General features: G+C 46.3%; 4 protein-coding genes and 1 pseudogene across 11 annotated transcripts; 2 read left to right on the top strand and 3 right to left on the bottom strand.

Annotated features, from left to right (window-relative positions):
* Positions 1-58676: 58676 nt before the first annotated feature.
* Positions 58677-67838, top strand: HMGA1 (high mobility group AT-hook 1). Of its 4 annotated transcripts, none has more exons than XM_030928417.1 (6): positions 58677-58893; positions 59138-59251; positions 62647-62825; positions 64961-65044; positions 65724-65774; positions 67060-67838. In XM_030928417.1, the coding sequence occupies exons 3-6, from the start codon at positions 62691-62693 to the stop codon at positions 67111-67113; spliced, it is 324 nt and encodes a 107-aa protein (XP_030784277.1). In that variant the 5' UTR covers positions 58677-58893; positions 59138-59251; positions 62647-62690; the 3' UTR covers positions 67114-67838. The 4 variants fall into 4 exon arrangements, with proteins under 4 accessions (XP_030784277.1, XP_030784279.1, XP_030784278.1 ...); XM_030928419.1 differs by having other exon boundaries at positions 58731-58893; positions 62647-62792; XM_030928418.1 differs by lacking the exon at positions 59138-59251 and having other exon boundaries at positions 58784-58893.
* Positions 67839-68668: 830 nt separating this feature from the next.
* On the bottom strand, positions 68669-71383 carry SMIM29 (small integral membrane protein 29). 4 transcript variants are annotated; one of them, XM_030929375.1, is made up of 5 exons: positions 71254-71383; positions 70025-70152; positions 69749-69774; positions 69323-69428; positions 68669-69147 (listed from the first exon to the last, which is right to left on the bottom strand). In XM_030929375.1, exons 2-5 carry the CDS (start codon positions 70073-70075, stop codon positions 69082-69084), a joined length of 249 nt encoding a protein of 82 aa, XP_030785235.1. In that variant the 5' UTR covers positions 70076-70152; positions 71254-71383; the 3' UTR covers positions 68669-69081. The 4 variants fall into 4 exon arrangements, with proteins under 4 accessions (XP_030785235.1, XP_030785234.1, XP_010356374.2 ...); XM_030929374.1 differs by having other exon boundaries at positions 71002-71383; XM_010358072.2 differs by having other exon boundaries at positions 68671-69147; positions 69965-70152.
* A 31151-nt stretch (positions 71384-102534) lies between these two features.
* Positions 102535-225942, bottom strand: NUDT3 (nudix hydrolase 3). The gene is made up of 5 exons (XM_010358070.2): positions 225447-225942; positions 173550-173660; positions 121425-121469; positions 119278-119362; positions 102535-114132 (listed from the first exon to the last, which is right to left on the bottom strand). The coding sequence occupies exons 1-5, from the start codon at positions 225543-225545 to the stop codon at positions 113954-113956; spliced, it is 519 nt and encodes a 172-aa protein (XP_010356372.1). The 5' UTR covers positions 225546-225942; the 3' UTR covers positions 102535-113953.
* On the top strand, positions 107653-108713 carry LOC115896926 (annotated as a pseudogene). The gene has a single exon (XR_004056845.1). The product of XR_004056845.1 is annotated as a protein NDRG3 pseudogene (transcript).
* A 21441-nt stretch (positions 225943-247383) lies between the features above and the next one.
* On the bottom strand, positions 247384-256674 carry RPS10 (ribosomal protein S10). Its single transcript, XM_010358069.2, has 6 exons — positions 256537-256674; positions 255577-255726; positions 255220-255391; positions 251686-251763; positions 248046-248101; positions 247384-247477 (listed from the first exon to the last, which is right to left on the bottom strand). The coding sequence occupies exons 2-6, from the start codon at positions 255724-255726 to the stop codon at positions 247436-247438; spliced, it is 498 nt and encodes a 165-aa protein (XP_010356371.1). The 5' UTR covers positions 256537-256674; the 3' UTR covers positions 247384-247435.
* Between the last annotated feature and the right edge of the window lie 31684 nt (positions 256675-288358).

The following is a 288358-nucleotide window of genomic DNA, read 5'->3' on the forward strand; positions in this document are numbered from 1 at the left end:
AGCTCATGTTGGATGCTGTCAGGCCGAGGTCTCTCCTCCCGGGGCAGCAGCCTCCCCTCTGGCTCAGAGCAGGCCCAGAAATGCCATCCAAGAGCCAAGGTCTGGAATCGAGGACCCCAAGGGCCTGCTTGGTGTTCTACCCCACTGCGGATAGGCTGGTGCCTAAGGTGCAAGAAAAAAACTCCCTTACTTTTCCCTCTGCTTTTTTCAAAAAGGAGTCTCTCACCACAGCCACCAGAATCGGGATTGTGTTGAGTCACACTGAAGTCACATCTCAGTGTCTCACCCAAGGTCCACAGTGTACTACCTGGGTATTGCTGCTGGTTATTCAGGGCCCAAGGGCTCTTATAGTCAGCAAGTGATAGATCCCGCCAGGCCTAGGTCCTTCCCTTCAAGACACCAGTTTCCCTTCTAGCCCAGAGTGTGTCTGGAAATGTCAACCGGGATCTACAGCCTGGAATGGGAGCCTTAGACTCATGACTCTGCCTGATGCCCTATCCTACTGCTGCTAGGCTGGTATCCAAGATGCAAGACAAAGCCCTCTTTACTCTTCCCTCTCCTCTCCTCTCCTCTCCTCTCTTCTCCTCAAGCAGAAGGAATGGATCTCTTTTGGAGCCATGAGCTGTGCAGCATGGGGCCGGGGGAAGGCTGGTGCAAGCACTTTTTAACCACCCTCAATAGGTTGTGTGCCCCCCAAGTCCACTGGCTCCAAGCCCAGCTCAACACTAGGACTCACCTAGGAGTTGCAGCCCTTGCGGCCTAAACAGCATTTCAAGTTTACTTCAGACCCGGGAGCACTTTAGCCTGTGGTGGCAAGGCTTGCCAGAACTCACTTTCTGACCACTGGAAGGGGTGACTCCCCTCTGGTTAGAGCTGATCTGAATGCTCCCTTTATGGGTGGGCATCAGCTGAGCTCAGCCTGCTTTTGCTTTCCACTGTGGCAGGGCAGCACTGAGCTCAATCTGAAGTCTCAGAATCACTGCGCTCTCCCTTTCCCAATCACAGACTTCTCCGCACCATGCAGCTGCTGTAGGAGGATGGGAAGGGGTAGTGTTGGCAATTCAAGACTGCCTTTCTTACCCTCTTTAGTGCCTCTCTCAGTGACGTGAAATTAAAACCAGGTACTGTGAATGCTCGCCTCATTTTTGTTTCTTATGCAGGTGCTTTCTATGTAGACAGTTGTGGAACCTGGTGTTTCTGTCGGGGAGATGACCGGTGGGGCCTTCTATTCTGCCATCCTGCTTCACCTCTTCCTTGTAACCTTTTCCTTCTTAATACAAGTACCAGGAAATGTGCGAAGGTATGTGGGTATAGAAGGAGGAGGCAGAATACAATCTGCCATTTACTGAGCACCTATTGTGTCCCAGGCACTGTGCCAGACCCTTTACAATATTTCACTTAACACTCACGTAAGCCTTTTCAGGTAAATATTGCTACTCCCCATTCATGTGTGAGGAAATTCGGGCTTAGAAAGGTTGTCTTTGGGGCTGGGCACAGTGGTTCACACCTATAATCCCAGCACTTTGGGAGGCCAAGGTGGGTGGATCACCTAAGGTCAGGAGTTCAAGACCAGACTGACCAATATGGTGAAACCCCAACTCTACTAAAAATACAAAAATTAGCCAGGTGTGGTGGCGGACACCTGTAATCTCATCTACTCAGGAGGCTGAGACAGGAGAATTGCTTGAACCAGGGAGGCGAAGGTTGTAGTGAGCCGAGATCACGTCACTGCACTCCAGCCTGGGCGACAGAGCAACAAGACTCCATCTCAAAAAAAAAAAAAAAAGTTGTCTTTGGAAACTTTTTCCATCAAATGTACACAGCTCCTGGAAAAGGGTCTACTTTCATTCACTCAGTAAACAAGGTTTAAATCAAAAGGCCTTACAAAAGCAATGATAAGAAAAACACAGGCCGGGTGCGGTGGCTCAAGCCTGTAATCCCAGCACTTTGGGAGGCCGAGACGGGCGGATCATGAGGTCAGGAGATCGAGACCATCCTGGCTAACATGGTGAAACCCCATCTCTACTAAAAAATACAAAAAACTAGCCGGGCGAGGTGGCGGGCGCCTGTAGTCCCAGCTACTCGGGAGGCTGAGGCAGGAGAATGGCGTAAACCCGGGAGGCAGAGCTTGCAGTGAGCTGAGATCCGGCCACTGCACTCCAGCCCAGGTGACAGAGCGAGACTCCGTCTCAAAAAAAAAAAAAAAGAAAAAGAAAAGCACTAACAAAAGACAGCTGTCTGAAGCCGCAAACCGGTGCCTCACTGTGGCGAGAACCCTTTGGGATCCTGGTTCCCTGCCTAGTTTCCTCAGCTGGTCTCTGGCATGGGTTTGTCCTTGGTCCACCCACCTCGCCCTCTCTGGGGCCCTGTGGCCTGAAGCAGCCCACACTGCTGCCCTCTGACCCTGTGCCCTCAGCCAGGCCTGGGCTCAGGACACCAGGTGGAGCCACCATCTTGTTCTCCGCCCTGGCAGGGTCCTCTTCCTCTGCTCTGAAGTCACAGGTGTTACTCCTCTGGGTCCCCAAGGACCTTTGGCTGTCATCTGACCCTGGTCTGAGCCTGACCCCTACAGAGGAGGGGTGGGAGGGAGGGTTGCTGTCAGGCCCCATGCCCGGCTGATGCAGTTTTGGGGACTTACCCTCTTACTCGGCCTGCATTGCCCTAAACTGTGGGTCGGACGGGGGTGTCAACCCCAAGGCTGTCCACATCATTCCTGACAAGGGCAGGGGGTTTAGCCTCACTTCAGGAGTCACTCACCCTCAGTTCCTTGTGTTGAGCTGGACACCCCTGGCACAGCACCAGGGTAAGCAGAGGCCACCACCCTGCCTTGGGGATGCTGCGCTGGTGACTGGTTCCAAGGACCTTCTCAGCTCAGCAGCGCTTTAACACAAACCATTTTGTGTCCCCTTTAAAGGGGATGTTAAATCCAGCCTTTAACATCTTACCATCCCTTAGCACCGTCTCCAGCACATCCCATTGCTTTCTGGTGACTTTCAGATATAAAAAAGCCCTGCCCCATCTGGTGCCAACTTGAACTCCACCTGATGTCTGGTCAAGCACTCCCCTCCTCCCTTCCTGGCCCACGGCCATGCCCAGGGGCCTGTGAATGGGAGGGGCCTGGGCCTTCCCCCGTCTGGGAAGGAGGGAGGGGTGAAGCGAGGGACCCTGTGCTTCACGGCACCGCCTCCCTGTGGGTGTCAGTGGCTCCCTGCTGCGTGGCAGCCACACAGCCAGCCTCTCGTAGAGCGATGGTGGGCTGGCAGGGTCCCGGCTGGGTCCCTGCCAATTCAGTGGCCTGACAGGGGACCCCTGTGCTGGTCCCAGCCCTTCCACCACCTCTCAGCTCCCACCTGGGGTCCAACTCCCACTCCTACTGCTGAGGGCCTCTTGCCCAGCAGCCAGCCCTCCCTGGGGAGACAAGCAAAATGGCTCTAAGACTCCCAGAGCCCACTTGGCCACAGCAGACTCACTCATCCCGGCCTCACCAAGCAAGCGCCATGTAAGAGACCCCTGCTGTCCTCATCCCACCTGTCCCTGCTCAAGTGGGCCTAGGGGAAGATCAGACTGACCACTGAGGAGGCAAACATCCAGCCAGAGAATGTGATGTGGGCTCCCCGTTCTACAGGCACTCCCCCAACCTCCCCACTGCAGGGAGAGGAAGCCCCTAGTGTCTCCCCCATAGCTGACGAGAGGAGTGGGAGAGGAAAGCCACCACCCTCTCTCCTAGGATTTATCTGGATTTCCTAAATTCTGGCTTATATAGACCCAGATGGGAGTTGGGGGTAGGTAAGGAATTCGGGTAATAATACTAATATCAGAGTCAGGCACTGTGGCTCACGCCTGTAATCCCAGTACTTTGAGAGGCTGAGGCAGGTGGATCACTTGAGCTCAGGAGTTTAAGACCAGCCTAGGCAACCTGGTGAAACCCAGTCTCTACTAGAAATACAAAAATTAGCCAGGCATAGTGGCTCATGCCTGTACTCCCAGCTACTTGGGAGGCTAAGGTAGGAGAATCACTTGAACCTGGGAGGCGGAGGTTGCAGTGAGCCGAGATTGTACCACTCCAGCCTGGGCAACAGAGCGAGACTCCATCTCAAAACAAAAACAAAAGCAATGCTAATAAAAGACACATCGCTTCTGAGGTCCTGGTCACTGTTCTCCTTGCATTGATTTGTTACGGGATCCTCAGGGTGTCACTTCACCAGCTGGAAACCTCCGTGGCTGGTGGCGCCTTTTCACGAGTTTTGCTCAGGGCCACTGGGCTTGTTCTACCCACTCGGCCTGGCAGGCTGCATTCAGCTTTCGCTGCCAGCCTGGATCCCATGCCTGCCAAAGGGTGAGCCAGGTGCGGAGTGGCAAGGGGTGCGTGAGCGAGCAAGCACAGGGTCCAGCCACTGCGTACAGCCAGGCACACCAGCTGCGCTGAGGCAGGCCGCTCCAGGTGCCGACACAGGCACTGGCTCCCTGCTGCAGCTGGTCCAGACGTACCACAGGCAGCTTCCACTGTGTGCACCAGGGAACATGGTGGCGCCAGGAAGCCTGGAGATGCCAGGAACCGCAGAGCCCCAAAAAGCATGTCACAGCCCTGGCTTGGGGCGCTCCCAAGCCTGGGTTCACCAAAAGGCTGAAGCTCTTCTTTCTTTCTCTCCTTGTTGCTCGCAAACATGGCAAGCAGGGCGCATGTTTCAGCCCTGTTTGTGTGAGCAAGGTGAAGAGCTGCTTTATTGAGCGACAGTATAGCTCTCAGGAGACCCAGAGTGGGTAGCTCCTATCTGCAAGCAGGTCATCCATTGTCTGCCCGAGTCTGACCGAGTCTGGGGTTTTTAATGAGCTTCAGAGGGGAGGAATTTTGTGCTGATTGGTCCATGGGTGGCCATGGGTGGCCTGGAAAAAGCACTGTAAGTTCTTACTCTGGTCAGCAGAACTGGCAGCCTGGCCCCCAGACTTCAGGCTGTCCCTGGCTTGAAGGTGGGGTTTCACCAGGGATTCACCCCATTCTGCCCAGAAACCTGTCTGCCTCCTGCCACCTTTCACGGTGCCCAGGCTGTTCATGTTCAGGAGCACCTGCAGACCTAAACCGAGGCACCCTCAGCCCCACTTTGGACTCCCTCCCATGCTTGCCAGCACTCAAAGTCTGGAGGGGGCCAAGGCGCAGGGGGCTGGTGTGTCAGCACCGCACCAAGTGCACACACACCTGGCTGGGTCATGACAGCACCTAGGCTCTGGGTGTGACAGCACCTGGGCTTGGCCACAACTTTGCTCTGACATCAGAGCAGGCAGTGGAAGTGGGGAGAGGCCAGGCAGTGGGAGCAGGCACTTCTGAGCCTGCAGGGGTAGAGGGGCTTCCCAGGCCCCTGAGAGCACAGGGATGCTGGGGTCCACAACTGTGGCTGGGCGGTTGCAGCTGTTCCCACCCCAACAACTCAGAAAGGGGTGCAGCTCCTGCCTGTTTCTGGTTCCTACTGGCTCCATGGAGCTAGCAACCCCAGCCATGCCTCCCGCACTGCAAGCAGAGTCTTTTCAGCAGCCACTCCAGATGGACCACTACCACCATCAGACTCACTTAATCCTCCCAGCAACCCTAAAAGGTGGGTACTAGGTGGAGCATGGTCGCTCACACCCGTAATCCCAGCACTTTGGGAGTCTGAGGCAGGCAGATCACCTGAGGTCAGGAGTTCAAGACCAGCCTGGCCAACACGGTGAAATCCCATCTCTACTAAAAATACAAAAATTAGCCAGGCACCATGGCAGGCGCCTGTAATCCCAGCTACTCAGGAGGCTGAGGCAGGAGAATCACTTGAACCTGGGAGGCAGAGATTGGGCGACGGAGCAAGACTCTGCCTCAGAAAAAAAAGGTGGATACTATTATTATCTCCATTTTACAGGTGAGGTGCCTGAGGCACAGAGAAATTAGGCAACTTCACCAATTTAGGAACACGCCATCCTTGCTGGTAACTGGCAGAATGTTCAGGAGAAGCAGAACTGGTTCATCCACCTTTTAACAGGCCCTGGAGGAGTCTGCCATACGTAATGTCCACGTTCTCTAGACTATGAGTCTTCATGCTTCTTTGTCCCAACTGTGATTCTAAGTGACAACAAGAAAAGCCTCATTCAATATCCTTTCACACGATTTGGGGACTGTCAACACCTACCACTTCATCTTTCCTTCTCCTCCAACATCATAGTTGGATTATTTTAACCAATGCGTGCACTCTGTACATTGTGTCCAATCCTTACAACAATGCTGCAGAAGGTTACCTACTGTTTTTTTTTTTTTTTTTTTTTTTGAGACGGAGTCTCGCTCTGTCACCCAGGCTGGAGTGCACTGGCCAGATCTCAGCTCACTGCAAGCTCCGCCTCCCGGGTTCACGCCATTCTCCTGCCTCAGCCTCCCGAGTAGCTGGGACTACAGGCGCCCGCCACCTCGCCCGGCGAGTTTTTTGTAGTTTTTAGTAGAGACGGGGTTTCACCATGTTAGCCAGGATGGTCTCGATCTCCTGACCTTGTGATCCGCCCGCCTCGGCCTCCCAAAGTGCTGGGATTACAGGCTTGAGCCACCGCGCCCGGCCTAGGTTACCTATTGTTACACCACTTTACAGAAGAGGAAACTGAGACTCAGAGAAGACAATTATCTCAAAGCATCCTGTATCTTTTTTTGACTCATTCTGATTGCACTAAGCTGTGTGGAGACCTCAAAATCTGAGTCTGGGCCAGGTGCACTGGCTCACACCTGTAATCCTAGCACTTTAGGAGGCCAAGGCAGGAGGATTGCTTGAGCCCAGGAGTTCAAGACTCACCTAGGCATCATAGCAAGAATCTGTCTCTATGAAAAATAAAATTAAAAAATTAAGGCCAGGCACGGTGGCTCACGCCTGCAATCCCAGCATTTTGGGAGGCCAAAGCAGGCACATCACCTGAGGTCAGGAGTTCAAGACCAGCCTGGCCAACATGGTGAAACTCTGTCTCTACTAAAAATACAAAAATTAGCCAGGTATGGTGACACATATCTGTAGTCCCAGCTACTTGGGAGGCTGAGGCTTAAGAATTGCTTGGGAGGTGGAGGTTATAGTGAGCCAAGATAGCGCCACTGCACTCCAGCCTGGGTGACAGAGCAAGACTCTGTCTCAAAAACAAATAATAATAATAATAAATTAGCCCAGCGGCTGGGCACGGTGGCTCATGCCTGTAATCCCAGCACTTTGGGAGGCCGAGGCAGGCAGATCACCTGAAGTCAGCAGTTCAAGACCAACCTGGCCAACATCTGGCCAACAGATGGGTGAAACCCCATCTCTACTAAAAATAAAAAAATTATCCAGATGGCAGGCACCTGTAATCCCAGCTACTCTGGAGGCTGAGGCAGGAGAATCACTTGAACCCAGGTGATGGAGGTTGTAGTGAGCCAAGATTGTACCACTGCGCTCCAGCCTGGGCAACAGAGCAAGACTCTGTCTCAAAAAATAAATAATAAATAAATAAATAATAATAAATTTTTAAAAATTAGCCCAGCTACTTGAGAGGCTGAGGTGGGAGGATTGTTTGGGCCCAGGAGCTCAAGGCTGCAATGAGCCTTGACTGTGCCACTGCACTGCAGCTTGGGTGACAGAGCGAGACTCTGTCTCAAAAATAAAATAAAAATCTGAGGTCCAGGCCAGGTGCAGTGGCTCACACCCATAATCTCAGCAGTTCGGGAGGCCAGGGTGGACAGATCACCTGAGCCCAGGAGTCTGAGATTAACCCAGCCAACATAATGAAACCCCATCTCTACTAAAAATACAAAAATTAGCTGGGCATGGTGGTGGGAGCCTGTAATTCCAGCTACTCAGGAGGCTGAGGCAGGAGAATCACTTGAACCCGGGAAGCAGAGATTGCAGTGAGCTGAGATCACGCCACTGCACTCCAGCTTGGGCAACAGAGCGAGACTCCGTCTCGAAGAAAAAAAGAAAATAATAAGGTCTAGCATAAGTCAATCAAAAACATTTATTGGCAGCTCGGTGCTGGGTGCCAGGGACACCAGGGTGACTGAGCAGCCCCTCAAACAATACAGCCCTGTGAGGGGAAGTCAGAGGCAGAGGTTGGCACAGGGCAGGGAGCTCCAAAGCCACTGTTCCATCATCAGGGACACCACAGACACTTGGTACAACCAAGCCCAGACTGTCTTTCATGTGATGGCATGCTGCTCCCTCACCATCAACAGGAGGGACATACAACTTAGTCCTCACCCCCTTCACAGGCCGCTGCGTTAGCCAAACCCAACATGTGACCTCACTTTACAGAAATCAACTGGGGTTAGGATATTTTCTTCACCAAATAAATTAAGGCAGGATTTTTAGATAACACTTTTTTAATTAATAATACTTCTTATTTTAAAAAATATACAGATGGTCAGGCACACTGACTCAAGCCTGTAATCCCAACACTTTAGGAGGCCAAGGCAGGAACACTGCTTGAGGCCAGAAGTTCAAGACCAGCCTCGGCAACATGGTGAGACCTTGTCTCTACAAACATTTAAAAATTAGCTGGATGTGGTGGCACACACCTGTAGTCCTAGCTACTCAGGAGGCTGAGACGTGAGGATCATTTGAGTCTGGGAGGTCAAGGCTATAGTGAGCCATGATTGCACCGCTGCACTCCAGCCTGGGTAACAGAGTGAGACCCTCTCTCAACAAAACATAGATAGATAGATAGATAGATAGATAGATAGATAGATAGATAGATAGATAGATCATTTTAAAATACAAAAAAAAGGCCGGGCGCAGTGGCTCAAGCCTGTAATCCCAGCACTTTGGGAGGCCAAGACAGGCAGATCACGAGGTCAGGAGATCGAGACCATCCTGGCTAACATGGTGAAACCCTGTCTCTACTAAAAAAATACAAAAAACTAGCCAGGCGTGGTGGCGGGCGCCTGTAGTCCTAACTACTTGGGAGGCTAAGGCAGGAGAATGGCTTAAACCCAGGAGGTGGAGCTTGCAGTGAGCTGAGATCCGACCACTGCACTCCAGCCTGGGTGACAGAGCAAGACTCTGTCTCAAAAAAAAAATACAAAAAAATACAAAAAAAAAGCAGAAAACAAAATAATAACGGTCCATCATCTCACCATGTAAAAACCAAGACTGCAAAAGACAGAAAATCCAAGCAGCAAGGGGCGAATATTCTGGCTCACGTGATCAAACCACAGCTCATACAGGAAATGCTGCAGCCTCCCCCTCTCTCCCACCTTCTCTCATCTCTCAGCATGCAGTTCCATTCTGGGCAGGCTTTCTCCCCATGTGTGGGAAGCATGACTGCCACCCTCACTGAGCTCACATCCCTAAGATGCTGCCCCAAAGAGGAAGAAGTTTCTCTTACCACTCTAATTCAGAAAATCCCAGGGAAGGACTCCAGTTGGCCATCTGGGGTCATGTGACCCATGGCCAGTCAAGAGAAGTAGAAAAGGAAAGTATTAAAGGTTCTCAGCCATTGTGGCATCATGGCTGAGAAGAGTTAAACCCTGAACAGCATAATTTTTTAGAGGTAGCTGATCTGACAAGATATAGGGTATGTTTCCAAAAATACTACCTCCTAGACAAGGAAATGGGGCCTGGCCAGGGCTGAAGCGGCAGGCAGTTAGGTAAATTGCCATGTTACGGGGAAACTGAGCCTTGAGCCAGCTCAAAATGCGAAAGGGAGTCTGGGACTTGTTCTTTCAAGGGGATATGAGGTAATCTCAGATCACTTCCTGATACCAACAGAAATAGAAATGCAAATGCTGTCTGCAAAACTCTTCCCCAAACCCCAACTGAGACTTCCACAAATTTTAAACAAACAATGAACTCACAAAGATCACCAGCACACAAGGAGGTGAGGTAGTGTGTCTGTGAGCTGGCAGAAACAATGAACTACAGATCCCTAAGGACTGAAGATTTGGGGATTTTCAGATACAAAATGTCAAGTAGATATTTATGACATACTTAAAGAAATAAAAGATGCATTTAAAAAATATATACTCAACAAAAGACCATTAGGAATGAATAGATAGATTTTTACATGGAACTTTGAGAAATAAAAAATATAAAGGTTGAAATGTAAAATCTTATTGAAAGCATCATTAGTCACAGCTGAAAAGACAATTAGTGAGCCAAAAATACTTTCAAAGAATTTGCCTAGAAAACAGCACAATGGGCCAGGCGCAGTGGCTCACGCCTGTAATCCCAGCACTTTGGGAGACCAAGGCGGGTGGATCACGATATCAGGAGATGGAGACCATCCTGGCTAACATTGTGAAACCCCGTCTCTACTGAAAAATACAAAAAATTAGCCAGGCGACGTGGCGGGCGCCTGTAGTCCCAGCTACTCCGGAGGCTGAGGCAGGAGAATGGCGTGAATATGGGAGGCGGAGCTTGCAGTGAGCCGAGATCGCACCACTGCACTCCAGCCTGGGCAACAGAGCAAGACTCCGTCTCAAAAATAAATAAATAAATAAAAGAAAACAGCACAATGAGGCAAGAAAATGAGTTTGAAAAAGATTTTAAGAGCCGTAGCCATAGAGGATAAAAGAAGATTTAATGATTTAATACATATTTGATCATCATGTGAAAAAGAGAGAATAGAGAAAAAGAAGGAGGTGAAATATTTAAAGAGATAATGATGGCCGGGTACAGTGGCTCACGCCTGTAATCCCAGCACTTTGGGAGGCCAAGGCGAGTGGATTACCTGAAGTCAGGAGTTCGAGACGAGCCTGGCCAACATAGTGAAACTCCGTCTCTATTAAAAATTAAAAAAAAAAAAAAAATTAGGCCAGGCACGGTGGCTCACGTCTGTAATCCCAGCACTGTGGGAGGCCGAGGCGGGCGGATTACTTGAGGTGAGGAGTTCAAGTCCAGCCTGGCCAACATGGTGAAACCCCGTCTCTACTAAAAATACAAAAAATTAGCCGGGCATGGTGGCAGGTGCCTGTAATCCCAGCTACTCAGCACGCTGAGGCAGGAAATGGCGTGAGCCCAAGAGGTGGAGCTTGCAGTGAGCCGAGATCGTCCACTGCACTCCAGCCTGGGCGATAGAGCAAGACTGTGTCTCAAAAAATAAATAAATAAATAAATAAAATAAAACAGCACAATGAGGCAAGAAAATGAGTTTGAAAAAGATTTTAAGAGCTATAGCCGTAGAGGATAGAAGAAGACTTAATGATTTGGCCATATGTGTGTCATATTTTATAATTATTTAAAAGTTCTGGGCGTGGTGGCTCACACCTGTAATCTCAACAGTTTGGGAGGCCGAGACGGGCGAATCACAAGGCCAGGAGATTGAGACCATCCTGGCTAACATGGTGAAACCCCGTCTCTACTAAAAATACAAAAAATTAGCCAGGCATGGTGTTACGCTCCTGTAGTCCCAGCTACTCAGGAGGCTGAGGCAGGAGAATTGCTTGAACCCGGGAGGCGGAAGTTGCAGTGAGCCGAGATTGCACCACTGTACTCCCGCCTGGGCGACAGAGTGAGACTCTGTCTCAAAATTAATTAATTAATTAATTAATTAAAAATTTAAAAGTTCCAAACAAAATGAAACCAGGAGTGCTTGCCACTATCAGATCTACAGGTGAAGGATGTACTACAGGAGGTGGCAAAGCCATCCCAGAAGGGAAGCCTGAGCTGTGTGAAGAAACGGTGAGCAATCCGGTGGTAAGCGTGAGGAAATTCAAACGAGCTCCATTGCCATAAAGTAACAATAGTAAGGTAGAATCTGAGGGTGCAAGAAAGAGGACAGACCTAAAATACAGAACAAGCCAGGCAAAAGAGGATGGCCAGCACTGAAGTGTTCTGAGGTCTTTCTTGCAGTATTTAGGAAAGGGGATAATATATTGTTTAATTATACATTCTGTTAAGCTACACATGCATTTTTTTAAAAGCCTGCTATATACTGTTTATAAAAGACACATCTAAGTCATAAGACACAGCAAGTCTGAAAGTCAAAGGATAAAAAAAGATATAGCAGGTAAATACTAAAATTTCCCCCCAAAACTTTAGCATACCTTTTTTTTTCTTTTTTGAGATGGAGTCCCCCTCTTTCGCCCAGGCTGGAGTGCAGTGGCAGGATCTTGGCTCACTGCAACCTCCATCTCCCAGGTTCAAGCAATTCTGCTGCCTCAGCCTCCCAAATAGCGGGGACTACAGGCACGAACCACCACACGCAGCTAAATTTTGTATTTTTAGTAGAGACAGGGTTTCACCATGTTGGCCAGGCTGGTCTCAAACTCCTGACCTCAAGTGCTTCACCCGCCTCGGCCTCCCAAAGTGCTGGGATTATAGGTGTGAGCCACCTCGCCTGGCCCTTAGCATATCTTTATTAATATCAGACAAGAATGGAGTTTGCAGCTGATGTTGTTGTTGTTACTGTTGTTGTTACAAGGCCTTGCTCTGTTGCCCAGGCTGGAGTGCAGGGCCATGATCACGGCTCACTGCAGCCTCGATCTCCTGGGCTCAAGTAATCATCCTGTTTCAGCCTCCCAAGTAGCTAGGACTACAGGCGTTCACTGTCATGCCTGGCTAATTTTTTAAATTTTTTGCTAGCTCCTGTAGTCCCAGCTACTTGGGAGGTTGAGGCAGGAGAATGGCGTGAACCCAGGAGGCGGAGCTTGCAGTGAGCCAAGATCACACCACTGTACTCCAGCCTGGGCGACAGAGCAAGAGTCCATCTCAAAAAAAAAAAAAAAAAAAAAAAACTTTCCATACATTTGAGAATTTAAAACACAATCTTTCAAAATAAATCCAGTCTGGGAATATAGATTTTAAAAAGACTGGCCATGTTAATAATGCTGCTGAACCTGGCTAACAGGTACCCACTGTGGTTCATTATATAATCTCTTATCTTTTATATATTATATTTTTCCATAACAAAAAGCTTTTTAAGCATGGTAGTGTGCACCTATAATCCCAGCACTTTGGGAGGCTTGAGCACAGGAGTTCAAGATCAGCCTGGGCAACATAGCAAGGCTCCATCTCTAAAGAAATTAAACAGGCCCTCGGCAAAACCTAAGTCCTGTCCTCTCACTTTCCTCCCTGGACAGCAAGCGCTTCACCACTCTCTCCACCACCTTCTCCACCAACTACCTGCCCCCGAACTCAATGCAGCCGCCCAGCTACAGTGCCCAGCTGGTCAGCAGCACAGCCAGCATCTATGCAGATGCTGAGGGCCCAGGTTCTCAGATCTCTGTGTCCCACTCCACCAGCTTCCAGGGTGCCTTGGGGTCTGGGGGCCAGGCCACATGGATGGCCAGGGGTCTGACTGAAATGGGGGACATCTAGAACCAGAAGGAGACCACTCAAGGCCTGAACGACTGCCTGGCCTCCTACCTGGACAGAGTGAGGAGCCTGGACACTGAGACTCGGAGGCTGGAGAGCAAAATCCAGGAGCACCTGGAGAAGAAGGGACTCCAGGTCAGAGACTGGGGGCATCACTTCAAGACCATGGAGGACCTGAGGGCTCAGATCTTCGCAAATTCTGTGAACAGTGCCCACATCATTGTGCAGATTGACAATCCCCATCTTGCCACTGATGAGACAGAGCTGGCCATGTGCCAGTCTGGAGAGCGACATCTGTAGGCTCTGCTAGGTCAATGATGACACCAATGTCACTCGGCTGCAGCTGGAGACAGAGATCAAGGTTCTCGAGGAGGAACTGCTCTTCATAAAGAAGAACCATGAGGAGGAAGTTGAAGGCCGACAAGCCTTAATTGCCAGCTCTGAGTTAACTGTGGAGGTAGATGCCCCCAAATCACAGGACCTCGCCAAGATCATGGCAGACATCCAGGCCTAATATGACAAGCTGGCTCAGAAGAACCGAGAGAAGCTGAACCAGTACTGCTCCCACCAGACTGAGGAGAGCACCACAGTGGTCACCACGCAGTCCGCCAAGATCAGAGCTGCTGACATGACGCTCACGGAGCTGAGATGTATAGTCCAGTCCTTGGAGATCAACCTGGACTCAATGAGAAATCTGAAGACCAGCTTTGAGAACAGCCTGAGGGAGGCAAAGGCCCGCTATGCCCTGCAGATGGAGTAGCCCAGCGGGGTCCTCCTGCACCTGGAGTTGGAGCTGGCACAGACCCGGACAGAGGAGCAGCAGCCAGGCCCAGGAGTACAAGGCCGTGCTGAACATCCAGGTCAAGCTGGAGGCTGAGATCGCCACCTACCACCGCCTGCTGGAAGACGGCAAAGACTTCAATCTTGGGATGCCCTGGACAGCAGCAACTCCATGCAAATGACCACCTTCCAACAGACCACCCTACCCCCGCCGCCAGGATAGTGCACGGCAAAGTGGTGCATGAGACCAGCACCACCAAAGTTCCGAGGCATTGAGCCAGCAGAAGCAGGGTACCTCTTGGAGAGCAGAAGACCAATAAAAAGTTCCGAGGTCATTGTGGAAAAAAAAAAAAGAAATAATAAGTAAATAAAAAGTTTTTTGTTAAAAAATATTCTTATCGAATAATTAAAAGTAATTTAAAAATACTTAGACATAGGCCAGGTGCAATGGCTCACACCTGTAGTCCCAGCTACTTGGGAGGCTGGGCAAGAGGCTGGGCAAACTCCCTTGAGCCCAGGAGTTTACAGCTGCAGTGAGCCATGATTGTGCCGGTGCACTCCAGCCTGGGTGACAGAACAAGGTCTTATCTCTAAAAAATAAAAAATAAAGTAAACAAATAAAGTTGGAGAGGGGTGCAGTGGCTCACACCTGTAATCCTATCACTTTGGGAGGCCAACACGGGCAGATCACCTGAGGCCAGGAGTTCACGACCAGCCTGGCCAACAAGGCAAAATCCTATCAGCTATTAAAAATACAAAAATTGGCCAAGCACGGTGCCTCACACCTGTAATCCCAGCACTTTGAGAGGCCAAGGTGGGTGATCACCTGAGGTAGCGAGTTCAAAACCAGCCTGACCAACATGGAGAAATCCGTCTCTACTAAAAATACAAAATTAGCCAGGCGTGGTGGCGCATGCCTGTAATCCCAGGTACTTGGGAGGCTGAGGCAGGAGAATTGCTTGAACCCGGGAGGTGGAGGTTGCGGTGAGCCAAGATTGTGCCGTTGTACTCCAGCCTGGGCAACAAGAGCAAAACTCCATCTCAAAAAAATAAATAAATAAATAAATAAATAAATAAATAAAAAGATAAAGACAAAGATAAATAACTTAAAATAAAAATAGACAAAGGATCTGAGCACTATTTTCAAAGAAGAGCAGGTCACTCATGCCCAATATACATGAAAAGCTGTTTAGTCTCACTAGTAATTAGGGAAATGCAAATTAATACAAGATTGAAATACCATTTCACACCCAACAGACTGGCAAAAATTAATACACCCAACGACAGTAATTGAAGAAATGGGAGTTGTATAGTTTGTCCATGGGAGTGTAAATTGGTACAACCACTTTGAAGAGCAATTTGACAAATCTTCGTCAAGGTGAAGATGCATGAGCATTATGACCCAGAACTTCCGTTTCCAGTTGATACTGTAGAGAAACTTTTGTTTATCTTCCAAAGAGATGTGCGCAGGAAGGTTCTCTGAGGCATTGATCATAATCATGAAATTTTACAAGCAACCTATTCTCAGCAGGAGAGTAGTTAAAATAAAAGACACACAGACATTACAATGAATGGATTAAATTTACAAAGATAAGCACTGATCGATCTCAAAAGCATAATATTGAGATAAAGCAATTTGCAAAATGACATTCAACATTATGATACTGTTCATGTAAAATTTTAGAATATAAAGCAATACCATATATTGTTTAAAGATATATACCTGGGCCAGGATAGTGGCTCACGCCTGTAATCCCAGCACTTTGGGAGGCCTAGGAGGGCAGATCACAAGGTCAGGAGTTTGAGATCAGCCTGGCCAACATGGTGAAATCCCATCTCTACTAAAAATACAAAACTTAGCTGGGCATGGTGGCGTGCACTTGTAATCCCAGCTACTTGGGAGGCTGTAGCAGAAGAATTGCTTGAACCCAGGAGGCGGAGGTTGCAGTGAGCCGAGATCGCACCACTGCAGTCCAGCCTGGGTGACAGAGCAAGACTGAATCTCAAAAAATAATAATAATAAATAAAATAAAGATATATATGTATTGGGTAAAAGTTATAAAACATGTTTGAGAATAAAAAATACAGACTGGGTGCAGTGGCTCACGCCTGTAATCCCAACACTTTGGGAGGCCAACCAGGGGTGGATCATGAGGTCAGGAGATCGAGACCAGCCTAGCCAACATGGTGAAACCCCGTCTCTACTAAAAATATAAAAATTAGCTGGTTGTGGTGGTCCACGCCTGCAATCCCAGCTACTCAGGAGGCTGTGGCAAGGGAATCACTTGAACCTGGGAGGCAGGGGTTGCAGTGAGCCGAGATCGTGTTAACTGCACTCCAGCCTAGGCGACAGAGCAAGACTCCTTCTCAAAAAAAAACAAACTTCAGGGAAGGGAGAGGGGAGAGGCCACGAGGGTGGTCTTTAGTTATTTCTGTGACTTTTTGTATTTAAAAAAAAAGAGGTCGGCTGTGGTGGCTCACACCTGTAATCCCAATACTTTGGGAGGCCTAGACCGGAAGATTGCTAGAACCCAGGAGTTCAAGACCAGTCTGAGCAACACGGAGAAATCCTGTCTCTACAAAAAAATACAAAAATTGGGCCTGCCTCCATGGCTCACGCCTGTAATCCCAGCACTTTGGGAGGCTGAGGCGGGCGGATCACCTGAGGTCAGGAGTTCGAGACCAGCCTGACCAATGTGGAGAAACCCTGTCTCTACTAAAAATAGAAGATTATCAGGGCATGGTGGTGCATGCCTGTAATCCCAGCTACTCAGGAGCCTGAAGCAGGAGAATCGCTTAAACCCGGGAGGCGGAGGTTGCAGTGAGCCGAAATCATGCCTGGGCAACAAGAACAAAACTCAGTCTCAAAGAAAAAAAAAAATTAGTTAGGCACGGTAGCACCCCCATGGTCCCAGCTACTCTGGAAGCTGAGGTGGGAGGATTACCTGAGCTGGGGTGAGGTCGAGGCTGCAGTGAACCATAATCACGCCACTGCACTCCAGCCTGGGCAACAGAGTGAGACGCAGTCTCAAAAAAAAAAAAAAAAGAAAGAAAAAAAGATGCCCGGGCGTTGTGGCTCACTCCTGTAATCCCAACACTTTAGGAGGCTGAGGCAGCCAGATTGCTTGAGCCCAGGAGTTTGAGACCAGCCTGGGTAACAGGAGACCTTGTCTCTACAAAAAATACAAAAGTTAGCAGGGTGTGGTGGCATGCACCTGTAGTCTCAGCGACTCAGGAGGGTGAGGTGGGAGGATTGCACTTAAGCCTGGGAGGTCAAGGTTACAGTGAAATGTGATTGCACTACTGTACTCAAACCTGGGCGACACAGTGAGATTGTCTCAAAAAAAAAAAAGGATCTGAGGCAAATAGCCAAAATATTAAAAACAAAATAATCTTGTTGGAGGGTGTATATGTATTTTTCTTTATGCATCAAATATTTTAAAATTAGTAATTAAAAGCAAAACAAACAGCTAGAGTGCTGGGATACCCTAGTGATGCCTGCCTGGTGCCGACAGAGCCGGGTAGTGACAGCGAGAGGGCACTGTTTTCCATGCCTACCTGGAATCCCAGGGTGTCTGACCTCCTGCACCCCCTGCCCTGTGTCCCCAGGACTCAGTGCCCCTACCTGGCAATAGGGCTGGCTGGCACCACCCCAGATCCCTAGAGGTCACCTGCCCTCCAGCCAGAGGACACTGAGAAGCAGAAATCCAGAGGGCCATGCTCCTACACAGATGCTCCCTGGGCCCCCAGACACAGACCTCGCCCTCGACCCGTAGGGAGCCCCCAGTTTTTAAGACTCATTATCGACCTCACCCACTGACTTCTCCAGAAGAGGCTTTTGTCCCCTCTCAGGGTAGCTGAAAGCTGACTGGGACCAGAGGCTCTGTCCAGCGGAGCCTTCATCCGACAGCACTAGCAGTGACTGTCTCATTTGCAGACAGACCGGTGCTTCTACCCAGTTTTTATATTGACCGCTTTTTCATTCATTTATGTGCAAAGTCTTCCTGATTAAAGTGTTTAGGTTTATATGTTGGCTGAAGAGGAAAAGAGTGCAGAAGAGAGTGTGACCCACCGGCGTAAGGGATTTACAACTGAAAGGCTGCGGGACTGAACGGTGGAACCTGAGCCATGGTGTGGATGCTCGGCGGCCTCCTGAGCCCCAGGAGGGTCCTTGGCCCCAATCTGCCTCACTCGGTGTTTCCTTCCCAGCCTTCCCAGCTCGCCGCAGGCCTCAGAGAACCCTCAAAGCCTTGGTTTTCCCTCCCTCGGAAGACAGGAAACGGGGTTGGGAGTTTGTCGCAGTATCGCAGCCCAAGAGCCCAAATTGTCCCAACCCCAGTCCACCCGCGCCCTCCGGCAGCTCTGCTTTTACAGCAGGCGCGGCGACGCGGGCCACGACCGCGAGGTGGCGCCAGGCAGCCACGCGAGACTCCCAGGGTCAGGCCCACGCGGGCCACCGGCCGCACTACTCTTAACGCTCCCCAAGTCGGCACCCACGGCCCCCCTGCCTCCACGATGCTGACTGCTGCAGGTCGAATCCCTCCCAACTCCTGCCCGCACGGGACCCCCGTTTACAGGGGAGCCGGCTGCCTGGCATCCCGGTGCGGCCGCAGGGGCGTCCTCGTGGAAGGAGCCTGGAGACCGCTACGCCCCATCAGGTGCGCCTCACGCCCTCCGTGCCCCGCCGGTCGGAGTGCACCTTGCTCCTCCTGCATTGTGAAAGGGAGTGGGCAGAACGGAACATAGACCTAAAGACACTGGCACTGGGAGAGCTCCGCCTGGGGCCGATGCCTTAGGCGGTACAGTACTGGCCATCTTGATTGGGGTGCTCCTGTGGCTTGCCATTCTATGTTTGGAGAAACCAAAACCGGGAGGGCTTTTCTGCCCTGCCCAGGCTGCACAGCTCACCAGTGGTGGAGCTGGCATTGGAGCTCCCGGTCCACACCTGGGCTCCTCAACCCCGTGGAAAGGCAGAGGTGCTGACCAGGAATCACCCCAGGTACCTGGCACGTGCCTGACCGGAAGCCCAGGCTCCGCCTGCCTGAGGAAGCCCAGTCCCCAGGACAGGCCCACCCCAGTACTGGAGTCCTCCCCATCAACCCACACACACACCCTCCTCACACTCTCCCCCCCCACCCACCTCCCTGACGCTCCCTGTCCTGGGAAGAGAAATCATAGAAAGAACAGGGGCTTTGGAGCCCCAGAGGTCTGGAGATCTGGACTAAAAGGGGTTCTGTCACTACTGGTTGTGTGATCTTGGACATGTCATTCAACTTTCCTTATGCTCCCCCTGGAGAAGTGAAACCATACGCGTGACATAAAATACCTGGTGTGTGTGGACGCTCAATAGACTATGATTATTCCAGGAGTAGTGATTAACTCCTATTTTGTGCCAGGCCCTCTGCTGGGGTTCAGGGAACCCCAGAGATGAATGAGATGTGACTGCTGCCCTCCAGGAAGGACTGTTGGCCAAGATAAGGTTATTTTCCAGAGATAAAGCGATCCAGGAGAGGGAGACATGGGTTTGCCTGAGGGGAACCAAGAAGGGGTGTTGACTTTGAATGTGCTGCAGCTGACGGTCACTGTCACTGCCTTTATGGAGCGCATACTCTGTGCCAGGTTCTTCACCTACATTCATTCAACAAATAGGTATTGAGGCCCTTTTGAGTGCCAGGTACTCTGCTGGGAGCTGGGCATAGCCATACACAACGGGGACCACCCACTTGGAGTCGAGCAGACAGCCTAGTGGGGAACAGATCTCAAAGAATTCATGACATCCTCCCTAAAAATAAAGAACAGAGGGGAAAAAATGAAAAAAAAGAAGAAGAAGAAGTTATGACACACAGTCTGAACTCATAATTGAAGCAAGTGCCTCGACGGGAAACGTCGGGAGTCAGAACCTCAGAGAGCGCACCAGGGGTAGGTGGCTGCGCGTCTGCACTGATGCCAGCAATAAGAGGGGGTGTCAGTAACACATTTTCAAACAATAAGAACAAGCTAAAAGCCACTCTGCTCTGCAGGATCACTACACACAAGCGACTCTAAACAACGTTCTCACCCGCAAATTATTTTGGTGGTTTAAAACCTCAACAATTGCTTCTCTTACTGTTGACTTTTAATAACCTATATGTAAGTTTCAAGTTAATATATTTTTATTACTTATTATTTAATAAACATTGATTTTACCTGGAAGTTAATTGAGAGAATTCCCTATTATTTTAGCCAATCCCCAGCACGGGAGAACCCAGCTGCCCCCGTCCATACGGATTCAGAATTATTTACACTCACTGCAGAGAAAAGTTGCGTCTAGAATCCCTGTTGTACTATATAGTTCTGCATTTAAACACTGGGTTTGAAATAAACATTGGTAGCATAATTTTATGCAATCACCTGGGAGTTTTTATTTGTTTAAAGTTCTTCCACTGGGAAGATACTCGAAAGCTTTTACAATCAATCTCAAAGAAACACAGATATTGACAGTACTATAATTTCTGGAATTTAGTGTAAAATGAATTTTTTTTCTGAATTTCTGCCAAACTTACCCTTATGTTTAAGGCTTTCCTTAACTATTTGTGTATCTATTGCCTCATGTGAAAAGAAACATTTCCAAGTAATTTTTTTTTTTTTTTTGAGATGGAGTCTCACTCTGGCACCCAGACTGGAGTGCAGTGGCGTGACCTCAGCTCGCTGCAACCTCCGCCTGCTGGGTTCAAGCAATTCTCCTGCCTCAGCCTCCCGAGCTGGGACTACAGGCACACGCCACTATGCCCAGCTAATATTTGTATTTTTAGTAGAGACAGGGTTTCACTATGCTGGCCAGGCTTATCTCCTGACCTCATCCTCCAACCTCAGACTCCCAAAGTGCTGGGATTACAGGCGTGAGCCACCGGGCCCGGCCCCAAATAAATATTAGTAAGAAGTGTTTTTCGGTCAACTATGATAGAAGATAAACAAATCTTCTATGACAAATTTGCCTACACTGGAACACGAATATGCAAAAATCAGTTTTGACAAAGTCTTTGACAAATGTGCAGAAGGCTGGAAAGCAAAATGTAATGTTGTTCATTGCTGCAATAGATCTAGATATTCATTTTTCTCTTTTGTCAAAAAATGCATTAATATAATTTAAAAATATTAACCTAATACTTTTTTCTTTTTTCTTTTTCTTTTTTTTTTTTTTTTGGAACAAAGTCTCGCTTTGTCACCAGGCTGGAGTGCAGTGGTGCGATCTTGGCTCACTGCAACCTCCACCTCCCGGGTTCAAGCGATTCTCCTGCCTCAGCCTCCCGAGTAGCTGGGACTACAGGCACATGCCACCACGCCCAGCTAATTTTTGTATTTTTAGTAGAGACAAGGTTTCACCATGTTGGCCAGGATGGTCTCTATCTCTTGACCTTGTGATCCACCCACCTCAGCCTCCCAAAGTGTTGGGTTTACAGGCGTGAGCCACCGCGCCTGGCCTCTCTCTTTCTTTCTTTCTTTTCTTTTCTTTTCTTTTTTCTTTTCTTTTCTTTTCTTTCTTTTCTTTCTTTCTTTCTTTCTTTCTTTCTTTCTTTCTTTCTTTCTTTCTTTCTGTTTTTTTGGTTCTATCATATTTGTTTTATTTTTTACTGGGATAATTGTATATGTATGAAATTCAATAAAAGAAAATTTTTGACCAGGCGTGGTGGCTGACACCTGTAATCCCAACACTCCAGGAACCTGAGGCAGGAGGGTGGCTAGAGCTCAGGAGTTCAGGACCAGCCCAGGCAACATAATGCAACCCAGTCTCCAGTAAAAATAAAAATAAGTATGTCTGTAGCTCTGGCTATTCAGGAGGCTCAAGTGGGAGGATCAGTTGAGCCCCGGGTGGTTGAAGCTGCAGTGAGCTAGGATTGTGCCACTGAACTCCAGCCTGGGTGACAGAGTGAGACCCTGTCTCAAAAAAAAAAAAGGAAAGAAAGAAATTTTTTACTGCATTTTTATTGGTCGTTATTATTCAGGTCATGATTATTATTGAAGGTAATGTTGAATAAAGGAGAGGTGGTAATAAAAAAAAAAAAAAACCTGCTCTATGCTGTCCAAAAAAACCTTAAGAAAATTATGCTCTAGGTATAAAATACTGTAGGTATGACCTTGCAGTCAAGGAACGCTTCCTGGAGTAAGGAACATCCCACCTGAAAGGGTGGGTTGGAGATGACCAGGAAAGTGTGATGAGGAGGGTGCTGCAGGCAGAGGAAAGAGTATATGCAAAGGCCCTGAATCAAGAAGGTGGGTGTGCAGAAGAAACTCAACACTACCACTGTGGCTAGAGCAGAGTAAGCAAGGGGGAGGGCCCAGCAGGGCCATGTGATTCAGGTAGGATTTGTTTGGGCTGTGAGAAAACACAAAATAGTGACTCAAACAAGCTCAGCGCTTAACTGTTTTCCATAACCAAAGTGCGAAGGTAGGTACGTGATTTAAGGCTAGGGTGTGTTCTTCTAAGGTAGCGCTGCACCAGCCTCAGCAATTGTTTCCTCCTGCTGGTCCAAGATGGGGGCTACAGTATCAGCCATCTTGTCTTCATTCTTATTAGCAGGCAAAAGGAAAGGTCAAAAGAAGCCCTGCCCCCTCCCTACCTAAGAACATTACATTTCTGTCTGCATTCAATTGGCCAGGATTTAGTCACGTGGTCCCACCCAGTCACAAGGGAGGCTGGGAAGTGGAATCTTTATTTAAATGACTTTGTGCCCAGCTACAAATTGAAAATAACGGACAACGGAGGGGCAACTGCTCTGCCACATCATTTAAAGAATGTTGGTCTTTATCCTAAAAGCAATGGCAAGCCATTGAAGATTTTTTTGAAGATTTTTAAGATTAGTGTGATCATACTTGCATTTTAAGATAGTAAAGAGCCAGGCGCGGTGGCTCACGCCTGTAATCCCAGCACTTTGGGAGGCCGAGGTGGGTGGATCACAAAGTCAGGAGCTCAAGACCAGCCTGGCCAACACGGTGAAATCTTGTCTCTACTAAAAACACAAAAAATAGCCTAGCCAAGTGGTGCGAGCCTGTAGTCCCAGCTACTTGGGAGGCTGAGGCAGGAGAATCGCTTGAACAGGGAGGTGCAGGTTGCAGTGAGCTGAGATCCCACCACTGCATTCCAGCCTGGGCAACAGAGAGAGACTCCTTCTCAAAGAAAAAAAAAAAGATAGTAAGGAATGGATGGGCAAGCAAGTCAGGGTAACTTCAGGGAGGCAGAGTAGGAGGCTATGGCAATAATCCAGTATGCAGGGGGATGGATGTGGAGGGAGAGGTAAAGGGAGGAAGGCATCAAAGCTGCCAACATTGCTAGCTGGAGGGTGGAAGCAGTTACTGAGATTGCCAAGAGTGGAAAAGCAAGTTTGTGGGTGATGTCATGAGTGTTTGTTTTGTTTGGTTTTGTTTTTTACACAGGGTCTCAGTCTGCGGTGAACTGGAGTGCACTGATGAGATCACGGCTCACTGCAGTCTTGACTTCCTTGGCTCGAAGGATCCTCCTGCCCCAGCTCCTGAGTAACTGGGACTACAGACGCATGCTACCATGCCTGGCAAAGTTTTTATTTTTTTGTGGACACAGGGGTCTCACTATTTTACCCAGGCTGGTCTCAAACTCCTAGCTGGGCTCTAGGATCCTGCTGCCACAGCTTCCCATAATGCTAGGATTACAGGTGTGAGTCACCATGCCCAGCTATGAGTTCACTTTTAAACATAACATCAGGGTGCCTGTATGACACTCAAATGGGGTATCAGATGGGCAGCTGGATACACAAGCCCAGAGCACACAGAGAGGTCTAGGCAGATAGGAGTGTTACAGGGTCTTTGGGGTGTCAGTTTCAGGCCGGAAACCCCTGTGACCCTGGCGCCTTTGCCTGAGTTCTTGTCCTGTGTCCAGGTGCCCCCAGGAAGAATGAGGTACGCAGACAAGCAAAGCATGAAGTTGAAGATGAGCTTTATTGAGTGTTACAACAGCTCAGAGACCAGCAGTGGGTAGCTCCTCTCTGTAGACAGGTCATCCCTTGAGTTTTCAGTTCTTAGCAGAGAGGAGGCCCTGGAGAGGGTGGCTCTTCTCTGCTGGCGGGTTGTCTCTGCAGCTCTCAACAGAGAGGTAGCTCTTCTCTACAACTGGTCACTCTGTCATCTACAGTTATCAGCAGAGAGAGCAGCTCCTCTCTGCCGCTGGTCATCCTGCCATCACTCTGCCCTCTTCATCCTCTGGCCATCCTCTGCCCTGTTCTGGCTGAGCCCAGGGCTTTTATGGACCTCAGAGGAGAGGAAGTGCATGCTGATTGGTCCATGGGTGGCTATGGGCAGCCCAGAGAGGCACCACAAGTTCCCACTCCAGTCCTCGGGACTGGCAGCCTGGCCCCCAGACTTCAGGCTCTCCTTGGCCTGAAGGTGGGGCCTTACTGGAGACCCACCCACTTCCACTCAGGAATCAATCAGCCTCCCACTGCCATTCATGGCCCCTGGGGCTCTGCCCCAACCCCTGCTCCGAGATCCAAGCAGGCCCCGGGAGCGGAGAGAAGCTAGGCAGCAGGAGCAGACACCCCGAGCCTGCAGGGACAGAAGCGGGCTGGGTTCTTCCTGGGGCCCCGAGGGTGCAGGCTGCAGAGATGCCTGGGTCCTGCACCAGGGAAGGTGGCCGCAGGAGCACCTGGGAGCTCCCACCCCACCAGCTCAGAAGGGACTCAGTTCCTGCCTGTCCCGGCTCCTGCCTGCTCCATATAGCGAGAGGTCCAGGTCTGCAGCCAACGATCAGGTGGTTGCAGCTGCACCCAGGAGGGCAGCTCCTGCCTGCTCCTGGCCCCGCTAAAAGCACAGGGAGTCTCAGACTCACAGCCACAGTTTGGGTGGCTGTAGCCCTGCCAAGGAGGGCAGGGCTTCTGTCAGCTCCATGGAGCCGGAGGCCCGGTCTGCCTCCATTTGGTTTGGGTGGCCACAATTTGGGTGGTTGCAGCAGCACCCCAGGGCGCTCCTGCCCCAACTCAGAAAGGGCGGGGCTCCCACTGGCTCCATGGAGTGTGTAGCCCCAGCCGTACCTCCCTGCTGCAGGCAGTGTGATGGCAGCAGCCACTGCCAGGAGTGTGGGGACATGGCAAGAGATGATAATCTGATTTGGACCAGCGAACACAGGTGCAAGTGAGCACCTGGGGAACTCTGGAAGTGACAGTCTGGAAAGAAAAGCAAGTGGAGGAGCCTGAGGAAGAGAGGTCAAAGACCTGAAGAACAGCAGGAGAGAGAGGACTCAGGAAGCCAAGGGGACTGAGTGTCTTGAGAAGAGGATGTGGCCCTGCATGCCAAGGCTGGGGAGAGGCTCCCCCTGCCCACAGCCTAACCTGATCTGTATTGATACAGAAGCAGGAGAAGAATGGAAGAAAACTAAAGTCAGGAGTCAGCGGCCTGGCTTCTGGACCCGGCAGCAACACCACCCACTCAGAACCCAGTCCCTACCTATAAAATGGGAACACAGCACCAACCCTACCATGGCAGATACTGCTGTTGCCTCCAACACCATTCCTCCTGACTCCCTAGTAGAATCCCAGATTTAATGGGGTAACTGTGGCACAGACCACCAATTGCCCCAGTATACATTCTCCATTCTTAGGTAGAAATGAAAATTTTAGGCCAGGTGCAGTGACTCATGTCTGTAATCCCAACACTTTGAGAGGCTGAGGAGAGAGGACCGCTTGAGCCTAGGAGTTTGAGACCAGCTTGGGCAACATAGTGAGACCTCATCTCTACAACAACAAAAAATAATTAATTTAAAAAATAAATTTAAGTAGCTGTGTGCAGTAGCTCACGTCTGTAATCCCAGCACTTTGGGAGGCTGACGCAGGCAGATCAGGAGTTTGAGACCATCCTGACCAACATGGAGAAACCCCATCTCTACCAAAAATATAAAATTAGGCTGGACGCGGTGGCTCACGCCTGTAATCCCAGCACTTTAGGAGGCCGAGGTGGGTGGATCACAAGGTCAGGAGATCGAGACCACGGTGAAACCCCGTCTCTACTAAAAAATACAAAAAATTAGCCAGGCATGGTGGCAGGCACCTGTAGTCCCAGCTACTCGGGAGGCTGAGGTAGGAGAATGGCATGAACCTGGGAGGTGGAGCTTGCAGTGAGCCGATATTGCACCACTACACTCCAGCCTGGGCAACAGGCAACAGACTCCGTCTCAAAAAAAAAAAAAAAAAAAAATATATATATATATATATATATAATTAGTCGGGTGTGATGGTGCATACCTGTAATTCCAGCTACTCGGGAGGCTGAGGCAGGATAATTGCTTGAACCCAGGAGGCGGAGGTTGTGGTGAGCCGAGATCATGCCATTGTACTCCAGTGCAACAACAGTGAATTTCCAACTCAAAAATAAAATAAAATAAAATAAGTAAATAAATTTAAAAAGCCAGGCATGGTGGTGTGTACCTGTGTGGTCCCAGCTACTTAAGAGGCTGAGGTGGGAGGTTCCTTGAGCCCAGGAGGTTGAGGCTATAGTGAAATGTGATGGCACCATTGCACTCCAGCCTAGACAACAGGGCAAGACTCTGTTGCAAAAATACATACATATAAAAAAAAAATACATACATATACACACACATACATACAAGAAATGGAAATTGTAGCTAAGCACATGACTGTCTAGCTAAAGATTACATTTCCCAGCATCCCTTGTGGTGAGGTGTGGTCATGTGACTGAAGTGGGCTATTACAAGGGAGGAACCCTGAGCTTAAAGAACCTGAGTCTTTTTTTTTTTTTTTTTTTTTTTGAGACAGAGTCTTGCTGTATCACCCAGCAAGCTGTATCACAAGCAAGATGTGCAGTGGCACATCTCAGCTCATTGCAATCTCCGCCTCCTGGGTTCAAACGATTCTCCTGCCTCAGCCTCCTGAGTAGCTGGGATACAGGCGTGTGCCATGATGCCCAGCTAATTTTTGTATTTTCAGTAGAGATGGGGTTTCACCATGTTGGCCAGGATGGTCTCCATCTCCTGACCTCAAATGATCCACCCACCTTAGCCTCCCAAAGTGCTGGGATTACAGGCATGAACCACTGCGCCCGGCCGGGAACCTGAATATTTGGTAATGACCTAAGCAAACCTGCCCTTTGGTCGGAGGAAAACATTATCTTCCAAAGCTGTTGACTATATAAACCTCCTTGAAAAGATAGAAAAAAAGACAGTCAGAATATGTACAGCTATTACGTATCCAAAGAAAACACACAAAAGACAGAAAAAGACAATCTCTGCTCACCTGATATGCGGAAACATGAGAGAATCATGGAGAAGTAATTGTCTTCCAACATTGCACTAATATCAGATTGTGAGAGCAATGGTGTAATTATGGCCACTGAAACAGGAGGATATATTGTTGGCAGCTCCTGGGAAGGTTGCTGTCTTTTCTTTTCTTTTTTTTTTTTTTTTTTTTGAGGCGGAGTCTCCCTCTGTCGCCTGGGCTGGAGTGCAGTGGCCGGATCTCGGCTCACTGCAAGCTCCGCCTCCCGGGTTTACGCCATTCTCCTGCCTCAGCCTCCCAAGTAGCTGGGACTACAGGCGCCCGCCACCTTGCCCGGCTAGTTTTTTGTATGTTTTAGTAGAGACAGGGTTTCACCGTGTTAGCCAGGATGGTCTCGATCTCCTGACCTCGTGATCCGCCCGTCTCGGCCTCCCAAAGTGCTGGGATTACAGGCTTGAGCCACCACGCCCGGCGGTTGCTGTCTTTTCACTGCATGTTGTCGTGTCTAGACATAGTGCCTGGTGACAGGCAGCCATCTTGTGACCATGAGAAAATACATGGCCTACCCTTTGGCAATGGCAGAAATGAAAGCTAAAAACAACCTCAGTCCTTGATGATGCAGTTGAGTCACTCAATTAACCAGCACGGGAAACACCTGACTCTGGCCACCTTGTTACCAGAGAGTATAAATGTCCTCATAGTTGGAGCCATTTGAGTCAAGGTGTCCAGGGATAGGCAACCTGAATCCTGCTCACCAGTACAGCACTCCTCCCTCCCTCCTGGGCGTGTTGTGAGACCATCCAATGCAAAAGTCCCAGGTGAGAAGCACTTCCCCATGAGAGAGATGCTGGTATTATCCAGGGAGGTGGATAATACCACCGATTAAATACCCCATTCAAAACCGTGGACAATCAGCAGTCCCTTGCCTGCCTAACAGCAGGGGACTGGACCAACTGACTTCTTGGGGTCCCTTGCAACTCTGAGCCCTGTGGCTGTATGACCCCACCTTACTCCACCCCAGCACAGCTGCACCTGCATTCCATGGGTGAAGGCTCAGGACAGGGCCCTACATTCCTGCCCAAGTAGTGTGTGGGGAGAGGAGTGGAGGCAGGGGCAATTTCCTCTCAACACTCTGAACAGGAGCTTATCCTGCCTCAGGCTGTTAACCACCAGGAAGCCCCAGGAGGACCCTGAGGACAGCCCTTGGCCCTCAGAGCGGGAGGCTCAGGGGGGGAGGTGACCATGGGGATGGAGTCACTCTGGGGAGAATCCGGACCATGAGGGGGTGGCTTGGGGGCCTGAGGGGAGGACCCTGAGGAAGATAAAAAGCTGGTGCCACCCTAGCAGTTTCACAGTGTGGCTTAGGGCTGTGGGTGACAGATGGTTTGCCAGATCAGTTAATCAGGACTCATGGGCCCTTTATTCCCCTCCCACGGAGCATGCTGGGTGCAGGTTGGAACGGGAGCTTTCTGAAGATGCCAGCTGTTAAGCTGGACATGATTCTAATAGGAGGATTTCAGGCACCTTGAGCAAGCTGGTGTGGGGTTTATTTGGGGGAAAGGCAGGGATTTTATTACTCCTCAAATGCTTAAATTACACTTCTCCCAACTAAATTCAAATTTTAATTTAACTATTGAGCACCTAAGTGTGCAGATGAAAAAGACTCAATTTCCACCCTTTGCTGGCTGGACATCCTGGAGGGGTGGGCGGGAGGGACACCCCTCATCACCTCCGGGCAGCCTTCCTGGGCAGCTCTCCCCTTCCTCCTTCTCTCACGGCTCCCCGTCTCAGTGGCTTACCCTGCTGCTCCGCAGTCAGCCCAGTTAGCCCCTGGTGGCCCTCATCTCAGCTGAGTCACTGACACAGTCCCTATGTGGATTTCTGCCACCCCAGGCTGTGCCCAGCATGTCTCCAGGCACAGAGAACAAGGCAGGGACACGCCTGAGAGACATAGAGTGCTCTGGGATAAAAAGCAGGTGAGGCCCTATCTGGGAGACCCTGGGGGGAAAGGCCTGGGGAAGAGATAAACAGAAGGAAGAGGCTGGGCAGGGGGATGGCCTGTGGGGTGGCGGGAACGGGGTCGCACAGGCGTGGAGATGAAATTCAGCTGGCAAAGGTAGGTCAGGGAAGGCTTCGAATGCCCATAGTGATGCAGGCTAGGGGAAGCCGCAGAGAATTCTGAGCAGAGAAATTAACCGTCAGAAAGCTTTATTTGAGTAATTCTGATGTGCCAGACACTGTGTTGGCATTTTACATGTATTTCCTCTCTCAATCCTCACAACGCCCTGGAAGACGGATATTGGCATCCCCATTTGATGGCTAAGGCACTGCAACTACCAAGCGATAAAAGTGGGGACTTGATCCTTAGTCTTTCCGACGCTGTCCTCACCAGGAGCTGACTTTGCGGTTGTTTGAAACAGGGTCTCACTCTGTCACCGGGGCTGAAGTGCAGTGGCAGTGGCACGATCTCCGCTTACTACAGCCTCAACCTCCTGGGCTCAATCTTCCCACGTTAGCCTCCTGAGTAGCTGGGACTACAGGCACACACCCAGCTAATTTTTGTATTTTCTGTAGATACGAGGTTTCACCATGTTGCCCAGGCTGCTCTCAAACTTCTAGACTCAAGCGATCTGCCTGCCTCAGTCTCCCAAAGTATTGAGATTATAGGTGTGAGCCACACTGCACCTGGCCTCAGGAGCTGAAATTTAGTGAGTACTTCCTGTGGGCCTTGTGCCTTATACACATTATTTCTCTTAATCATCAAAACTGCCCTTGCTGAAACTTCTCAGAGGCCACATAGCCTTCAAAAGCCCTGCCTGCATGTCTAACCACCATATGACACATGCCCAGGAAGTGGCATCAATCTTTGCTGCCATGAAATTTTCAGCACAGGGCAGGTTCCCCATAACAAGTCAGCTCCTGTCTCCTCCAGCCCTTACTGATCTTCCGTATGTAGGAGCCAGCCTCAAGATTAGGCCCAAGGGTCCCCACCTCCTGGCACTGACACCTTTGTGTGGTCCCTTCCACATTGTATAAGGTGACCTGCATTACCAACAAGATACAGCAGAACTGACAATGTGTGGCTTCCAAGGAGGTCATAAAAGGCATCACAGTAACTGCCTTGCTCGCACTCTGGATAACTCACTCTAGGGAGACCAGCCACCACGTCATGAGGAGGCCCACACAGCCCTAGGGAGAGGCACATGTGGTGAGGAACTAGGGCACCTGCCTACAGCCATGTGAGTGAGCCATCATGTAACTGGCTCCTCTAGCCCCAGTCAAGCCTTCAGATGACTGCAGTCCTGGCCAAGATCTTAACTGCAATCTCAGGAGAAACCCCCCAAGCCAGAACCACCTAGCTAAGCGGATCCCAGATTTCTGACCCCCCACTCATTAAGGTTTTGTAGTAATGTGATACTCTTCAACAGATAACTAATACGCACTCCATTCAGAGTTCAGCCCTCCCGGCCATATTACCAGGGGCATCTTTACCTCTCTGAACGTATCTATTTTCTCCAGTTCAGACCTTTCTACTGAACTTCAGATCAACTCAATCAGCAGCCCTCATGAAGGCCCTCAGGCCCTGGGAGCTTGGCATATCCCAGACAAATGTCTCTTCAATCCATTCTCTGCCACTGTTCAGGCCCCTGGTCTCTTCCCTCAATTACCGAAACAGCCTCCTCATCAATTTTCTTGCCTTGTATACAACTGCAAAGAACAAAATCCCCCAAAATCTGTAGATTCTGCTAGACAGAGGGGTATTTCTCTCTCCTGTTTGAGAAGGCCCAAGGCAGGCAGTCCAGAGCTGGTATGATGTGCTGCAGTGTGCCAGGAAGCCAGGTGGGTACCTTCCATCTGGTTGCTCTGCAGTGGGCAGCTTTCATCCCCAAGGCTACCTCATGATCTAAAATAGCTGCATGTATGCCAGCCATCATGTCCACACTCTAGCCATTAGAAAAGAGTAACTGGAGAAACATAAAACATGCCTTCCCTTTAAAAACATTTTGCTTGTTTTCCACTAACCATATCTAGCAAAGGAGGCAAGGAAAAGCAGTCTATTTTGAGGGTCAAAATGTGTCATGTGCTCAGCTAAAAATACAAAGCTTTAGTACTCAGGAAGAAAAGGAGATCGGGCATGAGGGACAGTCTGCAGCGCTCTCCACACTGCTGCCCAGCAACAGGGTTTTATTATTACTTTCATTTGCTTCTTCTTCATTATAAAATATTGCAGTTTAGGAGGCTGAGGCCCAGAGAGAAGTCACAGAGTGGGTGGCTGGGCCAGAAGTACACCCTGCCCCCTGCAGTCCCTCCCTACTTTGGCCTTAGTTTCCTCAGCTGGTATTATTTTATAATCAGGGAGATGAAACACACAAACATACAACAAAAGAGGTTTTGACCCATGTTACAAAAGAAATTGAAAGTGAGTATTTATAGTCATATATTTTAAAATAACAAAAAAGGGCCAGGTGCGATGACTCACGCCTGTAATCCCAGCACTTTGGGAGGCTGAGGCTGAGGCAAGTGGATCACCTGAGGTCAGGAGTTTGAGACCAGCCTGGCCAACATGATGAAACTCCGCCTCTACTAAAAATACAAAAAAATTAGCCGGGCGTGGTGGCAGATGCCTATAATCCCAGCTATTTGGGAAGCTGAGGCAGGAGAATCCCTTGAACCTGGAAGACTGAAGTTGCAGTGAGCCTAGACCATGCCACTGCACTCCAGCCTGGGTGACAGAGCAAGACTCTGTCTCAGAAAATAGATATATAAAATAAAATAAAATACAAAAAAGGGTGACTCCATGTTTCAAGGAGGCAGATTTTCCTGGTCCAGTTCTCAGAACCAGGAGAAGTTACTGCACTTTACTTTCTCTTCACTTCGGGATCTGTGCCTTGAACCTGTAGAATAGAAGCCATTTTCTGGCCGGTGTGGTGGCTCACGCCTGTAATCACAGCACTTTGGGAGGCCGAGGTCAGGAGATCGTAGACCATCCTAGCTAATTTGGTGAAACCCCATCTTTACTAAAAATACAGAAAATTAGCTAGGCGTGGTGGCAGGCGCCTATAGTCCCCAGCTACTTGGCAGGCTGAGGCAGGAGAATGGCAGGAACCCGGGAGGCGGAACTTGCAGTGAGCCCAGATCACTCCACTGCACTCCAGCCTGGGTGACAGAGCGAGACTTCTTCTCAAAAAAAAAAAAAAAAAGAAGCCATTTTCTTTCTTTAAAGATAAAACTTCTTGCTAGGTGATGTTAACAATGGGAAAGAAAACTAAATATGTTGGAGCTGCCTAGTTTTTGGTTTTGTTTGTTTGCTTGCTTTTTACTTTTTTATTATTTATTTATTTTTAGAGAGGAGGTCTCAGGTCTTTTGGTGTGGCCCAGGCTGGCCTGGAACTCGTGGGCTCAAGTGATCCTCCCACCGCAGGCTCCTGAATAGCTGGAACTATAGGTGTGCGCCACCACACTCGAATAATTTTACTTGTTTTAACTGACAAATAAAAACTGTAGGCCGGGCGCGGTGGCTCAAGCCTGTAATCCCAGCACTTTGGGAGGCCGAGGCGGGTGGATCACGAGGTCAGGAGATCGAGACCCTCCTGGCTAACACGGTGAAACCCCGTCTCTACTAAAAATACAAAAAACTAGCCGGGCGCGGTGGCGGGCGCCTGTAGTCCCAGCTACTCGGAGGCTGAGGCGGGAGAATGGCGGGAACCCAGGAGGCGGAGCTTGCAGTGAGCCGAGATCGCGCCACTGCACTCCAGCCTGGGCGACACAGCGAGACTCCGCTCTCAAAAAAAAAAAAAAAAAAAAATGTATATAAGAGCTGCTTAATTTTGAAAAGATGACAAAATATGAAAGCAACAAACCTGAATGTAAGATTTAGCCTTTAGGGCCAGGTATTGTCGCTCCTGCCTGTAATCCCAGCACTTTGGGAAGCTGAGACAGGCAGATCACTTGAGGCCAGGAGTTTAAGGCCAGGAGTTTAAGGCCAGCCTGGGCAATATGATGAAACCCCATCTCTACAAAATATACAAACATTGCTGCTTGGTGGCTCATGCCTGTGATCCCAATACTCTGAGAGGCTGAGGCAGGTGGATCACCCGAGGTCAGGAGTTCGAGACAAGCCTGGCCAACATGGCAAAACCCCGTTTCTACTAAAAATACAAAAATTGGCCAGGCACGGTGTTTCACGCCTGTAATCCTAGCACTTTGGGAGGCCAAGGCAGGCAGATTACAAGGTCAGGATTTCGAGACAAGCCTGGCCAACATGATGAAACCCCGTCTCTACTAAAAACACAAAAATTAGCCGGGTGTGGTGTCACGTGCCTGTAATCCCAGCTACTCAGGAGGCTGAGGCAGGGGAATCGCATGACCCAGGAGGGGGAGGTTGAAGTGAGCCAAGATCACGCCACTGCATCCAGCCTAAGCAACAGAGCAAGACTCCATCTAAAAAAAATACAAAATACAAAAATTAGCCACGTGTGATGCCAGGTACCTGTAATCCCAGCTACTCAGGAGGCTGAGGCAGGAGGATTGCTTGAACCCAGCTGAGATCACGCCACTGCACTCCAGCCTGGGTGACAGAGCAAGATTCCATCTCAAAAAAACAAAACAAAACAAAAAATACAAAACTTAGCCAGGCTTGGTGGCTCACACCTACGGTCCTAGCTACTTGGGAGGCTGAAGTGGGAGGATTACCTGAGCCTCGGAGGTCAAAGCTGCAGTGAGCAGTGATGGCACCACAGTACTCCAGCCTGGCAACAATGCAAGATCCTGTCTCAAAAAAAAAAAAAAAAAAGAAAGAAAGAAAGAAAGAAAGAAAGAAAGAAAGAAAGAAAAAGGAAAAGCATGTATATTTAGCCCTTAGAACATACACAGATTATTAACAGTGTCGGCAGTGAGCACAAGGGATTTGCCCTTGGGGGATTACAGATTTCTGTATGGTTTGAACTTTACAACAAGCATGCATTGCACATATAAATTTTTTTAAAAAGCATTTCAAAAATATAGCCTATAATCTCCCTAAATAATATATGCTGGTTATAGAAAACACATGAATACAGGCTGGGAGCAGTGGCTCACGCCTGTAATCCCAACACTTTGGGAGGCTGAGGCAGGCGGATGGATCACCTGAGGTCAGGAGTTTGAGACCAGCCTGGCCAACTTGGTGAAACTCTCTCTCTACTAAAAAAAGTAAAAAATTAGCTGGGCATGGTGGCAGGCGCCTATACTCCCAGCTACTCCGAAGGCTGAGGCAGGAGAATCACTTGAACCCAGGAGGCAGAGGTTGTGGTGAGCCAAGATCACCCCATTGTACTCCAGCCTGGGTGACAAGAGCGAAACTCTGTCTCAAAAAAAAAAGGAAAACAAAATAAAACGCATGAATATACAAAAACATATTTGTAATCACCAGCATTTTCACTCTTCAGCAAGATCACCACTGATAATATGTTGGCATAATGCCTTCACTGTTTTCCCTACACATATAGGTGTAGATAAGCAGAGACAGAAGAAAGAGAGACTTTTTTTTTTTTTTTTGAGATGAAATCTTGATCTCTGTCACCCAGGCTAAAGTGCAGTGGCGTGATCTCAGCTCACCACAACCTCCTCCTCCTGGGTTCAAGCAATTCTCCTGCCTCAGCCTCCCTAGTAGCTGGGACTACAGGCGCCTGTCACCACACTCGCCTAATTTTTTTGTATTTTTATTAGAGACGAGGTTTCATCACACTGGCCAGGCTGGTCTCGAACTCCTGACCTTGTAATCTGCCCGCTTCAGCCTCCCAAAGTGCTGGGATTGCAGGGGTAAGCCACCATGCCAGGCAGAAAGAGAGATTTTTAAAACAAACTCAGTGCCACTGTGGATATAGATTTTTTTCAACATTTTATTATGAAAATTTTCAAACAGCAAAGCTAAAAAAAAATGTTTGTTGAACACTCATCCCCACCACCTGGATGCTCCCATTAACACTGTTCTAAACTTGCACTTGCTTTATCACTCAGTTATCCAACTGGATATGGTTTTTTATTGTTTTGGGTTTTGTTGTTGTTGTTGTTGTTGTTGAGACAGAGTCTCGCTCTGTCACCGGGTTGGAGTGCGGTGGCGCCATCTTGCTCACTGCAATCTCCTCCTCCCAGGCTCAAGCGATTCTCCTGCCTCAGCCTCCCGAGTAGCTGGGACGATAGGCGTGCACCACCACACCCAGCTAATTTTTGTATTTTTAGTAGGGATAGGGTTTCACCGTGTTGGCCAGGATGGTCTCGATCTCTTGACCTCGTGATCCACCCACCTTGGCCTCCCAAAGTGCTGGGATTACAGGTGTGAGCCACCTCACCAGGCCCAGTTTCCTTTGAATTATCATACAGTTGTGCTGACCTCTTTTGGTGTATAGTTCTATGAATTTTACTTGTACAGATGCATGTAACCACCTTGACAATTAAGATTCTGAACAGTTCCATCACTCCCAAAAAACTCCCTAGTTGTTCTTCCCTGTGGCCACACCTTCCTCCATCCCTAAACCCTAAACCCTGAGAAGCACTAATCTGCTCTCATCACCATTGTTTTGTCTTTTCTAGAATGTTATGAAAATGGAATCATGCAGTATGTAAACTTCTCAATCTGACTTCTTCCATCCATAATGTTGTGTGTATCAAAATAGTTCATTTCTTGTGATGACTGAGCAGTATTCCACGAATGGATGGACAGTTTATTTGTCCATTCACCCAATTGCGATTGCTTACAGTTTTTAGTGATTACGAATAAAGCTGCTTCAACATTCTCATATAAGGCCAGGCATGATGACTCACGCCTGTAATCCCAGCACTTGGGGAGGCCGAGGTGGGAGGATCACTTGAGGCCAGAAGTTTGAGACCAGCCTGGGCAACACAGCAAGACACTCCCTTCCTCCATCTCTACAAAAAATTTAAAAATTAGCTGAGTGTGTTTGTGTGGACCTGTAGTCCCAGCTACTCATGAGGCTGAGGTGGGAGGATTGATTGAGCTCAGGAGTTCCGGACTGCAGTGAGCCATCATCACACCACTGCAATCTAGCCCGGGTGACTGAGCAAGACCCTGACTCAAAAAAAAAAAAAAAAAAAAAAATGATTATACACGTTTTTGTGTGAACATAAATTATTTCTCTAGGGTAAATAACAGAAGTGTGAAAGGTTAGTCATTGTGATTTCAATGTGCGCTCATCCAGTAGCTAATGATGTTGAGCATCTTTCTTTCTTTTTCTTTTTTTTTTTTGGAAACAGTGTCTCACTCTGTTGCCCAGGCTGAAGTGCGATGACCTCTTTTGGTGTATAACTCTATGAATTTTAGAGCTCGCTGCAACCTCCACCTCCCGGGCTCAAGCAATGCTCCTGCCTCAGCCTCCTGGGTGGCTGGGATTACAGGCGCCACCACACCCAGCTACTTTTTGTATTTTTTGTAGAGATTGAGTATAGCCATGTTGCCCAGCCTGGTCTAACTCCTGAGTTCAAGTGATCAGCTTGCCTCAGCCTCCCAAAGTTCTGGGGTTACAGGTGTGAGCCACCACACCTGGCCAATGTCTCTCACATGCTTTATATTCTGCACACTTGCATATTCTTTTTGGTGAGGTGTCTGCTCATTTTAAAATTGGTTGGTTGAAGGAGGGGTTGTGGAGGTTAACCCCCTCCCAAACAAAATTATTTGGTTGTTTTCTTGCTGTTGAGTTTTTAGAGTTTTTTTCTTTTTTTTTTCTTTTCTTTTTTTTTTTTTTTTTTGACACGGAGTCTCGCTCTGTCGCCTGGGCTGGAGTGCGGTGGCCCGATCTCTGCTCACTGCAAGCTCCGCCTCCCAGGTTCACGCCATTCTCCTGCCTCAGCCTCCTGAGTAGCTGGGACTACAGGCGCCCGCCACCTCGCCCGGCTAGTTTTTTGTATTTTTTTTTAGTAGAGACGGGGGTTCACCGGGTTAGCCAGGATGGTCTCGATCTCCTGACCTCGTGATCCGCCCGTCTCGGCCTCCCAAAGTGCTGGGATTACAGGCTTGAGCCACCGCGCCCGGTCTTTCTTTTCTTTTTTAGAGACGATCTCACTCTGTTGCTCAGACTGGAGTGACTTCAGCCTCGCCCTCCTGGGTTCAAGGGATCCCCCATTTCAGTGTCCTGAGTAGTAAGAAGAGGTTTTGTTTTTGTTTATTTTGTTTGTTTTTGTTTTTTGAGACAGAGGCTTTGTCATCCAGGCTGAAGAGCAGTGTCATGACCTTGGTTCACTAGAACCTCAGCCTCTAGGGTAGCTGGGATTACAGGTGCGTGCCACCACGCCTGGCTAATCTTTGTTTTGTTTCAGTAGAGACGGGGCTTTCGTTATGTTGGCCAGGCTGGTCTTGAACCCCTGGCCTCCAGTAGTGATCCACGCATCTTCGACTTCTAAAGTGCTAGGATTACAGGCATGAGCCACTGTGCCAGAGTTTTAAAAATATATTCTGGATACAAGTCTTTTGTCAAATATGTGACTTGTAAATATTGTCTCTCAGCCTGTAACTTGTCTTTTCATTCTCTTAATGGTGTCTTTTGCAGAGCAAAAGGCTTTAATATTGATGAACTCCAATTGATCAATTTTTTTTCTTTTCTGGATCCGGCTTTTAGTGTCTTTTTTTTTTTTTTTTTTTTTTTTTTTTTTTTTTTTTTTTTTTTGAGATGGAGGCTCACTCTGTCGCCCGGCTGGAGCGCAGTGGCACGATCTTGGCTCAACCTCCACCTCCCGGGGGGTTCAAGCAATTCTGCTTCAGCCTCCTGAGTAGCTGGGATTACAGGTGCCCACCATCATGCCCGGCTAATTTTTGTATTTTTACTAGAGACAGGGTTTTACCATGTTGGCCAGGCTGGTCTTGAACTCCTGACCTCAGGTGATCTGCCCACCTCGGCCTCCCCAAGTACTGGGATTACAGGCGTGACTGTAATCCCGGACTTTTTTTTTTTTTTTTCTTGAGACAGAGTCTTGCTCTGTTGCCCAGGCTGGAGTGCAGTGGCGTTATCTCAGCTCACTGCAACCTCTGCCTCCCGGGTTCAAGTGATTCTCCTGCCTCAGCCTCCCAAGCAGCTAGGATTCCAGGCACCTGCCACCACGCCTGGCTAATTTTTGTATTTTTAGTAGAGACAGGGTTTCACCATGTTGGCCAGGCTGGTCTCAAACTCCTGACCTCAGGTAATCCACCTGCCTTGGCCTCCCAAAGTGCTAGGATTAGAGGCATGAGCCACAGCGCCTGGCCTAGTGTCATGTTTAAGGACTCTTTAACCCCAGATCGTGAAGATTTTCTCCTATGTATTCCTCCAGATGTTGTATATTAGATCTAATTACTATTTCCTCCTTCCTTCCTTCCTTCCTTCCTTCCTTCCTTCCTTCCTTCCTTCCTTCCTTCCTTCCTTCCTTCCTTCCTCCCTCCCTCCCTCCCTCCCTCCCTTCCTCCCTTCCTTCCTCCCTTCTTCCCTTCCTCCCTTCCTCCCTTCCTTCCTTTTTCTTGACAGGGTCTCACAGTTTTGCCCAGGCTGGTCTCAAACACTTGGTTCTAGCAGTTCTCCAGCCTTGGCCTCCCCAAGTACTGGGATTACAGACGTGAGTCATGCATATTTTGCATATGGATGTCCACTTGTTCAAGCACCATTTGTTGCAAAGACTGTCCTTTCTCCATTGAATTGCTTTTGCACCTTTGTCAAATATCAATTGACCGGCCAGGCGCGGTGGCTCACGCCTGTAATCCCAGCACTTTGGGAGGCCGAGGCGGGTGGATCACGAGGTCAGGAGATCGAGATCAGCCCGACTAATACGGTGAAACCCCACGTCTACTAAAAATACAAAAAATTAGCCGGGTGTGGTGGCGGGCGCCTGTATTCCCAGTGACTTGGGAGGCTAAGGTAGGAGAATGGCGTGAACCCAGGAGGCAGAGGTCGCAGTGAGCCGAGATTGTGCCACTGCACTCCAGCCTAGGTGACAGAGCAAGACTCCGTCTCAAAAAAAAAAAAAAAAGATCAATTGCCCATACTTACGTGAGTCTATTTGTGGAACATCTATTCCGTTTCATTGATCTATGTGTCCATTCCTCTGACAATACCATACTGTTGCTATACAGCAAATCCTAAAATCAGGTAGCATAACTCCTCCAATTTTAGTGTTCTTTTTCAAAATTGTTGTAGCTATTATTTGCCTTTCCATATAAATTTTACAATTAATTTGTCATATGTATACAAACTCCTGCTGGCATTTTTATTGGAATTGTGTTAAATCTACAGATCAGCGTTATGGTTTGAATTGTGTCTCCCAAAAAGATATGTTGGGCCGGGCGTGGTGGCTCATGCCTGTAATCCCAGCACTTTGGGAGGCCAAGGCGGGTGGATCACCTGAGGTCAGGAGTTTGAATCCATCCTGGCCAACATGATGAAACCCCGTCTCTACTAAAAATACAAAAAATTAGCCGGGCGTGGTGGCACATGCTGTAATCCCAGCTTCTCAGGAGGCTGAGGCAGGAGAATCACTTGAACCTGGAAGGTGGAGCTTCCAGTGAGCCGAGATCTTGCCACTGCACTCCAGCCCGGGCGACAGAAAGAGACTCTGTCTCAAAAAATAAATAAATAAATAAATAAATAATAATAATAAATTGGCCAGGCACGGCTCACACCTGTAACCCTAGCACTTTGGGAGGCCAAGGCAGGTGGATCATGAGGTCAAGAGATTGAGACCATCCTGGCCAACCAACATGGTGAAACCCCGTCTCTACTAAAAATACAAAAATTAGCTGGGCATAGTGGCGCACGCCTGTAGTCCCAGCTACTTGGGAGGCTGAGGAAGGAGAATCACTTGAACCTGGGAGGTGGAGGTTGCAGTGAGCCCAGATCGCGCCACTGCACTCTAGCCCGGGCAACAGAGCGAGGCTCTGTCTCAAAAAATAAAATTAAATAAATAAATAAGTAAATAAATTGGCCGGGCACGGTGGCTCATGCCTGTAATCCCAGCACTTTGGGAGGTCAAGGCAGGAGGATAATGAGGTCAGGAGATCGAGAACATCCTGGCTAACACAGCAAAATCCTGTCTCTACTAAAAATACAAAAAAAATTAGCTGGGCGTGGTGGCAGGAGCCTGTAGTCCCAACTACTTGGGAGGCTGAGGCAGGAGAATGGCGTGAACCCGGGAGGCAGAGCTTGCTGTGAGCCTAGATTGAGCCACTGCACTCCAGCCTGGGGGACAGAGCGAGACTCCGTCTCAAAAATAAATAAATAATTAATTAATTTAAAAAAAGATTTACCAGGTGTGGTGGCCCACACCCGTGGTCCTAGCTACTCAGGAGGCTGAGGCAGGCGATTGAGCCTGGCAGGTCAAGGCTGCAGTGAACTGAACTGTGTTTGTGCCACTGTACTCCAGTCTGGGTGACAGATGGAGATCTTGTCTCAAAAAAAGAAAAACAGAAAAAAAGATATGTTGAAGCCCTAACCCTCAACACCTTGAAATATGACCTCAGTTAGAAATAGGCACATTGTAGATGTAGTTAAGATGAGGTCAACCCTTAATCCAATATGTTTGATATTCTTATAGGAGGAAAAGAGACACAGAGACACAGAGAGAATGCCAGGTGACAACTGAGGCGGAAGTTAGAGTGCTTCTGTCGCAAGCCAAGGAACACCAGTGACTGCAGGCAAGCCACCAGAAGCTGGGAAGACGCTGAAAAGAATCCTCCCCTGGGGGCTTAAGAGAAAGCACGGCCCTGCCCACATCTTAATTTCAGACTTTTGGCTTCCAGAACTGTGAGACAAAAAATTTCTGTTGTTTTCAGCCACCTAGTTTGTGGCACTTTGTTATGACAGCCCTAAGAAACTAAATTCAATTAGTTTGGGGAGAAATAACATCTTTACTACATTGAGTCTTCCAGTCCACGAACACAGTATGTTTCTCCATTTGTGTAGATCTTTGATTTCTTTCATCAGCATTTTTTTGTAGTTTTCAGCATAGACATCCTGTGTATGTTATGTTAGAACATCCTGTGTATGTTGTGTAGGTTTAGTTATACCCAAATATTTCCTTTTTTGTTTCTTTCTTTTTAGAGATAAATAGTATTGTGTTCTTAATTTCAGCTTCCAATTACTCATTGCTAACATATGGGAACACAATTGAATTTCATGTATTGATCTTGTATTCTGTGGCCACAAGAAACTCAGTTATTAGTTCTAGGAGTTCCATAATAGGTGTCCAGCATTCCTAATGGCATTTACTCTGAAAAAATTATATTCATTGCTATAAAATATTCCATCATCTGGCCAGGCACAGTAGCTCACGCCTGTAATCCCAGCACTTTGGGAGGCTGAGGCAGGTAGATCACTTGAGGTCAGGAGTTGGAGACCAGCATGGCCAACATAATGAAACCCCATCTCTACTAAAAATATAAAAACTAGCCGGGTGCAGTGGCGCACACCTGTAATCCCAGTTACTTGGGAAGCTGAGGCAGGAGAATGGCTTGAACCTGGGAGGTGGAGGTTGCAGTGAATTGAGATTGAACCACTGAAAGCAAGTCTGGGCAACAGAGCGAGATTCTGTCTCAAAAAAAAAAAAAAAAAATTCCATCATCCTTCACTCTTTTTCTTTTCTTTTCTTTTTCTGAGACAGTCTCCCTCTGTCGCCAAGGGTGGAGTGTAGTGGTACTGTCTTGTCTCACTTCAACCTCTGCCTCCTGGGTTCAAGTGATTCTCCTGCCTCAGTTTCCCGAGGAGCTGGGACTACAGGCGCCTGTCACCACACCCGGCTAATTTTTGTATTTTTAGTAGAGACAGTGTTTCACCATATTGGCCAGGCTGGTCTCGAACTTCTGACCTTGTGATCCCACCCGCCTTGGCCTCCCAAAGTGCTGGGATTACATGGGTGAGCCACCACACCCAACCTCTTTTTTTCTTTTTTTTTTTTTTTGAGACAGAGTCTGGCTCTGTGGTCCAGGCTGGAGTGCAGTGGCTCCATTTCGGCTCTCTGCAACTCCACCTCCCAGGTTCAAGTGATTCTCCTGCCTCAGCCTCCTGCTAACTGGGACTACAGGCGCACACCACTATGCCCAGCTAATTTTTGTATTTTTAGTAGAGACACGGTTTCACTGTGTTGGCCAGGCTGGTGTCTGATTCCTAACCTTGTGATCTGCTCGCCTTGGCCTCCCAAAGTGTTGGGATTACAGGCGTGAGCCACCGCGCCCTGCCGTTCACTCTTAATATGTTTTACCAATTGCCTCCTCTTGGGCATTTATGTTGTTTTCTTTTATTGCTGTTATTATTATTACTATAATAATGGAATAAATTTCAGATGCTGGGACATAAACCTCTGACCCCTTTTTAAATTATGTCAGAGAAGAGATTCCTAGAAATGGGATTAGCAGGCCAAAGAGCTGAACCCTTCTCAAGTCCTACACACGATTGAACTGCTTGCCAGAAAGGTCAAGCATGTTTCCCATTCTCATCAGCAACATGTGAGAGGACTCAGTGGGCTGAAACACAGCCAGCACTGAGAATGGTCATTTTAAAACTCTGCCAATTGGGGCCGGGTGTGGTGGCTCACACCTGTGACCCCAACACTTTGGGAGGCCCAGGCGATTGGATTACTTGAGGTAAGGAATTCAAGACCAGCCTGGTCAACATGGCGAAACCTCATCTCTACTTAAAAAATACAAAAATTAGCCGGATGTGGTGGCACATGCCTGTAATTCTAGCTACTCAGGAGGCTGAGGCAAGAGAATCACTTGAACCTGGGAGGCAGAGGTTGCGCGTCTAAATGACTAATAACCCGTACCTGTTTCACACACTCACTGTGATGATTTAAAGATTTATGGAGGCCACAAACAGTGGCTCGCAGAAGTAATCCCAATACTTTGGGAGGCTAAGGTGAGAGGATCGCTTGAGGCCAGGAGTTTGGCAGGAGACACAAGTCAACCCATTACAGATAGCATTACAAACAATGAAGGATGGCTTGAGGTCAGGAGTTCGAGACCAGCCTGGACAACAGAGTAAGACGCCCCCCCCCCCCGTCGCTACAAAAAATTTAAAAACAGGTGGGCTGATCACTTGAGGTCGGGAGTTCGAGACCAGCCTGACCAACATGGAGAAACCCAGTCTCTACTAAAAAATACAAAATTAGCCGGGCGTGGTGGTGCATGCCTCTAATCCCAGCTACTCGGGAGGCTGAGGCAGGAGAATCACTTGAACCTGGGAGGCGGAGGTTACACTGACCCGAGATCAAGCCATTGCACTCCAGCCTGGGCAACAAGAGTGAAACTCCGTCTCAAAAAAAAAAAAAATTTTAAAAAACTAGCCAGGCCTGGTGGTGTGCACCTGTAGCCCCAGCTACCTGGGAGGCTGAGGTGGGAGGATGCCTTAGCCTAGGAGTTTGAGGTTCCAGTGAGGTTCCGTCATGCCACTGAACCTGGGCAACAGAGCAAAGCCTTGCCTCAAAAAAAAAAAAGAGCTTTTTAAAGCTATGCATCATTCCTCTTATAATTATCATTTTTACCCACACCCCTATTCTTGAAGGAGCAGGATGATGATGTTAAGAGCTGTGATTTATTGAGCACTCACTGGATGTTAAGTCCTGTGCTACCTCACTTAGTGCTCACCCTGCTGTATAGCAAACAGGGCCCAGGCAGGAAATGGAATCCAACCAAAGGGGACAAGAGGCTTTAATGGAAGGACGACAGGGGTGGGAGCAGGGTGAAGGAGATCAGCCTGGGTATTGGGACCAGCAATGATGACAAACCACTGCAATTTCTGGGCTGAAAGGGTAATGGGAAAATGCAGTGTTCCCGAGCTGCCACCATGGAGGAACATAGCCACAGTAAGACAAGGACCAAAACAGGGCCAGGAGTACCCTGACTTCTCTCTCGCCTCACCTCAGGTCAGGTGCATGGGTGCTGCTCAAGAGAAAGCCAGCTGGTAAGGGAGCCCGGGCCAAGAAGTCGGTATGGGAGGGGAAGGGGCGGGGCGAAGGAAGAATAACAAGCATAGGGAAGCAGGGTTATCCTGCTCCATGCCATTTCGCAGATAAGAAGACTGAGGCCCAGAGACATGAAGTAACCTGCCGGCTGCCACAGAGCTGGGAAGGTGACGCTAGAGGAGAGCCAGGCTCTGAGGCCTTCCGCCCAGCCTCCTAATACAGTCCCAGCCCCGAGGCGCGAGCAGAGCGCGGAGCAGGCCAGCACCCCATGCTCCCGGTCTCCCTGTTTCTCTTCCCTCCCCTCACTGCTCAGCTCTCCCACCCTCCCACCTTCTGTCTGCCTTAGCTGGGCCTCCCCTGGCCTCCTCTCAGGAAGGCTATGGCCTCTTTCCTCTGTGTGCTTCCCCACTTTGTCTCTCCCTTTTTTATCAGTTTTCTTGTCTCCCTCAGTCGCTGTCTTCATTTCCCTGTCTTTCCCTATAGCAGGGCTCATAAGGGTGCATCCTCCTAAGGCTCAGTTTCTTTGCCACTCCCGAGCTCCGCCCCCTCTGCCCGCCGTGGCCCCGCCCCTGCCGGGCCGCCCTCCCCTGCGCTGGGCAGCTGGCCGGGTGGCAGGCGGGGGCGGGGCCGGGGCTGGCGCAGCGCCGGCCTGAGTCACACGCATGAGGCAGCGTGAGTCAGGCGCGGAGGGAAGTCCCTGCGGAAGGGGCTTTCGGAGCCGCAGTCGAATCGCAGGGAAAGAGAAAGTGTTCGAAACGCTGTTTTGACACAGTGACCGTGTGTGAGCCCTAGCTGCACACACCCCCCACCCACGCCCTCCCCGCAGACAGAAGCACGCACACCCCCGGCCGGCTCCCGGTACGCGGCCGTTGCCCGCACTCCCGTGCTGGGCCTGCGCGTCCCTGTGGGAATGGGCGAGTGGGGTATCGAGGGTCCAGCAGCCTGGACTCGGCGCCTCCACAGGGCAGTCCCTTTCCAGCTTCCAAAAGCTAGCGTTGCTAACCTACGGCTAGACCCCAGACCCATTCCTCCCACGAGGTGTCAAGAAGGACCCTTGAGGGTCTTCCATGTCACCTCGTGGAGCCTCGTGGGGTACGGCAGAAGGAGGAGGGCAATTTGAGGTCCTGCAGCGCCCCCGGGGAACCAGAGATGAACTCCCTCCCGCCCCCAGCCTCTCCTCCTCATCCTCTAAGGTTGCGCTAGAATCAATCGATGCGATTCAATTACAGAAATATTTATTAAACACCGACTATATGCCAAGTTATAAAAACCTGGGACAAGACGGTAAACAAAGCAGGACAGTAAACAAAATATATTAACCCCTGCCTTCCAGGAGCTGGCATTCTGGTTAGGTGAGGGAGATGATAAACAAAAAATAAGCAAATGATCTAGGCTAGTGTTACCCGATAGAAATAGAAGGGAAGCCACGAATGTAATGTTTAATTTTGTAGTAACCATATTAAGATGGTAAAAAGAAACACATGAAATTAACTTTAATTTTTTTTTTTTGAGACCGAGTTTCGCTCTTGTTGCCCAGGCTGGAATGCAATGATGTCGACTCACCACAACCTCTGCCTCCCGAGTTCAAGCAATTCTCCTGCCTCAGCCTCCCAAGTAGCTGGGATTACAGGCATTCACCACCACACCCAGCTAATTTTGTATTTTTAGTAGAGACGGGATTTTTCCATGTTGGTCAGGCTGGTCTCGAACTCCCGACCTCAGGTGATCCGCCTGCCTCGGCCTCCCAAAGTGCTGGGATTACAAGCGTGAGCCACAGTGCCCGGCCAATTTTAATTTTTTTTTTTTTTTTTTTTTTTAAGGAACTGAGTCTCCTTAAAGGGTTCGTTAAGGAACTGGGTCTCCACTTTGTGGTCCAGGCTGGAGTGCAGTGGTGCGATCATACCTCAATGCAGCCTCCAACTCCTGAAGCTCCTGCCTCAGCCTTCCAAAGCCCTGAGATTACAGCTGTGAGCCACTGGGCTTGGCCAAAATTAACTTTAATAATATATTATATTTAATTCAGTATATCCAAATGTTACCATTTCAACATGTAATAAATATACAAAAAACTATTTTTTTCTTTTTTCTTTTTTTCTTTTTTGTACTAAGCCTTGTAAATCCAGTGAGTACTTATGCTTCCAGCACATTTCAGCTCAGCCTGACCACATTCGCAGCACTCAGTGACGACATGTACCTAATGGCTATAGCAATGGGCAGCACAGTCTTGATGTTAGATGTGGGCTGCAGAATATGAGGAAAGTAGAGGCGGGCAAAGGGGCTGGGATAGGAAGCGCTAAGTGGGGGTGGTCTGCCCTGGGCAGCCCTGATGGGGTGGTGAGGACAGGAGTTGGGCCACAGGTAAGACCTGCAGATACCTGTGGAGGCCACTGGCCTTCGCAAGTCACCTGACCTTGCTGAATAAGGGCATTTTCCTCCAGTGTGGATTGGAGTTATGCATCTGAGGCTATAAGGTACTCATTAAATGTTAGCCTTATCTCACCTATCTGTCTGCAGCAGCAGGCAGGGCACAGGCCCCCAATCTCAGAGTCACATCCTCTCCACCCCCAACTCTTTTTTTGAGACGGAGTCTCCCTCTGTCACCCAGGCTGGAGTGCAGTGGCGTGATCTCCACTCACTGCAAGCTCTGCCTCCAAGATTCACGCCATTCTCCTGCCTCAGCCTCCTGTGTAGCTGGGACTACAGGCGCCCACCACCACACCCGACTAATTTTTGTATTTTTAATAGAGATGGGGTTTTTTTTCTTCTTTTTTTTTTTGAGACGGAGTCTCGCTTTGTCACCCAGGCTGGAGTGCAGTGGTGAGATCTTGGCTCACTGCAAGCTCCGCCTCCCGGGTTCACGCCATTCTCCTGCCTCAGCCTCCAAGTAGCTGGGACTATAGGCGCACACCACCACGCCCGGCTAATTTTTTGTATTTTTAGTAGAGACGGGGTTTCACCGTGTTAGCCAGGATGGTCTCGATCTCCTGACCTCGTGATCCACCCGCCTCAGGCTCCCAAAGTGCTGGGATTACAGGCGTGAGCCACCGCGTCTGGCCCACCCCCAACTCTTATGGCCACCAAAAGTGGCCTAGGCCCCACCCCACCCCCAGACCCTCCGTCTTTTATCCATTTCTACTCCTTGCTACAGCAAGATACTTAACCTTCTCAGGCTTCTGTTTCACTACGTAGTAGGTGCTTTAAGCTCTTCAAAGAAAAGCATTGTAGACTTCCAGAAGACCAAGCCACTCTCTTAAGATGGACTCAGGCCAATGCCGAGGTGGGTGGGGCCACCAGGTTCCAGGTGCCAACCCCACCACACTTCTTTGGGAACAGGGAGAAAGACTGGCCCTCTTTTCCGGAGGTTGCAGTGAGCCAAGATCGCGCCATTGAACTCCAGCCTGGGCAACGAGCGAAAATCCCTCTCAAAAAAACAAAGACGGGCCCTCTTTTCTGCCCACAACAGCCATCCTACCCTCAAAGCCCCTTCCAGCCAAGGGCAAAAATGATATGAAAGGATGTATCTGAAATTCGGACAGATCACAGGGAGCAGGGATGGAGGAGAGGGCCCCAAGTCAAGAAGCTGCTTCGAAAGGAGCTGTTGATCACTGTTACACACTCCACCTCCACCTGGGCTGGTAGCAACAGGCCCACAAACACAAGAGAAGTACTGGGATCAACAACCAGCCCTTCCTGGGGGACCTGTGGGTCCAGGATTGAGACTGCAGCAAGGCTGGAGGTGGGAGATGAGAGCAGGCCCAGAAGTGCCCAGACAAGAGGCAACAGGACCGGCCTTGGGATGCAGACCCACCCTTGCCCCTCACCAAAAGCCAGGGAAGTCAGCAGGCCCCCTGTATGATGACACAGAAACCTGACTGTCAGCAGCTCCAACCTGACACTGACCATGGCGAGCTCCACTGCTTTTTTGGGGAGTCCCTGGCAGCTGCCAGCAGGGCAGGCCCTGGGGTTTCTCTGCTCGCTAGCTTACCAGTCTCCCCTATAGATTCCATCCCAGACTGCAAAGCATGCCCAGTTCCCAGTAGCTGTATTTCCCACCATCCAGCAGACCTCAGAGAGAAGGCAGGAGAAGGCAGAATCTGGGCTGGCCACCAGATTCACGCCGCTCACCTCCTAGGCCACTCAGGTATTTTAGAGACCCCCTAGTGGCTGGGTTCCTAGAAAATAAGAAAATAAAGAGGCTCCAACCCAATTTACAGCAAGGACTAACTATGTCTTAGAGGGCATATTGACCCCCAGGATTTATGGGTGGGGGAAAGACCTGAGGACTGGGTGAGCAGGGAGCAGGAGAGGAGATTGGCGTGGAAGCGGGAGCTGGCTGGGCTGCTCCCCGCCACCATCTCCTAGCCAGATTCCAGACCAGCAGGCTTGCCCAGCTCGGCCTGCCTCCCTCCTCCGCTCTCCCGCCAGTGGCTACCTCCCCTCCCCCACTCTGCTTTCCTCCCCTCCCCCAGCTACCCACTTCCTCTACCCCTCCCCCAGCCCCTTTCACTCTCATTCAACCATCCATTCACCAAACTTTTGCTGAGCGCCAAGGTCCCCTTAGGCCCTGGTGCGAAGCTTGTGGGTGTGGAGAAGAAGAAAACAAAGCCTTGGAGGCTTCCCACGAATCTCCAGCGTGGTGTTGGCCCCTTTCCCCCAGCCCACCTCCTCCCCAGCCCAGACCCCCCCGCCTCGACCTCCACCCTGCTCTCAGTTCCGTCGCCTGACTTTGGCCCACAGCTTGTGGGGCTGTACATCCCGCCCCAGGCGCCCCTGTGCTTCTGGTTTCAGGGAGGCAGCAAGCATACCCTCCTGCCCCTTCTAGGACGGAGACCCCATTACCACATTCAGCCTTGAAAAAGATTCGGGGTAAGGACGCAGGGTGGCCTGGAGTTCTGGTCTCACATGTCTCCCTAATTAGGGCAGTGTCCCCTAGCTGTGACACACCTTCGGTAAATGGTGCAGCCTGTAGAGGCAGAAGGAAATGACCCAAAACTCATGCAAACCCAGACTGCAGTGGGAGGGAGCCTGCCCACAGCTAATGATGGAGAACATCAGCCTTGAAGACTCAGGGCAGCCAGCCTTGGGGTCACTGTTCCCCTTCCACAGCCCATGACACATTCCCACCTGGCTTAGAAAGCGGAAAAGAGACCAGGGTGTGGTGACTCACACCTGTAATCCTAGCAGTTTGGGAGGCTGAGGTGGGTGGATCACTTGAGGTCAGGAGTTCAAGACCAGCCTGGCCAACATGGTGAAACTCTATCTCTGCTAAAAATACAGAAAAATTAGCCAGGCGTGGTGGCGCAAACTTGTAAGCCCAGCTACTCAGGAGGCTGAGACATAAGAATTGCTTGAATCCCAGTCAGGCGCCATGGCTCATGCCTGTAATCCCAGCACTTTAGGAGGCCGAGGTGGGTGGATCACGAGGTCAGGAGTTCGAGACCAGCCTGGCCAATATGGTGAAACCCGTCTCTACTAAAAATACAAAATTAGCCGGGTGTGGTGGCATGTGCCTGTAGTCCCAGCTGCTCAGGAGGCTGAGGCAGGAGAATCGTTCAAACCCGGGAGGTGGAAGTTGCAGTGAGCCGAGATCGCACCGCTGCACTCCAGCCTAGGTGACAGAGCAAGACTCTGTCTCAAAAAAAAAAAAAAAAAAGAATTGCTTGAACCCAGGTGGCAGAGGTTGCCCTGAGCCAAGATCATGCCACTGCACTCCAGCCTGGAGCCTGGGTGACAGAGTGAGACTCTGTCTCAAAAAAAAAAAAAAAAAAAAAAAGAGGCCAGGCACGGTGACTTACACCTGTAATCCCAGCACTTTGGGAGGCCGAGGTGGGCAGATCACGAGGTCAGGAGTTCGAGACCAGCCTGACCAACATGGTGAAACCCCGTCTCTACTAAAAATACAAAATTAGCCAGGTGTGGTGCCGTGAGCCTGTAGTCCCAGCTACTCGGGAAGCTGAGGCAGGAGAATTACTTGAACCTGGGAGGTGGAGGTTGCAGTGAGCCGAGATCATGCCACTGCACTCCAGCCTGGGTGACAGAGCAAGACTCCATTTCAAAAAAAAAGAAAAAAAAAAAAAAGCAGGCAAGAAATAGAAACAAGAGAAATAAAGACCATATGAGAATCCCCTGAAACTTCAGTTAGTGCCTGTTCCCCAGCGGGTGTGACACGGGTAGCAGCAGTGGCTAAAGTTACAGGACTTGACCCCCCACAACTTAACGCTGGCCAGTGAGCTGACATGGACTTCCAATCCTGGTGTGTGGCCTGGGAGGCAAACCCAGCCCAGGCCTCAAGCTGGATTCCAGAAAACATGCCAGCACCTGGGTAATGGGGTCACATGTGTGTGCAGTAGCCATCCTAACAGGCCTTCTTCTACCGGCTCACACGAGTGCGGCTTTCACAGGCTACGCGGCTTAGTAGTGCATGTGTTTTCAGCTGGTCCTGGGTGGAAAGGGGAGTTGTGTTTGGGGGCATTTTACCTGCGGACCTTGTAACATTGGTCTGTGGGCTGCACGTTACTCAGACCAAAGGGTAACTATTTTGTTCCACAGAAAGCTAAAATCTTGCACTCATCCAGGCCAACTCACAGTCTGGTGAGCTGCCACCACGCCTGGTCACCAACAAGCAAACCAGCCAGTCTGCCCCAAGAAAGGGACAAAGTGGTTGTTGTCAGATGGTTGCCAGCTCCTGTGACTAAACCTGAGATCAAGTCAAAAAATTTGTATTTTTAGTAGAGACAGGGTTTCATCATGTTGGCAAGGCTGGTCTCAAACTCCTGATCTCAAGTGATCTGCCCACCTCGACCTCTCAAAGTGCTGGGATTACAGGTATGAGCCACCACACCTGTAATCCCAGCACTTTGGGAGGCAGAGGCGGGCAGATCACCTGAGGTCAGGAGTTTGAGACCAGCTTGACCAATATGGAGAAACCTTGTCTCTACTAAAAATACAAAATTAGCCGGGCATGGTGGCACATGCCTGTAATCACAGCTACCTGGGAGGCTGAGGCAGGAGAATCACTTGAACCTGGGAGGCAGAGGTTGCGGTGAGCCAAGATCACGCCATTGCACTCCAGCCTGGGCAACGAGAGAGAAACTCCACCTCAAAAAAAAAAAAAAAAAAAAAAAAAAAAAACCAAAAAAAAACCACTTACCTCTAGAAGGTGCAAAAGCCCTTGCACCTGTCTCAGGCTTGGCCACCCTGCCATTCCCATGATGATTGCTGGGTTCCCTGACCTCTTCTTTGCCTTGAGGTTTGGGGACAGAAGCCCTGTGGCTTGGCCTTTGCGGATAACCACTCTGGCTAATCATTCTTCATTCAACGCATTTTTTTTTTTTTTTTTGAGATGGAGTCTCGCTCTGTCGCCCAGGCTGGAGTGCAGTGGCCGGATCTCAGCTCACTGCAAGCTCCGCCCCCCGGGTTCCTGCCATTCTCCTGCCTCAGCCTCCCGAGTAGCTGGGACTGCAGGCACCCACCACCTCGCCCGGCGAATTTTTTGCATTTTTAGTAGAGACGGGGTTTCACCGTGTTAGCCAGGATGGTCTCGATCTCCTGACCTCGTGATCCGCCCGTCTCAGCCTCCCAAAGTGCTGGGATTATAGGCGTGAGCCACCGCGCCCGGCCAACACATTTTTTTTTTTTTTAGTTTGAACACTACACTAGGCCCTAGGGATACCCCAAGGAACATAAAAGATAAAATTCCGTAACCTAATGGAGCTGGCTTTCCAGTGGAGGGAGCTGCACAGAAAATACCACACATATTTACACTTGATAGCAGTTAAATAGATGAGTTTATTTATGTTAGAAATTGACAGGTGTTACAAGAAAAAAAGCATGGTCAAATAGATGGGGGACTGTAACGGGAGATGTACAGGTTGTTTGTTTGTTTGAGACAGAGTCTCTATCTGTCCCCCAGGCTAGAGTGCAGTGCCCTCCCCCTCTTGGGTTCAAATGATTCTCATGCCTCAGCTTCCTAAATAGCTGGGATTACAGGCATGTGCCACAACGCCTGGCTAATTTTTTTGTATTTTTAGTAGAGACAGGGTTTCATCATGTTGGCAAGGCTGGTCTCAAACTCCTGGTCTCAAGTGATCTGCCCACCTCGACCTCTCAAAGTGCTGGGATTACAGGTATGAGCCACCACGCCTGGCCAGAGATGTACAGTTGTGAATAGTGTAGATGAGTAATACTGAACAGAGACCTGAAGGCAGTGAGAAAGCAAGCCCTGAGGACATCAGGGGAAAAGCAGGCAGAGGACACAGCAAGTGCAAAGGCCCTGTGGCGGGCTCATGCCTGGCAGGCCCGGGAAACATCAAGTGGCCCATGTGGCTGAAGCAGAGAGAGCAACGGGTAGGAAATGGGGTCAGAGGGCAGACTGCAGGGCCTTGAAGGCCTCTCTTTTTACTGTATGAGATGAGAACCCCGGGAGGAATCTGAGCAGAGGAGAAACATGCCTTAGGTCTCGTGTAGAGAGATTGAATGCCAGGAATTAGGTGCTTACAAAACCATTCCAAGAACTGGAGGAGCCGGCTCCATGCTGGGCCCTGTGGAACAACATGACTGAACTGCCGGCCTGGCCTCTGCCCTGTTGAGGAGGGTAGAGAGTCAGGAGGCCCCACCGGCATAGTTGAGATCTGATCTAGGGTCAGGAGGCCTTGTGCCACTGCACCTGCCTCTTGAACACCACGAAGCTGGTGACTAGATGCTGGATGTCTTGTAGAAAACCCGTATGTCCACAGCCCACAGAGCAGTATTTCCCTCTGCGCTTCCTCCCACCAAATTTCACTTTATTATTTTTATTTTTTTTGAGATGAAGTTTCACTCTTGTTGCCCAGGCTGGATAGCAATGGCATGGCTCACCACAACCTTCGCCTCCCAGGTTCAAGCGATTATACTGCCTCAGCCTCCTGAGTAGCTGGGATTACAGGCATGCACCACCACACCCGGCCAATTTTGTATTTTTAGTACAGATGAGGTTTCTCCATGTTGGTCAGGCTGATCTTGAACTCCCGACCTCAGGTGATCCACCGACCTCGGCCTTCCAAAGTGCTGGGATTACAGGCGTGAGCCACCGCGCTAGGCCACTTTATTATTTTATTTATTTATGTTTTTTTTTTTTTAGACGGAGTCTCGCTCTGTCACCCAGGCTGGAGTGCAGTGGCCGGTTCTCAGCTCACTGCAAGCTCCGCCTCCTGGGTTTACGCCATTCTCCTGCCTCAGCCTCCGAGTAGCTGGGACTACAGGCGCCCGCCACCTCGCCCGGCTAGTTTTTTTTGTGTTGTTTAGTAGAGACGGGGTTTCACCGTGTTAGCCAGGATGGTCTCGATCTCCTGACCTCGTGATCCGCCCGTCTCGGCCTCCCAAAGTGCTGGGATTACAGGCTTGAGCCACCGCGCCCGGCCTTTATTTATGTTTTTGAGACGGAGTCTCACTCTGTTGCCCAGGCGGGAGTGCGGTGGCGCGATCTCAACTCACTGTAACCTCTGCCTCCAGGGTTCAAGCAATTCTCCTGCCTCAGCCTCTCAAGTAGCTGAGATCACAGGCATGGGAGACCATGCCTGGCTAAGTTTTTTGTATTTTTAGTAGAGATGGGGTTTCACCATGTTGTTGAGGCTCGTCTCAAACTCCTGACTTCAAATGATCCTCCCACCTCAGACTCCCAAACTGCTGGGATTACAGGCATGACCCACTGTGCCTGGCCCCAAATTTCTTTCTTTGATGGAACCCAATTCATATCCAAAACTTGCTTCAAAGGAACGTAGGGCATGGTGCATACCAAATGCCTGCCCACCACATCTCTCACAGCTCCAAGCCCATCCCCATGCCAAACACCCTACTGCTCCCACTTGCCTGCTTCCTAGGCCTCCTGGGATGCTCCACCCATGCCCTGGGCCCCTGCCCTGTGCTTCCTCAGGCCTGCATTACAGCATGTATCACATTGGTGGAACTGCTTGTGTGCTTGTCTATTCCCTCATGCACCCCACTCAATGCAAGCCCCTTGAGGACAGGAATGTAGCTACCCATTTTAAGGCCACATCCATGGTGGTGGTACCTGGAGTGATCCATCTGGCCAGGCTGGGAGGAAGCAGCAAGCCCACCCAGCCTGGGAATAGCAGCAGTAGAGGGGAAAGAGGCAAAATCCTTAGCTATTTAACTGCCCCAAGACTTGTTTGGTTATTTTTTTGAGAGGGAGTCTCACTCTGCTGCCCAGGCTGGAGTGCAGTGGCGCCATCTTGGCTCACAGCAAACTCTGCCTCCCAGGTTCAAGTGATCTTCCTGCCTCAGCCTCCTGAGTAGCTGGGATTACATGCATGTGTCACCACGCCCAGCTTATTTTTGTATTTTTAGTATAAATGGGGTTTCCCTATGTTGGCCAGGCTGATCTCAAACTCCTGACCTCAGGTGATCTGCTCACCTCGGTCTCCCAAAGTGCTGGGATTACAGGTGTGAGCCACCGCGCCTGGTCGAGACTTGGTTTTAATAACTGTGAAATGGGGCAATAGCATCACTCACCAGTAGGGACGTGGAGAGATCTGAGAAAACATATGCATTCAGTATATGCTCATAAACTCCACCCTCTCCTTAGATTTCTTCAGGGGTTGGAGAGGAGCTGGGCTTCCTTGGGGATTCAGCCCTGAAGAAGCTAAAAAGTCCATGGCATCTTGGGGCCATGCAAGGTGGGTCATTAGCTCACAGCAGGAAGGCGGAGAGGGCCCTGATTCCTGGGCCCTCCTTTTCACTTGAGAGTTTTTCCCTCGAAAGTTGGAAGCAGCAGAGGCCCTCCTCCCCTTCTAGGCCTGCCAGCCTTGCTGGCAGCAGAACTTGTGGTCAGCAGAGCCTGGAGGCCTGATCCTGCCAGATGACCAGATGCACTAGTAGCTGGGTGACTCTCGAGGAGAGTGGTCAAACATTGTGTACCAGGGTAGCCCCACCTCCTACCGGCCTGGGGCAGTCCTGGTTGATAGGTGCCAGGTCAGGTTTATGCCTGTTGTCTGGTCATAAGTATTAATAGTGCTGCTTTCACTCTGAAGTGCCCTGCTTGTCTGCTGAAGCTGAGCATACACATCCTGTGATCCAGTAATTCCTCTCCTAGGCACGTACCCAACAGAAATCTGCACATCTACTCACCAAGATATATTCTAGAACATTCATGGCAGCACTATTCACAATAGACCCCCGCCAGAAACTATCCAAATGTCCTTCAACAGAACGGATATAAAATTGTGGTATATTCATATCACATCACTAAGCAGCCCTGAGAATGAACATTCTGCAGCCACACACAGTAGCATGGATGAACCTCACAGACATAAGGGTGAACAAGGAAACTAATCCAGGAGAATACAAAATACAAGACTCCGTATCTCTATGTGTGCACAAACAGGTGAAATGAAACGCTGCTTAAGGTTGGGATGGTGGTTACATAGGGGTACTGGAGATGTTGTATTTATTGGTCTGCATGCTGGTGACACAAAGGTGTTCACTTTGTGAAAATGCATCAAGCCAAATAATAGAACTAAATGGAAACATCCACACTAGTTTTTTCACCTACTCAACTAGAAAATGAGCTTAAGAGTCAGCGTCCCAATATATGTAAAGTTGACTCGAACTCCCCATTCCCTGGACATTCCTGTTGGGTTCACTGAAGCTCATAGGTCGTCCTTGAGGAAACTGTATATAGGCTGACTCCAATAACCGAAAATGCTTCCTGTGGGGAAGACAGGTTCTGGTATGGACCACCCCTGAATCCCCCAGGCCTTGACCATTTCCTTGGCCTGGAATAGCTCCCTCTTCCTGCCTGCCCTGTCCCCAACTCCTCAGCCACCCAACTATCCAAGTCTCATGAAGGCCTGCTCAAACCCGCCTCCTCCAGGACTTCCCTGACCACCCTGGGCTCCCATCCTCTCCTCCTGTAGTTCCTTGTAAGTCTTTAAGCGCCTGACCCCTTGGTCCAAGTTTCAAGAGTGTGGGGGACTTTGTTCACTGATTGTACCCCAAGAATTTGGCCCAGTTCGTGCTACACAGTAGGTTCTCAATAACTACTGAATGAAATGTTTTCTAACATGGCATCTCCTGTACTGCTATTCAGTTTTCTCTAGTGCAGGCTTGATTCCGATTTCTCTAGACGTGAAATTCGCTGGGACAAGGACTAGATCCTACTCATCTTTTTATCCCTACCACTCGCTCCTCTGCTTAATACTTATTCAAAGCGGAAAGGAAAGGCAGTGAATTCAGGGCATTTACAATCCAGAAAGCGTGGAGGTGGGGGTCAGTGAGTAGAGTTATTTGGATTTCAAGGGTGTGGGTAATCCTGGAGGGGAATAAGCTACTATATTTATTTGCCTACGAACTTATTTATACCTGCCTCCTTCCAGAGAGAGTTTGAGGTGGCTTACAAAAATACACACAATACAAGGTAAAAAACAAGTCGCTGAGGAAATCAGGACGAGGGGAAAATAAGACTAGGAAAAACAAGATCGAGTCGCCTTGCTAGAAGTGGGCCAAAAAGTTGGCCAAGTTTTCCCACAGCCCACTCGAGGCGGAAGTCCCTCTCCCCTCCCCGTCCCAGGGGCGGCCGCGCGTCCCACACGGACGGGAGAGATGTACCCGAGAGAGGGGACCGACAGGACCCTCTCCGCACCTCCCCAGCCGCCAGGCCGCCAACCCGGGGCCCGGCCTAGCAGCCACCGCGGCCTTGGAGAGCGCGAAGTGGAGAGGCGCGCGGCTCTGGGGGACAGCCCGAGCCCAGACCTGGGTCCCAGGGTGCTGGCCGGGAGCCTGTGACCTGGGAAGGGTTGCTGGAGGCTGAGGGATCGCACCTCCACGCCACGCCGCAGAGGTTCCCGCGCTCGAAACCGAACGCCCTCCAGCCACCAGCACTCACGGCCTACTAAGCGTGGGATCGGGGCCCAAGGCACAAAGATGGAGGGAGCGGCGCGATCCACCGGCCCCACCCCCACCCACCCGCCCGCCAGACAAAGGGGCAGGTCGCCCCTCCCCCAGCCTCCTTCGCGGGCCCCGCCGCCCTCTCCTCCCCTCCCCTCGGGCCGCCCTTTGGTGACTTCCTCTCCCCTCCAGGGGCGGCCCCGGGACTTCTCAGGAACTGCGTTTCACCTGGACGCGGGGCGGGGAGCCGGCGCGCAGAGGGCGGCCTCCGGGCCCACCCCTAGGCCGGGCCGGCCCCAGGCCCGCGCCCTCCCCTTTGAACCCGCGCTCCCAGCCCCTGGCGCCTTCCCGCCCAGGCGCCCCCGCCCCCACCCGGCCGAGCACGTGCTGCCCGGGCCCCGAGCGCTTCCCGCCGCACGGGTGGGGGCTGGGCCCACCCCCCGCCCGCTCCCCACCCCCACCGGAAACATTCCTGCCACATTCCTGCAACTGCGAGGCCCAGCCCGCCGCTCCCCACCCCGCCTCCGCGCCGGGCCCAGGGCTTTCCTGCGTCCCCTCCACCGCCGGCTCGCCCCCTGAGGAGGGGGCTGGGCCAGGGCCTCGGCTGACCGGGAAGAAGGGGAGCAGAGAAAAACATGAGTCACAGCCGTGTGTCACTGGAGCGCATTTCAATTCCCTGCATCACAGGAGGTGTGGAAGGCCGCCTCGGGGACCGGGCGCGGGAGGTGCGCCCGAGAAGGCCCCGGGCCGGCCTGCAGGGCGCGCCTCTCCGCCTGCGCCCTTTCCTCCCCCATCGCCCTCCCCGCCATCTTCCCCTTTGGCTTCCTTCTCGCTCGGTGCAACAAGTCTTTGTTAAGCCGGGCGCCAGGCGGGCCAGGCGTGGCGGAGATGGCCTGCGTGCTCGGCCCCTGCCCTCAAAGCGCTTCCAGGCGACTTCTGGCCCACCTTTTATTTTTATTTACAGTCTCAGCGTAAGGGCCCAGGTCCCCAAGTGGGCCTGCGTATCTCCAGAACACCATCTAAGTCACCTCAAGGCATGAAGCCTCCCTTGGGTGTACCTGCCAACGAGCCAATCGTTGGTTTCGCTGGAAGGCTCCACCTTGATCATGGCTTGCTGGTGGCCATTAATAAAACACTTTGGATTTCACAAGTTTCACGTTTGAATTTCACAAGACTTGTATCTCACCAATCAGCCACACGCGGGTTGACACTGAAAGGCACATGCTGACACCTGTCCGCCCAGGGGAAATCTACCAGCCCTCTATTTCAGTGAGGGGGCGGCGTGTAGGCCGCGGAACTCTCTAACGAGCCTGTTTCTCTTCACCCCCTCGGCCCGCGTGGACCCCCGTCCAACCCCACACACCCTGGGGGGGGGCCTGGCCCACACGCCCAGGAAGCCCCTAGAGGTGACTCTCCCTGGGACCACTGTACCAGGGAGGAAGGATACCGCCACCCGTCACCACCCCCCGCGAGAAGCTCCTTCGTGACTCCTCTGTGCGTGCCTTCCCACACCTCCTCCGTCCGGGACTGCGAGGAGTGGGCGGTCGACTCGAGTTCACAGCCCAGGCCTCCCACACGCCCCTCCCCGCCGTCAGCACCCACCCGCGCGGCAGCGGCGGCTGGCGGGCGGCCGCCCTTTTAAATCCCCGGGCTCATTTGCATGGCCCCGCCCCCTGAGTGACACGGCTGGCGCGGGCGGGCCCGTCCCCCCTGCCCCTGGGTCGCTCTTTTTAAGCTCCCCTGAGCCGGTGCTGCGCTCCTCTAATTGGGACTCCGAGCCGGGGCTATTTCTGGCGCTGGCGCGGCTCCAAGAAGGCGTGAGTTCGCGGCCGCTCCGGTGGCTTCTTTTTTTTATATCTATAATTTAATTAAATTATTTATTTATTGAGGCCGCGCACGGGCCGTGCCCAGCTTCCTGCCCCTCGCCATCCTTCGGGGGAGGGGGAATATTTTTGTCCCCCCGCCTGGCTGTGACACATAAATACCCCGCGGGGGCCTGGGCGGCGAGCACGCGGCGGCGGCGGTCTCTGAGCGCCTGTGCTCTCTCTCTCCCGGTTTCAGATCCGCATTTGCTACCAGCAGCGGCCGCGGCGGAGCCAGGCCGGTCCTCAGCGCCCAGCACCGCCGCTCCCGGCAACCCGGAGCGCGCACCGCAGGCCGGCGGCCGAGCTCGCGGTGAGTCGTCCCCGGGGCCCGCGGCGGCGGCGGCGGAGGGGGGCGCCCGCGCCCCCGCCCGCACGCCGCCCCTCCTGCGAGCTGCCCGGGGCTGCAGCGCGCGCCGCCGGCTTTATTCCCAGGCCGGGGCGGTGCGAGCCGGCGGCGGGGGAGGGCCGCGCGGCGCGGGGGCGGGCGGCGGGGCCCGGCGGCGCGGGGAGGACGCCCGCACCCCTTCCCCCGCGCCGCGGGCGCCCTGCGGGGGGCGGGGACCCGGGAAAGGCGCGCGGTGGGGGAGGGGGCGCGCAGCTGCGGCGAGCGCGAGTTGTGCACCCGGCGGAGCCCGGAGGAGCCCGGCGCACCTCGCGCGGCGGCCGCTCCCGCCGGAGCCCGAGCCCGGGCCCGGGTGAGGGGCGAGGAGAGACACGGGCTGCGGCGCGGCGGGAGAGTGGGGGGTCGGGCGCCCCCCGCAGCCCAGGGAAGTTCTGGAAGTGAGGGGGATGGGGAGGAACCCCGAAATTCGGCCCTACGCCCTCTCGGCCTTTCTCTCGCGCCCCCTCCGCAGATGAGGCCGGAGCGCGGGCCTGGGTTTGGGGCTTCACCCCGACCCCACCTCTGGCCTGGCCTGCGCCTCTTCAGCCCCAGGGGCCGGGCCTGCCCTCCGCCCCCACAAACTGGTTTCGCTGCTTTGCTGGGCTCTGTTGGAACTAGTCCCTTTGACTCCCCGTTTCTATTTTATTTTCTTCTGGGGCTTTATTTTGCGGGGAGGGGACGGAGGGAGGGGGCTTTCTTCCTCTCCCCCGCTCCCGCGCGCGCCAGGTTTCCTGCCCCAAGGCGGGCTTGGGTGCCCCCTCTGGCAGGAAGTGGGGCCGGGTGCACCCGCGTGGCGGTGCATGCGGTCGGGGTGCGCTGCTTTCCCGCGCCTGCAGGAGCGGCCTGCGCCCCTCCCCCCGCGCGCCCTGGCCCCTGGTCCCGCCGGCCGGCCTGCAAAGGCCGGGCGCAGACACTTGCAGAGTCACCCTGGGGCCGGGTCTGGAGCCTGATGCCTCGGGGGCTTAGCCCTAGCCGCTAGGCGGGTAGGCAAAGTGTCGGGTTGAAAGGGTCTCCGGGAACCTACTTTTTCCTGCTCGCCAACTTGCTGTGTGACCTTCGGCAACTCATCAGACTTCTCTGGGCTACCATTTTACGGGGGACGGGGAAGAAAATAAGGGAACCCCCAAGATAATTTCCTAGGGCCTTTGCTGCAGAGTCCTTAAGTATTCCAGGAGCACAGCGTGTGGAGGAGACAGGCTTGAGGCCCAAGCGGGCTTATTACAAAGTGAGGGATTGGGGTTAGGCCCTAAATGTAGTTCCTACAAGACAGGCCTCTGATGTTCCGAAACAGGTGGAAGAGACGAGCGTTTCTTGGCCTCACTGGAAAGGGCCTCGGGCCTTCGTTTAGTTCGTGGGGGTTTGGCTGAGGGGGATTAAAGGGTCCCCAGCAGCAAGAGGTGGGGGGAGGCACCAGATGGTATGAGAGCTTCCAGGGAGACCCGCCAAGATCTCTAGGCAGGCTGGGCCAGGCTCTCTGGGATTCCGGACTGGCTTCGCCCAACTGGAACCCCCTCGATGAGGGGGCCTCAGGCAGACCTTATATGAGGTCAGCACTCGTTTAGTTGATTAATTTTGATGTTTAGTTTGAAGGGGGACCTGTGGTGTAATATAAGATTCTAATCATTGCCTGTAATTGCATAGTAGGCCAAGCCACTAATGATGGAGCAGGATAAATCACCAACCACCTTGTTTAAAAGGGTCTCCAAGTCTGAAACATTATAAGATAGAATAATTAGCAAAGTCCCGCTGTCTGGAGGGTCTCTTGATGCTTGAGAATGGAGGTTGTGGGCCCACCAGAAATCACAAGTTTGCAAAAATGGTTTTTTCCTCTCATTGGGGTAAAAACTTTTTTTTTTCTTTTAAATTAGACACGGGGGTCCCACTGTATTGTCCAGGCTGGTCTCGAACTCCTGACCTCAAGCAGTCCTCCTGCCTTGGCATCCCAAAGTGCTGGGATTACAGGCATGAGTCACCTCAGCTGGCCCACAAATCATTTTCAAATGGTCTAGTTCTTTGGTTAGAGTGAAGATTTCTTTCCATTATTTTAAGTTTTTCTAAACTATTACCTAGTTTGATCCTTGAAGTAGTCAGGAGTAGTTCAGGCAGGTACCTTATAATTACCTTCATCTTGCAGATTGAGAGGGTTTCAGAAGTGGAGCCGCTTGGGCCCACCCCTTACCGTAGGCAGGCAGGGATTGGTTACTGGAAAAATGTGTAGCCTAGGCCTCCGGCGTCTCATCCATCTGTAGCCTGCGGATGATAAGGACTAGGATGAAGATGTGGAGAATTGTCGTTTCTAAGCCTATAGTACAGGGTGTTCAAAATACTGGTTGCAGGCCATCCTTCCAATGGGAAGTTTTAGGAAAACTAAAAATTGATTTGATGGGGTTAATTAAACCCCAACAGACCCTTAAGAAGAAGGAAGATGCTAGAAAATGATCAAGAAGCTTTTAGGATGAGCCCTGCCAGGGGGCCAGCTAGGGTCTGTTAGACGGTGCATTTCAGTTGGAGAATTCTCTGCCCATCTGACGAAGTCCCATCTGACTCCAGTTGGGCAGTTTCCCCTCCAGTTGGGGTAAGGGGAAAGAGGAGGATGGCCTTTGGCTTTGGGCTCCCTTTCCTCCCCCACCTCACCCACTGTAGCTTCAGCCATCTCCTCCCTCCCTCAATTATACCAATCTTTGAATTCTCCAGGGATTTACCCTGGGTGAGAACAGAGAAGAGAGCTGGTGGGTGGGCACCCCCTAGCTATGCAATTGGCTCTTTTTGGTCCTAAGTCTTGGACCTTGCCAGATAGGCAATATTGTCAGTGAGGTGGGCAGGGGATCAATGTCCGTAGCTGCCAGATCACAAGGTCTCATTCTTTCCATTTTTTTCCTAGTCCCCACTGAACTGCGTAGACTGGGTTTTCTCTTAAAGACAAAGGGCAGCAGTTGGCTACAGAAGGAGGGGATGCTGGCAATACGTCAGACCCCACCTCCCCACACCTTTGTCCCAGGGCGGCCTCACCCATGTAGCTAGGTCTGGACTGGCTGTACCTCCTGGGACCCCCCCACCCTGCTCCATTGGGGCGGTGTTAAGGCAGGACAACAAAGAGCCCTTCTTAACAGGAGATAGATAAGGAGCTGATTAGGGCCAACGGCCCTTCCCCGCCCTTGGCAGCATCTGGGGGTGGACATACCCCTCCATCCTGGGCAGAGTAGGAGGCCTCGGGGCCCCTGGGAGCACAGTTTTCTGCAGTGTGCCTTGAAGGTATGGGTGATGAGGAGGTAGAAAGTGGCTGAAGTGAGATGTTTGTCTAAAAGCACTTTTCCGTTTCCCAGCATCCCAGCCATCACTCTTCCACCTGCTCCTTAGAGAAGGGAAGATGAGCGAATCGAGCTCGAAGTCCAGCCAGCCCTTGGCCTCCAAGCAGGAAAAGGACGGCACTGAGAAGCGGGGCCGGGGCAGGCCGCGCAAGCAGCCTCCGGTGAGTCCCGGGACAGCGCTGGTAGGGAGTCAGGTGGGTGTCCAAACCTTTGCTTCACTCGGTTTACCCTTTGGGGCTAGGGAGGTACCTGGAGTTTCATTCAGCAGGCGAGACCATGCATGGAGAGTGCAGAATGATTCTGTGCAGTAAGCATGTGGGTGTGTCCTCCCACCTGTGTGTACTCCTGCCCCGCTTGCAACTCTGCTCAGATCTCTGGAGACCACCAGGAGAGAACGGGGGGCCGAGGAATTCAAGATGAATTCTGAAGCCAATGGCAGAAAGTCAAACCTAAAGCACCCCAGAGGTCACATACCCAGTGCTTACTTAAAACACTCACCTTTTTCTTAATTTCCAGTCCACTGTGGACCGGTGATTTTAAAATGTAGTAAAGATGAATGAACAGCCGGATGCGGTGAATGCGGTGGCTCACGCCTGTAATTCCAGCACTTTGGGAGGCAGAGGTGGGCGGATCACTAGGTAGATTGAGACCATCCTGGCTGACACAGTGAAACCCTATCTCTACTAAAAATACAAAAAATTAGCCAGGCGTGGTGGCGGGCGCCTGTAGTCCCAGCTACTCTGGAGGCTGAGGCAGGAGAATGGCGTGAACCCGGGAGGCGGAGCTTGCAGTGAGCCGAGATTGTGCCACTGCACTCCAGCCTGGGCGACAGAACGAGACTCCGTCTCAAAAAAAAATAAATAAATAAAAAAGATGAATGAACAAAAATAAAAACATACATAGAAGCTCAGGGTTTTTAATCATTAGATTCAGTGCTCGTAAAATGATTTTTGTCAATTTGCTGTAAAGTTTCTGAGTACTTATGGTTGATTCTTGTACTTCCTCATCCCAGGTGAGAAACAGGTACCTGCGTGGGCCTGCACCTGTTCATGCACAGGCCATGTTATGAGTAGTTCTGGAATGGGCATTGCCCCGGCACTGTGGATGGAAATTGAAGCCCAAGAAGTCAAAATGTTGGGGAGTTGGTGTCAGTGACCCTCAGAACCTTGGTGCTTCTCTCCCCACAAGGTCCTCATAGAAGGATGAGGCTGCCAGCCTGGCACTGTGGGGCACCCTAGGGAGCATGGCCACTTGGGCTTGGGGGGGGCCCATATTGGCCTCTTACAGAGGCAGCTGTCACCCAAGTGAGGGGTGGCTGTTGGTGAAGCCCAGTTACTTCCCTTCCCTGGGGAGGAGGTAAGAGGAGTTGAGGTTGACCTCTGCCCTTTAAACATGATGTAGGTTGTTCACCTGCAGGTTTTCCCTGTCCATAAGGTGGAGAGTGGTCTGTGCTGACCTGGGCCTTGGGAGACACGAGCTGTCATGAGTCTGCTGTGTTGGAATTCGGCAGCCACCTTTAGAACCTGGGGTGGGATCATTTGTCCTCTTAGCCTAGCTCCCTCAGTCTCCCCTCCTACCCCAGCTGTTAGCCATGGTCAGTGGGAGGTGTCAAGAGGGGTGCTGGATTACTGGACCCTGGTTATAGACAGGCCATGGGCAGCCCCCTAGGAAACAGTAGCTGGCGCGCCTTCACCACGCACCTTCTATGCATTATGCAGCAGCTTTTTATTCTATTTAGGGCTTATTAAAATTTCAGTGGGAATGATGGCAGGGATCTCTGGGGTGGTCCGGCTGTAATTCCCCTTCTCTGGGGGCAGCCTGGATGGGCTCCAGGTTTGTAAGTGCAGGCAGGGAGTGTGTGTCCAGCATAGGTCATCTGAGAGGGTGGGCAGTGATCACGGCACAGTGCTAGATAACCATACATTACCCATTTAATCTCCATGACAACCCTGCGAGGGAAGTCTTTACCATTTATAGATGAGGAAACTGAGGCTCCAGCATTATGTATCCTGCCCAAGATCAGTGTCAGAACTGACACTTGGGCAGAGCCACCTAACAGTATCTTTCTGTCCCCAGAATGCTTTTCCTAGGGGTCTTCTGGGCTCTTGTCATTTTGTGTCTTAGAAATCCGCAGGGAGGCAAGGGGAGGGGTGGGAGGCACTCTGCAAAGATGCTCAAACTGGAGCTTTGGATCCTGAAGGGATTCCTAGGTCAAAGGTGGTTCTTGGTTCTTGCTGACTTAATCTTGTTGAGGAGGCGGAGGGCTGTGTCTTCTAAGGGGATGGAAACAGGTGGTGACTGTCCCTGACTATCCTCTCTGTCTTTACAGAAGGAGCCCAGCGAAGTGCCAACACCTAAGAGACCTCGGGGCCGACCAAAGGGAAGCAAAAACAAGGGTGCTGCCAAGACCCGGGTGAGACTTGAGATGGGACCAGCCCTGGGTGGATGACCAGCAGAGGATCCCCTTGTTGGCTCCATGGCCACGGCTGTGGGAAGGTCTGGGAAGGGGCTCAGTCATCCCAGTTGTGCACCCCCTTCTCTGGTACAGGGGCGGCAATGAGTCTTTGCTAATTGGGGAGAGTGGGGCAGTGACTAAGGTCTCACTTCTGTGGGGTTGGTCCTGCCCAGGACAATGTGGAGATGAGGTCAGAAGTCCCATGGCTTTCCTGATCTAGAGAAAGGCGGAGTGGGGAGAGTGGAGGGTCCCTGCCAGCCCCTGGGCTGAGAATGTTACCTTCTCCTCTTGGGGTCCCCTGGAGCCTGAAGTGGGGGTGGGGACAGGCAGCAAAGGCCAGATTCACAGTGGCATCAGCCTTTCAGAAAAGTTGTTTTGTTTTTTATTTTATTTTTTCTAAGACACGACTCATATCCTCTGAGTCATGGGTGGAGATGGGAGTAGGGGGCGTGTGTGTATGTTGAGGGGGCAAATGTGGCTGGCCAGTCATCGCCAGCTGGACTTGGGTGGGCCTGTTGGGTGAGAGTGTTGGGCCGCCCTGAACAGGCAGGTAGGTCTGCCCCTCCCTCACCACTGGGCATTGGGTGAGCACTATTGAGCATTTTGGACTTAGGAGATATTTTCTCTAACCCTCTAGAAAACCACCACAACTCCAGGAAGGAAACCAAGGGGCAGACCCAAAAAACTGGTAGGTGAAGAAGCAGACTGCTGCTTGCCTCGTGGGCTCTTTGAGTGAGGGTGTTAAGAGTACACAGTACCTAATGCTATGCACCCCCTATGGAAAGGCTGTCCCTGACCTGCTAGGACATCAGATTTTACAGAAGTCCAGAGCGGGGAAGGTGCCTGGCCTGGGCTGTGCCCATGAGAAGTGAGGGGTCCCAGGTACAAACCAGACCACATCCCCCTGCCCTGCCCTAGTTGTGTATGTGGGGGGGTCCCTCTCCTGCTCCTAGAATCCTCAGAACTTCTGGGGGAAATCTGGGAAGTCATCTAGCCTGTGTCCCCCTCAGTTAGAGATGAGGAAAGGAAGCCACAGGGGCAAGGTTTGTCCTTCCTATAATCCTCTGGAGAACAGAAACAGTGAAGGAGCTGGGCCCTGGGAGGGGTCGGTGCTGGAGTTCTGATGTGACCCACCACACCGCACTGAAGGGCACCATCCACTTCTGGGCCCTCAAACAGCTGGTGGAAAGGCTCGGTGGGCTGAGTCAGGAGGGTGCCTCTAGGGGCCACTGCAGTTAGGGTCACCCAGCCTTCCAGCTCCTGGCCCTCTTACCCCCAGCCTGCCCCTCAAATCCCTGAAGCTGTCATTCCTCGAGCTGAGCCACTGCTGGGGTGGAGGGGGGTAGGGGGTGCTGCTGGCCAGGCCCCAAGAGTGAGTAACAGGAAACAAGTTGTTTTGGAGTTTGTGCCTGGCACGGGGGCTGTAGCCCCGTGTGGTGTCCCGACATTCCCGCCCAGTGAGTGAGCCCCGGCGGCACACACTTCCCCTTCCTCCCCACCCCGGCCTGGGGTCAGCCCTCGGCCACTCCCGAGGGCCAGGGCACCACAGCGCAGCATCTGCCCCTGGTTCCCCTGCACCCACCAGAGGGCTCGTGTACCTTCTAGCCACCCCTTCCCATTTCCTCCCCCAGCCACCTCTTCCCCACCTCTTCTCCCCTAGGGACCCAGTCACGTCCTGAAGCTCAGTGCTGCCCTGAGCTCTGCCCTCCTGTGCTCCATGGGCTTGGGGGCCAAGGGGGCTTGGCTTCTGGCTCTGGGTGACAGCAGCATGTGTGTGGGGTTTTTTCCTCCTTTTAAATTCTTTTTATGAATGAAGCCGGGCCGTGGAGGTTGCTGAGTCACCCACACACTCAGCCCTGACTCATCCCTCTTCAGGAGAGTCAGGGAGTGCAGGGAGCGGGTGGGGGCCAGCCTCTGGGGGTGGAAGAGGGGGGCCAGGCCAGAGCTCACACCAACAACTGCCCACTTCGCAGGAGAAGGAGGAAGAGGAGGGCATCTCGCAGGAATCCTCGGAGGAGGAGCAGTGACCCATGCGTGCCGCCTGCTCCTCACTGGGGGAGCAGCTTCCTTCTGGGACTGGACAGCTTTGCTCCGCTCCCACCGCCCCCACCCCTTCCCCAGGCCCACCATCACCACTGCCTCTGGCCGCCACCCCCATCTTCCACCTGTGCCCTCACCACCACACTACACAGCACACCAGCCGCTGCAGGGCTCCCCTGGGCTGAGTGGGGAGCAGTTTTCCCCTGGCCTCAGTTCCCAGCTCCCCCCACCCATCCACGCATACACACATGCCCTCCTGGACAAGGCTAACATCCCACTTAGCCGCACCCTGCACCTGCTGCGTCCCCACTCCCTTGGTGGTGGGGACATTGCTCTCTGGGCTTTTGGTTTGGGGGCGCTCTCTCTGCTCCTTCACTGTTCCCTCTGGCTTCCTGTAGTGGGACCTGGGAGGGTTCCCCTGGCCTTAAAAGGGGCCCAAGCCCCATCTCATCCTGGCCCACCCTACTCCACTGCCCTGGCAGCAGCAGGTGTGGCCAGTGGAGGAGGTGCTGGCCCCAGGATTCTCCCAGCCAAACTGTCTTTGTCACCACATGGGGCTCACACTTTTCATCCTTCCCCACCTTCCCTAGTCCCTGCACTAGGTTGGACGGCCCCCTTTGGCTCCAGGAAGGCAGGAGGGGTGTGTCCTTACTGCCCCCTTTGGCTCCAGGAAGGCAGGAGGGGTGTGTCCTTACTCCCTCTTCACTGTGGCCGCAGCCCCCTTGCCCTCCACCTGGGATCTGAGTACATGTTGTGGTGATGGAGATGCAGTCGCTTATTGTCCAGGTGACGCCCACAGGTGAGCCCTGTGGCCGTCACCTGAGGTGGGCTGGGGCTGCTCCCCTAACCCTACTTTGCTTCCGCCACTCAGCCATTTCCCCATCCTCAGATGGGGCACCAATAACAAGGAGCTCACCCTGCCCTCTCCCAACCCCCCTCCTGCTCCTCCCTGCCCCCCAAGGTTCTGGTTCCATTTTTCCTCTGTTCACAAACTACCTCTGGACAGTTGTGTTGTTTTTTGTTCAATGTTCCATTCTTCGACATCCGTCATTGCTGCTGCTACCAGCGCCAAATGTTCATCCTCATTGCCTCCTGTTCTGCCCACGATCCCCTCCCCCGAGATACTCTTTGTGGGGAAGAGGGGCTGGGGCATGGCAGGCTGGGTGACCGACTACCCCAGTCCCAGGGAAGGTGGGGCCCTGCCCCTAGGATGCTGCAGCAGAGTGAGCAAGGGGGCCCGAATCGACCATAAAGGGTGTAGGGGCCGCCACCTCCCCCTGTTCTGTTGGGGAGGGGTAGCCGTGTTTGTCCCAGCCTGGGGCTCCCCCTCTGGTTTCCTATTTGCAGTTACTTGAATAAAAAAAAATATCCTTTTCTGGACTGGAGTCTCCTGTGGTGTGTGCCCCTAAAACCTGGGGCAGGTAGGGTAGGTGACACTTGTGTTCTGGCCCCCGTCCTTCAGGCTGTGGGAAGGGAGGGGAAATAGCACTGGAATCACCTCAGGAAGGTCATTTTAAGCCTCTTTTGATGAAATCAACAAAATCCCTAGCCACAAAACGTTTTATTTACAAAATATATACTGAATACTATACATCTGGCCCCATCACCATGGAAACAACTCCAAAGCCCTCCTGGGGATTTATGCCCAAGCCAAGCCCAGGAGGGCTAGAGAAAGCAAAGGTGTCTCCCAGCCGCCCCCATCCCAGAAGGAAAACCTCCCATGAGTGCCTGTGGGTGGGCAGTGAGCTTGACACCCACAAAGGGCAGAAGGCCTGGGGGTAGTGAGGTGATGGTGAGGGCGTGGGAAGCAGATGCTACTGAGGGTGGGTGGAGGGAGAAATGGAGACCCAGCACCCAGCAGGGGGAGCCAGGTGATGGCAGGGGAAGCAGGGTGACGGCAGGGCCCCAGGCAGTCCAGGACCGCAGGCTCTGAAGGGTGGGGTAAGGGGGTCAGGTCACGTCTTGACATCCAGCAGCGGCATCCGCTTGTGCTGGTAGCCACTCTGCCAGCCATGTACCACCTGTCGGGGAGGAGACCACACCACAAGGCTGGGCTGTGTTCCCTGGGAGTCTGTAGCACTCAGTTACAGCCCAAGTAAGCAGGACCAGGCTCTGGTTTCAGTGTGCACGAGTATGGCTGGGAACAGGGCTAACCCCCACCTTGCCTCATTCTACCCCTGGCGCCCAAGTGCTCACCTTGGGGTCTCCCATGTCAGAGAGAAGCTCCTGCTCAGCCTCATGCAGTTCCTCGGCTGGGTCATAGCTGTACATGGGGAGCAGGTGATGGCGCAGCCGGTCCACCCTGGGGAGCAGGGGAGGGGACTCAGCCTAGGAGGCCCCCCAACCCTCATCAAACACCTGGCTGCCCCATCTCACCTCCCTCTCCCAGGCAGGGGCACTTCCAGTGGGTGCCTTTTGGGACACACTATAGCTCCAAGAATACAACCCTGATTCTACAAAGGGGCTTTCCCCAGTGAGTAACCTCAGGCTGGGGCAAGGAAAACAAAATTCAGGCTTGTATCAGAATGGCTGAGGGACATCTTACAGAAATCTCAGAGCCTATGAGCAGGAATTTCAGAATGGGTGTGGGGATAGGGCAGGTGGGGAGACAGGGACACTCACCGCTTTTTCTTCTGTACATACATCACCTGCAACAGAGACACAGCACTGTGGGGGCTGCTGAGCCCAGGAAGGCCCACAAGCAGAGAGAGGCCCACCTCCACACCCTTCACTCCCTCAACAGGACAGTGGGGACTCTGTGCAGACTGGACCAGGCCCACCCAGCCCCTGCCTTAGCAAAGCTGTGAGTGTCTGTGTGCGTATATGAGGGCTCCTTACCACAGCCACCACCACCCCGACCAGGGTGATGAGGAAGAAGGGCCCCAACACATAGCCCACCATGGAGTCGCTGTTGGCCTGGGGGGCATTGGGCACAGTGGTGTTACTCATGACATCAGCAGCCGGAGGGCTGGGTGGTTGGTCAGCATGGGCAGTGGCACTTCGGGAGGGCGCCTCCACTGGGCTCCCTGGGGAGGAGGAAGGGAGGTTATCAGTTGCACCCAGGTGACATCCAGACTCTGGATCCCTCCCCCAGAGCTGGAGATCTATGAAAACTGGTCCCAGGTCAAATTCTGGGAGGAGGGATCCTCCAGGTAGATGTACTGGGTGTAACCCTCCAGTGAGTCTTGGCAAATCCTGTCAGGAAAGGGGATCAAGGGAAGGCCTGGATCCAGGGCTGAGTCCTGCCCAACTCCTATCCCTATATCAGGGCGGGGCCCAGCTGGAGACATTTACAAGTCTCAACTTCTGGGGAAAGAAGTGCAGGTTTCCAGTGCCTGCCCCAGCCCTTTTGGGGCATTGGGCTGCCAGTACCTGTCCAGTGGAGCAAAATGGATAAATGAGGTCTAAAGGAGGGACCTGCACTGCAGTCAGGGGTGAGGTGGGAGCATCTGAAGGAGCCCGCTTCCATCCTGGTCCAATCCCACTTCAAGCGATGGGCTCCATCCCTGAGTTCTATGCCCTTGTCCCTGGTGTCACCTCAGACATACAGCCCGAACACCCTCTGCCCCATCGGTTTCGTGTGCCAGGGTGGACACGAGTGGGTAAAGCTGGATTGTATCTTCAAGATGATGTCACCTTCCTCTTGTCTCCACCCAGGGCTCCGCCCAGGTCCCTCCCCTCCTGGCCTGGGCTGACAGGCAGAGGTGGAGAGGGTCAGTCCCCATCGACAGAAGCAAAGAAATCGTCCTGGGGCGGTTTGCACGCTGATGGCCCAAGGTCCGCGACCCAGGTTCGCTTGCGTCTCTATCAGAGGGCAAGGTATGAACGACCTACCCCCGTGTCCGTAGGGCACGGGGCATCGAGCTTGCCCTTACCCAGTCGTATGCTCATCGTCCCAGGCCAAGGGGGCATGCCAGGGGGGAGGGCGTCAGGCCGCTGCTAGGATGCGGGCCAGCAACAGCGGACAGGAGGTGGTTCCCACGGCGCTGGGAGGCTCAGGCCGGAGGTGGGGGGTGTTGGGGGACGCGGATGAGCCGCCCCGCGCCCGAACATCCTGGAAGCCCGGCACCCCGAGGCGTGGACCCGTGCCGGCGCTCTGCAGCCCAGCCGGCCTGGCCATGCCTTACCTCCCGCCGCTGCAGCCCCGACAGGAACGCCCTCGGTTGGCTCCCCGGCCCCGGAAAAGCCGTCAGGCGCGTGATCAAAGGACCCGGGGAAATGGGCCGGGCCTCAGCGCCCGGGCGCAGCCAATCCGGTAGCGGAAAGCGGGTGGCCTGGAGATTTCTGGAGCCGCCAATCCGGAGGCGGGGGTGGGCGGTGCGAAGGCGGGGACAGCGGGGCTTGCACGGTCCGCCCCGCGGCGGCAGGGGGCAGCCGAGGGCTACGCAGCGGGGGAGGAGAGGGCGGCTCCAGGCAGGATTGGGCAGGGCGGGGCGCGCAGTTTTCCAGAGGCCCCTGGCCCCCTCGCGTCAGGAGCTCGGATTCTGTGAGGTCCCTGGCGACCACCTCACTCACCCGTCTCGTTGCAGCCAGAGTAGGGTCGCGCCGCGCTCTAACGTTGAGCCCAGGCCCTTTGCGGCAGGACCCTGCTCCGGGCCCACTCGGCCTCCTTCTATGTTTGTTCCTTGGCCTTCGGGCTGTGCTCGACTGGTGGAGTGCGGCAGGACTGGGCTACCGGGGGCCCTGGCACGCCCACCCTCTCTGCGCCTTTTTTTTTTTTTTTTGAGATGGGAGTCTGGCTCTGTCGCCCAGGCTGGAGTGCAGTGGCACAATCTTGGTTCACTGTACCCTCCGTTTCCTGAGCTCAAGCGATTTTCCTGCCTCAGCTCTCCAGTAGCTGGGATTATAGGCGCGCACCACCACGCCCGGCTAATTTTTTTGTATTTTTAGTAGAGACAGAGTTTCACCGTGTTGGCCAGGCTGGTCTCGAACTGGTGACCTCAAGTGATCTGCCTGCCTCAACCTCCCAAAGTGCTGGGATTTCAGACTTGAGCAACCGTGCCCGGCCTATTGTGAGGATTAAATGATGACATGAGCAGGGAGTTTACCACATAATATCCCCTGAAATGTTAAGTTCCTCCTGTTCACCTGTTTTCGGTTTTAGGGAACACACGAAGCGGCGGGGTGAGGTTCCCCCGGGTCAAAGGCAACTTGCTAAGTCGGTAAACTTGGGTCAAAGCTTTTGTGGTCTTATCATTAAAATGGCACACATTTACTGGGAAAATCTGACTAAGGCCAGTGGAATTTACCAGTGTCAGTATTCTGGTTGCGATTATTACAGTTTTGTAAATCGTTATCATTCTGGGATTTTTTTTTTTTTTTTTTTTTTTTTTTTTTTTTGAGACAGAGTCTCGCTCTGTCACCCAGGCTGGAGTGCAGTGGCGCGATCTCGGCTCACTGCAAGCTCCACCTCTTGGGTTCATGCCATTCTCCTGCCTCAGCCTCCGGAGTAGCTGGAACTAGGGGCGCCCGCCACCAGGCCCGGCTAATGTTTTTGCATTTTTAGTAGAGACGGGGTTTCACTGTGTTAGCCAGGATGGTCTCGATGTCCTGACCTCGTGATCTGCCCACCTTGGCCTCCCAAAGTGCTGGGATTACAGGCATTGGGGGAATTTAAGCAAAGTGTACACAATCTCTCTGTATTATTATTATTATTATTATTATTATTATTAGGAGATGGAGTCTTGCTCTGTCAACCAGGCTGGAGTGCAGTGGCACGATCCTGGCTCACTGCAATCTCCGCCTCCCAGGTTCAAGTGATACTCCCTGCCTCAGCCTCCCGAGTAGCTGGGACTACAGGCGCCTGCCACCATGCCCGGCTAATTTTTGTAATTTCAGTAGAGACGAGGTTTCACCATGTTGGCCAGGCTAGTTTCGAACTCCTGACCTCAGGTGATTTGCCCACCTCGGCCTCCCAAAGTGCTGCGATTACAGGTGTGAGCCACCACACCCGGCCTCTCTGTATGGTTTTTTTTTCTTTTTTTTCTTTTTTTGTTTTTTTGAGATGGAGCCTCACGCTGTCACCCAGGCTGAAGTGCAGTGGCGCGATCTCGACTCACTGCAAGCTCCACCTCCCACAGTTCACGCCATTCTGCCTCAGCCTCCTGAGTAGCTGGGACTACAGGCGCCCGCTGCCATGCCCGGCTAATGCCCGGCTAATGTTTTGTATTTTTAGTAGAGATGGGGTTTCACGGTGTTAGCCAGGATGGTCTCAATCTCCTGACCTCGTGATCCGCCCACCTTGGCCCCCCAAAGTGCTGGGATTACAGGCGTGAGCCACCGCGCCCGGCCCTCTCTGTATGATTTCTTACAGCTATATATGAATCTACAGTTATGTCAAACGTGTGTGTGTGTGTATACATATTATTTATTTATATATATATATATATATATATAGTTTTGTAGCAGACCCTCCTCTACCCCCCCAAAATCACACATGATTGGGAAAACTGACTGGCAGATTATGGAAATCACCCAAGAACATCAAGGTTCTGGCAGCTGAACCAGGCTAAAGCCCTCCTGGATCACCAGGTGGTAATGGGCAAAAGGCATGATCTAGGTCACCCTGTTCTTGCCAGAGGAACCCTTAGGGGCAGATGTGAGGTTCTGGGAGCCCAGGCCCTATTAGCTAGAGGCAGCCAGTGGTGCCAACATGGGTGAGTTGCTTCGTCTGGTCCAGCCACAGGTTTCCTCAGGCCCTTCCAGGGAAGGCTGGATGAGGGCAGGTCTGGTGCAGAGGTCAGAGGGTAGATGGAAACTTTGATCCCTTGTCTCCAGACCCCACCATCTGACTGTGGTGGGGAATCAAGGATGGAGGGAAAGGATTGAAAGAAATGCGTGAGTCTGGAAGCTCCAGCTGGATCTCCTACTGCTCTCAAGCTTTTGAGTCTGGAGAGTAGGGAGACCCCTCATCCTAGGCTTCTGTCAGACAGAGCTGGGCCTGCCACGTCTTGCAAGCAAGTTGGGGGTAAGTGATGGGGTTTGAGAACTTAGGCCCTTGTGACTGCCCGCACATTCAACTTTTGTCCAGTTCCTCAGGCCTTCTAACCACAAATCTTGAGAGCCCTCTATGAGCAGGCCCAGTGGTCACATTGGTTAGAGGGGTATGTGGAGAAAGCCACTCTCAGGGCCAGAGACCCAGTAAAGATTTTACTTTCTTTTCCTTTTTTTCCCCTCTCCTGAGACGGAGTTTCGCTCTGTCATCCAGACTGGAGTGCAGTGGCACGATCTCAGCTCACTGCAACCTCTGCCTCCCGGGTTCAAGCGATTCTCCTGCCTCAGTCTCCTGAGTAGCTGGGACTACAGGTGTGCACCACCATGACTGGCTAATTTTTGTATTTTTAGTAGAGACGGGGTTTCAACATGTTGGCCAGGCTGGTCTCTGACTCCTGACCTCAGATGATTCACCTGCCTCAGCCTCCCAAAGTGCTGGGATTATAGGCGTGAGCCACCTGCCTGGGTTTTACTTTCTTTACTCCTAAGAGAGAACACCCTTGTGAGCTAGGCAGGGCAGGTGGAGCAACCGTGATTTGCAGATGAGTCAATTGATGCCCAAGCAATGTGATGACTTCTCAGGGCCCTTGGCCTGATCATTAACAGCAGAGTGGGATGAGATGACAGGTGGGCCTCTCTTCTTGGACAACTCTCTGCTGACAGCTGCCCCAGAGCTACATTTGAGGCCTAGGTGTCTTCCTGTGTTCAAGCTTCATATCTGATGAGAGTACCTCCAAGTATAGCCAGGAAAACTGCCGCTCTGCCTTCCCTCTTCATGCAGCTGCCATTTCAGGAAGCGGGAGGCTAGGGTGGGGTTGAGACTACATTGTGCTTCGCTGCTCGAGTTTTGACTGCCTCCTTATCCATGCTGCTGTGGTTAGTGCCTGGACTTGTCTGCCCACTTCAGCTAATGCCTCACTCATCCTTGTGTCCTCCAGCTCTGGATGCACTGAACAAACCAAAAAAGCAAGACCTGAAAGGATTGAACTATTTTCAGTTAACTTTTAGAATGAAGCTCAAGAAGATTTATAGGAAGGCAAAAATACCCAGTTTTTATAATATCTGACATCCGTTAAAAAATGGACCCTGGTGGCCAGGTGTGGTGGCTCATGCCTGTAATCCTAGCACTTTGGGAGGTCGAGGTGGTGGATCACCTGATGTCAGGAGTTCGAGACCAGCCTGGCCAAAGAGGTGAAACCCCGTCTCTACTAAAAATACGAAAATTAGCCGGGCATGGTGGCGGGAGCCTGTAATTCCAGCTACTCAGGAGACTGAGGCAGGAGAATCACTTGAACCCAGGAGGCACAGGTTGCAGTGAACCAAGATCATGCCATTGCACTCCAGCCTGGGTGACAAGAGTGAAATTCTGTCCCAAAAATAAAAAAAAAAAAAGGACCCTGGCTGGGTGCAGTGGCTCACACTTGTAATCCCAGCACTTAAGACAAGGAATGTATGAAAAATATCCCAGTGATCTTCTAGAGATGAAAACTACAGTATCAGATTTTAAGAAAACCATACGGGACAGGATTAATCACACTGGACAGAATTAATGGCAGGTAAGATATTACAGAAGAAAAGACAAGTGAACTTGAGGGCATAGCAATAGAAACTATCCAAAATGAAACCCAAAGATTAAAAAATAAAAAATATAAAAACAAAGAAAAATGAAAAAAGGATCAGTGAGTTGTGGGATAACCATAAATGGCCTAATATATGGATAATTAGAGGTCCAAAAGGAGAAGAAAAAAAGGACAGAAAAATATTTGAAGAAACCATGACCAAAAGCTTTCCAAACTTGAGCCAGGCGCAGTGGCTCACTCCTGTAATCCCAGCACTTTGGGAGGCCGAGGCAGGTGTATCACCTGAGGTCAGGAGTTCAAGACCAGCCTGACCAACATGAAGAAATCCCATCTCTACTAAAAAATACAAAAATTTGCCAGGCGTGGTGGTGCATGCCTGTAATCCCAGCTACTTGGGAGGCTGAGGCAGGAGGATCGCTTGAAGCTGGGAGGCAGAGGTTGCGGTAAGCTGAGATCATGCCATTGCACTGCAGCCTGGACAATAAGACCAAAACTCTGTCTCAAAAAACAAAACAACAACAACACAAAACTTTCCAAACTTCAAGATGACTATAAACCTACAGACCCAGGAAGCACGATAAACCCAGGCACAAGCAACATGAAGAAACTATGCCAAAGCACATCGTAATCAAATTGCTCAAAGCCAGTGGTAAAGATGTTACACACAGAGGAACAAAGTTAAGAATGACATAAGATTTCACTGGAAACAATCCAGGTGAGAAGATGGTGGAGCAACATCTTTTAACTACTTAAAGAAAAAACTCTCAGTCTAGAATATTGGGGAAAAAATCTGTCAAAAACAAGAAATAAAGATGTTTTCAGGCTGGGCGTGGTGGCTCACGCCTGTAATTCCAGCACTTTGGGAGGCCGAGGCGGGTGGATCACTTGAGGTCAGGAGTTTGAGACCAGCCTGGGCAGCATGGTGAAAGCCTGTCTCTACTAAAAATACAAACATTAGCCAGTCTCATAACCCGGTCTCAAAATAAATAAATAGATAAAAATTGAGCCATAAAATTAAAAAAGTTTTGAAAACCGTGTTTTCGGATATACAAAACTGAAAGGAATCATCACCAGTAGACCTGCACTGTAAGAACTGTTAAAGGAGATTCTTCAGGCAAAAAGGTAATTGTACCAAATGAAAATATGATCCAACAAGAGAAAGAAAGAAAGAGCGTCCAAATCGGTAAAGAGGAAGTCATACTGTCACTCTTTGCCAATGATATGATCTTTGACAAAGCAAACAAGAACATAAAGTGGGGAAAGGACACCCTGTTCATCAAATGGAGCTGGGATAATTGGCTAGCCACATGTAGGAGAATGAAACTGGATCCTCATCTCTCACCTTTTACAAAAACCAACTCAAGATGGATCAAAGATGTAAATCTAAGACCTAAGACCATAAAAATTCTAGAAGATTACATCAGAAAACCCCTTCTAGACATTGGCTTAGGCAAAGACTTCATGACCAAGAACCCAAAAGCAGATGCAACAAAAGCAAAAAGAAATAGATGGGATTAATTAAACTAAAAAGCTTCTGCACAGCAAAAGAAATAATCAGCAAACAGACAACCCACAGAATGGGAGAAAATCTTCACAATCTATACATCTAACGAAGGACTAATATCCAGATTCTACAAGGAACTCAAACAAATCAGCAAGAAAAAAGTGGGCTAAGGACATGAATAGACAATTCTCAAAAAAAAAAAAAAAAAAACAGATATACAAGTGACCAGCAAACATGAAAAAACGCTCAACATCACTACTGATCAGGGAAATGCACATGAAAAAACGCTCAACATCACTACTGATCAGGGAAATGCACATCAAAACCACAGTGTGATACCACCTCACTCCTGCAAGAAAAACCACAGTGTGATACCACCTCACTCCTGCAAGAAAAACCACAGTGTGATACCACCTCACTCCTGCAAGAAAAACCACAGTGTGATACCACCTCACTCCTGCAAGAAAAACCACAGTGTGATTCCACCTCACTCCTGCAAGAAAAACCACAGTGTGATACCACCTCACTCCTGCAAGAAAAACCACAGTGTGATACCACCTCACTCCTGCAAGAAAAACCACAGTGTGATACCACCTCACTCCTGCAAGAAAAACCACAGTGTGATACCACCTCACTCCTGCAAGAAAAACCACAGTGTGATACCACCTCACTCCTGCAAGAAAAACCACAGTGTGATACCACCTCACTCCTGCAAGAAAAACCACAGTGTGATACCACCTCACTCCTGCAAGAAAAACCACAGTGTGATACCACCTCACTCCTGCAAGAAAAACCACAGTGTGATACCACCTCACTCCTGCAAGAAAAACCACAGTGTGATACCCCCTCACTCCTGCAAGAAAAACCACAGTGTGATACCCCCTCACTCCTGCAAGAAAAACCACAGTGTGATACCACCTCACTCCTGCAAGAAAAACCACAGTGTGATACCACCTCACTCCTGCAAGAAAAACCACAGTGTGATACCACCTCACTCCTGCAAGAAAAACCACAGTGTGATACCCCCTCACTCCTGCAAGAAAAACCACAGTGTGATACCACCTCACTCCTGCAAGAAAAACCACAGTGTGATACCACCTCACTCCTGCAAGAAAAACCACAGTGTGATACCACCTCACTCCTGCAAGAAAAACCACAGTGTGATACCACCTCACTCCTGCAAGAAAAACCACAGTGTGATACCACCTCACTCCTGCAAGAAAAACCACAGTGTGATACCCCCTCACTCCTGCAAGAAAAACCACAGTGTGATACCACCTCACTCCTGCAAGAAAAACCACAGTGTGATACCACCTCACTCCTGCAAGAAAAACCACAGTGTGATACCACCTCACTCCTGCAAGAAAAACCACAGTGTGATACCACCTCACTCCTGCAAGAAAAACCACAGTGTGATACCACCTCACTCCTGCAAGAAAAACCACAGTGTGATACCCCCTCACTCCTGCAAGAAAAACCACAGTGTGATACCACCTCACTCCTGCAAGAAAAACCACAGTGTGATACCACCTCACTCCTGCAAGAAAAACCACAGTGTGATACCCCCTCACTCCTGCAAGAAAAACCACAGTGTGATACCACCTCACTCCTGCAAGAAAAACCACAGTGTGATACCACCTCACTCCTGCAAGAAAAACCACAGTGTGATACCACCTCACTCCTGCAAGAAAAACCACAGTGTGATACCCCCTCACTCCTGCAAGAAAAACCACAGTGTGATACCACCTCACTCCTGCAAGAAAAACCACAGTGTGATACCACCTCACTCCTGCAAGAAAAACCACAGTGTGATACCACCTCACTCCTGCAAGAATGGCCATAATAAAAAAATCAAAACACAGGCCGGGCGCGGTGGCTCACACCTGTAATCCCAGCACTTTGGGAGGCCTAGGCAGGCAGATCATGAGAACAGGAGATTGAGACCACCCTGGCTAACACAATGAAACCCCATCTCTACTAAAAATACAAAAAAATTAACCAAGTGTGGTGGTATGCCCCTTAATGTCAGCTACTTGGGAGACTGAGGCAGGAGAATCACTTGAACCTGGGAGGTGGAGCTTGCAGTGAGCTGAGATCGTGCCACTGCACTCCAGCCTGGGCGACAGAGCCAGACTGACTCCGCCTCAAAAAAAAAAGAAACAAAAAACAATAGATATTGGCATGTATGTGGTGAAAACGGAACACTTTTACACTGCTCGTGGGAATGCAAACTAGTACAACCACTATGGAAAACAGTGTGGAGATTCCTTAAAGAACTAAAAGTAGATCTACCATTTGATCCAGCAATCCCACTACTGGGTATCTACCCAGAGTAAAATAAGTCATTATATGAAAAAAGACACTTGCAGCTGGACTCAGTGGCTCAGCACTTTGTAGTCCCAGCACTTTGGGAGGCCGAGGTGGACGGATCACCTGAGGTCAGGAGTTTGAGACCAGCCTGGCCAACATGGTGAAACCCCGTCTCTACTAAAACTACAAAAATTAGCTGGGCATGGTGGCACACACCTGTAGTCCCAGCTACTTCGGAGGCTGAGGCATGAGAATCTCTTGAACCCAAGAGGTGGAGGTTGCAATGAACCGAGATCACGCCAGTGCACTCCACTCCAGCCTGGGCAAAAGAATGAGACACAGCGAGACCTTGTCTCAAAAAAAAAAAAAAAAAAAAAGAGAGAGAGAAAGAAAGAAAGAAGACACTTGCACACACATGTTTATAGCAGCACAATTTGGAATTGCCAAAATATGGAACCAGCCCAAATGCCCATCAATCAACGAGTGGATAAAGAAAATGTGATATATATATACACACCATGGAATACTACTCAGCCATAAAAAGGAATGAAATAATGGGATGTGCAGCAACCTGGATGGAGTTGGAGACCGTTATTCTAAGTGAAGTAACTCAGAAATGGAACACCAGACACCTATGTTCTCACTTGTAAGTAGGAGCTAAGCCATGAGGATGCAAAGGCATAAGAATGATACAGTGGACTTTGAGGACTTGGGGGAAAGGGTGGGAGGGGGTGAGGGATATAAGACTACACACCGGGTACAGTGTACACGACTCAGGTGATGGGTGCACCAAATTCTCAGAAATCACTGCTAAAGAACTTACCAAACACCACCTGTTCCCCAAAAACCTACTTAAAAAAAACAAAAAAATATGGACCTACCTAAAGGAATGAAGAGTACTGAAAATGGTAGTTATGTGAGTAAATATATATGTAAATATATTTATATGTGTCAGTGTGTATATATGTACATACACACATGCTCATATATTCCACACACATATACACATATATTCCCCCCCACACACACACCACCATTTTTGTTTGTTTGCTTTTATTTACTTATTTTTGAGACAGAGTTTCACTCTTGTTGCCCAGGCTGGAGTGCAATGGTGCCATCTCGGCTCACTGCAACCTCTGCCTCCCTGGTTCAAGTGATTCTCCTGCTTCAGCCTCCTGAGTAATTAGGATTACAGGCACCTGCCACCACGCCCAGCTAATTTTTGTATTTTTCATGGAGACAGGGTTTCACCATGTTGGCCAGGCTAGTCTAAAACTCCTGACCTCAGGTGACCCGCCCGCTTCAGCCTCCCAAAGTGCTGGGATTACAGGCGTGAGCCACTGCGCCCGGCCTGTTTGTTTTTAGAGACCAGTTCTCCCTATGTTGCCTAGACTGGTCTAGAACTCCTTGGTTCAAGCAATCTTCATGTCTCAGCCTCCCAAGTAGCTGGGATTACAGACGCATGCCACCATGCCCAACTTGCCCCGTCTTGTTAGTTAAATATTTTTAAAGAGGTAATTGAGGCCAGGCATGGTGGCTCACACCTGTAATCCCAACACTTTGGGAGGCCAAGGTGCACAGATCACCTGAGGTCAGGAGTTTGAGACCAGCCTGGCTAACATGGCAAAACCCCGTCTTTACTAAAAACAGCCAGGTGTGGTGGCGCACACCTGTAGTCCCAGCTACTCAGGGAGACTGAGGCAGGGGAACCGCTTGAACCTGGGAGACGAAGGTTAAAGTGAGCCAAGATCGTACCCCTGCACTCCACCCTGGGAGACAGAGCAAGACTCTATCTCAAAAAAAAGAAAAAAAAAGTAATAGATTGTAACAAAAAACCCAATATTCTGTTGTGGGACTTTTGCACATGGAACATTTGTCAAGACAGACCATATTCTGAGCCACAAAACAAGTCTTGGCCGGGCATAGTGGCTCATGCCTGTAATCCCAGCACTTTGGGAGGCCAAGGCGGGTGAATCACCTGAGGTCAGGAGTTCCAGACCAGCCTGGCCAACATGGTAAAACCTTGTCTCTACTAAAAATGCAAAAATTAGCCAGGTGTAGTGGCACATGCATGTGATTCCAGCTACTTGGGAGCTGAGGCAGGAGAATCACTTGAACCCTGGAGGCGGAGGTTGCAGTGAGCCGAGATCACACCACTGAACTCCAGCCTGGGTGACAAGAGTGAAACTCCATCTCAGAAAAAACAAAACAAAACAAAAAAGTCTCAATAAATATAAAGGATGCAATTTATGTATTACTTTAATAGCATAAAGGTTGGGAAAGAAATGGGAATATACTACTATATTCATATATATATGAGGTTGTATAATATCACTTAATGAGAGACTGTGGTGAATTGATGATGTATATAGTATGAACCCTAAAGTAACTAACAAAGTAACAAAGAGTTATAGATACCAACAAAGAAAATAAAGTGGAAATATAAAATAAGAAATCTTAAAAAAAAAAAAAAAAAGGCAGAAAAAGAGGAACAGGGGGGTGGGGGGGTGGCTCACACCTGTAATCCCAGCACTTTGGGAGGCTGAGGCGGGCAGATCATGAGGTCAGGAGATTGAGACCATCCTGGCTAACACGGTGAAACCCTGTCTCTACTAAAAAATATAACAAAAATTAGCTGGGCGTGGTGGTGTGCACCTGTAGTACCATCTACTCAGGAGGCTGAGGCAGGAGAATGGTGTGAACCTGGGAGGCGGAGCTCATAGTGAGCCGAGATCGCGCACTGCACTCCAGCCTGGGTGAGACTCCGTCTCAAAGGAAAAAAAAAAAAAGAAAAGAAAAAGAGGAACAGGGGAACCAAGAACAGGTAAGACAACTATAAAACAAATAGCAAAGGCCGGGCACGGTGGCTCACGCTGTAATCCCAGCACTTTGGGAGGCCGAGGCGGGTGGATCACCTGAGGTCAACAGTTTGAGACCAGCCTGGCCAACATGGAGAAACCCCATCTCTACTAAAAATACAAACATTAGCCAGGCATGGTGGCGGGTGCCTGTAATCCCAGCTACTCGGGAGGCTGAGGCAAGAGAATCACTTGAACGCGGGAGGTGGAGGTTGCAGTGAGCCGATATCATGCCACTGCCCTTCAGCTTTGGCAACAGAGCAAGACTCCATCTCAAAAAAAAAAAAAAAAAAAAAAAAAAAAAGCTGGATGATAAAATGAAACATAACTATATCAACCATTACATTAAAAGTAAATGGGGGCCAGATGCGGTGGCTCACGCCTGTAAACCCAGCACTTTGGGAGGCTTAGGCAGGCGGATCATGAGGTCAGGAGATCGAGACCATCCTGACTAACACAGTGAAACCCCGTCTCTACTAAAAATACAAAAAAAATTAACCACGTGTGGTGGTAGGCACCTGTAGTCTCAGCTATTCAGGAGGCTGAGGCAGGAGAATGGTATGAACCCGGGATGCGGAGCTTGCAGTGAGCCGAAATTGCGCCACTGCACTCCAGCCTGGGCCACAGTGAGACTCAAAAAAACAAAAAACAAACAAAAAAAAAAAACAAAAAAGTAAATGGGAGCCGGATGTGGTGGCTCATGCCTGTAATCCCAGCACTTTGGGAGGCCGAGGCGGGTGGATCACGAGGTCAGGAGTTCAAGACCAGCCTGGCCAACACAGTGAAACCCTATCTCTACTAAAAATACAAAAATTAGCTGGGCGTGGTGGCACACACCTGTAATACCAGCTACTCAAGAGGCTGAGGCAGGAGTATCTGCAGGAGGCAGAGGTTGCAGTGAGCCAAGATCACGCCACTGCACTCCAGCCTGGATGACAGAGCTAAACTCCATCTCAAAAACAAACAAACAAAAAAAGTAAATGGGAGGCCAGGCGTGGTGGCACTTGCCTATAATTCAAGAACTTGGAGTGGCTGAAGTGGGAGATTTGCTTGAGCCCAGGAGCTCAAGACCTGCCTGGGCAACATAGGAAGACCCTGTCTCTACCAAAAAAAAAAAAAAAAAAAAAGGCCAGTGTGTAGCACATGCCTGTAATCCTAGCTACCTGGAGGCTAAGGTGGGAGGATCACTTAAGGCCAGGTGGTTGAAGCTGCAGTGAGCTGTGATCGCACGACAGAACTGCAGCCTGGAAAGCAGAGTGAGACCCTGTCTCAATAAAAATAAAAAATAAAAAAAAATAATAAAGTAAATGGTTTAAACAACCTATTTAAATATCAGAGATTTTTAGGCTGGATAAAAAAGCAAGCTTCAATACATGCTGCCCGCAAGAATGCATTTTGAATGTAAAGATTCAAATATGCTAAAAGTTAAAGGGTGGAAAGATGCTGACACTATGTTTACATTAATCGAAAGAAAGCTGGAAGGGCTATGATAATATCAAGCAAAGTTAATTTCAGAGCAGAGCATGTTACCAGAGATAAAGAAGGTGATTTCATAACAACAAAAACGCTAATCAAGGACATAACAATCCTAAATGTCCATGTGCCCAATAAGAGAGCTTCTAAATATATGAAACAGCTCACGCCTGTAATCCCAGCACTTTGGGAGGCCGAGGTGGGCAGACCACCTGAGGTTGGGAGACGGAGACCAGCCTGACCAACATGGAGAAACCCTGTCTCTACTAAAAATACAAAAATTGGCCTGGCGTGGTGGCACATGCCTGTACTCCCAGCTACTCGGGAGGCTGAGGCAAGAGAATTGCTTGAACCTGGGAGGCAGAAGTGGCGGTGAGCCGAGATTGCGCCATTGCACTCCAGCCTGGGCAACAAGAGCGTAACTCTAAAAAAAAAAAATTATATATATATATATATGTGTGTGTGTGTGTATATATATATATATATATATATATATATATATATATGCCACGAAAACTGATAGAACTGCAAGAAATGACCAGGTGTGGTGGCACACCTGTAGTCTCTGCTACTTGGAGGCTGAGGCATGAGGATTGCTTGAGCCCAGGAGTTGAAGATTGCAGGACACTATGATAGTGTCTGCGAATACCCACTACACTCCAGCCTGAGCAACACAGCAAGACCATGTCTCTAAATAAATTAATTGGCCGGGCGCGGTGGCTCAAGCCTGTAATCCCAGCACTTTGGGAGGCCGAGACTGGCGGATCACGAGGTCAGGAGATCAAGACCATCCTGACTAACATGGTGAAACCCCGTCTCTACTAAAAATACAAAAAACTAGCCGGGCGACCTGGCGGGCGCCTGTAGTCCCAGCTACTCGGGAGGCTGAGGCAGGAGAATGGCGTGAACCCGGGAGGCGGAGCTTGCAGTGAGCTGAGATCCGGCCACTGCACTCCAGCCTGGGCGACAGAGCCAGACTCCGTCTCAAAAAAAAAAAAAATAAAATAAATTAATTAAATATTTTTTAAAAAGAAGAACTGCAAGGAAAAAAAAGATCACAATTATAGTCAGAGATTTAAATACTCCTCTCAGTAATTGATAAAACAGGTAGAGAGTATAATCAGCCAGGACATGCAGACTTGAACAACACTGTCAATCAATCAACTTGACCTGATTGACATTTATAAAACACTCCACCTAATAATAGGTGCACAGAGAACATTTATCAAGATAGATACTATATTGGTCCATAAAACAAGTCTCCAAAGATTAAAAAATATTCAAGTAATACAAAGTATGGAGTGGGTGTGGTTGCTCACACCTGTAATCCCAGCACTTTGGGAGGCTGAGGTGGGTGAATCCTGAGGTCAGGAGTTTGAGACCAGCCTGACCAACATGGTGAAACCCTGTCTCTATTAAAATACAAAAAGTAGCTGGGCACGTTGGTGTGTGCCTGTAATCTCAGCTACTCAGGAGGCTGAGGCAGGAGAATCTCTTAAACCCAAGAGGCAGAGGTTGCAGTGGGTCAAGACAGTGTCATTGCACTCTAGCTTGGGCAACAAGAGCTCAACTCCATCTCAAAAAAACAAACAACAAAAAAACACAAAGTATGTTATCTGATCACAATGAAATTACATTAGGAATGAATAACATAAAGATTCTTGGGGCCGGGCGCAGTGGCTCATGCCTATAATCCCAGCACTTTGGGAGGCCAAGGCAGGCGGATCCGAGATCAGGAGATTGAGACCATCCTGGCTAACACAGTGAAACCCCATCTCTACTGAAAATACAACAAAAAAATTAGCCGGGCATGGTGGCAGGTGCGTGTAGTCTCAGCTACTTGGGAGGCTGAGGCAGGAGAATGGCGGGAACCCGGGAGGCGGGGCTTGCAGTGAGCCGAGATCGTGCCACGGTGCTCCAGCCTGGGCAACAGAGTGAGCCTCCGTTTCAAAAAAAAAAAAAAAGAAAAAGAAGAAGATTCTTGGAAGATCCCCAAATACTTGGAAACTGAATTAACACACCTCTGGATCACAGAATAATTAGAATTTATTTTGAACTGAATCCAAATGAAAACAACATATCGCAATTTGTGATATTGCATGATATTGCATGAAGAGACTTATAGCACTAAATGCCTCTATTACAGAAAAAAGAAAGGTCTCATGTCAATGACTTTAGCTACCACCTAAAAACAAAGTAAGCAGAGGAAAAGAAATACCAAAAAAAACCTGCAGAAATAAAAAAAAATTAGAAAATAAAAAAATACAGAAAATCAATGAAATCAAAAGCTGCTTCTTGAGATCAACAACATGTATAAACCTCTAGCCAGATTGATGAGGAAAAAAGACACAAATCATTAATATCAAAAATGAGGGCCGGGCGTGGTGGCTCACACCTCTAATCCCAGCACTTTGGGAGGCAATGTGGGTGAATCACCTGAGGTCAAGAGACCGAGACCAGCCTGGCCAACATGGCGAAACCCCGTCGCTACTAAAAAAATACAAAAATTAGCCATGAGTGGTGACACACACCTGTAGTCCCAGCTAATCAGGAGGCTGAGATGGGAGAATTGCTTGAACCTGGGAGGCGGAGGTTGCAGTGAGCTGAGATTGCGCCATTGCACTCCAGCCTGGCTGACAGAGTGTCTCAAAAAAAAAAAAAAAAAAAAAAGAGAGAGAGATAGGTAACTTTACTACAGACTTCACAGATAATAATAAAAGAATAATTAGGGAATATTAGGAACAACTTTATGCCAATACATTTGGCAATTTAGGCTAAGTGGAGAATACATGGAAAGACACCAATTGCTAAAGTGTACTTAAAAAGAAGTAGTTTCGGGCTGGGCGCGGTGGCTCAAGCCTGTAATCCCAGCACTTTGGGAGGCCGAGACGGGCGGATCACAAGGTCAGGAGATCGAGACCATCCTGGCTAACATGGTGAAACCCCGTCTCTACTAAAAAATATATAAAAAAAAAAAAACTAGCCGGGCGAGGTGGCGGATGCCTGTAGTCCCAGCTACTCGGGAGGCTGAGGCAGGAGAATGGCGGGAACCCGGGAGGCGGAGCTTGCAGTGAGCTGAGATCTGGCCACTGCACTCCAGCCTGGGTGACAGAGCGAGACTCCGTCTCAAAAAAAAAAAAAAAAAAGAAGTAGTTTCAAGTCCAGCCTGGGCAATATAGCAAGACCTCATGTCTAAAAAATAAAAGAAGAAAAATACAGATAAACTTAGAATAATCATAATCAGTTTGAACTGATACCACCTCAGCTTTAATAATGTACATTAACAGCCAGGCACAGTGGCTCATGCCTGTAATCCCAGCCCTTTGGGAGGCCGAGGCAGGCGGATCACCAGAGGTCGGGAATTCGAGACCAGTCTGACCAATATGGAGAAACCCCATCTCTACTAAAAATACAAAATTAGCCGGGCGTGGTGGCATATATGCCTGTACTCCCAGTTACTCGGGGGGCTGAGGCAAGAGAATTGCTTTAACCCAGGAGACAACGGTTGCGATGAGCCGAGATCGCACCATTGCACTCCAGCCTGGACAACAAGATTAAAACTCCGTCTCAAAGTAAATAAATACATAAATAATGTACATTAACAGCTCCTATTCAATTCTGCCCCTCCCTTTATGCTGTTATTGTTACAAATTTATCTTCAGGCTGGGCACAGTGGCATACACCTGTAATCCCAGCTACTTGGGAAGCTGAGGCAGGAGAATCGCTTGAGTCTGGGAGGCGGAGGTTGCCATGAGCTGAGATCGTGCCACTGCACTCCAGTCTGGGTGAGAGATTGAGACCCTGTCTCAAAAAAAGAAAACAAACAAACAAACAAACAAAAAATTTATCTTCATATATTGTGAACATATTAACACAGATTTATAATAATTGTTGGGCTGGGCGCAGTGGCTCATGCGGGTAATCCCAGCACTTTGGGAGGCCAACATGGGCGTAAGTATAATAATATACATGTTGAGGGTGCGGTGGCTCAAGCCTGTAATCCCAGCACTTTGGGAGGCCGAGACGGGCGGATCACGAGGTCAGGAGATCGAGACCCTCCTGGCTAACATGGTGAAACCCCGTCTCTACTAAAAAATACAAAAAACTAGCCGGGCGAGGTGGCGGGCGCCTGTAGTCCCAGCTACTCGGGAGGCTGAGGCAGGAGAATGGCTTAAACCCGGGAGGCGGAGCTTGCAGTGAGCTGAGATCCGGCCACTGCACTCCAGCCTGGGCGACAGAGCAAGACTCCGTCTCAAAAAAAAAAAAAAAAAAAAAATAATATACATGTTGAACAACAGAATCCCGTAATATATGAAGCAAATACTGACAGAGTTGAGGGGAGAAATAGAGTTTTCAAAAAAGAATTAAAGATACTTAATTTTTAAGAGAATATGGCACAACTGAAATTCTCATGCATCACTGGTAGTAGTATGGCATGGTATAACCACTTTGGAAAACTGTTTAGAATTTTCTTATACATTTAAATATAAACTTACCTAATGACACAACAAGTGCACTCTCAGAAAAAAATGAAAATATATGTCTTCACAAATGTGTACAAGAATATTTATAGCAGATTATTATTTTTTGAGACAGGGTCTCACTCTGTCACTCAGGCTGGAATGCAGTGGTGCTGTCTTGGCTCATTGCAGCCTTCACCACCTCGGCTCAAGTGATCCTCCTATCTTCGCTTCCTGAGTAGCTGGGATTACAGGTGTGTGCCACCATGCTTGGCTAATTAAAAAAATTTTTTTGGCCGGGCTCAGTGGCTCATGCCTGTAATCCTAGCACTTTGGGAGGCCGAGGAGGGAGGATCACGAGGTCAGGAGATCAAGACCATCCTGGCTAACACGGTGAAACCCCATCTCTACTAAAAATACAAAAATTAGCCTGGTGTGGTGGTGGGTGCCTCTAGTCCCAGCTACTCGGGAGGCTGAGGCAGGAGAATGGCGTGAACCTGGGAGGCGGAGCTTGCAGCTTGCAGTGAGCTGAGATCGTGCCACTGCACTCCAGCCTGGGCGACAGAGCAAGACTCCGTCTCAAAAAAAGAAAAAATTCTGTAGAGGTGAGGTCTCACTGTATTGCTTAAGCCAGTCTAGAACTCTTGGATTCAAGTGATTCTCCCAGCTTGGACTCCCAAAGTGCTAGGATTACAGGCATGCACCACGGTGCCTGGCCTGTGCAGCATTATTTTATTTAGTTGCTATTTAAATTTTTTAATTTTTTGACAAATTATAATTTTACATCTTTAAGGAGTACACAGTGATATTATGATATATGTATATAGTGTGGAATTATTGAATCAAGCTAATTAACATATCCATCTCCTTAAATACTTATCATTTATTCCTTCTGTCTAACTGCAACTTTATACCATTTGACCAACATCTCTCCATTCCCCCTACCCCTAGCCTCTGGTAACCGCCAACATACTCTTTGCTTCTTTTTTTTTTTTTTTTTTGAGACAGAGTCTCGCTCTGTTGTCCAGGCTGGAGTGCAGTGGCGTGATCTTGGCTCATCACAAGCTCCCCTTCCTGGGTTCACACCATTCTCCTGCCTCAGCCTCCCAAGTAGCTGGGATTACAGGCACCCGCCACCACACCAGGCTAACTTTTTATATTTTTTAGTAGAGACAGGGTTTCACCATGTTAGCCAGGATGGTCTCGATCTCCTGACCTCGTGATCCACCCACCTTGGCCTCCCAAAGTGCTGGGATCACAGGCGTCAGCCACCGTGCCTGGCCAATATACTCTTTGCTTCTATGAGTTTGATTGTTTTATTTTCCACATATAAGTAGGAACATGAGGTATTTGTTTAGAAATAGACAGTTCTATAGTAGTTGGAGACTTCAATCCCCTACTCTCAATAATGGGTGGAATACATTCCTACAGAGATGATCAATAAGGAAACAGAGGACTTGAAAACCAGTATAAACTAGGCCAGGCACAGTGGCTCACGCCTGTAATCCTAGTACTTTGGGAGGCAGAGGTGGGTGATCACTTGAGGTTGGGAGTTCAAGACCAGCTGGACCAACATGGAGAAACCCCATCTCTAAATACAAAATTAGCCGGGCATGGTGGCACATGCCTGTAATCCCAGCTACTCGGGAGGCTGAGGCAGGAGAATCGCTTGAACCTGGGAGGTGGAGATGGCAGTGAGCCGAGATCGCTCCAGCCTGGGCAACAAGAGTGAAACTCTGTCTCAAAAAAAAAAAAAAAAAAAAGAAAAGAAAAGAAAACCAGTATAAACCAACTAGACCTAACAGACATACACAGAGCCCTCCACCAGCAACAGCAGACTATACAGTATCCTCAAGTGCACATGGAACATGCTCCCAGATAGATGATATGTTAGGCCACAAAACAGATCTTCATAAACTTAAAAACCTTCCAACAAAGAAAAGCCCAGAATTAGATGACTTCACTGGTGAATTTTTTTTTGTAACCAAACATCTAAAGGAGAATTAATACCAATCTCTCCTAAACTCTTCCAAAAAATTGAGAGGAGAGAATATTTTCTAACTCATTCCGACTCAGTTTTTCTCTGATATCAAAAGCAGACGAAGGTGCAAAAGAAAACTACAGGTCAACATCCCTTACTAACATAGGTGTTAGCCCACGGAAGAATTCTCAATTAATTTCAAAGGACTGAACTCACACAAAGTACTTTCTCAGACCACAGTGGAATGAAGCTAGACATCACATGTGGAAAGAAAACTGGAAAATTTGCAGATATGTGGAAAGTAAACCACACACTCTTAAACCAGCAAGTCAAAGAAGAAACCACTAGGGAAATATAAGATATTTTCAGACCAATGAAAACATACCAAAACTGATGGGATGTAGTAAAGGCAGTACTCAGAGGAAAACTTATAGCTGTGAACGCTGGAAGATCTCAAATCAACAACCTAGCTTTACACCTTAAGGAACTAGAAAAAGAAGAGCAAACAAAACCTAAACCCAGCAGGATGGAAACAATAAATATTAGATAACAGATAAATGATGTAGAGAATTTTAAAAAGTAGAATTGGCCGAGCTTGGTGGCTCTCGCCAGTAATTCCAGCACTTTGGGAGGCCGAGGTGGGTAGATCATCTGAGGTCAGCAGTTCAAGACCAGCCTGACCAATACGGTGAAACCCTGTCTCTACTAAAAATACAAAAAAGTTAGCTGTGTGTGGTGGCATGTGCCTGTAGTCCCTGCTACTCGGGAGACTGAGACAGGAGAACTGCTTGAACCGGGGAGGCGGTGGTTACAGTGAGCCGAGATCGTACCACTGCACTCCAGCCTGGGCGATAGAGGGAGACTCTCTCAAAAAAAAAAAAAAAAAAAAAGTAGAATTAGTAAAACCAAAGTTGGTTCTTTGAAAAGACCAAAGAAAAAGTAAAACTTGCCGGGCGCAGTGGCTCAAGCCTGTAATCCCAGCACTTTCGGAGGCCGAGACAGGCGGATCACGAGGTCAGGAGATAGAGACCATCCTGGCTAACACAGTGAAACTCCAGCCCGGGCGACAGAGCGACACTCCGTCTCAAAAAAAAAAAAAAAAAAAGAAAGAAAAAGTAAAACTTTAGACTAAGAAAAAGAGAGAAGATGCAAATACCTAAAATCAGAAATAAATGCAGAAATATTGCTACTGACCTTAACGGAAATTAAGAGGATTATAAGCAAATACTATGAACAATTGCATGCCAACAAATAAGAATCTGGATGAAATGGAAAAATTCCTAGAAACACACAAATTATCTAAACTGACTAAAGAAGAAATAAAAAATCTCAACAGACCTATAATAAAAGATAGAATCAGTGCTTAAAAATCTCCCAACAGCTGGGCACGATGGCTCATGCCTGTAATCCCAGCACTTTAGAAGCCCAAGGCAGCTGGATCACCTGAGGTCAGGAGTTCAAGACCAGCCTGGCTAACCAACATGGTGAAACCCTGACTCTACTAAAAGTACAAAAATTAGCTTGGCGTGGTGGCTCGTGCCTGTAATCCCAGCTACTTGAGAGGCTGAGGTGGGAGAATCGCTTGAACCAGGGAGGCAGAGATTGCGCCACTGCACTCCAGTCTGGGCGACAGAGTAAGACTCCTCAAGAAAAGGAAAGGAAAGGAAAGGAAAGAAAAGAAAAGAAAAAAAAGAAAAGAAAAGAAAAGAAAAGAAAAAAAAAGAATGGATACCAACCCTACACAACCTCTTGCAAAAATTGAAGAGGATCCACTTCCTAACACATTCTATTAGGCCAGCATTACCTTGATACCAAAGCCAGAGAAAGAGTCCACAAGAAAACTTATAGACCAGTATTCCTCATGAATATAGATACAAAATCCTCAACAAGCACCTGTAGTCGTAGCTACTCAGGAGCCTGAGGCAGCAGAATCCCTCGAACCCAGAAGTTCGAGGCTTCAGTGAGCTATGATTGTGCCAATGTACTCCAGCCTGGGCGACAGAGCGAGACACTGTCTGCAATCAATCAATCAATCAATCAAATAAAAAATTTTTAGCCACGCGTAGTGGCCCATGCCTGCAGTCCTAGCCACTTGGGACATTGAGCCAAGACAGTTGCTTGAGGCTGGATGTGGTGCCTCATGCTTGTAATCCCAGCACTTTGCCAGGCTGAGAGGGGAGGATCACTTGAGCCCAGGAGTTTAAGACCAGCCTGGGCAACATGGTGAGACCCCATCTCTACAGAAAATACAAAAAAATTAGCTGGGCATGGTGGTATGCGCCTGTAGTCCCAGCTACTCAGGAGACTGAGGTGGAAGGATCACTTGAGCCCAGGGAGGTTGAGGCTGCAGTTAGCTGTGATAGCGCCACTGCGCTACAGCTTGGGCAAAAGAGTGAGACCCTGTCTCAAAAAAACAAAAAACAAAACAAAACAAAACAAAAAAACCCTCAACCAACTACTAGTAAACTAGTATAAAAAATCCAAGCTGGGCGCGGTGGCTCACGCCTGTAATCCTAGCACTTTGGGAGGCCGAGGCGGGGGGATCACGAGGTCAGGAGATCGAGACCACGGTGAAACCCCGTCTCTACTAAAAATACAAAAAATTAGCCGGGCGAGGTGGCGGGCGCCTGTAGTCCCAGCTACTCAGGAGGCTGAGGCAGGAGAATGGGGTGAACTCGGGAGGCGGAGCTTGCAGTGAGCAGAGATCGCGCCACTGCACTCCAGCCTGGGCAACAGAGCGAGCCTCCGTCTCAAACAAACAAACAAAAAATTCCAATAGCACATCAAAAAGGATTATATACCATGACCAAAGATTTATCCTAGGAATGTAAGGGTAGTTCACCAGAAAATCAATGTCATACACCACATTAATAGGACAGTGAGATAATAACATATCCCGTGTATGTTATTTCTTTCAGTCTACTAATAATCTTTATGAGGTAGCTGTCATTAGCTCCATTTTGAAGCTAGGGACACTGAGATTAAGATACTAAGTGACTGGAAGCTCCAAGGGTACTGAGTAGTGGGGTCAGGGTACTCCATGCCAACCTGGCAAGGGTGAGCACTGGCAGTGTGATGGTGGGAAACAAGACTGCCCACATGATCATCTCTCTCTTTTTTAATAAAAATATTATATTATTTATGTTTGAGACAAAATCTCGCTCTGTCGCCCAGGCTGGAGTGCAGTGGGATGATGTAGCATGATCATGGCTCACTGCAGCATCAGCTTCCTGGGCTCAAGTGATCCTCCCGCCTCAGCCTGCTAAGTAGCTGAGACTACAAGTGCACACCACCATGCCCAGCTAACTTTTTAAAAAAAATGTTTTGTGGAGATGGGGGGGTCTCACTATGTTGCTCAGGCTGATCTTGAACTTGGGCTCAAGCAATCCTCCAGCCTTGGCCTCCCAAAGTGTTGGGATTACATGCGTGGGTCACTGTGCCAGCCATGATCATCTCAATGGATGCAAAAAAATGCATTTGACAATTCAACACCCTTTTATGATTGAAAAATCAGCAAACTAGGAATAAGAGGATTTCAGCAAATGGTGTTGAATAATTGGATATCTACATGGAAAAAATCAATTTGGCTCTATACCTCACAACATATACAACATTTATTATGTATGATTCCATTTATAGAAAACTCTAGAACTTGCAAACTCATGTAATGTGACAGAAAGCAGATTAGTGTTTGCCTGGGGTTAGGGGGCCAAGGGCCAGAGGAGAGGGCACAAAGGGGCACAGAGAAACTTTTGGCAGTGATGGATATGTACATTATCTTGGTTGCAGTGATAGTTTCACAGGCAAACATGTCATGACCTTTCAAATTATGCATTTTAAGTATGTGCAGCTTATTGTATGTTAATTATAGCTCTATAGCTCAAAACTTTATTTTATTATTATTATTTTTTTTTGAGACGGAGTCTCACTCTGTTGCTCTGTCGCCCAGGCTGGAGTGCAGTCATATAATCTTGGCTCACTGCAACCTCCGCCTCCTGGGTTCAAGCGATTCTCCTGCCTCAGCCTCCCAAGTAGCTAGGATTACAGGCGTTAGCCACCATGCCTGGCGAATTTTTGTGTTTTTTAGTAGAGACAGGGTTTCACCATGTTGGCCAGGCTGGTCTCGAACTCCTGACCTTGTGATCTACCCGCCTTGGCCTCCCAAAGTGCTGGGATTACAGGCCTGAGCCACTGCGCCCGGCCTCAATACAACTTTTTAAAAAATGTGATAAAGAGGTCGGGAGCAGTGGCTCACACCTGTAATCCTAGCTCTTTGGGAGGCCAAGGCAGGCAGATCACCTGAGGTCAGGAGTTCGAGATCAGCCTGGCCAACATGGTGAAACCCCCTCTCCACGAAAAATACAAAAGTTAGCTGGGCGTGGTGGCGGGCACCTGTAATCCCAGCTACTCAGGAGGCTGAGGCAGGAGAATCACTTGAACCTGGGAGGTGGAGGTGGAGGTTGCAGTGAGGCGAGATCATGCCATTGCACTCCAGCCTGGGTGACAAGAGCGAAACTCTGTCTCAAAAAAAAAAAAAAGTAATAAAGAATGCCTTTTAAAGTCGGGTGGGGTGGCTCATGCCTGTAATTCCATTATTTTGTGACACCAAGCAAGAGGACTGCCTGAGCCAGGAAACAGGAGATTAACCTGGGCAAAATAGTGAGACCCCCCCATCTCCACTAAAAAAAAAAAAAAATTAGCAGAGCGTGGTGACGTGTGCCTTTAGTCCCAGCTGGTCTCAAAATCCTGGGCTCAAGCAATTCTCTTGCCTTGGCCTCCCAAAGTGCTAGAATGAGGCACTGTGCCTGTCCTAAAATTGTTTTAAATTTATTTTAAATATTTTAATTAATTAATTAATTTTAATTAAAAATTTTTTTTTAGAGACACAGTCTCATTTTGTCACCCAGTGGCACCATCATAGCTCACTGCAGCCTCGAACTCCTGCGCTCAAGGGATCTTCCTGCCTCAGCCTCCCAAGTAGCTGGGATTACAGGCCCATACCACCATGCCTGGCCAGGTTTTTATTTTTAGTAGAAAAGGAGTCTCATTTTGTTGTCCAGGGTGGTCTTTAACTCCTGGGCTCAAGCCATCCTCCCACCTCAGCCTCCCAAAGTGCTAGGACTACAGGTGTGAGCCACTGAGCCTGGCCCAAAAAAATTGTTTCTTAAGGAGTCTTTTAAAAATTAAATAGTGGAATTAATGACTGATGACTCCACAGACCAAGCTCCAAGGACTCGGAAGGGGCGGACACAGTAAGGAAGAGGAGCTGAGGCTGCCCGCGGACTCTTCCTGCCTGCCATTTTGTTGCACAGGCCCAGCCTTGCCAGGCCAGCCCAGCGTGTCCTGACCCCAGGGGTGCCTCCTTCCAGGCTTTTCCCTACACTGACTCACTTCTTTGTGAAATCACTTGGTGTTCCTTGTGCAGCCCCTGTGTTTTCCCACTTTCCTGCCTTCACTCGAGCGGTTTTCTCACCATCTCAGCCAGTAAGAAGCCTGTTGGTCTCCTGTGGGAGGCTGGAGCTGGGGCCAGGTCGGCCTCGGGCTCCCACCCCACTCTGAGGTAAGGGGTCAGTGGGGCTGGGCAGGGCCCAGGCTAGGGGGAGGGAGGATGAGTGCCTATGCCGGGCCTGCATACCCCCAAGGGACAAGTGAGTCCTGAAGATTTAATGGAGGGAACCCCTCACTGACCAGCCCCTGACAACACCAGAGGCCTGACTTGCAAGGTATTTGTTCTCCGTCCCCAGCTTTCCTTCACCTTCCCAACCTGCTCCACATTCAACTGATTTTCCCTCCTGTCCTCCAGTTCCCTGCTTCAGCTGCCTCTGCAGCGAGGCGGGGATGGAAGTACCTGCCCCTCAAGGTAGATGTGAAGGTCTGGGTCCTGGGCCTGTGCAGGTAGTAGGTGTTCAAGGAATGGTCTGAACTGATGGGAGAGTGTTTTATAAGTTGAAAAACATTAGAAAAATAATATTAGCTATTATAATTGGTCCACTCAACTTCCTCAGATGGAGTTTGCCCCAAGCAAAACATTTTCCTCAACTCCACCCCATAAACTGCAAGCCCCCATAACTTCCCCTCTTCTTCTCCTCCTTTCCAGGCTCACCCAAACTTGGCTTCCTCTGCCTGGGCACAAGCCTGGCAGGAAGTGACCAGCCTCCCATTAGCTCTTGCCCCAAGTCTGGGAGAGTTCACAGGCTGCTGAGCTAAGAGGAGCAGCAAGAACTGAGGGTTTCCTTATCCTAGAAAAGCACCTCCTCCTCCTACTCCCTTGCCCTCCAGACTCAAGGCAGGAAGAGAAACCTGGGGAAGGGGCCTCAGAGGAGAAGCCTCCATCACGTGTTTGTTCTGACTGGTCAGTGGGTGCCACACTATTTGAATGTCACCCTTGCCCCAAAGGGAAGAGCCTCTTTACCTGGCTCTCCCCACCTGCTCCAAACGTCTCTGGCACTGGGTCCCAGAGGACCTTGCATTTGCTTCCAGAGTTTGGGGGAAGTGAAGGGGTATGTGGAGGGAGGGGGTTGAGGGGACCAGGTGACACTGGCACACATTTCTTGTGTGGCGGACATCCCCAAAATGTCATTTGGCTCTTTGCTTGTTCCAACCCATATTTCATTTCCAGGGTACCTGCTCTGCACCACTTAGCTGGATACCACAATGGAGAAATATCTTTCCTTCCTTCAGAAGGCACCTTCAGAACAGGAGCATGTCCAAGCAGACACACAGTCCAGCGTAGGGAGAAGTATCTCAGAGATCTTTCCCAAAGGAGGGTACAGAACATGTGAATTGTGAAACAGTGTGATGGTGTAGCATGCATTTGGAGAACTGTAAGAAGTTCTATGAGGCCAGGGGAAAACAAGGATGAGACAGTGGCAAGAAATTAGTCTGGTGAGGTGGGCAGGGGCCAGCTCACAAAAGGTATTGGGTACTAATCTAAGGAGGTGGAACCTTACCCTGAAAGCTATGGGTAGGAAGAGAACAAGAAATATTGCCAAGGACACCACAGGATTTGGGGGCCAGTGGTCAGATGAGAACTGTTAAGTGACCTTTGGACTTGTCAATGTGATAGTCACTGGCTATTGACAGGAAGCACTGGAGGTTGAGTGGAGGGGAGACATGAACCCATAGTGACCCCATGGTATATATGGTTTTCTCTGGGCAGGCTCAGCTCTCACATAGGAGGGGATGAAAATGGATGGATTATCCCAGCACTTTGGGAGGCCGAGGCGGACGGATCATGAGGTCAAGAGATCGAAACCATCCTGGCCAACATGGTGAAAGCCCGTCTCCACTAAAAATACAAAAATTAGCTGGCTGTGGTGGCATGCGCCTGTAGTCCCAGCTACTCAGGAGGCTGAGGCAGGAGAACTGCTTGAACCCAGGAGGTGGAGATGCAGTGAGCCAAGATTGCGCCACTACCCCCCAGCCTGGTGATAGAGCAAGACTTCATCTCAGAAAAAAAAAAAAAAAAAAAAAAAAGATGGATTAATTCAGGTCTGGAATTCTGAGGGAGACTACACTGGAAGGACATGGGGACAAGAAAGATGGAGTAATTAATGGTGAATGAGTGATGAAGTCACGGGCATGGGTCTTGATGTGGCACTGGCTGATAGAGTTTGGTGGCCAGAGTGGGATAACCCTGTTTTTGGAGACAGAGTCTCACTCTGGCTTCCAGGCTGGAGTACAGTCGTGCGATCTTGGCTCACTGCAACCTCCGCCTCCTGGGTTCAAGCAATTCTCGTATCTCAGCCTCCCGAGTAGCTGAGATTACAGGCATGGACCACCACACCCTGCTAATTTTTTTGTATTTTTAGTAGAGATGGGATTTTGCCATGTTGGCCAAGCTGGTCTCAAACTCCTAAGCTCAAATGATCCACCTGACTTGGCCTCCTGAAGTGCTGGGATTACAGGTGTGAGCCACCATGCCCAGCCAGGATAACCATTTTTAAAAAAAGATTATCATGTCAATAGAAACAGAGCAGCTATTTACAGCATGGCCAATGATCTGTATTTTCCACTTAGAGTTCCAAATTAGAATACTGGTGAAATCCCTTCTAATTGTGTCTATTTCTAAATCTGTGAAACAGAGGATTGGACTAGATGATCCCTAAAATCCTTCCTGCTCTCTCATGCAAGGATTCACTGCTATTGCTTTATCTGCATCCTCTTCACACCTGCCTAAGCATAATGACCACCCATCTGCCCTCAATAGATGTTTGTGGAGTACCTGATGGTCTCTCTCTCACACACAAGACACCTGTCAGCATCTAGGCCCATCACCAGTGCCTGTTTATTGAGTGATGGTGCTGTCATGAGGAAGTCCCTCCCTCTGCCTCCCTTGCAACCCTTCCTGTGAGGTGTGTAGGGACCAGGTGCACATCCAGCCCTCATTCGCCCCTCCCCACCTTCAGTTTCTCCTTGCCCTGGTCCTTCTTACAGTCTGAAGTGACCAAGAAAGAACTGCCAAGTGGGCAAGTTCTGGCACGCTAGACCCCCATGTTGAACTGCAGTTCTTCTATTACCTTGGATATGTTACTTAATTTCCACATTTTCTTCTAAACGTTTTTATGAGTCTTTTTTCATATTCGTGAATTTATTTTCATATGGTGTGTGAGGTAGGGATTTTTTTTTTTTTTTTTTTTTGACGGAGTCTTGCTCTGTCGCCCAGGTTAGAGTGCAGTGGTGTGATCTCGGCTCACTGCAACCTCCACCTTCTAGGTTCAAGCGATTCTCCTGCCTCAGTCTCACGAGTAGCTGGAATTATAGGCACCCACCACCATGCCCAGCTAATTTTTGTATTTTTTGTAGAGATGGGGTTTAACCATGTTGGCGGGGCTGGTCTTTAATTCCTGACCCCAGGTGATCTGGCCTCCCAAAGTGCTAGGATTACAGGCGTGAGCCACTGCTTTTTTTTTTTTTTTTTTTTTTTTTTTTGAGTCAGGTCTCCCTCTGTGTCCTAGGCTGGAGTGCACTAGTGCAATCATAGCTCACTGTAGCCTCCTGCTTCTGGGCCCAAGCAATCCTCCTGCCTCTGCCTCCCAAAGCACTGGGATTACAGGTGTGAGCCACTGTGCCTGGTTGCTATATCATTTTTTCCTGTTTGGTTAACTGATAGTCCCAACACCACTTGCTAAAGATCTCTTCCTTTCCCCACTCAGGTGCATGGTTCCTCTGGCTCCTACCATATTCCCATGTATGCACAGGTCTGTTTTTTGGTGCCCTGCTCACTTTTATTGTCTAATTGACTTCTGTTTCTATCCAGCTATTCCATTTATCACATTTAGTTACTGTACCTTTATATTAAGTCTTGATACTGATTGAACATAGGACTTCCATTGTAGTCCTGTGTTTTCCCTGGCAGTTTCTCCAAATTGTCTTAGACATCCTTGGTGCTTTACCCTGTGGTTTTTAGACAAATTTGTCTAGGTCTTTTAGAAAACAGTTAGCTTCCCTAAGCCTCCATTTCCTTTACCATGACCTATGCCTCATAGGACTGCAAAGACTTAAGTGTAAAACAGTGACCACCACCTGGCCAGGAACACAAGAAACACTGAGTAGATAGTATCATCTTCCCCAAATGCCCAACCTGATGCAGTCACTGTTCTGTTAAAAACATTGTTGGCTTCCCAGGCATGCAGAGTAAAGTTCAAACACAGCCTGCTAAGCCACCTGACCCCAGCTAACCTTTCCCATGGCACTGCCTGCCTCTCCCTCCTCCCTGCCCACTATCCCTATCATGTTCCCTGAACACAGTGCTCTGCCCTCGAACATGCTGTCCCTTCACGCTGGGATCCCACGCATCCCTCATGGATCCTCTCAGACGATGCCTCCTTTGAGGAGTTAGGCACTCCCTCGGGCTTCTTGTATTGCATGTATCGTTTTGCATTGTGATTACTTGCGTCTGTTGACTTTGTGTCTTATTTAGTGAACTCAGCACAGGCCTTGGCATTTCCAAAGAGGTGCCACCATTTGATAATCACACCCTGACTTTGGTGTCACACACACTCCTTCACACTTAACACAATAATCCTGCGAAGTAGACTTCTCCCCCACTGAACAGGAGGGAGCAGGGATCAAAGAGCTTGTCAGCAGAGAAGCAGACACCTGCATCCTGGGCTAATTCCCAACATTTGTATCTTCTATTACAGCAGGCAGCCTTTGGATGAATGACTGTCCTTCTTCCCTTTTCTCAATTTCTTATCTCCATCTCGTCCTTCCATGGTCCTCCCACCTGAGCTCTCTCTGATATTGGTCTTTTCTACTTCACTTCCCCCCCCCCCCAGGCTTACTTTTCCCAGGTTGTCACCTCTCCCATTTCATGCCATCTGTCACCCAAGCAGGTGCCTCTGTGAGGACTGTGTGTCCTAGGTTTAGCACATTGCTGGTATTCAGAACATAGAACATGGAACCTCATGGCTACATCCTCAGATGTTGAGATGTTAGCTTGGTGTCACAAGATCAAGGACATAAAATAAATCCTTCACAGCCTCAATCTGTTGGAAACCAGAAAGCAAGCAAAGCCATGGCTTGTAACACCAGGCTTTCTTGGAATAGTTATCAGGTGTCCAGAGATGGAAGCCACCCTGACTGGGGATGAGCAGTTATTCTACCAACTCAAACTGGCCTACACGGTCAGTGCTACCACCCGGCATGTCAACAAAGGATGGAGGAAGTGCAATGCTGGTCCCCACAATGACAGGAGCTGCAATGGTGTCCTTAGGGCTGATTTTCTCTCTCCACCCACGTCCGAAGTTTTGGGGCGTCTCTTTAGAGTTCTTTCTCTCTAGCCACAAGTCCTGCAGTCCATTGGAAGACTAGGCTGCAGAAAGGTAATCCTGAACTTTGCCATTTACCCTCTGCAAATGAAACAATCATGTAGTAAATGTGATGATGGATCAGCTTTAGAATGGTCCATAATGATCTGACATGGGCGAGTGGGGAGTTTCCAGAACACTCAAATCCCAATTAGAGGTGGCCAGTTGGTGGTTTCCTGAGTACATCACCTGTATCAGCATGTATGAGCTCATAGCCTCATCATACACACTGAATCTGGCAAAAGGAAGAATCCTTTGATGGAGGAATGAAGGGTGATCATCATGGAATGGACAAAGGAAGCCTGCAGAACCAGAATTTTAGGGGGAGAGTTCTCTGACCAACTGAAAGGGAATTCGTCCTGTGGTAGAATGGTCAACAGGTTATTATTATTGCTCAGTAACCCACTTTCTGCCTAGTTCTGGCCTCCCATACCACCAGCCAGTACACAAACCAGGTAACTTTGATGTTTACCATCATATAAATGAACCGATTAGCATCTAGGCACATACATTAGTCTCTTATGAGTTAGATTTGTGTGAGTCTTGTTCCTGGAAGCGACTCTCTTCCACTGATCCCATCAGGTTTCTTGGCTTAAAATACTTGACCAGTGGTGATGCCAACAGAGTCCCATCCTGGAGAAGCCAGCGTGTCTTGGTGGATGGGTGTTTCTCTGTGATATGCTGTTCATTCTTGTTTCTATATCCCCCCACTGCATTTCCAGTGCACTCCTTGAGTCTGCAGAGCCTCATGCATGGTATCACAACGGCTTCCAGACTGCTCCACTCCAAACTCTCCTGCTGGCTCCTCCTCAGACATGGTTGATACCACATGACTGCCCTGTTCAGAAACACGCCCATGCATAAAACCAAACTCTCTGGACTGGCTTTTGTGGTTTTCCATAATTTGATCTCATCAGACTTTATTTTCCATTACAGCTCAACACTGCTCTCCCACTGAAGACACCCACCCATTCTCTGCCTGCAAGCCCTATCACTACACAACTCCAAAAATCAGGAAGGCTCCACCCTTCCTGATTCCACCCCACACAGAGGAAAGCAACTTCTTGCGATGCTTCCTTATTCTGGATGTGGCTCACCTCTTTCCCCTTCCAGTTCCTTTGCGCCCCCTAGAAAGCCTCCCTGGCTAAGGGGGACAGGCCCTCTCCTCAGCACTGGGCACTGACCGTCTAACCAGGGCTGTCTCTGGGCACCTGGTTGGAAGGACGGCAAGATACAACATGATGCTGATTTTAATAGCCTCTGGCTTCTCCACTGCATCTCTCACCTGAATGCCCTGCACACCAAATCTTCCATGGGATCCCCCTTGACCTCTAGGGCAATTCCGAAGAATCCAGCAGACGAGTGGGGGAAATCAAAATACTGACATGAAGGACTCAAGGGAAACCTCTAGAAAGAAGACACCAGACACTAAAAGGGATGTGTGTGAAATACTGGTTTTTATTGGTTGGCACAAGATTACAACCTACAGTTTCAATGCCCTTCCCTCCCACACAGCTCAAATGGAAGGAAACTGATTAACACACAGAAAGGAATGGCAGGCTCACGGGTTTAAGCATTTGTTTTTACAAAAAGGAGTGGGGTATGGGGGTGGTCAAGTTTTACGGGTAGTAACAACATTCTCTCCAGATGGCAGGGGCTAAGTCTGCCTGTCCTCCGTTGCTGATACCACATAAGGGACATATTAGTAAAGTAGGGAAAGGATTATATGTGTGGCTGGCCTGTTCTTAAGAGAGGAAGGTGGGATGGTATCTGCTGTGTACCTGTCTCAGACCAAACCTGGGGCTGAAGCAGTGCCCCTTTCTTCTCAGCCCTCCTCCACAACCTGACTGTACTGCCAGCCGCACCCATGGGAAGGAGGTGTGAAGGAAGCCTGAAAACATCCACCTTGAGAAAAGGAAACAGGAAAACTATTTCCTTCCGCCTTCTCTGGACCAAATTCCACTCCCCTCAGCTCCAGAGAGTGCTGCAAAAATCTTCCTTAGGAACGCTGTGAAGACACAGGAAAGAGGCCAGCCCAGACAGGTGGTCCTGAGCGGGCAAGAAGAAAAGCTTGAACTTTCCATGCAGTACCAAGCAAGATTGTTTTGGAAACACGCAAACAAAAAATGGAAACCAACACCATATACCCACAGGTTGGGTAGCTCCCAAATCCTGGACAGCATTTGGATTGGAGGTAAGGACCATTTTACTCCAACTCCTTGTTTTATAACCCACACCAGGTGCCAAGAGGTTTAAGGACCACAACTGACCTCTCTTTCCCTACAAGCAGCATTCCTTGGATTCCCAGTTTTGTTGAGCTCATTTGGGGTCATCCTTGCCATCCTCTTCAAAAATGACGCAGCCTTTTGGTTGTTCCATTTTCTATCCCTTTCTACAATTATGAACACACTGTCTAAACAGGAGATCTATATATGCTCTCACCCTGCAGCCCAAGAGATTAGGTGACCTAATGATGAGAAGGCTAACTTACTTGCTTTCCTGGGTGGTCTTGATGGAAATGAACAGCAGCAGAGTTCTGGTGGGACACAGCAGTCTAGTCTGAGCCACTGTGTGACTCCCCAGGGGACTGGTCCCTGGGTACATGGGTCCCTGGCTCTCTGTCTCAGTTCCAGAGACATTACTCAACTTGGCCTTTTAAACCTCAGCTAAAACATATAAGCATGAGGGAAAAGGGACAAGAAATACTTTTGTCCTCTGGAAAAACTTAATACATTTTGGCTACTTAGGCTCAAGCCACAGGGTTCCCTGGAAACACTTGTTGAACCTGGCCAAGAGGAGACTCTATATGGATGGCACACCTGGAAAAGGGGAGAAAGCACACTAGTTCAGCTCTTTTATAAGTGGAATGGTCCCAGGGATGTTAACCTTTCTGATGCTGATGGTAGATGAGTGGAGTGGAGGTAATCCTGTGAGAAAACTCCTTAAAAACCCTTAAGCTGTGTGGAGACTACACACCACAGCTGAGCAAACCAAGGTGGGGCCTCACTGCCTCCTCAGAGCCCATCCCTGACCATGTCATTGGATAGGATGGAAGACAAAGTCTTTGAAATGGAGGCTGGGCTGGCAAAAGTAAGTATGAAGATGCTACTACTGTCCTTCCACTTCCTCTCTCTGATACACCTAAGAAGGTGAGAGACACTTCAATTCCATTTTACACCAGTTCTCAACATCCTGAAATACTCTTGACTTCCTTAATTAAGCACAGGGAAAACTGGCAAGCTATCTTTCTAACTGAAATTTTACTTATTCTAACCACCAACCTTTTCTTTGATTATCAACCAGTTTGATAGTCTTCAGATCATGAAACAATAGAACAGACCTGACATTTACAAAACTGTACTACATACTTATTTCTTTTATAGTAGAGCTGACCAATCACTTTTCTAACTACTAATGCAACACCATGCCACTGGGCCCTGGACTCTGATGTTTCTGATCCCTGAGCAACACATCTATGTCCATTCACAGATGCAAGTGAAAGGGTGAGATTCTCAAAGGCTAAACAAAATTCTGGTAGCAAATTGGATTTCTGAAGAGAGAGTCCTCTTAGAAAATTCTGAGCAAAAATGCTCTCAGTCACCAGGGCCAGGGTGAGTGGGCAGGTTTCGGTCTGTGAGCTATAGCTTAGGTACCTGTTACTCTCTTCTGAACTCCTTCATGTTCTTGGGAGGACATAAGCCTCTTGTTCATTAAGCAAAGGCCCTCCAAGTCTCCTTTTTACTTCAGCACTTTGGAAACTCTCCAAGACTTAACTTCAGATCTGGGGAGGTTCTATGTGGAACAGACCTATCCCTTCTTATTCCTGCTCCTGGGTGTCTCCATATCAGCCTCTGCCTTCCCTGGCATAAGTTGTATCTGTTTTGCTGCAGGAACTGAGTAACCAAAGCTAGATATCCTTTGGACCACTGATTAGTGACACCTTTTCTCCACAACAAAGGGAGGTTAAAGACCAAGGTTTAACCTGAGAAACTTTTTTTTTTGGCAAGACAATAAAGAGGTTAAAGAGGCTATGTGGATCTGTCACTGCTTTAGCTTACCATTTTCAATTTAGCACCAAAGTGCTCAGGAAGACAGGCTCAGATCAGGACGACTTCTTAAAAGGAATTCACAGGCAATCTTACTGGCAAAATGATTTTCCAAAGCTGAGCCACTTGCCCCACCCTACAGGGAGGGGATTAGAGTCTTAAGGCCCAGCATTGGCATTGAAGCATCTTGCTTTTCTTCCTCAGAATTCCACAAAGGCTTAAGAGTGATCTAAATGCTTGGCTGGAAGCTCAAGTCTAGGAGAGCTAATTTACTGCACTGTTGAGATATTCTCTGCAAGGTAGTCACAGATAATAAGCAATTTAGTAGGTAATTAATCCAGACAAGAATTAATGTTCTCTGAATCAGTGATTAATATAATCTTCACATCTGGCCTGGCTGGGAGGCTTGGGGGCAGGAAAGGGAGGGTGGAAGAATGGGTAGCACATCAAAATGGTGATGAACAAAATGACAATGCTGCTGTTTTTGTATCCTTTAAAGCCTCTATCCAGGGTTTTAAATGGTGCTTTTTTTGTCTGCTTCCTGATAGGAAGTCAAATAAGTTTTAGTACCTAAGAACTGGGGATAAAAACGAAAGGAAACCTAGAGTTATTAAACAACTGACTGCTGGAGGAACAGAAGCAATGACTTCTTTCCACCTTCTAGGTAGCAATCTTACTTTTTTGGCTAAAAGCACTTTCTTCAGCATTCTGAGTTAACATGGGTTCCCGATAAGCTCCCCTCCCCAGGTGGACAGTCTTATTGTCTAAGACAAGCTCAAACTCACCAAATTATCACTGTAAACAAAGCTTCAGGTCAGAGACAGCCAAAATCACATGACTGCTAGCCTCAGCTCAAGTAGTGTGCCCAAATCATCACAAAATGGGATTCTCTTCCTATTAATTATTATTATTATTATTTTTTGAGACAGAGTCTTGCTCTGTCGCCTAGGCTGGAGTGCGGTGGTGAGATCTCGGCTCACTGCAACATCTGCCCCCCGGGTTCAAGCGATTCTCCTGCCTCAGCCTCCCCAGTAGCTGGGACTACAGGAGTGTGCCACCATGCCTGGCTAATTTTGCTATTTTTAGTAGAGATGGGGTTTCACCATACTGGTCAGGCTGGTCTTGAACTCCTGACCTCGTGATCCACCCGCCTCGGCCTCCCAAAGTGCTGGGATTACAGGCGTGAACCACCATGCCCGGTCCTCCATTTATTAATTTATAAGGGGACTAGGAGGACAAACTATTTGATTAATTTGAAGGTGAGAGGTATCATTTTTCTCAGATGCTCCAACTAACCTTCTCACATACCTCAAAGGTTATCAGCTAAAGACAAGAGTTTCTGAGGCTAATGCAAAAACATGGTCAAATGTGAAACCACCCTTTTAGAGGCAGGGTTTGTGAAAGGCTGCTGGCCTCCAAAGGAGAGCATGCCTGAACTCTCTGGGCTCCCAGGACCTGTGGTGACCTCAAGTCAACGTGATGCACAGATAACAGTATCTTTTAGGGACTGCAGCCAATGCTCCCCAATTCACTTTTTTTTTGTTTTAATACCTTAAAATATCAAATGTTTCATTTTTAGGTGATACCCCAAGTGACAAAGAAACACAGCTCTCCTGGATGGTGAAGTCTCCACTGCAAAACTCACCAAACAGCACAAAGGATGACTCGGGTCCTCTCCCACTTGCTCCAAGTTAGGTGGGTGCCCTGATGAAGGCAAGGCTGAGTCACTAACATGCACAGCTCCATATCCTAGAAGCCTCTGTAGCCTCGAGGAGATAGGCTCTATCCAACAGGACTCCGAATAAATCACTGCCACCTCAATGGAGCAGTCTGACCTCTTCCACCGTCTTTAAGAAACAGAAGGGCCATCTGCATTATTTAATCACCATTCAATAATGTCCTCCCTCCCCATAGCTGCTTAACTGTCTCACAAGTGTCCTATGTTTTGTAAAGATGAGGGTTATTTGCTGAAATGCAGGTGAGAGTAGGATAAAGCTGTATTATCAATTACAGCCAACTCTCATTTCTCTTAAAGCAAAAATTCATCCCACTGTGATTTCTCCAGGTATTTCCTTCAATTCTAAATCCACCCTTGATATTAGAGAATATTAAATCACAACAGTTGTGGCAAAAATCACAATGTGGCTATTAAATCCTTTTTGTGAACTAAAAAATGCATGTGGCTTAGGCTCATCTTTTTTTTTTTTTTTTTTTTTTGAAGATGAGGATGGGGACTCCAACAGAGGCATTAAGAAAGTACTAGATGAAAATGACAACTCCGCCCCTCTCGCCGCTGCCGCCGCCACTGCTGCACTCACGGCGGGTGCCCGCGCCTCAGAGTTACCAATTTATTCTTGCAACTCCTCTACTCTCGTCATCTGACCTCATGGATGAACTTCAGGATGTTCAGCTCACATAGATCAAAATAAGAACGGTACACGAAACTTCCAGGACTTTGACTGTCAGGAACATGACATAGAAACACATGGTGTGGTCCACATCACTATAAGAGGCTTACCCAAAGGAAACAGACCAGTTATACCAATGTATCATGACATTGGCCTCAACCATAAATCCTGTTTCAATGCATTCTTTAACTCTGAGGATATGCACGAGATCACCCAGCATTTTGCTGTCTGTCATGTGGATGCCCCAGGCCAGCAGGAAGGTGCACCCTCTTTCCCAACAGGGTATCAGTACCCCACAATGGATGAGCTGGCCGAAATGCTGCCTCCTGTTCTTACCCACCTAAGCCTGAAAAGCATCATTGGTATTGGAGTTGGAGCTGGAGCTTACATCCTCAGCAGATTTGCACTCAACCATCCAGAGCTTGTGGAAGGCCTTGTGCTCATTAATGTTGACCCTTGCGCAAAAGGCTGGATTGACTGGGCAGCTTCCAAACTCTCTGGCCTGACAACCAATGTTGTGGACATTATTTTGGCTCATCACTTTGGGCCGGAAGAGTTACAGGCCAACCTGGACCTGATCCAAACCTACAGAATGCATATTGCCCAAGACATCAACCAAGACAACCTGCAGCAATTCTTGAATTCCTACAATGGACGCTGAGACCTGGAGATCAAAAGACCCATACTGGGCCAAAATGATAAAATCAAAAACATTAAAGTCTTCTACTTTACTGGTGGAAGGGACAATTCGCCTGCAGTTGAGGCTGTGGTCAAATGCAATTCCCGCCTGAACCCTGTAAATACAACTCCGCTAAAGATGGCAGATTGTGGGGGACTGCCCCAGGTAGTTCAGCCTGGGAAGCTCAAAGAGGCCTTCAAGTACTTTTTGCAGGGAATGGGCTACATACCATCTGCCAGCATGACTCGGCTCGCCCGATCACGAACCCACTCAACCTCGAGTAGCCTCGGCTCTGGAGAAAGTCCCTTCAGCCGGTCTGTCACCAGCAATCAGTCAGATGGAACTCAAGAATCCTGTGAGTCCCCTGATGTCCTGGACAGACACCAGACCATGGAGGTGTCCTGCTAAGCAGATGCTCCTCCCCTGGACCATTGCAAGTCCATCCTCCTTCAAATGACCACTCCATAATATAACATTTCATCCATGTAAACTGGCCTCTACTATCTTTAACTCATGCATGGCCACTGAACCTCTCTCTAGTAGCCTGGATTTATCATTCTCTCTGCCTGCCCACCCCCTTTTTTGTATAGCCCAGGAACCACTTCCATGCCATACTGTAACATTCCAACATCTTTAGCTGATCAGATCTCTCCATCTCCCCTCTTGCCAGCTTTTTCCCGTGCTCCCCCAACTATGTATTGGGTAAGATTCTTTGATCCCAACTCTGTGTGTGTGCGAGCATATGTGTCTCTGTGTGTGTGTGTGTGCATAGTTCTGTGGTTTTAGACACGCTTTCTTGTAGTGCTTCTGCAAAAAAACAAAAAAGGGACTTATTTTGCATTCTCAATGGTGTTTTTAAGGGAATTAGGCAGAATAGATTTCTAGGTTGGGTAGGCCACTGCATTCTCTTCTGTTTGCAAATTGGTCAACAAAATTTGCAGAGTGATTTCAGGAGAGAGCAGCTCAGAGGAATGTGGAAAATCATAATTGCCATCTGGACCATTGATTGATTGTGAGCAATAGTAGAAGGGTCCCTATTACATAGAGAGACTCCTTCTGTCCAGATGAATTTCTGTATACTCTTCTATAAATAAAAGGGAGGAATATATTCTGCTGGAAGCCCATGAACCATCGGTGAGGTTCTGATACAACACAGAGTTTTTTCCAAGGAGTGAATGTGGCTTAATTACTGGACTCTCTTAGCACAGGAAGGTGGAAACAAAATGCCAGGCCTCTGCTCTGAAAAGCAAAACTGCTGTCGCTGCAGTATCTTATACTGGACATCCACATATCCACAAGAAGTGCCTCTTAGGTCTATGACGGAGAGTGTCTCCATTCCTCAGTTCCCAGAGAGCGGATAGGTATGGCCTAAAAAGCATGTAGATGGTGGAGAAATGGGTAGGGGAAGAGGAACAGTCATTAACATAGTATCGTGTTTAATAAGTATGGCCTTGATTTCAGTAGATGTAATGGAAGCCAAATTAAATTGATACAGAACACCCCCCCCCCAAAAAAAAAAGAAAATGAGAAATAGGTGAAGGATAACATGTGAAATGTACACTCAGGTCTAACAAGTACCTATTACTTCTCTGGTTAAGAAGGTTTAGCAGGAGCCCCCAATGAGCACTGTATGTAGAGAAAAGGGAACGAGCAGGGGGAGGAACAGATCGGCACAGAATTTTTTTCTTCTTTTAAAAACCACAAAGGGTGACTTTTTTCTTCTAAGCAAGCAAGCCTAAGAGGCAATACATGGGCTGGCTCCTAATAGCAAAACAAAATATTTCTTTGCCACAAAGGAACTTGACTATGTAGCAATACATTTACAAAACTACTGCAAAACACTCCCAGAGGGCAGTGACCTACTCTGCTCCCCAGAGGCTGCAAGAAGCAATGCCTCAAGTGCCTCACATTCCATGGGGCTGTGCAGCGCAATGCAGAAGGCGGAAATCCTGCTGTGACACCACCCTCGAGACCTTCTGCAGCCTGAGAGGCGGTGATACTCCCACACCCTTTGATCCTTCCAGATGGCTCAGCCTAGACCTAGCAGTGAGAGAGCCCTCTCCATGCAGGGCGGATGGAGTGGTAGACACTTGCAAAAACAAAACAGTCAATTCACTAACTGTTCTATCCTGTTATATTTGCAATGAGGAAAATTAAGATTCCTGTTTCATGGGCTGCACTGTTTCTGGAAGGCTACAGAAAATCTAACATGGTTGACACCTCCTGGTAGCCCTTCTGTCCTCCTACACACACACACACACACACACACACACACACACACACACACACACACACACACACACACATATACACACAGAGAAAGAGAGGAGAAAATCCTGGTCCAAAAGACCACATGACCTTACTAGTGTTTCCCCAATGATTGTAATTTATAAACTAAAAATTTTTTTAAATCCACTGCTATCTTTTTCTGTCCTGAGTTTGGCAGACTTTAATGGATGCTCTAGCAATAACCAGAATCTAGGACATGCAAATTCACTGTGAGCGAGAGGCTAGGGATCTGCCCTAAACATAGGAATCTGTTTCTACCAAGTCTGAATGAGGTCAGCACTGGTAGCATTAATGACAAATCAATGTCAATGAAATATTCTGCAAACAGGGTAGTTTTTGTGCTTTCTTTTGATTCTTTTCTTTGGGGAGATAAAGGTATTGCAACCATGGGTCTAACTAATCTATCACTAAAGGACTGTGATAACATTCTCAGTAAAGACAGCCATGGTGTTTACGGTGCCAGGGAGGGAAAATCCCAGATCATCAGAATCCCAGTGCAACAGAAAACAGCACCAGTTTCAACAATTCTGATGTTGGACAAGGCCTCTTTTTGTCAGTTAAGAAAGCATAAGCACAGTGTCTCAGTTAACTGCATTAACAGGAATCCATTCATGTCACTGAAAAATACTTGTTGGCACAGTTCACTTTCCTGACCCAAAGACACCAACAACAATTGAAACTGCCCTTTCGGGGTAGTATATTATTACACTAGCCCAGTCAAAACACACTCAAAGACCATTAACAAATAAATACATTACTGTTAGCACTGCAGGTCTGTTTTATTTTCTTATTTATTTATTGAGACAGAGTCTCGATCTGTCACCTAGGCTAGAGTGCAGTGGCATGATCTTGACTCACTACAACCTCTGCCTCTCAGGTTTAAGTGATTCTCATGCCTCAGCCTCCCAAGTAGCTGGGATTACAGGCGTGCACCATCACGTCCAGCTAATTTTTGTATTTGAGTAGAGACAGGGTTTTGCCACGTTGGCCAGGCTGGTCTCAAACTCCTGTCCTCAAGTGACCCACCTGCCTTGGCCTCCCAAAGTGCTGGGATTACAGGTGTGAGCCGCTATGCCCAGCCCTGAAGTTCATTTTTAAAGAGTATTGACTGTTTTCCTGCAAAGGACTTTCAAATCCATACCATAAAGGTAGTATTTATCTGGAAGAATGTGTTTCTTGAATTCCACTTAGCACTTGGTTAAATCTACTTTATTTTGCTCTTTATTTGAACAGAACTTTAGAATGCTCTAGGTCAGGAAAAGAAACTGTGTGTTTGTTTTTAAGAAGGATATGTGAATAGGAAGTTGGCATTCAGACTCAAGTTCCACAGTGTTGTTCTTCTCCAATGGGACCTCTCCTTGGGGATGTAATTCCTTTCCCAGAGGTATCATGGTATCCCAAGAATACAACTGCTCTTTGGCTCTGTGTTTCAAGATTGGGAGAGAGGATGTAAACTAAGAGTACACAGCAATGTTTTTTTTCTTTTTTGAAATGGAGTTTCACTCTTGTTGCCCAGGCAGGACGACAGTGGTGCAATCTCGGCTCACTGCAACCTCTGCCTCCCGGGTTCAAGTGATTATCTCGCCTCAGTCTCACAAGTAGCTAGGATTATATGCGCCCACCACGCCCAGTTAATTTTTGTATTTTTAGTAGAGACAGGGGTTTCCCCATGTTAGCCAGGCTGGTCTCAAACCTCTGACCTCAGATGATCCGCCTGCCTTGGCCTCCCAAAGTGCTGGGACTACAGGTATGAGCCACCATGCCTGGCGAGTAGACAACAAAATTGAAAGTTCACCAACTGATGTTCCCAAAAGTGCTGAACACTAAATGACACAGGGCTATGAGGTACATACATTTCTTTTAGTAGGAGGGAAAAGTAAAAGTTTTTCAAAGTTTGAGTACTTTATCAGAATTTTTAAATAAGGAGAACTATGATTTTAATTTCACATCTTGGCTAAGGAGATGACATCGGGGTATAGAGATAATCTCTTGTTCTAAGCCAGGGCTCAGTCAGTGTACTCCTCCCTATCCCTCCATCTCAAGACCCTCTTACTTCCGAACTAAACAACACAATTGGCAAATGAAGCCAGCACGAAACCTGTATCAAAAAACGAGAGTCTGCAGTGAGCCAGTGTATTATGTAACCACTGTAATAAGTGATTACGTGGCTTCCCATATGGACCTTTCATATCCTGGTGGGAGATGGGAGACCAATGTAATAGCTCTGAGCATGCTCCATGGTGCAGTCACAAGTGCCGTGCCATTACAAAGACAAGCAAGCAGGTGAATTTCCCCAGTGTACTTTTCAGGAACATGGTTACCCAGTTCGGGGACAGGACTACATTGATGCACCTGCAAAGTACAGTTGGATGCTTCACAGCACAAAGACAACATCCAGGTCAGCACGGTGTAAGGCATATACGGACACAAAGAGAGGTTGCTGTCGGTAATAAGTAGCATTACGGGAAAGATTCCAAACCAGCAGGACAGAAATGGTACCTGATGCTCCAGTTTTTCAGATAAGCAATCCCAAGAATCCAGTTCAAACCCTACTGTCAACATGTGGGGCAGAATTCAATTTCTATCATTGTTTTTACAGATCTGGGCTGAGACATTTGCTCCTAGCTTGATTAAAAAAAATAAAATAAAGGTTTCTTCCTGTTTCTTTCTTGGTATGGAAATACAGCTTAAAGAAGGAAAGGCCATGAGTCCTGGGAGCACTATGAAGGTAGCTGAACACTTCCCATACCTACAGTCAACGACTGGGAAATAGAGAGAGGACAGGGCAACCTGCCCAGCCACTAGCATCAAAAACAAAAAGGTGTATTAATTGTGAGGCTCTCAATTCCAGAAATGCCCAAATTACAAGAGAAAAAAATCTTGAAAAATTAAACAAATTTCTCTTTCTACAAGTCATTTATTTACATATTATATGTCCGATATATAATGTGTAGATAAATGTATCCTGCAGTGGAAGTGACCACTCTACGGAACTGTACAGCACATTATAGGACAAATTCTTGAAAGATTTCATCTTATATTGATATCTTTTAACAAAAAAAAATTAAAAATCAAAGAAAACGTCTGGCCAGGGCTAGGATAAGACAAACAGGAACACTTCAGAATCCAAGGCAGGGGAAGGCTGTTGGCCTCTCTTCAGAGGACTGCAGGGGTGGGAAGAGGGAGGGACAGATCATGCACAAAAGTACTTACAAATTACACACCCAACCCCCACCCCACAATAAAAAGAGAAGAAAAAGCCCCATCACTTAACACCAAACAGCAACATTATCAATACACCCTTTCTTTGCTGCCCACCATGCCTCATTTGAAAGAAGAGGCCTGTGAGGAGAAGTGGAAAGAGCCAGGGTGAGAGGGAAGATTTGCATTTCAGTCTAGTTTCCAATTTCCATTTCTCTTACAGGAAGTCTTCAGTCATCTGATGCCTGACATCGAGCTCTGAGCAGAAACCGAGTATGTGGTGGCCACGACTGGGGTGCCATTGTTGGCTGAGTAGCCTTGCCTCAATGTTTCAAAGTATGATGCCTGCACGGGTTTGTGATACTGCAGCACTTTTATGGCATCTTCTATTTTAAACCATTCCCTCTTCCTTCCTGTGGAGGCAGAGAGAAAAGAAACTAGTACAAGAGCAATAAGGTTTCTGAGCCTAGAACTTTTGAGAAAATGTAGAAAACATTAAAGCAATGTTTCTTAACACTTTTTTTCCTTACAAAAGTAACTCAAGCACACTTCATATGCTTCAAATATTATACAAATGTCTAATGTAGAAAGTAGGTGAGAAACCTGAAAACTGAAGAGCTAAGAGTAATTGTGTAAAACCTGCCCTCCAGAGAGAACTATGGCTAGTGTTTTCCTCCTGCCCCCCTGGGTCTCTGAGCTTTCCTTGCTTGCACATACATAGGGATCAAAGCCGAGCAGCATCCCCATCTCTTGTGAAAAACTGACATGAGGGCCTGACGAGGTGGCTCACGCCTATAATCCCAGCACTTTGGGAGGCTAAGGTGGGCGGATCGCTTGAGCCCAGGAGTTTGAGACCAGCCTGAGCAACATGGCAAACTTGTCTCTACAAAAAATACAAAAATTAGCTGGGCATGGTGGCACAAGCCTGTAGTTCCAGCTACCCAGGAGGCTGAGGTAGGAGGATCACCCTAGCCCGGGAAGTTGAGGCTGCAGTGAGCTGTAATTGCGCCACTGCACTCCAGCAGGGTGACAGAGTGACACCCTGACCCAAGCAGGGGGAAAAAAAAATCAACACAAACATCAGCTTCCAGAATTACTAGGATGGCTGGTTTGTAATCACTAATTTATTTAAAAGTTTTCTTATAAGAGTGAATGTACTGACATAATAGAAAAAAAAATTATATATATATATATATATATATATAGAGAGAGAGAGAGAGAGAGAGGGGGAGAGAGAGAGAGAGAGACAGACAGACACGGAGTCTTGTTCTGTCGCCCAGGCTGGAGTGCAGTGGCGTGATCTTGGCTCACTGCAAGCTCTGCCTCCTGGATTCATGCCATTCTCCTGCCTCAGCCTCCCGAGTAGCTGGGACTGCAGGCGCTTATCACCACGCCTGGCTAATTTTTTGTATTTTTAGTAGAAACGGGGTTTCACCATGTTAGCCAGGATGGTCTCGATCTCCTGACCTCGTGATCTGTCCACCTCGGCCTCCCAAAGTGCTGGGATTATAGGCGTGAGCCACCGCACCCGGCCAGAAAATATTTTTTAAAATAAGAAAAAATAATCTCAATACAATCACACTTTTATTTTTCAGTTTATTTTCTTACTCTTTTCTAGTCCATGCTTTAAAATCCTTTATATTTTTTTCTCTTATAAAAGTAATAAGTACTCATAATTTTGTAAACTAGAGAAGACTACTCTCTCTTTTTTTTTTTTTGAGACGGAGTCTTGCTCTGCCGCCCAGGCTGGAGTGCAGTGGCCGGCTCTCAGCTCACTGCAAGCTCCGCCTCCCGGGTTCACGCCATTCTCCTGTCTCAGCCTCCCGAGTAGCTGGGACTACAGGCGCCCGCCTCGTCGCCAGGCTAGTTTTTTGTATTCTTTAGTAGAGACGGGGTTTCGCCGTATTAGCCAGGATGGTCTCGATCTCCTGACCTCGTGATCCGCCCGTCTCGGCCTCCCAAAGTGCTGGGATTACAGGCTTGAGCCACCGCGCCCGGCCAAGACTACTCTCAATACCCTAGCACAATTGCCTTTTTTGCATATACTTGAAAAAGAAACAATCCTGAGATAACTAAAATTGGATCATGCTTTCAGGTGCTCCGAATCCTGACCAGCACTGCTAGAGTGTTATGGTCAGGAACAAGGACTCTGAAGCCAAAGTGCTGGGCTCCAATCACATAAATGGCTCCAATGAGCTGTGCAGCCTCAGGTAGCTGTGCTCCTGCTCCATTTTCCTCATCTATAAAACAGACAATAAATAGGGCCTATCTCACAAGTTTGTTGTGATGATTAGTAAGCAAAGCGCCTGAAGAGTACCTGGCTGCTAAAAGTATGTACTACTGAATTTGCTTTTTAATTTTTGTTACTGGTTCTTTTTTTCTTCACATTATTTTTTCTTTTCTTTTTTCCCCAGAGATAGGATCTCAGGCTGGATTGCAGTGGTATGATCATAGTTCACTGCAAACTCAAGCTCCCAGACACAAGGGATCTTCCTGCCCCAGCCTTCCAAGTAGCTAGGACTACAGGCACACGCCACACCTGCTTCTTCTTTTTTTTTTTTGGTGTAAATGAGGTCTCAAATTCCTGGCCTCAAGTGATCCTCCTGCCTTAGCCTCCCAAAGTACTTGGAATTACAGGCATGAGCCACCACGCCTGTCCTACGTCACACTATTTCTTAAGCAACCTATGTTATGAAAAAAATATGACATTGCCATTGCTAGGAAGGTTAAGGCAGGAGGACTGCTTGAGCCCAGGAGTTTGAGGCTGCAGTGAACTGTGATCCACTGTACTCCAGTCTGGACAACAGAGTGAGACCCTGTCTTTTTTTGGTCAGACATTTATGACTGCGTTATATCATAATATCTAGCATGGATGTACTATCATTCATTTAACCATTTCCACATCACTGGACATCAATTGTCTGTGATGATGATGATGATGATGATGATGATGATGATGATTTTTGAGACAGAGTCTCAGTCTGTCACCCAGGCTGGAGTGCAGCAATGTGATCCTGGCTCACTGCAACCTCTGCCTCCCAGGCTCAGCCTCAGCCTCCCAAGTGGCTGGGATTACAGGCACCCACAACCACGCCCAGCTAATTTTTGTTTGTTTATTTATTGAGACAGAGTCTCACTCTGTCAAGTAGGCTGGAGTGCAGTGGCATTAGCTCATTGCAATCTCTGCCTCCCAGGTTCAAGCAATTCTCCTGCCTCAGTCCCCAAGTAGCTGGGACTACAGGTGCACACAACCACGCCCAGCTAATTTTTGTATTTTTAGTAGAGATGGGGTTTCAGTATGTTGGCCAGGCTGGTCTCGAACTCCTGACCTTAAGTGATTTGCCTGCCTCAGCCTTCCAAAGTGCTGGGATTATAGGCGTGAGCCACCATGCCTAGTGATTTTAATTATTATAAATAATCCTATTTAAAAAAATGTTCCCTATTTTTTCTTTCTTTTTAACCATCTAGGGAAAGATATCTAGCACAAGGACTACAAAAATAGAGCTTTTGAACTTTCAAGGGCTCCTGATTTATACTGCAAAAGTGCTTTACAGAAAGGCGACACTGATCCCGAGTCCTGCTTGTGTGGTCAGGATGCCAGTCTCACTACATCCCTGCCAATATTAGCTTTTCTTTAACATTGACATTTTTTTTTTTTTTTTTTTTTTTGAGACAGAGTCTTATCTGTTGCCCGAGCTGGAGTGCATTGGCATATTCTTGGCTCACTGCAACCCCCACCTCCCGGGTTCAAGCGATTCGCCTGCCTCAGCTTCCTGAGTAGCTGAAATTACAGGTGTGAGCCACCACGCCTGGCTAATTTTTGTATTTTCAGTAGAGATGGGGTTTCACCACACTGGCCAGGCTGGTCTCGAACTCCTGACCTCAAGTGATTCACCTGCCTCAGCCTTCCAAAGTGCTGGGATTATAGGCGTGAGTCACTGCACCAGGTGGTGTTAAACTATGGTGTTTAACAGCTGTATAACATTCCATCAGACACATGTCATTCACTGATTTGTCATTCACTGAGTTATACATTTAAGATGCAATTTTTAACCAGTAAGAAAAATGGTAGTAAGATCTGAAGGAAGGCTCCATAGGCTTGTCATATTTTAGATTATTTCATTAGGGTTAATTCTCAGAAGTGGGAATACAAGGCGAAAGGTTTGTTTGAATATTAATAGAGCAACGGTACCTAAAAAAATTAGTATCACAAGTGTGTGACTCCTGCCTGACAGAGTGCTCTGAGGATAGGGCCACACCACACATCCACTGCTGTCTCCTTTTCTGGCGCTAGCACAGCTGTCAGGGAGTCTGTTTTCAGCATATCCACAATGAATTTATTTCCTTGAGCACCCTGCATTATTACTAGACACAAAGCCATCAAGAGCCAAAGGGCTACGAACTGCCCAGAGTAACAATGTGAGGGGCATGGCGGCAAGGAAAACACTAACATTAAAGGGAGAATGTTGGCAAGTAAATTTTATCTGTCTGCCAATTTGTAACGGAAATTAGTGTTCTACTTTCTAGAATATACTTTTCTTCAGAGGTAAATAATCAAACCGTGAACCAACCTTTGTACCACTACAGTTTATAGTTCAAAAGATGTAAACATAATAGCCATCTGAGATAAAAGAAAATGGCTCCTTTGGGAGAAAGCTGGGTGTACCTAAAGGGTGTACCCAGCACCCTTTTATAAAAGTTCATAAATTTTATCATTTTTATATTCATATAAAATATGAAAAATATAAAAATATATACTGTAGATATATTCATATAATAATAAAACTAGAAACTACCTGCACTATTCTGCATCTACTAAATGATTGCTAGAGGGACTCACACTACCAAAGTTTTCTCAATAGGAACAAGACCAGGGTCCTGCTGTCACTTACGGTCCCCACGGCCAGCAGTGAGCCTGGCATGGTGGAGGCCCTCAAACAGTATCTGCTCAGGAGGTGCAGAAGTATAGCCCATTTGGGAAGGACCCAGTTTGATTTTAGAAGCAACATTTCTTAGTTTTAGAGGTCATGCTTCTATTTGTGGACCATATACTCACTTCAGATTCCATTTAAACATTTCAAAATACTATCAGGTTCAAAATGTACATGCTTGTTTTATTATACACATCCCTCGGTTATTTCTATTCTTTATCCAGTTCTTGTTTTTTGTTGTTGTTGTTGTTCGTTTTTGAGACAGTCTCACTCTGTTGCCTAGGCTGGAGTGCAGTGGCATGATTATGGCTCAATGTAACCTCAACCTCCCAAGCACAAATGATCTTCCTGCCTCAGCCTCCTGAGAAGCTGGGACCACAGGCATGTGCCACCACACCCAGCTAATTCTTCTGATTTTTGTAGAGATGAGATCTTACTAGGTTGCCCAGACTGGTCTTGAACTCCTGGGCTCAGGTGATCCTCCTGTGTTGGCCTTCCAAAGTATTGGGGTTATAGGTGTGAGCCACTGAGCCTGGTAAGCTCTTGTTTCTGGTTCTGGTAATGACCTGTGGCATGGCAAGGGCTGGCTGTGAGGAGCCCTTTCCAGGCTGTCTGAAGATGGCTTACCAATGTTAACTGAATCTTCCCAGTCTTCCAGCACTTCAGTGACAATAAGCACATAGACATACGTCCTGTGCTTCCTCTCCTGGTTCTGAAGGGCAAAGAGAGAAGGACAGAGAGAGTTTTTCCTTTGAAAGCTGGAATTATTTAAATGAAACACACTCTTAAGCATATGTCCAGAGAGCTTAGACACAAAGATTCTAAACTTTTACTTTTTATGGTCCTACATGATTTAAAACAGGCCACACTTGAATTTGAGGGTGTGCTCTTTGCCTGGACTTCTAAAACCAAGTATTTATATTGTTTTTTCCTCCCCTTCCCCTAAAGACAACTTCACAGGAATGCTGTGACTCCTCAAGAAAAAGGCATCATGTAAATTTAACTAGCTAGAACACCAGGGAAAGGACTGTCGACCGGTGGGCCACCACAGAGGTCTCAAACTTCAGTGACCCCAGCAAGGCAAACAAGCTGAGTGTGACACACACACACACACACACACACCCCTTTTCCCACTAACCCCACTTACCTTTTTTTTTTGAGAGAGGGCCTTACTTTGTCACCCAGAGTGGAGCACAGTGGCATGATCATGGCTCTTCCTGAGCTTCTTGAGTAGCTGGTAGAGGCACGCACCACCATGCCCGGCTAATTTTTGCATTTTTAGTAGAGACAGCGTTTCACCATGTTGGCTAGGCTCGTCTCAAACTCCTGACCTCAAGTGATCCTCATGCCTGGGCCACCCAAAATGCTGGGATTACCTATGTGAGCCACCATGCCCAGTCAATTTTTGTATTTTTTTTTGTAGAGACAGGATTTCACCATGTTGGCCAGGCTAGTCTTAAACTCCTAGGCTCAAGCGATCCTCCCATTTTGGCCTCCCAAAATGCTGGGATTACAGGCATGAGCCACAGTGCCCAGCCACCTTTTAAAAAATTTTATTTATTGCCAGGGGCGATGGCTCATGTTTATAATCCCAGCACTTTGGGAGGCCAAGGTGGGCGGATCACCTGAGGTCAGGAGTTCCAGACCAGCCTGGCCACCATGGTGAAACCCTGTCTCTACTAAAAATACAAAAATTGGCCAGATGTGGTGGCGGGCACTTGTAATCTCAGCTACTTGGGAGACTGAGACAGGAGAATCGCTTGAACCTAGGAGGCAGAGGTTGTGGTGAGCCGAGATCGTGCCATTGCACTATAGCATGGGTGACAGAGCAAGAGTCTGTCTCAAAAAAAAAAAAAAAAAATTTATTGACATATCTATTTTTTCATTAGAGATCTTTCTTCTGATATTTTTATTTTTTAAACTTTTTGTAGAGATAGAGTCTCACTCTCTTGCTCAGGTTGGTCTTGAACTTCTACCCTCAAGAGATTGTCATGCGTCAGCTTCCCAAAATGCTGGGATTACAGGGGTGAGCCACCATTCATGCCCAGCATCTGCTCATCTTTATTTCTCCTGATTTCTCTTTTTTCCCTGCCTTCTTTCAAATTTGTATCACAGCTTATTTCCTTGTTTTTCCTCTCTTTGTTATAGTTACTTATCTTCTATTTTTCTTGTCTCTCTACACTCAGCTACCCTTCCTCCTACCTTGGTAGGAGAGGAAGAAAGGGAGGAATGGGGTAAAATAATACTTACAAATAATTCTAGTAGTTTAGGGGACAAGACTATGGGATTTCTTTCTTTCTTTTTGTTTTAAAGCATGTTATCCTCTATTGGTGCTGCTTTCTTTAAAAAACTCACCGAGGTTGGGCATGGTGGCTCACGCCTATAATCCCAGCATTTTGGAAGGCTGAGGCAGGAGGATCGCTTAAGCGCAGGAGTTTGAGACCAGCCTAGGCAACATGGCAAGACCCTGTCTCTACAAAAAATTTGAAAATTTAGAAGACATGCTGGTGTGTTCCTGTAGTCTCACCTACTTGGGAGGCTGAAGCAGGAGACTGCTTGAGCCCAGGAGTTCAAGGCTGCAGTGAGCTATGACTATGCCACTGCACTCCAGCCTGGGCGACAGAGCAAGACCTTATCTCAAAAAGTTAAAAATAACTAAAAAGAAAAACAAAAACAAAAAAAACTCGTTGAAACAGAGATGGCATTTTCCCTATGTTAATATCTGTGTGGTTATTAATACATATCATTTGTACCAAAGGTTTTAACAGACTTACCTCAAAAATTCCAACTAATCTTCCCAATGTCCCTTTTACTCCAGCCTGGAAAGTGAAAAGAAGAATTAATGCACTGATAGTATTATATTGCTGGTCTCATTCTGAGTCTTCTTAAGCAGTTTATAAAATAGAAACAAAAAACAAGAGGACACAGCTTGGGCAGACTCCACACCTGTGAAGTGATACCAGTGTTTCCTATGTGTCACAGACTGCTAACAGCAGCGTATGCTCTGGGAAGTTAGAATGCCTTTCATTTCTTCTGGTCTCTCTCCCTACTGCAAAGCTAGCTAAACCTAGCAAGATAATCAGGCCATGAAGCCACCATACCAAAAATATTTTGAGGTATTGATTACTTCAGGTCAGGCACTGCCACTTTGGGAGGTTGAATTGGGAGGATCACTTGAGGATAAAAGTTCAAGATCCACTTGGGCAACATAGTGAGACCCTGCCTCTAAAAATTTGTTTTTAAATTAGCCAGTCATGGCAGCATGTGGCTACAGTCCCAGCTACTGGGGAGGCTGAGGTGAGAGGATCACCTGAGCCCAGGAGTTCAAGGTTGCAATGAGCTATGACTACACCTCTGCACTCCAGCCTGGGTGACAAAGTGAGACCATGTCTCAAAAATAATTAATTAATTAATTAATTAATTGGTCAGGTACTATGGCTCACACCTGTAATCCCAGCACTTCGGGAAACTGAGGCAGGTGGATCACTTAAGCTCAGGAGTTCAAGACCAGGCTGGGCAACATGGTGAAACCCTGTCTCCACAAAAAACACAAAAATTAGCTGGGTGTGATGGTGCATGGCTGTAGTTCCAGCTACTCGGGAGGCTGAGATGGGAGGGTTGTTTGGGTCCAGGAGGTGGAGGTTGCAGTGAGCCGAGATCACACCACTGCACTCCAGCCTGGGTGACAGAGCCAGACCCTGTCTCTAAATACATACATACATACACAGATTACTTCATTCACTTATTCATTCAACAAATATACACTAAATGCCTAATCTGAACCAGAAAACAGTATATGTGCCAGAGGTATAACAATGAATCGGCTAGAATGCAAGATCCCATGAGATTAAGACCCTTGTGTGACTTGGCTGTCCGTATACAATATGCTGGAAGAGAGTTCAGCACCCTGCAAGAACTCAGGAAAGCCTAGATCAATAAGCACATAAACATGGTAATTCTGCTATGGGTAAGTATCATGACAGAAATACACAGAGTGATGACAAGAAGTGGCAGGGAGAGGGGCAACTTCAGTGGTCAGACCTTTTTTTTTGGGGGGGGGGAATGGAGTCTCGCTCTGTCACCCAGGCTGGAGTGCAGTGGTGCAATCTTGGCTCACTACAACCTCTGCCTCCCAGGTTCAAGCGATTCTCCTGCCTCAGCCTCCCAAGTAGCTGAGACTACAGGCGCCCCGCCACCACACCAGGCTAATTTATTTTTATTTTTATTTTGTATTTTGAGGAGAGATGGGGTTTCACTATGTTGGCCAGGCTGGTCTCGAACTCCTGACCTTGTGATCCACCCACCTCGGCCTCCCAAAGAGATGGGATTACAGGCGTGAGCCACCATGCCCGGCCTAGGCCTTCTTAATATATACTTTTGTTTTTTTCTTTTCCTTTTCTGAGACAGAGTCTCACTCTGTCACCCAGGCTGTAGTGCAGTGGTGCAATCTTGGCTCAGTGCAACCTCTGCTTCCCAGGTTCAAGCAATTCTACCGCCTCAGCCTCCCAAGTAGCTGGGACTACAAGTGTGTGCCACCAAGCCCAGCTAATTTTTCTATTTTTGGTAGAGACAGGGTTTCACCATGTTGGCCAGGCTGGTCTTGAACTCCTGACCTCAGGTGATCCGCCCGCCTCACCATCTCAAGTAGCTGGGACTACAGTCGTATGCCACCACACCCAGCTAATCAAAAAAAATTTTTTTTGTAGAGACAAGATCTTGTTGTGTTGCCCAGGCTAGTCTCAAACTCCTAGCCTCAAGCAATCCGCCCACTGTGACCTCCCAAAGTACAGGAATAACAGTTGTGAGCCATTGTGCCTGGCCTGGATGACATATTTTGAAATTAATTTTTGCTAATTATCTGTCAATGAACTCTGTTCTTTTCTCTTGCCAACATGTCTGCTTTCTCTACCATTTTATATTCATCTACCCACGTGGCTTTTGGTCTACTTGAATGGAAATGTCTGCCTTTCCTTAAATAAGAAAATAGTAAGTTGCTTCTCTCTATTTTTAGAAATAACTGCCCTCCACAGTCAGTTAAAACTAGCTAGCTTATACTTCATGAATAATACACAAGCTGCCAGGCCAGCCTGAGTTGGAAAGCCATTTCTGTACTCTGATCCCAGGCAGCCTGAACATACTCCGCTCATCTCCTGAGACATGTCACCTGTGCTCCTGCCACAAGCCTCCACTGAGGGTCTGGGAGGAGAGCTGTTGGGGCAGATGAGGGCCTTGGGGGACAGAGGTAAGAAAAAAAAATTTTTTTTTTTTTTTAAACTCTTGTTGCCCAGGCTGGAGTGCAGTGATGCGATCTCGGCTCACTATAACCTCTGTCTCCCAGGTTCAAGCAGTTCTCTTGCCTCAGCCTCCCGAGTAGCTGGGACTATAGGTGCATTACAGGTGCACACCACCACACCCAGCTAATTTAAAAATATATATATTTTTAGTAGAGACAGGGTTTCACCATATTGGCTAGGCTGGTCTTGAACTCCTGACCTCATGATCTGCCCGCCCCGGCCTCCCAAAGTGCTGGGATTACAGGCGTGAGCCACTGCACCCGGCCCGAGAAAAGATTTAAGAGGCCATCATTCATCTTTCTCCTCCGCAAAGGAGAGAGAGAGAGAAAGCATTCTCTTTAGCAGCTACTATCCAATTATTTTTTTCTTAAAGAAACTAGAAGTTTATAAAACAATCTCCAAACTTTTAGGGCACAAATCAACTTAATATTATGACAACTCAATATAATTCATTTAAAACCTTTGTTTGGCTGGGCACGGTAGCTCAAGCCTATAATCCCAGCACTTTGGGAGGCCCAGGCAGGTGGACTGCTTGAGACCAATAGTTCGAGACCAGTCTGGGCAATAAGGTGAAACCCCATCTCTACAAAATACAAAAAATTAGCTGGGCATGGTGGCACATGCCTATAGTCTCAGCTACTCAGGAGGCTGAAGTGGGAGGATCACCCAAGTCCAGAAAGTCAAGGCTGCAGTGAGCCACAATCGCACCACCGCACTCCAGCCTGGGCAACAGAGACACCTTGTCTCAAAAAAACAAAACAAAATAACTTCAAAACACAAAACTTGCCGGGCACGGTGGCTCAAGCCTGTAATCCCAGCAGTTTGGGAGGCCGAGGCGGGTGGATCACGAGGTCAGGAGATAGAGACCATCCTGGCTAACATGGCAAAACCCCGTCTCTCCTAAAAATACAAAAAACTAGCGGGGCGTGGTGGCGGGTGCCTGTAGTCCCAGCTACTCGGAGGCTTAGGCAGGAGAATGGCGTGAACCCTGGAGGCAGAGCTTGCAGTGAGCCGAGATCGCGCCACTGCACTCCAGCCTGGGCGACACAGCGAGACTCCGCCTCAAAAAAAAAAAAAAAAAAAAAAAAAAAAAAAAAAACACAAAACTTTCGTTTAGTAATAGTAACCTCTGCATTTGACACCAACATGTGTCTATGATTCACTCTGTATCAGATGCAGTTAAGAAAAAATGTAAAAGTACGTATCTGAGATAGACACAAATGTGTAAAATCTAGTGTAAGTCAAATTATGCTGCCATTTGTGCACCAACATTTCAGTGGTATTTTTCACTTCCAATTAGTCTTCCAACTTGTAGAACGTAGAAAGTAATGATATTTGTTTGTTTAAAGAGGTGGTGTCTATGTTGCCCAGGCTGGCCTCAAACTCCTGGGATCAAGCAATTCTCCTGCCTCAGCCTCCTGAGTAGTTGGGATTACAGATGCATGCCACCACACAGGGCTAATGATAGTTTATATTTGTCCCTTAGCCTTTCTTTCATAGCATTTATGGGATCTAATTAGCAGAATCTATTTAATGTGACTTTACCAATAATTCTACAGCATAAAGCAAATAAATATTTCCCTATTTACCAATTTTAGAAATTGGAATTCAGCATTTTTCTCAGGAAGAGGTTCCCCCTTTAGTAAAAGGATTTCAGTTCTTTAAGGTCATAGTGCTGACAAAAAAGAAAAATTTCTCACAGGCAAAGGTTCTCCCAGTTTACCTTAGCTATCTTACTTTTTCACAATTTTCCCAGACTCAATGTCCAACTTTCATCTCCTAGTTTTTTCTCAAATGCTGCCACAAGCAATCTGAGAGTGGGTTATTTTTATCTGTCACATGATTCCTGCATGCAGGTCGGGATATGTGTCAGGGCCACATCTGACAGATATTTGGCTCACACATTTGGGGATAAGATTAAATTCAGGGATATATTAAATTTGGTCCCATAAGGATGCTGGTATGGATCTGTCTTTTGCAAAATCATATGAAAGCAGTTACAATTTCAATCTATATGTCAAAAGCCACTAATCTGGAGAGGGAGTCTTTATTTAAAAGTCCATCTTAGTAGAGATAGTTCTTTCACCCTTTTCTAGTACTTTAGGCCTGGTTAACAAAAATAATCTGAACAATTGCCTACCGTTTCTCTTTTTTTTTAAGACACAGGGTCTCAGTCTGTCACCCAGGCTAGGGCACATGGTCATAGCTCACTGCAGCCTTGAACTCCTGGGCTCAAGTGATCCTCCTGTCTTAGCTTCCCAAGTAGCTGGGGCTACAGGCATGTGCCACCACAACTGATACTTTCTTAATTTTTTTTTTGTAAGGCCAGGTGCGGTGACTCACGCCTGTAATCCCAGCACTTTGGGAGACTGAGGCCGGTGGATCCCCTGACGTCAGGAGTTTGAGACCAGCCTGGCCAACATGGCGAAACCCCATCTCTACTAAAAACACTAAAATTACCGGGTTGTGGTAGACGCCTGTAATCCTAGCTACTCAGGTGGGTGAGGCAGGAGAATCACTTGAGCCCAGGAGGCGGAGACTGCAGTGAGCCAAGATTGTGCCACTGCGCTCCAGCCTGGGCGACACAGCGAGACAGGGTTTCGCTGTGTCGCCCAGGCTGGTCTTGAAATCCTGGTCTCAAGCGATCTTCCCACCTTGGTCTCCCAAACTGCTGGGATTACAGGTGTGAGCCACCTGCCCGGCCCTGCTTTTTTAAGAGAAAAAAACACAAGTGTCTCTTTTTCCTTTGAGGTGTTCTACTGGGATTGAGGTATTTCTCTGGAAAGGGCTGGATCTCATCTTGCTCTGTGGCAGTCTCCCCGTATACGTACAAAAGCTTAGGCAGAGGCACTAATGTGGGTGATGGCCCTTTGAACCTGTGCCTAAAATGATCTACCACAAGGAATCCTGACTTTGTTGGCACAAAGTGGACCGTCATCTTCCGTAACCAGCTTTTCACTCTACAGTAGACATTTTGACCAACACTGATGTCGGCTCAGCCCACAGGCATTCCCCTTCCCTTGCTGCTACCAGGGAGACCCAGATTCTGTCCAGGTGGGGGCTGTGACGTACTTTCAGAAGGCATACCTAAGCAAGGCATAGGAAATTCTGCTCCCCTCTGCAGGGACTGCTTCACGGGTGTTGCATGTTCAACAGCTCCTTAGAGGCTGTCTCTCAGGGACTTCTGGAAAAGATCTCCCACCACGATAAAAAGACTGCACAAAAAGAAACTCTGTACTTCCTTGTCAAGTAGGGATGTGAAAGCTGGAGCTGCTATCATCATCTGATCATAAGGGGAAGGCCAAAGAAATCTAGTGAGAAGCTGACCCAGCACCCTGATGCTGTGGAGCTGTGAAGCAATGAGGTAATAACGGCCAATGTCTGGGCCCTTCATGTTTCTCACATAACTGATGATGCTGAAGCCACTTTTAGATAGGTGTTCTGTTATTATTCGCAGCTGAAAGGTTCCTGCTACTTGTTCCCTTGATTTACAAGGCAGCTGTCTGAGAAGACCAAGAAGTGTATTCCCTACTCCCTGCAAGAGACAACTACTCACCTGAAAATGGTGTTTATCATTCTCTTGCATGTTTTTATACTTTTACTACTTGGGTATGTATCCACTATTAACAGTATTTGTGCAAGTTTCTCTACTGAATTAAAAAAAGGTATTTTACCTTCTATAACTTTTTCCCTCACTATTATGTTTCAGAGTTTTAGCTATATTGACACATGTAGTTCTAGGTAATTCATTTTAATTGTTGAACAGTTATCTATTTTAGGAATTTACCATAATTTATTAATCCACTCACTTGTCAGTTTACTTCTGCTATTATCAAAAATGCTGCAAAAAATTCTCTTGTAGATCTAATCTATCTCCTCGTTGTCAAGTGAAAGAGTTTCTCTGAGATTTACACTAAAAGTCAAATTTCTCAGTCACAGAGGATAAGTACCTCCAGATATTTTCAAGTTGGTCTCTTTTGGTAGATCAACTGCAGATATGGTGACCACTCTCCACCTCTCCCTACATCCATATCCTTTGACATGTAATTCTGCAGCTCTTCCTATCAAGGGATAGAATCTCCTTACCCATCCCTACATCTAGGCTTGCCTTGTGTCTTGCTTCGGCCAACAGAATGTAGAAGAATGGTTTACCAGGTCCAAGCCTAGGCCTCAAGAGGCCTTGTAGTTTCCACTTTTCCTCCTGGAACTCTGCCATCGGCATATGAATAAGCCTGAGCTTAGGCTCCTAAAGGATGAAAGACCACAGCTGTCTAGGCTGAGTGGCCTACAGCCAGCTAACCTCCAAACTGTGTGAGAGCATAGCCAAGATCAGCAGAGTTGCCTACTTAACTCAGAGCTGGCTGCAGATATCTGAATAGTCCAGCTGCCACCAGAAGTTGACCTTGGCTTGTAAGTAGTAATGTGTACTCTTTAAAGCCATTGCATTTTGGAATAGTTTGTTATACAGCAAACTGATACACTCTCCAAAGTACACAGGCAGTGTATGAGGTGCCATCACTCTTGTTCTTCAATACTTAATATTTGTTGTTAGCCATTTTCCCTCCCCACTTTTGGGTCAATATAATGAGCGCAAAATTGTATTACATTATTTTTTAACTGAAATTGTGTGCTTTTTCCTACTTTAGTGAACATTCAGATTTCCTCTTTGGAGAATTATACATTCATATTCTTATTTGACAGGTGACCATCATAATGAATCTGCAGTTCTTTGTGTCTTTATTAATTAATTTATTTTTTTGAGACCAGTCTCTATAGCTCAGGCTGGAATGCAGTGGTGCAATGATGGCTCATTGCAGCCTCAACCTCCCAGGCTCAAGCAATCCTCCTGCCTCAGCCTCCTGAGTAGCTGGGACTATAGGCACATGCCATCACAACTGGCTTTTTTTTTTTTTTTCTGTAGAGATGAGGTTTTGCCATGTTGCCCAGGCTCGTCTCAAACTTCTGGGCTCAGACTATTCTCCCATTTCAGCTTCCTTCTTGATACTTATGCTTTATGCTCTGTGGTAAATATTTTCTCCCAATCTGGCACTTGTCTTTTACCCTTGTTTACAATGTTCTTTCCTGAGCATGTTTTATTAGACACAGTTTATTTTACTTATCTTTACCTTTTGTGTTAGCTATCTTGTTTAAGAAACACATCCCTGGCTGGGTGCGGTGGCTCATGCCTGTAATCCCAGCACTTTGGGAGGCCAAGGTGGGCAGATTGCCTCAGTTCAGGAGTTCCAGACCAGCCTGGGCAAAATGGTGAAATCCGTCTCTACTAAAATACAAAAAATTAGCCCGGCGTGGTGGCATGTGCCTGTAGTCCCAGCTACTTGGGAGGCTGAGGCAGGAAAATTGCTTGAACCCGGGAGGCAGAGATTGCAGTGAGCCGAGATTGTACCACTGCACTCCAGCCTGGGTGACAGAGTGACACTCTGTCTCAAAAAAAAAAGAAAAAAAAAAAAAAAAAAAGTAACACATCCCTATTCCTATGCCATAAAATTAGAGTCATATTATCTTTTCTAATTATCTGAGAGTTTTATCATATGACTCATCTGTAATTTATTTCCAAATAGCTAATGGTCTAGAGAGTCTAGAATAGAGCCATAGATATTACTGTTTTACTAATCTAGTTGTTAATTTATGTACTAATAGCATATGCTGATGATTTTAACTAATACTGGCTAATTTTTTGTATTTTTAGTAGAGATGGAGTTTCACCGTGTTAGCCAGGATGGTCTTGAGCTCTTGACCTCGTGATCTGCTGGCCTCAGCCTCCCAAAGCGCTGGGATTACAGGCGTGAGCCACTGCACCCAGCCCTCTGCTCTTCTTTTTGTTTTTTGTTTTTTTGTTTTTTTTTTGAGACGGAGTCTCGCTCTGTCGCCCAGGCTGGAGTGCAGTGGCTGGATCTCAGCTCACTGCAAGCTCCACCTCCGGGGTTTACGCCATTCTCCTGCCTCAGCCTCCCGAGTAGCTGGGACTACAGGCGCCCGCCACCTCGCCCGGCTAGTTTTTTTGTATTTTTTTTAGCAGAGACGGGGTTTCACCATGTTAGCCAGGATGGTCTCGATCTCCTGACCTCGTGATCCGCCCGTCTCGGCCTCCCAAAGTGCTGGGATTACAGGCTTGAGCCACCTGCGCCCGGCCAACCTCTGCTCTTCTTTAACAAAAACTTCTAAGCCATTTTTGTACCTTTACATATAAATGCCAAAAATCAGTTTTTTTCAGATATTTTGGCAGTGGTGCAAACACAGCTTACTGCAGCCTTGACCTGCTGGGCTGAAGTGATCCTCCCTCCTCAGCCTCTTGAGTAGCAGGCATCACAGGTGTGTGTCAACATACCTGGCAATTTTTTTTTTTTTTTTTTTTTTTTTGTAGAATTGGGGTTCTCATTATGTTGCCCAGGCTAGTCAGAAGCAGCAATACTCAGCTGGTTTTCTTGCATATCAATCTTATCTCTCGCAATCTTTCTAAATGTGTTCACTAATTCTATTAATACTAGAGTTCCTGTTGTTTTTCTTTCATTTTCTAAGTTAATAATCGCACCTTCTGTAGATAACAAAAATTTTGTTTCTTTGGAATCTTTACAATTTGTATTTATTTTTATTGTCTTAATTGCAGTGGCTAGGATCGCAGTTCAATATTAAATGTTAGCATAACAGCAAGCAGAACTGTCTTATTCTTATCTGTCATGGGAATGCTTTGAACATTTCAAAAATATGTTTGCTCTGGTTTTATTAGATGCTCTATCAGGTTAAGAGAGTTCCTTTTATTTTTAGCTTGCTAATAGTTTTTATAATGAATAGGTGTTGAATTTTAATAAATTTTTACTTAGAATTCGTGCAAATTCTCATTCATAAATGACAATTTACTGTTCCTTTCTAGTTTTAATTATCAAGATCAGGGGTCAGCAAACTACGGCTTATAGGCCAAATCCATCCTGCTATCAGTTTTTGCAAATAAAGTTTTACTGGAACATAGCTATGTCATTCGTTTAAGTATTGTCTACAGCTGCTTTCACATTACAACAGGAGAGCTGAGATACCATATGAATTCTAAAGTCTAAAACATTTACTATCTGGCCCTTCAAAGAAAGTCTGCTACGAGGCCAGGCACGGTGGCTCATGCCTGTGATCACAGCACTTTGGGAAGCCGAGGCAGGTGGATCACCAGAGGTCAGGAGTTCGAGACCAGCCTGGCCAACATGGCGAAACCCCCATCTCTACTAAAGTTACAAAATCAGCCAGGTGTAGTGGTGCATGCCTGTAATCCCAGCTACTCAGGAGGCTGAGGGAGGAGAACCGCTCGAACTTAGGAGGCAGAGGTTGCAGTGAGCTAAGATCACGCCACTGCACTCTAGCCTGGGTGATGAGAGTAAAATGGGTGATGAGAGTGAAACTTGGTCTCAAAAAAAAAAAAAGAGAAAATTTGCTATTGCTGGGCATGGCTCATACCTCTAATCCTAGCACTTTGGGAGGCTAAGGTGGAAAGACTGTGAGCCCATGAGTTCAAGACCAGCCTGGGCAACATAGTGAGACCCCCTTATATTTAAAAAAAAAAAAAAAAAAGAAAGAAAGGAAAGAAAAAGAAAGAGAGTTTGCTAATGATTAATCAAGATCTTACCAGTCTTACAAAAGGTATGTAACCATCCTCTAAATAGTCTTCAAGAATATACATATTTAAAATATTTAGTAAAATTAATCTAGTCTGATCTTGGTACTTTTTGGCAGGAAGGAAGGTGCTTACTACTTAATTTCTTTAAGGACTAATGATCTACACGTAGGTTTTCAAATTTTTCTTTTTCCTTTTTTTTTGTTTTTGTTTGTGAGAAAGGCTCTCACTCTGTCTCCCAGTCTGGAGTGCAGTGGTACAGATCATGGCTCATTGCAGCCTTGACCACCCAGGCTGAAGCAATCCTCCCACCTCAGTCTCCTGAGTAGCTGGGGCAACAGGGTTCACCATCATGCCCAGCTAATTAAAAACTTTTTTTTTTTTTTTTGTAGAGATGAGGTCTCACTGTATCACCCAGGCTGGTCTTGAACTCCTGGGCTCAAGTGATCCTCCTGCCTTTGCCTCCAAAATTGCTGGATTACAGGCATGAGCCACTGTGCCTGGTCTGATTTTTGTTTGTTTGTTTTTTTGATATGGAGTCTTGCTTTGTCATCCAGCCTAGAGTGCCATGGTGTTATCTTGGCTGACTGCAACCTCCACCTTCCGGGTTCAATCGATTCTCCTGCCTCAGTCTCCCTAGTAGCTGGGACTACAGGCACGCGCCACCATGCCCGGCTAATTTTTGTATTTTTAGTAGAGATGGGGTTTCACCATGTTGGCAGGCTGGTCTCGAACTCCCGACCTCAAGTGATCCAACTGCCTTGGCCTCCCACAGTGCTGGGATTACAGGTGTGAGCCACCATGCCTGGCCTGGATTATTCTAAAAGTAAATTTGGGTAGGATTTTCTGGAAAATTTCTATGAAAGTTTTCAAATCTTTCTGTTTGTTACTCCTTGTAACATTGTTATAATTTAAAAACCTCTTATTATAAATCTGTGGTTATTTCTCTTTTTTGTTCTTCATTTATTTTTGTCTTATTTATCAGTCTTGCCAGAAGTTTATCTATTTTATTAGACAAATAAAAATAACCCACTTTTAGTTTTGTTGATCATTTCTATTTTTCTATTAATTTCTACCCCTTTCCTTGTTATTTCTGTCCCTTTACTTCCTTTGGGCTTGCTCTTGTTTTTTCCAGCTTGAGTTGATTGCTTAATTTATTTAATGTCCATTTAACTTTCTAATATAAGCATCTAAGCATCAAAGAACTGACTGAGCTGTGTCCCCTAAGTCATGATGTGAAGTGCTTTCATAGTTCTTCAGCTCTGTTTGCTTATTTCTATGATTAACTCATGGATTATTTAGAACTTTTTTTTGTTTCCAAACCTATGTTTCTCTTTCAAGCTTGTTGATTTCTAATTTTACTGCATTCTATCAGAGTATACATAGTCTATAAATACTGATGCTCTGGAATTTGTAATAATTCCTGTACAACATATGGTTATGTTCTTATCCTTCCATGCATGCTTGAAAAAATTACATAATCTTCGTTGGGTGGAAGCTTATCTCTCAACATAGCTATGTGCTCAATCTTGTTAATGGTGTTATTTAATCTCTATTTTTCTGTTTGCCACTTTTTCAATCATTTTCTAAATGAGATTTTATTGTTCTTCATAGGGACAATTAAGCACAAAATGAGATGTTTTGAAGTCTTCAATATGGCTATTGAGTTGTCGACTTTCCCCATAACTCTGATAATTTTTACTTTATATTGATGAAGGTTTACTAGGTGTACATAAGTTCATGACCACCACACTGTCTTGGCAGTCCTTAAATTTGCTTCCTGTGTAGCAAGCTTTGTGATAAGCAGCTTGTATTTGTAAGTCCATAGAATTAAGAGAAAGCTGTTAAGTGGCAACTCGGCCGGATAAGTTAGATTTGTCTAAATCCAGCAGCTGTTGGTAGTTTAATGATTGTGGCATCTCCAGAGGCAAGGGTTGCATTTAGTGTTTGCTGAAACCACTGTTAATTATATTGAAGTCAATGGAAAGTAAGCTGTGGATATATTTCCTAATGACTAAAAATCCTTTCCTGGAATGTGGAGCTGGATGGGAAAGCAAACACAACTGTTTTGGAAGACTCTTCTGGACTCAGTTCATTTCGCAGAAGGCGACTGGCTCCTGTCCCAGTAATTCCACCTCTATTCAGGGTTCCAACACAAACCAGCTCAAATATAGTACTATATTCTAACAGGGCACATTCTAATCTGTACACTTAGCCACTAAACTTACTATTCGTCAACAGGTAGCATTCAATGTGTGTTATAACACAGACCACTAAACTGAGTAAAAAGATACCTTTCATTCCAATTGTTAAAAAGTGGTTAAAAAGCAATTTAGGGTAGTTATTTGTACTAAAAGTGTGCTAACAGCAAAATACCTTTAAATTAGTCAATTTAAAATACCAGTTCCTTGACTAAGGAGCAATTATTTTTTAAACGCTACTAGCTTTTGAGATAAATCATACACAGAAATGAGTGAATTTACAAATGTGGCCTATGTGCAATTTGTGAAGAGTAGTCTATTAAAAGCAAGATACTCCTGTGTAGTATCTTAGAGAAACAAAAACATTTATATCATTATTTTCAAGTCAAAGGAAAAAAAAGATATAATTCTAAAATGTTGGGTGTGGTGGTACACAACCGTAATCCCAGCTACTTGGGAGGCTAGGTAGCAGGACTGCATGAGCCCAGGAGTTCAAGACCAGCATGGGCAACATATCAAGACCCTGTCTCTAAAAATAATAACAATAATAATAAATAATAATAATTCTAAAACTTAAAAAAAAGTTAAGGCCAGGTGTGGTGGTTCATGCCTGCAATGCAGCACTTTTGGAGGTCAAGGCAAGAGGATGGCTTGAGGCCAGGAGTTAAAGCTCAGCCTGGGAAACAAAGCGAGACCCCATCTCTACAAAAATAAAAAAATTAGCCAGGCATGGTGGCACGCCTGTAGTCTTAGCTACTCAGGACGACGAGGTGGGAGGATCGCTTGAGCCCAGGAGGTTGAGCCTGCAGTAAGCTATGACTGCACCACTGCTCTCCAGTCTGGGCAACAGAGGGAGAATCTGTCTCTAAAAATTTTAACAAAAAATGTAGTGGCAGACTATGTATATTATCTCTTCTTCCAAGGAACCCATTAAAATGAAGGATAAGAACAAAATAAAGAGAAAAATGAAATAATGTAAGATGCTCAATTAAACCCACAAAAGGCAGAGAAAGAATGGAAGACAAGAACAGGAACAGAAAACAAAGGGCAATGGATAGAAAGCTATCAAACATGGGAGATATTAATTCAACTACATCAATAATCACTTTAAACATCAATGGTCTAAATACATCAATTAAAAGACAGGGTCGGGCGCAGGGGCTCATGCCTGTAATCTCAGCACTTTGGGAGGCCGAGGCAGATGGATCACTTGAGGTCAGGAGTTTGAAACCAGCCTGGCCAACATAGTGAAACTCCGTCTCTACTAAAAATATAAAAAAATTAGCAGGGCATGGTAGCACATGCCTGTAGTCCCAACTACTCAGGAAGCTGGGGCAGGAGTATCATTTGAACCTAGGAGGCGGAGGTTGCGGTAAGCCAAGATTGTGCAACTGCACTCCAGCCTGGGAGACACAAAGAAACTCCGTCTCAAAAAAAAAAAAAAAAAAAAAAAGGGGGGGGGGGGGTGGGGGGCAGGTGCGGTGGCTCACGCCAGTAATCCCAACACTTTGGGAGGTGGAGGTGGAGGATCGCTTGAGCCTAGAATTTCGAGATCAGCCTGGTCAACAAGGGGAGACCCTGTCTCTACAATAAATAAATAAATAGCTAGGCATAGCGGTGTGTGCCTACATGTAATCACAGCTACTCAAGAAGCTGACGTGGGTGGACAGCTTGAGCCTGGGAGGTCGAGACTGCAGTGAGCACTGATTGCACCATCGCACTCCAGCCTGGGAGACAGCGTGAGATCTTCTCTCAAAAAAAAAAAAAAAAAGACTGAGACTGTCAGAGTGTATCACAAAACGAGAGTCATCTAATATGTTTAATATGTTGTCTACAAGAAACACCGTTTAAGTATAAAAACACATACCTTGAAAGTAAAGGGATAGAGAGTGATACATACCATGCTAACACTAATCAAACGCAAGCAGGAGCAACTAACTACATTAATCTCAGAAAAAGCAGACTTCAGAGCACTAAAGTGATCAGGAATAGAGAAACATTACATAATGATAAAGGGATCAGTTCTACAAGACGATGTAATAATAGTCAATGTGTATATGCCTAACAACAGAATATCAAAATATATGAGGCAAAAACTGACAGAACTGCAAGGAGAAGTAGATGAATCCATTATTCCTGTTGGGGACTTCAACACCCCTCTATCAGAAATAGGCAGATCTAGGTAGCAGAAAATCAAACTGACATAAGTGACCTCTATAGACCACTTTATCCAACAACAGCAGAATACAAATTATTCTCAAGCTCACATGGAACATCCAACAAGACAGACCACATTCTGAATTACAAGACATACCTTAACAAATCTGAAAGAACAGTACACATAAAAATGTATGCTCTCAGACCACAATGGAGTTAAGAAATCAGTTAACTTGGCTGGGCACAGTGGCTCACAACTGTAATCCCAGCATTTTGGGAGGCTGAGATGGCATGATCGCTTGAGCTCAGGAGTTCGGGACCAGCCTGGGCAACATAATGAAAGCCTATCTCAAAAAAAAGAAAAAAAGAAAAAAAAGAAAGAAATCAGTAACTGAAAGATTACTGGAAAATCCCCTAGTATTTGGAGATTAAACAACACACTTCCAAATAACATATGAATCAAAGCAGAAATCTCAAGAAAATTTTTGAATAAAAATAAAAACATAACATCAAAATTTGTGGGATGCAGTGAGAGTGGTGCTTAGAGGAAAACTTTAGCACTAAATGCATATATTAGAAAAGAAAGATCTAAAATTAATAATCTAAGCTTTTACCTTAGGAAACTAGAAAAAGAGCAAATTAAATCCAAGTAAGCAGAAGGAAATAATTAAAAATGAGAACAGAAGTCAATGAAATTGAGACAGAAAATCAATTGAGAGGATGAACATAACCCAAAACTGGTTATTTCAAAGGTCAGTAAAATTAAAAAGCCTAAAAGTATACAAATATATGTTTAAAATATATAATAAAAATAAAATCATATAAAAATTGATAAGACTTTAGCCAGGCTAATTAAGAAAAAAAGAAAACACAAATTACTAATATTAGACATGAAAGAGGAGACATTACTAAAGACGCCATGAACAAAAAAGAGGAAAATAAAAGAAAACTATGAACAACCCTGTGCCCATGGATTTCACAATCTACACGAAATGAGCAATTCCTGGAAAGGTAGAATCTGTCAAAACTCACACAAGAAAAAACAATCCCAATAAATTTACATCTATTAGAGAAATTAAATGAATAATTAATAACTGGCTAGGTGCGGTGCTGCATGCCTATAATCCTAGCACTTGGGAGGCTGAGGTGGGAAGATTGCTTGAGGCCAGAAGTTTGAGACAACCAGGAGCAAAACCACTGAGACCCCGTCTCTGCACAAAATAAAAAAATTAGCTTAGCATAGTTGCCTATTCATGTAGTCCCAGCTACTCAGGAGGCTGAGGCTGGAAGACTGCTTGTGCCCAGGAGTTTGAGGCTCCAGTGAGCTATGTTTGTGCCACTGCCCGCCAGCCTGGGTGACAGAGCAAGACCCTGTCTCAAAAATAATAACAAGAGCAGGGCACAGTGGCTCACGCCTGTAATCCCAGCACTTTGGGAGGCTGAGGAATGAGGATCACTTGAGGTCATGAGTTCAAGACCAGCCTGACCAACATAGTGAAACCCTGTGTCTACTAAAAATACAAAAAATTAGCTGGGCGCAGTAGTACATGCCTGTATCCCAGTTACTCGGGAGGCTGAGGGGGGAGAAACACTTGAACCAGGAAGCAGAGGTTGCAGTGAGCTGAGATCATGCCACTGCACTCCAGCCTGGGCAACAAAGTGAGACTCTGTCTCAAATAATAACAACAACAACAACAACAACAATAACCATAATAATAACCTTCCAAAACAGAAAGCACCAGGCCCAGATGGGCCACTGGTGAATTCTACAAGTTAAGGAAAAAATTATACCAATTCTCTACAATTTCTTTTAGAAGGAAGAATACTTCCTAACTTAAGTCTATGAGGCCAGCATTACCCTAATACCAAAACAGGACAAATACATCACAAGAAAACTATGGACCAATATCTTGTAGTAAATCAAATCCAACAATGTGTAAAAAGAATTACACCTACTATCAAGTGGGATTTATCTCTCCCAAGCCTGGTTCAATGTTCAATAATCAATTAATGTATTCCATTACATCAACAAGCTAAAAGTAACATGATCAGGCACAGATGCAGAAGACACATGTGACAAAATCACACCTACTCATGATAAAAAAAAACTCTCAATCTCCAATCATAGTTGGACACAGAAAAAAAAAAAAGGAAAAAAATAACCTCTCAACAAACTAGGAACAGAGGGAGACTTCCTCAATTTGATACAGAATAAGTACAAAAAACTATCACTAACATCATGCTTAATGGTAAGAAACCAGAAGCTTAATGGTGAGAAACTAGAATAAAATACAACTGTATTCGTTTGCAGATGACATGATTTTAATTTTTTAAAAATCCAAAAGAATTGACAAAAATATTGTGAAATTAAAACAATTAGCTTGTTTTTAGGCTGCAAGATACAAGCGTAATATACATAAGTCAATTGCTTTTCTAGATCCCAAGAATAAACAAGAATTTGAAATTAAAAACAGTATCATTTACATCAGCACCTCCTAAAGTGAAATAATTAGGTATAAATTTATAACATACACGTACAAGATCTATATAAGAAAAACCACAAAACTTTCAGATTTCAAAGAAAAACTAAACAAATGGCAACAATCCATGTTAATTAATAGGAAGACTCAACATTATTATGTCAGTTCTTCCCAACTTGATTTACAGATTCAACACAATCCCAATTAAAATCCCAGCAAGTTATTTTTTGAATATTGAAAAAGTGATCCTAAAGTTTATAAGGAGATGCAAAAGCCCAGACAGCCAAATCAGTAAGAAAGGAGAACAAAGTTGGAGAATGGATATCCAACTTCAAGACTTACTATAATGTTACAGTAATCAAGACAGTGGTTTTAGTAAGAAACAAATAAATAAATAAATGGACAAATAGCGAGCCCAGAAACAGACCCACATCAATACAGTATACAGATCTTTGACAAAGGAATGAGAGCAACACAATGGAGAAAAAAAACTGTCTTTTCTACCTATGATGCTGGCATTTTTGCCCGGCCATCCACATGCAGAAAAATCAATCTAGACACAAACTTTATACCCTTCAAAAAAATTAACTCAAGATGAATCACAGACCTAAATGTAAAATACAAACCTATAATACTCCCAGAAGATAACACAGGGGAAAATATAGGTGACCTTTGGTTTGGCAATGAATTTTTAGATGCAACACCAAAGGCAGAATACCTGAAAGAAAAAATTGATAGGATGAACTTCATTAAAATAGAAAACACCTATTAGGATAGTTAAAATTGGCAGGGCACGGGTGGCTCACGCCTGTAATCCCAGCACTTTGGGAGGCTGAGGCAGGTGGATCACTTGAGGTCAGAAGTTCAAGACCAGCCTGGCCAACATGGCAAAACTCCGTCTCTACTAAAAATACATAAATTAGCCGAGTGTGGTGGTGCGCGCCTGCAATTCCAGCTACTTGGGAGACTGAGGCAGGAGAACTGCTTGAACCTGGGAGGTGGAGGTTGTAGTGAACTGAGATCTCATCACTGTACTCTAGCCTGGGCAACAGAGACTCCGCCACCAAAAAAAACAAAAAACAAAAAAAGGGATAGCTAAAATCTAAAACACTGACAACACCAGATGCTGGTGAGGAACTCTCATTTGCTAGCTGGAAAGAATGCAAAATGACACAGCCACATTGGCAGCTTCTTATAAAACTAAACATGCTATTAACCATATGATGATAAAGCAACTGCACTCCTTGGTGTTTACCTAAATTAGGAGGTGACAGCTTATGTCCATGAAAAAACCTACACATAAATGTGGGTCTATTTCTGGGCCCGCTATTGTTCCACTTATTTATTTATTTGTCTCTTACTAAAACTACACTGTCTTGATTACTGTATAGCAGGTTTATTAATAACTGCCAAAACTCAGAAGCAACCACGATTCCCTTTAGTAGGTAAATTCAGTAGGTGAATGGATAAATAAGGCATGGTACATCTACACAAAGGATTATTATTCAGTGCTCAAACAAATGAACTATCAAGTTATATATGTAAGGACATGGAGGGGGCCGGGCATGGTGGCTCACGTCTATAATCCCAACACTTTGGGAGGCTGAGGTGGGTGGATCACCTAAGGTCAGGAGATCGAGACCAGCCTGGCCAACACGGTGGAACCCCCTCTCTACTAAAATTACAAAAATTAGCTGGGCGTGGTGGCGCACAACTACAGGCCTGTAGTCCCAGATACTTGGGAGGCTGAGGCAGGAGAATTGCTTGAACCTGGGAGGTGGAGCTTGCAGTGAGCTGAGATTGCACACCTGCACTCTGGCCTGGGTGACAGAGCGAGACCCTGTCTCAGAAAAAAACAGAAAAATAAATAAAGACATAGAGGAATCTTTTTTTTTTCTTTTTTTTTTTTTTATTATACTTTAAGTTCTAGGGTACATGTGCATAACGTGCAGGTTTGTTACATATGTATATTTGTGCCATGTTGGTGTGCTGCACCCATCAACTCGTCAGCACCCATCAATTCATCATTTATATCATGTATAACTCCCAGTGCAATCCCTCCCCCCTCCCCCCTCCCCATGATAGGCCCCAGTGTGTGATGTTCCCCTTCCCGAGTCCAAGTGATCTCATTGTTCAGTTCCCACCTATGAGTGAGAACATGCGGTGTTTGGTTTTCTGTTCTTGTGATAGTTTGCTAAGAATGATGGTTTCCAGCTGCATCCATGTCCCTACAAAGGACGCAAACTCATCCTTTTTTATGGCTGCATAGTATTCCATGGTGTATATGTGCCACATTTTCTTAATCCAGTCTGTCACAGATGGACATTTGGGTTGATTCCAAGTCTTTGCTATTGGGAATAGTGCCGCAATAAACATACGTGTGCATGTGTCTTTGTAGTAGAATAATTTATAATCCTTTGGGTATATACCCAGTAGTGGGATGGCTGGGTCATATGGTACATCTAGTTCTAGATCCTTGAGGAATTGCCATACTGTTTTCCATAATGGTTGAACTAGTTTACAATCCCACCAACAGTGTAAAAGTGTTCCTATTTCTCCACATCCTCTCCAACAACTGTTGTTTCCTGATTTTTTAATGATTGCCATTCTAGCTGGTGTGAGATGGTATCTCATTGTGGTTTTGATTTGCATTTCTCTGATGGCGAGTGATGATGAGCATTTTTTCATGTGTCTGTTGGCTGTATGAATGTCTTCTTTTGAGAAATGTCTGTTCATATCCTTTCCCCACTTTTTGATGGGGTTGTTTGTTTTTTTCTTGTATATTTGTTTGAGTTCTTTGTAGATTCTGGATATTAGCCCTTTGTCAGATGAGTAGACTGCAAAAATTTTCTCCCATTCTGTAGGTTGCCTGTTCACTCTGATGGTAGTTTCTTTTGCTGTGCAGAAGCTCTTTAGTTTAATTAGATCCCATTTGTCAATTTTTGCTTTTGCTGCCGTTGCTTTTGGTGTTTTAGACATGAAGTCCTTGCCCATGCCTATGTCCTGAATGGTACTACCTAGATTTTCTTCTAGGGTTTTTATGGTATTAGGTCTAACATTTAAGTCTCTAATCCATCTTGAATTAATCTTCGTATAAGGAGTAAGGAAAGGATCCAGTTTCAGCTTTCTACTTATGGCTAGTCAATTTTCCCAGCACCATTTATTAAATAGGGAATCCTTTCCCCATTTCTTGTTTCTCTCAGGTTTGTCAAAGATCAGATGGCTGTAGATGTGTGGTATTACTTCTGAGGACTCTGTTCTGTTCCATTGGTCTATATCTCTGTTTTGGTACCAGTACCATGCTGTTTTGGTTACTGTAGCCTTGTAGTATAGTTTGAAGTCAGGTAGCGTGATGCCTCCAGCTTTGTCCTTTTGACTTAGGATTGTCTTGGCAATGCGGGCTCTTTTTTGGTTCCATATGAACTTTAAAGCAGTTTTTTCCAATTCTGTGAAGAAACTCATTGGTAGCTTGATGGGGATGGCATTGAATCTATAAATAACCTTGGGCAGTATGGCCATTTTCACAATATTGATTCTTCCTATCCATGAGCATGGTATGTTCTTCCATTTGTTTGTGTCCTCTTTGATTTCACTGAGCAGTGGTTTGTAGTTCTCCTTGAAGAGGTCCTTTACATCCCTTGTAAGTTGGATTCCTAGGTATTTTATTCTCTTTGAAGCAATTGTGAATGGAAGTTCATTCCTGATTTGGCTCTCTGCTTGTCTGTTACTGGTGTATAAGAATGCTTGTGATTTTTGCACATGAATTTTGTATCCTGAGACTTTGCTGAAGTTGCTTATCAGCTTAAGGAGATTTTGGGCTGAGACGATGGGGTTTTCTAAATATACAATCAAAGACATAGAGGAATCTTAAATGCATATTACTAAGTGGAAAAAGTCAATCTGAAAAGGCTACATACTGTATATTCCAACTACAAGACATTCTAGGAGAAGTAAAACTATGAAAACAGTAAAAGATCAGTGGTTACCAGGGGTTTAGGGGAGGGAGGGATGAATATGCAGAGCACAGAGGATTTTTATAGGGCAGTGAAACTATTCTGTATGATACTATAATTCTGGATACATGTCATTATGCCTTCCTACAAATCCAAAGAAAGTACACCAAGAGGGAACCTTATGAAAACTATGGATTTGGGGTGATTATGATGTGTCAGTGTTGGTACTTTTTTTTTTTTTTTTTTTTTTTTTTTGGAGACAGAGTCTTGCTCTGTCACCCAGGCTGGAGTGCAGTGGCACAATCTCAGCTCACTGCAAGCTCTGCCACCCGGGTTCCTGTCATTCTCCTGCCTCAGCCTCCCGAGCAGCTGGGACTACAGGCGCCCGACACCATGTCCGGCTAATTTTTTTGTATTTTTACTAGAGACGGGGTTTCACTGTGTTAGCCAGGATGGTCTCGATCTCCTAACCTCGTGATCCGCCCACCTCAGCCTCCCAAAGTGCTGGGATTACAGGCATGAGCCACTGCGCCTGGCCAGTGTCGGTACATTGATTGAAGCAAATGTACTGCTGTGGTGTGAGATGTTGATAATGGGGGCTATGCACATGTAGGGTCAGTGGATATATGGGAACTCTGTGTGGTTTGCACTCAATTTTGCTGTGAACCTAAAACGGCTTAAAAACAAAAAAAGTTAAGGCTGGGTGCAGTGGCTCATGCCTGTAATCCCAACACTTTGGGAGGCCAAGGTGGGCGGATCACAAGGTCAGGAGATCAAGACCATCCTGGCTAACACGGTGAAACCCCATCTCTACTAAAAATACAAAAAATCAGGCCAAGAGCGGTGGCTCACGCCTGTAATCCCAGCACTTTGGGAGGCCGAGGCGCGTGGACCACCTGAGGTCAGGAATTCAAGACCAGCCTGACCAACATGAAGAAACCCATCTCTACTAAAAATAAAAAATTAGCCGGGCATGGTGGTGCGTGCCTGTAATCCCAGCTACTTGGGAGGCTGAGGCAAGAGAATCACTTGCACCCAGGAGGTGGAGGATGCGGTGAGCCGAGATTACACCATTGCATTCCAGCCTGGGCAATAAGAGTGAAACTCAAGACTCAAAAAAAAAAAAAAAAAGTGAGCATAGAAAAATTAAATAAACCCTGGCTGGGGGTGGTGGCTCATGCCTTTAATCCCAGCACTTTGGGAGGCCAAGGCAGGTAGATTACTTGAGGTCAGGAGTTTGAGACCAGCCTGGCCAATATGGCGAAATCCCGTCTCTACTAAAAATATAAGGCCGGGCGCGGTGGCTCACACCTGTAATCCCAGCACTTTGGAAGGCCAAGGTGGGTGGATGTTCTGAGGTCAAGAGTTTGAGACCAGCCTGGTCAACATGGCGTAACCCTGTCCCTACTAAAAAAAAAAAAAAAAAAAAACCCAGGCGTGGTGGTGCGTACCTGCAGTCCCAGCTACTTGGGAGGCTGAGGCAGGAGAATCACTTGAACCTGGAAGGTGGGTGTTGCAGTGAACCAAGATCCCACCACTGCATTCCAGCCTGGGTGACAGAGTGATACTCTGTCTAAAAAAAAAAAAAAAAATTAAACCCTAATGCCAAAAGTAGTTTCTTTCCTAACTACGTAAAGAAGCCTAAAATTATTCATATAGTTCATTAACTTAATTAGCACACTCCTGACAAAGGTAATAGGGTGATGTGAGGGGAAAAGGGAACATGAAAGCCCAGGACTTTGGGAGACAGTCCTGAGGGTTCACGTCATAAGTCACTGTGTGATTCAGGGCAAATTAGTCTGTTTTCCTAGTAAGAATAATACCTAGCATTTGAGTTCTTACTAAATGTCTACCTGTGAAGCAGGTATTATATCATGATAGCTATGCTCCACACAAGAACACTGGTATCTAGAGATGATAAATAATTTGCCAATACTATGCAGTTATACATCAGCACCAGGACTAGAACCTAGGTGTCTTCGATTTTAAAGCATATACACGTACCAACCTCCTGATCTCCGCTGCTGGGAAAATAAATCAGGACACTTTCTGCAGGGGAGATAAGTTTATTTAAATGGAATATTAAATTATTTTTTGAATTTGCAGTTACTATTGGGGTATTACATAAATCTTTTGCCTTTTAGACTACCTGAAAAATCCGTATGAAGGGCCAGCTTTAAAAAGGGAGTTAGGGGGAACAAACACTTAAGAAAAACTGGTTTTGCAGTCTTAAGTTATTCTGGTTCTCTTACTACCCGAAAGCCTCCTCAATTTTCTAGCTTTCATTTTAAAGGCAGAACTGGCAGTTTCAGTTTGAAATGACAAAAAAATTCAACTTTGCCAAATATCACTACAAACGTGGTCTTGTTTTTTCTGAAACATTTAATATCACATCTATTCACTCACCAGAGATGAACAGTTTATTTTAAAGCAGCAATAAGCTGCATCTACCTTTCTTATTCTCAATTTGCTAAATGACATCATTTTTAAATTTTAGACGAATAGGTATGTAGTGGCATCTCACTATTCAATGGCATTAAAGGTAATTTATTTCATTAAAAAATTTTTTTAAGACAGAGCACAACCCTGTCTCAAAAAGAGTTTACTCATTTAGATCATGTACAGACATATCTTTTAAATATGTATTCAAAAGAAAAAACTGAAGGCCTGCATATAGGTTTCTGTTTGACCAAAAGTATAGATTTAAACTAGATAACCTCTTGACGTCCTTTCAACAATGTGATTCTATGACCTCATAAAAATAAATTCCACTTAATATCACAGACCCTATATATGACAGGCATACTACCTTAGGCTTCTCAAGTTTAAGGATTTTCTCAGTGATGTCCTCATTCAGTTTGACGCCCAGAGCTTTGCTGGTCACACGGCCAGAAATAGCTGATCGTCTTTCTTCCTGCTTTCATAAATCTCTGCTAAAGCATGTCATGGAGGAGCTCTTGTCATCTTGGTTAAAACAATCTCTTCCCCTCTTTGACTGCCTTACTCTCCACTCTAGAAACCCACTTCAAAAGCCTGGCTCTTTTTGTTTTGTTTTGTAGAGACAGGTCTCTCTCTGTTGCCCCGGCTGGTCTTGAACTGACCTCAAGCAATCCTCCCACCTCAGTCTCCCAAAGCGCTGGGATTACAGGTGTCAGTCACCACATCTGGCCCAAAAGCGTGGCTCTTTTGAGAGTGTTTTTATGGCTTATTTTGAAACTAAAACCGTATCTATTTTAGGGCCTGATGTGGACCCCTACCAAGTCCCTTAACTGACAGAATGAGTTATTCAGATGGCATCCCAGACTGCCCTCAAATTCCCCCTCAATCACAAAAGGTAGTAAAGAGGAACAACAATGGAGCCAAACGAAATGAACACTTCAGTGGCAAACGAGAGTCTCCTAGAAATTCCCGCCTCATCTGAAGGATACGACTGCTTCATATGGAAGAGAAATGAATGAGCAAGAATGGCAGGTAGGTAGATGAAAAACAGTATTGCATGTGGTATAGGTGTGAATGCTTGGACCTGCTACTTCTAGTATAAACACATTCTGTTATTTGAAACTTAATTTCCCATCCTCAGTACCATGGCATTTCTTCATCAATAAAAGGCACTTACTAAATAAAACACTGAAAAAAGCAACAGGATGAAGTCTCTCTCCTCCAGGTTTAATGTGAGACTGTCTTATTTCCAACCACGGTGATTTAGGTAGAGGGAACAGCAATCACAAGGGCACTGAGAAGGAAAAGGCCTGGTATTAGAGGAGCAGCAAGGAGGCTACCAGTATTGCTGGAGCACAGTGAGAAAGAGAGGGGAGTGAGAGCTGAGGTCCCAGAGGCAGAGAGATCACAGGCCAGTCTAAGGGCTTCAGCTTAGAAAGCCTTCGAGTGACATGATCTGGCCTGGTTTCTTTTTACAGGATCATTTTGCCTACTGTGTTGAAAGTAGTAGAGTGAAGAAGGCAAGAGTGCAGGGGGTATAGCTAAGGAATCGAGGTGAGTGGTGATGGTGGCTTGGACCGGGGGATAGTGAAAAAGATGGTGAGAAGTGGTTGAATTTTAGACACACGTATTCTGAAGGTAGAGCCAACAGGATTTGCTGATGAACCAGGTATTAGGTGTAAGAAAACAACAAAAATCAAGGATGACTTCTAGGTTTTTAGATTAAGTAACTTAAAGGATGGACTGCCATTTACTGAGATGGGAAAGACTGCTGGAGAAGCAGGTTTGGGGGAAGGCAGTAGAATCAAGGTTTATACATATTGAGTTTCAGATGGCTATTGAACATTCAAATGGAAACACCAAGTAGGCAGGTTAAGAATAGCAGTGGATGGGGATAGATTACTCACCCATCCACCCAACTACCTACCTACCCACCAATCCAACCACCTACTTACTGTATTTAAAGCCTCCAGATTGGGAGAGATCACCAAGGAATAAATGAGAAGCAGACAAAGAAAAAAAAGACAAAGGACCGAATCCTAAGGTATCTAATGTTAAGAGGTGGAGAGACAGAGAAAAGTGAGCAAAGACAACTCAGATGTAGGAGGAAAACTTACTGGAAGCCTATGGAAAAGGCATTCAAGCTTGTCTCTCCCCACAGTATTTTGTTCTCAGCCTTTGGTTCTTTCAGCTGAGGCTCCAGACAACATGGTACATGCCTGTACCTTGTCTGAATTCATATCCAACAAAAAGCATGAGATAACAAATGATTATCCTTAAGTTTTATTAGGTAGCTACAGATAACTCACTGCTTCTCAATACATAAAAGCATAAATTTATACAAGAGCAATATTCTCTAGTTCTCAGGCTGATTAACACATCTGATAGTTCTTCATGGATTACTTCTAGTCAAAGTGTCTTGTACCCCTTTAAAGATTAACCCAGTCCTCTGGAAACATAGTCAGCTATCTCAGTGATCTCCATGTGAACCACCTCTTTCCCAACTAATTTTATCCTCACAAACAAAACATTTTAATTTAAATTAAAAAAGTTAAAACTCTAAGAACAGCAAGGTCAGGTTTAAAAGCCAAAAATAAACTTGCATCAAAAGCAAAAACCTAACTGAAGCTCTGCCATCTGCCCCCAGAGACATCTTTGCTTTCATTTCCTCGTACCCAAGGAGAAGACATATAGAACAGAATTTCAGCAATTCTAATTTTAACTTTTCTAAGCTCAAATATATCCCTTTAGAATTCTTGGGGGAAAGGGTAGCTGTATCCTTAAGCACTTTAAATACTAACTTTACAACTGCTTGATTGCTTCACATTTCTGCCCAGACTCTGGAAAAGATGACGGGGTTGTAAAAAATTGTTTTAAACTTTAGATAAAGTAAAAGTTTCCATGGCTTCCTTCCAGTCCCAATTCCTTTCCCAGAGGTAATCACTCTAATCAGTTTAATATTTTCCCTGCCAGATTCCACTCTATATATTTACATATATATGAACACATACAAATATGTTTTTGTACATTTTATTTTACCCAGATGGGATCACGCTTGCCAACTAACCTTATCTTCAACGAACATTTAACTATATGTCTTACAGGACGCTCTATGTTGGGATATATAGATTTCCTGTATTATTTTTAAACTGCTGGATGATAATACAAAATATGAATGTGTCATATTTGCACAACCATTCTCCTATCGGTGGACACTTACTGTTTCTAATTTTTTGCTATTACAAATAAAGTTGTGATGAACCTCTTGTACATGCTTCTTTAAAATTTTTTTTTTTTTTAAAAGGAGATGAAGGCTCGCTATGTTGCCTAGGCTGGTCTCAAACTCCTGGACTCAAATGATTCTCCCACTGTGGCCTCCCAAAGTGCTAAGATTATAGGTGTGAGCCACCATGCCCAGCCTGTACATGCTTCTTTCTGCTCATAAATAAGCATTCCTCAGCATATACCTAGAAGTGAAAATGCTGGGGTGAGATATAACCAAAAGGCACAGAAAGTTACAAGATTTGGTCAATGTGTCCAAGCCTGTGGCAAGAGAGGGTAGGGCTCTTCTAGGAAAACAGAGCTGGGGCAGTGAAAAAAGGGCTGGGATGGTAGAAAAAGACAGTTGTGAGGCAGGGAAAACTCAAACCATGTTTTTTCTGTGCTCTCACACCAAACAATCAACACAGAAGTCTTCTGTAACAAAATGTGTGGCGGTTTTCCTCTCCCACACCAAGCAGGGATCAGTTCTGCAGTGGATGCCAGCAGGGTGTCATCCAATTCAATTCTGAATCTATCTGCCGGGACACAGCCTCAGAAACCAAGGTTGAGGACTCAGTCCCACAAGACCCTCCTTCCTTCCTACCAATCACAAGTCCGGGCCTCTGGAACTTCTGACTGACTAGTTTCAAGTTGGGATTTCCACAACCCCCTATTTGGGCTCAACTGCTAAAGCAGCTCACATAACTCATGGAAACTCACATTTACCGGTATATTACAATGAATATAAGCCATACAGATTAAGAGATGCACAGGGTGAGGTTGGGGGAAGCTGCACAGAGCTTCCATGCCCTCCCTGGGTGTGCTGCTCTCCAGGAACCTCCACGTGTTCAGTTATCCAGAAGCTCCCTGAACTCTGTCCTCTTAGGCCTTTTATGGAGATTTCACTGGATAGGCATGATTGGACAACCATGTTGAAATGTGATTGAACACAAAGGGTATGAGTTAATACTAATCGACTCAGTAGGAAAACCTAACAAGGTCTGTTTGTTCAGATTCTTCTCGGCCTTTCTGTGCAGGATTTCTTCCTCCAACATATGGGGCATGACCCTCTCTGGAATGAGGATCTTGTGACCCACAATTAGAAAGGCAGGGAAAGATTAGAGCCCTGTCTTGGGCAGGTAAAAGGAGGGCAGGAGGAAGTCAGAGACAGAGATTCTGTTTTCTGAGGCCTGCTCCTGACGCCTAAAGTGCTCCAACATTATAACAAAACACTGTTAACTCCAAAAGGCTATGACAGTTAGAAGCCGGGAACCTGAGATGAAAACATATATATGTTTCAATATCACAACAGTAAAGAGAAACTTCTGTCTCCTTTTTAATAATTTATATGAACCTCCTAGTTCACTTCTGTATCCAATATTTGAAAATACTCTTGAAAAGCCCACAGTCAAGAAGGAGAGCTGTTAATAGGCAAAAACTCAGACAGAAAGAAATATATCAAAATGTTACTAGTGGCGAGTATGAAAATTTTAAATTTTGTTCTTTTTACTTTTCTGCTTTTTTTTTTTTTTGGAGACGGAGTCTCGCACTGTTGCCTGGGCTGGAGTGCAGCAGTGTGATCTTGGCTCACTGGAACCCCCACCTCCCGGGTTTAAGCGATTCTCCCGCTTCAGCCTCCCAAGTAGCTGGGATTATAGGCACCTGCCACCACACCCAGCTGATTTTTATATTTTTAGTAGCGATGGGGTTTCACCATGTTGGCCAGATTGGTCTCAAACTCCTAACCTCATGATCCGCCTGCCTTGGCCTCCCAAAGTGCTGGGATTACAGGCGTGAGCCACTGCATCCAGTGCCTACTTTTCTGCTTTTAAAATGTCCACACTAGCCTGGGCACAGTGACTCATGCCTGTAATCTCAGCACTCTGGGAGGTCAAAGTGGGTGGATCTCTTGAGTCTAGGAGTTCGAGACCAGCCTGGCCAACATGGTGAAACCCTGTTTCTACAAAAAATACAAGAAAATTAGCCAGGCATGATGACATGCACTTGTGGTCCCAGCTCCTTGGGAGGCTGACGTGGGAGGATCACCTGAGCTCAGGAGGTCGAGGCTGCAGTGAACTATGATCACACCACTCCACTCCAGCCTGGACAAAGTGAGACCCTGTTTCAAAATAAATAAATAAATAGTCCACATTAAATATATAGGAAAAACACTTGAAATTTATATTACAATGAAATGGTGAAACAAGCACTTATGTATCAGCACGGAAAGTCATAAAAGCTTTGATAAAATGTAGTGACTAAGCTGAAAACCGAAAGAGGTGTCTCTAGGTGGCAAGAGGATAGGGTAGGGTTTCTAGAAGGAGGGACAGTAGGGAACCACATGCATTATGTCAGATGTGTGGGGTCCTGGAAGGGAAAGCAGTTAGAATGGCATATAGGGTCCGAGATAGCACAGACATCCTTAAGGTTATAATATGTGCTATCTCAGGCCAGGCACGGTGGCTCATGCATGTAAACCTAGCACTTTGGGAGGCCAAGGGAGGTGGATTGCCTGAACTCAGGAGTTCAAGATCAGCCTGGACAACACGGTGAAACCCCATCTCTACTAAAATACAAAACATTAGCTGGGACTGGTGGTGTGCACCTGTAATCCCAGCTACTCAAGAGGCTGAGACAGGAGAATCGCTTGAACCTGGAGGCAGAGGTTGCAGTGAGCCAAGATCACACCACTGCACTCCAGCCTGGGTGAAAGAGTGAGACTCCATCTCAAAATAATAATAATAATAATAATAATAATAATAATAATAACAATGATAATAATATGTGTTGTCTCCTTCATCATTAATAGAATTAGTTTTAAAATCTTGGCTAACCTAATAAGAGCAAGATACCAGCTTGCTTTAATTTGCATTTATCTGATAATCAGTGAGGTATAATATACATATTTTTCACTTATTATTTCTTCTCTGCTTAGAAGTGGCAAATCTCAGGGAAGATCGACCATCACTATCTTTCCCAATCCATTCCATGGGTGTGCAAGTCACTCAGCAGTACTACATTCTCACCAAGGCGCCCAGGTACTAGAACCTCCTCAAGTGACATGAGCATCAGAAAGCACACAGCATACCTATGTGCAACTCACCAAAAATATTTATCCTAAATCTAATCAAGCCTCCAAACCTGGGCTGTTCAAAATGGTGACCATGATACACATGTAGCTATTGAGCACTTGAAATATGGCTAGTGTAACTAAGAGACTGAATTTTATATTTATTTATTTTAATTAGTTTGTTTTTGTTTTTGTTGCTTTACTGCTTCTTGTGGAGCAGAACTATCCCATAGGCAGTGTGCCCAGAAAGCCTTAGTTTAACGAGCCACATAAGCTAGTGGCTGCCATATGGAACAACGAAGATATATAACTTTTCCTTCACTTTAGAAAGTTCTGTTGGATGGCACTGTTTTAGACTAAGCTGCTAGAAATACAGAGGATGGCGGGAAAAGTTAAAGGAAACCAGGAAGAAACAATCAAACAAAACCAGGATGTGAGGCATTTTATGAGACAACTACCCTGGACTCTTTTTTTTTTTTTTTTTGAGACAGAGTTTCGCTCTGTCACCCAGGCTTGAGTGCAGTGGTGCAATCTTGGCTCACTGCAAACTCCATCTAATGGGTTCACGCCATTCTCCTGCCTCAGCCTCCCAAGTAGCTGGGGCTACAGGCGCTGCCACCACTCCCGGCTCATTTTTTGTATTTTTAGTAGAGAAGGGGTTTCACTGTTAGCCAGGATGGTCTCAATCTCCTGACCTCATGATCCACCTGCCTCAGCCTCCAAAAGTACTGGGATTACAGGCATGAGCCACCGTGCCCAGCCCCTGGACTCTTATAAAATAGTCAGTATCATGGGGGCTAGGCATATGGAAAGAATGGAAATACAGTTCTATGATAAAACAGCCTAAAAAGACATACAATCAACAGTAATTTGTGAACCTAAGTTAAGGCCTAGTGAGGAAACAAATGTAACAAACATTTGATGGTAACTAGGGACATTTGAATATAGAATCAATACCGGATAATATTATGGAATTATTATAAACCTCCTTAGGTGTGACAATGGTATGTGGTTATGCAGGAGACTGGCCTTATTCCAAAGAGATGCACGCTACTAATTCACAATAGCAAAGAGGTGGAATCAACCCAGGTGCCCAAGAATGGTGGACTGGATAAGGAAAATGTACATATACAAAATGGAATACTATGCAGCCATAAAAAAAGAATGAAATCATGCCTTTTGCAGCAACGTGCTTACAGCTGCAGCCCATCCTAAGCAAATTAACACAGAAACAGAAAACCAAATACTGCATGTTCTCACTTATAAGTGGCAGTTAAACACTGGGTATACATGCACACAAAGATGGGAACAATAAACACTGGGGATTCTAAAAGTGGGGTGGGGGGAGGTTGAAAAATGACCCATCAGGTACTATATTTGCTACTTGGGTAACACGGTCATTAGAAGTCAAAATCTCAGCAACATGCAAATATACCCATGTGCACATGTATCCCCCAAATCTAAATTTTAAAATGGAAAGAAGGAAAGAGAGGGAGGAAGGGTGGGCGGACACAAAGAAAGACAGGCTGGGCACAGTGGCCCATAATCCCAGCACTTTGGGAGGCCAAGGCATGTGGATCTCTTGAACCCAGGATTTTAAGACCAGGCTGGGCAACATGGTGAAACTCCATCTCTACAAAAAATACAAAAATTAGCTGGGTGTGATGGCTCGTGCCTGTAGTCCCAGCTACTCAGGAGGTTAAGGTGGGAGGACTGCTTGAGCCCGGGAGGTGGAGGTGACAGTAAGCAGAGATTGCGCCACTGTACTCCAGCCTGGGTAACACAGGGAAATCCTATCTCAAAAAAAGAAAAGAAACAAGAAACAGAAGAGAAGAGAAGAGAAGAGAAGAGAAAAAAGAAAAGGAAAAGAAATACATGCTAAAGAACAGAATTTAGGAGTGATGTGTCACGCTATCTACAACTTTACATTCAAATGGAATAGCCAAAAAAAGTTAACAATATAGAAAGATCAAGCGAGTATGCAAAAGGTCAAAAGATATTATATCTAGAAGAAGGTATAGTGTTTGTTTTACTATTTTTGAATTTTTCTTGCATGTTTGAAAATTTTCATGATTGAAAAGCTGGGAAAAAATAATTAGCCATAGAATTAGGGTACTATATAATCTTCTTTGCACTTTCTGTCTTTTCTTTCTACTAGGAACATGTATTATCTTTATAAACAGAAAAAAAAAGGTAAGCTATAGTGGGTACTAGCTTAATCAAGTGATCAAACTTGGCTACACTAATACATTAATAGCATCACTAAGTGCTTACAAGGAGCACTTAAAAACCTTCAGAATGGGCTGGGTGTGGTGGCTCATGCCTGTAATCCCAGTACTTTGGGAGGTCGAGGTGCACGGATCACCTGAGGTCAGGAGCTCGACACCAGCCTGGCCAACATGGGAAACCCCGTCTCTACTAAAAATACAAAACTAGCCTGGCATGGTGGCACACACCTGTAATCCCAGCTACTCAGGAGACTGAAGCAGAAGAATGGCTTCTTCTTCTGCAGGAGGCAGAGGATGCAGTGAGCTGAGATCGCACCACTGCACTCCAGCCTGGGTGACAGAGCAAGACTCCGCTTAAAAAAAAAAGCCTTCAGAATAAAAGCCTTGTTCAGATTATATAGTTTTTTGTTATTGTTATTGCTGTTGTTTTTGAGATAGGGTCTCACTTGGTTGTCCAGGACAGAGTGCAGTGGCATGATCATAGTTCACTGTAATCTTGAATTCCTAGCCTCAAGTGATCCTCCTGCCTTGGCCTCCCAAAGTATTGGGATTACAGGCATAAGCCTCTGCACCTAGCATGTCTCCATTTTTAGGGTTAAAACTTTACAAATCACTCTAATGGTCTCAGTCAAAAGCACCCATATATTTAAAGCTAAAATGGTCACTAACACAAATATGTAATAACGTTATGAATACCACTTTTCATACAGTCAATAGTATCTACCATGAATTTTTGCAAAAACCAGAATGACAGACTCACTAAAAAGCCAATCATCTTTAGGATGACTCTAGAAGTAATCACGGAAATAATCCAGGGGCAGCCATTTACCATTTTGTAACAGCCTCAGAGCAGAGACGCTTCTCTGAAAAGAGAGAGAGGTGGTTCTACTAGGAACACGGCTCTGGGGCCAGTGTTGAATTACACTCAGGCACATGAGCACAGAGCAAAAGCTGAGTACAGGAATCATCACAATTGCATGTCAGCCAGGCCCTTCACTGGAGGCTATGTCTATGCCAAGGTTTGCCTTCATCCCTGAACTGTAACTGAGAGGGAAGGCCCTTTCTAAGTTCTCAGCTGCCAGAAACGGGATTCAATACCAATTTACTTAAGGGTCTGAAAGCTAGTGCCAGAGATCTATGGGATTCATTCTGTCCTCTAATGTAAAACTGCCTCACACTACCTTCTACAATAAAACATGATATGCTTTTTCTGATCACTTTATATAATCAATTTTTTTTCTTTTTTCTTTCTTTTTTAAAGAGACAGGGTCTCGTTCTGTTGCCCATAGCTTGCTGCAGCCTCAAACTCCTGGGCTTAAGCGATCCTCTCTCCTCAGCCTCCTGAGTAGATGGAACTGTAGGTGCAAGCCACCATGTCCAGCTCATTTAAAAAAAAATTTTTGTAGAGACAAGGTCTCCCTTTGTTGCCTAGGCTGGTCTCAAACTCCTGGGCTCAAGTGATCCTCCCACCTTGGTTTCCAAAGTGCTGGGATTACAGGCGTGAGCCACTGCACCCAGACAAAATTATTTTTCAAAGGATAAGCTTTTAACTTCTTTTGCTGTATTTTTGTGTATGAGTTTTCCTAGGAGGGCGGAATAAAGATGCTTCCTCACACAAAAATATATGTTCATGTTAGGTGAACAAAGGCTTTCCTGCAATTTTTATTACGGATCCACATTTCCCACTAAATCCTTTAAAAAGAATAAATTGTCAGAATAAGATCCTCACATATAATGTATTAAGACACGATGATTCTTACATACTGTAGTGCTGTGACCAAAGGAGCTAAAAATATCTGTCTTCTTACCAAGTAAAAATAAAGACACGGTAGTGCTGACAGACATGGCAATACTGACAAACACTCTATATTAGGGAAAGTGGCATCTATCACATCACTGTCCTTTGTAGCCTCCAGCTCAGATCTTGAATGTAGCTGGTATATAATAAGAATTTATGCTTATTTTCTCAACTTTTCATTTTGAAAAATGTCAAACATACATAAAATAGGCAAGAAAAATTACTTGCCTATTTTAGTTCTGATTTTAAAGATAAAGCTATAGGCCATACTTGTACATTGTTATTAGGAATTCATATTCATGTGATTTAAAATTCTTTAAAAATTAAATAATGGAAGTTCAAGAATTTCATCTAAATAAAGCCTGCTTTTAAACAAACGGGGTAACTCACAGTCTCTCTTATAGCAATTTACATCTAGATACACTTTCTAATTTTAATATTTTTATTTAACAGTAAAATATTCTCAAAGTTAAAAACCTTTATTTGCTTTCGGAGACAAAAAACAAAAACAAAAACAAAAACTATCTTCTAAGAGGTTGGAGTTTATCAATTTACAGTTTAAAGTTAAAATCCGGAACACAGCTCATTCATTTAATTAACACATACTTCGGCTGTTTTTCACTATGAGCCTTTCAGTCCTACTATTGTTGCTGTCTTTTTAGTTCATATGCAGATATTACTCTAACATTTTTAAAATTAAGTTGCCCACATTGAAAGATCAGAAGATCTTCCATGAGAATCCAGCTTTTTTTTTTTGAGATGGAGTCTTGCTCTGGCGCCCAGGCTGGAGTGCAGTGGCGTGTTCTCAGCTCACTGCAACCTCTGCCTCCTAGGATCAAGCAATTCTCCTGCCTCAGCCTCCCAAGTAGCTGGGATTATAGGCACCTGCCACCATGCCCAACTAATTTTTGTATTTCTAGTAGAGACAGGGTTTCGCCATGTTGGTCAGGCTGGTTTCGAACTCCTAACCTCAGGTGATCCACCCGCTGTGGCCTCCCAAAGTGCTGGGATTACAGGTGTGAGATGTAGGGTCCAGCCCTAAGGGGTTTGGTGGGTGTTCTCCCCATGTGTGGAGATGAGAGATCATAAGAAATAAAGACACAAGACAAAGAGAAAACAGCTGGGCCTGGGGGACCACTACCACCAAGACGCAGAGACCAGTAGTGGCCCCGAATGGCTGGGCGCGTTGATATTTATTGTATACAAGACAAGAGGGAAGGGTAAGGATGGTGAGTCATCCAAGTGATTGATAAGGTCAAGCAAATCACGTGATCATAGGACGGTGCCCTTCTCTTATAGGTAGCCGAATCAGAGAAGGAAGGCAGCATACATCAGCGTTTTCTTCTATGCACTTACCAGAAAGATCGAAGACAGACTGGGCGCAGTGGCTCACGCCTGTAATTCCAGCACTTTGGGAGGCCAAGGTGGGGAGATCACGAGGTCAAGAGATCAAGACCATCCTGGCCAACATGGTGAAACCCTGTCTCTACTAAAAATACAAAAAATTAGCTGGGCGTGGTGGCGGCGCCTGTAGTCCCAGCTAAGGCAGGAAAATCGCTTGAACCTGGGAGGTGGAGGTTGCAGTGAGCCGAGATCACGCCACTGCACTCCAGCCTGGCAACAGAGAGAGAGACTGTCTCTAAAAATAAAAATGTTCTACTCTTGTATAAAATGAAACATGAAATTCTGCTTTCCTGTTAGAGACTGTTCGGAGATACCATATGGAGCGTTCTGGTTGCTACGTGTGTGTATATATATAGAGATATACATATAAATACATATATACGTATACACACACATATATAAATATATATTATATATATATAATATATACGAGAATATGAGAACAACCTTTTTTTTTTTTTTTTTTTTTTGACATGAAGTCTTGCTCTTATTCCCCCGGCTGGAGTGCAATGGTGCGATCTCGGCTTACTGCAACCTCCACGTCCCAGGTTCAAGCAATTCTCCTGCCTCACCCTCCCGAGTAGCCGGGATTACAGGCGTCTGCTGCCACGCCTGGGTAATTTTTGCATTTTTAGTAGAGACGAGGTTTCACCATGTTGGCCAGGCTGGTCTTGAACTCCTGACCTCAGGTGATCTGCCTGCCTTGGCCTCCCAAAGTGCTGGGATTACAGATGTGAACCACCGTGCCTGGCCAAGAACAACTATTCTTTTGCAGGGACAGGGAATACACGGTACAGGAATTAGGATAAGAAGACACATATTTTTAAAATAAAGTTCACTAAGGCATTTCCCATGTTCTTATTAGAAAATACAAATGGTGCCGGGCGTGGTGGCTCATGCCTAGAATCCTAGTACTTTTGGAGGTCAAGGAGGGCAGATCACTTGAATTCAGGAGTTCGAGATCAGCCTGGGCAACACAGTAGAACCCCGGCTCTACAAAAAATATAAAAATTAGCTGGGTGTGGTGGTGCACGTTTACTTGTAGTCCCAGCTACTCAGGAGGCCAAGGTGGGAGGATCACTTGAGCCAGGGAGGTAGAGGTGGCAGTGAGCTGAGATCACGCCACTGCACTCCAGCCTAAGCAACAGAGCAAGACTCTGAGAAAGAAAGAAAGAAAGAAAGAAAGAAAGAAAGAAAAGAAAGAAAGAAAGAAAGAAAGAAAGAAAGAAAGAAAGAAAGAAAGAAAGAAAGAAAGAAAGAAAGAAAGAAAGAAAGAAAGAAAGAAAGAAAGAAAGAAAGAAAGAAAAGAAAAGAAAAGAAAAGAAAAGAAAAGAAAAGAAAGAAAGAAAGAAAGAAAAGAAAGGAAAATATAAATAGAATCAAGAGTTAAAATAACTTTTCCTTTTTTTTTTTTTTTTTTTTTTTGGAGATAGAGTCTCACTGTGATGCCCAGGCTGCAGTGCAATGGCACGATCTCGGCTCACTGCAACCTCCACTTCCCAGGTTCAAGCAATTCTCCTGCCTCAGCCTCCTAAGCAGCTGGGACTACAGGCATGTGCCACCATGCCCAGCTAATTTTTGTATTTTTAGTAGAGATGGGGTTTCACCATATTGGCCAGGCTTGTCTCGAACTCCTGACCTCAAGTGATCCACCCACCTTGGGCTCCCAAAGTGCTGGGATAATAAGGGTGAGCCACTGTGCCTGGACTAAAATAACTTCTTGATAGGCTGCTATAAGACAGATTTTTTTTTTTTTTTTTTTTTTTTTTTTTTTTTTTTTTGAGACGGAGTCTCGCTCTGTCACCCGGACTGGAGTGCAGTGGCCGGATCTCAGCTCACTGCAAGCTCCGCCTCCCGGGTTTACGCCATTCTCCTGCCTCAGCCTCCCGAGTAGCTGGGACTACAGGCGCCCGCCACCTCGCCCGGCTAGCTTTTTGTATTTTTTAGTAGAGACGGGGTTTCACCGTGTTAGCCAGGATGGTCTCGAACTCCTGACCTCGTGATCCACCCGTCTCGGCCTCCCAAAGTGCTGGGATTACAGGCTTGAGCCACCGAGCCCGGCCTGCTATAAGACAGATTAACAAGGCGAGAGATAATTGAGCAGATATGAACTCTTGCTGTGCCATTAGGAAGGCAACCTCAATTATTCTACATTAAGGTATTTAGACTTTCAAACTTTCTTTTTAAGTTGTCCATGACCTGGATTTTTCTTTTTTTCTTTTACAAACTTTCTTTAATGAAGGTTAATTAAGTAAAACATGCTGTGGAGTTTTTATTTTATGTATGACACCGTACATACATAACTTGTACAAAAACTTGAGGGAGGGCAGCAGAGATACAGGGAAATCTAAGCAGACACCACCAACCTGAAGATGGATTGTTTCTACGGCAAAGCAACAGGTGGCATGAGCCAGAGGAGCAGCACAGAAGTACTATGAGGATGTAAGTGAGGAAGTCACCGAGAACTAATCACACTTTTTAAAAAAGCAATGGCTGTGTCACAAACTATCAGGCTGACTGCAGATACAGTTGGCCCTCCGTGTTTGTGCACTACACATCTGTGGATTCAACCAACTGCAGATCAAGAATTTTTTAAAAAATTGTATCTGTACTGAACAGGTACCGACTTTGTTCCCTTGTATTTCCTAAACAATACAGTATAACTATAGTTGATCCTTGAACAATGTTGATCCTTGAACAAGTTGGAAGGGTGCCAACTCCCAAGCAGTCAAACATCTGTGTATACTTCTTTTTGTTAACAGGGTCTTGATCTGTCACCCAGGCTGGAATGCACTGGCGCAATCAAGGCTCACTGCAGTCTTGATGCTGGGCTCAAGCAATTCTCCCTCCTCAAACTCCCAAGTAGGGACTACAGGTACATGTCAACACGCCCAACTAATATTTTTTTAAATTTTTTATTTTTTGTAGCAATAGGGTCTCACTATGTTGCCCAGACTGCTCTCAAACTCCTAGCTCTAGCCACCATGTCTGGTGGGTATATAATTTTGACTCCCCCAAAACTTAACTACGAATAGTCTACTACTGACCAGAAGCCTTACCAGTAACAGTTGATTAACATATATTCTGTATGTTGTGTGTAATATTACTATATTCTTATAATAAAGCTAAAAAAAGAAAATGTTATTAAGAAAACCACAAGGAAGAGAAAATATATTTACTATTCATTAAGTGGAAGTGGAGTCCAGTAAAGGTTTTTATCCTCATCATCTTCACACTGAGTAGGCTAAGGAAGAAGAGGAGAAAGAGGAGGAGTTGGTCTTGCTGTCTCAGGGGCCACCTCAGAGGCAGAAGTGAAGGAGGTAAAAGAGGAAGCAGGAGAGGCGGGCACACTCAGTATAATAGTGTAACTTTTACTGGAAAAAAATCCACATATAAATGAACCCATGCAGTTCAATCCCCTGTTGTTTAAGGGTCAACTGTATTTACACAGTGTTTACACTGCATGAAGTATCATAAGTAATCCACAAATGATCTAAAGTATATGGGAGGGTATGTGTAGGTCATATGCAAATACTTTGCCACTTTATATAAGGGGCTTGAGCATCTGCTGATTTTTATATCCACCAGGGGTCCTGAAACCAATATGAAGGAACAGGTACCAATGAATGGCTATAGACTTTAGGCCCACAATTTTCTCCTTTTTCTGTTTTTGGATGTTCTCTATTTTTGTGATAATACTCTTGGGATGGCTGAGGTGAGAAAAGGTAAAGGAAATGGGAATGTAAGACAAACAGAAAACAGAACAGTATCAGACACAGCTTCCCTTTTTTCCCTGTCAGCCAAGAGTTTTACCTTTCCCACTGAATTAGCAAGAAAGAATAGCTCTGAGATCATACAAAGAGGTGCTTTCCTTTTTTATTACAGAAAGACTATCATCACATGGCTGGCTCACACAGCTTTTGCTGCCCTGGTCTAAATAGGCACTGTTACTAAAGCCCATGGCAGGCCATGGGAGCAAGCCTGTTCCCCTAACCCTGTAAGGGGTCACTCTAATAGGATTTTGACCACAAGCAGCTAAAAAATCGAGGCTAATTTGCAAAAGGGAATATTTTAGCCCTCCCCTTAAATGTGGTTGCTAATGTGTCAACTGCTTCAGATTTATCTGTTTCTGAAATTCAGCCAATATGCTACAATTTTTAAGCTGGGCTGAACAAAGCTTTAGAACAGGTGGAATTTAATGAGACCTAGGACTGACAATGCCATGATAAACTACTGAATAATCTCAATCCTTTTATGTTTATATGGAAACTTTTTCTAGTAATAAAAGAAACACACACTCAATGCGGAGAACTTGATAACCTATAAACATAAATATAACTACTGCAAACATTTTGGTGGACATCTTTCAAGGAGCCATAGCATTAGGAGTGTTGGGGACGAAAGATGTCCTGGATTCAAATCTTACCTTGAGCACATTAGGCTGGACACAACTTGTTGGGGCAAATCACTCAACCTCAGCCTTTTCTCTCCTGTAAAATGTAGATAATAACAGTTCCTACTACATACACAGGACCTTTGGAAAAGCTGCTGCAGATGGTACTTAACCATGGGTTGCCATGCTTTTATAGCATGTGACTTCACTACTCTGAGCACAGCTAAGAGAATCAAATATCAGCAACTGACGCAAAGGTAAGGTAGACATTTTCAAAATGGCCAGACGCTGATGATGTGGCCTGGCTCTGCCTAAAGGGGCATACTACATGAAGTTGTCACTAGGCAAAACCAATCAGGTCCTCTTTTAGGAAGGCTGAACACAGAGTCAACAGACCAGTAAGTTTTGCATAAGAGAGGAAAAACACAATATAAAAGCAGTAAGTGAGGAGGCTGAGAAGAGATGAGATAGGCAGGTCCTCCGCAGTAGAAGAGAGGGGCTGAGCCATTGGCATGTGACCAGGCTCCTTGAGCCACTCTGCATTCCCACTGTTGTTCCACCTGACACAAGTGATGCCTGCCTGCGCACTGTGACCCAAGTTTCCAGCTTTGTACAGCCTTGGCTGGGCAGGTGCTGTGACAATGTCATGTTCTTCCTCACTTAACTGATGCATTTGGAGAATATGTCTATTTCTGACAACCTAAAAGGATATACTGCAGTTGCATTTCTGTAGCTGTTCCAATAGTTAGGTCAATAATTGTAGCACTCTATGAAGCACTTGAGATATGTGTTGAGCACAGGAGATTCAACAACGAGCAAGAAAAAATGGGGCCGGGCGCGGTGGCTCACACCTGTAATCCCAGCACTTTGGGAGGCCGAGGCAGGTGGATCACCTGAGGTGAGGGGTTCGAGACCAGCCTGGCCAACATGGAGAAACCCCGTCTCTACTAAAAATACAAAATTAGCCAGGCATGGTGGTGCACGCCTATAATCCCAGCTACTTAGGAGGCTGAGGCAGAAGAATCATTTGAACCCAGGAGGCAGAGGTTACAGTGAGCCAAGATTGTGCACTCCAGCATGGGCGACAACAGTGAAACTCCATCTCAAAAAAAGAAAAAAGAAAAAATGGGGACCAGGTACAATGGCTCACACCTGTAATCCCAGCACTTTAGGAGGCTGAGGGAGGAGGGGCTGGAAGCCAGGAGACCCTTGGCAACATAGCAAGACCCTGTCTCTGATAAATAATAATAATAATAAATTAGCCAGGCATGGTGGCATGCACCTGTAGTCCCAGATACTCAGGGTGCCAAGGCAGGAAGATTGCTTGAGCCCAGGAGTTTGAGGTTACAGTAAGCTATGACCACACCACAGAACTCTAGCCTGGGTGACGGACAGACGGACGGACGGACGGAAGGAAGGAAGGAAGGAAGGAAGGAAGGAAGGAAGGAAGGAAGAAAGGAAGGAAGGAAGGAAGGAAAGGGATGGAAGAGAGGGAAGAGAGGGAAGGGAGGGAAGGAGGGAGGGAGGGAAAGAGAGAGCAAGAGAGAAAGAAAAACAGAGACAGAAAAACAAAGAAAGGGAGAGAAAGAAAGGAAGGAAGGAAGGAAGGAAGGAAGGAAGGAAGGAAGGAAGGAAGGAAGGAAGGAAGGAAGGAAAAGGGATGGAAAGAGAGGGAAGAGAGGGAAGGGAGGGAGTGAGGGAGGGAGGGAAAGAGAGAGCAAGAGAGAAAGAAAAACAGAGACAGAAAAACAAAGAAAGGGAGAGAAAGGAAGGAAGGAAGGAAGGAAGGAAGGAAGGAAGGAAGGAAGGAAGGAAGGAAGGAAGGAAGGAGACTATACAGAGTATAAAGTCTAGCACAAAAGACAGATAATTCAACAAGCAACATCAATAAAGCATGAACAATACCACAGTGCTAGAAATACCGACTGCAATGGAAACATATAGCATGAGTGAACTCACTAGGAGGAATCACAAAGACTTCATGAATGAAATAACCTTCACGCTGATGCACTAAATTAGCTATGTTGATTCATGCTGTGTGAACTCCATGACCCCCAGCCTTGTGAAGTTATGGAGTCTTGATGAAGCAAAAGTGAACAGAGTCATGCCCTATCAGGTCACCTAAGAGTTGTGGCCTCATTTAATAGGAAGACTCAGTTTCTTCAGCAGGTAAGCATCTTTCAATCCTAGAAACATTTAGAATTAAATATAAAAATGTTCAAGGGAATCAATAAGTATTTTATAATTTATAATACTTTAGTCTTAAATATTATGATGTTTATTACCACATTAAGTATTTCTGTGTTAAGGAGACCAGACATAATCTAAGATCTTGTAATGCTTACGAGAATGTTACCTATTCTGGCCGGCAGTCTTGTGGCCTCAAATTTCAAAAATATAGTTGAATAATTTACTTCTGACTCATGATTTTAAGTTAAAAATCTTACAAAGCTTATATATAGCATGGGAATATTTAAAGACTCTAAAACATTTCTAAGAGTAATATATGAGATTTACAGGAGTTTGTAAAAAAAAAAAAAGTGTTTCTCTGTGTTTTATAAAACTTTGTATTTCTTTGAAAATGCTGTGTTTTGTTTTTCTTTTTGTTTTTTAAGATGAGGTCTTGCTATGCTGTCCTGTCTGGTCTTGAACTCCTGGGCTCAAGTGATCATCCTGCCTCAGCCTCCCCAGCAGCTGGGACTATAGGCCCATACCACCAGGCCGGGCTATAAATATTTTTGTCATTAATTTTAATTGACACATAATAATTGTACATATTTATGGAGTACAGTGACATTTTGCTATATGTATACAATATATAATGATAAATCTGGTTGGGCATAATGTGGCTGTAATCCCAGAACTCTGGGAGGCCAAAGCGGGCAGATGGCTTGAGCCTAGGAGTTTGAGACCAGCGGTGGCAACATGGTGAAATACAGCCTCTATAAAAATATAAAAATTATCTGGGCATGGTGGCGCGTACCTGGAGTCCCAGGTACTCAAGAGGCTGATATGGAAGGATCATTTGAACTCAGGAGATGGAGGGTGCAGTGAGCCATGATCGTGTCACTGCACTCCAGACTGGGTGACAGAGCAGGGCTCTGTCGCAAAACAAACAAACAAGTGATGATAAATCAGGGTAATTAGCATATCCATCATCTCAAATATTTATCATTTGTCTTGGGAACATTCAAAATCCTTACTTGTAGCTATTTGAAAACACACAATTGTCTATGGCCATACCACCATGAACGTGCCCAATCTCATCTGAAAATAACACAGTAAGTATTAAGTATAGTTACCTTACAGTGCTACAGAACACTAGAGCTTGTACATACGAGTAAGAACATGTGGTGTTCATCTTTTCTGTGCCTAGCTTATTTCTCCTTTATTTTAATTTTTTTGAGACGAGGTCTCGCACTCTGTCATGCAGGTTGGAGCGCAGTGGCATGATCATGGCTCACTGCAGCCTCGACTTCCTGGGCTCCAGCAATCTTCCCAACTTCAGCCTCCTGAGTAGCTGGGACCACAGGCATGTGCCACCACACCTGGCCAGTATTTGTATTTTTGGTAGAGGAGAGGTTTCACTGTGTTGCCCAGGAAGGTCTCGAACTCCTGACCTCAAGCAATCCACCCACCTCGGCCTCCCAAAGTGCTGGGATTACAGGTGTGAGTCATCCAGCTGGCTTCACTTACTGTTAATGTCCTCCAAGTTCAGCTGCCATGAATGACATTACTTTACTGTTTTTTATAGATGAATACTATTCCATTGTGTGTGTATATGTGTGAGTGCTGTGTGTGTGTGTATACTTAATATATATCACATTTCCTTTATCCATTCATCAGTTGGTGGGCACTTAGGTTGATTCCATATCTTGGCTATTGTGAATAATTCTACAATGAACATGGAAGTGCAGACTTTTAATACACTGAGTTCCTTTGTTTTGGATATACACCCAGAGAGATCAGTAGATCATATGGTAGTTCTATTTTCAGTCTTCTTTTTCTTTTTTTGAGACGGAGTCTTGCTCTGTCACCCAGGCTGGAGGGCAGTGGCACGATCTTGGCTCACTGCAAGCTCTGCCTGCCACGTTCAAGCAATTCTCCTGCCTCAGCCTCCCAAGTAGCTGGGATTACAGGCACACGCCACTATGCCTGGCTAATTTTTGTATTTTCAAATACAGGAGTTCGGCCAGGCTGGTCTCGAACTCCTGATCTTGTGATCTGCCCACCTCGGCCTCCCAAAGTTATTTTCAGTTTTCTGAGGAACCTCCATACAGCTTGCCATAACTGCTATACTAATTTGCATTCCTACCAATAGCATATAAGAGTTTCCTTTTCTCTGCAGCCTCCCTGGCTTTGTTGTTTTTGTTTGTTTGTTTTTCTTCTTGAGACAGAGTTTCACTCTTGTCACCCAGGCTGGAGTGCAGTGACGTGATCTCAGCATACTGCAAATTCCACCTCCCAGGTTTCAGTGATTCTCCTGCCTCAGCCTCCTAAGTAGCTGGGATTATAGGTACCCGCCACCAAGGCCAGTTAATCTATTTTTTTTTTTTTTTTTTTTGTATTTTTTGTAGAGAGGCGGTTTCACTATGTTGGCCAGGCTGGTCTCGAACTCCTGACCTCAGGTGATCTGGTCACCTCAGCCTCCCAAAGTGCTGGGATTATAAGCATCAACCACCACGCCCGGCATTCTTGGCTTTGTTACTGTGTTTTTAAGTAATAGCCATCCTAACTAGGGGAAGATAATATCTCACTGTGGTTTTAATTTGCATTTTCCTGATGATTAGTGATGTTGAACATTTTTTCATATACAGCTTGACCCCTGAACGGCACAGGTATGAACCATGTGGCTCCATTTATACATGAATTTTCTTCCACCTCTGCCATCTATGAGATACCAAGAGCAACCTTTTTTCTTCCTCCTCCTCAGCCTACTTAATGTGAGGATGACAAGCATAAAGACCTTATGATGATCCACTTCCACTTAATGAATAGTAAATGTATTTTTTCTCTCTTATGATTTTCTTAACAACATTTTCTTTTCTCTAGAATACAGTATATATAACACACAATATTCAAAATTTGTGTTACCTGAGTATGTTAACGGTAAGGCTTCTGGTCAACACTAGACTGTTAGCAGTTAAGTTTTTGTAGAGTCAAAAGTGATATAAAGGCCGGGCACAGTGGCTCATGCTTATAACCCCAGCACTTTGGGAGGCCAAGGTGGGTGGACTGCCTAAGGTCAGGAGTTTGAGACCAGCCTGGCTAACATGATGAAACCCCATCTCTACGAAAAATACAAAAATTAGCCAGGGATGGGGGCAGGCATCTGTAATCCCAGCTACTTGGGAGGCTGAGACAGGAGAATCACTTGAAACCCGGAGGCAGAGGTTGTAGTGAGCACTCCAGCCTGGATGACAGAGCGGGACTCCGACTCAAAACAAACAAACAAAAGGTTATATACACGCTTTTGAGTGGAGTGGGGGAGTTTGGGAGGGGTGTTGCTGCCCCTAATCCCCGCCTTGTTCAATGTATTTCTTGGCTATTTGTCTTCTTTTGAGAAACGTCTATCATATCATTTGCACATTTTAATATTGGATTGTTTTTTTGCTGTTGAGTTCTTTGTATACTGAATAGTAATCCCTTGTTGAATGAATATTTTGCATATATATTTTCTCCCATTCTGTAGACTATCTCTTCACCGTTGATCGTTTCCTTTGCTGTGCTGAAGGTTTTCAGTTTGATACAATCCCATCTGTCTATATTTGCTTTTGTCACGTGTGCTTTTGAGGTCTTACCTACGAAATCTTTGTCCAGACCAATGCCCTAAAGTGCTTCCCCCTGTTTACTTGTAGTTTTTCACAAGACTTTTCTTCATTCAAGAGCTTTATGAAGCTTTTTTTTTTTTTAAGTGGGACAACTGAAATTCTCAAAAAAAATCAAATATATTAAATTTATAAATGCAATCTGAAACATCTGAAGGTTTTCAACTAATTGGTATAGAGGTATTATCCACAAAGCCCCTCAAAAAGTGGCTATTAAAATCTCCTACATTTCCAAATAGAAAATCAGATCTGAAAGCATGTTTTGAAAACTAAATAAACCTCTAAATAGTGCTTTGTTTACAAAAGCTTCCCTTCAAGGACAATAAAAAACATCTATCAACATTTCAGGCCGGGCGCGGTGGCTCAAGCCTGTAATCCCAGCACTTTGGGAGGCCGAGACGGGCGGATCAAGAGGTCAGCAGATCGAGACCATCCTGCTAACATGGTGAAACCCCGTCTCTACTAAAAAATACAAAAAACTAGCCGGGCGAGGTGGCGGGCGCCTGTAGTCCCAGCTACTCGGGAGGCTGAGGCAGGAGAATGGCGTAAAACCTGGGAGGCGGAGCTTGCAGTGAGCTGAGATCCGGCCACTGCACTCCAGCCTGGGCGACAGAGCGAGACTCCGTCTCAAAAAAAAAAAAAAAAAAAAAAAAAACATTTCAAGTCTCTGATTTCAAGTCTAATTCTCTGTTAATAAAACTGGAAAATACACTTCTTTCATTCTGTTTTGATGGAAGCCACTGAACTGTTTCTGTTTTTGTAATGACATGTTCTCCTTATTTTTATTGTGTGTACATTTTATTTATTTGGATACTTACTCTAAAGTTCAAAGCAGTTCACAGACTTTTTTTATCCTCTCAATAATGCTGTAATAAAATATGGGATAAGATGATATGATTCTCCTCTGACTGCAGAAAAAAAATTTGCTCCAAGTCAGGAAGGATTATTAATTTTTTCTTTTTTTTTTTTTGAGACGGAGTCTCGCTCTGTCGCCCAGGCTGGAGTGCAGTAGTGCAATCTCTGCTCACTGCAAGCTCCGCCTCCCAGGTTCACACCATTCTCCTGCCTCAGCCTCCCAAGTAGCTGGGACTACAGGTGCCCGCCACCACGACTGGCTAATTTTCATTTTTGTTTTTGTATTTTTAGTAGAGATGGGGTTTCACCGCGTTAGCCAGGATGGTCTCGATCTAAAGTCAGGAAGGATTCTTTTTTTTTTTTTTTGAGACGGAGTCTCGCTCTGTCGCCCAGGCTGGAGTGCAGTGGCGCGATCTCGGCTCACTGCAAGCTCCGCCTCCTGGGTTTACGCCATTCTCCTGCCTCAGCCTCCCGAGTAGCTGGGACTACAGGCGCCCACCACCTCGCCCGGCTAGTTTTTGGTATTTTTTAGTAGAGACGGGGTTTCACCGTGTAGACCAGGATGGTCTCGATCTCCTGACCTCGTGATCCACCCGTCTCGGCCTCCCAAAGTGCTGGGATTACAGGCTTGAGCCACCGCGCCCGGCCAGGAAGGATTCTTTAAGGCTGAGAATGGCAGGCAGAGTTTGCCTGCAGTCAAAGAAGAATCACATGATCATATCCCACACTTTATTCTAGTATTATTGAGAGAATAAAGTTTCAAGATCAGGATTCTTTCAAGAGAGGAGCTAGGTAAGATACTAAACATATGAGGAATGTAGTTTAATTATTTGTGCTGCACTTTTCATTTCCTTGCTTCACGACCACTTTATTCCTATTCCACACTATTCTCCCTTTTACCTATAGAAGGATAGTATGCAATTTCCAGGAAACAAAAGTACAGTACCCTATATCCTTCCTACTCCCTCAATGCATTTCCTGTTGCAAACATCTGGTTTTCTACATCTTAGCTGCACTTGTATAACCCAGGGACAACTCAACTGTAGCACTCAAAAACAGAACAGCAACAGTGACAACAAATAAGGTAAGCTTTCCTGAAACAGACACAAATTCCAAATGTGCTCTACAAAAGTAGAACTGCCAGAGATATTCCAACCATAACTCCTAAAACCAAGTATCAAGTCTTTGCACAAGGTCTTTGAACTTTTTCCTCTCTGTCTACTCGAGAACCACCACTCCACTTCAGGTCTTGTAACAATCTGTCTGAATTCACAACTGCATGGTCACTCTCAAACACTATTTTTGCCTTAAGCACCTTAGAACTTACAGAAGCCAACTGGATTTAAATCAAAATTATTCAGTTAGGTCCACCAATGGGCCCTACCACACCACTTATTTGAACAGTCAAACTTCGAGTTCCTACAGAAAGAATTAGGCAAAGCTTCTGGTGCCCTCAGGCCTAGGGATGCAAAGTACAGAATCATACCTGCCATTCAGGGTGTGTCTACACCCTTCTAATTCCGCATTATCCCAGGTCTGACAGGAAAGTGGGAACCCAATTCTGCTTCACAGTAAAGAAAAGCTCACCAGCTACTTCATCCCTCCTCTATCTAATCTCCCTTATGTGGGGATATCATATATAAGACCACCATCACACTACCTACTGTATCCCCAAAGTCCCTCCAAAATGGAAAAATCTTAAATGAGCAGGTCTATAACCATCCAAACATTCTCCTAGGAGCCAGTCTTTGTGCCAGAGTTGGCTACTCTGCCAACAAGTGCCCCAGCATGCTGTACAAACTGTTCCCTCAAAGTTGAATTTTCAAATTATAGTTTCCTATTAACTCTGTATTCTTGGTAAGACATTAAGCTCACGTGATGATGGCAGAACCCAAATTTCTGTATCCCCAATTTGTGGCCCAGTATTTTGTGCAAGATGGATGGGCACTCAATATTTGTTGAACAGACAAGTAACATTCAATCAGTAAACAGTTATGAGGAAGGTGCAGATTCTGAACTGGATTCTGTCACAGCTTCATTTTCCCACAGAAACAAGTCTGCCTCATTAAACTACTGACACACTGTAGATCAGACACCTCTCTCACGGGCTACTGGACACTCTTCTTTAGAGGGGGATGCTTTGCAAAGACACCTCAATTCCTTGATGGGTTAGCATGGCCAAGCAGAGGAGAACGTCTGATACAACTAAAGCAGCTGTTAACATTCACAGGGAATCTGGTTGGGTCAAGATTTTTAATTGCAGACAACAGAATTCAACCTGATTAGTTTAAGATAATGGTTTATAAGGGATAAAAACAGTTACAGAATCACTGGGAGAGCTCAAGAAACACAAGCCTAGGTTCCAAGAACAATTCTTAAAACCACATGGCAGAACTGGACTGCCAAGGGAGTTGCTGTCTCTGGGGCGGATCAGGAAGCTGCCAAATAAAAGCCACCAGCCAAATCAGGAAGTTGACACTATAGCTGCCAATTCCAAAACCTTATCTCCTTTGTCTAAATGTGTGCCACCAAAACAGATGGGCCCGCTGCTCTCAGAACATGACCTCCTTGTGACTAAAGCAATCTTGTACAAGTGCTTTGTATTGGGGATATCTAAATATCATCAAGGAGACTTAGGTGCATTCCTTACCTGAGTCTAGGAAAAGTACTTTTTAGCTTTCTAATCTCTCCATGCCAGAAGAGTTATTGGAATGGGTGTGGAGACCACTAAACCATAGTCCATCCCTCAAAGAGCATTTCTCTCCACAGATCCATCAGGAAGAATTCCCACAACACTCATTGGTAAGAATTCAATACTCTAAGGCAGTAGGATCTCAAAATCACCAGAGGTCCTATTAGAATCAGATTCTGATACAGTAGATCTGGGTTGGGGTCTGAGATTTTCCATTTCTAACAAGCTCCTGGCTGATGCTGATGTTGCTGGTCCATCAATCACACTCTGAGTAGCAAGAGCTTAAACCAGGCATTATCTATGGTTCACCACAGTTTTTATAAATAAGGCTTCACTGGAACACAGCCATGCCCATTTGTTTATGTATTTTACTGTCTATGGTTACTTTTGCCCTATAATGGCAGAGTTAAGTAGCTGTGACAGAGACTGTATGGGCTGTATAATAAATTTTTTCTCATTCTAAAATTATATATTATCTATTCATTCTTTTTTAGAGTAAACATGTATTGGCACATTCCAATATAAGTTAAATTTCTAACAAAATAAACATTTTATCTTCTCTTATTGGTCATGCTTTTAAATTGCTTTAAATTAAAGTCTAAGAGGTTTCTCCAAGTCAAATCCTAGACGGTGAAGGCTCCAGTAGTTTAAACATGGAACTGATATACCTTTTGCCAGGAAGTTTAAGCATAAGCATGCGAAGCAACTCTGGAACACCAACATAAAGAGTCTGCTGGGGGACCTTCTGGGGAAAATTTCTTTTCTCTCAAATAAAGAGACCCATAGGCCGGGCGCGGTGGCTCAAGCCTGTAATCCCAGCACTTTGGGAGGCTGAGACCGGCGGATCACGAGGTCAGGAGATCGAGACCATCCTGGCTAATACGGTGAAACCCTGTCTCTACTTAAAAAAAAATACAAAAAACTAGCCGGGCAACGAGGCGGGCGCCTGTAGTCCCAGCTACTCGGGAGGCTGAGGCAGGAGAATGGCGTAAACCCGGGAGGCGGAGCCTGCAGTGAGCTGAGACCCGGCCACTGCACTCCAGCCTGGGTGGCAGAGCAAGACTCCGTCTCAAAAAAAAAAAAAAAAAAAAAAAAAAAAAAGAGAGAGAGAGAGAGACCCATGAGGTAAAACTGTGTGTCCTACATTTGAAAAGAATGTGTAAGGATAGAGCTGTGATAGCCATCTTGTCACCACAAGGAGACAAGCCCGCAAACAGAAGCCAATGTACCAAGGATGGCAGAACAGAAAGACGGGAAGCACCTGGGTTCTTAATACTGTTGAGCCAGCCAACCTGGGACGACTTATTACGTGATATAATAAGCCTGTTACAGAACAGTAATGGGCATAATAATGGGCATAATATTATTTTCAGCTGCATACATCCTACGTGGTAGAGTGATACATAATTCACAAAGGACATTCATACTCATGTTCTCATTTGAACCTCATATTCCCCTCCCTCCCTCCACAATGGAGTAAAAAGGAAGATATTCAAATGAAGGACAAAGGTCCAGGGTGTTTAAAGTTACTTTCTCATAGGTCACACAGTTATTAACTGACAGTAACAGAAACCAGGATTCCCACGTCAATGTTTTCTCTTCATTACACCCTCTCTTGATTCCATTTAGTTCTACCGGGGTTAGCCTCCTGTAAGAATGCCTTCTCATATCCTTTCTGTTAATGTTTATCACTTTCTATACTCTGACAATTTCTATTTAGGGTATTTCTTCAGCATCTGCATTGTTCCAACCATTGTTCTACCTATCAAAGAAGCATATATTAATTTCTGTTCACCTAGCTGTGTAACAGGAACAGGCATGGAAAGTAAGGATTTTTGATGGGAAGCGTGATTTTTGCCCTCAGAGAGAACAATTTAGTTATGGGTGTAAGATAGATGCTACAACGACAGTAACATAAGCCAATGTAAGTGTAGGAATTCAGAGTGAGGAAAGACCTCCTTGGATATTCCAAGGGTAAGATTATTCTAAGCGCACTTCACCAAAAGCTGGATCCAAAAGAAACATAGAAATTAGACTTGTTGTAAATGCTTTTTTTTTTTTTTTTTTTTTTTTTTTTGAGGCGGAGTCTCGCTCTGTCACCTGGACTGGAGTGCAGTGGCCAGATCTCAGCTCACTGCAAGCTCCGCCTCCCGGGTTTACGCCATTCTCCTGCCTCAGCCTCCCGAGTAGCTGGGACTACAGGCGCCCGCCATCTCGCCCGGCTAGTTTTTTTTTTTTGTATTTTTAGTAGAGACGGGGTTTCACCGTGTTAGCCAGGATGGTCTCGATCTCCTGACCTCGTGATCCGCCCGTCTCGGCCTCCCAAAGTGCTGGGATTACAGGCTTGAGCCACCGCGCCCGGCCTGTAAATGCTTTTTTATATGTTCTTAGAATCAATCTTAAATTCCCTCTAGAACGAGGAAATGGATTTCAAAAGCACTACCTATGTGACCAGGGTGAGTAAACTGTGGCAATAAAGCTTACACAACTGAGTTATGAGTCCTAAATGAGATAACAAGAAGAGCAGAGCATGGTGTCACCACAAGAGGCTATGGGAAAACAATAGTTCGTTTCTCTGGGTTTTGAATTGCAATCTGTTTCTCAGTTTCCCCCAGACTGTAAATTCTTGAAATAAGAGAACTAAGGGTGCATGACTTTATTTCTTCTATTTATTCTGGAGTATCTAGCAGGATATCATGGCCCAGAAACTCAACACATGTATGTGGAACATCATGTGACTAAATAAAAAAGAAGATACTATTATCTCTCAAGTTGTACCATTAACAGTATCCGGCTAACAGATTCACTGCTTTGGCCACAGTTCCATGGCTAGGATGCAGTAAGCACGTGAAAATAAGGGCCTCCTCCAAAGCTTAATGACAATGAGTCATTTATACTAATGCTGCCTGTTCCTCTTACTCCTTAGAGGTGAGGAACGATTTGCTTCTTGATTTTGTGCCACAGGTAATAGGCAGTGTTGGAAAAAATCCATGGGAAGTCACAAAAGTCTGGCATAAAAAGTCATGGGAAGTCTGGCATAGAGTGCCTGGTTAACATTACCATGTCACGACTCCATCACCCAGTAATAAAGGAGGGACCGGGGAACCATTCATTGTCCTTTTTCTGTGACTGTACGTTCATTCAGTGAGTGCTGATTTATTAAAGAACTACACAGATAGGACAGGTTCATGATGACAAGGCATAGCTGTGCCCTCTCTTCTCCATGCATACCTCCTCACAGACTTCACGAACTGCTGCCACACTTGGCTCCTCCTCAGGCTCCATGCCTCCTCCAGGGACAATCCATCTGTCTGGATGGCGACTACTGCTCACAAGTAGCACCTGTTAAGTCACAAAGGTTGCATGGGGGGTTAAAAATTCAAAAAGACACATCCACACAAATTCAGAGTTTAAACACCACAAACATCAAAGTAACCAAGACCCATTCTTTGTTTATGCCTTCCCAAATCACTTCTTGCAAAGTAGCTTTCGTTTTTATTTGTAAAAGTAGGCAATCAGCCAGTAAAAGCAGAAGGGCATCTGAAGACCATAATCTACACTCCCCTCAGACGCTCAATCACCTGCTCTATTTATCCCCTCCTTGTTCCTTTTGCCCTTTGAACACAGACCTGACAAGGTGAAAAAAAGACTTAAAAAAAAAAAAAGAAGATTGTCACTGATGAGCCTGTCAGCACTGAAAAAGCTGGCCAGAAGACAGAAGGCCCTTGACCACGATTGCCATCATGACCCAATACTTCCCCACCAAGTTTCTCACTCATGAACTGGGAGCTGTATCCTAGTTCCTGCTCCATCAGATGGCCACAGGCCAATACAATACACCACCCTAGACTCTAAGGGACCCTAATTCTCCTGGCCACATGAGAAGTAGAAAAATTCCTTTCATCACATTTTCAGCTAAAATAAAACTGGACTTTTTTTTAAAGACTCAGCCAGCATTCTGGTCAGAGTTGAAATAAAAATCTAGAATTTGCCTAGTTCCTTTTCCTTCCTTACCCTTCTCTGTAGGAAAGATGCTAAACAAAGTCAGTTGGACTCCCTGTTTGGAGGCTGAGTTGAGTTGGCATTATTTCCAAAACTAAAGGAATCTTCAACTGCTCCCTAAACCATTACTTTCTGATGATGACCTGTGAGCCTACAAACCAAACTCTGCAACCATCCTTGTTGCCTCAAATGAAATGCTACTTCCTCTCTGGCCCTTACAGATTCCACCACTGCCTTCTAGTTAATGACATTCCAGTTATCCCCAGCCTCTTCCTTGAGGTCTCTGCAGCTATGGACCCTTGGAAACTCTACCTTCATCCTCAGTCCCTCTTTTCCCTGTCATAAGAGATTCTTCTGATGCTCATCTACAAAATATGTGATCTGTAGATTCAGAGAAGATCATGGTGTTATGGGAAGGAAATCCATGAATCCATATTCAGTCACTAGTGTATAAGCCATGGACTGAAAAATTGTCTTAAACTTACAAGTACTATTTTTCAAATATATTTTAAGTTCTGCTTTGATTAATACATCGCAAAATAATTTAAAATACTATGAAATCCACAGTTTTTGGTTGATATGTATATATACTCAGTTAAAAGGTACTACAAGAGCCAGGTGTGATGGCTCACATCTGTAATCCTGGCACTTCGCAAGGCCAAGGCAGGAGGACTGCCTGAGCCCAGGAGGTAAAGACTAGCCTGGACAACATGATGAGACCTCGTCTCTACAAAAAAACAAAACAAAACAAAACAAAACAAAACAAAATACAACATTTAGCCAGACTTAGTGGTGCACACCTGTGGTCTCAGTTACTTGAGAGGACTGCTTGAGCCCAGGAGTTCGAGACTGCAGTGAGCTATGATCAAGCCACTGCATTCTAGCCTAGGCCACAGAGTGAGACCCCCAACTCAAAAAAAAAAAAAAAAAAAAAAAAAAAAAAAAAAAAAAATTCTCTCATTGGACTATCTCAGACCTTGTATGAAATCAAAATGGACCAACAACCTAAATGTAAGAGCTAGAATTATAACACATTTAGAAGAAAACACAGGGGTAAACTGTCATGATCTTGATATGATATGAAGATATATCAATATCTTGATATGATATCTCATGATATGAAGCATGAGCAACAAAAGGGTAAACAAGATAAATTGATCTTTACTGAAATTAAAAACTTGTGTAACAAAGGACATAATCAGGAATGTGAAAAGACAACCTACACAACAGGAGGAAATATCTGCGAATTCTATATTTAATACAGGTCCAGTATCTAAAACAACAAAAAGATAAACAGCATTTCTACAGAGAAGATATACAAATGTCTAATAAGCACATGAAAAGATGCTCAACATCATTAGTCATTAGGGAAATGCAAAGTCACACCAAAATGAGATACTACTTCACACTCACTAGGATAGCTATAATTCAATCAACCAAACATAGCATAAGAAGTGCTGGCAAGGATGTAGAGAAATTGGAATCCTCGTACATTGCTGATAGGAATGTACAATGGTTCATTCAGCCACTGTGCAAAACAATTTGGTTGTTCCTCAGTAAGTTAAACATAAAGTTACCATTAGATCTAGTAACTCCACTGCTAGGTATGTAACCAAAAGAACTAAAAACAGGTCCTCAAACAGATACTTCCATACAAATGTTTATAGCAGCATTATTTACAACAACCAAAAGGTAAAAACTCAAATATCCAATAAGAGTGAATGAATAAACAAAATGTGGCCTATACATACAATGGGATATTATTCAGCCATTAAAAAAACGAATTACTGACAGATGCTACAACATGGATGAACCTTGAAAACATGCTAAGTGAAGGAAGCCAGGCACAGAAGATCATATATGGTATGATTCCATGTATATGAAATACATAGAATAAGCAAATCCAGAGAAACAGAAACCAGATTGGTGGTTACCAGGAACTAGAGGAAGGGGAAAATGAGTAGCAACTGCCTAACAGGTATAGGGCTTTATTTGGGGAAGATGAAAGTATTCAGAAAGTAGATAAGAAATGGTGATTGCTAAATGCCAATGAATTGTTCATTTTAAAATGGCCAATGTTATGTGAATTTCATTTCAATTAAAAAAAAATAGTTTTGCAATCACAGTGATTTTTTTTTTTTTTTTTTTTGAGATGGAGTTTTGCTCCTGTTGCCCAGGTTGGAATGCAGTGGTGCGATCTTGGCTCACAGCAACCTCTGCTTCCTAGGTTCAAGTGATTCTCCCGCCTCAGCCTCCCGAGTAGCTGGGATTACAGGCGCCTGCCACCATGTCCAGCTAATTTTTTGTATTTTTAGTAGAGACGGGGTTTCACCATGTTGGCCAGGCTGGTCTTGAACTCCTGACCTCAGGTGATCCACCCACCTTGGCCTCTCAAAGTGATGGGATTACAGGTGTGCGACCACGCCCAGCCAATCACAGTCATTTTTTAAAAGCTGAAGGGAGTCAGTGCTACTTTTTTTCCCCCCGAGTCTATACCTCAATGGAATAACCTTCCAGGTTATCCTTAGTTTTGTTCTGAGATGGAATTTCGCTCTTGTTGCCCAGGCTGGAGTGCAATGGCGTGATCTCAGCTCACCGCAACCTCCGCCTCCCAGGTTCAAACGATTCTCCTGCCTCAGCCTCCTGAGTAGCTGGGATTATAGGAATGCGCCACCATGCCCGGCCAATTTTTGTATTTTTAGTACAGATGGGGTTTCTCCATGTTGGTCAGACTGGTCTCAAACTCCCGAACTCAGGTCATCTGCCCGCCTAGGCCTCCCAAAGTGCTGGGATTACAGGCGTGAGCCACTGCTCCTGGCCAGTGATTTACTAAATCATAAAACTAGTGCCACACTCATTCTCTTCAATAACTGTGACCAATCTTACGTTTTAAAACATTCCTTATCAAAAGAAAATAAATCCAAATATAAGCATGTAAGTTAATTCAAATTACAAGGTTAAAAAAAAAAAAGCCCTCCAAAGACTCTAGACAAAAGCATTTAAGTCATATTTATCCAACTACAAAAAGACTCAAGAAGAAAAAGTAGTAAAATGGGTTAATCCTCCACTGACTTGTTGTATAAATAACAACACATAGTCTTTCTTCCCTCACTTCCCGGTAAAGTGCTTGCCAGCCATTATAAACCTACGCATTGCTTCAAAGGCTGACTAAAGCCATGCAATGAAGTTACAGTCCAAAAGAAAAACCTTTACAGGAATATTTCAAAGCTAAAGCAAAGAAAAGGAAACCTCTGACAAAGTATAAGCATTCAATTTCTAAATTTCAATCAATGTGAAACACTAATTAGTAAACCTAGCAAGTGTTACTGCTTTGCACATTCAACCATGACTATATGAACTAAGACTACAATAATGAGGCTGAGGGAGGCAAGCCTCATTAGTTTGTAGCCACACTTCAAAGCAAACACTGTTACTGGTAAATAGCTCTCCTCGGTAAGTTTCCTTGACAACCTATTGAGAATTTACTAAAAAAAAAAAAAAAAAAAAAAAAAAAGTTTCTGTTTCTGTGTTTTGTAGAGACAGGGTCTCATTCTGTTGCCCGGGCTGAAGTACAGGGGCAGGATCAAAGTTCACTGCAGCCTCAAACTCCTGGGCTGTAGGGATCCTCCAGCTTCAGCCTCCCGAGTAGCTGGGACTACAGGCACACAGCACCATGCTTGGCTAATTTTAAAATTTTTTAAACTTCATTTTTTTGAGATGGGGTCTCACTATGTTGGCCAGGTTGGTCTTGAACTCCTGGACTCAAGCAATCCTCCTGCCTTGGCCTCCCAATGTGCTAGGATCAAAGGCATGAGCCACTGTGTCCACCCACAAAAAATTTTTCACTTTAGCCAGTGGTTTTAAACCTTCCTATCATATAAAGTACTAAATGGTGTTCTGGTCAGTAAATTCTTATTCTGAAGTTTGATTTTGACATATACAATTATCTGAAAAGAAATTAAGTGCAAAAGCTCCAAAAAGATTCTGAAAAGAACACACTAAGGGGGAAAAATTACCTATTCAACAAATGTTCATTAAGTATCATCAGGAGCCAGGAACTGGAGATGTAGAGATTAGATACACTGCAGTTTGCAGGCAGATCAAAGTGGGAAACCAGTTGACCAGGTATCAGACCATTCTGAAGCTTTAGTCATTGAGACAGGTGATATCTAAGCAGAGGTGGATGAAGAGACCCACAGAACACACCCACCCATAGACAGACTCTTGGATTCATGATCCAGGTGGCTCTGTAGAGCAGGCAGAAATCAACAGGTGGCGCAGTGACAACTTGTTTTCCACAGGGGCACAGAAGAAAAAACATTGTAATGATTTGTGACATGTGTGCAGTGAAATGATAAAGAAATCTGTGCGAATGATAAACCTAACGAAGGGAGGGAGAAATACAGCAGGAACAAGATTGTTTTATTTCTTAGAAATTGTCGTGGGGTTTTTTGCTAAATAGTGCTTAATACAAATTTTTAAAATATAAAAGAAACCCATAGTCCCTGCCCTAAAGGAACCGAGTATCTAGTGAAAGACCAAAAAAAAGTAATTATACAGACTGAGAAATACTTAGCTTGAGGATACCACAGTGATAATGAAAAGAGATACTTGCCCGGACGTACTGGCTCATGCCTGTAAACCCAGTAGTCCCAGTTACCTGGGAGGCTGAGGTAGGAGGTGCACTTGAGCCCAGGAGTCCAAGACCAGCCTGGGCAACATAGAGAAACCCCCATGTCTACCAAAATCAATCAATCAATCAATCAATCTATATATATATATACATATATGTACACATACATATATATATGTGTGTGTATATATATATAATTAGGCCAGGTGCAGTGGCTCATGCCTGTAATCCTAGCACTTTGGGAGGCTGAGGCGGGCAGATCACTTGAGCTCAGGAGTTGAAGACCCCATCTCTACAAAAAAAAAAAAAAAATTAGCCAGGCACGATGGTGTGAGCCTGTAGTCCCAGCTATTCAGGAGGGTGCGGCAGGAGAATTGCTTGAGCCCAGGAGGAGGAGGTTGCAGTAAGCCAAGATTACGTCACTGCACTCCAGTCTGGGCGATAGGAATGAAACCCTGTCTCAAAAAACAAAAGCAACAACAGAAACCCTAAACAAAAAAATAGCCAGGTGTGGTGGTGCATGTTTACAGTTCCAGCTACTGGGGAGGCCGAGGTGGGAGGACTGCTTGAGCCCAGGAGGTCAAGGCTGCAGTGAGCTATGATCCCACTACTGCACTCCAGCCTGCGTGACAGAGCAAGACCCTGTCTCAAAAAAAAGAAACAACAACTCAGACTCGGGGAGTAGGGAATGGATCATGATCGAGAAATGATATGGGAAGGTTTCTCTTTTTTTTTTTTTTTTTTATTTGAGACGGAGTCTCGCTCTGTCGCCCAGGCTGGAGTGCAGTGGCCGGATCTCAGCTCACTGCAAGCTCCGCCTCCCGGGTTTACGCCATTCTCTCGCCTCAGCCTCCCGAGTAGCTGGGACTACAGGCGCCCGCCATCTCGCCCGGCTAATTTTTTGTATTTTTTTAGTAGAGACGGGGTTTCACCATGTTAGCCAGGATGATCTCGATCTCCTGACCTCGTGATCCGCCCGTCTCGGCCTCCCAAAGTGCTGGGATTACAGGCTTGAGCCACCGCGCCCGGCCAGGTTTCTCTTTTTTTTTCCAGACAGGATCTTGCTCTTTTGCCCAGGCTGGAGTGCAGTGGTACAATCATAGCTTACTGCAGCCTTGGACTCCTGAGCTCAAGTGATCCTCCTGCCTCAGCCTCCCAAGTAAAACTGGGACAACAGGCATATGCCACCAAGCCTGGTTAATACTTTTTATTTTTACTTTGTAGAGACGGTGTTTTGCCATGTTGTCCAGGCTGGTCTTGAACTCCTGGACTCAAGGGATCCTCCTGAGTTGGCCTCTAAAACCCAATTTGAGTTTTAGAAAGGTAACTTTGACATATGTTGGAGATGGGAAAGCATGCTAATGGAGCAGGTTCCTGCGGTAATTCAGGTTGAGAAATGATTAAGACAGTAGGAGTGGGAAGCGGAAGAAAGTGACAGGTTTCCAGATACATAGAAAGAAGAGTCTATAAGGCCAAGTGACTGACAGGACATGGGAATATGACTCCTTGGATATGGGCTGGGTCAATGGTGCAGCAGCCTTCCAAGGAGAATATGGAGGCGTCAGTGGAGGAGGGAACCACAGGGAGGAGTTGTGAATTCATCCTCTGAACATATGAATTTGAGGGTTCAGTGAGACGTCTAATGAGTATTTCTGGTGAGAAACTGTATGAATGTGGGACTGCAGTTAAGAGGGAAACCGACGGTGATTTTGTAAACAATGGTATCAGAATCTTCCAGCCAGAATAAGACTAACACAAGGGCAACATTGGCATTTGCAAAGCTCTGGCCAGAGGATCTGACCCCTTTCTCCCTATCCACCCACCATCCACCATGGTATCAGACAAGTCTCCATTCCGACTGCCAAGGGTATAGTGGGCATAGATAAACTCCAGAGATCCTAGGTCAAAGTTCTGGAAATACTCTCCTTAAAGAAATTAGATTAGGCCGGGTGGGGTGGCTCATGCCTGTAACCCCAGCACTTTGGGAGGCCGAGGCGGGTGGATCATGAGGTAAGGAGCACCAAGATCATCCTGGCTAACACTGTGAAACCCTGTCTCTACTAAAAATACAAAAAATAAGCCGGGCATGGTGGCAGGCGCCTGTAGTCCCAGCTACTCGGGAGGCTGAGGCAGGAGAATGGCGTGAACCCAGGAGGCGGAGCTTGCAGTGAGCTGAGATCCGGTCACTGCACTCCAGCCTGGGCGAGAGAGCGAGACTCCGTCTCAAAAAAAAAGAAAAAAAAAAAAAAAAGAGATTACCTACGGTGATAATCTATGCCATAGGAAATCTTGATTAACAAACTACATGGTTAGACATGTTACTGATTTCTGGAGAATCAACTGCATGCAGTAAAGCACTCAACATGATCTTGTTTCCAACAATGCAATTCCCGTGACATTTTACAAGCCCCTCAGCACTGCCAATACTGCCAGAGTGCTCTGCTGGTACCCCAGATGGCACCAGGACCATATCCTATCAAATCTGTGATATGCTCTGCAAATTGCATCTTCAGATGAGCCCTTTAAATAATTTATGTGTCCCTTCTTAAAAATAAGGCCAAGATAAAAGTGAGTATCTGTAAAAGTGAGTAACTATCTGTACTTGTTTGGATTCCAGATAAATGGACATTTACTATACCTTACACAATGTTTTAAAGAACAGCTGTCACAAGTTCTTGTGCATGATGATCCCATAAAATGTTTAAAAGATGAGTACAGCTGAGTATGAGGTTAAATAACTTGCTGAAAGTAAATCAATAAATTATCATAGGGTCAAGCACAGAAGTTTCAGTTTCTACAGCTTTAAAGCATTTTAGTATTTTTAACAGCTCTTTTAAAAATTTAAAACTCTTTTTTTTAGCTACAGAGGAACTAAAAAAAAAAAATGCTCAAAAAAGGAACCACTAGACATAAACAGTCAATTTACAAAATGCCTTATAAACATTGCTTCACCTTAGTTAGCTTATCAGGCCACTTATTTAACCAAAGAGGAAATTCCCTGCCTAGTACAAAGAAACACCATACTGTGTTATGAACAGATATTCTGACAGTTTTTACCTTGGGAGCAACAAGATTATTTTAAGAACAATATGAAAAGGTTTCCACAGACACAAACTATTACATAGATATTGGGGCCAGGCGCAGTGGCTCACATCTGTAATCTCAACACTTTGGGATGCACACTGACAGAAATTTCAAAAAGAAAAAAAAAAAACTTTGGTGGCCAGGCGCAGAGGCTCACCCCTGTAATTTCAGCACTCTGGGAGGCTGAGATGGGGGTATCACTTGAGCCCAGGAGTTTGAGAGCAGCCTGGGCAACATACTGAGACCCCATCTCTACACCCCCTACCTCAAAAAAAACAAAAACAAAAAACAAAAACAAAAAAACCCACACACACACTTTGGGAGGCCAAGATGGGAGGATCTTTTGAGGCCAGGAGTTTAAGACCAGTCTGGGCAACATAGAGAGAGACCTTGTCTCTACAAAAAAAAAAAAAAAAAAAAAAATTAGCCAGACCTAGTGGTGTATGCCTGTAGTCCCAGCTATCTGGGAGGCTGAGGCAGGAGGATCATCTGAGCCAGGAGACTGAGGTTACAGTGACCTATGACTGTGCACTGCACTCCATCCTAGGCAATAAGGCAAGACCCTGTCTTTAAAAAAAAAAAAAAAATTAGAGGGCCGGGTATGGTGGCTCATGCCTGTAATCCTAGCACTTTGGGAGGCTGAGGCGGGCGTGTCACCTGAGGTCAGGAGTTCGAGACCAGCCTGGCCAACATGGTGAAACCCTGTCTCTACTAAAAATACAAAAATTAGCTGGGCGTGGTGGCAGGTGCTTGTAATCCCAGCTATTGGGAGACTGAGGGAGGAGAATTGCTTGAACCCGGAAGGCGGAGATTGCAGTGAGCTGAGATCGTGCCATTGCATTCCAGCCTGGGCGACAAGATTCAAACTCCGTCTCCAAAAAAAAAAAAAAAATAGAAAAACTATATATACACACAGATGTATCATTCTTAAGTGAGTCCCCAGGGTGTACAGAGATTGCCTCTGTACAGTACAATTGGCAGTGCTAAGGAGGAAGTGTTTTGCTTTAAAACCCTGAGTATGGCTTGAATATTTTAGAACAAGTATTAAAGATGTATAAATGGAGGTGGGCATGGTGGCTCACAACTATAATCCCAGCACTGTGGGAGCCCAGGAGTTTGAGAACCACGTGGGCAACAAGGCAAGGTCCCGTCTCCACAAAAAAAAAAAAAAAAAAGACATAATTGGCCAAGAAGAACGCCAAACACTATTTCTTAGGAAATTTCTGAAAGCCAAATAAAGTGAATGAAATATTTAAAATGCTCCGGTTTCTCAAGGTTATTTTACTGTATCATTATTTTTTGAGACAGGGTCTCACTCTGTCACCCATGCTGGACTGCACTGGCGCCATCTTGGCTTACTGCAGGCTGAACTTCCTGGGCTCAAGCAATCCTCTCAATACCCGCCACCCACTCCAGCAGCTGGGACTACAGGTGTGCACCACCAAACCTGGGTAATTTTTGCATTATTTGTAGAGAGAGGGTTTCACCACGTTCCACAGGCTGGTCTCAAACTCCTGGGCTCAAGCAATCCATCTATTGCAGCCTTTCAAAGTGCTAGAATTAGAGGCATGAGCCACCACACCTGGCCTTGAGGTTATTTCAATAAACAAAGTCACAGCAACAGCATTTCCTGACATCCATGAATTGCATAATTTTCCCACAGTCTTAGAACTATAGGAATATACTGCAAAATTCCTGCTCATCAACATGCTGATTTTGCCAAGCCATGTACCAAATGATAGCCTCCATAATACGTGCTCAAACAGAAGACATTCACTGTAAATTCAAGGGCAGGTATTGTGTTCCCGAGGTAGCATCAACTTATTAACCACAATTGAGTCTAATTTAAGATGTCAAAGTTTAAACCACAAATGTATACTGTCATCTTTATAGAGGAGGACAGTCAGGAGACTTTGGGTTACAGGTCTGCCTCTGACGCCAGTCACATAAATGCAATTAAAAAATTACATCTCTCTAGCCTTCAGCTTTTTTAGTTTTAAAATGAGATGGTCCAAATCTATAAAATTCTTTCAGCATTAATATTCTATCATTCTAAATTTATACAGGTATATGTGCCTAGAATTTGTCTTCCTAATTCTACTCTTTTCAAACAACAATTTTTTCAATAGTACATAATGTGTATATTCAAAGGGCATAAAAAAACATTAAAAAAAAAAAAAAAACAGTGAAAAGCAAGCCTTTTCTCTTAACTCTGTCCCAAGAGGCGCTTCTTGTGAAGACTTCTAGAGATATTCTAACATATAAGTAAAAATAAATACATATTTATTCTTTTCTTTCCTCTTTGTCAACCCCAATAGTAACCCATTATACACATTGTTCGATTTTGCCTTTTCACTTAAATCTTGGAGATCATTTTATCAGCACATTCTGAGAGCCCCTTCCTTTTTTAAAATAACCACAGGGTATGTTTTTAAAACTTATTATTTATAATACACAAATTTCAAACATGCATAAAAGTAGAGAGAAAATATAATGAATTCCTAAGCAGTCCAACTTCAGTAACTATCAATGTTTGCTAATCTTGTTTTACTTACCTATACACAACCCCAAAGTATTTTTTTTTTTTTTTTTTTGAGACAAGAGCCTTGCTCACTACAACCTCCATCTCCAGAGTTCAAACGATTCTCCCACCTCAGCCTCCTGAGTAGCTGGGATTAAAGGTGCATGCCACCACATCCAGCCAATTTTTGTATATTTTTTTTGGTAGAGACAGGGTTTCACCATGTTGGCCAGGCTGGTCTCAAGCTCCTGACCTCAAGTGATCTGCCTGCCTTGGCCTCCCAAAGTGCTAGGATTACAGGCATGAGCCGCACCTGGCCTTGTTTTTAAGACAGAATCTCGCTCTGTCGCCCAGGCTGGAGTGCAGTGGCGCATCATAGCTTACTGCAGCCTTGACCTCCCGGGTTCAAGCAATCCTCCCACTTCAGCCTCCTGAGTAGCTGGGACTACAGGCGCCTGCCACCAGACCTGGCTAATACTTGTTTGTAGAGACAGGGTTTCGCCATGTTGCCCAGGCTAGTCTTTTTTTTTTTTTTTTTGAGACAGAGTTGCCTAAGCTGGAGTGCAATGGTGTGGTCTCGGCTCACTGCAACCTCTGCCTCCCAGGTTCAAGCGATTCTCCTGCCTCAGTCTCCCAAGTAGCTGAGAATACAGGTACCCGCCACCAAGTCCGGCTAATTTTTATATTTTTAGTAGAGACAGGGTTTATCAGGTTGGCCAGGCTGGTCTCAAACTCCTGACCTCAGGTGACCCGCCCACCTCAGCCTCCCAAAGTGCTGGGATTACAGGCGTGAGCCACTGCGCCTGGTCCCAGGCTAGTCTTGAACTCCTGGACTCACGGGATCCACCTACCTTAACCTACCAAAGTGCTGGGATTACAGGCATAAGCCACTGGGCCTGGCCAGGAGTTTGAGGCTGCAGTGCTCTATGATCATGCCTATGAGCAGCCACTGCACTCCAGCTGGGCAGTACAGTGAGATTTCATTTCAAATACACACACACACACGCGCACACGCACATACACACACACATGCACACACACACATTTGGCCAGGCGCAGTGGTTCACGCCTGTAATCTCAACACTTTGGGAGGCCAAGGCAGGCAGATTGCTTGAGGTCAGGAGCTCAAGACAAGCCTGGCCAACATGGTGAAACTACATCTCTACTAAAAACACAAAAATTAGCCAGGCGTGGTGGCGGGTGCCTGTAAACCCAGCTACTAGGGAGGCTGAGGCAGGAGAACTGCTTGAACCCAAGGAGGCGGAGGTTGCAGTGGGCCAAGATCGCGCCACTGCACTCCAGCCTGGGTGACAGAGCAAGAGTCTATCTCAGGAGAAAAAAAAAAACAAATATATATATATATATATATATATATATATATATATATATATAATATTTGTATACTGACTTTATATTCTGTGCCATACTAAATTCACTTATTTGTTCTAGCAGCTTTTTGGTGGATTCCTTAGGATTTTTCTACATAGATGATCATGTTATCAGCAAATAAAGATAGTTTTGCTTCTTCCCCTTTAATTTATGTCTTTTATTTCTCATTCATGCCTTACTGTACTGGTTAGGGCTTCCAGAACAATGTTGAATAGAAGTGGTAAGAGCAGACAACCTTATCTATTCCCAATCTTAGGGGGAATGTATTCATTTTTTCAATATTAAGTATGATGTTAGCTGTCTGGCATAGATGCCCTTTATCAGGTTAAGGAAGTTCCACTCCTAGTGCTGAGTTTTGTTTTGTTTTGTTTTGTTTTTTGAGATGGAGTCTCGCTCTGTCGCCCAGGCTGGAGTACAGTGGCCGGATCTCAGCTCACTGTAAGCTCCGCCTCCCGGGTTTCCGCCATTCTCCTGCCTCAGCCTCGCGAGTAGCTGGGACTACAGGCGCCCGCCACCACGCCCAGCTAATTTTTTGTATTTTTAGTAGAAACAAGGTTTCACCATGTTAGCCAGGATGGTTTCGATCTCCTGACCTTGTGATCCACCCACCTCGGCCTCCCAAAGTGCTGGGATTACAGGTGTGAGCCACCGTGCCCAGCCGAATTGTAGTTATTTTTTAAAGACAGTATTGTTTTAGAAACACTTACTGAAAATTTACAGAAAAAATTATATGGTGTTTGAGATTTGACCCAAAATAATAGTGGAGGGGGAGGAGTGATTAAGAATACATCCTACAAAATTGGCCATGAGCTGATAACAGTTGAAGTTGACTGAGGAGTACATAGGGGTTCGCTATACTATTCAGTCCACTTTGGAACAGGTTTTAAGTTTTCCATAACAAAAGGTTTTTTTTAGGCCAGGCATGGTAGCTCATGCCTGTAATCCTAGCATTTTGGGAGGCCAGGTGGACCGCCTGAGCCCAGGAATTCTAGATCAGCCTGGACAATATGGCAAAACCTTATCTTTATAAAAACTAAAAAATTTGTGGGGCATGGTGGTGAGCACCTGTAGTCTCAGCAATACTAGGGAGGCTGAGGTGGGAGGAGCGCCTAGCCTGGGAGGTTGAGGCTGCAGTGAGCCGTGACCATCCCACTATACTACAGCCTGGGTGACAGGGCAAGACCCTATATCCCCTGCACCCTGCAGGAAAAAAAAAAATTAATGCATTGGTTATCCTTAGCCATTTGTACTTTCATATATTTTAGAATGAAATATTAAGAAACCTGCTGAGATTTTGATTAGCATTGTAAAACCAAATAGATTTCAGAAAAACTGTATGTCTTCTAATCCATAAGCAAGGTATAGCTTTTCATTCATGTAGGTCCTTCAAATCCTTTCTTCTATGACTCGAATTAGCATAATTAGAAGGTCGTGCCTTAGGCCAAGATTACAATGAAATTATCCCAGGTTTTTTTCTAGTAACTTATGGTTGTAGTTTTTCATGTTTGTACTTCCCATCTATGTAAAAGTTATTCTAATTATAAATATGAGGAAGGAACCCGACTATACTTTTTTCCAGGTATTTGTCAGTTGTTCCTATATGCACTGAGGTCTATTTCTGGACTACCTATTTGGTTCTATTGATTCATTTGCCAATTCATGATCCAGTTTAGTAGCATTCTATTTTAAGTACCACGGTCTGCAACATGGTTTCATGGGACTAACATCACCATACTTGCCCTTCACTCTTCTTTTTCAGAGTTTTACTGGCTTTTCCTCCAAGGTTTCTTATCCATTTGAAATCAGAAACTGCATGAGTGGTTTACACACACACACACCCCTTATAATTTCTACAAGAATCAAGTTGAATTTATAAGACTAATTTACAAGAATCGACAGGATGTTGAAACTTCCCACCTAAGAGTAAGATACTTTTTTGAGTTTTTTCAATAACATTTAAAAAGTTTTCTCTTCACCCAGACCTTATCCATGTCTTAAGTTTATTCTTTTTTGTTACTGTTATTATGGGTTCCTAACTCCATCCTATGGCGTATTATTTCAAAGGAGTCACAGAAAATTTTCACAGGTTAGTATTAAAATACTAATTCCACACATAAGCACAATCAAGTGATTATGTGGAAATTATTTTTTAAAGTAAAAAAGAAATTTTTATTTTATACCAATAAATTGTAAACCATGATAGCTTGGCCTGATGCCCAGCTAGAGCCATGAGATATAAAACCCATGCCTCACAGGGGGGCCAGAGCTAGGGCTGGGCAGAGGAGCAATAACCAGAGAGTAGACAGGGCACAAATAGCTCTTCACAGATGTATGAATTCAAGTTTATTGTTCTTACAAACATGAGAACAAAAAAAAAGAGCCAATTATATGGTGGGCCAGGAATAAAACATTAACTATATAGGAGAAAATGAAGATAGAAAGATAGTTATTGCAGGGAAAATATTTTTATGTAATTTCAAGTACTATTTCACAAAGTTTTGTGTTCTGAAATGAATTAAATTTAACCATCAGACTGCTTTATTCTACTAGAAATAACATTTACTCAATTCAGGAAGGTAAGGAGTTATCACAAGAAATCACAGAAAAAGATAGGTAACAACCACATTAAGATTGAGAATTCAGCTGGGTGCGGTGGCTCAAGTCTGTAATCCCAGCACTTTGGGAGGCCGAGACAGGCGGATCACCTGAGGTCAGGAGTTCGAGACCAGCCTGGCCAACATTGTAAAACCCCGTCTCTACTAAAAATACAAAAATTAGCCAGGTGTGGTGGCAGGCACCTGTAATCCCAGCTACTTGGGAGGCTGAGGCAGGAGAATTGCTTGAACCTGAGAGGTGGAGGCTGCGGTGAGCCAAGATCGTGCCATTGCACTCCAGCCTGGGGGACAAGAGCAAGACTTCGTCCAAGAAAACAAAAAACCCCAAAAAACCTCATACCCATTTAGCAGTTATTCCCTGTCCCCGCCCTCCCACTTCCTGGCAACCATCAATTTGTTTTTTGTATCTATGGATTTGCTTATTCTGCATACTTCATATAACTGGAATCATACAATAAATATGTGACCTTTAGTGTCTGTCTTCTTTCACTTAGCATATTTGAAAGGTTCATCCACATTGTAGCATGTATCAGTGCCTCATTCCTTATAGTTGAATAACATTCCAATTTATGTATACACCATATACCACAATGTGTTTATCTACATCTACTGGTTAACATTTGGTTGTTTCTACCTTTTAGCTACTGTAAATAGTGCTGAACATTCCTCTACAAATGTTTGAGTATAAGCTTTTCAATCCCTTTAAGTACATACCTAAAAGTGAAACTGCTGGGTCAAACATAATTCTATATTTAAGCTTCTGAGGACCCACAAAACTTCCACAGCAGCTGAGCCATTCTGCATTCCCACCAGCAATGTATGAGGTATTCAATTTCTCTACATCCTCACTAACACTTGCTATTTTCCACTCCAGTGGGTGTGATATGCTAAAACTAGTTTTAAGAATGTCTATACTTTGGGAGACTGAAGCAAGCAGATTGTTTGAGTCCAGGAGTTGGAGACCAGCCTGACAAAATGGAAAAACCCCATCTCTACAAAAAATACAAAAATTTAGCCAGGCATGGTGGCATGTGCCTGTAGTCCCACCCACTCAGGAAGCTGAGGAAGGAAGATCACCTGAGCCTGGGGAGGTCGAGGCTGCAAAGCTGCAGTAAGTGGTGATTGTGCCACTGCACTCCAGCCTGGGCAACCAAGTGAGACCCTGTCTCAAAAACAAACAAACATACAAAAACAAACAACAAATGCCAGGCACAGTGGCTCATGCCTGCAATCCCAGCACTTTGGGAGGCCAAGGTGGGTGGATCACCTGAGGTCAGGAGTTCGAGACCAGCCTGGCCAACATGGTGAAACCCTGTCTCTACTAAAAATACAAAAATCAGCCAGGCATGGTGGTGGGTGCTTGTAATCCCAACTACTCAGGAGGCTGAGGCAGGAGAATCACTTGAACCCAAGAGGCGGAGGTTGCCGTGAGCCGAGATCATCAAGATCGTGCCACTAGGCGACAGAGCAAGACTCCATCTCAAAAAAAAAAAAAAAAAAAAAAAAAAAAAAAAAAAAAAAGATTGTCTGTAACAATTACTTAACTTTTGAAGGAAAGCATAATGACCATTTAGTAAGACTGGAAAATGTTACTCCTATTCTCTCTCCCTCCCCCATAGACACACATGCAGAAAAAGTTCAAATAACTAGATTTTTTTTCTCCTGGAAAATAAGTTAAAATGTACTAAATACCAAGAGAATGAGAAGACACAAGCCACAGGATGAAAAAAAAAGATACCTGCAAAAGACTTATCTGATAAAGGATTCAACCAAAATATACAAAGGACATTTAAAATTCAACAATAAAAAACCCAATTAAAAATTGAGAAAAAGGCCGGGCGCGGTGGCTCAAGCCTGTAATCCCAGCACTTTGGGAGGCCGAGGCGGGTGGATCACGAGGTCAGGAGATCGAGACCATCCTGGCTAACATGGTGAAACCCCGTCTCTACTAAAAATACAAAAAACTAGCCGGGCGTAGTGGCGGGCGCCTGTAGTCCCAGCTACTCGGAGGCTGAGGCGGGAGAATGGCGTGAACCTGGGAAGCGGAGCTTGCAGTGAGCCGAGATCGCGCCACTGCACTCCAGCCTGGGCGACACAGCGAGACTCCGTCTCAAAAAAAAAAAAAAAAAAAAAAAAAAAAAAAAAAAAAAATTGAGAAAAAGATGTGAACAGACACCTCATGAAGAAACATATACATATGGGGCCAGGAGCAGTAGCTCATGCTTATAATCCTAGCACTTTGAAAGGCTGAGGTCAGGAGTTTGATATCACTCTGGGCAACATAGCAAGACCCCATCTCTATAAAATATTTTGAAAATTAGCCAGTGTGGTGGTGTGCACTTGCAGTCCCAGCTACTTGGGAGGCTGGGATGGGAGGATCACTTGAGCCCAAGCGTTCAGTTACGGTGAGCCATGACTGCACCACTGGCACTCTAGCCTGGGTGACAGAGTGAGACCCTGTCTCCAAAAAATAATTTGTAAAAGAACATATGCAGATGGTAAATAAATATAAAAAGATGTTTCACATCATACGTCACCAGGGAAATGCAAATCAAACAACAAGAAGACACTACTTAAAACCTATTAGAAAAGCCAAAATCCAGAACACTGACCACCACCAAATGCTGGTGAGGATGTGGAGAAACAGAAACTCATTTGCTCACTGGGGTGAATGCAAAATGGTAGAGCCACTTTGGAGAACAGTTTGGCACTTTCTTACAAAACTACATATACTCTTAACCTATGATAACACAAGCATATTTCTTGGTATTTACCCCAAAAAGTCAGAAACTTAAGTCACACAAAAACCTGCATATGTATGTTTATAGCAGCTTTATTCATAATTGCCAAAACCTTGGAAGCAACCATGATGTCCTTCAGTAGGTGAGTGGATAAATAAGGTGTGGTACAACCACACAAAGGAATATTATTTGGTACTCAATCAACCTATGAAAAGACATAGGGGAACTTTAACGCATATTACTAAATGAAAGAAGCCAACATGAAAAGGCCACATACTGTGTGGTTCCAACTAGATAACATTCTGGAAAAGGCAAAACTATGAAGACAGTAGATCAGTGGTTGTTAGGGGTGAGCAGAGAGGGAGGGATGAATGGGTAGAGACAGAACAGAGAATTTTTAGGGCAGTGAAACTACTCTGTCTGATACTGTAATGGTGCATACGTTTGTACAATCCATAGAAAGTACACCAGCAAGAGAGAACTCTAATGTAAAGTATGGGCTTTGGGTGATAATCATGTGTCATGGTGGGCTCACTGACTGTAACAAATGTACCACTGTGTTCAGGATGCTGATAGTGAGGGAGACTGCCTGAGGAGGCAGGGGACCTATGGGAACTCTGTACTTTATACTCAATTTTGCTATGAACCAAAAACTGCTCTAAAAAGTAAAGTTTATTTTTAAAAGTACTAAATATACATTTATTATATATATACACACACACAGAGAGAGAAAGAGAGACAAGGTCTTGCTCTGTACCCCGGGCTACAGTGCAGTGGCATGATTATAGCTCACTGCCACCTCAGCCTCCAGAGTAGCTGGGACTACAGGAGCATGCCACCACACCTGGCTAACTTTATTTTTTGTAGAGATGGGGTCTTGCTACATTGCCCAGGCTGGTGTCAAACTTCTGGCCTTAAGAGATCCTCCTGGCCGGGCGCGGTGGCTCAAGCCTGTAATCCCAGCACTTTGGGAGGCCGAGACGGGCAGATCACGAGGTCAGGAGATCGAGACCATCCTGGCTAACACTGTGAAACCCCGTCTCTACTAAAAAATACAAAAAACTAGCCAGGCGAGGTGGCGGGTGCCTGTAGTCCCAGCTACTCGGGAGGCTGAGGCAGGAGAATGGCGTAAACCTGGGAGGCGGAGCTTGCAGTGAGCTGAGATCCGGCCACTGCACTCCAGCCTGGGCGACAGAGCGAGACTCCGTCTCAAAAAAAAAAAAAAAAAAAAAAAAAAGAGATCCTCCTGCCTTGGCCTCCCAATGTGCTGGGATTACAGGTATGAGCTAGTGGGCTAGCTCATGGATTAAAAATATTTTTAAATTATATGCTAGATTACCTCAACAGATCACTAAGGGTTCAATCTAAACTCAAAAAATTATTAGTAACAAGTGATTCTCCTGCCTCAGCCTCCTGAGTATCTGGGATTACAGGCATCTGCCACCATGCCCAGCTAATTTTTGCATTTTTAGTAGAGACAAGGTTTCACAATATTGGCCAGGCTGGTCTCAAACTCCTGACCTCAAGTTATCCCCCCACCTCAGTCTCCCAAAGTCCTGGGATTACAGGCGTGAGTCTCGGTGCCCGGCCCCAAGTTCTATTCATGTAAATATAACCTAATTAAATTCTCACAGTAACCCTAGGCATCAGATGGTTTTAGTGGATGTATTTCTATTTTACACTTGAGGAAACTGGTTTAAAGAGGATAATTCAGACCTGAACTTCAGATGTGACTCTAAAGCCATTATTTCCATAAACCACCTGTCTCCATTTGACAGCTGCAGAACTAGCTTCCATGAGCTAACACTCATGATAGTCCTGAGAATTTACATCTGAATAAACAGCTTTTGGTAGCTTCAGTTCTATACGGCACATGGATTCTAACAACTTGGACTAGTAAAATGTGCTCAGAATATACAGTTAACGATTGAGCACAACACTCAAATCAGCCAAGACGTGGTTTTCCCCTCTACTTTGCTGGGTAACCAAAACAGCTAACAGACATTCATAGCTGGTTTATGAACTGAGAGGCTGCATAAAATGCTAGCAGCCACACTAAAGTTTATTGGGTTCTAGGGCAGTAGAGCTTGGGGGTCCTCCAGATCCGTATCTCAACTCATGAAGGATAAAAGATTGCTTGGGTTCCTTTGCAAGTTAACAAGTATTGGCATTTAGTCACTTCCACTCGAGGCAGGTAACTATGCAAACGAGATTAGCAGAAATGGCAAATAACCAAGGTAAATAAAGGGCAGACTTAACTGCCCATCCACCTCAACACTCAAAAATAACTGAATTTTTATCCTAACTCATGAAGGGGAGTAAGGGAAGCAGGCTTGTCATTTAAGGATAAGAAGCAAACTCAGCAGTTGTGAGAGATTAGAGAGTCTTGGCAGTGGGAAAGAGGGCCCAAAATAGACATATTAAGCACGGGCTAGGTGAGAGTTCTGATCAGCACATATTTTTAGTAATTGCACATTTGTAACTTTCCCATGTCCAGTTCAACATTAAGCTAGCCAGTCTTCTGATACGTCAGAAAAGTTCCTTCTACCCCCATAATCATCCTCACAATAGAAATAATCATAATCAGTGCCCAGCAGTAATTTTTCTTTTTTTCTTTTTTTTTAGATAGAGTCTCGCTCTGTCACCCAAGCTGGAGTGCTGTGGTGCAATCTCAGCTCACTGCAACCTCCGCCTCCCAGGTTTAGGCGATTCTCCTGCCTCAGCCTCTCAAGTAGCTGGGATTACAGGCACCCACCACCACGCTCAGCTAATTTTTGTATGTTTAGTGGAGACAGGGTTTCACCATGGTTGTCGCCCAACGTCTGCTTCTCCTCTATTCCAGAGACGCTAACAAGTAAGCTAGTTGCTAACTAACCAGGCTGTGTCAAGCTCTCAAGTAAGACTAAACCTGACCATGCTCTGTTTTAAGTAACAATTTTTTCTGCTGGTGTTTTCTATTGCTGTCAAATTATTATATAACAAGGGCTGTTTTTTACCTACCTATGTTGGGCATTAAGAATGAAGAAACGGCCAGGCGCGGTGGCTCAAGCCTGTAATCCCAGCACTTTGGGAGGCCGAGACGGGCGGATCACGAGGTCAGGAGATCGAGACCATCCTGGCTAACACGGTGAAACCCCATCTCTACTAAAAATACAAAAACTAGCCGGGCGAGGTGGCGGGCGCCTGTAGTCCCAGCTACTCAGGAGGCTGAGGCAGGAGAATGCCGTAAACCCAGGAGGCGGAGCTTGCAGTGAGCTGAGATCTGGCCACTGCAATCCAGCCTGGGCGACAGAGCGAGACTCCGCCTCAAAAAGAAAAAAAAAAAAAAAAAAAAGAATGAAGAAACATGTAACATGATTATAAAAAGTCAGAAAACATGACTGGTGGAGGAAACAGTTAACAGCTGACAAGTTGTCTTACTGTAAATTATTGTAAATATAACTGAATTTAAATAAATGTACTAAGGTTTTGTCCTCATCTAGAAGCCAAGCTCTTTTGTTCTTTAGCATTATAAAACTCCCTTATCATTTCCAATATATCAGACAGCAGCTCAACCTGTTGTTTGCCTTCTGTAGAATTTTTTTTTAATAAGTTGATTTTAAAAATACGAGTGCTACTGACAGTTTCTAAATCTAAACAATGGTCTGCCATGGCCTAAGATATTTAAAAAACAACAACAACAAAAAAAAAACAGAACAAATCTAAACAATGGGAAGTCATACATAAATCCTCTCCATTCTTCACAAATACCGTGTCTTTTGCCCAACCTTTACCTTGCTTGGTAAGTGAAGCTTTCCCTCCCATCATAAATCACAAACTCAGGCAGGGCCTAAGAACTGGCCATTTATGTAACACACCAACAGCATCCAGTAGAGTGTATATGAAGTGCAACAAATACTTATTAAAAGAACCAATCAGTAAAATATTAGTCCATCCAGGACATGATGTTAACAAGTGATTTCCAGATTTTTAAAATTTCACAGACAAGTTTTTAAAATAAATCGGCCAGGAAAGGTGGCTCAGCACTGTAATCCCAGCACTTTGGGAAGCCAAGGCGGGTGGATCACCTGAAGTCAGGAGTTTGAGACCAGCCTGGCCAACATGATGAAACCTCATCTCTACTAAAAATATAAACATTAGCCAGGCGTGGTGGCAGGCACCTGTAGTCCCAGCTACTCAGGAGACTAGGGCAGGAGAATTCACTTGAACCTGGGAGGCAGAGGTTGCAGTGAACCAAGATTGTGCCACTACAATCCAGCCTGGCAACAGAGCGAGACTCCGTCTAATAAATAAATAAATAAATAAATAAAATTCTGGGATATTATTTAGCCTTAAAAAGGAATGAGATTCTGACACATGTTGCAAGATGAATAAACTGAAGACATCGTGCTAAGTGAAATAAGGCAGTCACAAAAAGACGAAAATTCTATGATTCCACTTATATGAGATACCTGGAGTAGTCAAATTCATTGAGATAGAAAGTAGAATGGGGGCATAGTGGCTCATGTCTGTATTCCCAGCTATACAAGAGGCTGAGGCAAGAAGATCCCTTGAGGCCAGGAGTTCGAGACGAGTCTGGGTAACACAGCAAGACCTCATCTCTAAAAATAAATACAGGCCGGGTATGGTGGCTCATGCCTGTATTCCCAGCACTTTGGGAGGCCGAGGCAGGTAGATCACATGAGGTCAGGAGTTCAAGACCAGCCTGGTCAACACGGTGAAAGCCCGTCTCTACTAAAATACAAAAATTAGCCAGAGGTGGTGGCGCAAGCCTGTAATCCCAGCTACTCAGGAGACTTAAGCAGGAGAATTGCTTGAGCCCCGAAGGCAGAAGTTGCACTGAGCCGAGATCGTGCCACTGCACTCCAGCCTGGGAGTCAGAGCGAGACTCTCTCAAAAAGTCTAATTAAATAAATAAATAAATAAATAAATAAATAAATAAATAAATAAATAAAAATTTTTAAAAAGTAAGTAGAATGGGTCAGGCTCACACCTGTAATCCCAGCACTTTGGGAGACCAAGGCCAGCAGACCACTTGAGCCCAGGAGTTCAAAACCAGCCTGGGCAACATGGCAAGACCCCATCTCTACCAAAAAAAAAAAAAAAAAATTAGCTGGGCATGGTGATGCAGGCCTATAATCGCAGCCGCTGGGGAGGGCTGGGGTGGGAGAATTACTTGAGCTGAGGAGGTTGAGGCTGCAGTGAGTCATGATTTTGCCACTGCACTCTAGCCCGGGTGACTGAGCAAAAAGAAAGAAAAAAGAAAAGAGAAGAAAGGAAAGAGAGAGAAAGAACGAGAGTGAGAAAGAGAGAGAGAAGGAGAGAGAGTAAGAAAGAGAGACAGAAAGAGTGAGAGGGAAGGAAGGACGGAAGGATGAGAGGGAAGGAAGGACGGAAGTATGGAAGAAAGAAAGGACGGAAGGAAGGACGGAAGGACGGAAGGGAGGGATGGAAGGGAAGGAGGGAAGGAGGGAAGGTAGTTGCCAGGGGCACAGAAGAGGCCAGAATGGGAACTTACTGTTTTGTTTTTTAGAGATGGGGTCTCACTCTATTGCCCAGGCTGGAGTACAGTGGCATGATCATAGCTCACTGCAGCCTCGACCTCCTGTGCTAAAGCAATCCTTGCACTTCAGCCTCCCAAAAAGCTAGGACTGCAAGGTGTGCCACCACATCTGGCTGGGACTTATTGCTTAATAGGTATAGAGTATCAGTTTGGGAAGATGAAAAAATTCTTGAGATGGACAGAAGTGATAGTTGCACAACAATTGGAATGTACTTAACGCCACTGAACTGTACACTTATAAATAGCTAAAGTTGTGCAAATTTTATGTTACATATATTTTACCACAATTTAAAAAAAAATTTTTTTTTCCAGACAGAATCTCACTGTGTCACCCAGGCTGGAGTCCAGTGGCACAATCTCAGCTCACTGTAACCTCCGCCTCCCGAGTTCAGGTGATTCTCCTGCCTCAGTCTCCCGAGTAGCTGGGATTACAGGCGAGCACATACCTGGCTAATTTTTGTATTTTTAGTAGAGCCAGGGTTTTGCTATGTTGGCAAGGCTGGTCTCGAACTCCCGACGACCTCAAGTAATCCGCCTGCCTCGGCCTCCCAAAATGCTGGGATTACAGGTGTGAGCCACCATGCCCGACCTAAAAATATTTTAATAAATTGGCCAGGCACAGTGGCTCACACCTGTAAGCCTAGCACTTTGGGAAGCTGAGATGGGTGGATCATCTAAGGTCAGGAGTTCGAGACCAGCCTGGCCAACATGGTGAAACCCTGTCTCTACTAATAACACAAAAATTGGTCAGGTGTGGTGGTGTGCACCTGCAATCCCAGCTACTTGGGAGGCTGAAGCAAGAGAATTGCTTGAACCTGGGAGGTGGAGGTTGCAGCAAGCTGAGATCGCACCACTGAACTCTAGCCTGGGAGACAAGAGTGAGACTCCATCTCATTAAAAAAAAAAAAAAAAAAAGAAAAAGAATAAATAAGGTACTAATAGTTGCCATTATCATATTTTGTAATGTAAGTAAATAAAAGATTAAACATAAGTACCATCCAGCATGACCATCCAGTTCATAAAGAACATTTTAGTACCAAAAACACTAGGACAAACCTAATTTCAGAACAAAAGTGGCAACTTTCCAAAGCACTTATACATACATTGGCTTTCTTTTTCTCATTTTACCATAAAATAAAAACTTGCTCCTAGCCTTGCATTTGGACACTGCTGCTCTAAGGGAAGTTCAGAGCATTACTTCATACCCTAGAAGGAAGAAAAGATGGAGAAGAAAGAGCTATGCCATGGGCAAAACTGGCTACCATTTTGGGGAGTGGGGAAAGCTGGGGACTGCCAAAAGAATGGAGAGGTTAAAAGCTGTATCTTGGCCAGGCGCGGTGGCTCACGCCTGTAACCCCAGCACTTTGGGAGGCTGAGGCAAGCGGATCACAAGGTCAGGAGCTCGAGACCAGATTGGCCAATATGGTGAAACCCCGTGTCTACTAAAAATACAAAAATTAGCCGGGCATGGTGACTTGCGCCTGTAGTCCCAGCTACTCAGGAGGCTGAGGCAGAAGAATGACTTGAACCCAGGAGGCGGGGGTTGCAGTGAGCTGAGATTGTGCCACTGCACTCCAGCCTGGGCAACAGAGTGAGACTCCAACTCAAAAAAAAAAAAAAAAAAAAAAAAAAAACTGCATCTTCCATAAAGAATATTGTTTTTGAGTGTTTGTTTCTTGAGATGTTTTCATATTAGGACTACTTTAAGCTGCTTTTTTCCTCTCCTTCTTCCCTACCAAGTAGCTGGGGCCTGAGAAGGCCTAGCCTCTTTACAAGCTTGAGAAGGGACCTGAACTCTTGGAGGAATAACTGATATGGAAAGGCAAAGGCCAGGAGACCTCATAAAGCAAAGAAGCGCAGCAGCATACAATCCCCTGGGCTCCAGGGTGTGGAGAGAAAGTCTTGTTTATTTGGCTGTCATGAAATATCAAAACATAGTACAGGGGAAAAACAAAAACACAGTATAGATGAATCTCAGACAGCAATTTTCAACTGGTAGCTCACAAACTCCCAGGTTTAAGCATCAATGTATGAAACAGTAGCTCTTTTTGTTTTGTTTTTCATTTTTGAGATGGAGTCTCGCTCTGTTGCCCAGGCTGGAGTGCAGTGGTGCGAGCTCAGCTCACTGCAAGCTCTGCCTCCCGGGTTCACGCCATTCTCCTGCCTCAGCCTCCTGAGTAGCTGAGACTACAGTGCCCGCCACCACACTCGGCTATTATTTTTTGTATTTTTAGTAGAGACGGGGTTTCACCGTGTTAGCCAGGATGGTCTTGATCTCCTGACCTCGTGACCTGCCCACCTCAGCCTCCCAAAGCGCTGGTATTACAGACAAGAGCCACCGTGCTTGGCCCAGCAGTAGCTCTGTTTTATAAGCAATTCACTGTCTGTTTTCTGGAGTGGATCTTGAGAAGCTTCCTCACAGTTCAACTCCCTTAGCAGCCTAGCTGATTTTGATTTAGTTCTATACTGTTTATTGGGTACCTGTAATAGACCACTGGTTGAACACAAGATATAGAAGGAAAACTTGTATAGAAATATATGTTAACAAGGAACATAAATACAATTCTGCAAATTTCTTTCGAAATGATTTCTACCAGATCTGTGAGTTAAATTCAACTCACCAAAATGACTACATAAAAGAAAAATATGTAATGAAGACTATCTCTGTCTTGACTTTTTATTTACTGGGGGTTAAGTTACTCATAGCTACAACATTATTTACAAAAGGATACTTGCAAAAAGCATCCTGAAATCTCTCTTCTTTCATCATTCAGAAATAAAATTAATCTAAAAATATTAAATAAACCAGTAGTTTTCTTACAGTTCAAAGGCAAAAATTCCAAACATTAAGACATGTGTGTCAGACTTCTGTCTAGGCGATGGGGCTACAGTGGTAAGCAAGACACAGGAGACGGCTGCTCTCATGAAGTCACAGTTAAGGATGGGGTCTTGTAAACAGGTAAGTAAGATAATGTCAAACAGTGATAGGTGCTAGAAGGAAATTAAAGATCATGATGTGACAATGTGTGGCTTAAGAGGGAAGACAGGGAAGTCTTTGTCTAAGAAAAATCAACATATTGGCCGGGCGCTGGTGGCTCAAGCCTGTAATCCCAGCACTTTGGGAGGCCGAGACGGGCGGATCACGAGGTCAGGAGATCGAGACCATCCTGGCTAACACGGTGAAACCCCGTCTCTACTAAAAATACAAAAACTAGCCGGGCGAAGTGGCGGGCGCCTGTAGTCCCAGCTACTCGGGAGGCTGAGGCAGGAGAATGGCGTAAACTCGGGAGGCGGAGCTTGCAGTGAGCTGAGATCTGGCCACTGCACTCCAGTCCGGGCGACAGAGCGAGACTCCGCCTCAAAAAAAAAAAAAAAAAAAAAAAAAAAAAGAAAAATCAACATATTGATCTAAAGTCATTTACCACGTCACCTCAGTACAATGAAAAGATTTTTTAAAATTCTACTGAATATTACAACTTATTGTAACTGAATAAGCCACAAATACAGCAGGTGCCTGGAGGGTCTTCTCAGGAAACTTGGCAGTATTAGGCAACCAGCTGGTAGAAACTCCAAGGACCCAGAGACCCTAATCCTGACCTCTTCCTAGTATGACTAACACATGCCACTCATGAAAAGTAAATAATATTCATAATCTTGGAGACAAAACTGAGGTTTCCCAGAGGCAGTTTATAATGTCTATTACCTGAAAACAAATTTTTTTTGGTTTTTTTTTTGAGACGGAGTCTCACTCTGTGGCCCAGACTGGAGTGCAGTGGCCGGATCTCAGCTCACTGGAAGCTCCACCTCCCGGGTTCACGCAATTCTCCTGCCTCAGCCTCCCAAGTAGCTGGGACTACAGGCGCCCGCCACCATGCCCGGCTAATTTTTTGTATTTTTAGTAGAGACGGGGTTTCACCGTGTTAGCCAGGATGGTCTCGATCTCCTGACCTCGTGATCCGCCCACCTCAGCCCCCCAAAGTGCTGGGATTACAGGCCTGAGCCACCACGCCTGGCCGAAAACAAATTTTTTTTAAGTTACATTTGAATAAAGCCCCGAAACACAATATTTAGAAAACACTACATTTTTCTTGATTTATTTTTAAGAATTGGTGACTCCTCAAAGAATATGGCAAGTTATTATTCAAAATCCAAACAGATTATCCATAGAACATTTATGACCATTTGCACCTGCCCTAATGGTTTCTGCTGCCTTCTTGGCACCATTCTGCAAGTCATCTCCACTACGCTCTATGAATCTAAACCTGCATAATGCTGGCTAAAATAAATAGGAACTTAACTTTTCTCACTAACAGAAATCCGGCCGGGCGCGGTGGCTCAAGCCTGTAATCCCAGCACTTTGGGAGGCCGAGACGGGTGGATCACGAGGTCAGGAGATCAAGACCATCCTGGCTAATCTGGTGAAACCCCGTCTCTACTAAAAAATACAAAATAAAAACTAGCCAGGCGTGGTGGCGGGCGCCCGTAGTCCCAGCTACTCGGGAGGTTGAGGCAGGAGAATGGCGTAAACCCGGGAGGCGGAGCTTGCAGTGAGCTGAGATCCGGCCACTGCACTCCAGCCTGGGTGACAGAGCGAGACTCCGTCTCAAAAAAAAAAAAAAAAAAAAAAAGAATCTGAGGAAGACAGCTACTGGAGCTGGTCTGACCCCTTGATGCCATCAAGGCCCAGACTCTGTATCTTTGCACTCTCCCATTCCTCCTCATGGCCTCAAAGTGGCTGCTACAACTCCAGATACAACTTCAACGTTCAAGGCAGATGACAGAAGTAATAGTGCCAGTCACATCTGTTCTTCAGCAAACTTCTGCTTCTGGGTCAGACAGCCACTCCTAATTGCACAGAAAACTGGGAAATGAGTATTTAGCAAAAAGAGGGTTCAGGATGTGGGGTCAGCCAAACAACAGTGTCTGTCACACACTGGTTGAGCCAAATATGGGAAACCAATGTCCAACTTCCTTCCCTGGACAGGACTTGACAAGTTGAACAATGGTGTTAATTTTAGACTAAGCTGACCGTCAAGCCAGTGAAGTCCAGCACCTCTGGGTGAATTCTCACGTGTTTTCTTTGGCTAAAACATAAACACAGTTTTTGCTACAGGTGTTGTACTGTTAATAACAATCACCAACAAAGAAAAAAATGCATTAAAAATGTCTAATACTGGCCGGGCACGGTGGCTCACACCTGTAATCCCACCACTTTGAGAGGCCAAGGCAGGTGGATCACCTGAGGTCAGGAGTTCAAGACCAGCGTGACCAACATGGTGAAACCTGTCTCTACTAAAAATGCAAAAATTAGCCAGGCGTGGTGGCACATGCCTGTAATCCCAGCTACTCGGGAGGCTAAGGCAGGAAAATCGCTTGAACCCAGGAGACAGAGGTTGCAGTGAACCGAGATCATGTCACTGCACTCCAGCCTGGGCAACAAAGCAAGACTCCATCTCAAAAAAAGAAAAAAAAGAGTCTAATACCGCTTTGCTGTGTCTTTAAAGAGCAACTTTATGGCTACTGAAAATGCTCTGGGGCCAGGTGCGGTAGCTCACGCCTGTAATCCCAGCACTTTGGGAGGCCGAGGCAGGCGGGTCATGAGGTCAAGAGATTGAGACCATTCTGGCCAACATGGTGAAATCCGTCTCTACTAAAAATACAAAAATTAGCTGGGCGTGGTGGCATGGCGGTAGTCCCAACTGCTCGGGAGGCTGAGGCAGGAGAATCACTTGAACCTGGGATGTGGAGGTTGCAGTGAGCTGAGATTGCACCACTGCACTCCAGCCTGGCGACACAGCAAAACTCCATCTCAAAAAAACAAAAAAGAAAAAAAAAATGCTTTGAAGATAGCAAGTCTCATACTCAGCAGATGCATATGCAACATGGGAAACAGGAAAGTACAATCACTACTAAATTGTTATTGATTCCTTACTGCAAATAAATCTATACGCGATCCTTTCTGAAACCATTAGAGATGTCAGTCTGTTTATGTGGTTCACTGATTAGAAGAATAGAGAATCACACTAATTCTTATTAATGAGCACTGGGGAAATAAGACTGGTAAGATGAGAATTATAATTCTTTAAGGCGGTTGGCTAAGTGTCACTTTTTTTTTGTATGATACTTTAAGTTCTAGGGCACATGTACACAAAGTGCAGGTTTGCTACATATGTATACATATACCATGCTGGTGTGCTGCATCCATTAACTTGTCATTTACATTAGGTGTATCTCCTAATGCTAATGCTATCCCTCCCCCCTCCCCTCACCCCATGACAGGCCCCGGTGTGTGATGTTCCCCACCCTGTGTCCAAGTGTTCTCATTGCTCAATTCCCACCTATGAGTTAGAACGTGCAGTCTGGTTTTCTGTCCTTGTGATAGTTTGCTCAGAATGATAGTTTCCAGCTGCATCCATGTCCCTACAAAGGACATGAACTCATCCTTTTTTATGGCTGCATAGTATTCCATGGTGTATATGTGCCATATTTTCTTAATCCAGTCTGTCACGGATGGACATTTGGGTTGGTTCCAAGTCTTTGCTATTGTGAATAGTGCCGCAATAAACGTATGTGTGCATGTGTCTTTATAGCAGCACGATTTATAATCCTTTGGGTATATACCCAGTAATGGGATGGCTGGGTCAAATGGTATTTCTAGTTCTAGATCCTTGAGGAATCACCACACTGTCTTCCACAATGGGTGAACTAGTTTACTATCCCAGCAACAGTGTAGAAGTCTTCCTATTTCTCCACATCCTCTGCAGTATCTGTTATTTCCTGACGTTTTAATGATCACCATTCTAACTGGTGTGAGATGGTATCTCACTGTGGTTTTGATTTGCATTTCTCTGATGGCCAAGTGTTACTTTTTTTTTTTTTTAAGTGTACTTTGTGCCAGGCGTGGTGGCTCACACCTGTAATCCCAGCACTTTGAGAGGCCAAGGCAGGGGGATCATCTCAGGTCAGGAGTTCGAAACTAGCCTAACCAACATGGAGAAACCCCATCTGTAGTAAAAATACAAAATTAGCCAGGTGTGGTGCTGCATGCCTGTAATCCCAGCTACTCGGGAGGCTGAGGCAGGAGAATCGCTTGACCCCAGGAGGCGGAGGCTGCAGTGAACCAAGATCGCGCCACTGCACTACAGCCTGGACAACAGAGGAAGACTTCGTCTCAAAAAAAGAAAAAAAAAGTCTAATACTGCTTTGCTGTGTCTTTAAAGTGCAACTTTATGGCTACTGAAAATGCTTTGGGCAAGGCGCGGTAGCTTACGGCTGTAATCCCAGCACTTTGGGTGGCTGGAATATATATATACACACACATTTATATATATTTGTATATGCATATATACATATGTGTGTATATATATACATATATATTTTTGAGATGGAGTCTCGCTCTGTCGCCCAGACTGGAGTACAGTGGCACAATCTCGGCTCACTGCAAGCTCCGCCTTCCGGGTTTCCGCCATTCTCCTGCCTCAGCCTCCCGAGTAGCTGGGAATACAGGCACCTGCCACCACACGTGGCTAATTTTTCTTTTGTATTTTTAGTAGGGACGGGGTTTCATCGTGTTAGCCAGGATGGTCTCGGATCTCCTGACTTAGTGACCCACCTGCCCTGGCCTCCCAAAGTGCTGGGATTACAGGTGTGAGCCACCGTGCCCAGCCATATATATATATTTACATATATTTACATATATATTTATATATTTATATATATATATATAAACACTGTCATCTACAACAAGAAAAGAACATTTAAGTACCTTCTTTCAACATTTTCATGGGCATGTAACCATTAAAAATGTGTATACAGAATTCAAATTAGGAGAAATTGCATATTATATGTGAAAACACAGATTATAAAACTGTATATAATCTAATCCTGTAGCCCAAGCTACTCAGGAGGCTGAGGTGGAAGGATCACTTGAACTCAGGAGTTCGAGGCCACCCTGGGCAACAACGAAATGTCCCATGGGGTGGGGGAGGAATTGTATATAAATTAAACACAATGTTATAAAATTTAAAGCCAGAATGATTAAAGAGAATAATTTTCTTCATACGTTTTGGAGGAAACCAGAGGCTGCATGATATTTATCCTCATAAATAACTGTGGGCCTACTGTGTATGGAGCACCATGTAGGCACCACAGAGGATAAACTATGAGCAGGCGAGAACTCTGGTAACTTATAACCTAATGGGCTCAAAAGAGGATGTTTTCCAAATTTGCTATGGTGAATGTGGAACATCTTTATAATGAAAGGAAGACTACTAAAACTGCCTTAAAAAGTATTCTATGGCATTCAAAATTTGCCAAAAATATCCACGTTTCTGACAAACTCAGCTTCTTCCCACAACACACACGCACTGGTGCTAGGATTCGTGATCAGCTTCAGCTAACAGTGACAACAGCAATAGATGCTGCAGTTGGTATAGATTACACTTCTATAATTGTGGTACAGCCTTTCATTCCACCTGCTTTTGTTCTTTTAAATACTGGTACTGGGAGTCTGCTTTAGAAATCTATTTTTATTCGGCTGGGCGCAGTGGCTCATGCCTGTAATCCCAGCACTTTGAGAGGCCAAGGCGGGCAGATCACCTGAGGTCAGGAGTTCGAGACCAGCCTGGCCAACATGGTGAAACCCCATCTCTACTTTAAAAAATACAAAAAATTAGCCGGGTGTGGTGGCACGCACCTGTAGTCCCAGCTACTCGGGAGGCTGAGGCAGGAAAATCACTTGAACCCGGGAGGCAGAGGTTGCAGCAAGCCGCGATCACACCACTGCACTCCAGCCTGGGTGACGGAGCAAGGCTCCCTCTAAAAAAAAAAAAAAATTTTTTTTGCATTCTACTTGTTTAACTTCTTTTGTGGATCTGTCAGAAGAAAACTGTGTCATCTTTGTACATATTATTTTACCAGAAGTATCACAGTAGACAGATTTCAACACTCTTTTGGTTTCAGTTCCTTTATTTCACTGAGGTGGCTGGATAGATCATGTCTATGTTTACTTCCAGGTTTACAAATGTAAAGATTCTATAGCTTCAGGTGTTCCTCTCTTTCCATAAAAGCCCTTTCACAGTAAATTCAGAGCACCATTTACTGCACCGAATCTTTCCTTTCTTTCTCAGTTCTTATATTTTTCAGATCACATATCAGTCTGTCTTTGTGACGCTATTATGATCAGCATCTGATTTTTTTTTAATGCCTACACAATCTGTATTGGAGTAGCAGCAAATTTACAGTCATCCTTCAACACTCAGATCTAGTCCTTTTCCACTGTGTCTGACTTCTCAATCCAGCGTTTGTCTACGCTTCCATTCCTAAAGCATTCGGAGAGGGTTCTTTTACAGCACTCATTTCACTGTATCACCATCATTTCTTGGCCAGTGTGATTCCTTCTGTGGTCCGGCCTTTGTTACAGTACCAACTATGTTATCTGGGAGGCACTTTACTTTCCTCATTCAAGTCTCTCAACAACTTCATGAATTAGGTATTATTTACTCTCTGACCTTATACCATGCTCTTGAATCAGTCCCCAATCTAGGAACATCTCTACAGTTCTCTTTCCCCTCTCCAGTGTCTATATGCAAAGGGATAAGGAAATATACAAAACTTAAACAATATAAATTCCATCTCCTTTTGAGCCCACTAGGTTATAAGTTACCAGAGTTCGGCCGGGCACAGTGGCTCAGGCTTGTAATCCCAGCACTTTAGCTGAGGCAGGCGGATCACCCGAGGTCAGGAGTTCGAGACCAGCCTGACCAACACGGTGAAACCCCATCTCTACTAAAAAATACAATAATTAGCCAGGCATGATGGTGCACGTCTGTAATCCAAGCTACTTGGGAGGCTGAGGCAGGAGAATTGCTTGAACCCAGGAGGCGGAGATTGCAGTGAGCTGAGATTGTGCCACTGCACTCCAGCCTGGGCAACAGAGTAAGACTCTGTCTCAAAAAAAAATTAAAAAAAAAAAAAAAAGTTACCAGAGTTCTAAAATAGTCTCTCCTGCTCATAGTTTATCCTCCATGGAGTCTACATGCTGCTTTGTACACAGAAGGCCCACAATTGTTTGTAAGGATAAATACCATTCAGCCTCCAAATGTACCCCCTTATAAAACTATCGCTTCAATCCTGACCACACCACAGTAACTCTGCTAGACTTCTTCTTGCCTCTCAAATCACCAGATCAGTATATCGACTGCAAGAGCAAATACAGTGAACTTCCCTCCTTCTCAAAATAGATCCATCTGGAAGGAGTTTTCTCGAATTCATGTCAATATAATTCAGGCTCTTGGGTTTTTTCATTTATCCACCTTCCAATCTCAGAAGAAAATGTGCTTCTTTCCTAAAGCCTGATTTAATCAACCCAAATCCACATGTCCATCTTACCATCCTTCTAACAGTTTTATAAAGTCATCATTAGATCTGTTGCTACATCTCATCTTCATTATACTCGATGGCTCTAGGTGTGACCTATCACCCATCACATCTTTGTGAAATGTTCTTCCACCTCCGCTTTTATGATAGTGCCTCTTTGACTGCGATGATGCCCAAAGCTCAGGGTCTTTGCTTTCTGCGTACTTTCTCTCGTGTTAACTTTCTATTCTCCCTCTACAAGGTCCCTGACACTCCACACTGTATCTATAGTCCTAACTTCTTACTCCCCTTCTAGTCCCACATCTGCAACTATCATCAGTTGAATTCAGTTCACCACCTCAAATTCGACATGACAAAACCAAAGCTCCATCTTCTCTATGAAACCAACCTCTTCTAAATTTCCATTTTTCCTGTCACCCAGGATCAAAATTTAAAAGTCATCTTCAACCATGAGCTCCTTCATCTTTTTTTTTTTTCCTTTTCTTTTTTTTGAGACAGCATCTCACTCTGTCACCCAGGCTGCAGTGCAGTGGCACTATGATGCCACTTGACCTCCCAGGCTCAAGTGCAATGGCATTTACTGCAGCCTGATCCTCCCACCTCAGCCTCCAGAGTAACTGGGACTACACGCATGCACTACCATGCCCAGGTAATTTTTTTTATTTTTGTAGAGATGGGGTCTCCCTATGTTACTCAGGCTGGTCTTAAACTCCTGGCCTCAAGTGATTCTCCTGCTTCCTCCTCCCAAAATGTTGGGATTACAGGCGTGAGCCACCATGCATGGCCTCCTTTATCTTTAACATATCATCTGTTACCAAACCTGTTCACCCTTTGATTGCATTGTCATTTAACTCACTACTTCATTCCATTCTCCTGCTACCATGGCTCTCACTTCCAGAATAGAACATCATTCTCCCAACCATTCCCTCTGGTAGCCCCCATTAAGTTCACCCTGCATTCCACTCTCACACAGACCTTTCCACAACCCTTTGAAGGACAACTGTGGTTCTCCACTGTGAGATCAAACCCAAACTCCTCGTTATCTCAAATCAAGACTCTATACCCTTAGCTCCCTGCCAGCTGACACCCTCTATCACTCCCCATCGATACCCTGCCACACCACTACCCCAGACCCAGGTTCATATGTTCAGAGTCTCTGGCATGCAACAAACTCATTCCCACCCTCAGTCATGCTGGGTCCCCTTCTCCTAACATACTCTTTCCCCTTTCTACCTAAGTCCTATCAACTTCTTACAGCCCAAGATTGACTATTTCTGTATTCTGCATCCAAAATGAAGCACTCCGGAAGCACAGACTTTCCTACATTTTTTCTAACTGCTCCATGTACTTTATGTCCCACCTCTTTAATTTTTCTATCTGATCCCACCCAAGGCACATAGTGCGACCACTTGTTCAACTGTACTGAAATGCCTAATGGTAATTGAATTAATTCATCAATTTAGAAAAGCATTCTCCCTGGAGAGCAGTGGGTATGTCCACAGTTTTAAAACCATCACTGCATCAAGAATAATGTTTTGCAAAAAGTGAAGACTCAATAAATTCTTGTTAACCAAGACAGTACTTGGAGACTACAATTTGTGTATTTTAAGAAGCATCATACAGTTTTCATAAACTTGGATTTCAAAAATTCATTTTAAAAAATCTGGTCCTTGATACCCCCAACATTTAAAACATTAAGAATTCACACATTCTCAAATATTATTTAGGATAATTCTAAAAAGAGAATTTAAAAAGTGTGGAGAGGGCAGGGCACGTTGGCTCATGCCTGTGATTCCAGCACTTTGGGAAGCTGGGACGGACAGGTCATTTGAGGCCAGGAGTTTGAGATCAGCCTGGCAAATGTGGTGAAACCCCGTTGCTGCTGAAAATACAAAAATTAGCCAGATGTGGTGGTGCACCCCGAACCCCAGCTACTTGGGAGGCTGAGGCATGAGAATTGCTTGACCCTGAGAGGCGGAGGTGGCAGTGAGCCAAGATCACACCACTGCACTGCAGCCTGGGTGACAGAGAGAGACTCTGTCTCAAAAAAAAAAAAAAAAAGTGTGGAGAGAGCATGACTATGCTGATAAGCATTTTATAAAAACACTAGCGTTCAGGTTACTGTTAGTTACAGTGCTCTGATTTGCTCTAATTTGACTGGATTACTTTTTTGCCATTTAAAATCAATTTTACAAACTTTAGCATGAAGACATTTTTACCACAAAAAGCGGAAAAATGGCCAGGTGCAATGGCTCACACCTGTAATCCCAGCACTTTGAGAGGTCTAGGCAGGAAGACTGCTTGATCCCAGAAGTTTGAGACCAGCCTGGGCAACACAGCAAGATCTCATCTCTCCCCCCCACACACACACAAAAAGCCAGATGAGGGGGCACACACCTGTAGTCTCAGCTACCTGGGAAGCTGAGGTGGGAGAACTGCTTGTGCCCAAGAGGATGAGGCTGCAGAGAGCCACGATCACATCACTGTACTCCAGCCTGGGAGACAGAGCAAGATCCTGACTCAGGGGGAAAAAAAAAAGAAAAATGTTAAAGCTTGCTTCATAAATAAAATGAAAAGCTCTCCCACACACAAAAAAATTTCTGACTCAGCATGTATACGTTTCTTCTGGTGCACTGGATTAGTTGAGGAGTCTACCTTAAAAACTACTGAAGTGATATATTAGACAAAGTTCTTGGTTGCAAGCAAAAGAAACGAAGCCTGGCTGTCTGAAGCCAAAAATAATTTATTGGAAAAAACATCAAACGCTCAGAATATTGCAGTGGCAAGGACTATAGGGCGAAACCCCATCTCTACTAAAAATATAAAAATTAGTTGGGCGTGGTGGCAGCTGCCTGTAATCCCAGCTACTCAGGAGGCTGAAGCAGGAGAATCGCTTGAATCTGGGAGGCAGAGGTTGCAGTGAGCCAAGATCACACCACTGCACTCCAGCCTGGGCGACAGAAGGAGACTCCATCTCAAAAAAAGAAAAGAAAAAAAAAAAATTAAAGGTAATCCACAGAAGTTTCTTTGTAGAGACAGGGTCTTGCTATGTTACCCAGAGTGGTCTCGAACTCCTGGCCTCAAGTGATCATCCCACCTTGTCCTCCCAGGGTGCTGGGATTACAGGCTTGAGACACTGCACCTGGCACAGAGATTATATTTTAAAATTTATGCCAGGCGTGGTGGTTCATGCCTATAATCCCAGCACTTTGGGAGGCCAAGGTGGGCAGATCCCTTGAGGTCAAGAGTTTGAGATCAGCCTGGCCAACATGGTGAAACCCATCTCCACTAAAAATACAAAAATTAACCAGATGTGGTGGCACGCACCTGTGATCCCAGCTACTTGGGAGGTGGAGGCAGGAAAATCCCTTGAACCTGGGAGGCGGAGGCTGCAACGAGCTGAAATCGAGCCATTACACTCCAGCCTGGGCAACAAGAGTGAAACTCCATCTCAACAACAACAAAAAAAGTAAATACATATTAAATCAATTTTCTTTTATGCAGTAAAGTACTAATTTTTATCTATTTATTTATTATTATTATTTTTGAGACAAAGTTTTTTTGAGACAGAGTTTCGTTCTTGTTGCCCAGGCTGGAGTGCAGTGGCGCGATCTCGGCTCACTGCAACTTCCGCCTCCCAGGTCCAGGCGATTCTACTCCCTCAGCCTCCCGGGCTGGGATTACAGGCACCCACCACCATGCCCGGCTAATTTTTGTATATTTAGTAGAGACAGGGTTTCACCATGTTGACCAAGCTGGTCTTGAACTTCTGACCTCAGGTGATACACTTGCCTTGGCCTCCCAAAGTGCTGGGATTACAGGCGTGAGCCACCGTGCCCAGCTCTATTTTTTTTTTTAAGAGAAAGGATCTTGCTCTGTCACCCAAGTTGGAGTATAGTGGCAAGATCAATGCTCACTGCAGCCTCAAACTCCTAGTCTCAAGTAATCCTCCTGCCTCAGCCTCCCAAGTAGGTGAGATTATAGGCAAGAGCCACTGCAGCCAGTTAAAGTACTAATTTTTAGTGGTATATAGTATTCATACCATGAAATGAAAAGTAGGTGAAACCGAAATCACTAAGGATTTTCCTGGTTGATTTCACTGTTAGTTACAGGGTTCAAAATAGAATTTTGAACAGAATTCTCTGTTGAGATCTTTGTTTTCATGTCCTTGGGGATGAGAGAAAGAGTCATCACTCTCTCAAACACTGGATTGGGCCCTCTTACTTTCTCTCTTTCTCCCAGCACAGATTAGGGGGACAGGCAGGGCATAAGAGCTTTCTTTACGCACAATACGTTGATACAAACAGGCTTCCAAAAGGCAGCATATCTGGGCCTCTGACTTTCCGTGGTCTAGCTGGCCCAGTGTCCTTCACCTAGAATATTCTTCAACTACCCATACTCGACCAAGCTGTTCAAGTCTAGCCTACTCCATAAAGTCATCCCTGACACTCTAGCCCATCTTTCTTCACAGGCTTCTCCAATTCCTATAAACACCTCTCTTCACACTTCTCTATTTTACACTCCAAACTGCATCTTATTTTTCTTTTGAGACAGCGTCTTACTCTGTCACCCAGGCTGAAGTGCAGTGGCACAACCATGACTTACTGCAGCCTTGACCTCCCAGGCTCAAGTGATCCTCCTACCTCAGCCTCCCAAGTAGCTAGGACCACAGGCGCATACCACCACACCAGGCTAATTTTTAATGTTTTTTATAGAGACAGGGTCCCACTACATTGCTCAGCCTTGTCTCAAACTCTTGAGCTCAAGTGATCCTTCCCCTCCACTTCCCAAAGTGCTAAGATTGCAGGTGTGAGCCACTGCACCCGGCCTAAATTCCATCTTGCCAGTAGACTGAAGCTTAGATTCTGTATTCTACACATTTTAAAACTCCTCAGTTTGAAGTATTCTTTATAGATACCACAATACAATTACTTTTGTAACCAAAAATAGTAATTCCCTTTTGAAAAAAAAATGACCCACATACCCTGGCAGAAGGATGATTGTGCCCAGCTAGCTCCTCATAAAATAGTTATTGAACCTACAAAAAAACCCCACAGAAATACAATTATCATACACAGAAACTCTCTGGATTGTTCTCCTAACTTATATTGGCAATAAAATCTAAAAGTTTTGTCTTACTATTATTAAAGGCAAACTACCCAAACTGCAAAGCTTCTTAGGAAGAAATCAATACCACAGTCATAGGTGTAAAAGCCCTGAGTCAGGGCTCAGCACATTTGGTTAATGAGGGCTGAATATAAGTCTAGCAATCAAATCATTTCTGCAAAGAGGAAGCAAATAAAAGTACTAAATAATAGGCCGGACACGGTGGCTCACGCCTATAATCCCAGCACTTTGGGAGGCCGAGGCAGGCGGATAATGAGGTCAGGAGTTCAAGACCAGCCTGGCCAACATGGTGAAACCCCAACTCTACTAAAAATACAAAAATTAGCCGGGCTTGCTGGTGGGCGCCTATAACCCCAGCTACTCGGGAGGCTGAGGCAAGAAAATCACTTGAACCTGGGAGACGGGGGTTGCAGTGAGCCAAGATCGCACCACTGCACTCCAGCCTGGGCGACAGAGCGAGACTCCATCTCAAACAAACAAACAAAAAAAGCCAGGCACGGTGGCTCACACCTGTAATCTCTTTGGGAGGCCGAGGTGGGCAGATCACAAGGTAAGGAGATCGAGACCATCCTGGCTAACACGGTGAAACTCCGTCTCTACTAAAAAATACAAAAAATTAGCCGGGCATGGTGGCAGGCGCCTATAGTCCCAGCTACTTGGGAGGCTGAGGCAGGAGAATGGTGGGAACCCAGGAGGCGGAGCTTGCAGTGACCCAAGATGGCGCCACTGCACTCCAGCCTGGGCAACAGAGCCAGACTCCATCTCAAACAAACAAACAAACAAAGCCAGGCATGGTGGCTCACACCTGTAATCCCAGCACTTTGGGAGGCCGAGGCGGGCGGATCACGAGGTCAGGAGATTGAGACCATCCTGGCTAACACAGTGAAACTCCGTCTCTACTAAAAAATACAAAAAAATTAGCTGGGCATGGTGGAGGGCGCCTGTAGTCCCAGCAACTCGGGAGGCTGAGGCACGAGAATGGCGGGAACCCGGGAGGCGGAGCTTGCAGTGAGCCGAGATGGCACCACTGCACTCCAGCCTGGGTGACAGAGCGAGACTCTGTCTCCAAAAAAAAGAAAAAAAAATTAAATGATCAAACAGGCCAGATGTGGTGGTTCGTGCATGCAATCCCAACATTTCGGGAAGGCGAGGAGGGAGGATCACTTGAGCCAGGAGTTCCAGACCAGTCTGGGCAACATAACAAAATCTCATCTCTACAAAAAATAAAAAATATATATTAGGAGGGTGTGGTAGCACATGCCTATAGTCCCAGCTACTCAGGAGGCTGAGGTGAGAGGATCACTTGTGCCTGGAAGGTTGGGGCTGCAGTGAGCTATGATCATGCCACTACTACTACTACTACAGTCTGGGTGGTGGACCCAGACCCTGTCTCAAAACACAAACAAATTTCCAAGTATAAGCACAATGTGATTTCTCTTGTTTTGTAACTTCCCTTAATGTGTATTTTATTAGGATTCCTAAATATTCAAAGAAAAATCATGCTTAGGTATAGTGGCTCACACCTGTAATCCCAGCACTTTGGAATGTCAAGGCAGGAGGGCTGCTGCTTGAGCCCAGGAGTTTGAGACCAGTCTGAGGAACACAGCAAGACCCTGTCTCTACTAAAACTGAATTAGCCAGGCATGGTTGTGCATGCCTGTAATCTTAGCTACACAGGAGGTGTGAGGAAGGAGGATCGCTTGAGCTCAGGAGGTCAAGGCTGCAGTGAGCCATGATTGCATCACAGCACCCCAGCCTGGATGACAGAGCAAGACCCTGTCTCAAAAAAAAAAAGGAAAGGCCGGGGCGGTGGTTCACGCCTGTAATCCCAGCACTCTGGGAGGCCAAGGAGGGTGGATCACGAGGTCAGGAGTTTGAGACCAGCCTGACCAAGATGGTGAAATCCACATCTCTACTAAAAACGCAAAAATTAGCCGGGTGTGGTGGTGGGCGACTGTAATCCCAGCTATGCGGGAGGCTGAGGCAGGAGAATCGTTTGAACCTGGGAGGCGGAGGTTGCAGTGAGCCGAGATCACGCCCCTGCACTCCAGCCTGGACGACAGGGCTAGACTCCATTTCCAAAAAAAGAAAAATCACAATCCTTCCTCCTTTTAAGAAAAGTATAAGCATTATGTCTGAGTTCATATCCATTTTTATTCAACATTGCTAAGCTGTTCTTATAAAACACATCAGAAATATGTTAAAAAACCAAGTCAAAGAAAAGTTTTTCTTTTTTTTTTTTTTTTTTTTTTTTTTTTGTTGAGACGGAGTCTCGCTCTGTCGCCCAGGCTGGAGTGCAGTGGCCGGATCTCAGCTCACTGCAAGCTCCGCCTCCCGGGTTTACGCCATTCTCCTGCCTCAGCCTCCCGAGTAGCTGGGACTACAGGCGCCCGCCACCTCGCCCGGCTAGTTTTTTTTTTTTGTATTTTTAGTAGAGACGGGGTTTCACCATGTTAGCCAGGATGGTCTCGATCTCCTGACCTCGTGATCCGCCCGTCTCGGCCTCCCAAAGTGCTGAGATTACAGGATTGAGCCACCGCGCCCGGCCGAAAGAAAAGATTTTCTAAGCAGTTCTTTAAAAGGACTTTACTGTTTTATGAACAAAGAGATTAACTAATTGTATACAAAGAAAGCCTATTTAAGGAATCATTTCTTTATTTTATTTTATTTTATTTTATTTTTTCTTTTTGGAGCCAGGGTCTCTCTCGCTCTGTTGCCCAGGCTGGAGTGCAATGATGCAAACACAGCTCACTGCATCCTAGACATCCCCAGCTTCAAGCGACCCTCCCACATAGGCCTCCCAAAATGCTGAACGGTCTTATTTATCCATGTATTCCCAAGGTCTTACATAGACACTCCAAAAATGTGTGCTGAAGAAATGAATAAACAATTGTATTCCTGTAAAAGGGCCCTTCCTTTCTGTACTAGGCAATGAAGAAAGATATAGATTGCTTCACACAGCACACAGTAGATGTGCAGCACTATTTTTATTGAGAAATGAGAATTAAAGCAAAAGCAAAGAAGTAGGATTGGGGCAAGGAGTTAAAAGAATGGAGACTGCAGTATGAATTTTTTTTTTTTTTTTTTTTTTTTTGAGACGGAGTCTTGCTCTGCCGCCCAGGCTGGAGTGCAGTGGCCGGCTCTCAGCTCACTGCAAGCTCCGCCTCCCGGGTTCACGCCATTCTCCTGTCTCAGCCTCCCGAGTAGCTGGGACTACAGGCGCCCGCCTCGTCGCCCGGCTAGTTTTTTGTATTTTTTAGTAGAGACGGGGTTTCACCGTATTAGCCAGGATGGTCTCGATCTCCTGACCTCATGATCCGCCCGTCTCGGCCTCCCAAAGTGCTGGGATTACAGGCTTGAGCCACCGCGCCCGGCCCTGCAGTATGAATTTAGACCAGAATTCACACCCTGGGAAGGAGGCAAAAAATAATGTAATGGAAGAAATGACTAACTGGTATTAGGCAAACAGAAGGGGAAGCAGGGGAAAAAAGCTTCCAGGAAAGATTTTGAGAAATGAGGAGTAGAAATGTCCAGTCATGACTGGATCAATGAACCCATCATGATCTTAGAGCAATGTAATATTGAACAGTAACCAAGATATGTTACAAAAGGACTCCCTAATCACCTTGGGATCTACCGGAAGCCCTTTGTCATGGTTATTGCCTCTGGGATTGCTCCCGGTGTCTTACTCCCCTCTCTAGAGCCTGCTGTCAGTTCACCTGCTCCTCTGGGGCATTTTACAGACAAACAGGCCACCAGTCTCTGCCCACTGAGGAGCTCCAATGTCAATCATCTCTCCATTCCAACCGGTGAGCTGAAGGATCTGAGAAAATGTGAAGCAGCTCCCCGTTTGCCAAGAGACATAGGGCTTCTAGTGGAAAAGTACAACAAACAAACCTAACACCTTAGGAACAGCTTCATCCTTTCTTTATTAAAACAGCTTTAAGGCACAGGGAAATCTAACTCACACAATCCTATTAGTATTCATTTTTCTCCCTGGGTAAAAACAGACCCGTTAGGAGCAGCTTTAACTTTCCTAGGCACTGTGATGTCATTTGTTGTATGTTCTGTATCATCTGGCCTTTCTAAGAGTACAAACAAGCCTACCCCTGTCTCTCACTTCTCCTCACAGAGGCTCTAAAAAAGGAAAGACTGGGGGAAGAAGGATAATCTTACTGGAAGTACTTTAGGAGGGCCAAAGTTGAATAATATGACAGACAAATATCAAATTACCCAATTTAGGATAATAAAATCTTACTCAAGAAGTTAGTCTTCTATACAGTTTATGATAAAGTTCAAGTAAAGGATACGGTTGATTAAAAAATATAAATGTAGGCTGGGCGCGGTGGCACACGCATGTAATCCTAGCACTTTGGGAGGCTGAGGTGGGAGGATCGCTTTAGCTCAGGAGTTCAAAACCAGCCTGAGTAATATAGTGAGACCCTGTCACCACACACACAAAAATTAGCTGGGCAAGGTGGCATGCACTTGCACTTCCATCTACTTGGGAGGCTGAGGTGGGAGGATCACTTGAGCCTGGGAGGTGGAAGCTGTAGTGACCTGAGATCACATTACTGCACTCCAGCCTGGTCAATAGAGCAAGACCTTGCCTCCAAAAAAAAAAAAAAAAAAAAAACCTCAAAACAAGATCTTGGCCCTAAGAACAAAGATTAGCAGATAAATATACATTTATATATACATACTTCATATATTAATTATATATTATTTGCAAATGAAAATATTAAATAATCAAACAGGCCAGATGTGATGGCTCATGCCTATAATCCCAACACTTTGAGAGGCCAAGTAGGGAGGATCACTTGAGCCAGGAGTCCCAGACCAGTCTGGGCAACATGAGACCTCAACTCTACAAAAAATAAAAAATATGGCCAGGCACAGTGGCTCACGCCTGTAATCCCAGCACTTTGAGAGGCCGAGGTGGGCGGATCTCCTGAGGTCAGGAGTTCGAGACCAGCCTGACCAACATGGAGAAACCCCTGTCTCTACTAAAAACACAAAATTAGCCAGGCATGGTGGTGTATACCTGCAATCCCAGCTACTTGGGAGGCTAAGGCAGGAGAATCGCTTGAACTCAGGAGGTGGAGGTTGCGGTGAGCCAAGATTGTGCCATTGCACTCCAGCCTGGGCAACAAGAGCGAAACTCTGTCTCAAAAAAAAAAAAAAAAAAAAATACATATACATATACATATACTGGCAAGGTAAGGTGGCACACACCTATAGTGTGTAAATAATATGTATACATATACATATTATTAGCAAATAAATCTTTTATATGTATATAAACATGTATTTATTTGCTAATCTTTGTAGGGCCAAGATATTGTTTTGAGTATGAGTCTACTGTTGAATTGTAAGTTGTCTTTCATATGCCACACCCATAATGAATGATCTGTTTCCCAGTCCTAGTTTCTATAAAGAACAAAAACCTAAAAACATTCATGAAGTAATCTATGTGCAGAGTCCTAGACTTTTAAGATCCCCTCTCCAATCTTCTCCAGTTTGTCCATACAAGTGAGCAGTAATTTCTTTTCTTTTTTTTTTGTTTTGAGACAGACTCTCACTCTGGAGTGCAGTGGCGTGCTGTTGGCACACTGCAACCTCCATCTCCCGGGTTCAAGTAATTCTTGTGCCTCAGCCTCTCATGTAGCTGGGACTACAGGCGCACACCACCATGCCTGGCTAGTTTTATGTATTCAGTAAAGATGGGGTTTCACCATGTTTCCTAGGTTCGTCTCAAATTTCTGGGCTTACATGATCCGCCCACCTTGGTCTCCCAAAGTGCTGGGATTACAGGCATGTGTCACCATGCCCAGCCTTGTTCTTTTCTGAACTCAAATTTCACTGGTTAAGTTGCACAATTACAATAACAAGTACAATGAACATACACAGATACAGGAATAAAGGTAACTAATTGTAATCACACAATTTGGCAGCTGGGAGGTCATCTGGTTGGGGTACACCAGACCCGGAAGCCTGCTGAGTAACTGCCAAGCATTCAGCGTACCAAGCTGGTTAAAGGAGTGGTTGGTTAAGAAACTGTATCAGGTTCAAACTACTGTAATAAATGTTAGTTACCACAAATACCCAATTTAAAGATGTTATCAACATATCAATAACTATCAGTAGAACTTGTTAAGTGGGAGATTTTTTTCTGATAAATTTTGTTTATCAACAAGAAGATAAGCCAGAAAGAGAAAAGGGAATCATTTTCATCATGCTGTTGGGTCTATTTGTTGTTCCATCTCTCCCATTAGACTCTAAGCTCCCTGCATATCTGTCTCCTTCATAACGGTATCACAGAACTTGGCACTCAATGAGTGTTCAATAAACTTACTATGTTGACACATCCTAACCTGGATCAGAATTTCAGCCTCTCATTGCTGGTCTATAAATAAAGTTTTCTGGAGCTGGGGGAAAAAAAAACCTAGAATGATAGGTTTGGCCACTCATGAGATACTATCTTCTAATATAGTCACGTACTACATAACATAGCAGTCAACTACAGACTACATATACAAGAGTAGTCCCAAGAGATTATAATGGAGCTGAGAAATTCCTTTCCCATCGTAGCTGTGGTGACACAGCACAATGCGCTACTCATGTGTTTTTGGTGAGTACACAAACAAATCTACTGTGCTGCCGGTCATATAAAAGTCTAGCACAGCTGAGCACGGTGGCTCATGCCTGTAATCCCAGCACTTAGGGAGGCTGAGGAGGCAGACTGCCTTAGTCCAGGAGCTCAAGACCAGCCTGGGTAAAATGCCAAAACCCCTATCTCTACAAAAAAATACAAAAATTAGCCAGGCATGGTGGCGCGTGCCTGGAGTCTCAGATACTTGGGAGGCTGAGGTGTGAGGATCGCTTGAGCCCAGAAGGTCAAGGCTACAGTGAGCCGTGATCACACCACTATACTCCAGCCTGGGCAACAGAGTAAGACCCTGTCTCAAAACAACAACAACAACAAAAATGTAGCACATACAATCACGTGCAGTACAAAATACTTGACAGTAAATGTATTACTGGTTTATGTATTTACTATCCTGTACTTTTTATTATGTTAGAGTGTATTCTCTCTACTTACTTTTTAAAAAGTTAATTGTAAAACAGTCTCAGAAGAAGGGATTGTTATCATAGGAGATGACAGTTCCATGCCTGTTATTCTCCTGAAGACCTCCCAGTGGGGTAAGATGCGGAGGTGGAAGACAGTGATACTGATGATCCTTGACCCTGTGTAGGCCTAGGTTAATGTGTGTTTGTGTCTTTGTTTTCAACCAAAGAAAAAGCTTAAAAAGCAAAATATGGGCCGGGCACAGTGGCTCACGCCTGCAATCCCAGCACTTTGGGAGGCCGAGGCGGGCGGATCACGAGGTCAGGAGATCGAGACCATCCTGGCTAACACGGTGAAATCCCATCTCTACTAAAAATATAAAAAATCAGCCGGGCATGGTGGTAAGCGCCTGTAGTCCCAGCTACTCAGGAGGCTGAGGCAGGAGAATGGCGTGAACCCGGGAGGCAAAGCTTGCAGTGAGCTGAGATCACGCCACTGCACTCCAGACTGGGTGACAGTGAGACTCCGTCTCAAAAAAAAAAAAAAAAAAAATGTGGCCGGGCGCGGTGGCTCAAGCCTGTAATCCCAACACTTTGAGAGGCCAAGACGGGCGGATCACGAGGTCAGGAGATCGAGACCATCCTGGCTAACACGGTGAAACCCCGTCTCTACTAAAAAATACAAAAAACTAGCCGGGCGAAGTGGTGGGCGCCTGTAGTCCCAGCTACTCGGGAGGCTGAGGCAGGAGAATGGCATAAACCCAGGAGGCGGAGCTTGCAGTGAGCTGAGATCCGGCCACTGCACTCCAGCCCGGGCGACAGAGCGAGACTCCGTCTCAAAAAAAAAAAAAAAAAAGTAAAATATGGGTAGGCAGAGGAACAAAAAGTAAAACAAATAAATAATAAATAATATCTTTAAATAAAGTTTCTAGAATAAGGATATAATGAAGAAAACATTAGCCAGGCATGGTGGCATACACCAGTTGTCCTAGCTAGCTGTCGGGAGGCTGAGGTGGAAGGATCACTTGAGCCCAGGAGTTCAAGACCAGCCTGGGCTGTTGCCTGGGCAACAGAGCAAGATCTCAACTCTTTAAAAAAAAAAAAAAAAAGTGATTTTAGTATAACAGGGAAAAAAGAGAAAATATTTTTATACAGATGTACAATGTGTTTTAAGCTAATATTACAAGAGTCAGAACGTTAAAAAATGTAAAAGTTTATAAAGTAAAAAAATTACAGTAAGCTAAGGTTAATTTTTGAAAAAAAATAATTTTTTGATTTAGTGCAACCTAAGCTGTACAGTGTTTCTAAAGTCTACAGTCGTGTACAGTAATACCCTAAGCCTTTGCATTTACTCACCGCTCACTCACTGACGCATCTAGAGCAACTTCCAATCGCGCAAGCACCATTCATAGTAAGTGTCCTGGTCAGGTGAACCGTTTATTTTTTGTACCGTATTTTTCCTGTACTTTGCTTGTTTACATATGTTTAGAAACACAAATACTACTGCATTACAATTGCCTATTTATTCAGTACAGTCACCTGCTGTACAGTTTTGCAGGACCAACAGGTTATACCATATAGCCTACATATGCAGTAGGCTATACCAGCCAGGTATGTGTAAGTACATTCTATAATGTTCACACAACAACAAAATCACCTAATGATGCATTTCTCAGTACGTATCGCCAATGTTAAACAACACACGGCTGTATTTTCATCTCTTTTTCTTCACATTGCATGTATGCTTCTTGACATTGCTTAAATTTATAAATCAAGGTCCTGTTTATACTTACATTACTATTGTATTAATGCTAATAATATTCTGTAAACTATTCCATCTTGATTAAAGCCATTAGTGCCCATTAAAAAATTTTTTTAATTGGGTTGAATGTCCTATTCGGTTTGAATTTTACATTCCCACAATGTGTGGCAGCTAATGCTTCTGGCACATCTATTGAGAACATAAAAGTTCTCCTGGAACTAACAAATTACTTTCCTTCCAACACAATTATATAATCTGAGAGTTGAAAAGCACCCTAGAGATTATTCTGTGGTCCAAAATCCCTCCCAATTAAGGAATCTCATCTAAAACTACTCAACTCTGTCCGCAGGAAGGGATGCTAATCTTTAGATTCCCCATGACACAGTGCTGCCGCCATTGTAGGCTCTTTAATACATGCATTTTGTTGTTTTTAATACATGTTTGTTGAACTGAACAAATCTAAAATGGACGTATTTCACTCATTTTCTTTTTCTTCCCAGGATTTAGCTGTAACACCCACTGCATCTGCAATTTAAAGCTTTGCATGATTCCTCTGCTCATTAACCAACATTCAAAAAGAAATTCAATAAAGGAAACTAAATGTTTCAATGCATTAAAGAAACTTCATTTTGACAGTTCAAAATTTTAAGCTCCTGGACTGGCAAAGTGGCTCTTGCCTATAATCCCAGCATTTTGGGAGGCTGAGATGGGAGGATCTCTTGAGCCCAGGAGTTTGACAATAACCTGGGCAACAAAGGGAGAACCTGTGATATGGTACGGCTCTGTGTCCCCACCCAAATCTCATCTCAATTTGTAATCCCCACCTGTGGAGGGAGGGACCTGTAATCCCTCCCACATGTTGAGTGAGGGAGGTAATTGGATCATGGGGAGTTTCCCCCATGTGGTTCTCATGCTAGTGAGTGCTCACGAAATCCAATGGTTTTATAAGTGTTTGGGAGTTCCTCCTTTGCTTCTCTTTCTCCTGCTGCCTTGTGAAGAAGGTTCTTACTTCCCCTTTGCCTTCCGCCATGATTGTAAGTTTCCTGAGGCTTCCCCAGCCATGTATAACCGTGAGTCAATTAAATCTCTTTCTTTATAAATTACTCAGTCTCAGGTATTTCTTTTTTTTTTTTTTTTTTTTTTTTTGAGACGGAGTCTCGCTCTGTCGCCCGGGCTGGAGTGCAGTGGCCGGATCTCAGCTCACTGCAAGCTCCGCCTCCCGGGTTTACGCCATTCTCCTGCCTCAGCCTCCCGAGTAGCTGGGACTACAGGCGCCCGCCACCTCACCCGGCTAGTTTTTTGTATTTTTTAGTAGAGACGGGGTTTCACCATGTTAGCCAGGATGGTCTCGATCTTCTGACCTCGTGATCCGCCCGTCTCGGCCTCCCAAAGCGCTGGGATTACAGGCTTGAGCCACCGCACGTGGCCGGTATTTCTTTATAGCAGTGTGAAAATGGACTAATACACCCTGTCTCCACATAAAATTTAAAAATCAACCAGGTGTGGTGGCTTGTGCATGTAGTCCCAGCTACTTGGGAGGCTGAGATGGGAGGATTGCTTGAGCACAGGAGGTTGAGGTTGCAGTGAGCCATGATCACACCACTACACTCCAACCTGGGTGACACAGTGAGACCCTGTCTCAAAAAAATAAATAAATAAAGGCCGGCCACAGTGTCTAACGTCTGTAATTCCAGCACTTTGGGAGGCCGAGGCGGGCAGATCACAAAGTCAGGAGATTGAGACCATCCTGGCTAACACGGTGAAATTCTGTCTCTACTACAAATACAAAAAATTAGCCGGGTGTGGTCGCAGGCACCTGTAGTCCCAGCTACTGGGGAGGCTGAGGCAGGAGAATGGCGTGAATCCAGGAGGCAGAGCTTGCAGTGAGCTGAGATCGTGCCACTGCACTCCAGCGTGGGAGACAGAGCCAAGACTCCATCTGAAAAAAATAAAAAATAAAAAATAAAAAATACAATATAAAAACTAGCCAAGCATTGTGGCAGGCGCCTGTAATCCCAGCTACTCAGGAGGCTGAGGCAGGGAGAACTGCTTGAACCTGGGAGGTGGAGATTGCAGTGAGCCGAGATCAAGCCACTGCACCCCAGCCTGGGCGAAAGAGAAAGACTCCGTCTCAAAATAAATGAATAAATAAATTTTTAAAAATAAAAATGTAAGCTCCTAGAATCGCCTGAACCTGGGAGGTGGAGGTTGCAGTGAGCCGAGATCTGGCCACTGCACTCCAGCCTGGGTGACATAGCGAGACTCTGTCTCAAAAAAAAAAAAGAAAAAAAGTAAGCTCCTAGAAGGCAAGTCTTACGCCTGGTCTGACTTGTAAGATGCAGTGAAGTAGCCTAAACAGACAAGTAAGCTTTCAACATTAATGTTCCTAATGCCAGTGCATAATAAAACATTTAACAGAAAATGAAAAATTAAGCCTGTTAGTTTGCTTATGATCTATAGTTTTCAATTTATCAAAAATACGTTTTCTATTTCTAGGATGATTTATTATAGTTATTTTTAATTTAGAGATGGGGGTCTGTTGGCCAGGTTGGTCTCAAACTCGTGGCCTTACCACCTTGGCCTCCCAAAGTGCTAGAATTACAGGTGTGAGCCACCGCGTCCGGCCTGGTGTGATTTTTCAAAACAAATAGTCTTGTATCATTTGTACAACTAAACTATACTTATAATTGGGGTGCTCACAGATTTAGGCATACTAGTGTAGTAAGACATGCTATTATGCTAATCAGCTTTCCCTTCAGTTAAGAGCCTGTGATCCCATCTGATTTCCCACAACATGATATGATAATGAAGAGAATAAAGCCTCTGGAGCAGTAAGCACCACGAATAATTTTACTTTACTCAAATATGCATTCCAAAACAGTGTATAATTTACAGCACGGCCCTGGTTAGCTATTACAATGCATCTGTTTTGGGGACTTTTACAATATATGGTAGGATACAAAGCATACGTTTCCAAATCTCCTTTCGTTCTGTTTTGCTGAAAGGGTGCACACATGGGATCCCTTAACAGCACAATTCACTAATTTTCTTCAGGCAGTAATTCAAATTCCCACTTCCTCCTAAATACCTCTGGACAGCAACTCCTGGCAATCCATCTGTCTCTTTCGCCACAGCTTCTTTTCATAACTAACGGGTCAAGTTCCTTTCCCCATTTCGACACCATGCACACTGTACTGCGGCCCTGCCACCATAGCCCACTGCTGAATGCTGGAATATAACATATTGGATTTCACTCTCCTTCACTGTTTGCAGTTTAACTGCCATTTTACCACAATGCACACAAGAGAAATGCATTCCCACAGGCATCTTATGAATTTCCAAAGCAGCTATTCTTTGTGGATTTACAAAACATGTGCTTCTCTGAACTCCCTTCATCACCACAGAAACGGCTTTGGGAAGCCGAGATTTTTGTTTAAAGTACCCTACCTATTATAAAAAAAAAACTGATTCTAAAACATTTTTATTTTCCTAGCTAATTTAATCCTAAGGCTCTTCCCACAAGGCAGTGGAGGAAAGTCAGGGCAAAAATATTAAATCCTGTTTTGGGTCTTCCCAATTAATATGAAACATTGTCAGCACAGAAAGATTATTATATCAAATGTCCTTTCTTCTCAGACTACACCATAAAGGCTACCCAGCGCACTGTAAAATAAACAGCTGGCTGTGGCTTATGCACAACGCCCTAAAGCTTCCGAAGACACCCCCACCCCCACCCTCACCCCTCGGCTTTGGGCTCACAGACACCTAATCCCTCGGCAAACCCCAAACCTGCCAATGAAGCGCACTATTTCTCTGCCACAAAGGCCGGCCCGCGCCTCGTGCACACCAGCCTCCGCACACATGTGCCTGGCTGACAAGTGCGGAGCGGCTCTTCCTGGATCAAAGCCGTTGGCCTGAACCGAAAGCCGCACTCTTCCCAGCCCACTGCCTTCGCCGGCGGCCGCTCTCCCCGGTAACAGGCGGCCGAACCGAAGCGCTTTGGCCGCAAGCCGGTCACCCCCTCCGCCCGGCGCGTCCTGTGCGGCCACACTCAGACCCGCTTCCCCTCAGCCCCAACGTCCTTGCTCCTTCCCCCCTTTTTCGCCTCAGGAAATTCCGTCGGAACATCATTCTACACCACCGGGGCGGCCCGGGCACACCCTCCTCCGGCGGCCGCGCCCCTCGCGCCTCCATCCGAAGGGGCCGGAGACCTGGCGACCCCGGCCCGCCCAGCCTGGCGCCTCACCTCCTCCTCGCTCTCGCTGCGGAAACACAGGCATGCGGCCCGCTTCTTGTAGCCGTCGCCGTCGTACGTGCGGGTCTGGTTCGACTTGAGCTTCATCATCCTCCGGCCCAGGTGGGTGTGCGGTGCGGGTCGCGGGAGTCGAGGGGTGGGGAGCCCGCTCTGGACGGCCGCGTGCGCGCGCGCCCCCGGCTCGGCCAACGGAAGCAGGGAGGGGGAGCTTCTCCACTACACGGCTCCGCCGCTGGCCTGCCGCGGCCGCCTCATTCCCCCCGGCCCAGGACCCGCGCCGCCGCTGCCACCGTCACAGCTGCCGTCTCCACTGCCGCCAGGGCCGCCGCCCCCTCTGCCACCACCACCCCCGACGACGACCGCGCAGCCATCTTGGGCGCGATGCGTCAGCGGCGTAAGGCCGCACCGGCCTGCGGGACGACCGCGCGCTCGCAGCGCAGGCCGCGTTCGGGAATCGCGCCCTCCCAATCCGCCCGGCGGAAACCAGCGTCTGAAAGGAGCGGGCCGCGCGACTCCGGGCGGGCGTTACGCCGGCAGCGTAGGCGTAGAACTGGCGCGGGGGGGGGGGGGGGGGGGGCCGCGCGGAAGAAGCCGGGGGAGATAGGGTACCCGCGCAGGACGCCTAGCGGCCGGAGCGGAGACCCAGCGGTCCAGCCTCGCCAGTCAGCGGATGGGGAAGCGGGGACTTGGCCAAGGTCACGCGGCGTCTCCGCGGCCGAGGATGAACCAAGGTCATGCCACCCGCCCCTGGGCCGTGCCTGTAGGTCTCGAAGGGGTTGAGGGGGAAGGTCTGAAGGAAAAGGTAGGATGTAGTTAAAGGCAACGGAAGCTGCAGCTGGAAACACCTGAGATTTGGAACTGCACGGAAACGGGGCGTGGGAGGCGTGTGCACTTTCGTTGATAACCTGAATCTCTGGATGTCTTGTGGGCTGGTGCATGTCGCCCATTACGAAGAACAAATATTTATCCTGCAATCCTTTATTGATGCTAAAAGCAATTGCTTCCTCTTACGGTAAACGAGGGCCAGAAAGGAAGACGCGCGCGTGTGTGCGTGTGTGTGTTTATTACACACATAATGTAAATCATAAAACATCATCGTTTCTGGCAATAAATGAGGTGTGTGTTGTGGATGTCAGATTCTCCAGAAAAAGATACACAGACAGAAACTCTCCAGAAAGGAAAACTGGTATATGACCTGTGAATGTTCTCAGCAACCCAGAACAAAGCTAGTACCATGCAGATGCCCTAAACGTACCAAAAATCCTGTGCAGTATCTGTCTGTGAATTGCTTAATACCCTTTTTGGTTTTTTCACTTTTTTACTTTTATTTTTTGTTGAGATTGGTGGTGGGCCTCATTTTGTTGCCCAGGCTGGTCTGGAATTCGTGGCCTCAAAGCTATCCCCCCTCGGGCTCCCAAAGCGCTGCGATTACGATAACTTGTGTGAGCCACCGTGGCCGGCTAATTACCCTTTTTGAATTTGCTTGTATTTAGCATAGTCAAAAAGATCTGGGTTTGAAATCAAATACACCTTGGTTGTAACGTCAATTACATTTTTTTTAATGTTCATACCACCCGATTACATCATTTTTTAACTTCTGCAAATAAAGATGATAAACCTACTTGGCCCTGGCACATAGTAGGCACTCAGGGCACCCCAAATGCTGTTAATAGTTTGTTTGCCTATTAAATATTCCTTTCTTCAAGAATAGAAAATTAGAGTCCAGTAAATGTTGAATAAATAGATAGCTGGAGGTTTTCTTTTGGTTTCTAATTCCTTATCCTGGCTTTTTTATGGGCATGATTTTGTTTGGGATTTTTTGTTCGATTGTTTGTTTTTTGGAGACAGGGTCTTGCTGTGTCTATTAAGGTGGAATGCAGTAGCATAATCTCAGTTCAACTGCAGCCTAGACCTTGTGGGCTCAAGCAATCCTCCTACCTCAGCCTCCCAAGTAACTGGGACCACAGGCGCCTGTCATGCAGCCTGGAGCACTACCACATCCAGCCAACTTTTGTATTTTTTTGTAGAGACAGGGTTTCACCATGTTCCCCAGGCTGGCCTCGAACTCCTGGGCTCAAGCAGTCCGCCTGCCTCAGCCACCCAAAGTACTGGCATTACAGGCATGAGCCATCGCTCCCAGCCTATGGGCATGTTTAGTTTCAAGAGCCCAAAAGATTACCCCCAGATTCCTTGACTGAGTAATAATTACTTTGTCTTTGTTCAGGGAACATTAACCAAGGGATTCTGTTCTTTCGTTGAAGACAATGGGTAAGTAGTACGTTTAAATTTGTTTAAAAAAATTATACTTGGCTGCGTGCAGTGGCTCAAGCCTGTAATCTCAGCACTCTGGGAGGCCAAGGCGGGCGGATCATCTGAAGTCAGGAGTTCGAGACCAGCCTGACCAACACGGTAAAACCCTGTCTCTACTAAAAATACAAAAATTAGCTGGGTATGGTGGCGCGTGCCTGTAATCCCAGCTACTTGGAAGGCTGAGGCAGGAGAATCGCTTGAACCTGGGAGGCGGAGGTTGCAGTGACCCAAGATCATGCCATTGCACTCCAGCCTGGGCAACAGAGCGAAACTCCGTCTAAAAAAAAAAAAAAAAAAAATTATAGTTAACATTATTCCACTTAAATACGTCTCCAGAAGTCCTACAAGAAGCCAGGGCATGGTAGTAGTTGCCTGTAAGTCCCAGCTACTCAGGAGGCTGAGACAGGGTGATCACTTGAGTCCAGGAGTTCAGGGCTACAGTGAGCCATGATCATGCCATTACTGCACTCCAGCCTGGGTGACAGAGTAAGACTCTGTTTCTTAAAAACAAAAAAAGTCACATGAGAAAACACTAATAGGTTATTTATTCATTTTGCTAAGCCAGAAACTTGGGAGGCATTGTCTTTTTTGTTTTCAGACAGAGTCTCATTCTGTCTCCCAGGCTAGAGTGCAGTGAGTGCAGTGGCACAACCTTGGCTCACTGCAACCTCCACCTCCCAGGTTCAAGCAATTCTCCTGCCTCAGCCTCCCCAAGTAACTGGGATTACAGGTGTGCGCCACTATGCCTGGCTGATTTTTGTGTTTTTGTAGTAGACATGGGTTTTCACCATGTTGGCCAGGCTTGTCTCGAACTCCTGAGCTCAGGTGATCCACCCGCATCAGCCTCCCAAAGTGCTGGGTGTGAGCCACCACGCCCAGCCAACTGGGAGGCATTATTGACATGTTCTTTCCCACTATCCAGTTGATAATAAACTTCACTGCTTCTGCCTGTCAATATCCTTGGGCCCAGCCCTTTCCTGCCTTGCCCTCTGTCATTACTTCATTGGGACTCTTCCCTCTGAACTGTGACCTTCCATCTGGTCATCTTGGCTCTGTCCAGCCCTCCTCAGTCCCATCCACCCACTGCAGCAAGAGAAATCCTTCCCAAATGCAAATCTGATTAGGTCAAGCCCTTGATTAAAACACTGCAGTTGTTCCTCAGTGCTTTGAAGACAAAAATTAAAACCCTACCAGAAAATATAAGACTGTAGGAACTAGGTCCCTGCCAACCTCACCCCTCCCTTCATTTCCTATATTCTAGGCATTCAGAACTACCTACAGTTTCTTGAACCTTTAGAGAACCTTCCATGTATGCTTTCTCTAGTGTCAAGAAGGCTTTTCTTCCAAGACCATCCCACACTCCATTGTCCTATCCCTTCCTTTCACCCAGAGAGAGGCCAAATCATATTTATCCTTCAAAACTCGAAAGTCACCTCCTCCAGAAAGCTCTCCCTGACTACCTGCGTTCATCCTAGTGGTCTGGGTTTGTCCTGATTAATTATATGGTTTTTCTTTTTTACCTTGAGACAAGGTCTCTCTCTGTTACCCAGGCTAGAGTGCAGTGGTGCAATTACGACACACTGCAGCTTCAACCCCTGGTCCCCCACCAGGCTCAAGTGATCCTCCCACCTCAGCTTCTCCAGGAGCTGGGACTGCGGGTACACATTACCGTACCCACCTAATTCTTAAATTTTTTCATAGAGACAAGATTTTACTATGTTGCCCAGCTGGTGTTGAGCTCCTGGACTCAAGCTCTCTGCCCACCTCAGCCTTCCATAGCACTGGGATTAAGGCATGAGCCACTGTGACTGGCTTTATCATACTATTTGTAACATAGTATTGTCATTGTTTTCTTGATAATCTCCCCTACACCTTTCTAACTTCTTGAAAGCAGAGTCTGTGACTCACTTATCCTTGCTTAGTTCACCCAGCAGTTATCCCAGGGCCTAGCATAAAACAATTGAAAAAATGTTTTGTTAAAGAACAGATATTGGCTTGGTGCAGTGGCTCACGCCTGAAATCCCAACTCTTTGGGAGCCCAAAGCAGGAAGATTGCTTGAAGCCAGGAGTTCAAGACCATCCTGGCCAACATAGTGAGACCCCCATCTCTATGAAAGAAAGAAAGAAAGAGAGAGAGAGAGAGAGGGAGGGAGGGAGGGAGGGAGGGAGGAGGAAGGAAGGAAGGAGGGAGGGAGGGAGGGAGGGAGGGAGGGAGGGAGGGAGGGAGGGAGGGAAGGAAGGAAGGAAGGAAAGAAAGAAAAGGCCGGGTGCAGTGGCTGATGCCTGTAATCCCAGCACTTTGGGAGGCCAAGGTGAGCAGATCATGAGGTCAGGAGATCGAGACCATCCTGGCTAACACGGTGAAACCCTGCCTCTGCTAAAAATACAAAAAATTAGCTGGGCGTGGTGGCGGGCACCTGTAGTCCCAACTACTCGGGAGGCTGAGGCAAGAGAATCTCTTGAACCCAGGAGGCAGAAGTTGCAATGAGCTGAGATCATGCCACTGCATTCCAGCCTGGGCAACAGAGTGAGACTTCGTCTCAAAAAATAAAAAATAAAAGAAAAACTATTGCCCTTCCAGAACCTGATCTTTATTGTAAAGCCCCAATCACTTGTTCAGTATGAAATGAGACTAACTTGTCTGTAGGAACACCCCCACCTGACACAACCTAAAATCTGTCTTCCCAATAAAGATCACACAGCATTCTCTTGATCCTACATTTCAGGGACCATCTGTAATAACCTCTTAGAGCCAATCCTGGATGAAATGGTGAGTAAAATACAAATTGATTTCACAGGTTCCTTACTCCACTTTGCTCCCTTACCATGCCTCTCACTGCTCCCGCCTCCCCCAGCCTACCTTGCTATATCCCATCAAGTCCCCCAGGAGCACCTTCTATTTCTGATCTTTGCTTTTGTATTAGTTGCCTACTGCTGGATAATAAATCTTTCCCAAAATTTGGTGGCTTAAAACATGAATTGTTATTTCTTATGGTTTCTGTAGGTTAAGAATCCTGGGATGAGCTAGGCACAGTGGTGCATACCTGTAGTCTTAACTATGGGAGGCTGAGTCGGGAGGCTCGTTTGGGCCCAGGAGGTCAAGTCCAGCCTGGGCAATAAAGTGACACCCTATCTCTAAAGACCATTCATTGTGGTGTACGCCTGTAACCCCAGCACTTTGGGAGGCCAAGAAGGGTAGATCACCTGAGCCCAGTAGTTTGAGACCAGCCTCTACCAAAACAAAAAATTAGCTGGGTGTCGTGGCACATACCTGTACTCCCAGCTACTCGGGAGGCTGAGGTGGAAGTATCACTTGAGCCTGGGAGGTCGAGGCTACAATGAGCCGAGACCATGCCACTGTACTCCAGGCTGGGCGACAGAGTAAGACTCTGTCTCAGAAAAAAAAAAAAAAAAAAAAGATAAGAAATTTGAAGAATCGTGGAGCAGCTTAGCTGGTTTGTTCTGGCTTAGAGTATTTCATGAGATTGTAGTCAGGTGTTAGCTGAGGCTGTGGTCATCTGAAGCTGTGACTACAGGTGGAGGATCTATTTCCAAGGTGGCTTCTCCCATGGCTGACAGTTGGCAAGATGCTGTAGTACCTTTGCATGTGGGCCTCTCCATGGAGCTACTTGAGCATCCTTACAGCATGGTGCCTAGATTCTCCTCATAGTGAATGATACAAGATTCCAAGACTGAACTAGACTGCCTTTTATGACCTAGCCTTGAAAGTCACACTTTATCAATTCTGCAGCTTTCTATTGCTCACGTAAGTCAGCCTTGATTCAGTGTGGGAGGAGATTACTCAAAGGCATGAATACCAGCAGGCAAGGATCACTGGAGGCCGTATTAGAACCTTCTTACCACACCTCCCATAGAAGTTACTTGGTCTGTGGTTCAGTCATCCATTTTCCCTATACCCAGGCAATGTTCTCAACAGAGGTGAAAGATAATTCTTGGGGGGAAGAGGGTATCCTTCCATAGGTGAGAGTGGATCATAATAGATTAAGTCCAAAAATGAATCCAAATGTCATTCTACTAAAAATGCTCAATTTTCCAAAAGCCATCTAGGATAAAGCTCTAATAAATATATTTTAAGTCCCAGGGTATGCCTAAGAAGAGATTTTTAGATAGAGTTGGGAAATTTGACGTGTTTATTTCTTCCAGGGTTCAGTCAGAAGTTTTGGCCCATGCCTCCCGTCTACTTTCATGCCACTGTATTTACCACTGTATAGTTCCTTCTGCTTAAAAATAGGGCTTCAAAATACGTAAAGTAAAAACCAGAACTAAAAGAAGAAATATACAAATCCATAGTCTTAGATGGAGATTGTTACCCCTTCTTTAGTAATTGATACAACAGCTCAACAAAAAAGAAGAATATTAGGCCGGGTGCAGTGGCTCAAGCCTGTAATCCCAGCACTTTGGGAGGCCGAGGCAAGTGGATCACAAGGTCAGGAGTTCTAGACCAGCCTCACCAACATGGTGAAACCCCATCTCTACTAAAAATACAAAAATTAGCCAGGCATGGTCGTACGTGCCTGTAATTCCAGCCACTCAGGAGGCTGAGGCAGGAGAATCGCTTGAACGTGGGAGGCAGAGGTTGCAGTGAGCTGAGATCGTACCACTGCACTCCAGCCTGATGGACGGTGCGAGACTCCGTCTCAAAAAAAGAAAAGAACATCTGTCAACATAGACCATAAGTTTGTCCATAAAAATAAGCTTCAATAAATGTCAAAGGACTGAAGTTGCATAGAATATGTTCATGCGGAAAAGGACTGAAATTAGAAAAGACCAATAATAGGATATCTAGAAAAGCCTCAAATATTTGTAAATTAAATAATCTATTTCCAAGTAACCCATGAAACAAAAGTCACAAAAGATAAAATGTTTCTAACTGATGTCAACATTTATGAGGCTTAACTAAAGCTGTCTTCGCGCAGTGACTCATGCCTGTAGTCCCAGCACTTTGGGAGGCTGAGGCAGGCAGATTGCTTGAGTCCAGGAGTTTGGAGTCCAGCCTGGGCAACATGGTGAAACCCCATCTCTACCAAAAAACAAACAAAAAAAAAGCAGTGCTTAGAAGGAAATAGATTCAACTAGTATTAGAAAGGAGGAAAAGTTTAAAATCAGTAGTATAAATTTCCACCTTAAGATGCAAGGAAAGGCTGAGTGCAGTGGCTCACATCTGTAATCCTAGCACTTTAGGAGGCTGAGACACGCAGACCACTTGAGCCCATGAGTTCGAGGCCAGCCTCGGCAATATAGTGAAACCCCATTTCTATGAAAAATACAAACGTAGCTGGGTGTGGTGGCACCTGTAGTCCCAGCTACTCAGGAAGCTGAGGTAGGAGGATCACTTAAGCCTGAGAGGCGGAGGTTGCTCTGAGCCAAAATCACACCACTGCACTCCAACCTGGGGAACAGAGCAAGACCCTGTCTCAAAGTAAATAAAAAAATAAGCTAGAAAAAAGCAAACCCAAATTAAGTAGGGGAAGAAGTTAATAAAAGAAGAAATCAATGAAATATAAATCAAACAATAGAAACAACAAAGCCAAAAGTTGGTTCTTTGAAAAGATTAATTGTAAAAAATAAAAATAGCCAAGCGTGGTGGTGCGCACTTGTAGTCCCAGCTACTTGGGAAGCTGAGGTGGGAGGAGAGCTTGATCCCTGGAAGCAGTGGTTGCAGTGAGCCAAGATTGCACCACTACACTCCAGCCTGGGCAACAGAGCAAGACCCTGTCTCAAAAATAATAATAATAATAATAATATACTGATATTGGTTGTGACAAATGTACCATATTAATGTAAGATGTCAACAATAAGGAAAACTGGGTGTGGAGAACATGGGAACTCTACTATCTTCACAACTTTTCTATAGACCTAAAGCTATTCTAAGTAAGTCTATTCAAAAAAACTTGCCATAGGCCGGGCGCGGTGGCTCAAGCCTGTAATCCCAGCACTTTGGGAGGCCGAGACGGGCGGATCACGAGGTCAGGAGATCGAGACCATCCTGGCTAATACGGTGAAACCCTGTCTCTACTTAAAAATACAAAAAACTAGCCGGGCGACGAGGCGGGCGCCTGTAGTCCCAGCTACTCCGGAGGCTGAGGCAGGAGAATGGCGTAAACCCGGGAGGCGGAGCTTGCAGTGAGCTGAGATCCGGCCACTGCACTCCAGCCTGGGTGGCAGAGCAAGACTCCGTCTCAAAAAAAAAAAAAAAAAAAAAAAAAAAAAAAAAAAAACTTGCCATAAAGAAAATTCCAGTGCCAGGTGGTAGCATTGGTAAAATCTATCAAATACCCAAGAAAGAAGGGTTACAAATTCTACACAAGCTTTTTCAAAAAACAGAGGTGGAAAGAATACTTTTCAACTTATTTTATGAAGCTGAAGTAATTCTGGTATGAAAATCTGATAAAGACATTACAAGAAAAAAGTTACAGACCTGTATCCTTCATGAACACACACACACACACACACACAAATCATGAAGCACATATCAATAAATATATCAATAAATAGAATCCAGCAATATATGCAGTGAAATATATTATGACCAAAAATAGTTTAATACAAGAATATAATGTTAGTTTAACTTTACAAAAATCAAACAGTGAAATCACATCAACATAATAAAAGAGAACAACTATATGATTGTCTTGATCCTAGAAAAGCACTTCACTTTTAAATAAAATTATTATTTCACAGTCAATACTCTCAGCAAGCTAGGAATGGAAGCAAACATTCCTCACCTGATAAAGGACACCTATGAACAACAGGTGAAATGATGAAAGAATAAATGTTTTCCCATTAAGATCAAAAGCAAGGCAAAAATATCTCCTCTCACCACTATTATTAAATATTGTTTTAGAGATCCTAGCTAGTGAAATAAGACATGAAAAATAAATACAAGGCATAAAGACTAGCAAGGAAGTAAAACTGTCACTATTCACAGACAGCCTATTTTTTATTTTATGTATTTATTTATTTATTTATTTATTTATTTATTTATTTATTTTGAGATGAAGTCTAACTCCATGAACCAGGTTGGAATGCAGTGGCACAATCTTGGTTCACTGCAGCCTCCACCTCCTGGGTTCAAGCGATTCTCCTGACTCAGCCTCCCGAGTAGCTGAGACTACAGGCGTGCACCCCTGCACCCAGCTAATTTTTGTAGTTTTAGTAGAGAAGGGGTTTATTATGTTGGCCAGGCTGGTCTCAAACTCCTGACCTCCGGTGATCCACCCACCTCAGCCTCCCAGAGTGCTGGGATTCAGGCATGAGACACCACGCCTGGCTGACAACCTATTTTTTAAGTAGAAGATCCAAAGGTAGGTACTAGCCAAATACCCAAAATGGTAGTATTAATAAGTGAAATTAGGCTGGGCACAGTGGCTCATGCCTGTAAACCAGCACTTTGGGAGGCCAACGCGGGCAGATCATCTGAGGTCAGGAGTTTGAGACCAGCCTGGCCAACATGGTGAAACCTTGTCTCTACTAAAACTACAACAATTAGCCAGGTGTGGTGTTGGGCACCTGTAATCTCAGCTACTCGGGAGGCTGAGACAGGAGAATGGCTTGAACCCGGGAGGCGGAGGTTGCAGTGAGCTGAGATCATGCCACTGTACTCAAGCCTAGGTGACAGAGTGAGACTTTTTTTTTTTTTTTTTTTTTTGAGACAGAATTTCGCTCTTATTGCCGAGGCTGGAGTGCAATGGCATGATCTTGACTCACTGCAACCTCTGCCTCCTGGATCCAAGTGATTCTCCTGCCCCAGCCTCCCAAGTAGCTGGGATTACAGGCATCCACCACCATGCCCGGCTAATTTTTGTATTTTTAGTACAGACAGGGTTTCACCATGTTGGCCAGGCTGGTATTGAACTCCTGACCTCAGGTGATCCGCCCACCTCAGCCTCCCAAAGTGCTGGGATTACAGGCGTGAGCCACCTTGCCTGGCCAGATCTTACACAATTCTTGTTAGGTTTACTCCTAGGTATTTGATATTTTTTGATACTATTATAAATAGCATTCTGTTTTAAATTTAATTTTGCAATTGTTTGTTGCTAGTGTATAAATACCTTATTTTTATTTATGAGTTTGAGTCCTTTCACCTTAACTTCTTTTTTTTTTTTTTTCTTTTTTGAGATGGCGTTTCACTCTTGTCCCCCAGGCTGGAGTGCAATGGCACAATCTTGGCTCACTGCAACCTCTGCCTCTGGGTTCAAGCAATTCTCATGTCTCAGCCTCCTGAGTAGCACGCACCACCATGCCCAGATAATTTTGATATTTTTAGTAGAGACGGGGGGTTCTCCATGTTGGTCAGGCTGGTCTCAAACTGCCAACCTCAGGTGATCTGCCCACTTCAGCCACCCAAGGTGCTGGGATTACAGGCATGAGTCACCGCACCTGGCCTAATTTTTTGTATTTTTAGTAGAGATGGAGTTTCAGTATGTTGGTCAGGCTGGTCTTGAACTCCTGACCTCAGGTATTCCACCCACCTCAGCCTCCCCAAGGCTGGGATTACAAAACCTGTAATCCCAGCACTTTGGAAGGCCAAGCCAGACAGATCACCTGAGGTCAGAAGTTCAACACCAGCCGGGCCAACTTAGTGAAACTCCGTCTCTACTAAAAATACAAAAATTAGCCACATATGGTGGTGGGCGCCTGTAATCCCAGCTACTCGGGAGGCTGAGGCAGGAGAATTGCTTGGACCCAAGAGGCAGAGATTGCAGTGAGCCGAGACCATGCCATTGCACTGCAGCCTAGGCAACAAAAGCAAAACTCCAACTCAAAAAAATTTAGAAAGGCTCAGCACTTTGGGAGGCCAAGGCAAGCGGATCATGAGGTCAGGATATCAAGACCATCTTGGCTAACACGGTGAAACCCCATCTCTACTAAAAATACACACAAAAAATTAGCTGGGCGTGGTGGCTGGCACCTGTAGTCCCAGTTACTCAGGAGGCTGAGGCAAGAGAATTACTTGAACCCGGGAGGCGGAGCTTGCAGCAAGCCGAGATCGTGCTACTGCACTCCAGCCTGGGCAACAGAGCAAGACTCTCTCTCAAAAAAAAAAAAAAAGAATTGTGTAAGATCTGTATATTGAAAACTACAAAATGTTGCTGAGAGAAATTCAAGAAGACCTAAATAAATGGAGACATACTCTATATTCATGGTTTAGGAAACTCAGTAGTAAAAAGACATCCATTCTGCCTAAGTGTCATATAGATTCAACACAATTCCTATAAAAATTCTGGGCCGGGCGCAGTGGCCCACGCCTGTAATCCCAGCTCTTCGGGAGGCTGATGCGGGTGGATCATGAGGTCAGGAGTTCGAGATCAGCCTGACCAAGATAGTAAAACCCCGTCTCTACTGAAAATACAAAAATTAGCCAGGTGTGATGGTGGGTGCCTTAGTCCCAGCTACTTGGGAGTCTGAGGCAGGAGAATCACTTGAATGGAGGTTGCAGTGAGCAGAGATCATGCCACTGCACTCCAGCCTGGGCAACGAGAGAAACTCTGTCTTAAAAAAAAAGAAAAATCTGGCAGTTTTTTGGGAAGAAGTCATCAAAATTTTTCTAAAGTGCATATGAAAATGAAAAGGATGTAAAACAGCAAAAAAAAAAAAAAACACACACACACAAAGAAAACAAAACTTGAAAAAGAACAGAGTCAGAGAATTTATGTAACCTATTTTTAATACTACAAAATGACAGCAATCAGTGTGTGGTGGCACTCGCCTGTAGTCCCAGCTACTTGGGAGGCTGAGGCATGAGAATCGCTTGAACCCAGGAGGCAGAGGTTGCAGTGAGCCAAAGTTGCGCTACTACACTCCAGCCTGGGTGACAGAGTGAGACTCTGTCTCAAAGAAAAAAAAAATAGTAATCAGGACAGTGTAACATTTGTGTAAGGATAGATTAATTGATCAATGGAACAGAATAGAGAATCCAGAAATAGACCCACACTTCATGGTTATTTATTTTCAACAAAGACACCAGAGCAATCCAATGAAGAAAGGACAAGTGCTTTTTAACAAATGGTGCTGGAATAAAGGGATATCCATATGGACAAAAATGAACCATGACTTCTACCTCACATCATACACAAAGATTGATTCGAGATGGATTATAAACTTTAACATAAAACTGAAGACTTTAGACTTTAACATAAAAACTAAAACCAAGACTTTTGTGGAAAACATAAGCCCTCTCTTCATGACTAAAAGGTAGAGGAGGACATAGGAAAACCCTGTCTCTACAAGTATTTTTTTTTAATTAGCCATGGTGGCGTATGCCTGTGGCCCCAGCTACTCAGAAGGCTGAGGTGGGAGGATCGCTCAACCTGGGAGGTCGAGGCTGCTATGAGCTATGATCATACCACTGCACTCCAGTGTGCGCAGTGAGCTGTGATTTTACCAGTGCACTCCAGTGTGGGCAACAGAAAGAGACCCTGCTTCCAAAAAAACAGGGAGATGAGGCCAGGCATCGTGGTTCACACCTTTAATCCAAACACTTTGGGAGGCAGAGGCAGGAGGATTGCTTCAGGCCAAAAATTCAAGATTAGCCTGGGCAATATAGGAAGAACGCACCTCTACTAAAAATTTAAAAATCAGTGGCCAGGCCCAAGGGCTCACACAGGTAATCCCTTAACTTGGGGAGGCCAAGGCAGGAGGATTGCTTGAGCCCAGGAGCTCGAGACCAGACCTGACAACATGGTGAAACCCCATCTCTACAAAAAATACAAACATTAGCCAGGTGTGGTGGTGTGCGCCTGTAGTCCCAGCTACTTGGGAGGCTGAGGTAGGAGAATCGCTTCAGCCTGGGAAGTAGAGATTGCAGCGAGCTGAGACTGTGCCACTGCACTCCAGCCTGAGCAACAGAGACCCTGTCACAAAAAAAAAGGAGGCTGAGGTGGGAGGATCACCTGAGCCAGGGGAGCGGGAGGCTGCAGCGAGCTGAGATCGTGCCACTGCACTCCAGCCTGGGCAACAGAGCGAGATCTTGTCTCAAAAATCTGGTCTCGAAAAAAAAAAAAATTGGAGCTAGACATGGTATCTCACACCTGTAATCCCAGCACTTTGGGAGGTCCGAGGCAGGCGAATCATTTGAGGTCAGGAGTTTGAGACCAGCCTGGCCAGGTTCGTGAAACCCCATCTTTCTGTCTCTACTAAAAATACAAAAATTAGCCGGGTGTGGTGGCGGATGCCTGTAATCCCATCTACTTGGGGGGCTGAGGCAGAAGAATCACTTGAACCTGGGAGACAGAGGCTGCAGCGAGCCAAGATCACACCACTGCACCACAGCCTGGGCAACACAGCAAGACTCGTCTCAAAAAAAAAAAAAGAGAAATTAGACATGGTAGTGCACACCTGTAATCCCAGCTACTCAGGAGGCTGAGGTGGGAGGATCACTTGAGCCCAGGAGTTTGAAACTAAAGTGAGCCACTTCATTCCAGCCTGGGTGATAGAGTGAGACACTGTCTCGGAAAAAAAAAAAAAAAAAAAAAAAGTGAAATATTTTGTATCTTGACGGGACATCGATGATCAATGCCTTCCAGGCAAAGATTAGAAACATAATTGTAGTTGAATAAAGTTGGGATTTTGCTGGTTGTCATGAAAGAGAATACATATCGTGGAAAAGCATAGGGTGTCTCAAAGAGGGTGATAAGAGGAGTATAGAATTTGGACTTGTGTTAGGTGGTTCTGGGGAAGGTTAAGGGACTGAGGCTTTGCTCTGGATTGGATGACCTCATGTGATCCACCTGCCTCAGCCTCCCAAAGTGCTGGGATCACTGGCGCGAGCCACCGCACCTGGCAGTCTTGGTATTTTTGGTGCACTTTATCAGGGTCACAAAGCGATCTTGTCTGATTGTTGATGTTTGATGATGTTGTTTATGTCCACAGGAGAATGGCATGGCCTCGCTGTGAGCACCAGGCCAGCTTCAAACATGCCAAGGCCTAGCTATAAGGATCAGGTCAGTTCCTGACATTAGGGGCTGCTTTTCTCTTTCTCAGGGGTATGAGTTACATGGTTGTATCCATCATCCAAGAGTAGAGTTAATATTTGTGTATTTCAATGTCAATTTGACTTAAAAATGCCTATATAAAAAATAAATAAACAGGCCGGGCGCGGTGGCTCACGCCTGTAATCCCAGCACTTAGGGAGGCCGAGGTGGGCAGATCATTTGCAGTCAGGAGTTTGAGACCAGCCTGGCCAACATGGTGAAACCCCGTCTCTACTAAAAGTACAAAAATTAGCTGGGTGTGTTGGCAGGCACCTGTAATCCCAGCTACTCAGGAGACTGAGGCAGAAGAATTGCTCAAACCAAGCGGGTGGAGTTTGCAGTGAGCTGAGATTGTGCCATTGCACTCCAGCCTGGGTGACAGAGTGAGACTCTGTCTCAAAAAAAGAAAAAAAAGAAAAAAAAATAGAAAAATAAAAAGAATAAACAAACTGTGGGCTGGATATGATGGCTCATGTTTGTAATTCCAGCACTTTGGGAGGCCAAGGTGGGTGGATTACTTGAGGCCAGGAGTTCGAGAGCAGCCTGGCCAACACAGTGAAACCCCATCTCTACTAAAAATACAAAAATTAACTGGGTGTGGTGGCAGGTGCCTGTAATCCCAGCTACTCAGGAACTGAGGCAGGAGAATCACTTGAACCTAGGAGGAGAAAGTTGCAGTGAGCTGAGATCGCATCACTGAACTAGAGCAAGACTTCATCTCAAACAAACAAAAAACCCTGTAATACATCCATGTAACAGAATACTACTCAGCAATAAATAGGAACAAACTACTGATGCATGATGCATGCAACATAATGGATGAATCCCTTAACAGCATGCTGAGCAACAGAAGCCAGTCCCAAGAGTACATACAATATGATTCCACTTATCTGACATTCTAGAAAAGGCAAAATTATACTAAAGACCAAGAAGAGTGTTTGCCAGGGGGTTGACCACAAAGGGGCAGCATGTGGAAACACTTTTTAGGGTGATGGAAAAGCTCCATTGTTTCACTGTGATGTATATTTTTTTATCAAAACTCAGAACTCTGTATCTGTATCTAAAAAGTGAATTTTGGCCAGATGTGATGGCTTGTGCCTATAATCCCAGCACTTTGGGAGGCTGAGGTGGGAAGATCACTTGAGCCCAGCAGTTTGAGACCAGCTAGGCAACATAGGGAGGCCCTATCTCTACAAAAATAAAAATAAAATATTAGCCAGGCATGGTGGTACAACCTGTGGTCCCAACTACTTGGGAGGCTGACGTGGGAGGATCACTTGGGCCTGGGAGGTAGAAGCTGCAGTGAGCCATGATGGTGCCATTACACTCCCGCCTGGATGACAGAGTGAGACTTGTCTCGAGAAAACAAAGTGAATTTTACTGTATGTAAATTGTACCTCAATAAACCTGACTTAAAATAATAATCAAATTAGGGGTGGGGAGTGGGCATTGGTCAGTTGACTGTTCAGCCTCCCAGTGTACTTTTTGCACATTAATAAATGGATGCCCCTAGATGCTCAAACTGACCTGCTTTTCACACACTTAAATAAACTAGAATTTAAATATACTATTTGCTTTGACATTTCTTGCAGATACTCTTCAGAATTTCTTACTCTCATTTGATTTGTAACTTTCATAAATTTTGCCCCATTTTGAGGCCTCCTTAATTCCCTCAGCTTGGGTATCCTCTCTCATTTAATATTTCTTCATTTTTTTTTTTTTTTTTTTTTTTTTTTTTTTTTTTTTTTTTGAGACGGAGTCTTGCTCTGCCGCCCAGGCTGGAGTGCAGTGGCCGGATCCCAGCTCACTGCAAGCTCCGCCTCCCGGGTTCACGCCATTCTCCTGTCTCAGCCTCCCGAGTAGCTGGGACTACAGGCGCCCGCCTCGTCGCCCGGCTAGTTTTTTGTATTTTTTAGTAGAGACGGGGTTTCACCGTATTAGCCAGGATGGTCTCGATCTCCTGACCTCATGATCCGCCCGTCTCGGCCTCCCAAAGTGCTGGGATTACAGGCTTGAGCCACCGCGCCCGGCCTATTTCTTCATTTTTAAAGATGCCCTTTTCCTCACAATGGGCTCTTTGATATGTCAGTAAACCATGCAGGGCTTATTTTTCAAGTGGCTGTTCTCTTGGTCTGGTGCCATGCATTTATCACGGGCTTCCAATAAAGCACTCTTCAATAGAAATGGGCTCCCTGCTTTCTATGGGCTGTAACTTTTTAAACAATTCCTTTCATTCCCCCGCTACTGCCCTCATTCTGTCCTAGTTTCCCTTTCAAAAACTGAGCAATCAAATGATGGATTTTGTCCCCTCCCTTTCCTGGTAGCAGCCTGAATGTGTATTGTAGTCACCACTGACCAAGTGGCTTACCCATGAGCACTCGCTGCCCCAGTGTGGTCACGGCGCAGACCCAGTCCAGGCTACGGTATTCCGCAGTGTGGGGTCGAGTACTTCCCAAGCATCCAGCATTCTTGGTTGTGTCAGTCCTCCCCTCCATATTACTTTTAAGTTTTATTTATAATTGTATATGTTTATGGGGTACAATGTGATGTACATATTGTGGAATGATCAAATTAGGCTGATTAGCATGTCCATCCCCTCAAATATTTATCGTTTCTTTGTGGTAAGAACATGTAAAAACCTCTCTTTTAGCTATTTTGAAGTATACAATACAGTATTATTAACAAGAGTCACTGTGCTATGCAATCGAACACCAAAACTTATTCTTATTAACTGAAACTTTGTACACGCTGACCAACATCTCCCCTTTCCCTGTCCACTGTCCGCCTCCCACCTTCGTATTGTTCACTGGCTCATGATCGCCTGTGGGATAAAATCCAAACTCTTCATGCCTACTAGAATGGCTAAAATGAAAAGGCTGTCCAGACCAGGTGTTGGTGAAGATGAGAAGCAACTGAAACGCACACACTGCTAGAGGGAGTGTAGAATGATGCTGCTACTTTGGAAAGCAGTTTGGCAGTTCCTCTAAGTGTTAACCATAGAGTTACCTCATGACCCAGCAACTTCACTCCTAGGTATATAACTAGGAGAACTGAAAACACATGTCATCACAAAAGCTTGTACACAAATGTTCACATTAGTCACAATAGCCAAGCACTGGAAACAAACAACCAAAATGCCCAAGTACAAGTAAATGGATAAGCAAATCATGGTATAGCCACACAATGGGATGCTGCCCAGCACTAAGCTTGAACCACTGATACACGCAGCACTGATGAATCTCAAAACAATTATGCCAAAAGATGTTGGACTAAAAAGAATGCATACTGTATGACTCCATTTATATAAAACTCTAGAAAATGCAAACTATCCTAACTGCCTAGCCTCAATGGGCCCACCCATGCCAGGTACCAGGTAGGGAGCGTTCTAGTGAGCCCTCATGTCTACAGGGCTACCTCCTCAAAAACAAGTATCTTATGGGATCTTTATTATTTATTTATTTATTTTTTGAGACAGAGTTTCGCTCTATGTCCCAGGCTGGAGTGCAGTGGCATGATCTTGGTTCACTGCAACCTCCGCCTCCTGGGTCCAAGTGATTCTCCTGACTCAGCCTCCTGAGTAGCTGGGATTACAGGCACACACCACCATGCCCGGCTAATTTTTTCTATTTTTAGTAGAGACGGGGTTTCACCAGGCTGGCCAGGCTGGTCTCGAACTCCTGACCTCGTGATCCAACCACCTCAGTCTCCCAAAGTGCTGGGACTTTTTTTTTTTTTTTTTTTTTTGTATTTTTAGCAAAGATGGGGTTTCACCATGTTGGTCAGGGTGGTCTTGAACTCCTGACCTCTTGATCTGCCTGCCTCAGCCTCCCAAAGGGCTGGGATTACAGGTGTGAGCCACTGCACCTGGCCTCTTAGGGAATTTTTTTTTTTTTTTTTTTTTACCAGACAGAGTCTTGCTCTGTTGCCCAGGCTGGAGTACAACGGCGCGATCTTGGCTCATCGCAACCTCCGCCTCCCGAGTTCAAGCGATTCCCCTGGCTTAGCTTCCCGAGTAGCTAGGAGTACATGCATGCACCACCACACCTGGCTAATTTTTTGTTTTTTGTAGAGACCAAGTTTCTCCATGTTGGTTAGGCTGATCTCAAACTCCCGACCTCAGGTGATCCATTCGCCTCGGCCTCCCAAAGTGCTGGGATTACAGGCGTGAGCCCCCACACCCAGCCTCTTAGGGGATCTTTTAAGCTGCTCTATCTTGCCTCCAAGCATCTAACATGCCTACATGATAGCTGCTTCCTGGTCTGTTTATTAATCAAAACATAAGTGGTGCTTCAAAAGAGTCACTGAGACTTAAAGCTGTTGTTGGCACTGGCTGCAAGGGGATTCTGTTTTTCAGGGAAGGGGATTTGTGTCCCTATCAGGAAGTTTATGTTAAGTTAGGAAAATGTATCTTCAGCCATCAGCTTCCAAAAATCCCTTAAAAAACCCTTTGGTAGTTAGTAGTACTGGTGGTCGGGATTATCTGATGAACCATTGGGCTGGTGGGTAGATTTGAGGCTAAGGTGCACCTGGAGACCAACCCTGGAAGATGGGTTAAACCTCTTCAAAGCTTTTCCCGAGTGATGGCTGGTCCCGTGCAGCCACCCAGGTGGGCCTCTCTCCCTGTCCCTTGTAACCCACCTTCTCCAAGTGACCTCCCACCTGTAGTGGGACTTAAAATGTTCCTTTTTAGCTTTGCTTGAAAAAATAAAAGAACTTTTTTGACATCAACCATTTTCATAACCTGACACCACCTGATATTTTCATTTTCCAATAAAACTTCTTCAAGATGTCCTGACTAGTCTCACCTCTCCCCTGCCCCGCAACTCACCTCTGGGCCACTTCAGCCTTCATTCATCTCCCTTGCCCTACACGTCCTTAGAATTCAGTCTGGATGCGATTTACCACTTACAGAATAGTTGTTGTTCTGGATCCTTAATGTATAGCTTTGGTTTTGTTTTCCCAACTCGACTGTCAGGTGCTTAAGGGCAAATTTTGAGCCTTGTGTCTCAGAGCTCTTATTCACAATGATCCTTGAGCAGCTAATGAATGATTATTGATTGGAAGGGCTGTTTTCATCTACCAAGGTAGGGACAGAGCTGGCAGGCACCAAGATCCACTTCTACCTGCATGCTTTTATTCACATGCTCTTTTCTAGATTCCTCGGGTTTCCCCAGAGTCCATGGGTGATCTTGGAGTATGTATTATGAAACTAATTTGAATCACGAGGAAAGAAGTTGGCAAAGAGCCCTAGCTGAAAAAGTAACATTTTAGGGCCAGAAAATCACTAAGGTCGTAGAGGAAACCTATTCACTAGCTGGCCTCAGTGGGAAACAGAAAGGCAGGAGCTCCTAACATTTCACAGTGGAATCCAGGTTAAACAATCACAAAGCGTGTGAACATGGGCAAACCACTTGACATCACTCGAGCCAGCAAAAAAATTGGATAAAAAGCAATCTTTGAAACGAGCCAAGGCCGTGCTGAAACGAGCTTCCCCAAACACTGCTTCTTTCTGCCAAAGCAAGCTTCTATTTTATTGGTGGCTCAGATTCCAAAGTTCACTTCCCAGGACTAACAGTTAAGTGCATATTTGGAGTTGCCATCAGCTGCCACCTCGTGGTCTACATTACAACTGCCTATCAATACTGAAGGTGGTTTAGAATTCTCATCTGTGTAGTTTAGAATTGTCACAAATCTCATTTGACCAATTTTTTTTTTTTTTTTTTTTTGAGATTGGGTCTCAATGGATGGTTTCAACTCCTGGGCTCAAGTGATCATTCTACCTCAGGCTCCTGAGTAGCTGGGACTACAGGTGTGTGCCACAGTGCTCAGCTTCATGAGATCAGTGATTATTGAGTCTTACTCTGTTGCCTAGGCTGGAGTGCAGTGGCACAATCTCAGCTCACTGCAACCTCTACCTCCTGGGCTCAAACAATCCTCCTGACTCAGCCTTCCAAGTAGCTGGAACTACAGGTGAGCACAACCATGCGTGGCTGATTTTTTTATTTTTTTTGTGGAGATGGGGTTTCACTGTTACCCATGCCGGTCTTGAACTCCTGGACTCAAGTGATCCACCCATCTTGCCCTCCCAAAGTGCTGGGATTAAAGGTGTGAACCACAATGCCGGGCCCCATTTAATCAATTATTGTCCATTTCTATACAATGCTTAGACCACGGTACTCCACAAATATGATTCCTAAGTTCCCAAAACCCTTAAGATGCACTTCCAATTAGCTACCGGTTTTTCTGGCTGAAACAACATTACCTTGGGCCTATCTTGAGCCACTGGTTGGTTCAGAGCTGTTATCTCAAATGCTTTAACCACCTCCATCCCAGTAACTCATATTTACTGCAGATAGTCATGGTGACTGATCTGCAAGCCAAGGTTGGTGTCCTGCTCAGCAAGTCTGCAGGATTGTCTCAGCTCTCACTGGGCTATGCCAAGTTTCCCTTCTGGCATTGTGTCAGGTATACAGTATATTTGCGGTCCCTTTCCTGCATCCATGCTGAGATCACACTTGATCAACAGAAAACTGTATATACATCTCTAGTCCATTTAGTCATGCCATGACGGATCACCACTCAGAGACCAAGGAAAACTACAACTCTTATTCCTTCCTTAAAGGAACTCTGGACAGCAAAGCTCCTACTGCCCAGTATTTATTCCAATTATGTTAAGACATAAAAATGTTGGTCAGGCACGGCGGCTCACGCCTGTAATCCCAGCACTATGGAAGCCCTGGGTGGGCATTTCACCTGAGGTCAGGAGTTTGAGACCAGCCTGACCAACACGCAGAAACCCCATCTGTACTAAAAATGTACATCTGTACTAAAAATTAGCTGGGCATGGTGGCAGAAGCCTGTAATCCCAGTTACTCGGAAGGTTGAGAGAGAATTGCTTGACCTGGGAGGCCGAGGTTGCAATGAGCTGAGATTGTGCCACTGCACTCCAGCCTGGGCGACAAGAGCTAGACTCTGTCTCAAAAAAAAAAAGTTTTCAGATGAGTTTCAAATGTTTTGGTCCTTGAGACAGGGTCTTACTATGTTTCTCAGGCTAGTCTCAAACTCCTAGCCTCAAGCAATCCTGCCTCAGGCTCCTGAGTAGCTGGGACTACAGGCCTTAGTCACTGTGAACAATGGTTTTTGTGCATTGTTTTCTCCCTTGATTCTTGTCAACAAATGCCGAGCCTTGAAGACTTATATTAGTAATGTTGGCCTAAACACCATTCCTGTGCTTCTTCCCCATAAATTGAAGGATAACCATTTCCTTGGTTATCTTTCATCCTCCCTCCCCAGCACTTCTTATAGTTCCCGACAGCAGGCACAAATCACAACTCCAAAGCAACCAGCAACTTTCCCACCACACAGAGCTGAGGCAGCATGGCTGGTTGGGAGAAGGGACCCAGTTTTCCAACTGCCTCCGAGGTGCAGCACCATATGGGACACCACTGTGCAGGGAGGCGCTGGCTAGAGAAAGCAGGGCACATGCCAAAGCCAAGGACAGCAGCAGCCGGTGTCACCCAGGACAATGACAACTCCCCAAGCCAAGCTAGTACTGCCCCATTTACACTCTGACCCTTAAACCATTCCTGTTCAGGCTGCACAAGGCAAACAAAATGGACACAAGATTAAGGTTTTTTGGCTGTAAATTTATTCAATGCAAAATAATACTCTTCAATTTTACTGAGGTGGCTGACCACGTCCACGACCAAATCCGCCTCTCTGTAAGAGAAAGCACATCACATCAGCATGAGCAGCACTCTGGTTCGACCTTGTGGTTTTGCTAACTTTCAGGCCTCATTATAACTCCAGAGGCCCCCAAATGTAAACAGCTGGGAGAGAGCTGAGTACAGGCTGTAAATCCCAGCACTGCCCCTTACTGGATGTGGGGCGATATCCTAAGTCTAGGCCCATTTCCTTGGCAGCTGTAATTACCTCTATTTTATAGATGGGGAAACATCATATGAAAAAAGATGGAGAATTTGATTTCATACCATCTTGGTTCTTAAGCCCACTCACCTTCCAGTGTTTAGTTCAATGTCAAGCATCAACGAAACAGAAAATAACAGCAGGCCACATGTACTGATTTCTGAGACTCATTTCAGTAATTTATATATTTACAAAAGTTTGCATGCTACATCTCAATGTAAAATTTGGAATTTGGAAAAAAATGGGAGGAGGGAACTGGTTGACAGGACCATACTATACGACATCCCCACAACTTGCAGAGCAACCAGACTGAGGCCAGAACAAATGACGGCTCATGGAAAACAAATAGGAAGATACTCACAAACTGGAATTCGGTTGCTGACCCAGCCCCAGCCTCGGCTTTCTTGTCGGCACCAGCTAGAAAGTGAAACATCGATTCAGAATCATATTATCCAATCTACTATAGAACAAGGGAAGACAACTCACCAACTCCAATCTTGCAGGAAAAGCCATGCACCACCCCATTAAATATAAGCAAATGACACCAGTGGTGGGGAACACCTTCACAGCCACCTTTGCCTCTCCTGGGGTGTCCTTCTCAACCTTCCAATACTCACAGCCCAAACTACAAATCCTCCCAAAGAATTCCCACTTCCGATCACACTGACTGACTTACCCACTTCAGAGCAGCATCTAGATAGCAAAGGGAGCGTAATTAGGGAAGAACTAACATGGAAAGAGGCAAGGGCCCACAAAAGCCTTAATTACCATGGGAGAAAAGCAGACAAGATGCTGCCCTGTCCTATATCCCAGTCACAGTTCAAATGGAGACGTGCGAAATTCACCAGTTTTCTTTTACTTATTTGAGACAGGGTCTTACTCTGTCGCCCAGGGTGGAGTGCAGTGGCACGATCTCAGCTCACTACCACGATCTCAGCTCACTACCACCTCTGCATCATGGGCTCAAGCGATCCTCCCACCTCAGCTGGGACTATAGGCAGCTAATTTTTATATTTTTTGTTTGTTTGTTTGAGACAGAATTTCGCTCTTGTTGCCCAGGCTAGAGTGCAATGGCGGGATCTCGGCTCACTGCAACCTCCACCTCCCAGGTTCAAGTGATTCTCCTGCCTCAGCCTCCTGAGTAGCTGGGATTTACAGGCACGCGCCACCATGCATGGCTAATTTTTTTGTATTTTTAGTAGAGACGGGGTTTCTCCATGTTAGTTTCTCCAGGTTGGTCTCAAACTCCCAACCTCAGGTGATCCGCCCGCCACAGCCTCCCAAAGTGTTGGGATTACAGGCATGAGCCAACCACGTCCAGCCCTAATTTTTATATTTTTTTGTAGAGATGGGTTCAGCCATGTTGCCCAGGCTGGTCTCAAACTCCTGAGCTCAAGTGATCTGCCTGCCTCGGCTTCCCAAAGTGCTGGAATTACAGGTGTGAGGCACTGCACCCAGCCAATTACAAAGACTTAAGGAAAAAAAGAATGTAAAATATTTCAATACTGTTTATACTGATTACATGTTAAATTAACACTTTTAGATATTTTAAAAATCGATTTATTTATTTATTTATATTTATTTATTTTGGAGATGAACGCTCGCTGTCGTTCCTTTATTTATTTATTTTGGAGATGAACGCTCGCTGTTGTTCCTGTGGCTGGAGTACAGTGGTGCCATCTCAGCTCACTGCAACCTCCACCCCTGGGGTTCAAGCAATTCTCCTGCCTCGGCCCCCCGAGTACCTGGGATTACATGTGCATACCACCATGCCTGGCTAATTTTTTGGATTTTAAGGAGAAATGGGGTTTCACCTTGTTGCCTAGGCTGGTCTCGAACTCCTGACCTCAGGCGATCTGCCCATCTCAGCCTCCCAAAGTGCTGGGATTACAGGCGTGAGCCACCACGCCTGGCCGATTTGAGTTGGGGGGTCTCACTCTGTCGCCCAGGCTGGAGTGTAGCAACAAGATCATAGCTCACTGTATCTCAAACTCCTAGGCTCAAAACAATCCTCTTGCTTTGGCTTTCCAAGTAGCTAGGACTACAGGCACATACCACCATTCCCAGCTCACTTCTACACATATTTGATTAAATAAAAGACATTAGTAATCAAATAACCCGTTTCCACTTGTTTTTTCAAGTGTGGCTACCAGGAAATTTTGTATTAGATCTATGGCTCACATTGGGCACAAGGATGGGGAAGGAAAGCAAATGCCAATAACGAATATGGTTTCAGTAATCGTTAAATTTCTTTTTTTTTTTTGAGACGGGGTCTTGTTCTGTTGCCCAGGGTGGAGTGCAGTGGCATGATCTCGGCTCACTGCAACCTCCGCCTCCCACATTCAAGCAATTCTCCTGCCTCAGCCTCCCAAGTAGCTGAGATTATTACAGGCAGGCACATACCACCACGCCGGGCTAATTTTTTAAAGTAGAGATGGGGTTTCACCACACTGGCCAGGCTGATCTCGAACTCCTGACCTCAACTGATCCACCTGCCTCGGCCTCCCAAAGTGCTGGGATTACAGGCATGAGCCACTGTGCCTGGCCCATAATCGTTAAACTTCCAATATCACCAACTTCCTCTCAACCAAGGGCTGGAGAAATTCTTTCCTTTTACTATCCTGTATGGTACTCAGGTCAAGTGGTCACTTCTCCAAAAGATGACAGGAGGAAAGTAACAATGGTAGAAGTTGGTAAAGACTCTTCTTGTTGGCCGGGCGCGGTGGCTCAAGCCTGTAATCCCAGCACTTTGGGAGGCCGAGACGGGCGGATCACGAGGTCAGGAGATCGAGACCATCCTGGCTAACATGGTGAAACCCCGTCTCTACTAAAAAAACACAAAAGCTAGCCGGGCGAGGTGGCTGGCGCCTGTAGTCCCAGCTACTCGGGAGGCTGAGGCAGGAGAATGGCGTAAACCCGGGAGGCGGAGCTTGCAGTGAGCTGAGATCCGGCCACTGCACTCCAGCCTGGGCGACAGAGCGAGACTCCGTCTCAAAAAAAAAAAAAAAAAAAGAAAAAAAAAAAAAAAAAAAGACTCTTCTTGTATGCCTTGCTTTTGTATCACAATCAACAGTGAGTGACTTTAAAAACAAGTTGAATCCAACCAGGCAAGGTGGCTCATGCCTGTAAATCCCAGCATTTTGGGAGGCAGAGGCGGGCAGATCACGAGGTCAGGAGATCCAGACCATCCTGGCTAAGACGGTGAAACCCCGCCTCTACTAAAAATACAAAAAAAATTAGCCGGGCGTGATGGCGGGTGCCTGTAGTCCCAGTTACTCGGGAGGCTGAGGCAGAAGAACGGTGTGAACCCAGGAGGCAGAGCTTGCAGTGAGCTAAGATCATGCCACTGCACTCCAGCCTGGGCCACAGAGCAAAGACTGTCTCAAAAACAAAACAAGTTGAATCCTATTATTCCTTTGCAAAAATATTAACAAAGGCTCCTCATCTTACTGAAGTGTTTTGTTTTTGAGACAGAGTCTTGCTCTGTCATCCAGGCTGGAGTACAATGGCATGATCTTGGCTCACAGCAACCTCTGCCTCCCAGGTTTAAGCAATTCTCATGCCTCAGCCTCCTAAGCAGCTGGGACTACAGACACCCACCACCACACCACCCTAATTTTTGTATTTTTAGGAGAGACAGGGTTTCATCATGTTGGCCAGGCTGGTCTCAAACTCCTGACTTCAAGTAATCTGCCCACTTCGACCCCCACCAAAGTGCTGGGATTACAGACATGAACCACTGAGCCTGGCCTGAATTTTGTTTTTTAAAAAATTCCAGTCCCTAACTCAGAAGGCTTTCTTCCTAATTCTCATCTATGAAATCACTGCATAAAGAAAGCAGCACAAAGGACTCCAGCTGTTCTGATGCTCTGCAGAATGAAACCAAGAATCTTTCCTGGTCATTTTGTCATCAAGGGCTGAGCCCCACCCAGCCAGAGCCAGCTGTGAGAATCCAGATATTTCACCCCAACACCCCTAATATAGGTGATGCATTTACTCACGTGGCACAGCACTCCGTCTGTAGGTATCTCTGTCAGCTTCCCCTCTTGTGAGTCTCGCAGGTCGCTCACCCTCCAGACCTACGTAAATCAAAACACACTGTGAACATAGGGCAATCTGGGAACTCTGTCCCTTAAAGCCAAAAAAACTGGCATTGCTCTCCTGTTTTCACTGAGCAACCACTTGGTTAAGATGGGTTAATGGGGACACGAACTCCTTAAACCTATAACGTCAGCTAGAAACAATTTATTTCTCTATAGAAACTTATTGACAATCGTGGCTGCAAATCTGCGAAGAAAAAAAAAAGGCTTCCATTTTGTTTCAACATAAAACCATTTTCCAATTATTGGACCAATCTAGACATCCAGCTATTTCTATGAACATCTGAATAGCCAAACTTTTGAACCTGACCAACGTGAAGTGGAAAACTTAGTATATGCAAATGGAAAAGGAAGCATCCTAAGCTGAAAGTCCCAACTCCAATATTAAGTACATAATCTAGGGGTTACCAAGAATCCTTTAGTTCCTCCTGGGCTTCTTCACATACCTGTTAGGCTGTGGAATACATATTAAGGCGGAAACTGTATTATCTTTTTTTTTTTTTTTTGAGACGGAGTCTTGCTCTGTCACCCAGGCTGGAGTGCAGTGGCGCGATCTCGGCTCACTGCAAGCTCCGCCTCCTGGGTTTACGCCATTCTCCTGCCTCAGCCTCCCGAGTAGCTGGGACTACAGGCGCCCGCCACCTCGCCCGCCTAATTTTTTGTATTTTTAGTAGAGATGGGGTTTCAACGTGTTAGCCAGGATGGTCTCGATCTCCTGACCTCGTGATTCGCCCGCCTCGGCCTCCCAAAGTGCTGGGGATTACAGGCTTGAGCCACCACGGCCGGCTATTATCTTTTTTTTGAGACGGAGTCTTGCTCTGTCACTCAGGTTGGAGTGCAGTGGCGCAATCTCAGCTCACTGCAACCTCTGCCTCCTGGGTTCAAGCAGTTCTCTCACCTCAGCCTCCCGAGTAGGTGGAATTACATGCACGTGCCACCACACCCAGCTAAGTTTTGTATTTTTAGTAGAAAGGGGCTTTCAATCTGTTGGCCAGGCTGGTCTCCAACTCCTGACCTCAAGTGATCCGCCTGCCTTAGCCTCCCAAAGTGCTGGGATTATAGGCATGAGCCACCACGCCCAGGCTACTTTTTTTTTTTTTTTTTGGTTATCTTTAGTAGTGACAGGGTTTCACCATGTTGGACAGGCTGGTCTTGAACTCTTGGCCTCATGTGATCCTCCCGCCTTGGCCTCCAAAAGTGCTGGGATTGCAGCTGTGAGCCACCACACCGTAAGGCACAAACTTTAAGAGCTACCTTTAAAAAATTATCATAGGCCGGTGCGGTGGCTCACGCCTGTAATCCCAGCACTTTGGGAGGCCGAGACAGGCGGATCACAAGGTCATAAGATCAAGACCATCCTGGTTAACATGGTGAAACTCCGTCTCTACTAAAAATACAAAACAATTAGGTGACAGGCGCTTGTAGTCCCAGCTACTCAGGAGGCTGAGGCAGAAGAATGGCGTGAACCCGGGAAACAGAGCTTGCAGTGAGCCAAGATTGTGCCACAGCATTCCTGCCTGGGCGACAGAGTGAGACTCTGTCTCAAAAAAAAAAAAAAACAAAAAAAAAAAACAAAAAAAAACACCCCCAAAAAATCATAAATGGCCAGGCATAGTGGCTGACGCCTGTAATCCCAGCACTTTGGGAGGCCAAGGCAGGTGATCACTTGAGGCCAGGAGTTTAAGAACAGCCTGGCCAACATGGTAAAACCCTGTCTCTACTAAAATTACAAAAATTAGCCAGGTGTGGTGGTGCACGCCTGTGATCCCAGCTACTCAGGAAGCTGAGGCAGGAGAATCACTTGAACCTGAGAGGCAGAGGTTACAGTAAATTGGGATCGCACCACTGCACTCCAGCCTGGGTGACAGAATATAAACCAACAAACAAACACAGTAACAGTTTAATCAAGTATTTTCTCTACCCAGTTACTTGGAACTTACCCGGAGTCCGTATGATTAATGTGAACTATGTCTCTTTTTTTTTTTTCGAGACAGGGTCTTGCTCTGTTGCTCAGGGTGAGTGCAACGGCCAATCACAGCTCAATGCAGCCTGGAGTGCCTGGGCTCAACCACAGGTGCGCACCACCATGCCTGGCTAATTTATTTTTTTGTAGAGACCAGGTCTCACTATACTGCCCTAGCTGGTCTCAAACTCCTGGACTCAAGTAGTCCTCCTGCCTTGGCCTCCCAAAGTGCTGGGATTACAGGAATAAGCCACTGCACTTGGGCAGAATGAACTGCTTTCAAAGCAGAAATAAATCATGTAATGAGTGGCAAAAATAAATGTCAGGCCCAACTAAATCAGAATATATCAAGCACAGATAGGCACTGGTATTTTTTTCCCCCTGAAGAGTCCAAGATGTAGTAGAGAACTCTTGCTAAAAAGACGTATTATGGGCTGGACACGGTAGCTAACTCCTGTAATCCCAGCACTTTGGGAGGCTGAGGTGGGTGGATCACCTGAGGTCAGGAGTTTGAGCCCAGCCTGGCCAACAGAGTGAAATCCCATCTCCACTAAAAATCCAAACATTAGCTGGGCATAGTTCTGGACGCCTATAATCCCAGTCTCAGGAGGCTGAGACAGCAGAATTGCTTGAACCTGGGAGGTGGAGGTTGCAGTAAGCCGAGATCGCACCACTGCACTCCAGCCTCGGCAACAGATGTCTACCTGATCACCAGAATCCCTTGGGGAACTTTCCTAACAAATTCCTAAGCTCCATAAAGTAACTCTCCAGGGGAACCTGGACCCTCTGATGATCACGTTTAGGAATCTGTGCATTTTGTCACTCCAACCTATGCTCTCTGCAGCTCCTACAGTTTCGTAACAAAGAACCATAACCTAGACAAAATACAGGCCAGGCACGGTGGCTTACCACTGCACTCCAGGCTGGGCAACAGAGCAAGACTCCGTCTCAAAAAAAAAAAAAAGCAACTGTAAGCCAGCAATGATCTTAAGAATCAAAAGATAATTCTCCTCGCACCACATATGCGTGCATATCCTTTCACGTCGTGGTATACACCATCCGTTCTCCACTCCACTGTTTCTAACTGTTTCCCCTGCTGGCAAGAAAACTACAAAACTCTTTTGGTTCTTTCAAGGTGGTAAATGGCTTTGCTTTGGACTTCTTGGGAAGAGTACAACACACTCTGCTGGAAAAGTTACTCAATTTTCTATACCACATGTGTCTGGATGTTGGTATGGGTGTGGGTGAAGAAAGCAACAGACTATCTGTGCTTAAGGCCATCTCATGGATGGCCTGAAGAACTGAGTCTAGTTCTATTCCAAGTCCCAAGCCGCCAGACAAAGGTTCTAGCACTTGACCAAATGCCTGCAGGCCAGAGCCCTCTAAAGCTGACAACAGCTAAGAATGCTTCTGTCCCTTACACAAAAGAAACTATCTTCAAATAGCTGAAGGCATTTATTTGGGCACCATACCTTTAGGCCGAGGCCTGCCAGTCTCTGGACGGCTACGGCGTAGGGTGGCAGGCACAATCTCCGGGGGCAGATGAAGGTAATCACGGAGATACTGGATACCCTCATTGGTAAGGTACCAGTAGAAATGTCTCCAGGCAAACTGTTCCTTCACGTAGCCTCGGGACTTGAGAGACTGTAAGGCAAAAAACTTACTGTTAAGGCATAAGTAGAAACTTGGATCATCCTAGACAAGTCTCCAGTCCCAGCCCTTCAAGTTAGCAAGCAGCCCCGGCAGTCCTGACCTCCCCTTTGGAACTTGCCTTGAATGTTAGGGGAAGATCCTCCATCCCAACCCAGTCTTCCTCCTCACCCTCCTACCTGCATGGCCTTCATGACATGAAGGTTGGGCACATTCTTGTCTGCCAGCTCCGGGTGCTTAGGCATGTGGACATCCTTCTTGGCCACCATGACTCCCTCCTTAAAAAGGAGTTCGTAAATGGCAATCCGGTTCTTCTTAGGCATCAACATCTGCAAGAAGGAGATGACTGTCAAGAGCACTTCTGAGTAACGAGGCCGGAGTCTAGTAATCAAGTTCGTGACCCTAAAGTGACCCACACAAAACCTTAGACAACATGCCGGTGGGAGGACTCAGCTTCACAAAACAGATTCGGCAGAGGCCAGCTCCGTCCCTCTCCATCCCCAAAATCAATTCAGGTGGAAAAGTTGCCAGTATGTTAAAACCAGCATAGTGGTGCACATTCGCGCCAAACTTCCTTAAGTTATCACAATTACAAAGGTCAATGGCGGGTGGGAGGAGCAGACCCTGTATTATCAGAAGCAGCTAGAAGCCGTCAGCGACTGTACCACACCTGCGCGGAATCGCGCCGCTGTACCATAAGGTACACAGGGAAGGCCTGGAGGAATAAAGGCCCCGCTTCTTGAAGGCGGCAGACCCCAAACCGAAGGGCTAAGGCCTTCGCACCCTCGTTTCCTACCACAGCTCCCCCAAAGTAGAGCTCCAGTGCCAGGCAAGGAGGCAGTCGGGGGAGTCCTGTCCCCAAGGAAAAAGCGTGTCGGCGGGACACTGTCTCCCTAGTCTCACCTGGCAGGTCTCCGCCACGCACTGCCTTCATCCTCCCCCTCTCCCTCGGACAATCTTCGCCTACCAGCGGCCCCCTACCCCATAAAATAAGCCTCCAGCCCCTGTCGCTACTCAGAAATGGGTGTGTGGGGAGTGGGAGAGAGGCCCCCTGCCCGCATTCTGGGGAGGAGCAGCCGCTAAGGCGGCAAGATGGCCCGGATGGGAGCCGATGGAACTCGAACTCCACAGAAACTCACCTCGGCAGCTGCAGGGTCCGGGGCCGGGGCTGGAAAGGAAGGAGCATGCGCGGTGCTGCGTCTCTTCCGGGCTGGCGTGGGCCCGCCCCCCGCCAGGACCCGCGCGGAGCCTGGGGTGGCCTCGGCGGTGCCTGAAGGACTGGCGGATCTGACTGCAGAGCTCGACCGCCTGAGGGACGCACGCACACACTAGGAAACCGCCGCCGGAAACTTCTGAGCTTGCGTGCTTTATCAGTACAGGGTCACCTATTTTGGGCAGTCGTTTTAGAAACGCTTCTTTTTTTCCCCGCCCAAAATTTATTATGCAAGTGATATATGCTCTTGGAGCAAGAAAAGAGAGAGAACATACAAATCAGATGACAATAAAAGACTAAAAACGTAATCCCATCAACCAAAGAGAATCACTGTTAACATTGTGGTATACATTTTTCCAAACTCATATGCACTCACACAAGTAGACTTTTTTTTTTTTTAATAAAAAAACAGAGGCCGGGCGCGGTGGCTCACGTCTATAATCCCAGCACTTTGGGAGGCCGAGGCGGGCAGATCATAAGGTCAGGAGTTTGAGACCAGCTTGGCCAATATGGTGAAACCCTGTCTCTACTAAAAATACAAAAAAAATTAGCGGCAGGCGCCTGTAGTCCCAGCTACTCGGGAGGCTGAGGCAGGAGAATCGCTTGAACCCGGGAGGTGGAGGTTGCAATGAGCCGAGATCATGCCACTGCACTCCAGCCTGGTCGACAGTGAGACTCCGTCTCAAAAAAACAAAAAAAGTTGACTCAGCATTTTGGGAGGGTGATGCAGGAGAATTGCTTGAGCCCAGGAGGTCCAGACCAGCCTGGGCAACGGTGAGACTTAATCTCTACAAAAATTTTTTTTTTTTTAATTAACTGATTGTGGTGGTGCACGCTTGTAGTTCCAGTTATTCACGAGGCTGAGGCGGGAGGATCGCTTGAGCCCGGAAAGTGGAGGGTGCAGTGAGCCGGGTTCATGCCTCTGCAGTGCAGCCTGGGTGACAGAAAAATACCCTGGCTCTATTTAAAAAAAAAAAAAAAGAAAGAAAGAAAAGAAAAAAGAGGCCGGGCGCGGCGGCTCAAGCTTGTAATTCCAGCACTTTGGAAGGCCGCGGTGGGCGGATCACGAGGTCAGGAGTTCAAGACCAGCTGGCCGACATAGTGAAACCCCATCTGTACTAAAAATTCCAAAAAATTAGCCGGGCGTGTTGGTGTACGCCTGTGATTGAGGCAGGAGAATCGCTTGAACCCGATATGCGAGGTTGCAGTGAGCCGAGATCACTCCACTGCACTCCAGATCTTGGTCGACAGAGCGACCCTCCGTCTAAAAAGAAAGAAAGAAAAGGAAAGTGGGGCCGAGCGCAGTGGCTCACGCCTATAATCCCAGCAATTTGGGAGCCCGAGTCAGGTGGATCACCTAAGGTCAGGCGGTCGAGACCACCCTGGCCAACATGACAAAATCCGATCTCTACTAAAAAAAAACCACAAAAATTAGCCAGGCATGGTGGCAGGCGCCTGTAATCCCAGCTACTTGGGAGGCTGAGGCAAGGAGAATCTCTTGAACCTGGGAGGCGGAGGTTGCAGTGAGTTGAGATTGCACCGTTGCACTCCATCCAGCCTGGGCGACAAGAGCGAAACTCCGTCTCAAAAAAAAAAAAAAAAAGAAAGAAAGAAAGAAAAGAAAAGTGGACCTGGCACGGTGGCTCAGACCTGTAATCCCAGAACTTTGGGAGGACGAGGCGGGCGGTTCACCTGAGGTCGGGAGTTTGAGACTAGCCTGACCAACATGGTGAAACCCCCTCTCTACTAAAAATACAAAAATTAGCTGGGCGTAGTGGTGGGTACTTGTAATCCCAGCTACTCAGGAGGCTGAGGCAGGAGAGTTCGCAGGAACCTGGAAGGCAGAGGTTGCAGTGAGTCAAGATCTCCCCACTGCACTCCAGCCTGGGTGACAGAGCAAGATTCCGTTTCAAAAAAAAAAAATTAGCCGGGCGTGGTGGCGGGCGGCTGTAATCCCAGCTACTCATGAAGCTGAGTTTTGAGGATCGCTTGAGCCCGTGGGTCAAGGCTACCGTGAGCCGAGACTGCACCACTGCACTCCAGCCTGGCCAGCCTGGGTGACAGAGCAAAACTCTGTCATTAAAAAAAAAAAAGGCCGAGCGTAGTGGCTCACACCTGTAATCCCAGCACTTTGGGAGGCCAAGGCGGGCAGATCACGAGGTCAGGAGATCGAGACCATCCTGGCTAACAGGGTGAAACCCCCGCCTGTACTAAAAATAGAAAAAAAATTAGCTGGGCGTGGGGGCCGGCGCCTGCAGTCCTAACTACTCAGGAGGCTGAGGCTGGAGAATGGCCTGAACCTGGGAGGCGGAGCTTGCATTGACCCGAGATTGCTGCCACTGCACTCCAGCCTGGGCGACAGAGCGAGACTGCGTCTCAGAGAAAAAAAAAAAAAAAAAAAAAAAAAAAGGCTAAATAGCCAGGTAAGGTGTGCTGTGAACCTGTAGTAGTCCTAACTACTTAAGAGGCTGAGGTAGTAGGATCACTTGAGCCCAGGAGTTCGAGAGCAGCCTGGGCAACATAGCAAGACCTCCTCTCTAAAAAAAAAAAAAAAACAACTCCAAGAAAGTAAAAAAAAAAAAAAAGGCCCAAAAGACTGAACAATAGATTTGGCAAACTGACACTTGAAGAGAAAAGTCAGTGAGATTAAAAGTAGAAATGAAAATATATATACAGATATACACAATGTAGTCCTGAGACTGAAAGAGAATATTTGATTGATTGTTTTTTTGGTTTTTTGTTAATACAGGGTGTCCCTTTTTTGCCAAGGCTGGAGAGCAGTGGTGCAGTCACGACTCACTGCAGTCCCGTGGCAGGAGTCCCTTCAAGCCATCCTCCTGCCTCAGCCTCCTGAGTAGCTTGGTCTACAGGTGCACACCACCACACCCAGCTAAAGAGATGGAATATTTGAAAGAAAGGATGAGACATGAGGGATAGAGTGAGAAAGTCTACTAGATGTCTAGGTGAAGTCTTACAAGAAAATAATAGAGAAAGTAGGGAAGAAACACTGTCAGAGTGTTTTCCAGAATTACTGGAAGACAATGTGAATCCTGAAAATCTGAGACAGGTCTGTGAATTTAGAAAGTGTATTTTGCGAGGGTTAAGGATGAGCCCACGATGCAGCCTCAGGAGGTCCTGATGACATGTGCCCAAGGTGGTCAGAGCACAGCTTGGTTTTATACATTTTAGGAAGACATGAGATATCAATCAACATATGTAAAATGAACATTGGTTCCGTCCAGAAAGGTGAGATAACTCAAAGCAGGGAGGGGGCTTCCAGGTCACAGGTAGGTGAGAGACAAACGGTTGCATTCTTTTTAGTTTCTGATTAGCCTTTCCAAGGAGACGAACAGATTCACATTTATCTCAGTGACCAGAGAGAGGACTTAGGTTTTGTTTGTTTGTTGTTTTGAGACAGAGTCTCACTCTGTCACCCGGGCTGGAGTGCAGTGGCACAATCTTGGCTCACTGCAAGCTCTGCCTCTGGGGTTCAAGCAATTCTCCTGCCTCAGCCTCCCAAGTAGCTGGGATTACAGGCATGTGCCACCATGCCTGGCTAATTTTTGTATTTTTAGTAGAGATGGAGTTTCACCATGTTGGCCAGGCTGGTCTCGAACTCCTGACCTTGGGTGATCCTCCCGCCTTGGCCTCCCAAAATGCTGGGGTTACAAGCATGAGCCCTTGCACCTGGCCAGAGGGATGACTTTGGGGAAGATCTTAAAAGCAGCCAGCAAGAAAAGACAGGTGTGACTGCCCACTTCCCTGTAGCAACACTGGGATGCAGTCAACTGAAATATGGTCTCCCAGTTCTCTTCCCTTCCTAGAGCCATGGCGATCCTGCTGCAACATCAGACCATGTCACTTCCCTGCTTAAATCCCGCTAATGGCTCCCCAGCTCACTTGAAAAAATACTCAGTCCTTTTTTTTTTGACAGAGTCTCACTCTGTCACGCAGGCTGGAGTGCAGTGGCATGATCTCAGCTTAAGCAATTATTGTGCCTCAGCATCCCAAGTAGCTGGGATTACAGGCATGTGCCACCAAGCCCAGCTGATTTTTTTTGTGTGTGTATTTTTAGCACAGACAAGGTTTCTCCATGTTACCTAGGCTGGTCTCAAACTCCTGAGCTCAATCGATCTTCCCACCTCGACCTCCCAAAGGGCTGGGATTACAGGCGTGAGCCACTGTGCTCGGTTGGATTCATTTTTTATGTTTACATCTTTTATCCTCCTGGAATGTTCTCTGATGTAAAACATTTTCCCTCCAAAGGGTTAGCCATTATCTCAACACCATTTCCCCAATGAGCTATGCTTCTATTTATCTGAAATATCACTAAATTGTTTATGAGAGATGAATTCAGTTTTAGATTTTGTTGCATTTGAGGTTCCCATGAGACACACTGGTGCAAATGCACAGTATAATTTTAGATAAAGGGTTCTGAATGTGTCCTGTGGAAGAGCTGGGTCAGATGAGGAAAGGGCATCATCTAAGACCTTGTGAGGTTCTGAGGTCACCTAGAAAGGATAAGGAGTGAGGAGGAGGTCCACAGCACTGCCCAGCTAACCCTTGAATGACAGCATTCCCTTGGTGTCTCCATCCTGGATGGCACTTCCCTGAGGTCACGAACCATGGCTTCCCCTCTCTCAGTGTCCTTTCCAGCATTTAGCATGATGTCTCACACATTAGTTAATAAATGTTTCAAAATTAACAGTAACCGCATGGCGAGTGGAGGAAACAAGGGATGATGACTGAGGAAGGAAGTGAATAATACTATCTCTGCCATTACCAAAGCCTTCTGAGATGCCACCGCTTCATGGAGTTCGCCAAATTCCATTCCACACTTAGGCACTGGGTCCCTAGTCCTGGGCCAGATGATGGGGCTGACTGGGGACATGAGCACACAGGGATCCCACGACAAGCAACATATACTTCTGTCATGTGCTGGGAGCTATGGAGAAAATGATCAGCCTGTGGTGATGGAGAGTAATGGGGAGTGAGGAGGTGATGTTTGATCTGAAACCTACAGAGAACTAGGAGAACTGGGAAGGGGGAACAGGGCCTCTGAAAGTCCCCGATGCAGGAAACAGCTTGAGCTGAAAGGCAGCCAGGATGGTTAGGACATGGTAACAAGGTGAAGCTGGACCGCACATTGACCTCACCTCAGGAAGGCATCAGGATTTTATTCAAAGTGCAACAGAAAGCCGTGGGAAGGTTTCAAGCAGTAATGGCAGGATTCAATGTATGTTTTAAAGATATTACTTTTATTTATTTATTTATTTATTATGAGATGGACTTTCACTCTTGTCACCCAGGCTGGAGTGCAATGGCACGATCTCAGCTCACTGCAACTTCCGCCTCCTGTATTCAAGCGATTCTCCTGCCTTAGCCTCCCAAGTAGCTGGGATTACAGGCATGTGCCTCCTTGCCCGGCTAATTTTTATATTTTTAGTAGATGTGAGGTTTCATCATGTTGGCCAGGCTGGTCTTGAACTCCTGACCTCAAATGATCCACCCACCTCGGCCTCCCAAATTGCTGGGATTACAGGCGTGAGCCACTGTGCCCGGCCAAGAGATTACTTTTGTTGTGTTGTTTTTTGTTTTTTGAGACAGAGTCCTGCTGTGTCGCCAGGCTGGAGTGCAATGGTGCAATCTTGGCTCACTACAACCTCCACCTCCCAGGTTCACACCATTCTCCTGCCTCAGCCTCCTGAGTAGCTGGGACTACAGGCACCCACCACCACGCCTGGCTAATTTTTCATATTTTTAGTACAGACAAGGTTTCTCCGTGTTAGCCAGGATGGTCTTGATCTCCTGACCTTGTGAGCCACCCACCTCAGCCTCCCAAAGTGCTGGGATTACAGGTGTGAGCCACCATGCCCGGCCAACTCAATGCATTTTTACATATATGTATGTGTGTGTATAAATCCATGTTAATTACCATCCAGACCAAGATATAGAATATGGCTAATACCGCAAGAATCTCCTGTGAAGACAGTCCCCCCCACCTGCATTCCCAAGGGCACATGTTCTGAACAATATGGCCACAGTATAAACTGGCATCCGGCGACCTGCCCCTCCCTCTCTGTGAGGATCATGCATGTAGGTAGCTAATTTTCGCTGCTGAGCTGTGTTCTACCGTAAAGCTATACCATAATTTGTTTATCCGTTCACCAGCTGATGGACATTTACGTTTTTTCAGAGTTTAGCTATTTATAAATAAAACTGCTAAGAATGTTCTTGTGTGTGGTTTTTGGTGGACATAGGTATTGAGCAGCAGCTGTTTTCTCTATTTTTTCTCTTTTTTTTTTTTTTTTTGAGAGATGGAGTCTTGCTCTGTTGCCCAGGCTGGAGTGTGGTAGTGGCGTGATCTTGGCTCACTGCAACCTCTGCCTCCTGGGTTCAAGAGATTCTCCTGCCTCAGCTTCCCATGTAGCTGGGATTACAGGCGTATGCCACCACACCCAGCTAATTTTTGTATTTATTTTTTTAATACAGATGGGATTTCACTATATGTCAGTCAGGCTGGTCTTGAACTCCTGACCTCAGGTGATCCGCCCCTTCTTGACCTCCCAAAGTGTTGGGATTACAAGCGTGAGCCACTGTGCGCGGCCTTTTCTTTTTCTTTTTCTTTTTTTTTCTGAGTCAGGGTCTCCCTCTTTCGCCTGACTGGAGTGCAGTGGTGTGATCACAGGTCACTGCAGCCTTGACCTTCTGGGCTCAAGTGATCCTTCCTACCTTAGCTACCCAAACAGCTGAGACTACAGGTGTGCACCATGCCCAGCTAGTTTTTAAACTTTTGTGTAGAGACACAAGGGGCATGGGGTGGGTCTCACTATGTTGCCTAGGCTGGTCTTGAACTTCTGGGCTCACTGTGATCCTCCCACATCAGCCTCAAAGAGTGGGATTATAGGTGTGAACCACCGTACCTGGCCTAAATAACTATTTCTAAAGCAGCCAAAGTTGTGAACCCGTGACTCTGAGGAACCTGTGAACACCAAGGGAAGCCAGGGGTTAGGTCCCCAGTGACCCTGGGGGTCTCTTCAGGTTGGAAAAGAGTAAACTGTGGTTTCTAAAGATTTTCAAGTTGCAGTCCCTTGCCTTTTGAGATTCCTGGGTCTTTCATAAAATCTCTGGTGTCACAGTGGGAGTGGAGGGAGACCTAGAGGAGCAATGCCCTCTGTGGCCAGCACTGCAGCCAGAAGATTTTTCTATTTCCCAGGCTCTGGGGATAGGGCAGAGGATACCAGTTCATGGCCCCAGTACAGCGATGCACTGGCTATAAGAACACTGAAACAGACATTCCTCAAGAGACACCCTGGGTCTCACCTCTTCCCGCATCTCCTGGCACCACACCTAAAATAGCTTCCTAATGCTGTGGAACATTACCTCTTCCCACTCATCCAGAAACCCCTTCAAAGGAGCCATCTGTGCTGCAATCTTCATCTGTAGCTTGCACGGCATATGTGAGTTTGCGGATGTAGGTAGATGGCTACTGATGCATTCCCAGACACACACACACACACACACACACACACACTTGACGCCATGGGCTGAAGGGCTGTTTTCTCCTCTAAATGGCACCTGCTCCCCTCCACATGAGATGTTCCCTCCCCTTCGGTGGGCCACCTCTTTTCCTATTGTGGTTTGCAGCAGCTCCTCTGACCTCACCTTCCTGATGCTGCTGTGATTATTTTCCTGAATTATTTGATTATGACCAGTATCAAAGTGAAAACAGAGTCCAGGGAATGTCACATATTTATAGCCTGTTGGATCTGTTGCTTTAGGCCTCGCTCTCGGGGAGATGATCCACAATGCTGTGGAGGTGGTCCACATTGGAGGCCATCACGCTATTGTCAAGGTCTATGCTCAAGGTATAAACCTCTGAGCATTTCTCCTACTTCTTAGATTCTTTTTAATTGTCTTTTCTTTTCTTTCTAGGCCTTTCTGGGACCTATGAGAGATTAAATTAGAACCTGACACATTTAAGTTCTTAAAAGAGATTTACTATCTATTCTTTCTGAAATGGGCTATCTATGAGGCATCATCGATATAACAAGAAGTTTGGGCCTGGCATGGTGGCTCACGCCTGTAAATCTCAGCACTTTGGGAGGCCAAGGTGGGCGGATCACCTGAGGTCAGGAGTTTGAGACCAGCCTGGCCAACATGGCGAAACCATGTCTCTCCTAAAAATACAAAAATTAGCCAGGTGTGGTGGCACATGCTTGTAATCCCAGGTGAACAGGAGGCTGAGGCAGGAGAATGGGGTGAACCTGGGAGGCGGAAGTTGCAGTGAGCCAAGATTATGCCACTGCACTCTAGCCTGGGCAACGGTGAGACTCCGTATTAAAAAAAAAAAAAAAAAAAAAAAAAATCTTTGGCCTCCGCACCCCCCTTATCTGAACTCAGTCATTTCCTTCTGCTAGCTTCAAGTCTTTAGACAAAGCTTTAATTCTTTCAACCAACTGCCAATCAGAAAACTATTTGAATCCACCTAATGAAAGGTGAAGCCAGCTGGACTTCCTGGGTGGAGTGCAGACTTGGAGAACTTTTCTGTCTTACAAGAGGATTGTAAAATGCACCAATCAGCACTCTGTAGCTAGGATTGTAAAACGCACCAATCAGCGCTCTGTGGCTAGCTAGAGGTTTGTAAAATGTGCCAATCAGCACACTATAAAATCGACCAATCTGTGCTCTGTAAAATGGACCAATCAGCACGCTGCAAAATGGACCAATCAGTAGGACATGGGTGGGGACAAATAAGGGAATAAAAACTGCCCTCCCTCTGCCCCCCAAACCAGCCCCCATACCCCACAGGAGGGACAACCTGCTTGGGTCCCCTTCTGTGCTGTGGAAGCTTTGTTCTTTCGCTCTTCACAATAAATTTTGCTGCTGCTGAATCTTTGGGTCCATGCCACCTTTAAGAGCTGTAACACTCACCACCAAGGTCCGCAACTTCATTTATGAAGTCAGCGAGACCAAGAACCCACAGGAAGGAACCAATTCTAGACACACTGACCTGTAAACTCATCTCTCCTTCAAGATGTCCTACCTCTTTTGGCTGAACCAATGTGCACCTTCCATGTATTGATTTATGATTTTACCTACAATTCCTCTCTCCCTAAAATGTATAAATCTACACTAACGTGACCACCTTGGGTACACTTTCTCACTTTCCCCAGGCCATGGGGAACAATCATATTGGCTAAGGATACACCTCTTTAAAATACTTTACAGGGTCTAGTTTTCCAGTAACATTACACAGGCTATTACAAAAGACACCAGTGAATATGAGAGGTGAAGCCAGCTGCACTTCCTGGGTTGAGTGGGGACTTGGAGAACTTTTCTGTCTAGCTAGAGGATTGTAAACACACTAGTCAGCGCTCTGTGTCTAGCTAGAGAATTGTAAATGCACCAATCAGCACTCTGTAAAAATGCACCAATCAGTGCTCTGTGCCTAGCTAAAGGATTGTAAATGCACTAATCAGCATGCTGCAAAAACACACCAATCAGCGCTCTGTGTTTAACTAAAGGATTGTAAACGCACCCATCAGCACTCTGTAAAATGGACCAATCACTCTGTAAAATGGACCAATGAGCAGGACATGGGTGGGGACAAATAAGGGAATAGAAGCTGGCCACCCCCCTCGCCTTCCCCCCTGCCAGCAGCAGCAACCTGCTTGGGTCCCCTTCCACACTGTCACACTGTGGAAGCTTTATTCTTTTGCTCTTCACAATGAATCTTGCTACTGCTCACTCTTTGGGTCCGTGCCACCTGTAAGAGCTGTAACACTCACTGCGAAGGTCCGCAGCTTCATTCTTGAAGTAAGGGAGACCAAGAACCCACCAGAAGGAACCAACTGCAGACAGAGATATGTAGGGTGAGGTACCGGGGGAAGGTGCACTGAGCTTCTAGGCCCTCCGCAGATGCAGCACCTTCCAGGAATCTTTATGTGTTCAGCTATCGAGGAGCTCTCTGAACCCTGTCCTCTTGGGTTTTTATAGACAACCTTGTTGAAATGAAGGTCTCCAGGGTATGGAGCGGGACCCTCTCTGGAATTAGAGTCCTGTGTCCCACAATCAGAAAGATGGAGGAAGATTAGAGTTCTGCCATGGGGCGGGTGAAAGAAGGGCAGGAAAAAATCAAAGAGATTCTGTTTCATGAGGCCTGCTTCTGAGGCCCACAGCACCCAGCATTATTATTTTGTATACATATCTTTATCGAGACAGAGTCTTGCTCTGTCACCCAAGCTGGAGTGCAGAGGTGCGATCTCAGCTCACTGCAACCTCCGCCTCCTGAGTTCAAGCAATTCTCTGCCTCAGCCTCCTGAGTAGCTGAGATTACAGATGCCTGCCACCACGCCTGGCTAATTTTTATATTTTTAGTAGAGATGGGGTTTCACCATGTTGGCCAGGCTGGTCTTGAACTCCTGACCTCATGATCCACCTGCCTCAGCCTCCCAAAGTGCTGGTATTACAGGCATGAGCCACCGGGCCTGGCCTACAGCACCCATCATTATAACAAAAGACTGTAACAAGGGCTATGGGAGTTACAAACCAGGAACCATGGAGGAAGCCAATACATATTAATATATATATGTAAAATGACACCACACTGTGCCATTGTACATTCTCACCAGGAATATATAAGAGCCCCAGGGCGCGATGGCTCACGCCTGTAATCCAGCACTTTGGGAGGCCGAGGCAGGCGGATCACCTGAGGTCAAGAGGTCAAGACCAGCCTGGCCAACATAGTGAAACCCCATCTCTACTAAAAATACAAAATTATCCCAGAGTGGTGGCATGCACCTGTAATCCCACGTACTTGGGAAGCTGAGGCAGGAGAATTGCTTGAACCCGGGAGGCAGAGATTGCAGTGAGCTGAGATCGCACCACTGCACTCCAGCCAGGGCGACAGAACAAGAATCTGTCTCAAATAAATAAATAAATAAATAAATAAATAAATAAATAAAGGCCAGGCGCGGTGGCTCACGCCTGTAATCCCCACTCTTTGGGAGGCTGAGGCTGGCAGATCACAAGATCAGGAGATCCAGACCATCCTGGCTAACATGGTGAAATCCCATCTCTACTAAAAATACAAAAAAAAAAAAAAAAAAAAAAATTAGCGGGGCGTAGTGGCGGGCACCTGTAGTTAGTCCCAGCTACTAGGGAGGCTGAGGCAGGAGAATGGCGTGAACCTGGGAGGCGGAGCTTGCAGTGAGCCAAGATTGCATAACTGCACTCCAGCCTGGGCAACAGAGTGAGACTCTATCTCAAAAATAAAATAAAATAAAAAATAAATAAATAAAATAAAAATAAAATGTACCATCTTAATCATGTTTAAGTCTCTCTCTCTCTCTCATTCTCTCTCTCCCTCTCTCCCTGTCTCCCTCTCCCTCTCTTCTCCTCCTCTTTTCTGTCATTCTATTTCCTGAAACAGGGGCTCACTGTGTCACCCATGCTGGAGTGCAGTGGCATGAACACAGCTCACGCAGCCTCGACCTCCTGGGCTCAAGCAATCTTCCTGCCTCAGCCCCCTAAGTGGCTGGGTCTACAGGTGCATACCACCACACTCTGCTATTTTTGTATTTTTTGTAGAGAAAGGGTTTTGCCACATTGCCCAGGCTGGTCTTGAACTCCTGGGCTCAAGCAATCCAACAACCTCGGCCTCCCAAAGTGTTGGGATTACAGGTGTGAGCCACTGCGCCCAGCCTACTTTTCAGTCGTTTGTCCATTTTAAAAACTGGGTCATTTGTCTTTTTGTTGAGTGTAGGAGTTATTTATATAATCTGGATATCCGTTCTTTTTTCGGATATATGTATTATGAATATTTTCTGTTACGTTGTGGCTTTTCATCTTCTTGACAGTGTCTTTTGAAGACCAGGGTTTTACATTTTGATGAAGTCTAATCTATTATTATTATTATTATTATTATTATTATTATTATTTGAGATGGAGTCTCACTCTGTCACCCAGGCTGGAGTGCAATGGTGTGATCTCGGCTCACTGCAACCTCCATCTCCCGGGTTCAAGCGATTCTCCTGCCTCACCTTCCTGAGTAGCTGGGATTACAGGCACGCACAACCATGCCCGGCTAATTTTTATATTTTTAGTATAGATGGGGTTTCACCATGTTGGTCAGGCTGGTCTCAAACTCCTGACCTTGTGATCCGCCTGCCTTGGCCTCTCAAAGCACTGGGATTACAGGTGTGAGCCACTGTGCCTGGCCAAATTTATTATTATTTATTATTATATATATATTTTTTTGAGATAGGGTCTCACTCTGTTGCCCAGGCAGTGGCAAAATCACAGCTCACTGCAGCCTCAAATTCCTGGGGCTCAAGTGATCCTCCCACCTCAGCCTCCTGAGTGGCTGGGACTATGGGCATGCACCACCATACCTAGCTAATTTTTAAAATTTTTGGTAGAGACAGAGTCTCTGTGTTGCCTCGGCTAATTTTTTTTTTTTTTTTTTGAGACAGAGTCTAGCTCTGTTGCCCAGGCTGGAGTGCAGTGGCGCGATCTCGGCTCACTGCAAGCTCCGCCTCCCAGGTTCCCGCCATTCTCCTGCCTCAGCCTCCTGAATAGCTGGGACTACAGGCGCCCGCCACCACGCCCGGCTAGTTTTTTTGGTATTTTTAGTAGAGACGGGGTTTCACTGTGGTCTCGATCTCCTGACCTCGTGATCCGCCTGCCTCGGCCTCCCAAAGTGCTGGGATTACAGGCGTGAGCCACCGCGCCCGGCATTTTTTTTTTTTTTTTTTTGTAATGATCCATGCTTTCCAAGTCCTAAGAAATCTTTGCCTACCCCAAGGTTACAAGGACTTTCTCCTCTGTTTTCCTTTAGAAATTCCTTAGTTTTGACTTTTACGCCACAATTCATTTCAAATTAAATTTTGTTTATGGTATGAGATAAGAATCAAGATTTTTTTTTTTTTTCGAAATGGGGTGTTGCTATGTTGCCCAACGATGGTCTCAAACTTCTGAGCGCAAGAATTCTGCAGGCCTCAGCCTCCCACATAGTGCTGTCCACCATGCCCAGCTCAAGATGCTTTTTGTTTCAAACGGATATCTAGGCTGGCGGGATGGCTCACGCCTATAATCCCAGCCCTTTGGGAAGTCGAGGAGGGTGGATCACCTGAGGTCCGGAGTTCGAGACCAGCCGGTCAACATGGTGAAACCCCGCCTCTACTAAAAATACAAAAATTAGCCAGGCGTGGTGGCACACACCTGTAATTCCAGTTACTTGGGAGGCTGAGGCAGGAGAATCACTTGAACCCAGGAGGTGGAGGTTGCAGTGAGCTAAAACTGCACCACTGCATTCCAGCCTGGGCAACAGAGTGAGAGTTTGTCTAAAAAAAAAAAAAAAAAAAAAAAATTAGCCGGGCATGGTGGAGCATGCCTATAATCCCAGCTACTTGGGAAGCTGAGGCAGGAGAATCACTTGAACCCGGGAGGTGGAAGTTGCAGCGAGCCGACATCATGCCACTGCACTCCAGCCTGGGCAATAAGAGCAAAACTCTGTCTCAAAAAAAGAAAAAGAAATTTAAAAAAAGGATACCTAGTTCTTCCAGCATCATTTGTTGAAAAGACATTGAATTACCACATCGAATTACCTTGGCACCTTTGTTGAAAATCAATAGACCACAGACCATGAATTTGTGAATCTACTTCTTGTACTCTCTTTTCTGTTCCATTGATTTACAGATCTATCCTTATCCTTACATGAATAGCACAGTTTCTTTTTTTTTTTTTTTGAGATGGAGTTTCTCTCCTGTTGGCCAGGCTGGAATGCAATGGTGTGATCTTTGCTCGCCGCAACCTCCACCTCCCAGGTTCAAACGATTCTTGGCCTCGGCCTCCTGAGTAGCTGGGATTACAGGCACGTGCCACCACCCAGCTAATTTCTGTATTTTTAGTAGAGACGGAGTTTCACCATGTTGGCCAGGCTGGTCTCAAACTCCTGAACTTGTGATCCACCTGCCTTGGTCTCTCAAAGTGCTGGGATTACAGGCCTGAGCCACAGCGCCTGGCCAAATAGCACAGTTTCTTAACACTAACTTTACAGAACGTCTTGAAATCAGGTGGTATAAGCTTTCCAACTTTGTTCTTTTTAAGAAATCATGAAATGATTTTGGCTTGCTCAAAACAAAACAACAAACAAACAAAACCCCAAAGCTTGCTAAGTGTCATAAGAAACAAAGGAAGACTTACAATTGAAGGAGACTAATGAGGAATAATAACTAAATGCAAAATGGGATTCCAGATCACATCCTGGAACCAAAAAGGGACATTAGTAAAAAATTCATGAAATTCAAGTCCTACAGTTTAATTAATCATATTGTTGGCCAGGAGCAGTGGCTCATGCCTATAATCCCAACACTTTGGGAGGATGAGGGGAGAAGATCGCTACAGTCCAGGAGTACAAGACCAATCTGAGCAATATGGTGAAACCCTGTCTTTTTTAGAAAAAAACAACTAGCCAGGCATGATGGCGTGTGCTTATAGTCCCAGCTCCCTGAGAATCTGAGGTGAGAGAATTGCTTGACCCCACAAGGTTGAGGTTGCAATGAGCCAAGATCATACCAGTGCACTCCAGCCTGGGCGACAGAGCAACCCTGCCTTGAAAATAAAAATAATATTGAGGACGGTAGAGGTGGTTCATGCCTCTGATCCCAGCACTTTGGGAAGCTGAGGCAGGAGGTTTGCTTGAACCCAGGAATTCAATACCAGCCTGGGCAACATAGAGAGGGCCCATCTCTACAAAAAATATAAAAATTATCTGGGCATGGTGGCACATGCCTGTAATCCCAGCTACTCAGGAGGCTGAGATGGGAGGATGGCTTGAGCCTGAGAGGTAGAGGTTGCAGTGGGCTGAGATCGTGCTACTGCACTCCAGCCTGGACGACAGAGCGAGATCCTGTTTCAATAATAATAATAATATTGGCCCGGCGTGGTGGCTCATACCTGTAATCCCAGCACTTTGGGAGGCCGAGGCAGGCAGATCAGGAGGTCAGGGGTTCAAGACCAGCCTGGCCAATACGGTGAAACCCTGTCTCTACTAAAAATACAAAAATGAGCCTGGCGTGGTGGCACACGTCTGTAATTCCAGCTACTCAGGAGGCTGAGGCAAGAAAATCACTTGAACTCGGAAGGCGTAGGTTGCAGCGAGCTGAGATCACACCACTGCACTCCAGCCTGGGCGACAGAGCAAGACTCTGTCTCAAATAATAATAATAATAATGTACTAATATTAATTTCCTATTTTTGGTTACATAAGATATTAGATATTAATACTAAGCAAGCAGGTTGAAAGATACAAGGAAACTCTATTTTTGGTTACATAAGATATTAGATATTAATACTAAGCAAGCAGGTTGAAAGATGCAAGGAAACTCTACTATGCTTGCAACTTTTTTCTAACTTAAAAACTAGTTCAGGCTGGGCGAAGTGGTTTACAACTGTAATCCCAGCACTCTGGGAGGCCGAGGCGGGTGGATCACCTGAGGTCAGGAGTTGGAGACAGCCTGGCCAACAGGCTCTACTAAAAATACGAAAAGTATCTGGGTGTGGGGCACATACCTGTAATCCCAGCTGCTCAGGAAGCTGAGGCAGGAGAATCACTTGAACCTAGGAGGCATAGGTTGCGGCGAGCCGAGATCCCGCCATTGCACTCCAACCTGGGCAACAGAGAGATACTCTGTTTCAAAACAAACAAACAAACAAACAAAAAACTCATTCAAATAAAGTTTTTGAAATTCACAAGGCAGAGCATGCCTGTAATCCCAGCACTTTGTGGGATCTGTGTGGGCGGATCACTTGAGCCCGGGAGTTGGAGACCAGCCTGGGCAAAAGAGCAAGACCCTGTTTGAATTTAAAAAAACAAAAACAAAAACAAAAAAACCACAATTGTCATCTCACAGCTTCCATGGGTCAAAAGGCTATGGCACAACTTAGCTAGATCCTCTGCTCAGGAGCTTATAGGCTGAAATGAACCTGTTATCTGGGCTGCATTCTCATCTGGAGGTTTCACGAGGGGAAGAATCCACTTCCAAACCCATTCAGGTTGTTGGCAGAATGAATTTCCTTGTGGATGGATGACTGATGACAGCCAGATGTTTGCTGGCTGTTGGTTGGAGGCTATCCTCAGGTCCCAGAGTCCTAGAAGCCATCCACAGTTCCCTGCTGCATGGCCCTCCCCATAAGCTGGTCATGGCATGGCTGTTTGCTTCTTCAAGACTAGCAGTAGCATCTCTCCCCACAGTTGGTTAAGATGAAATCTATAAAAAAACAGCAGGTGAGTCACATCCCATCACATATGCCCTACTCTGTGGGCCAGGAGCAACTCACAGTTCCTGCACACACTCAAGAGGAAGGAATTACACAAGGGCAGGACCCACTGGGGGTCAGTTAGGGTGTGTTGGCCACACTCTCCATTCCCTTCATTCTTTACAACAAATTTGTCAAAGTACCTGGGCTGTGTAACCTGCAGAGTTTCCTATAGTCTGGATTTTGCTAATTGTACACTCCTGGTGCAATTCAGCATGTTCCTCTGTTCTCTGCATTTCTGGTGAATTGGCAGCTGGACACAGAGAATTGATCAGGCTCAGGTTGGATTCTGTTAGCAACATTTTAGGTGGTGGTGTGTGGTCTTCACGCAGGAGGCACATAGTATCTGTCTTTTGGTGATGTTACTGGCTATTGAGACTTAATGCCTACGTTAATTAATTAACTAGGGGCAGCAAAATTATGGCATTCTAATTCCATTCTTTCTTTTTCTTTTATTTATTGTATTTATTTATTTATTTATTTGTTTTGGGATACAGTCTCGCTCTGTCACCCAGACTGGAGTGCAGTGGAGTGATCTTGGCTCACTGCAACCTCTGACTCCCAGGTACAAGCAATTCTCCTGTCTCAGGCTCCTGACTAGCTGAGACTACAGGTGCCCACCACCATGCCTAGCTAAATTTTGTGTTTTTAGTAGAGATGGGGTTTCATCATATTGGTCAGGCTGGTCTTGTACTCTTGACCTCAGGTGATCCACCTGCCTCGGCCTCCCAAAATGCTGGAATTACAGGTATGAGCCACTGCACCCAGCCTGTAATATTTTTATAAGATGATGCTTTCCTTCATCTATTATTTAAGTCTAGTTCATATAGGGAAGGAAGGATAAATGTTTGATTCACTTATTTACCAGTTTTCGAGATAAATATATTGGTGACCAGTTGTTTTTTAACAGTATTGTGAACCCATAGATTTAAACCTCTTTGATTGATTTGAACTCATTGCAATTCTTGTCCTTATTAAAGCTCACATGGTCTAGTGGGAGCCTCTTCAAACTGGCTCCTGAGTCTTTTTGACCTTATCCTGTTAGTCTTTGAGAGCTGCCTTGCAAGCTGGTATGTAAAGGTGATCCTGCTCTAGACTTGAAGCAAAGCGTTTTGCCAAGAAGCCCTAATTGTTTTTGTTTCTTAAGAGATGGGATCTTGGCCAGGCGCGGTGGCTCAAGCCTGTAATCCCAGCACTTTGGGAGGCCGAGACGGGCGGATCACGAGGTCAGGAGATCAAGACCATCCTGGCTAACACAGTGAAACCCCGTCTCTACTAAAAAATACAAAAAACTAGCCAGACGAGGTGGTGGGCGCCTGTAGTCCCAGCTACTCTGGAGGCTGAGGCAGGAGAATAGCGTAAACCCGGGAGGCGGAGTTTGCAGTGAGCCGAGATCTGGCCACTGCACTCCAGCCTGGGCGACAGAGCGAGACTCCGCCTCTAAAAAAAAAAAAAAAAAAAGAGATGGGATCTTGCTCTGTTGCCCTGGCTTTAAGACATTGTAGCTCACCGCAAACTTGAACACCTGGCTTTAAGCAATCCTCTCACCCGGGCCTCCCAAAGTGCTGGAATTACAGGCGTGACACTGTACCCAGCCCTCAATTGAAATGATATTTTAAGACCACAATCCAGGCTCTGGGGATGCTACTGTCACTGTGTTAGCCTTTTTGGTGGACAAAAGTAGAAAAAAAGGCCAGGCGTGGTGGCTCACACCTGTAATCTCAGCACTTTGGAAGGCCAAGGTGGGAGGATTACCTCAAGTCAGGAGTTAGAGACCAGCCTGGTCAACATGGAGAAACCCCATCTCTACGAAAAAAATACAAAAATTAGTGGGACGTGATGGTGTGCACCTGTAGTTCCAGCTACTTGGGAGGCTGAGGCAGGAGAATCACTTGAATCCCCGGGGGGCAGAGGTTGCAGTGAACTGAGATCATGCTGTCGTACTCCAGCCTGGGCAACTCTGTCTCAAAAAAAAAAAAAAAAAAAGTAGGAAACATATATAATGTAATTATTTGGGAGCTCATCTGATATGAAGAAGAAGAGGGAGAGGTTGAAACCGAGAGGCAATAAATAACTGACACATCCACTCTTTTCTGGCCTTTCTAGCCTTCATTTCTGTGGTCCCCGTTCTGTTGCTTAATTTTATTCCATGGCCAGCAGTTTCTGCCGGGTCCTGTTTGCACAGAACAGGGAGCGCTGGAGGGTCTGTTTCAGGATGTAGAAAAGCTCGATCAACCCCATATGCTGCCTCAGTCCCTCCAAGCTCCCTGAGCTTGGCTGCACCCAGTTTCAGCTGCTCTTCTCAAACTCACTGCCCAGCTTTCTCCTCAATGTCTGCTGCCTATTTCAGGATCCTCCTGTTTTCAGGTCCACCTGATGCTACCCTGGTTGCCTCCCTCTCCTTCCTCCCCCACAAGTCTGTGACTGTCAGTGTTTTGTCCTCATTCACTCATATTTTAGGCCTCACGGAAATAGCTTGTCACCAGTTGTGTTATAAACCTTGTCCAGTGGTTTTTGGAGATGGCTAGCCTCATTCACTCAGCTGGTCGTTGGGTTAAGCTGGAAGGGCCACAAAAACTTCACTGAGCTTTCCCTATCATGCAGTAATCTGAGCTTTTTAAAAGCATGGCGGTGGCTTTCCCAGAAAAAACAAAAGGAGAAGCTTCTAGGTCTCCTAAAGGTCAGGCCGTCACTCCCACCACCTTCTGGTAGTCAGAGCAAGTGGCAAGACCAGCCCACAGTCAAGGGCAGAGACACAGACTCCGCCTCCCAGTGGGAGGAGCTGCAGGTGCACACAGGCAGAAAGGGGTGGTTAGTGTCATCTTCAGAGATACCAGCTCAGCCTTGTCTGACCCAGAGCCCAAGCAGGTGCCATCCCCCTTAGGAAGCTTGCTGCAGGCCACATGAACACTGTACCTTAGCTGTCGCTAAGGGGTAGGGTGAGGGAGGGAAAGGATTCCTGCTGTTTCCACTACGGGATTCCACGTAGGTATGGAGTTTCCACCTGGGGCTGTGGGGAGCACAGGGGTTGGCACAGGACTGGCACTGTGGAAAGGAATTAATTCCTATCTTTCCTCTCCACCCTTGTCACTTGCAGGCCCTCCCAGGGCTGGCGGGGCATACGGCCCTGTCAGTGGTAAGTCAAGCTGGGAGCCCTGTCAGGGAGGGCCAGATGGAGAAGGAGGAAAGCACAAATCAGCCCTGTGGCGGGCACCATAAATAATGCTCCTGGGTGTGGGTGGCAGCTCTGCAGGCCCATTTGATTAGCCGTGGAGTGTCAGTGCCTCAGCCCTCCCTGTCTCTGGCCTGAAAGTCTTAATCCGCCTGGCATAACGGCTCCCTGAAGCCAGCAGTGGGGAGGACAGCTGAAGGGGAAGGCAGATAATCTGACGTATCAGGGCCACTCCAAAAGCCATTCTTTTGTTCCCTCCTGGCTGGGGGGAGGTGCATGGGGCTGGCTGCGTGGGGAAGAGCCACCGCCTGGGGTCTTGACATTCTGATGGACCGAAGGGCAGGCATTTTCCTCTCTGATGCCTCAGCTGTTTTTCTGGGGCTGGCTCGGAGCACTGGCAAGGCTGACGCCATATGGCGGTCCCACTTCCTCAGCCATGGAACTGGATCTTTGCAAATTGGAGAGCAGGCGCTGAGCCTCACTCCTGCTGTCTTCTGTACCTGTCTCCCTCCCTTCAAGGTGGAGATTTGACTTTCTGCCTCAGGTCAAATTCCATAGGCTGCCCCTTTTATCCTTAAGAAGCAGAAACAGGGAATTTCGCCTGCCAGAACTCCCCAGATATTTTTGCCGTCAGGCTCCCAGTGAGCCAGAGCGGATCAGAGGGTGCAAAGATGAGAGAGGGTGAGGGAGGAAGTCGAGAGCTCCGTGCTGCTGGCATCTCGTGGTCCCCACTCTCCCTGTATTCGGTGTCACTGCGTTTTTTTGAACAGGGAAACATTTTAGAGCTCTGATTGTCAAAGTGTATCTTGGGTCTCATGGGAATCACCTGGGGGAAGCTTTAATAAATGGCAGGTTCCTGGACTACGCCAAGACCTGCTGAATCGTAATCCCTAGAGAAGAGGCACGCTGGAAACTGCATTTTAAACGAGCCCTCTGGTGATTCCTTAACCTTTCTTGTCTGTGATGGCGTTGTTAAGAAAATGGACTCCGAGGCAGGGTGTGGTATCTCAAGCCTGTAATCTCAGCACTTCGGGAGGCTGAGGAGGGCGGATCATGAGGTCAGGATATCAAGACCATCCTGACTAACTCGGTGAAACCTCTTCTCTACTAAAAATACAAAAAACATTAGCTGGACGTGGTGGCGGGTGCCTGCAGTCCCAGCTACTCGGGAGGCTGAGGCAGGAGAATGGCGTGAACTCGGGAGACAGAGCTTGCAGTGAGCCAAGATCACAACACTGCACTCCAGCCTGGGCAACAGGGTGAGACTCCGTCTCAAAAAAAAAAAAAAGAAAAGAAAAGAAAATGGGCTCCGAAACCAAACTACCTAGCACCCAAACCGAGCCTAGAAAAGCAACTTGTGTGGCCGGGTAGCTCATGCCTGTAATCCCAGCCCTTTGGGAGACCAAGGCAGAAGGACTGCTTGAGCCCAGGAGTTTGAGCCAAACCTAGGCAACATACAGAGGTCCCTGTCTCCATTTAAAAAGTAATAAATAGGCTGGGTACAGTAGCTCATGCCTGTAATCCCAGCACTTTGGGAGGCTGGGGCAGGCAGATCACCTGAGATTGGGAGACCAGCCTGACCAATATGGAGAAACCCTGTCTCTATTAAAAATACAAACTTGTCCGGGTGTAGTGGTGCAAGCCTGTAATCCCTGCTACTCTGGAGGCTGACACAGGAGAATTGCTTGAACCCGGGAGACGGAGGTTGCGGTGAGCTGAGATCGTGCCATTGCACTCCAGCCTGGGCAGCAATAGCGAAACTCCGTCTCAAAAAAAAATTAATAGTAATAATAATAAATAGGCCAGGTGTGGTGGCTCACGCCTGTAATTCCAACATTTTGAGAGGCCGAGATGGGCAGATCACCTGAGGTCAGGAGTTCGAGACCAGTCTGGCCTACATGGGGAAACACCGTCTCTACTAAAAATACAAAATTAGCTGGGCATGGTGGTGCATGCCTGTAATCCCAGCTACTCAGGAGGCTGAGGCAGGAGAATCACTTGAACATAGGAGGCGGAGTTGGTCGTGAGCCGATATCGCGCCACTGCACTCCAGCCTGTGCAACAACAGCAAAACTTCGTCTCAAAAACAAACAAAATTAATTAATTAATTAACTAATAAGTTATATATATATTAAAAAGAAAAGCAACTTGTTCTTTCTGTGTATCAGTTTTCTCATCTACACAATGGGGATGATAATAGCACCTACCCACAGTGTAGAGAGGGTTAAATGTAGATAACAATCATATATTATAATTATGATGATCAAGCACTTTGTTTTGTCCAAAGACGGAAGGAGGAGGCTGGGAGAGGGGCCGTGCCTGTCTAAGTTCTCTCATCAGTGTGGTGCCAGAGTCAGAGGAGGGCCCAGACCCAGGTCAGGTGCCCAGCTCACCTGCCATGTGTGCTGTCCTGGGCCTCAGTCCCTCAGGGCCCAGCCTGGACTGGGTGGTGACAATGACAAACTTCAGAAAGACACAAACTGAACTCACTTGCCTTTCCCCAGGATGTTTCCAAAGTAACGCTGCATCAGCCCATTTCCCTGGCAGACAGGGCAAGGGCTTACTCTAGGAAAGTCAGGACACTGGCGGTGGGGCTGGGGGTGCTGTGGGTATGTTGCCTGATGTCCTGGCTGCTAGGGATGGTGTCAGCAGCATGGGATGGCACTGGTACAGAAGCATATGGAGCACAGCCTTCTGGGAGGGTCCCTGGTCCTGTGGAATAACTGTACAAACAAATGCAACTTAACAAAAGTTTAGTATAACACTAAGAACAATAGCAGATAGAACAGGTTTCCTGTTTATTATATGCCAGCTCTGTTATGTTTATAATCTCATTTTACAGATGGTGAAACTGAGACACAAAGAGTTTAACCAATTCACACCAAGCCATAAAGCTGGTAAAGTTCAATAAGCCTGGGTGGCATCCTGAGGCCTGGGTTTGGGTTCCATCTTTACCCTGAGTAGGGGTGCAGTGAGGTCTACTGGAATGGCCTGTGTCCAAACTCCAGCTATGTTACTCACCACCGTGTGACCTTGAGAAAGCCACTTAGCTTCCCTGAGCCTTGGTTTCTCCATCTGTTAGATGGAAATAACCTTTATCTTGCAAGGCTGATGCAAGAGTTAGAGTCTAGCAGGGTGTATTAATTTTCTACTGCTGCTACAATAATTACCACAAATTTAGTGGCTAGAAACATCATACCTTCTTTCTCATACAGTTCTGGAGGACAGACATCTAAAAATAAGTCCTACAGGGCTAAAATCAAGGCATCAGCAGGGCTGGCTCCATCTGGCAGCTCCAGGGAAGAATCTATTCTTTGCCCTTTTTTCTGGCTTCTACAGGCCTCTTGCATTCCTTGGGCACAGGCCACATCACTCCAATCTCTGCTTCTGTTGTCACATTGCCATCCTCTCTTCTGTACTCAATCTCCCCCTGCTCCCTTTATGAGGATACTTGTGATTACACTGCCCCTGCCCTGATAATCTGGGATAATCTCCCCATATCAGAATCCTTCACTTCATCACGTCTGGAAAAGTTTTTTTTACCATGCAACATAACATATTCACAGGTTCTGGGGATTCGGACATAAACATCTTTGGGGGTCACCCTCCGGCCCACTGTACAGGAACTAGCAAAAAGGAGGGTGAGACAGGTGGTCATTTTATATTCTAGCCTCAGGTCACTGCCAACTAGTATTGATTCTGGGCAAGGCATTTTACTTCCCTGAGTCTTGGCATCCTCCTCTGTAAAGTAGGGGCAATGATAGAGGCTGTCAAATGAGGGAACTGCATTCGGAGGTGAAGATGGTCAGTGGATATTTGTTGCATGAGTTTGGGAAATGATGCACAGACTTCGAGGTCCCTGTGCTTCTTAGTATATCCCCCGGACGGAGGAGGGGAGGCCTCAGGAGGGAGGTTCACTCCACAGCATGGAGGAATGGGGCCGGAACAGGGTGAATCAGAGGCCACACTTCTGGAGGTGCATCTGGAGTGGTGGACATTGTTATTGCAAGCCTGCAGCTGGTGCTTGTGATGGCACGGTCAAGCACAATGGGATCTGATGGGTCTTGGCCCCTTGGGGTCTGATGGGTCTGGGAACTTAGCCACAGCACACCCCTGGTCTGGCTTGGTTTTTTTGTTGTTGTTTTGTTTTTTTTAGACGGAGTCTGGCTCTGTTGCCCAGGCTGGAGTGCAGTGGCGTGATCTCAGTTCACTGCAACCTCCGCCTCCCAGGTTCAAGCAATTCTCCTGCCTCAGCTTCCTGAATAGCTGGAACTACAGGCACGTGCCACCACGCCCGTCTAATTTTTTGTATTTCTAGTAGAGGCAGGGTTTCACTGTGTTAGCCAGGATGGTCTCTATCTCCTGAGCTCGTGGTCCGCCCGCCTCAACCTCTCAAAGTGCTGGGATTACAGACATGAGCCACCGCGCCTGGCCGCACTTCCTGATTTCAAAACTACAGGACCAGGTGCGGTGACTAATGCATGTAATTTCAGCACTTTGGGAGGCTGAGGCAGGAGGATCACTTGAGCCCAGGAATTTGAGACCAGCCTGGGCAACAAAGGGAGATCCCGTATCTACAAAAATAAAAAATAAAAAAAATCAGCCAGGCATGGTGGCAGGCTCCTGTGGTCCCATCTATTAGGGAGGCTGAGGTGGGAAGATTTCTTGAGCCCAGGAAATCAAGGCTGCAGTGAGCCGCGATTAGTGCCACTGCAGTCCAGCCGGGGCGACAGAGGCAACTCCATCTCAAAAATTAAAAAAAAAAATTAAAATAAATTAGTTAAATTAAAATGCATACAATTCCCCAGGATGGTGGCTTACACTTGTAATCCCAGCTCTTTGGGGGACCAATGGGGAGGACTTCTTGAGGCCACAAACTTGAGATTAGCCTGGGCAACATAGGGAGACCCCGTCTCTACCAAAACTAGGAAAACATTAGCTGGGCATAGTGGCATGTACCTGTAGTTCCAGCTACTCAGGAGGCTGAGGTAGGAGGATTGCTTGAGCCAGGAAGGTTGAGGCTGAAGTGAGCCACAATGGCGCCACTGCACTCCAGCTTGGGTGACTGAGTGAGGCCCTGTCTTAAAAAAAAAAAAAAGTGTACAATTCAGTAGCATTTATTACATTCAGAATGTTGTGCAACAATGACCACTACCTAATTCCAGAACATTTCTTTTTCTTTTTTTTTTTTTTTTTGAGATGGAGTCTAGCTCTGTCGCCCGGGCTGGAGTGCAGTGGCCGGATCTCAGCTCACTGCAAGCTCCGCCCCCCGGGTTTACGCCGTTCTCCGGCCTCAGCCTCCCTGAGTAGCTGGGACTACAGGCACCCGCCACCTTGCCCAGCTAGTTTTTTGTATTTTTTAGTAGAGACGGGGGTTTCACCGTGTTAGCCAGGATGGTCTTGATCTCCTGACCTCGTGATCCGCCCGTCTCGGCCTCCCAAAGTGCTGGGATTACAGGCTTGAGCTACCGCGCCCGGCCAATTCCAGAACATTTCTATCCCCCCAAAAGAAACCCCATATTCACAGTCACTTCCCATTCACCCGTCCCTTCAGCCCTTGGCAATTACGAATTCACTTTCTGTCTCTATGGATTTGCCTATTTGCCTACTGACCCCCCCTCCTTTTTTTTTTTTTTGAGACGGAGTCTCGCTCTGTTGCCCAGGCTGGAGTGCAGTAGCTCGATCTCGGCTCACTGCAGCCTCCACCTCCCTGGTTCAAGCGATTCTGCTGCCTCAGTCTCCTGAGTAGCTGGTATTAGAGGCGCGTGTCACCAAGCCTGGCTAATTTTTGTACTTTTAGTAGAGACGGGGTTTCATCATGTTGGTCAGACTGATCTCAAGCTCCTGACCTTGTGATCCGCCCACCTCGGCCTTCCAAAGTGCCGGGATTACAGGCATGAGCCACCGCACCCGGGCTCTATTGACCCTATTTTTTAAAATAGAATTTTAATCAGATTTATTTTCATTATCAATTTTCATTGAGAAAATATTTTCTGGAGTAAATAGTATTAAACAGAATAATTCCTTAATTAATTTTCTATAGCATGCAGTAACTCTTTTGCCATTTTGATTTTTACCTTGCTGAGATTATTATCACTGGGATCAATTCTTTTGTAACAAATTTTAAAATCCCATGTGACTTATTGACTTTTTAGGGGGCCTGGGGAGAGTTTCAAACTTACACAGCAAGTTTCATTGTTTAAATGTCCTCTAATTGTATTTTTTTGTGGCCGTTATTTTTACCAGGTATCATTTCTCCAATCAAATTTTGCAGATTCGAATTTCTTTGAGATGTTTTGATTCTTTCTTCTGGCCATTTTCAATTTTAATGCTTTTATTTATTTATTTATTTATTTATTTATTTATTTATTTGGGACAGAGTTTTGTGCTGTCATCCAGGCTGGAGTGCAGTGGTGCTATCTTGGCTCACTGCAACCTCCGCCTCCCAGGTTCAAGCGATTCTTGTCCCCCAGCTTCCCAAGTAGCTCAGATTACAGGTGTGTGCCACCACACACCGCTAATTTTTTGTATTTTAGTAGAGACGGGGTTTCACCATATTGCCCAGGCTAGTCTCGAACTCCTGAGCTCAGAGGCAATCCACCTGCCTTGGCTTCCCAAAGTGCTGGGGTTATAGACGTGAGCCACCACGCCCGGCTCTTCCAGTCATTTTTATATTGTATTGATGATTTCTTGGGAGCATTCACTGACTTCCCCTCTAAAGAATATCTCCTAATATTCTCTAGCTCTCCAATCCCCTGTTATGCTTTGTAGCATTTATCACCAGTTGATGTTATTTTATATTTACTTGTTTATCTGCTTATCATCTTCCTTTCCTTCCAGTCTTTGAGCCCCATGAGGGCAGGGATTTTGTCTGTCTTTTTCATGGCCATATTTCCAGCACTTAGAACAGTGCCTGGGACACAGTGGGCTCTCAACATGGAAAGAATGTACTGAAGGAATGAAGTATAGCTTGGATAGAACGCTGATGGTCTGAATTTGTCCCTTGGTTGGTCCATGGGTAAAATCATGAGGAACCTTCTTAGACACACAGAGAGAAACAATGCCAGACAGAGAAGGGTCCAGGTCCCAAATGATGGGGCCAAGCCATCCCACTGCACACTGAGGATAAGCCAAGTTCCTAGGAGTTTCAGTTTTGCCAGGGAGACACAAGTAGCCAACAGAGCACCCTCGGCTTTTGTATTTGATTTACCGATGCTAAAAAATGGTGACTTATGGCTTAAGGGCAGCAGAGAACATTGTCAGTATGATCAGAAATGGTGTTAATGGTGCTACACAGACCATCAGGGCAAAAGGAGAGACCAAAACAGACAAGGAGGTGGAGCTTTGACAACATTTGACCCAGCACCTTACGATAGCTGTTGTTGTTGGAGCTGACACTGAACAGCCTGGCTGGGGTCTCTGCCTTCTCTCCCACCATTTTGCCCAGTTGAACACTATTAACCAACAGAACCACAGCCAAGACCTGGGACCCACAATGAGTGATCTCTTTTTTAAAAAAATTTAGGGGGCCGGGTACAGTGGCTCACACCTGTAATCCCCACACTTTGGGAGGCTGAGCCGGGTGGATCACGAGGTCAGGAGATCAAGACCATCCTGGCTAACACGGTGAAACCCCATCTCTACTAAAAATACAAAAATTAGCCGGGCGTGGTGGCAGGTGCCTGTAGTCCCAGCTACTCGGGAGGCTGAGGCAGGAGAATGGCGTGAACCCGGGGGGTGGAGCTTGCAGTGAGCCAAGATGGCACCATTGCACTCCAGTCTGGGTGACAGAGCAAGACTCTGTCTCAAAACAAAAAAAAAGAAAAAAAAAATTAGGGACAAGATCTCATTATGTTACCCAGGCTGGTCTCAAACTCCTGGGCTCAAGTGATCCTCCCACCTCGGCCTCCTGAGTAGCTGAGATTACATGTGCGAGCCACCATGACCGGTAAGCCACTTCACTTTAAAGCCTCCATCTGGGCTGTCCCTTGCTGCATAACAAATCACCCCAAAGTTTAGTGGCATCAAACAACAATGTATGAGTATCTCTCCTGATTCTGTGGGTTGACCCAGCTCAGCTGGGTGGAGTCTCTTGTGTTTTTGCAGTTGGTTTACTGCTGGGGCTGCAGTCTCTGAAGGCCTAATGGGGCTGGAAGTCTAGGACTTCCCTCTCTCTGTCACAGCTGTGGGTTGGTGGTGGCTGTCAGAGGGCTGCTGAAAGGAGGAGTATCCACACGAGGCAGGAAGCAGAAACTGCCGGTTGGTTAAGGGCTAGGCTGGGAACTAGCACATCACTCTGCCATTTTCTGTTAGGTCAAAGTAGTAACAGCACCCTTCTTGAAAGGGATGGAGAAAAGACCCTCCTCTTTTCTTTTTTTTTGAGATGGAGTCTCACTCTGTTGCCCAGGCTGGGGTGCAGTGGCACAATCTTGGCTCACTGCAACCTCCGCCTCCTGGGTTCAAGCGATTCTCCTGCCTCAGCCTCCCAAGTCACTGGGATTACAGGCGCATGCCACCACACGCAGCTGATTTTTGTATTTTTAGTAGAGACAGGGTCTCGCCATGTTGACTGGCCTGGTCTCCAACTCCTGACCTGAGGTAATCCACCCCACCTTGGCCTCCCAAAGTGCTGGGATTATAGCGTGAGCCACTACACCCAGCCCAAAGTAAGTCATTTTTATTTTTATTTAATTAATTTATTTATTTTTGAGACCGAGTTTCACTCTTGTTGCCCAGTCTGGAGTGCAATGGCGTGATCTCGGCTCACTGCAATACCTCTGCCTCCCAGGTTCAAGCAATTCTCCTGCCTCAGCATCCCGAGGAGCTGTGATTAATTATAGGTGTGTGTCACCATGCCCGGCTAATTTTTGTACCTTTAGTAGAGACAGGGTTTCACCATGTTGGCCGGCTGGTCTTGAACTCCTGACCTCAGGTCACCTGCCCGCCTTGGCCTCCCAAAGTGCTGGGATTACAGGTGTGAGCCACCACGCCCAGCCCTGGGTGGTTTTCAGGCTTCAGCTTCAACATACCATGCTGCGCTCCATCTTCAATGCATTGGTGAGGAAACCAAGGCTGAGAGGTGATGTCCCATCCCAGGTCACATGGTGAGTTGGTGGCAGACCAGAATCAGATGCAGTCCCTGGCTCTAAACTCGGTGATGTATTCCATCTCATCTGGGCTGGGCCCTCCTGGCTCTCAGAAGAAGGGGAGCATGAAAAAGGGACAGAAGGCAGGAGGGCCCAGGGCATAGGCAGGCTGATCTGCCTGAGCTGTGGTTTTCTCCTCCTTGGCCTAATGCTTGGCTACTTGATGAAGGAGGCCCAGCTGGAAAGAAGACCCTATGCTCCTAGACTAAAAAGCAGCAAAGAGATTGTGGGCTGGAAGGGGTGCTTTGCAGCTGTGAGCCTTGTAGGAGCAGACAGGTGTGATCTCTTTCCTCACCCATGCTAGGGATCATGCCAACACTCTATAACAAAAGACAAGTTAACAAGACAAAAGCATACACATTTATTTAATCCAGGTTTTATGTGACATAAAACTTTGTCATATAAAGTGACAAAGCCTTCAGAAATGAAGGGCCAAAGACCCCTGGAAAATGGTCTGTTTTGAAGCTTAGGTTGAAAAATGGACAGCCATGATCTAGTGGTAACAGACTGAAAGGGGAAGCCTGGTGATGGCAGTGGCTGCTGCCCTCACACTGGCTGCAGCAGGGAGGCACGGCTGGGGCTGCACATTCTATGGAGCCGGTGGGGGTCCCACCCCTTCTGAGTTGGGGCGAGAGTTTCCTGGGTGCCACTGCAGCTGCCCAAACCATGGCTGCAGAACCAGGCCTCCTGCTCTATGGAGCAGGCAGGAGCCCTTGCTCTCCTGAGCAGGGCTGCAGTTACCCAAACTGCGGCTGTGGATGCCAGCCTCCCTGTGCTCTTGAAGGGGGCCAGAAGCAGGTAAGATCTGCCCTCCTGGGTGCAGCTGCCGCCCCCTGACCAACAGCTGCAGACCTGGGCCTCCTGCTCCATGGAACAGGCAGGAGCTGGGGACAAGCAGGAGCCCTGCCCCTTCCAAGTTGGTGGGGTGGGAGCTCCGGGGTGCAGCTGCAGGTGCAGGACCTGGGAGTCTCTGCAGCCTGCACCCTCAGGGGCCCCAGGACGGCCCCCCAACATCACCCTGTCCCTGCGGGCTCGAGGGTGTTTGCTGCTTCCACTGCCTGGCCTCTGTCCTCTCCCAGCACCTGCTCTGATCTCAGAGCAGGGTTGGGGCTGAGCCCTAGGGCCCAGGCCATGCAGGAGGACTGGGCAGAAGGAAGCAGGTTCCTAGTAAGGCCCTACCTTCCAGCTAGGGAGGGCCTGAAAGCTGGCAGCTGGGCTGCCAGTCCTGGCAAACTGAAGTGGGGTCTCATGGTGCCTCTTCTGACCCGCCCATGGCCACCCTTGGACCAATCGGCAGACATTTCCTCCCCTCTGAGGTCCATAAAAACCCTGGGCTCAGCCAGAGCAGGGCAGAGGATGGCCAGAGAACAAAGAGGGCAGAGAGATAATGGGACACAACCAGCTGCATAGAGGAGCTACCCTCTACTTATAGCTGGAGACAAGAGGAACTACTCTGTCTGCTGATAGCTGGAGATGACTGGATGACCAGCTGCAGAGAGGCGCTCCTCTCTCTTCTGAAAGCTGCATAGCTGGAGACAACTGGACGACCAGCTACCCCCTCCAGGGCCTCCTCTCTGCTGAGAACTGAACACTTGACTGAGGGATGCCCTGCCTACAGAGAGGAGCTACCCACTGCCGGTCTCTTCTGAGCTGATGTAACACTCAGTAAAGCTCATCTTCGTCTTGTTCACCTTTACTTGTCTGTGTACTGCAGGATGAGAACTCAGGCAAGGGCACCATGTCTGGCCAGAAAATTGACACCCCAAAGATCCTGTAATACCAGCAAGGCCCAGCCAGGCCTTCTGTTCAGATTCATCATGGTCTCTCTGTGTAGCATTCCTTTCCCCAGGGTCTGGGGCAGGACCTTTCTGCAATGAGGGTCTTCAGGAGAGAAGGGAGAGAGTGATCTTTGTAGGTTTTATGGCTTGCTTTGGGGGGAAAGGGGTTCTAGTTTCTATGTCTCACCTTGGAGAAAAGGAATTTCTATGACTTCCCTCAGGGGAGAAAGAGGGGCGAGAGACAGGAGCGCACACACGAGAGAAGGGTGAGAGACTTTGTTTCTGAGGCTGCTTTGGAGGCCTTCCCTTTAGTTCAAAGTACTTAACCTGCCTATGTGTCATACTCTGGGGTATTGTTTGCTCAGCCCAACAGCCTCATGGCAGTGCCTCTGCTTAACTCTTGTTTTCTTCTTAGGTGCATTTGCTTTGGAGGAAATAGAAGCTGAAACACAGCCCAGGATTGCAGAGGAACTCAGCCCTAAAATTCTGGAGACCAGGGCTTGAGGCCTAAGCCTGCCACAGACTCACTGGAACCCTTGGGCAACTCACCCAGCTTTTCTGGGCCTGGGACATGGGAGCTTGACCCAATGGGACCTCTCCAGTTACAAGATACAGATTCTGGCCATCAGGCTTGGGTTCCAAGACTAGCTCAATTGATGCTCCTTGGATGAGTCAATTTCTCATTAAAAAAAAAAAAGTAAGAGTCAAAGTAATATTTGGCGTGATAAGAGTCAAATGAAACAATGCGTGTGGAGGCTCTTGGAAAACTGAAAAATCAATACTTTGTACAGATCCTCCCCTGCAACCCCACCATTAATTTTGAGGATGACATTACTAATGATGAATTCTGACCAAGACCATATCTTAAATACAAAAGATGATTATTGGCCGGGCGCAGTAGCTTGTACTTGTAGTCCCAGCACTTTGGGAGGCTGAGGCGGGTGGATGGCTTGAGGCCAGTTCGAGACCGGTCTGGCCCACGTGGCAAAACCCCGTCTCTACTAAAAATACAAAAATTAGCCGGGCATGGTGGTACATGTCTGTAATTCTAGCTACTCGGGAGGGTAAGGTGGGAGGATTGCTTGAGCCTGGGAGGCAGAGGTTGCAACGAGCCACGATTGTGCCACTGCACTCAAGCCTAGGAGACAGAGCAAGACCTCGTTTCAAAAAAAAAAAAAAAAGAGCCGGGCGCGGTGGCTCAAGCCTGTAATCCCAGCACTTTGGGAGGCCGAGACGGGCGGATCACGAGGTCAGGAGATCGAGACCATCCTGGCTAACACGGTGAAACCCCGTCTCTACTAAAAACTACAAAAAACTAGCCGGGCGACG

Source organism: Rhinopithecus roxellana, chromosome 4 (assembly GCF_007565055.1).
Source record: "Rhinopithecus roxellana isolate Shanxi Qingling chromosome 4, ASM756505v1, whole genome shotgun sequence".
NCBI lineage: Eukaryota > Metazoa > Chordata > Mammalia > Primates > Cercopithecidae > Rhinopithecus > Rhinopithecus roxellana.

Excerpts from the sequence above, each read along its gene's own strand:
- NUDT3 (XM_010358070.2), bottom strand. The coding sequence starts at position 225,545 with ATGATGAAGCTCAAGTCGAACCAGACCCGCACGTACGACGGCGACGGC. Across the intron at positions 173,661-225,446 it reads GCAGCGAGAGCGAGGAGGAG|GTGCTACTTGTGAGCAGTAG; the intron begins GTGAGGCGCCAG and ends GTGACTTAACAG. Across the intron at positions 121,470-173,549 it reads TTCGTGAAGTCTGTGAGGAG|GCTGGAGTAAAAGGGACATT; the intron begins GTATGCATGGAG and ends TTCACTTTCCAG.
- RPS10 (XM_010358069.2), bottom strand. The coding sequence starts at position 255,726 with ATGTTGATGCCTAAGAAGAACCGGATTGCCATTTACGAACTCCTTTTT. Across the intron at positions 248,102-251,685 it reads CAGACGGAGTGCTGTGCCAC|CTGGTGCCGACAAGAAAGCC; the intron begins GTGAGTAAATGC and ends TTCACTTTCTAG. Across the intron at positions 247,478-248,045 it reads CAGCAACCGAATTCCAGTTT|AGAGGCGGATTTGGTCGTGG; the intron begins GTGAGTATCTTC and ends TTTCTCTTACAG.
- HMGA1 (XM_030928417.1), top strand. The coding sequence starts at position 62,691 with ATGAGCGAATCGAGCTCGAAGTCCAGCCAGCCCTTGGCCTCCAAGCAG. Across the intron at positions 62,826-64,960 it reads CAGCGCTGGTAGGGAGTCAG|AAGGAGCCCAGCGAAGTGCC; the intron begins GTGGGTGTCCAA and ends CTGTCTTTACAG. Across the intron at positions 65,775-67,059 it reads GGGGCAGACCCAAAAAACTG|GAGAAGGAGGAAGAGGAGGG; the intron begins GTAGGTGAAGAA and ends CCCACTTCGCAG.
- SMIM29 (XM_030929373.1), bottom strand. The coding sequence starts at position 71,038 with ATGCCCCCTTGGCCTGGGACGATGAGCATACGACTGG. Across the intron at positions 69,429-69,748 it reads TATGTACAGAAGAAAAAGCG|GGTGGACCGGCTGCGCCATC; the intron begins GTGAGTGTCCCT and ends CCTGCTCCCCAG. Across the intron at positions 69,148-69,322 it reads CTGACATGGGAGACCCCAAG|GTGGTACATGGCTGGCAGAG; the intron begins GTGAGCACTTGG and ends CCTCCCCGACAG.